Source organism: Ochotona curzoniae, unplaced genomic scaffold (genome assembly GCF_017591425.1).
Source record: "Ochotona curzoniae isolate NIBS_2020 unplaced genomic scaffold, NIBS_Ocur_1.0 contig_1014, whole genome shotgun sequence".
Classification (NCBI taxonomy): Eukaryota; Metazoa; Chordata; class Mammalia; order Lagomorpha; family Ochotonidae; genus Ochotona; species Ochotona curzoniae.
Window position 1 is genome coordinate 27,794,383 of NW_024464920.1, and position 288,358 is coordinate 28,082,740.

At 39.5% G+C, this 288,358-nt stretch overlaps 2 protein-coding genes, 1 long non-coding RNA gene, 1 other non-coding gene and 1 pseudogene across 8 annotated transcripts; 2 read left to right on the forward strand and 3 right to left on the reverse strand.

Moving 5' to 3' along the window:
• Positions 1 to 7,457: 7,457 nt before the first annotated feature.
• KCNMB4 (potassium calcium-activated channel subfamily M regulatory beta subunit 4) lies at positions 7,458 to 65,332 on the reverse strand. The gene is made up of 3 exons (XM_040981755.1): positions 64,688 to 65,332; positions 41,127 to 41,254; positions 7,458 to 8,141 (listed from the first exon to the last, which is right to left on the reverse strand). The coding sequence occupies exons 1-3, from the start codon at positions 65,021 to 65,023 to the stop codon at positions 7,973 to 7,975; spliced, it is 633 nt and encodes a 210-aa protein (XP_040837689.1). The 5' UTR covers positions 65,024 to 65,332; the 3' UTR covers positions 7,458 to 7,972.
• A 13,826-nt stretch (positions 65,333 to 79,158) lies between these two features.
• CNOT2 (CCR4-NOT transcription complex subunit 2) lies at positions 79,159 to 177,822 on the reverse strand. Of its 4 annotated transcripts, XM_040981784.1 has the most exons (17): positions 177,567 to 177,821; positions 148,307 to 148,449; positions 134,600 to 134,657; positions 124,338 to 124,460; positions 112,711 to 112,777; positions 103,980 to 104,127; positions 103,118 to 103,300; positions 100,874 to 100,953; positions 98,329 to 98,454; positions 96,363 to 96,487; positions 95,382 to 95,502; positions 95,135 to 95,291; positions 91,834 to 91,895; positions 91,695 to 91,744; positions 89,463 to 89,563; positions 87,681 to 87,825; positions 79,159 to 80,306 (listed from the first exon to the last, which is right to left on the reverse strand). In XM_040981784.1, the coding sequence occupies exons 3-17, from the start codon at positions 134,618 to 134,620 to the stop codon at positions 80,220 to 80,222; spliced, it is 1,596 nt and encodes a 531-aa protein (XP_040837718.1). In that variant the 5' UTR covers positions 134,621 to 134,657; positions 148,307 to 148,449; positions 177,567 to 177,821; the 3' UTR covers positions 79,159 to 80,219. The 4 variants fall into 4 exon arrangements, with proteins under 4 accessions (XP_040837718.1, XP_040837701.1, XP_040837709.1 ...); XM_040981767.1 differs by lacking the exon at positions 134,600 to 134,657 and having other exon boundaries at positions 148,307 to 148,379; positions 177,567 to 177,822; XM_040981775.1 differs by lacking the exon at positions 134,600 to 134,657 and having other exon boundaries at positions 177,567 to 177,818.
• Positions 177,683 to 227,105, forward strand: LOC121157487. Of its 2 annotated transcripts, none has more exons than XR_005884031.1 (3): positions 177,683 to 177,743; positions 199,006 to 199,107; positions 226,961 to 227,105. It is a non-coding gene; the product is annotated as an uncharacterized LOC121157487 (long non-coding RNA). The 2 variants fall into 2 exon arrangements; XR_005884030.1 differs by lacking the exon at positions 226,961 to 227,105 and adding an exon at positions 207,302 to 207,423.
• Positions 227,106 to 272,483: 45,378 nt separating this feature from the next.
• Positions 272,484 to 274,383, reverse strand: LOC121155020 (annotated as a pseudogene).
• LOC121164273 lies at positions 273,784 to 273,889 on the forward strand. The gene has a single exon (XR_005885063.1). It is a non-coding gene; the product is annotated as a U6 spliceosomal RNA (small nuclear RNA).
• Positions 274,384 to 288,358: the final 13,975 nt, after the last annotated feature.

Genomic DNA, 288,358 nt, shown 5'->3' on the forward strand with positions numbered 1-288,358 from the left:
GAGAAACATTGCCTCTTAAAAGATGTTATTAATCATGTAAGAATGCCCAGATCATTTTCAGTGTTATCCAGGGGGAGTGGACAAAAAGCATCCTCTTCTTTGAATTTCCTTCCTGAGAAAAGAAAGAATCTCAGTAATTGCTTTGCATCAAAGAGAAGACACATCTTTTAATAATGCTTGGACTTGCTAAAGAGGATGAGATGGCAACTTTCAAAACAGCAGTGTATTAATATGGAATGAAATAGAACATTCAGGAGAAGCTAGACTTTTTTAAACAGACAAGACAGCAAAGGTGATGGCTTTGAAGCTGGCATTTTTGAAATAAAAACTTGTCCATTATAGAACTTTGTAAAAGGCAGATCTCAGGACTGGCCTACTCTTAGACTGGTAGGAACCATGTAATAGATTATCTAAACTAAAAACACAGACTTTGTAGGGAAAACTCGTTTTAAGACATTTGCTCCTTTTTTACTGGATGAGTGCTTTATCATCAGCATTGTTTATGTCTGTGGACAAGGCACCATGCATGATGTATCCCCATAAACATCTCAATCTGCCTCCAGTGGCATCTTATCAATATTAGCTTCATTTGTTAGATAAGAGCGCCATGGACATGAGCTAACTTGCCTCAAATGTCACAGGTAGAAAGACGGTATTTGGCCTCAACTCTCCTGTTTTATAAGTATTTTCTTTAAATAATTCTTCTTAACATAAAAATAAGAAGCCATGTTCGTCTTAACAATATACTATAGGCCTGCTCTGGTTTTTTGAAGCTACATGTGTCCTTCTGAATATTTTATTTCTGCAAATTTTCAGATTTCCCACATCTACACAATACTTGTTTTACAACTGAAATGCATTCAGAGAATACATTGGAAAAAAAAAAAAGGTTACAGATTCGATTGTCCATATTCTGAATTCTGCTGGCTAGCTATGAGCCCCACCTCTTCTCTTATCCTAAAAGAGCCCTCTCCCACTGTCTTCCGGAAGTACCATTCTCCTTGACAAAAAAAAAAAAAGCAAGAATTTCACAATAGATTTTTTTCTCTTTTGCTGGCTTCTAAGAAAATTATAATAAAGTCAACTACCAACATAAAAATAGTTGGATTAAGCAGATTTAATTAAGATTTAAATTTAGGAAAATGAGACAATGGAAACAAATTGTCTCAATTTCAGGAAGCAATCATTCTTCTCTGGCCAGAATTTCTTCTCATACTCAACCTGGCATGTTTATACTAATATATATCCTGGACACAAGAGAAGCACAGTGAGGAACTGATGATTTTCCTCATTATTCATTTTTTTAAAAAACCAGTTTTACTTGTTTGAAAAGCAGAGACGTCTCGTCTGTACGCTCGTTTCCTTCCCAAATGCTCTCAATAGCCTGAGCTGGCCAAGGTCAGGAACAGGCCAAGGTCAGGAACTCAGAATTCAAGTCTTGGTGCTTCACGTGGGTGGCCGGGACCCAATTATGTGAGACATCACCTGTTGCCTTCCAAAGTGTCCATGAGCAGAAGCTAGAATTGGAAACTGATCTTGAAGTTGAACCCAGGCACTCCAATACACAATGCAACAGTCCCGAGTAGTAGCCCTGCTGCCCCACACTCCCTATTTCAGTGGTAGAACCGGTAGAAGGCTGTAGAAGCCTGATGCTCAGCAGGAGGCCCCAAGCAGCTGATCTCTCACCAAGAGACTGCACAAAGACAACACATACAACTTGCGTCACTTCCTTAAAACGTACACATTTGGCTCTTTACTCCTCTTCTTTCTCCCCTCTCATGCACGGCCACCATGAAGGGAGCACTGCAGGGAAGACGAGGAAAACAACATCTTCCTGGAAAGCAGTCCTGGACTATCTCTGCAGGGCTACATGAAAGGAAATCAATGATCTTACTTGAACTGTCTCCTTTTGGGATCTCTGTGGACTTAGCCTGTATCCTAACAGTTTTAAATTTGGTACTAGAATTCTCTGGGCTACTTTCTGCTTCCTCCAAATTCATAGGTTAAAGACAATTGTGATTAAATTTAAAGAGACAGTAAATGTTCAACTAGGTCATAGGGAGTAGACTTGATCCCATAGGCCTGCTGTCCTTTTGATGAGAGAAGGAGATGCCAACTGCAAAGAGAGAGGCATCGGGAGAACACAAGCCTGATATTGTCAAATTGCAACTTCTGAAATTGTAAGGAAATAAACTTCTGTTGCTTAAGCCACCCAGCCTGAGGTATTTTGTTACGTAGCTCCAGCCAACTAACCCCTAGGAATGGGAGAGTGCTGCCATACACAAATCTAAGATACATGATTTGGGTATCATGGCTGGGCAGCAGGTAGTGTGGAAATAGATACTGCAGGATGGAAAACAAGAGTCTGTTGTGTAATTTTGACTAACCATTAGGTAAAACTGTCAGGAACAACAACTTGGAAGGTATACCAGCTGTAGGGAAAGTGGTTAGAAGATAATAGAGTGTTGCCGTGGACTGGTCACTCCATTCCGTGTTTGATAAGGTAATGTTCCAGTCTGCTTTCTGTGCAGTAACTCAGAAGTTAAGAGATTAATCTAGTTTCCAGGTCTGGAGGTTGAAGAGCATGGGATCCCTGTCTGTTCAGTTCTGATGAGGGGCCTTAAGGCCAATGGCATCACTGAGGCAGCAGCATGTGGCAAAGTGGCAAGAGGCAGGTGCACAAGAGGGATTTATAGAAAGTGTGAGGTTCAATAATAACAATCTATTCTCCAGGGAACTAATCTAGACCCACAAGACCTGCACGAATCCCTTCTGAGGGCAGTGTCCTTGTGACCCAATAATCTGCCTCCCTAGTTCCATCACCTTACCACCACTCCACTGGAGGCCAAACCTTAGAACTTCTTGGGAACAAACCATGGCAGACACTGTAAAAAAGTGAAATGAGGCCAGAAAAAAAAAAAAAAAAGCTAGCTAGTAAGTAGGTAACAGCTTTTTGCAGAAGCTCTTGCCTAGATCTGAAGTCCTAGCTGATGTGATTATTACTCAATCCTTAAGATTCTCCATCAGGCATGGCACAGTAACCTAGTGGCTATAGCCCTTGCCTTGCATGCACCAGGAACCCATATGGGTGCTAGTTTGTGTCCCCATATTTCCACTTCCCATCCAGTTCCCTGCTTGTGGCCTAGGAAAGCAGTTGAGGATAGCCCAAAGCCTTGGGACCCTGCACCTCTGTGAGAAAACCAGAGGAGGCTCCTGGCTCCTGATCAGTCCAGTTCTGGCTATTGTGGCCTCTTGGGAAATGAACCAGAGGCCAGATCTTCCTCTCTGTCTCTCCTCCTCTCTGTCTATCTGATTTTCCAATAAAAATAAACTCTTAAAAAAAAAAAAAAAAGATTCTCCAACAAGCCTTACTGGACAATGGGAGTCAGCTCAGCAGAAGGGAGTTACACTTTGTATTTAAGCTGATTGTTCCAAAGGCTTAGGCGGGTCAAGTATAGCGAGTAATAGTTAAGGCATTGCAGTTCAACAACTATAATCTGAGTAGCACTTAGTCTGTGATTACTTATTTATAAACTGACTGAAAACAGACCAGAATCTACCATGTTTTTAGTGAAAATATGTCCTCAATGCTGTGACCACCCTTAAGATGCCCCAAGTCACCACTGCCACCACCCAAACCTCCGAGAAAGGTAGTATGACCTGGGTGTAGAAGTTGCGATTGATAACACACCACACAAACAGAGTAGGAAAAGTTTTATTACTCACATATAGAGACTCTCCAGCACAGCAGGATCCCAAGCGGGTCCAGGAATGGCTTAACTGGTTTAGCTTTTGTTGTTCTTGGGTGTGAGGCTGGGGGGAGGGTTCCTGCATGCAAGCCAGGATTTGAGTGATTTCCAATTCCCGCTAGAGCCAATGGAAAAGACGCTCAGGCCTTCCTCAGCTAGCTGGGTTACACCTCATGTGGAACACAGAAGGCAAAGGGAATAGTGAAGCTTGAACACCATCAGTAATTAAACACCACAGTGGGAGTGGAGTCTAATTACAGTCCAAGGCACTGGAACTCACACTGACAGTAGACTGTGGTTGTTTATCTCTAAGGCAATCTAGGTCTATAAATCTGCACCAGTGGCAGGGGGCTACAAAACCTGACACATTCCTCAAAAGGGTCCGATGGTCTGTGGTGGCAAAGGATCAAGACTCTCCAAAAGATCAAACCAGGGACCAGAGAAGGCAAAGAATAAGGGATTTTTCTCCCAGAAGGTAGACTGTGGCTCAACCAAGACCCTTACTTTTTGCAAAGTCTGCTCAGATTTTCCTCACGTGTGGGCCTTTGACTGCTGCCCATCAATCTTGTCTTTTAGTGTTCATCCTCTCCCTGCTGCTGTAGTAGCAGATCCTTCCCTTGCAGCTTGAGCAAGGCACATCTCCAGATCCCGGCTGGAGATCATAGCTCTCAATATTCCTTAAGCAGGAATATTGAGCTCTGGCTGTTCAGCAATACTCATGACTAGATTACTGACAGAAGTGATGGCCCAAACTTCCTTGAAAGGAAAAACTTCGCTTCCAACTTCCTCTCCTTCCACAGGCTGGGAAGTGGCTGTGTTTCTCTGAGCCAGCTTTGAGCACCTAGTGAACAACTCCCCTTGGAAATGGAAAAGAAGAAAGATGAATCATGAAACAGATCTGCCTGCTACACAAAAGGTTGCAAAGATTTTTGCAATGCTATGTGAAGAAGTGCTAGCTTCCAGTTTAGGAGAGACATCTTGTAATAGGGTTTCTGTTACACAACGTATTTCATTTTCTGATTTAGATTTTTAAAAGAAAATGAAGATATTAAGAACGTAAGTTTTTTCTTTCTTTCTTACATTTAAAAAAAAACTTTAATGGCCTTAAGATGTCCTCTCTTTGTTCCTTTTGATTCTATTTTTTAATAAGAAACATAAGTATAAATAAGAAACTTCAAATTTAAGCGCACCAGAAACAAGTTAAGACCCTAAAATTATGTGACTTCCAGAATTCATTGTGCTTCTCCCATTTTCCAGAAATCAAGTCTCACCAACACAATTGTGCATACTATATGCCTCGATGGGAATAATTACTTAATATAAATGTGCAAGTGTCCTACTGGTAAAAGAAAAACAACTTCCTTTTCTCCAATGCATAGGAAAAGTCCTCAAAAAGTTCATGGAAAAACAGAATTGAATGTTGATGTTGTGGCAAAACATTCTGAAATCCATGCATAAGAGGGCCACTCAAAAATTCATGGAAATTGCACACTATGAAGAAATATACATGGATTTCAAAATGTTTCACAATAAACAGTTTTCATTCCATGAACTTTTGGATGTACCACTATATGTATGTCCAAGTTCCATCTACCCTCTTCCTTCAATTAATCATACTTAATTGGATGAAGTAGATTTCTTCGCCCACAATGTGATGCAAAGATGATGATCTCTGCTGATTCTGCTTCTGTCAGCTTCAGGAGAGTTCACTGTGTTGCTAAGACAACAAGGATGGTGCAACAGAAACTGGGATTGAAGGCAAAGCACTGTAGCTGCCTCAAAGGATGTCATAAATAGTGTGTTCAAGACCTGTTTCACAGTGGATCCTCTAACACTTCAAGTAGAAAAAAAATCATACCCAACACTCCAACCCCTTCCACAGAAGAATGACCTCCCCAGCACATTCTAAAATTAAGAAAGCTGGAGCAGGCACAAGGCTCAGCAGCAAGACACTAACTGGGATGTCTGAATTTCATATTGAAGTATCTGGGTTCGAGTGCTGGGTCACCTTCCAAACTTCAGCTTCCTGTTAATGCTCACTCTGGGAAGCTGTAGTGAAGGCTGAATTAGTTGGGCATCCCTACCACCCACATGCGAGACCCAGATTGAATTCCTACCATCTGATCCTGGCCCAGCTGTGGTTCTTGCAGGGATTTACAGAGTGCACTACACTGGAGATTTCTGTCTGCCTACTTCTGTCTTTCAAATTAAATAAATAAATAAATAAATAAATACAGAAGGCATTAGTATAAGCACAAAAAGGCAGGAACTTCTCATGCCACTAATCCATGTTGTTTTTAGAATCCTACAGTGATAACTGAGGGGAACTTGCCCTTCAATCTCAATTTGTCATTTGCCTAATAGAAGCAAGTCTGAAAAATATCAGACGAAAGTAAAAGTTATGTGCTTGGTGTTCCCTGCATGGAAAAAGCACACTTATTGCACAAACGCTTGATTCTATGTGATGAATACAAAGTGTAGGAATGACAACCACAGGGTCCCAGGACTGGTGTTTAGGTTGCATTTATGAAAACACAAAGGTATGCTCTTGTTGACACACTTGCGACAAAGGCACAGAAGACTCGGCAGTAGCACTGAAGAGAGCCAGGTCACCCCTGTGGGTTTGTTGTAGCAAATGGAGCCACTGCAGTGTTCTTCCTGCCTTAATACCCTTAACATCAAGGCCAGGATACCAAGAAGAAGAATAACATGCTTGTACTGATTTGGAAATGTTTTTTCTGATCTAAAATTTTAAAAGGAGATGAAAACAGCATTGAAGTAGGAATGTCCTTCACATCATGTATGCTCGCTGCCTTAGAGATAAGCATCGAACAACAATCACGGGAGCAGGTGGAGAAAGGAGCCCAGGACTGAGTTAGGGCAAGCCTGTGTTTTTTAAAAAAATATATTTATTTGAAAGGCAGTTATGGAGACAGAGAGGGAGAAGGGGGAACCCATCTTCTATCACTTGTTCAGCCCTCAAATGACCATAATGGTCAATGGCTAGGATAAGTAAGGAGCCTAGAATTCCATCCAGGTCTCTCAAGGGGTTGGCAAAGGACCAAGCACCTCGGCCATCTTCTGCTGCTTTCCCAAACACATTAGAAGGGAGTGGATTGGAAGCAGAATAGTTGGGACATGAAGCACTGCTCCTATGGGATGCTGGCATTACAGGCTGCAACCTAACCCACTGTTCTATAATGCAGCCCCAAGGCATAGGTTCTTCAGAACCCACCTCCTCTCTTAACTTTTATCTGGTTTTATTTATTCAGGTTTATTTGAAATGCAGAAAGAGAGAGAGAACAAACACAATTTCCCACTCACTAGTTCATTCTCCAAATGTTCAACAGCCAGGGCTACCCCAGGCTGAAGCCAGGAGCCTTTGGACACAAGCCAGGTATCCCATGTGGCTGGTAGGGTCCCAAGTACTTGAGCCATCATCTGGGAAGCTGGGATCAAGAGAGGAGCTGGGATTCTAGGATACGCACTCATATGGGATGAGGGAGTCTCAAGGGTGTCTTCATTGTTGTGCCAGATGTGGATCCCTCTTCCTAGTTCTTAAGAAATGATTGAGGAGAAAGATCTGGATTGGCAATGGCAGGTGAGTAAAGATGTATTTTCCCAACCTTTGAGGGTCCCTTGCTTTTGAGATGCCAAAGTGCCTGGAGACTGAGTTACTAGTATGATATTCCTGTTTCAAGCAGGAAACAAAAGATACTCTTTTTAATGATGGAATCTGAGGGTTATACAGTAAGGTCAACAATACTGTGGGACTTCTCATTGTCAAGTAAAAGTTTAATCTAGCAGAATAAAATATAAACCAGAAGATTTTTTTTTAGCCTGATGATCTAAGCATAAAAAAGGAAATAGAAAAGAACACATATCACTCTATTTTAATACTTGAAATAGCATAAATCATAAGAGTTTCTATACTACACTATACAAAGAATATACTGTTACTTTCCAAAGAAATCAATTTCCTACAGGGTTTTCTGAACAGTCACTCCATACAGCTAAGAACTTGACCCTTCAGCCACAGCTGACACATAGACTATGAACTACTATGTTCCCAAGTCTTCCATTGTGCCCATTTCTGCTGCCACGGAGGGATGAGCTCCTGGAGACCTGTTGCGGTCCCTTTCATCTCCTGCACCAGAAAACATGGGCTCTGCAGGTGAATGCGAGCAGCTTCTGTGCTTGGCTCTCCATGGGTATGCTTTCCTTTAAGAGAACTTGCGTTTCTTCATGGCTTCCGCCTTGACCGCCAGGCTCTTGGCACAGATGGTCAAGACCACAATGAGAACACCCACCACAAATGTCACCAGGGGCCAGAGGAAGCAATGCAGGAGGACAATCTCATCGTGCGTGCGATGCAGGAGCACGTCGTCTGGTCTGTAAGACAGTGGACAAGTGGGAAGAAAGGGTGGTCAGAGGCTTGGGTACGGCATAGAAAACGCTACAACTGAGATCCAAATTTGCTTTCCAGTCCATAGGGAATAATCTTCATCGAAATCAAAGATTTCACTCTGACTATAAATACTGTACTTTGGAGTGCAGCTCTTGAATCAAGTAATTGGTGCAAATTTATACATTACGTGTAATATAATTTACATATTGCAAAAATGTCAAAATAGTAGCATCCTCTTAGGCTATTATTCTCCTTCATTTGAAGTAGCTCAACATCTCCACTTTTTCATCTTCTAAAATTTATTGCTCAAATGGTTTGAATCCGTCTATAAATTATTTTTTTTTTTTGGCTGGGGGGACATTCTCCAACAAATCCAAACCACTTAGATGGAGTCCAGATGAGTTTAATTCAAAGGAAAGTCAGTGTAAACCACTATTCAAATTAGTCAGAAACACAGATGGTGTAGCCTTCAGGCCAATTCAGCTTCCCTAAGTGAAATAGAGCTTTTTTTTTTTTTAATTAATACACAGACAAGAGATGAACTGAAAGCATGTTTTCATGCTTCTGGGTAGGATTCACTGCCATCTTAAACCACCGGTCATTTTGTTGATCATTCTTGCAAAGTTTTGGCAATATATGTCCATCTTTTTGATGTCAAATATTGATATAAAATTACGATCTGTTTTTCAATTCTTGCATTGGTCTCACTTTTAGGAAGCGAAGAGGGAGGTATGTGTGCCTCCTAGGCCAAGAGCTCTCCTCACTGATGATTAGAAAGTGATCCTGGGAATTTAGCTTTCCCATAAGAGGTTGACATTTTCCAAGATATCTCCACTCTGCTTCTACAGGAAGGTTTGGTCTGTTACGCTATGGTAGCTGTGCTCTTCCATAAAAAGAAGAAAATAACACAGAATAGTTTGTCCAGTAGCTCACAAGAACATCAAAGTCTTCAGAGTAAATGGACAATGCATTTAACAGAGAAATGTATTCCTATGGCGCATTCATGAGGCATCACTCTCATAACCCAGAATCTCTTCCCAGGAGCCTGATGAAAGATGCTGGATATTTTTCCTTCACCTACAATGGAGCTATCCAGTGGCATCAACAGGAAAAAATTTGCAGATTGGTTTTGAAATGACATAATTCTAGCATTTTGTCTCCTTTGGTACATTATATAACTTAAAGTCTGTATATGAAGTGAGAATTTTAATGATAATTTATTTTACAGTATTTCAATTAAGGTTCTATCAAGTGAATACACAGTCATGGTAATAATTGGTCAGAAATCAGCCCAACTTACACAGTCACTCCATCTTCTGAACTCCTGTAACAGCACATCATCTTTCAGACTTGGGTTATCATTAATTTATATGTTTGTGTGAATGTATATCTCCTTTTCTGCATGTAAGACTCATTGAGGCCATGACTTTGCCTTTTCTATTACTATACACATGAGGAGGACAGGATATAATGGGAAAGCCTCAACCTACATTTGCTTAGAAACTTCTTGACATTCCCCACACTCCGCCACCACCTCCAATAACAGGGCTTCGGCAAAACATTCTTCTAATATTTCAAATAACAAAACAACGCCATTCACTTTGAATTAGCCGTGTCAAATCTGTAATCACTTAGAGAAATGTATGCATTTCTTTGTAAGCAATTGACATCCATTTTCACTGCATACCACTCATAAGAAGTTTTTCCTCATAAGAAAGAAAAACTTATTTTTTTGCATAATGCTTAACAATTTACAGGACTACTTCTAAATTGTTACTGTGACCAAAGTCTGGGTCATTCCATGTGGCCTTGTAGGGCCTTCATTGAAGGCCTCTCCCCACCTAAGTGTCCTTCAATTTTATTAGGCAGGCAGCTTTTAGATCATTTAACCCCAAGTTATTTGCAAAGTTGTTTAGGCTCAGAGATTTAAGTTTCCATGATAATATAGGGAATTTTTAAAAAGAATTTATTGGCTTAAGAGATATAGAGCGAGCAAAAATCAATATGAGAAGTATAGGGTACTGATAGGTTTAAACTGACAGAATCATTAGCCAGGGTGAAGCATAGAGGGCAGATTCCAGGAGAAGATAGAAGACAGGCCGACAGCAGAGGGACACCTGGAGACCATTAGACCTGGGGAAGCTGCGGCGACAGCGCAACGGTGTTGCAGTGACCACACAGCCCAGCAGCACTTGGCCAGCAGCAATCCAAGCTCCGGCAGCAGTCCGAGCTCTGGTAGCAGCCAGGTGGGAAACAGAATTCAGCAGCAGCTTGGGAATAAACACAGGCAAAGAACTGCCTGTCCTGTTGATTTGTTTGCCCAGACCACAGAAAAAGAGCACCAGACTCCAAGGGATGGTGCAGGAACAGGGTGGCTCTTACAGCCCAGACCCCCATCAGTGCAGCATTGGGCACTGATTGCTCATGGTTTAGCACTTGCACAGCTTATTGCTGCCTCTCCAGCCCCACTGCCTTTGCCACACTACACAAAATGGCACCTGACGTAGTGCTGGTGGAGTTCTGAGTCTGCTGGCTGTTAGGCCTGGGGGCTACATGGACCCACTGTGAGTAGAACCTGCAGGATGTGAAGTTAGCACTGCTTTCCCTGTGGGATCAGTGCAGTGTTCTGAGCCAGAAACAAGCATGTCCCCGGCTATCTCTCCAGTCCCACAGCTTTTGCCCCACTACACAAAGTAGAAGTAGACAAGGGTGTCCACTCTCACCACTACTATTCAATACAGTATTAGGAGTTCTTTCCAGAGCAAGAAAACAAATTAAAGGAACTCAAATAAAAAATGAGGAACTGAAATTATCTCTATTTGTAGATGACATGATTTCTCTATGCAGGAAAACTAAAAGACTCAGTCAAGAGACTAAGAAAGAAAGAAATAGAAGGCATCAAATGATGGAGAACTTATCATATTCCTGGATCAGTAAGATCAATATCATCAAAATGTTCATATTACCAAAAGCAATATACAGATTCAACACGATCCCAATCAAAATCCCAACATTCTTCTCAGTAACAGAAAAGAAACAAAAGTTCATCTGGAAACACAAGAGAACACAAACAGCCAAAGCTATTCTGAAGAATAAAAAATCAAGCTGGAGTAATCACCAGACCTCAAGACATACTACAGAGCAGTGGTCATCAAAGCAAACTGGTACTGGCGCTGGCACAGAAACAGAGGAGAAGATCAGTGGAACAGAATAGAAACACCAGGATGAAGCCCACACAGGTATAGCCAACTAATCTTTAATAAGAAAACTTACCCAGGACAATAGCCTGGTCTCTTCAACAAATGCTACTGGGACAATCGGATTGCAACCTGCAGAGGTAAGACGCAAGACCCCCACCTGTCACTTTATACAGAAGACTGTTCTAAATGGATCAAGGAACTAAATCTGTACCCAGAAACCATCAAACTATTACAGTAAAACATAGGAAGCCCTCTCCAAGATACAGGAATGGGAAAGTTTCTTTAGATTCAAAAACACAAGTAGGCAAAGCCAAAATAAACAAATGGAACTACATCATACTAAAAAAACTTCTGTACAGCAAAGGAAATGATCCACAATGTGAAGAAGCAACCAACGAAACGGGAGAAAGCTTTTGCACACTACACCACTGATAGAGGACTAATGTCCAGGATTTACAATGAGCTCCAGAAGCCCAGCATCAGCAAAACAATCAATCCTGTGAAGAAATGGGTGAAGGGAATGAGCAGACATGTCTCAAAAGAACAAATTCAAATACTAACAGACATGAAATGATGCTCACGCTCCCTAGTCATTAGGGAGATACAAATGAAAATCACATTGGGATACCACCTAACTTCAGTGAGGCTGACCTACCTTCAGAGCTCTATTGACAATCTGCTGGCATGAATGTGGGGAGAAAGGTACCTTTCTTTCATGCTGGTGGGAGTGTAGGCTAGTACAACCACTATGGAAGTCAGTATGGAGAGTGCTTGGAGAACTGCAAATAAACCTGCCTATGACCCAACTACTCTGCTCTTAGAATACATCCAAAGGGAATGAAATCGGCATATGCGAAGGGGATCTTAATCCTATATTCAAAACAGCACAATCTACAATAACAAAGACATGGAAACAACCTAGATGCCTGTCCAAAAAGGAATGGATAAAGAAATTATGGTACATTTACTCCATGGAATACTACTCAGCCATTAAAAACAATTAAATTCTAGCACTGGTGACCAAATTGTCTCAACTAGAGACCATTACTCTCAGTGAAATGTCAATCCCAAAAGAACAAATACCATATGTTCTCTCTGATATAAGGCAACCTTCACGCAAATTATAACATCAATAGCTCTTTCAATACTGTTTTTGCTGTAACTCATGAGATCTGATATTTTTGTTTTTATTTTCATTTTTTCAAAATAGTTTCTTTTCTCTTATTAAATTCTTCACTGACTCATAGATCACAGAATAACATCATTTTCTCCAAGAAGGTTTTGTTTGTTTTGTTTTTGTTTTTCATTTCTTCATCAACACATTGGTTGTTCAGTAACATACTATTTAACTCCAAAATGTTGTAAATTTTTTTAACTGTATTCCTGTTGCTTTTCACTCACGGCTTTTTACTTAAAGAGAGCATACAGTTACTATATAATAGAAACTTTCCTCTCCAGATGTGAAGATACAATGCAGCACACATCTTTACTTCCAAATTAAAGATGAACCCCATATGAAACTATTGTATATACCTTGACAATAGGATGTTGGGCTGTCTTTCAATGTCTGTATCCGCAATGTCAGGATACACTTAAATAGAAGAATGATGGACTTATGAATTACTTACTGTATTACTATTGTTACAATTACTTATTGTATTGTATTGTTATTACTTATTTTAATAGCATGGGGTAAATCAGTTGCAGGTAGAAAATTTGGGGAGAGAGTAAGGAAAATCACAGGGCCTATGGAGTTGTATCACAAAATTAAAAATAAAATAGAAGCAGGAAAAGAACGAAAATGATTATGAATGAGAATGTCTTCCATGTGTTGTTTCACTCCCCAAGTCCCTGCAACAACAGCCAGGACTGGGCCAAGTCAAAGGCAGGAACCAGAAGCCAGGAACTATATACTGTACTCCCACATGTGTGGCAGGAACCCAACTACATGGGTTCATCCCCAGGTACATCAGCAGGAAGCTGGATGGGAAGCAGTGCAGCCAGGAGTTGAACTGGTACTCCAATACTTCAATATCGTCTGCAGGCAGCCCAGATGTTTGCCGAAATCACTGTTCACAAATACCTGCCCATATAGAGGGACTCTTAGGAATACAGATGATACGGGGACAGCGATATGGCTCAACAGGCTAATGATTTTGGAAGCCCTGGCTACTCCACTTTGATTTCAGCTCCCTGCTTGTGGACTGGGAAAGCGGCAGAGGATGGCTCACGTCCTTGGGCCCCTGAATCTATGTGGGAGACCTGGAAGCAGTCCCTGGCTTTGGGTCAGCTCAGCTCTAGCCCTTGCAGCCATTTGGAGAGTGAACAAGAGGATGGAAGATCTGTCTCTCTGTAAAATCTGCCTTTCAAATTAGAATAAATCTTCAAGAAAAAAAAAAAGTGGGTCCAGCACATGGCTCAGTGGCTAAATGCTCACCTTGCATGTACTAGGATCACACAGGGGTGCCTGTTCAAGTCCTGGATGTTTCATTTCCCATCCAGCTCCCTGCCTGTGGCCTGGGAAAGCAATGGAGGACAGCCCAAAGCCTTGGGACCCTGAACTCACATGGGAGACCTGGAAGAAGCGCCCAGCTTCTGGCTTCAGATTGGCTCATCTCCAGCCGCTGTGGCCACTGGGGAGTGGAACAGCAGATGGAAGAGTTTTCTCTCAGTCTCTCCTTCTCTCTGTACATCTGCCCTTTCAATACTAATAAATAAACCTTTAAAAAAAAGTAGACAATAAGCAAAAAAAGGAGAATAACTCAAATGACTTGAAAAATGTAGGTTAGGAATTTCTTTAGAAGAGTACAGGGACACTAACATAAAGCACTTTCAAACCCTGGGTAAAAAGAGCTATGGGTTCCCTGAGGAAAACGTTCCAAAGAATTAGAATAGTGGGCCTGGCGCAGTAGCCTAGTCGCTAAATTCCTCACCTTGCAAGTGCCGGGTTCCCATATGGGTGCTGGTTCTAATCTCAGTGGGCACCACTTCCTATCCAGGTCTCTGCATGTGGCCTGGGAAAGCAGTAGAGGATGGCCCAAGAACTTGGAACCTTGCACCTGCATGGGAGACCCAAAAGAAGTTACAGGTTTCTGGCTTCAGATCGGTTCAGCACTGGCCTCTGCAGAATGAGTCAACGGATGGAAGATCTTCCTCTCTGTCTCTACTCCTCTCTGTATATCTAACTTCACAATAAAAATAAGTAAGTGTTTAAAAAAATAAATAAAATTTACTATTTATTGTAAAGGCGTAGTTACAGAGAAAGGAAGAAAGGGAGAAGGAGAGAGGAGAAAAACAGGGAGAGGACATGAGGAAGCGAGAGAGGGAGGGTGTGTGGGAGAGCATGTTCTCACCTGCTGGTTCGTGCTCCAAAGGGCTGCAACTGAAAGAATTAATCCAGTTGGAAACCAGAAGCCAAGAGCTTCTTCCTGGCCTCCCCCGTGGCTGGCAGGGCCTCGAGCATTTAAACCATCTTTTGCTGGTTTGCCAGGCCCTTTCAGCAGGGTGCTGGCTCAGAAGTCGAGCAGTCAGAACTCAAACTGGAAACTGTATGGAATGCTGGTGTCACAAGTGGTGGCTTAACCCTACAGGCTACAACACCAGCTACTCCTCAGAAAACTTTTAACAGTCACTTTAAAACTGAAGAAAGTGAGGTAAGTAAGATTAATTTATTCATAGTACCACTAGGACTTGAAACCATACCTGCATGTTGTTGTTTTTTTAAACTGTACTAGTTACCCTTGGGCTGGCTTTTGTCTAATTAGATCCACCTATGGTGCAGCTAAAATGCAGTTCTTGGCTTGCAAGGTATAGAGACCTTGAAAGACTTCTGAGAAACTCTGCAGTGACTCTAAACGTCCCTGAGTTTAAGAAGCACTGTGTAAAACATTGATAGTTTATAAAAAAAAAAAAAAAAAAAAGTAGGCTGAAACAGAGAGCTACTTAACCAGTGATATTCAAAGCTGTCTGAATTAATACTCATGTGTCCAGGTTGCTTTCTTAGCCTCACAGACACAGGTAGAATGTACATTGCATGAAGGTCACCAGGGATGAGACAGAGGAAAATGGGGGTGATAGAAGAGTAACAATGGGGTACAGGGGAAGCTTAAGGGATAGAAATGGTGACTAGGCCTCTGGATTTGGTCAGAGAAGAGTTCCTTCATTCTATTTTGCAGGAAAGCGGGGCCCCCCCCCCCGCCCCGGGCTATCAGCAATACCCATCCACATAAAGAAAAAGACAAGGTATTGGTGTACATCATCCTAAAGATAGAAAACATATTTCGTTCACCTTGGCATCACCAGCAGGAATTCTCTTATTCCACAGTGCTTTTTCTGCTAATAGAGGACAAAATGATGACCCTTTTGTAGGCCCCGGTCTCCCAAGGGTTAACTCCAGAGCTTAGCTTGTTTCTCAAGGTGTAACAGGATGGGCAATCTTGGCCTGATGCATTTAGCCCCTGGCTCCACTGCAAGTTCCCTCTTCCCTGCTTTTTAGGTTGCCCTCCGGGGAGCTTAGGAGTTGCTTGAGCATTGGGAAAGTACTGGGAGGAGCTAAGCAGACTATAAAAATGGGGACCAACTTTGAATAAATTGGCATCCTCTTCACAAGAAAGACTCACTGTGTGTTTGTTTTGTAACCCTAGTCCCTCCGCCCAGCTTGGGGTACATGGCGACTGGGGCGTTGCCGATATCTTTTTTTTTTTTTTAATGGAATGGCAGATTTCTGAACCTTAAGCAATTCATACAAAAATCCGAACTGCTTTACAATCGACCAGGATTGCATAACTGTATCTACACCAACCAAGATGGCTCGATCTGCTTCGAAGGGCTTACTCCACGAGATCCTAACAAGAAATAGAACTCTGCCTGGATTTATGATCACAAGTACTTCTCACTCATCTCAGCAGGGGATTTTCATTTTCATATCAGCTGCTAGGAAGTTAAATTTTGGCCCATTACAGCAGACGATATAGCATTCTGGTGCCAACTACACCCCTAATGCCTTGTCCTTTTTTTCCTCACACTCTTCTTATAACTTATTTTATCCTGCTAAATCTTCTCAATCTTTTAGCCGATTCATTAAATCTTCCTTAAAATAAGCATAGGAATGAAGTCCCTACATTTACATATCAAGTATACAATCAACCCCAAAGCTTTTTGAGTCATGGGAGTTTTGCTCATATTTGTCTGACAAGTAATGAATGCACTACATCATTACAAGATTTTTCCACTTATGTATTTAGTAGAAATCTTACCTTAAAGTCTAAAAATGCCTCATCATTATCACAATCAAAATACTCCTGCAGGCGTAGTTGCGGTCCTGTTTGCCAGGCTTCTGGTAGAGTAGCAGAACCAATAATACCAAAAAGGTTAACAACTTCATTCTCCAAACCTTTTAAGTAGGTGTCCTAAACCTTGTTTATCACATATAAAATGACATTTTCTTAAAAAACAATTCTGAAGTAGAAAGACAAATTACTTGAGTACAATAATATCCTTGCCAGTAAAAAAAAAAAAAAAAAAAAAAAAGCAGACTCAGTATAATTAAGCAGCAAGAAAAATGAATAAAAATCCAAGGCTAAGTAAAGCTACGTAAAACTTATCTCTGAGCTTCTTTTTTCAAAAAGATTTATTCGTTTTTATTGGAAAGGCAGATCTACAGAGAGAAACAGAGACAGAAGGATCTTCTGTCCACTGGTTCACTCCCCAAGTGGCCACAACAGCCAGAGCTGAGCCAACCTGATGCCAGGAGTCAGAAGCTTTTTTCCAGGTCTCCCACATGGGTGCGGGCTCCCAAGGTTTTGGGCTGTCTTCAACTGCTTTCCCAGGCCACAAGTTGGGAACTGGATGGGACACAAGCAGCCAGGATACAAACCAGCGCCCAGAGGGGATCCCAGTGCATGCAAGATGAGCACAACAATGCACCAGAACAAACTTTTTGCTAAGGCTTCCTTGACAAAGATTTTGTGTGTACTGCTTCAAAATATAATCTGTATAAAACAGTTTTAAGAGGTTCTTTAATAGCTGTCTTACAAAGCTGTGTAATGATGAAATCATTTGGGAATTTTTAACAAAGCCCTCTCAAAAGTCTGAGACCTGTCGCATCAGACAAAGGTTTTGAACAGTTAATGATTATTCACATCTGGACACAATGGAATTAAAACAATACTTTTTAAATACAAGAGTATCAACCCAGTTTTTGACAATAACTGAAGAGTAAATCACTCAAGACAGAGGCACCCGAGGTGAAGGCACCCTGTGTTGGTGGCTGCAAGGAGATTCTTCTAACCAGAGGGGACAAAATGATGCTTTACAATGGAAACAAACAAACAAAAATCTGACAATATGTTCTTTCCCTGATAACTCTGCTGGGTTTCAAACAACCTTAGAAAGTTGTCTATACAACCCTCAAATGTATGGAGGGAGACAAAACACATCCCATGAAAATATTTGACTCAATCTACTGATTTTAAAGACTTTCAAAGATTTTTTTTTCCCACTCAAAGATGTTACAGATTGGCTGATAAAAAATGGTGAGCTGGATTTGGCACAGCTGAGCTGTCTTGACTGAACCAATGTGTCCGATTGCTATTGAGAGCAAGATAAAACCCTGCCCTGAGCAAGGGAACGCACACTCATGTCCCTGAGCCACCTAGAAGTTCTTTCAAGTTCTATTCAAGGTAACAGTGGGAATACAGAGATCTTTTGTGGCATCTTTTATGTTGAAGTGCTCTACTGTTGGAGACTCACTTGGAACCCAGAGTTGCTAAAACAGACACCTGAGTTGGAACCATTTGAGATTCAACACATGTCAAAGGAAGCCTTCCCAGCTTCCTGTATCTAACTTTTAAATCCATCAGTCTGGCTATAAGACTCCCCCAAATCCCTCATCAGGGCACTTTCACTGCTCTGACAAAGACAGAAATCCACACTGACCTGAAAATACAAGCATTATCACAAACTTGTCCCTCCCACAGGAGTCTTTGTTCCCCTTTCCTTGTTCCTATTAAGACAGATAAGTCTTGATTCTAATCTCTTTTTCCTCCTCATCTACAGAACTCCTGTGCATGCAGTCATTTTAACAATAACACTATATGCTTTTTATTACCTTTTTGTAACAATTTTTCTTTATTTTCATTTTATTTGAGTATCCACTAATTCCCTTCCCAATTGGCTGCAACCACAAGGGTTAAGCCAGGCCAAAGCCAAGTGCCCAAGGTTCAATCTGAATCTTCTATGTGACAAGCAGGGAACCAAGTACTGAAGCCATCACCTGCAGCCTCCCAGGATGCACATCAGCAGGAAGCCATTTCAGAAGTAGAGCAACCAGAACATGAACCAAGCACTCCACCAAGGGATGTGAGCATTCCAAGCGGGTAACTTAAATACTACATCTGTATATTTTCCCAATCTGATTCTTAAAAGCTTCAAGTTAGAGAACTGGTAAAGGAATAATCCTAGCTCAAGATGTCCCTGGAGATTTCAGGGAGAAAAAAAGAGAGAAAGAGGGAGAAAGAGGGAGAAAGAGGGAGAAAGAGGGAGAAAGAAAGAGGGAGAAAGAAAGAAAGAAAGAAAGAAAGAAAGAAAGAAAGAAAGAAAGAAAGAAAGAAAGAAAGAAAGAAAGAAAGAAAGAAAGAAGGAAAGAAGAAAGAAAGAAAGAAAGAAAGAAAGAAAGAAAGAAGGAAAGAAAGAAAGAAAGAAAGAAAGAAAGAAAGAAAGAAAGAAAGAAAGAAAGAAAGAAAGAAAGAGGGAAAGGACAAAAGGAAGGAAGGGAGAGAGAGAGGGAGGGAGGGAGGGAGGGAGGGAGGGAGGGAGGGAGGAAGGAAGGAAGGAAGGAAGGAAGGAAGGAAGGAAGGAAGGAAGGAAGAAAGAAAGAAAGAAAGAAAGAAAGAAAGAAAGAAAGAAAGAAAGAAAGAAAGAAAGAAAGAAAGAAAGAAAGAGGGAAAGGACAAAAGGAAGGAAGGGAGAGAGAGAGGGAGGGAGGGAGGGAGGGAGGGAGGGAGGAAGGAAGGAAGGAAGGAAGAAGCAGGTAATTGTCAATACTGCATACCAGATGGATGCTTATGACGTTCTCACTTTGAAACAGTAAAGCTAATCAATGAATCCATTGTACCTGAAGGCCAGTGGAGTATACAAAGGTTTTATCAATAATAAACCAATTTTTGTTATTCTACTGAAAACACCACAGATGAAGAATTTTTGAAATAGTTACCTTCTGAGATCAGATCGAAGAAATTGCACTAAATTTGCTTCCACCCCCATCCTCTTTCCCCTGTGTGTGTACTGCTGGGGTAGACAGGAGAGTGTTGGCCAGAGGTTCTCTCCAGCTGCAGATGAGGATTTTTTGCCGTTGGCTGATTTCAGAAGAGTTGCAAGATTTTGCAAACTAGACCACAGCTTCCTAAATTCCGGGGAGCTGTTCTTAAGAAGAGTGCTTTGCTTCTTTAAAGCTATGGTCTATGGCTTCTTTGACTTAGTTATTTATTTCCCAGCAACTGCTTCTGGTCAAAATGTTATGACTCAAGGTTTAAGCAGAAATAAATTGCAGAAAAAATGACATCAAAACTTTCCTATTTGTCACATTTTTCTAACAATTTTCAGCTTGCATTTCTACTTTGGTGCTCCAGTAAAGTGAAAATACAGCACTATTTTCCAATATTTCTGGAAAAGATGGAATACTTGAGTTGTATTGATAGGATAGTGCCATTCACAGAAGAAAACATGGTTTGCCATCTTCTTTTCGCCCCATCATAAAAAAGTTCCAGATAAGTTAGAACATAAAACAGGCCACAAACGTTCTAGGAAAAAATACTTAATATATCTAGAAACCTTGGAGCTTCCTCATTTATAAAGCGGGAAAGAAAACCCTTGTCAAGCAAGACTGAATGGGTGCAGGTTTGATGTGCAACAGTTTAAGCTGATGGCTGGGATACAGCATCTTATTTGGAGTGCCTGTTCAAGTTCCAGCTACTCCTCCACTTGTGATTCAGTTTCCTACTGATGCACCCCGAAAGGCAACAGAAGATCATTTCCATATGTTAGGGTCCCTGCCATCCTTGAGGGACCCTGGAGGAAGTTCTAAGCTCCTGGCTTTAGCCTGGTCTAGCCCTGGCTGCTGCTGACGACTTGGGGAGTGAACCAATAGGTAGGAGAGCTCTCTCTCTACCTAAATAAATCTTAAAAAAAGAATATAGGATTAATATATTTATATAAGGTCTCTTTTCATAGAACTCTACTCAACACAGATGGCCTCAATTCTAATTCATACCCAAATTCTCCAACCTTACAGACATGAACTTGTCAACCCCCAGTACATCACAAAACAGAACCAGAATGTTTTAAAACTTGTGACATTTTCAGGTCTCTGAGTTGAAGAAAAGCTCATAGACATTCATTGTAAAAGGCAATTTCATAAGAATTATCCTCAAAGACCTACCTATGTTTGTTTTTCTACTACTGCTGCTCAAATTTAGCAACAAACCAATACAAATTTATTTTCAGTTCTGGCAGTCGGAAGTCAGAAATCTGTTTCATACAGCCAAAATCAAGGTGCTAGGAAGTCTTTGTTCCTTCTAGAAGTTTCTGTAGGACATCCTGTTCCCCCGTCTTTGCTAGCTCCTCGAGACTGCCTGCATTCCTGAGCTCAGGCTCTGATCCGGTACCATTCTTATTCATTCTTGCTTCCATCACTATCTCCACTTTGTTTTACCTTGTTTCCCTCTTATAAGGATTCTAATCTGAGTATATTTAGAGCCCATCCAGATAACCCAGGATAATCTCCTCATCTCAAACCCACTGGTGTGATCACATCTTCAAAGTCCCCTTCTGCCTTCTAGCACAACAAAGTAAGATAACAAAAATCCATGGGAAATAGGAAAGCATACATTTCTGGGGTGCTATTATTCAGTCAACCGTCCAACTAAACACACTGTATTACTTGTGTAATACAGTTTCCCACTAACGTAAGTTTTCTATATCTTCACTTAGTCATTCAGGACTAAATCATTAATAGAAATATCAGAAAAATACCTTGGGGAATAAATTTCTTCTCTAGCATCCCTATCTGAGTGACAAAAATATTTACTTCTCTATCCTTTTCTTCAAACTTAATGTTTTTATTGCAAAGTTATTTACATACAAAACATACCCTGCCCTGAAGATGAATACACGCTGGGAAGCACCGCTCTTTCCCTTGCCCACACCATTTTCCTCCATGCTGTTGTTGACTAGTAAGAGTTCCACCCCATTCCCAGGATCCTCTGTTCGTAGGCACACCACTAACCGAACTTCCCCCATTTTAACACAAATTCCACTTCTTAAGTTTACAATAATTCTTTGTTACTTCTTTTTCAGCTGCTTTATCAAATATGTTTGCAGAATCTTGGTTGGATCAAGTCTTAACTTGGCTCAAGTACTATCTTATCAACATCCCATGTTTAACCTTCCTGAGCCTTTTTTTTTCTGTCAATTATTCTTCATTTTTTAAAGGTCTGAACTATAAAATTGATTTGAAATTTCCAAAAAGGATGATTCAGAAGTAACAGTTCTTGTATTGCTTTAATATTGCTGATTTATGAACCTTGCAATTTTACTTTCCATGAAGTTTCACCATCTCCCTATCCAGGCCAGTCCATTCTAATGATCCACTTTCATTCATACACAATTTTTCTCATTATTTAAAGAGTAATACTGGGTTATTAAATCATATGTTAGCCAGAAATAGGGAACATTTAATGTTGGCCATTATGTCCCCAAAGAAGATCTCTCAGAAGTCATTTTCCATCTTAGTAAGGCATAGTCCAAGATAGTCATGGTCAAAAAATAAAAATGTTGATTTATGATGCCAATGCTTAAAATATCCTTCTGTTTTGCAATTTCTTAAAGGAATTAATTCTTCAACATCAAATTGAGCCTGTTGTGATCTACCATGTCCAACTACAGGACTACAAAAGGGACTCGCAAAACAAATCAGGAGCTGGAAAGAACAGACAGCAACAGCACTAATCATGCCAGGACATCCCACTTCCCCCTCACCATGTAAGGCAAAACAACAGGACCCCTTCGCTTGTGAAGCTAAGCATCACAAGCAGATAAGACTCTTACAGACAGGCTACAAACATTGCAGGGATTAATCATTGAACCAAGCATGTGTCTGTCCCTCAAAATCCTGAAAATCAGGGTAGAGTCTTCTCTTTGAAACAAAACAGATAATGTTTAAGGACGTAAAACCAGCGTCTTTTAAGCCTACCCAATGCCTTAATTCTAGGACTCCAGTGTTCAAACTTGCTTCATTGTTTCAGGAGGAGAAAACTACAGGTCACACCAACAGAGCACCTGTGTACACAAAAAGATTCTTTTGAAGGAGCATTTTAACAGCCACATTCTGTGTCATTTCCCTAAGCTGAATCATGTTCTCAGCCCTCGCTCCAAGCACAGAGGACACAGAAAATGAGGAGGAAATGTAATCACAGATCACACTACTGCATTGTGGGCGTGAGAAACCGTTTCCAGGGAGAAGATGACAAACATACTGATGCACCCAAAATATGGATATGAGTTAGGATTCCATTGGGTATTTCTAAGGCTGCCAAGAACTTCAGAATTTGGTTCTCAAGGAAATGAGGTGGGTAAGGAATCCCCTCAAATGTCACTGTGTTTTCTTACTGTCTGAACAATAGCGGGTGTGCTGTGTAAAACTGACAAACGCCACTTAAAGGAGGTCAACAGACATTTCCTCCGTGACTTTTGACATAAAATCCAGATGGCAAGGGTCTCCTAAATAATATGTTCAAAAGGGGGCCAAGCAGCAGAGGCTCCTGTACTCACTCAGGGTCAAATGCAAATGTGCTGACAAAGAACAGGGTCTGTCCAACTCTGCAGGGTTTGGATTTCTCCCAGGGGTCCCTGCGCCTCAGAGCGAGCATGCAGACCCTGTTAAGCTATCTGGGAGAGCTCAGCACATGTTCATGGAGTGGGAAAAGCCTTCTAGAAAGGAGTCAAAACCTAATGCCACAGAGTTTCAGTGAAGGGTAGAAAAAAAGGGCTTCATGGGGATTTTCTGAGGAACCACATATATTTGTTTGAAATTGCAAATATCACGGATGTATCTGCATAAACAGTCATGTGTATTTGCTTGTGTTTCTACAGATTGTGCCAACTATTTTCAGAGAATTTCCAAGAGCAAGTGATCATGTTTACTATTCTGTTTTTCATTATTGCTTTTCTTCCTGCTTGGTTTCTGAATCCACCTACAGGCCAGCCAACCCCCTAGCATATAATAACAACTGTCGTTAGGAATTCTTATTCCTGTAGTACCTGCCTCCATCTCTACCTAGGTGCTATTCCCTACTTAAGGGGCTTTCCAAGACTGCTACTCCGACACATTTTATTTAGACCTGGTAGGCTGGGAAATGCTGTCTACCCAGCTAAGCCAACAGCAAATGTGCCCAGGCAGGGAAGTTAACATTCTGCTATTTCCACACCTAAGATCTGATAATAATTCTGCAGTTATTCATTCCACAACTTAGCACCAGAAAATAACCTTTAATGTTTGATTAGATTAAGACTATTCCCTATTATGAAACCTACAATGATGAAAGACCAACTACTTGCCACAATTTGTTTTCTAAATTTCCTGTATGAATATTGTATCCTTTTTCTGGCAGCTCTGGAGAAAAGATATTAAAATGTATGCTGGGAAAGGGATCTGTTGATTCCTGGGAAAGTTTTGAGGACAGGCTTTTTTCCTGTTACAATACTACCATTCTAGAAGATTCTCTGTTTTTGTTTTTATTTCATTGGAAAGACAGAGAAACAGACAGAACTTTTCATCTGCTGATTTACTCCTCAGATACCCGCATCAGCTGGAGCTGGGCCAGATTGAAGCCAGAATCCTAACACTCTATCCTGTCTCCCACAGGAAGAGACCAAAATGCTTGAATCAGCATAGTATGCCCTCTCAGAGTGCACATTAGCAAGGAAGCTAGATCAAAAGTGCAGAAACCAGAATTCCAACTGGCAACACTCATATGGCAGGTAGATAGCTAAGGTGGTAACTCAGCTGCAGTGTCAAACAGCTGCCCCAAAGATTCCCAACTGTTAAAACCCATTTCATTGAAATGTACTGTGCACCAAATACAAATTTTTGTGCCCTGGGAAAGCAGCAGAGGATGGCCCAAAGCCTTGGGACCCTATATCCATCCAGAAGAAGCTCCTGGCTCCGGGCTTAAGATTGGCTCAGCTCTAATAATTGTGGCCATTTGGGGAGTGAAACAGTGGATGGAAGATCATTCTTTCTGTCTCTTTGTAAATCTGCCTTTCCAATAAAAATGAATAAATCTTTTTTAAAAACAGTGCATGAGTAATAGATTTGTAGTAGGTACTTTTTGTTGTTGTTGTTCTCTATTAAGCAGTTGTATATCTTGTTTAAAAAACATTAAGCAGATTTGGAAATACTTTTTATAATGATAGTAGCTAAACTATTTTTTGAAGTTCTTTTTCTAAATGATAAATTATTCACAAATAAATTCAGAAAACACAAGTACTATAGTGAATATGGATAACAAATGGTTACTTATAATTGAATAATATACTTTGCTAATGTTTATGTATTTTCATCTACTTGAAAAGCAATGACAGAGTCAGAAAGAGAAAGAGCATTCTTCCATCTGTTGGCTAACTCATCAAATGCCTGCAAGAGGCCAGTCAGAAACAAGACATCCAGAATTCCAGGTCTACTATGTGGATGGCCAAGGGTCCAAGCACTTGAGCTGTCATGCATTGCCTCCCAGGATGCACTAGCAGGAAACTGCATGGGAAGCAAAAGAACAAAGAATGAGTCAGCATTCTGACATGGATGAAGGCATCCTGACCGGTTAACCTGCTGTGCCATGACACTCACCCCAGCAACGGAACTGTAAAACTTAAGTAATTAAAAAAATATCTCTCAGTCAATTTTCCAATCTCAGTCATGTCATAAACTTATTTTTTATTTTGGTAGCAAGTGATATCCAAAATTTTTTAAAAGTGCAAATTACCATCTGATTGGTGAAACACACATAGTAGAGTCTGAAAAAAATCATGAGAAATTCTACGCACTGGAATTTCTAAGGAAATATGCTTTAGTTTCTTTTTCTATGGGACTAACACTAATGCCACAGATGGGGGCCACTCTGTCAATCGGGGTCCTGTGGGGATAAAGGTATGGAGTGAAGTGGCATATCACTAAGACAGACATGCATAGAAAATAAATTTCCATTGTGATTAAATTTCTAAGATTTTCCGCTTATCACAGAACAGTTTAGTTTTAGCCAATTTATTAATTAAACGTCCAGGCTGTCACAATTAGTTCCAGTGTGGCTGTTTGGTATAGTGGTTAAAAGCCTATTTGGGATGCCCACATACTGTATATCAGAGTGCCTTGGGTTTAAGTCTTGGCTCAACTTCTATCTCAGCTTCCTATTAATGAATACTCAGAGGCAGCAGGTGACGGTTTCAGTATTTGGGTCCCTGTCACCCATGTGAGATCCAGACTGAGTTCTAGGCTTCAGGCTTTGGCCTGGCTCAGCCTTGGTTGTTGTGGTCATTTGTGGAATGATCCAATATATTTCCACCTTAGCGGAAATAATTGTTTTTAAATAATGCTCTCTTAATCTGAGACACAAAACCAGCTTAAAGATGCATTTTTTCATTATTTAAAAAGACTGCTTTGGTTTTCTTCTATTCAGTCACTTGACATTTGCAGAGCACCTAAAATTTGGCAGGCTCCAGGGTCATCCTTGTGTGTTAGCCCTCACTAGTTAGCTGTAATCCTGAGGGTCTGTCTCTTGTTGACCTACCTGTTGCTGGCATAATGCCTGCCATGTGCTCTAGATGCTCTGTTTGTTCTTTACTGATTGATGAAAGCCATCACAAAATGTAATGGACATCTGCACAATACAGAGGTATTAAAAGAGAAAGGATACAAAAATTTGCCCGGAAAAATATAAATTATCTTTTTGAGTAGACATTAAAGAACAGGGACTTAAGGTTTAATGAATAAATGGGCAAAGAATTTGTTAGATGGCACAGCGCAATACAAAGCGCAATACAAATTTTCTGGATCTGGATTACCAGGTGAGTTGACACCAAACACAGACAGACAAACAAACACACACTAACAGAGATTAGAATCTTAGCAGATGACAACAGGAAGGGCTGGGACAGGCCAGAAAATAGGAACCTAGAACTCCATCTAGGTCTTCCACTTGAGTGACACCTGCTGCCTCCTAGAATGTATTAGTAGGAAGCTGGAAGGGAAGTAGTGGAGCTAGGACTCAAATTAGCATTCTGAGGTGTAATGGGGACCTCCCCAATGAGGGCTTAAACCACTACACCACAATTCTCCTGAATTAAAAATTCATTCATTCATTCATTCATTCAAGGAGAAAGAGGGGTGGAGAGAGAGAAAGGGGAGGAAGAAAGAGAGAGAGAGAGAAATTTCATCTACTGCTTCACTTTCCAATGCCTATAATGTTTGCACTGGGACAGAGCCAAACTCAGGAACTGGAAATTTCCACATGGATGGTACCGACCCACCTACTTGAGCCATCACTTCTGTCTCCCAGGGTCTGAATTAGAACCTCTCAGGAAGCTGGATCAGAAACCAAAGACACCCCAACATTAGCCCAGGTTTTCTGATGTGAAATGCAGGTGCCTCAAGTGCTAGGCCAAGTGTCTACTCTCTAAAATTCTTGCATTTATATCTAAAACACAAATGTGTACGTTTAGGAATTGGGGGAATCATGTTGTAAGAGCAATGTGTATAAAGCAGATGTGGGAGAAATGGATTGCATTAGTTATAAACTCTGTATGAGACAAGAGTATGTTATTTTGCAAAACCCACATCAGGCCTCATGAACCGAGTTTTAGATTACAGACTGAATAACATTTCCAGGAATGCTGTGCACTGGGCAGGGGCTAGCTCAGGATATAATAAGTAAGGTGCCATTCCCAGCAGTGACAGCTCTATGGATTCACAACATCTATGGTCGGAAGGTCAAGAGCTCGTGTTCAGATCCTTATCCTGCTAATTACTAGCCACACTATCCTGAAGGATCTTCCGTAAGACTTGGAAAACACGGACCACCTTCCCACTGAGACTCCAGCATGAACAGAGATGAAGTTCTTCAAACTGTGGTAAAGTCTATCTAACAAAAGTTGCCAATTTTTAATGTACAATTTGGTGGTACTAATTAATTCAAAATATCATTGTCATCATCACTATTTCTAATAGGTTTTCATCACACCAGAAATGCTGCAACCAGTGAGCTATATACTCCCATGTTCCCTTTCCTCCAGTCCCTGATAACCTCTCTCAACTTTTTGCTTTATGGACATGCCCAATCCCTGTGTTTCCTAGGATGAAAGTCCTGACAACTCAAGATGTTAGAAAACAGAATGGGTTTCTTCGGGGGAAATGATGTGCACTGTCACTGAGCTCCAAGCAGAGGATGGAAAATCCTTCCCAAGAAATGCTGTGGTGGGGGATTTGCTCAGGGTTGGACTAAATGACTGAAACATGTCCCTGTTTCTGACAGCCCACAAATGCCCCAGCACACTTTCTGTGTATGATGAACTACTTCTGGCCCCATTTCATCTGAGATGAAACTGAGGCAAAAACTCCTCAAGAAGTAGCCCAAGGTCACTCACTGAGCCACGGAAGGAGCTATGCATAGAACTGAAGTCTCCTGACGCACAGCCCTGGCCCGCATTCCGCCATCCAATGATGCTGCTTTCAATGACCTACTTGTCCTCGGTTCTTGTATTTTTCCTCCTAAATTCCCTCAGGGTTTTGTTGTAAGCTGGCATGTAAACTATCTTAAATGAAAAGTGATCTGATCACATCAAATTCCTAACTTCATTGCCATGATGAATAAAGCTGTTAGAAGATGAATATGTAGGCAAAAAATGATTTTGATTAACCATCAGGAAAAAAATCCCTCAAATTTGCATTTTCAGTAACGTGTGGCTGTTTAGAGATGTCAGACTGAGAAAGAACACTGGAATGAATTCCACCATATTCTACAGCATCCAAGGAAGCCAAAGAAATCACTTTTTTTTTTTTTTGTCAAGTACAGATTTAGAAACCAAAGACAGCCTTCAATTCTGATGTAATCTCTCTTAATATGGAACCAGACACAAATGTACATGGAAAAGGCTCAATCTGGGTAAGACTCCAGATTCACTGTTTGTTTCTTAAGACCTAGGATTTATCACTGAACTCAATGTCTAAAGAGAAACCCAATATGTTCCTTTCAAAAATAACTAAGGAGGGGGCAAGCGTTTGGCCTAGCGGTTAAGATGCCCACATCCCACTCGGGAGTACCTGGACTAGATATGCAGTTTGGTTCCTGGCTCCAGCTTCTTAGTATTGCAGACCACAGGAGGCAGCTGGTGATGGCTCCAGGTAATTGGATTCTTGTCACTCATGCGGGAAACCTGACTTTGATCTGTGCCTGCTCCTGGATGATGAGGATATTTAGGAAATGAACCAGTGGACATGCATCACCTTGCTCCTCACCCTGAAAGTGCAAGATGGCTTCTATACTTGCGAAACATGTACGTTTCTACCAGGACAAAGTGGAGACAGTGGTACATGTGCCAGGACAAGTGAAAGTTGTCCAAGAACCCATCTCACCCCCACCCCTTATCTAGACTTGGAAGATCATCTCTAAATGGTTGATCTTTCCTCCCACATTGGTTTATAACCCATTTGTCTTCCATGCTGGCACCTGGCTGGTCTTTCTAAAACACGAATGTGAATGTCATTCTTCCACTGCCATAGAATAAAGTCCAAAGGCTTTAGCGTAGCATAAAAGCTCACAGGTGTATCTCACTCAGCCACTTCAGGTTCATTTATTACCTTTCCTTCAAGCATGTGAAATGCCTCATGTTTGTTCCAGTTTCCCATGATACTTCAAGTCTTAATTAATTAATTAATTAATATTTTGGAAAGGCAGATCTACACAGAGGAGAAAAAGATCTTCTGCCTGTTAGATCACTCCCCAAGTGGCCGTAACAGCCAAAGCAGAGTCAATCTGAAGCCAGAAGCCAGGAGCTTCTTATGGGTCTCCCATGTAGATGCAGGTTCCCAAGGATGTGGGCTGTCTTCTACTGCTTTCTGAAGCCACAAGCAAGGAGCTGGATGGGAAATGGAGCAGCCAGGATATGAACTGGCACCCATAAGAGATCCCAGCAGTTGCAAGGCAAGGATTTAGCCACTAGGCTACCGTGCCAGGCCCTGAAACTTCAAATCTTGATGTCTTTGGCTATATCACTATTTTTCTCTGAAATTCCTTTCCCCAGATCTTGCACTTGTCAGGGGGTACTGTGGTCAAGCCTTCCATGACTTGCATTCAGTTGCTGCACTTGCCAGTTGGTACTGTGACCTAGCTCAGGTAGCCCATACCCATTCTGGCTCTTGTACATGTCAGAGAGTACTAACAGCCTAGCCCTGCCTATCCTGCCCCCAGTCCCAGCTCTCATGCTCACTCACGGAAGCAGCGACCCAGTAGGGAAGCCCTGGAGGTTCTCATACTAGGCCAGCTCTCAGTTCTGGGTTTTGTGCATGCCAGTGGGTGCTGCAGCCCAGTCGGAGATGTCCCACTGCCAGTCTCACCATTGGGCTGCTGCCCAGCCTGCCCCTGGTCCAGCTCTTGTCAGTGGGTATAGCAGTCTAGCCCAGCCTGGCCCACTCCCAATACCAGCCCCCATGTGAACTGGAGTGTGTTGTGGACCAACCAAAGCCGGCCTGCATCCATTCTGGCTCTCACTAGGACCAGGGTGTGCTATTGACTGGCCCAGCTGACCTACGTCTACACGTGGCTCACACATAGACCACTAGCGCTGCAGCCAGCACGGTATGGAATGCTGCTTATCTCATGGGGAGAAAATGGACAGTTACAAAAGTGAGCTTTCCAAATACCTGAAGCTTTTTGTTTTTTAAAAGCCAAACAAAACCCAATAAAAATATTTAAAATATTACAGGTTAAAAAATCTTTCTAAAAATGCATTACACATCTTCTTACCTTTTAAGGAAAGGATGTTGAACCAAATTTAACCTTTTTGGATGACTCAGTGTCACCATTACGAAACTCAATTATTGTGGAGGGAGGAGGCCTGTCTGCTCCTGTGTTAAATGATTCCAGACTGTTAACCATTTAGTTTCTCCTCATTTCCCTTCTTTTCCATCACTAGGATTTTGTCTTGTATCTTAAGTTGCTGTCATTGTACAAGCCTCCAAAACCAGAGAATCATAAAACCACAGAATTTGAGAGCTGACAGGAATCTTGGAGACCATTATACAGCCTCTCAAGTTTTAAAGATAAGTATGCCCTAAGTAAGTGAGCCATTTCCTTCAATCGGTTGCTTTTAATCTTCTATTTTAATGGCTTTTAAACTGTGTTGTGCAGAGCACTCTACTCAATTTGAGCTCTGGCCATTGTGCTCATCTTTCTTTAAAATGCCAAGAGTAGATCTGATTTAAGAAAATACACTACAAAATAAATACACTGAAGGAATTGAAGAATTAAGATACATCTTTTCTGCATCACAAGCACAGTATACATAACAACTTTAGGTTTTTGTGTGTGAGTATGTATTCTGTTACTTTACTCACTAACCAAGTCCAAGTTAATCATTCAAAGTCTTAGTTTCCATACAGTGAATAATCAGAGTACTCATTTATTAATTTTTCTAACCTAGTTTTTAGAAATGTACAGGGTACTAGAAGAAAAATATATGTGTTTACTCATTAAGAACTCATTATTGTACAAATGTGATACACACACACACACACACACACACACACAAATGTTGAAGGCAGATAATGCTTCTCTAGGTTATAGGTATGGAAACGAAGACAAAGAAGTTGAACAATTTACCCAAGGTCACACAATTAATCAGTGGTAAAATACAGACACCTGTTGTCATGCAGTTGCTGCTCCTACGGAATTCATAGTCTGAAAGAGGAGAAAAGTACACATTCAACTAATCCTGTAACTATGTGACAAAGCAACCATCCAGTGCAGGGGCACAAAACAAACAAACAAAAACCAAGTTAACTACATTCGCAAAGGTAAAAGAAGATGACATGGAGACATTTGAGATGAATCCTAGTAATAGTACCTATATTAAAAAAAAAACAGCAAGCACTTTCCCAGGAGTTACTACCTGTTGGGCACATACCATCTCCTTGATCCTCTCACAATAACCTTTCTAGACTCCTTCTCCAAAATGGATGGAGGAAGTGCTAGATTACAGTAACCTGATTAAGATCACTCTGTCACAAAGTGCCTGGATTCAGGGTTCATTCCAGAATGAATGCAGTGCTCTCCTAATTCCTAGACGTGAACAAGGTGGAGTTGTCTCCAGGTGAGGGGGGGGGGAAGAATAAGAATAGACAGGTGCATGGACAAAAGAGAAAAAGTGGCCAGAGAAAAAGTCCCTGATCCCTACCTCACACCTGCACTGACTGCTCTCTCCATCTAAGGGAAGCTACACTCTACCAACCTGTCTCTCCAATGTCAACACTCAGTTCTCCTGCCACATTGATCTTTCAACTCCTAAAACTTTCTGTTGCCCTTTAACTCTGATAGTACACGAAGTGTTCCCAATTCACTTATTATCCAGCTGATTCTGGCACATCTTCTGAACTCCACCTAATTAACACTTTCTTTATTCAGACAATTCCTTGAAATCCCCTGCCCCGCTGTGTTATCTCCCAGCAGCACCCTTAGTTTTCCTTGATAGCATTTATCCTACTTCATAATCATGCTGGGGTTGTGACTACAGACCATATGCTCCCCGAAGGCGGAGATGATGTCTATTGTTTGGTTGTTGTAGGTTTTTCCCCTGCTGTTTCTTTTCTCTCTCTCTATGCCTGGCACACAATTCAATAGCAGAAGATGAAGCTGGAACTGGAAGAGCATGGCATTTCTTCTATTAACCCATGGTTGGGATAAGATCAAATAGATGCTTAAGTAATGCAAAATCTGGTGTGGTGTGACTGGTGGACAAGGGAAGAAACAGGTTGAACCATCAACTGAGGATAACTTTGACCTCTGAATGAGGGCCTGAACCAAGGCAGCAGCCAGAGGAGGGTGAATTCAGGAGACCATATCAGAGGTATGGCAGGATTTGCTTGTTTGATGGGAGACAGTGTGTGTGCGTGGTGTAAGTCTGCCCTGTAGACTCTTTAACCACCAAGATGGATAAAACAAAACACTGAAAAGTAAATCTGCAAGCGTTAGTCACCTGGGACACCTGCATCAAGGTGCTTCTACTGGAGCCTTGGCCTTGTTCCTGATTCCAGCCTCTTATGGATACACAAACTGTGACTTAGCAGGTGATGCTTCAAGTGGCTAGATCCCTGTCACACACGGGGGAAACCTGGATGGAGTTCCTGGCTTTTTGCTTCTGTATGTGGGTATTTGAGGAGTAAACCAGCAGATGGGAGCTCTCTGGCTAACTTTACCTTTGAAATGAATAAAAAACATAAATGTTTAAACAAAATTTTTTTAAAGGAAACCTGTATAGAAAATTACTATACTGTCCCTATAAAGAAAGTTTAAAAAATAAAGACCACCAACTCTCCCACACAGCCAGAAGCAAAAGAAACCCAGGACTGGGTGACCATCCTCCAAGCACGTTCCCAAGAAGCCAGGAAAGGCCAAGGTCAAGAAGCAGAAATGGATGAAAAGATTCAAATGACAAAGAAGTTTTCTGGGAATAAAGTGGGGTTTGCAAAAATACATTTATCAAAGAAGCATAAAAGAAAGTAAGGAAATAGTACAGGGAGCACAAATGTCATGTTACCTGCATAGAAAGTGCAAAGGCATACATCTACACACTTCGGAAGAGATTATGAGTCCCTGGGTTGAAGAAAGCAAAGAAACTACATATAACACACCCCTGCTATGATGTCATACCCCCTCTGCAGCTTCCTTCCAGTGCGGGGAGAGGACTGACCACGTGACCATGTGGCTACTGACCCCCTGGTGTCACTGCTCTGGCCACTGGAAAGTCTTCTCTCAATTGAAGCTTTCCTCAATAGGGCTTAGACAGTGGAAAGCTAGCATTCCACTCATCTTTGTCTCTGTTCTTTAAAGTAACATCTTTTTCTTGAAAATGAAAACTTCTTCGTAGCTATTCTCCCCAATTTCCTGAGTTTGCGTGAAATGTAAAGGTTACTTTAAATATAAAGTTCATATTATCCAGAGCATCTGGGAATCGATACAGTAAGTCTATTTTAATTTCATATTTAGCAGTAGTAAGAGTACTCAGAGTAGATGGCACCAGGGAGCTGCCATTTTTCACACCTCCAAACGGCACTGCTGTTTCCTCTTACATATGTCGTGATGACAGAGCCAAACTCTCAGCTCCTGCTCTCCCGGAGTTGCTGAAAAGTCCCACCTTGAGCACTGCTGGTCTGGAACACACCACCCCAACTTCTGTCTACACCTGACACTTTGGGAATGGAGTTTGCCATAGAGGAGACCATACGGGCCTTCCTTTACTGCAGTAAAGGCAACACCATGGGTATCCTTGACATTCCTAGCACAGGAATTCTACAGCTCTAGCAACTCTAGAGTCCTGGGGTGAGAGGGGCATCTTTGTTATTCACAGGGAACCCCCTTGGTAGCATGCCTGAGTCTGTGCTAAGGAGGTAGCTCTTGGTCACTGGGGAATACCCACCTTGTGTTCACAGGGTGAGAATGCCCAGCACTGCTCCCTGACCTCTCAGAAGGAGAGAGGCTGGTGACTCACCACTCACCAATGGCCCACGTTTTCTATACAATGATGCTCAGAGTGACTCTGCAACAGGAAACACACTGAGATACAGGCGGGGTGGGCCCTGGACAAGGTGCCTTGACTAATATACAAGTTCTGTTTGGCTTGTTCCTGAGTCGTTTCTGTTGTAATAAACTGGTGATGGCAGTTGCAGCATTTCCCCAAGTTCTGTAAGGCCCTCTAGCAAATAATCAAACATGAGCAGGAAAATAGTTGGCCATCCCTGACTTAACTTCTGATTGGTCAAAACAGAGGCTGGGGTCCACCTGGTGCAGCAGGTCAGTGACCACTTGAGAGTGACCATTCCCTGTCTGGAGTCTCTGCATTCAAGTTCAACGGCTCTGACTCAGATCTGGTTTCCTGCTAACTCATGCCCTGGGAGACAGGAGAGACCAGGATGAAGTTGCAGGCTTGTTACCTGATCCAGCCTTTCCTCCTGTGGGTATCTGGGAAATGAAGCAGCAGATAAAAGAATCTACATCTCTCCTTGACATAAAATGAAATGATAATAAATACAAGTTGTAACAAGGTATAAGCACAGAGCATGTAAATGATATTAGATGAGGGCAGTCTTGTGGAACTGAACCTCATGACTGAGGGATCCAATGCCAAGGCCAGGCAGATGGTGTCAGAGCTGAATAATGGGACACTAGCTGGTGTCTGGAAAGAAGTGAAGAAGAGCATGGTGTGTGACCCTTCTCCTCCATCCAAAACACACATACACTGTCTCAAAAGGGTTGTGAGAGTACAGAAAAACCATTTTCCTTCCAGTAACCAGCACAGGGTCACCCTTTCTTAGCCAATCTGAGTCATTCTAGAGCAGCACTACAGGACTGGGATGGAGGATGCTCAGAACAAATGCCTTCACCGGAAGCAACCATGCCTAGGGGAGGCAGCCCTGACAAAACCACGGAAGCACGAAGGCTCACCAGTCAGTTAGGACTGCAGGCAGGAGAAGCCGTCTTCTTCACCTCCACCTGCAGACTCAAGCTCACGCACAGTCGGTAGCCAGTGCCTGGGCCGACACAGGGGGCTTCTAGGAGCATGGGATTCAGACACTGTCAATGAGTGCTTGGGATCAAGCTCTCCCCGAGGCCGGTGCGTATTCCCTGTCACCAGGCTCCCATCCCAGAGAAAGGAATCTCCCTATTTCTTCACCATTTCATTTTATCCCATTTCATTTTCTTCAGGGCATGTTCCACTTTTACCATAGTTACTGCATTCGTTCAACATTATTCAATTTTACTTGAAATTTCAATTTTATTACCTATAATTAATTTGTATCTCTCCTGGCTATCTTAGTCAGCAGCAGGCTGTTCCTGATTCCCTCTCCATTCCTCACTTCCTCCCCAACTTCATTCCAGCTGTGGTAGACTCTTATTTGACTCTAGTGGTCCACTGTTGGTAACACCATGCCAGGAGCTCTAACTTGTGAACACTTTAAAATGCACCATACACTATTGATGACTGTATGTATGAGGTTATACAGCAGATCTCAAGAGCTTATGTAACTCACATGACTGACATTTCATACCCTGGTTAGTAACTCCTGCATTCACTTCCCCACGCCCTGGGCAGGCATTCCTGTACTCTTTGCAGTTGCGAATTTGGCTGTTTTCACCATCTCGTTCAGTGCTGTCCTTTTTGCCATGGCCTATTCCACTTTGCATAGAGTCCTCAGTTTCACTCACATCGGTGCATGCTGCTCAAACTGCCTTTCCTTCTCCCCACATCCTTCCTTCCCTCTCTTTAGAAACACACTGTGCTTTTATTATTTCTAAAATTTCTTTTTATCTTACATTCTTATCACATGTATGCTAACCATAGGCTGCGCTGGAAGAAGAAAATATTGGATGTCTCCTTTTTCTTTTTTTCTCCTTTAAAATCATTTAGTCCCTTGTCTGAGTGGATGGGCCTGCATGGAACTCCTGTTCCTACAAACAGTGATGTCCTCAGTTGAATAATAATGCATGAGAAAGGTTCCGAGGTTTTCTTTCCTTTTAACGGCAGAATAATATTCCACAGTGCGTATCTGTCATGTTTCATTTAGTCATTCATCCGACCACAGGTATTGAAGCGACTGTGAATAGTGCCGTGCTGAACAAGGGCTGTGGACAACTCTCCAGACTCCGACTTCCATAAACACATGGGGGTGGGGCTGCTCCCAGGATGCGTTCTTTCTCTCTTTCCACGGCAGCCTGGTGCCAGAGATTCCCAGATCCCTCGTCACTGCTGCTTACTGCTGCCTCCTGAACGAAAAGCTTGTGCTGTTCACCCTTCCAAAGTTCTGTGGCTACGAGTCCTTCAAAGCTCAAGAGACGCTATGTCCTTTTCTCAGGTTCAGCCAAACTTCACACTTCGCCTTCCTCATCACTTGCACTCTAGTTAAGTCATACTGATGCCAGTATGGACTGGCATGGATTTCTGATACTGGCATACACTGCTACTGCCAACACTTTCATAAAGGCCCCGAGTCCCTGGCTTGCCCAACAAGTGATTAACAGAAGGAGCTTTGGGAGTCAGACTCACTTTTTTTCACCTAACAGCTATGTGTGGCAGGCAAATTATTTATCTGTTACATGAGACTAGCGTTTGACATAGCGTTTGACTAGTGTTTGATCAAAAATAACATGCCATTCACGATGGTTGGCATATGGAAGTCACTCAAAATACTTTTTGTTTAACACTCAATCCTCATCTTCCTCCTTACACTTAACGCACCTAATTCATGTTCAGCAGTCATACCAGCTACTTTCTAAATCAAAAGACCTATTCATGCCTGGGTTTAAAAACCCTTTTGTCATGGGAGGGGGGAGTATGAGTGTTGAAATGCTGGCATCCCCTACTGAAATGCCATTTCAGGTCCCAAAACTGTTCTATTTCTGAGCCAGCTCCTGTTAATGTGCTTGGAAAAACAGCAGAAGATGACCCGAGTCCTTGCATCCCTGCCACTCATGTGGGAGTCAGGATGGAGCTCCTCCTGACTTCTGGCTTTGGCCCGGCCCAACCCTGGATGTTGCAGCTGTTTCAGGAGTGAACCAGCAGACGGAAGATATGTGTCTCTCCTTATCCCTCTCCCTTCCTCTCTGTTGCTGTTCATTTCAAATACCTAAAAGTAAATGTCTTTAAAACATAAAACAAACTTTTAAAAAGGTTTTAATAAATTTTCATTGCCTACATGACAAATACCATCTCCAGAGTATGGTACTAATGACCTTTTAGAAATCTAACACTTAGTAGCTGGTGTTGTAGAGTAGCAAGTTAAGCTACTACTGGCAATGCCAGAATCCTCTGTGTGGGCTAGTTCAAGGTCTGGCTGCTGCAGTTCTTATCCAGTTCCCTGCTAATGTGCCTGAAAAAGCAGCAGAAGATGGATTAAATACTTGGGCCCTTGTACCCAGTGGGTGACTCAGATGAACCTATTGGCTCCTTGTTTTGGCCTGGCCCAGTCCCAGACACTGTAACGATCTGGGGAGTAAACCTAACAGACAGAAGATTTTTCTCTCTTTCTCTATCTCTAGTCCTGCCTTTCAACTAAATAAATCAATCTTGGGGGTGGGTGAGGAAAAAGGAAATCTAACCCCAAGCTACCTTACCAGTTCATAAACTCACCATTCCTTAGCATACAGCCTCTCCCACTAAGGTACCTTGCAAGATCAAGCCTTGGTTTCTCTATTGCAGTCACTCCATTTTAAAGGTTCTTCCTTTTTTTTTTTTCTGGTTGAGAAAATCTGCTTATATTGCATGCAAGTCTGTCACCATTAATAAATTTAACTCCTTAGAATCAAATGACCTCCCTTTATAAATTTGGCACATTGCATTCATTCCATACTAACTGAAAACAGAGCACTGTACTGGGTGCAGGGGATACAAAGACTGACCCACACCCTTAGCAAGTTTGTACCATCTGGGCAGGAAAATGTATATGCGAGAAATTACCGGTAAAGGGAGACAGGTTGAAGAAAAGAATGGTGGCTCTAGATCCTAGGTTTATGTTAAAGCCCTTAGGAACAATTTTTTTAAGTGCTAATGTCTGAATTCAATCATAAAAGGTTCAAATTTATATGATGTGTGGCACAGTTTTTCAAATGCTCCTCTGGCAATTATGTGCAGTTGCCTGCCAGCCACAGCTGTATGAGGGAGACCCACCTTGCAGATGGCACTTGGGGTTGTTCCACAATTCTCTGCCCTTCTCCTCTTTTCCTTCCCAATTCTACACGATGTAAGAGACATTGTCCGTTCCCCAAATCATGGGTAGGTTATGACTGTTCTTTCTTATGACTTGGTTTAAGTGCTGGTAAAGGAATAAATCATGAACAAGGACAAACGAATGAAGATTGACTATGAGAAGCAGGGGCAAAGCTTCCTTCCTAACCTCAAGGAAAACATCCCAGGAAAGATAAGATCTTCCTGCCTGTGGACATTGCTGCATTGACTGTGACATCAACTACAGAAGCCACAATTATAACCATGAAGGGAGCCACATGTAGGCAGAATTGGGTTCTCAATAATAGTCCAACCTTAATAACAACCTTTTATTAAACAACAAACTTCTTAATTGTTTGCCTTAGTATGAGTTTACCTGAAAGAGAAAACACCCCAACTAATGTACAGCTGAACCAAACCTGAGCATCATGGCAAGCAGCCAAGGAAGATGAGATCTGAGGAGAGTCTTGAGCAAGACAATCAAGAAGCCAGAGATACAAATAACAAGACCTGGAAAGAAAGGCATGAGCTATTCTGGAACTGCACATAGTTTAGGATGGTGACTACCAACAGTAGGCGAGGGGAAATGAGGCTGGCCAGCTGGTGATCTGGTGTGAGAGCTTAAGGAGTTCAGAGGCTGTAGAAGAGAAAAGATGGCTATAAATCCTTCACAGTTCCTCCTATGGCAGGAATGAGTCGATTTCAAAATGTCACAATCTGGCTGGGCAGAATCAGGCTGGACTGCAACAACCAAGGGTTCCAGTGGAAGTAGGGAGTGAAAACAGAACCAACCCAGCAATTGCAACCACCAGCTGATTGGGGCGATGGACTATGCCGGGCTCTGTACTTGCTAGCACATACAAGAATCTGGTTTGAGAACACCTCAGACAAAGTTTCTTTGGAGATCTCCCCAATTAAAATGCTGGACTCAGAACCCTAACCAAGAAGAGAGAAGACAGAACAGGTCAACCAACCATCCATCTCAGGTATATGTTGGCAGTGAAATATGGGGCAAACGGAGACTCTATGATGGACTATGTCAATCAGTGGATTCTTCAGAGACTTCATAGTGCTTGGAGTGGCAAGATTGGCAGCGATTCATAATTGTTGAAATATCAAAACCACTTGAGCAAGAACCTCAGAGCATACCGTACATCCGGGATTTGGGGAGGGTGGAAAATTAATACCCCCTTTTAAACATGAAGGAAACAATATGGAAAAAATAATAGTCTTACCCACTTTCCTGTAGCCCTTGAACCTTTTTACCCTAATTAACTATGTAAAGATTGTAAAAATTAAAAAAAAAAAAAGTCACAATCTGGCTGGCTCTGTGGCTTGTTCTGAGCCATGGAATATGTCAGAAATGATATGATTAGTAACCCAGAGCCTAAGCCTGCTCCTCTCAAGTGTACTAGAGAAGAAAGGCTAGACTGAGGAGAACAGAGGTACCTTTGCCAATAGCCAGCACCAACGCTGGGCACATGAAGGGGAAGCCATCTGGACTAAGTAGCTCAGTCAACACAGCAAACCACAATACATAATTATATTGAGCCCTAAGATTCAGGATAGTTTGTAATAGAACAATAGGTATCTGAAGCATAAGTCATGCCAAGATGTTTAGTCTTTGTTCTGAAAACTATGAGGAGAAATGTGGCTGGACTAACATTGATAGAGAAATTGCCTTAAGAGCAGCTTGGAAAATGACTGAGTGGGGCTGAGTGGAGGTGGGAGGACTGGTTAGAAGACCCTTGAAAGAGAAATAAGCTTCTAGTATAGCAGCTAATGGACTGCTTAGAATACCACATCCTATATCAGCGAGCTTGGATTCAAGTTCTGGCTCTGATCCTGACTCCCACTTCTTGATGATATACATTCTGGAAAGAAGAAAAAACAGGTCAAGTACTTAGGTGCCTATCACCCATGGGGAAGATCAAGACTCAGTTTCTAGCTCCTGGCTTTGACCTGGCCCAGCTCTGGCCATTGAAAGCTTTTAGAAGTCAACAGCAGATGGAAGAGTTTCATCAAACTCAGAGCAATGAGTTAAGAAATAATGTGGATCTGAACTAAGAAGATACAGAAGAGTCATTATGGGATAAAATTAACATGATAATGAATGTATTCATTACGTTAAAGAGAGTAAAGGAAAGAAATGAGAATTACTCACAGGATTCTGGCTTTGGTAAATGCATGAATAATAGTGCCATTCACTAACAGAGTTTGTGGGAGGAAAACAAGGTTTGATGTAACTGGAACAACCAAGTACAGTTATGTGGAAAGGAGTTTTAACTACTTAGTAAATGTTTGGTGAACAAATTAGTAGATAAGTCAAGTCTGGTACTGAAATGGTCTAGTGCAAGGAACTGCATATGTATCATTTATATGACTACAATTTGGTCTCTATGTCAAATAAAATTTTAATAATATGAACTCATTTTATTGACATTTCAGAATAGAAAAGGTAGGATTTGATTAGGTCCAAAATACAGACAAATCCTTTCATTGTCAGCTTCTGTTCATTCATTTACAATTCTCAAGGAGTGTGACTAATACACAATGTTCCCCTTTAAGACACTGACATTCCTTCATGTATCTAGAGGGAGCTTTCCTAACCACACAATGGAAGAAGCTAAGACTGACATATTGTTGTAAAATAGAAACAATCTAAGATTTATCAATGTGGCAAACTTAGAAGCTACAAATAGTTTGAATGTACACATATAACTATTGACTTACCTTTGATGCTGATTAAAATAGCAAGTAAATGGCTGGGAACCAATCTCATCTTTCCAGTACTGTTGCCAATTCATGACACTCTCCAAATTCTTTTGATTTTCTCTTTTACAGGGAGGAATATAGGAGCACTAACAAAACGAAACAAAGAAGACAAGCATTATTCTACAAAGTATTTGAATATGGGATTAGCAGGAAGTACAGATGTAGAGGGATCACAGCACTGGTTGCCTATGATCCTGCTCAGTGGCATGAGTGTGCTACAGGCATCACCATGATTTTTCCCAATTCCACCCATCAGCTTCTAGCATCAGGAACCAAGAAGAAAAGAGGCCCCCGAATACTCCAACCACCATGTCTATTGCACAATCCAATGCAAAGCCCATATTTACTCAGTTCAATCAGTTTGTGGGAATTGCCTATAAGGACCAGTGTTCATGGGCACACTGCTCATGACCTCGGCAAGCCATCTTAGTCCGTTTTTCTAAAGAGCTGGAATCATGAAGCCAGTAAACCCAATTGAGATCTACCTAAATGCACCCAAATTGAAACAGTTCAACAATATTTCAAATTTCCAGTTTGGCATAATGACCAAAACTGTTTTGATAATAATATAGCAAAAACAAAATCTGCAGTCATTAGAAAATTAGGTACAGTTTCCCAAATGATGAGTTACAATCTAACAACAAATGAAAAAGCAAAAAACATTATCTCTCTTTTTGGGACTCGTCAGTCAGTGGAAGGCATCTCCTCCCCACCCCACCTTGAAAACCCCCATATATTAAACATTTTCTCCATTTCCACTTTCAACAAGTAAGTTCACACAGTTCTTTTTCAGACACTATCCACAACTCACTGAGGTTCAAGTGTTGTCTGTGTTGACCCTCTCTCTGTACTGAGAGGAAACAGAAAATTTCCTCTCAGTACAGAATGATCTTTGCTAACTGACGCCTTTTCCCAGCTGTGCTGCTGACAAAGTAATTCTCTTAAAGGGACTGTGATACTCTAAGCAGTGGAGATCCAGCAGAATCAGAAATCCGCATTGAATTCCAGATGTGAAAACAAGTCCTTGGCATTCTCATTCGTTTTGTCCAATGTAACCTTTTATGATGAGGAGGAGGAGGCACCAGCTTACACTTGTGAGGGTTCACAACATGCCAGCTACTATGAATGCTCAACATAACTTATGGACTTGTTACAACAATTTTGAAAGTGATCTCCATTTTACACATGAGGAATCAGCTTTTTGTCAACTGCAGAACCAGGTGTGGATTCTGGTGATTGCAGCACATTCTACTCTCAGATATTTTACCAAGGTGTCTAATATTAACGAGTAGGGCAGGGAAAATAGTCTAGGGCTAGGATTGGGGAGCAGTTTAAGTTATCGCCTGCCACATTGGTGTCCCATTTCAGACTGCTGTTGTAAAGTCCTGGCTCCTCCACTTTCAGTCCAGCTCCCTGCTCCTTGGGAAAGCAGAAGATGGCCCCAGTGCTTGGGTCCCTGCCACCCACAGGGGAGACCTGGATAGAGTTCCAGACTTGACTTGGTACAGCAAACAGCCCCAGCTGCTGCAGCCATTTGGAGAGTTCACCAGTGGATAGAGGATCTCTCTCTCTTTTGCTCACTGTCATTCTCATTCTATCTTTCAAATAAATGAAAATAAAGACTTTTAATTATTGTATCACATGTTTCCCAATTCAATCATTGTTATCATACTTTCCTGTCTGGCCTGTGTTACTCCCTTTTTAATGCCTTTCCCTCCTAATCCCTTTCTAAGAAGATTCAGACCAGGGGTTATGTGTGCAGAGAATTTTTCTCTTTCATGTCCACAGCTAACTGCCCCTGATCTTTGCAGCACTGGGAATTACACAGTATACCACTGTGGCTTGGGGATGCCTGCCCAGCTGACTGGAAGTTACAAAGAAAGACAGTTTTATTCACACTCTGAGGGTACTTCAAAAAGGTCCTGGGAAATGGAATTGAAATGCAGAACATCTGAATTTGACCCAGATGAGTCATCTTAGGAAATGCATATAATGAAAAAAACTAGGAACAAACTCGTTTTTTCTTTTTTGCTTTGAAATAAACTTATCTTTAAAATTTTCATATTTAAAAAATTATTTTTTACCTTCTTACTTGAAAGTCATTAAAGAGAAACAGCTCTTTCAACCACAAGTTCACTCCCTAAATACTCAATTAACTTTCAAATATAATTAAAACATTAAAACGTTTTGGAAGTTAACTCACCTTGAATTATTTACTATGTAATATTCTGGGAGGATAAAGGAGTTAAGGGAAATATCTACCAAACGACAAGACTAAAAAAGCTCCGAACAGGAAAGTCCTATGTATGTGATTAAGGGGGAAAAAAATCAGATGTATACTTTCACCGAATGTGTAAAGTTTTGATTTAGGTATGCTGAGATTTCAGATGAGATTTTAAAAACACTCACACATTTTCTGCCTTTAGGAAACTCTCAGGAAGTATGAACAGCTTTGGAAGGAAAGTTCCTTTATACACGGAGGAAAATAACTTGAGATCAAAATTTAACTTTTTTTATAGTGTGCTTTTTTTTTTTCAACAGAGTATCCTAGATGAAGTAATTTATGCTAACAATACTCAAGTAACATTTTAAAGCTAGCAACACTTTGAAAGAAAAAAAATGCTCATTTTCTCAAAAGTTAATTCATCTTTATAATTTCTTTTAGGATTAATTATTTACTTTAAAGGCAGAGTGATGGGTGAAGGGAGGCAGACAGAGAGGAAGACAGATTTCCCATCTACTGGTTTATTTCCCAGGTGTTCAACCAGTCAAGGCTGGGTGGGGCCAAATCCAGGAACCAGGAGCTTCACCCCAGTCTCCCCTGGGAGCGGAAGGGGCCTATGCACGTGGACCATCACTGGCTTTTCACAGGTGCATCAGCAGGGGGCTGGTCAGCAATGGAGCAGCTAGTAACCAAGTGGCATTCTGACGTGGGATGCAGCTGTCCCAATGGCGGCCAACTCATCATGTCACAACATCAAAAACTCCCTGGATTCCTTCTCTCAACTCTATGTAGTGGATCCAGGATTGTCAGAATTTTTTAAATAAAAATCAACATAATAAAGGGATACCTGCATGCGCACATATAGAGCAGCTCAATCCACAATAGAAAATACATGCAACCAAGCTAGACATTCACCAGGTAACCAAATAAAGATGATTTGGTACAGACAGAGAATGCGTATTACTTAGCCAAGGGAAAAAAAAAAATGAAAGAATACTGACATACACAAATGGATGAAATTAAGCCAGGCATAGACAAATCCCATAGGCTTTCTCTCACACATGGAAGTTCATACACATAGAGAAAATATAAAAATATATAGATTTCATATTATTTGGGATACAAATAGTTATAAATATTATCTTCACTAAATTATACTATCTACATGAAAATATATGCCTCTGCCTTCATTCTGTGATTATTCCCATAAATCCCACATTATGTGATGTTGCTGTTGATCTTTTAAAGAAAAATAGTGTATCTGTGTGTGTGTGTAAATACATAAACATATATGTTATCTACATGTAAAATAAAGATATAGTACATGTTGAAGATGAGTTGATCATGGGCTAGAAACTACTCTGGAACTCATATGTACAGTAAACACAACAAGAATGTCTGTTCTCCAGCTAACACTCTGGCTGCAGCAGAGAGGTCAGGCACAAAGAGGGTCCTTAGGGAACGGCAGTCATACACCTGCTCAACTGCTGCTCAGAGACATTTATGTTGTTGCCATTCCTTCTTCAGATTTATTTGTTTTTACTATGTTTATTGGAAAGCCAGATTCACAAAGAGCAGAAGAGGCAGAGAGAAAGATCTTTAATCCACTGGTTCATTGCTTAAATGGCCACAATGGCCAGAACTGAGTTAATCTGAGGTCAAGAGCCAGGAGCTTCTTCCCGGTCTCCCATGTGGGTGCAGGGTCCCAAGGCTTTAGCCCATCCTCTTCTGCTTTCCCAGGCCACAAACAGGGAGAAGGATGGGAAGTGAAACAGCTTGGACACAAACTGCCACCCATACGGGATCCTATAAGGGCGCTTGCAAGGTGAAGATCAGCCACTGAGTCACCAGGCTGGGCCCTACAATGTCACCATTTTTAGAAAAGATTTTTTTTTTATTCAAAAGGCAGAGTTAAAGGGAGATCTTCCAACTATTGGTTCACTCACCAAATGGCCCTGGGCAAGTTTGAAGTTAGGAGGCTGGAGCACTTTCTGGGTCTCCTACATGGACGCAGGAGCAAAAAGACCTGGGGCATCCTCCAATGCTTTCCCAGGCCATACACAGGGAGCTATATATGAGGTGGAGAGGCAAGGGCACGAACCTGCGCCCATACAGGATGCTGACATAGGATTAATCTTCTACACCATGGTGCCAGGCCCACCACCATCTTAAAATTTATCATTTAATTTGTAAATACTGTGTTTATTGTATGCAACATGATGCTCTGAAGTAAATATACAAATGTAAGTCAATGATAACATTTTTCCAATTAACACTTTTTGCTACTACAAACCATATTGTAATAAGTAACTTTGTTTGCACAACAAATGTTGGGCATGAAAATTCATAGCAATGTTCTAGAAAGAGGAACAGGAAATTTTGTCATACAAATTCCTTTCTAGGGTATGCAAGCTTAATTGTTTTCAAGGCTCCATAATGCCTCCACCATGTATCTCTCTCCTTTAGAGGCCACAAATAATGATAATCTATACCGTCACCATCACCACTACCATTGTCATCATTGCTATTGTTTATGGATTCCATATCATACCTTTCATTCATCTAAATGAACAAGTGTAATCATCACCCCCATGTAATGGATGATGAGTCTTGCAGGACACAGGGGCTTAACAAAATTTCCAAAGTCACAATAACTAATGGACAAGCTGGGATACAGACAGCATAGTGTTCCTAAACTGCCTTCCACATCTGCTCCACACTGCCTTCCACATCTAGGGCTTCCTGGTTCCCTCACTGGGTAGCACCCTGCTCCGCCCTGCTGTGTGCCTCACTCTTGCAGATCTAGTACAGTGCTTTCCTTGCAAGGCTACAGCCATAGTCCTCCCAGGAACTGACACACCCAGGTGGTCTACTATGGGACGGTCCCCAGTCTTCTCCAGTACGACCTCAGAGAAACACTCCTGCCTGTCTGACTTCAGGGATGGTTTCCGAGGTCATGGAAGTCAGTACACTTACCGGAATTTACTGCCTTTGATCATGGAGGACAATGACTGTTCCCTTGGACAGCTTTCTTTTCTCAGTTCTGACCTACTTTGCTTTGCATTTGCAAAGGCGATGTTTCTCTACTTCTCATCTCTTTATCTCCCCAGTAACCTTCCTCAGACGGTATTTACTGTCTCAATTTGGATGACATCACTTTCTTTAAAAAGTTAGAAAAAAAGAGGCATGTGATAAGATATATTCCTATAATGTCTATCTTTCAGGAAAAAAAAGGTTTGGCTTTTGCATTTATCAACAAAGTTGATGAAACCTCAGAGGCTACTGTAAATGTGGTAGGATAAAGGCTTTCAGTGAGTTAAAAACATTATTATCATTTGAGTTGGGATGTTTGGTTACAAACTTATAACATATTTTTTCATTATCTTTTCAGAATTTATAATAGCATTCTTTTTCAGCCTACCACCATGGATATATATTTCTAATAGAACCATCTGTAGTGAGCCTGGTGTGAAAGCCTAGTGTCTAAAGTCCTCACCTTGCATATGCTGGGATCCTATATGGGCATCAGTTTGTGTCCTGGTTGCTCCATTTCCCATCTAGCTCCCTGCCTGTGGTCTGGGAAAGCAGTGTGGGACAGCCCAAAGCCTTGGAACCCTGCACCTGCATGGGAGACACGGAAAAAGCTTCTAGTTCCTGGCTTCAGATTAGCTCAGCTCTGGCCATTGCAGCCACTTGGGGAGTTGAGTCAGTGGACCAAAGATCTTTCTTCTTTGTCTCTATTTCTCTCTATAAATCTGACTTTCCAATAAAAAATAAATACATCTTTTTAAAAACAATGAACCCTCTGGGGTGAGTTCTTAGTGGTAAGTGCCTTGAGGATTACATCTCAATCACATGTGTAGGACAGGCTAAATTCACTGTTTTCCTTACTGAGTCATCTGAGAAAGTACAGTGTAACATGCGTGGTCTAAACCCAATATTGGGCACTGTCATGTTAGGTAGTAGTAACATGGAGGCTTAGGTTGGGCATCTTTAAGAAGCATACAAGGAACCCCCTCTTTCCACAGCTTATTTCACTTATTTAGGGAAGATCAATATTAGCATGAGTTTAGCCAACTAAACAATTTGCAATAAATCTGGCTAGAAAGAAAAATTCTTCAAAAATTACTTTTCAGAACACAGGGTTCACCTATATTTTATATCCTAACCTCTCATTTTCCTAAATCCTGGTAGAAAGCTCTGGGTCAGCCACAATTTGTAATAAAATGCTATGCTTGACAACAGAAACACAGAATTCAAAAAAAATTGTGGAGTTTAAAAGCGTAAATGGACAAACTCTGCAAAGAGACATTTATAAGCTTTATAACGCTTCAGGTGCTATGTGTGTGCACAGCTGCCTCACAAATACAGATTAACTGAAGAACCACAAAATTATACATCTGCTAAAAAAATTGAATTCTGGGCCCGGCACAACGACTTGGTGGTTAAATCCTCACCCTGCACATGTTAGGATCTCATATGGGCATTGCTCATATTCTGGCTGCTCTGCTTCCCATCCAGCTCCCTGCCTGAGGCCTGGGAAAGCAGTAGAGAATGGCCCAAAGCTTTGGGACCCTGAACCGCATGGGACCCTGAAGAGACTCCTGACTCCTGGCTCAACTCTAGTCGTTGTGGCCACTCAGGGAGAAAGCTAGCAGATAGAAGATCTTTTCCTCTGCATCTCCTTCTCTCTGCAAATCTGCCTTTACAGTAATAATAATAATACTAACTGAATTCCACAGCAGGTGGTTCCAGAGTGCTAAACGAAAACAATCACACAGAAGAATCTGAAAGTCAAACAAATGGCTCTGGAAATGTGAACTGCAAGGTTTAGTCACAACAGGAAAAGTGACAATGATTTCTCTGGTGAGCAGGCTGAACACGAGTGTGCCCAGCCTAAAACTGTGTTTGTCCAAAACTGTGCTTGTCCAGACTATTAGATTGCTAGGCACAAAGTTCCATACTCCAGAAAGTCTGATCACACGGCCTAGGAATCTGCATTTGAATGGCTCTTCTGCCCTGGAATGACAGAATTTCAGAACTGCTAAGTGTATATAACACACCATTCTCGATAGCTGAGTACCAAGAGGATACAAAGATTAGACTATCACTCACTGCCTTCCTTCCTCTTCCTCTCCACTTCTTCAGGAGTATACAGTAAGTACAATAGCAGCTTCACATTCACAAAGTGCTTTGTGATTACAAAGTAGTGTAAGAGAGGCCAGCAGTACGGGGAAGTGTGCTAAGCCACTGTTTGGGATCATAGTATCCCATGTCAGAGCCTTGACTGCTACGCTTTCGATCCATTCCTTCTGCTATTGCACTTGGGAAGGCAGCAGATGATGGCCCAAGTACTCGGTCCCCTGCCACACATACGGGAAACCAGGATGGAATTCCTGGCAGCTGGCTCCAGCCTGGCTCATCCTGGCTCCTGTAGCATTTGGAGAATGAAAGAGTGGATGGAAGATCTCTCTCTCTCTCTCTCTCTCTCTCTCTCTCTCTCTCTCTCTCAGCATGTGTGTGTGTGTGTGTGTGTGTGTTGCTTTGCCGTTTAAATAAATAAATCTTTTCCCTTAAGAAAGAACAAGAATATTTTGACTTTTGAGATATGAGAGAAATCTTCACAGAAATCGTGACTTTGGATGTTCATAGCTTCGCACAAAATGGATTGGGAAGGTGACATTCCAGGAAGAAATGGAATGTACAAAGACTACATGCAAATGTTCCAGAAAGACTGAGTCATCTAATGTGCTTGCAAGACACAGGCAGGGTGATGGTATTGGAAAATACCCAAATGTTCCGACCAACTCCACATTGAACAATTGCTCTCTCCTTCAATGCCACTGCGTGAAGCTGCTCACCGCCTCTGGGAAAGGACTGCCACCCAGCCACCCGTGCACAGCTCATCTGGTTAGAATTCACTACCCTATGTTGATACTACAGCTGCACTGGTGGATTTAATAATATTCACTGAACTTCTAAATTCAGGCAGACTGCTGCCTTTGGTGATGTTACTAAAAAATGTGAAAGGTTCTGAATGACATTCCACCTTCAAGACAAAAATAGTTCATTTTGTTTTACAGTTAGAAAATAAAAATACGCTATGTTTGCCAAAAACTGAGGTTGAATCTAAATAGAAGCAGTCAAACCAAAACAAGAAATTGTAATTTGGAAGAAATCCAACAGTTATTATTTATAAAAAGCATGACAGAATCTGCATAATTTTATTAAGTGGCTTACAATTTATCATTTAAAACCTTTAAGGAGATGGCTTATACCTTTATGACTAAAGAGAGCACAGAAATAAAACAAAACTCAAATGTTCACACACCCATTCAAACTGTGTTACTGATAGCACTGTGCAGTAGGAGGCACAAATATCCTACATCTGTAATGCATGGACATATATTCCCTATCAGCCGTCATCCCTGCTCTAAGGCATCCAACAGCCCTGTCTGATGGATCCCTTAGATCCAAAATGGAGAGATGATGGTGATGAACAATTTGTTTCCTATTGGTGGCAAAATGCATTTTCTAAAGAGAGCTGCACCCATGTATATCCTACCTCACACATTTGTACAATATGGCTTTGGCATTCCTTTAGGAACATGGGTTGTGATGGGAAATCGGGAGTGTCCACCTTCTCACCCCTAGAATGTGGACAAGTCTATGATTACAGCAAAAATGATGTAGCATGATTTTGAAAACGAGATTAGAAAAGGCAATAAAGATACTGTGTGGGTCTGCTTCTTGGGAAAGCTTATTCTAGGAAGGCAGACACTCACCCAGTTAGAGATCATGCAGGAGAAGCTCATACAGTAGGGACATGGATTCCCAACCAACATCCAGCATCCATCACCCGACTGTGAGTACAACAGCCTTTACCTGACTCCACCATCTAGCTTGGGAATCTTCCAAGTGGGACCTCAGACATCACAGACTAGAGATGAACTATCTTCACTACAACCAACCCAAATTTCTGACCCACAGAACTTATGCACACGATAAGACAATCTAATTTTTGACTAACAGATCATTACATGCATAAGACTAAAGAACCATTCACATTTCTCTCTGATCTGCACACTTAAGAAGGCCTATGTTTGTGAAACGAACCCTTGTGAGGCACTGCTATGTAAGGTAGGGCTTCTCATCCAACCCCAGGTCTAAAGCTCTGTGAAGGAAGAGAGGGGAGGAGCTGGTTACCCTTGAACGAAGACCCCGTGGAAGCACCTAAAGCATAGTACCTACTCAACTCCTCTCTCAATCATTTCCAACAGGACAGGCAGACACCTGCTAGAGTTCACTGCACACGGGGGAACGGAGCAGACATCTTGAAGATTATCAGACACAGACTCTGCAAATTCTAATCCCTGGGGTGCTAAGTATGACTGTACTCAGAATGAGCTTACACAAAGTCAGAGGAAAGTGGAGTTTTGCCAAGTTAGTGCCACAATAGGCCCATAAGTTTACGAACTTTATTTTGTACAACTCTATAGATAACGAATGTATAGATGCCCTAACACACATGCAGATGTACAGAGCAGTAATTATCAGCAGCTTGACCTCCTGACATAGAGAAGGTAATTGCAGTGGATGACTTTGAAAGTACCCATGCCTTCCAAAACAGTAAGAACAAACAAAAAAAAATAAGCTGATGTTGCATTCTGGGAATGAGAGTCACAGAGCCCAGGAGTGAGGATCCCTAATTATCCTTACTTAACTTGCCCATTGGCACTTGAAGAAAGCAGAGTTCTGGGGAATGACTGTACTGCTAAATGAGTCAATGGTAACTCTACTCACTGCTACTATTTCAGATATAATCTCTTTATCAAAGCAAATAAACTCACCTCTGGTGCTCTTCCATGGCTCCTGATCTGGCAAACGTGATTTTCTCTACCACTGTGGACAAAAGCACCAGAGGCTGTTGTCTTTTTCCTGGCAGATACAGTGTGGGCCTTTGCTATCTTATCCTGGACTTATCTTATCCTGCACAGACCATGACCCCCATGCCATTTGTAAAACATTATATCGTCTGGGCACCAATGCTGTTGTGCTGATGGGACATGCAAAGCAGGGGGCACAAACAGCACTAGATCCCTTGGTAAAGCACAGATGTGACTGCACCTGGACCATTTGCAAATCTGACACTTGCATAATGCCTCTAGGGGTCTGCTGGTCTAAGGAAATTTCTGGATTTTCCTCCAGAGTGTGCATGTCAAGGATCAGTGCTCCGCGGCTTCCCGTATTTGGGAAAAATATGAACAGCTGAGATGGCTACTCTGATCACGTTAACAAGCAAACCATAACCCTGCCAGTTTTCAGCGGCAGCCAGATCAGGAAAATGTTCTCGGCTACAGAGTAGGAAGGTGTCTCGGTTCATCTCTCCCGCCGGTGTCTCCAACAGTCTATAAGCTGTCTGCCACAGGTGAGGGGCTATATGGTGCACATGAAGAATACTGATGGTACAAAGAAAACCTGTGCTTTTTTTTTTGGCAAATGACTCTTCTCCTCTTGAGAAGCCACAGGTTTGTTACCAGGTACCCACTGGGGCCTGAGATTCGAAACATGGAAATGCAAGTTGTCCTATTCTCCACCGTACACAATCCCATTTCACATACTACAGGTTGAGACCTACAAGGCTGAAGGAGGTCTTGGTGGCATGCAAGTTTCCTAAGCATATGACTCACATTCTCAACACACCTTTTTGCACTACCACCTTCCACAATTGTCCCAGCACACTGTTGCTGATCCAAGCCTGTTTTTTCATGCTGGAGCATACATACCCCAAAGAGTATTCTTCAGTGTGTGAGGGGGGTACTTGAAGTCTATGACAGTCATGATAGATGCAAAAATTTGAGTTCACTGATCATAACTTTGGACAGAATATCAGACTATTTATTTCTGTTGAAAGGAATGATGTTGGATGTACAAACCTGCATTGATTTATGGGCCTTTGCTAACTATGATAAATCATGTTTTGATTAAATTGTACAGTGTGAACTAAATCCTCAGAAACAGCACTCTGATCACAAGATCTAGAAGTTGTCTTTTCTATGAACCTTTTCTCTGGAAACTACTTAGGGATGTTCTCCACCAGAACAAACCAACGAAGAAAGGGGAAGTACGAGGTCAAGACTACACGGAATCCAATACAGGCAAGACCAGATCAGGTCTTTCTGACTCTCCTCTCTGTGAATCTTATCTGCCTTTCCAAAATTTAATTTTTTATGAAATTAATCTGAAAATTTATATGACAATTGTTTGTAAAAATATCCACTCTCTTAGAGTCACAAAATGAGGTGTGAAACTCAGGTGGTTTCCTTTGGAAAACACAAAAAATTTACAACCTCTGGTACTTCCACTGCTGAGCTTATTGTTATTGCCTTCAGATACTAAGTAGATATTCTTACCAGTAGCTAGCCTGCAATTTCCATCTACGTATCCATGTTTTCATAGTTTCTGTTTCAATCAAATCCTAAAATTTTAAGAATTTGGAAGTTTTCCTTATTTCTGTGTCCTCTGGCATAGCTTAAGGGATGATTAAAGTTATCCGTTTTCATAGCATTGCCTTAAAAACATTCAATACTTACAGAAATTTGAGAACTTTCTCAATTTTGTCTATAATATGTTTAAGAAATCTCTATTAGACTGATCTATTTCTTGCAAGTTTATATTGACTTAGGGCATCACCATTTTATCCTATGTTTTCAAATTCATTGGTACGGATTTTATCAAAGGATGTACTTGAAATTACTTTAACTTTTCCCCTATCTTTGTTGTTACTTAACTTTTTGTGGTTTGCTGTTTTTTTGAAGAGCATTACTTTGATAACTGCACTTGGTGACAATTTGAGTTTGCATTTATCTTTCCAAAAACCAGGACAACTCTGGACCCCTTGAAGATGCTCAGCTTATCTCCACCGGGAATTCTGAAGTCCAGCTAATTGTCATGCCAGAAATTTGTGCTGTTAATTTTCCAGCCAGCTGCTCTGCAAAATTAAAAAATTATCAGCTAAAAAACACCGAAGGGCAAGTGCTTGAAATTAACCTGAAAAGCACATTCTGTGTATCACATGGGTATGTGGAATAATGTTGCTTGAAAGTAAACTCATCAGAATGAGAAGATACATCTGCCAGCTCTGAAGACCAAGAAACTGAGAGAGCTGCAGGCATGGAGACCAGAAAGTGCATTGGTGCCTCAAAACTGCAAGTTAAATTTGTGACAATGTCTCTAAAATCTATTAACCTGTGAAATTCTCCCCAGGTTGACACCTCAGCAATTACAAATGCAAATGCCAAGACTGTTTTGTTCCACAAGTATTCATAAATATCAGTTTCACACACACACACACACACACACACACACACACACACACACACAGAGCACGGGTGCTTTGAAAAGTTCATGAAAATTAACTTAAAGTGTATGGATTGGACATTTAGCCCAGTAATTAAGATACCTATATCTAAGATCAGAGTTCCTGGGTTTGATGTCCAGGTCCAGCTCCCGACTCCACCTTCTTGCCAATGAGAACCCTGGGGGCCCGGCGCGGTGGCGCAGTGGTTAAGGTCCTCACCTTGCACGCCCAGGATCCCATATGGGTGCCGGTTCTATCCCGGCAGCCCTGCTTCCCTTCCAGCTCCCTGCCTGTGGCCCGGGAAAGCAGTCGAGGACAGCCCAAAGCTTTGGGACCCTGCACCTGTGTGGGAGACCCGGAAGAAGCTCCTGGCTTCGGATCGGCATAGCATCGGCCATTGCGCTCACTTGGGGAGTGAATCATCGGATGGAAGATCTTCCTCTCTGTCTCTCCTCTCTGTATATCCGCCTTTCCAATAAAAACATAATAAAAATAAATCTTAAAAAAAATAAATTTAAAATAAATAAATAAAATTTGTGTGGACAAAGTCAAATATATTCTCTTGTATTTTTCAACTGAAGGTATTGCACTGTTACTAAGAAATTATTTTTGTTTGGAATTTAAACAGAAAAGGTCAAAGCCACATATAATGGAAAGGAGAAAAATAGTAGTGTTCACACATATATTTATATAAATACTTAAACACAACCATATATTTTATTAAAATACAAAATCACACTCTTTTATAACCTACTTTTTGTCAATAGCATACTATATTCTCACATGGCAAAAGTTTCTACAGTAAATTTAAAGCATAATATTTTATCACATAAATAGGTATTTAATAAAAATTCATTAGAGTGTACATTTATAGCAGACTAATAATCATACTCTATTAGACACAGATTGAGCTATTCTGTAATTTAAATGATGCTTCAAGTAAAACATTTAGAGCTACATTTTCTTTTTTTAAAAAAAGATTTATTTATTTTCATTAAAAAGGCAAATCAAATATATAGGGAGTAGAGTCAAAAAGAGAAAGATTTTCCATCCATTGGTTCACTTCTTAAGTGACCACAGTAGCTGGAGCTGAGCTGATCCAAAGCCAGGAACCAGGAACTTCTTCCGGTTCTCCCACACAGGTGCAGGGTCCCAAGGCTTTGAGTCATCCTGCACTGCTTTCCCAGGCCACAAGCAGGGAGCTGAATGGGAAGTGGGACAGCCAGGATTAGAACCGGAGCCCATATGGGATCCTGGCACTTGCAAGGTGAAGATTTAGCCAACTGAGCCATCATGTGGCTACATTTTTCAAACACTTTCTATTTTTTCCCTTTATGATGATTTGCCAGAAAGAGTTCTGGGTGACAGAGGGGGCGCCCTGTCCTCGGGAGAATACATACATGGCCATGCTTACAATCCTGATGCTCCCGGACTCCAGAACTGGAGACAACTACATGACTGTTGGTTGCAGCGCCCAATTTGTGATGCTTTTCAGATATACTGTTTTCAAGGTTGCTGACAGGCATGTCTGGTTGCTCCTCAGAAGCATGCTACCACCACCAGTGCCCAAGACTGCTCGGGTCCTCAGGGATGTCCACATGGTGCTGATTAATGCTTCTCTGGCAGCAGCTTTACTAAGGAATACAGGATAAATAACCACATATACAAGCATGCAAGGCGTGCAATGTGGTGTTTCAATATATGTGCACATTGTGAAACGACAAGTCAGCTCACATTCCTCACCTCACAGTTATTCTTATTTGTTCAAACTGTTCATTCCATTTTATCTCTTGTTGTCTTCCTTTATTAAACCATGATTTCATGATTTCTCTGTAGCCTCTTGGTAGTTGAACAGTTTTTACTAAACACAGTCTTGAACTACAACACTACTATATCAGAAACTGCAGGTGGCTCTGAGAAAGGGCCTGAGAATTCTCATGATGCTTATTTGACACCTGATGCTGATGCTGCTAGTCCACTGAGCGCAGCTGAAGGATCTCATTGGTTTGGAGGAAGAATGACACTAGAAAGAAGATCAGTGAAGAAATACTGCAACAATCAAAGCAACGTCGGTGATCTTCACTGACAGTGTTTGTGAAAACCAAAAAATGCAGCAACACTAGAGAAGCACAGCCTTGTTGATAAAAACAAAAGACCAGCAGAGAAAAAGGGTTGAGAGAAATAATGATGAAGGTAGTCAAAAATCAGAATGGAACAACAGTCCTCACTAAATAGTAAACCTGTTTTATCCATTGTTTCTGTTTTAAAGTAAAAGTCTGATAAAGATGATTTTTAAATATATTTCATTTAAACAAATAAAAGATAAAACTTCTACATTCTATGATCTGATGTCCTCCAATGAGATATAACATTGATACGATTGTTATGATATAGTTAGAATTGGTGAACTAAGACATTGGATAAGGTTGCAAAATCCATTGGTCTGACTGCAGGAATTAGATGAACAACACAGAGGTAATTCTAAACATTTCTCTGCATGTACCTCAGTGTGCAAGGACCTTCACTAACCTATTCTGCTACTCAGGAAAGCAAATCATCAAGTGAACTTATTTCAGTTAGTTTACTTGCATTGGCAAAAGTAACCACACTGTTAAATAACTTAATTAGCATCATGGTTATCTGAAAAGATTAGGAGAGGGGCAGGTATTTGGCCGAGTGGCTGAGACGCCTCCTTAGGGGACCTGCATCTCATATCAAAGTGCATGACTTGAAGTCCTAAGTGGCTCTTGATCCCACCTTCTTGCCAAAGCAGATCCTGTGACACAACAGGTAATGGTTCAAGTGGTACACCTCTGACACTCAGCGGGAAGACCTGCATTGAGCTACCAGTTTCTAGCTGTTATGGGAATTTGGGGAGTGAATCAGAGGACTGAAGTTTTCTCTTTGACTCTCAAATAAACTATACATAAACAAAGGTTAAAAGAAGAGAAGATGGGAACCTGGCAAGGTGACCTAGTGGCTAGGCTGCTCAGTGTACATGTGCTGGGATCCCATGTGGGTGCCAGTTTGTGTCCCAGTTGCTCCACTTCCCATCCAGCTCCGTGTTTGTGGCCTGGGAAAGCAGTGGAGGAAGGCCCAAAGTCTTGGGACCCTGCACCCACGTGGGAGACCCGGAAGAAGCTCCGTGCTCCTGGCTTTGGATCAGCTCAGCTCCCGCTGTTGTGGCCGCTTGGGGAGTGAGTCAGTGGAGGGAGGATCTTTCTGTCTGTCTCTCCTCTGTAGATCTGACTTTCCAGTAAAAGTAAATGAATCTTACCAAAAGGAATTATAGATGACATTACAACAACTTAAAGCAACAGATTTGTAAATGTTGACTTACGTGCCCAAAAGAATACCTAAGTACAGCTCGAGCAGTAGTCAGAAACATATGCAATATTAACAACCATTCTGTTCAGTATCTTACTGTGAGTAATTATGGTAATTGTAATATAAATGTGCTACTGATCTAGGAACCCAACTGAATATGAAATTCTGCTGAAGTCTGAAAAAAATCTACACCCAAAAGATACAAAACTTGACATCTTCATTCATAAATGAGTGCTGAAATATGTAAAATAAACAAAATGTACCAAGAATCCATAAAAAGCTTTAAAACTCTGAGACGTTTGTGTTCAAATAAATGCACTTGCAGAGGCTGGTGCTGTGGTGAACAGGGTAAACCGTTCAGCAGAGATTCCACATATATAGGCACCAGTTTGGGTCTTAGCTACTCCAGTTCCCAGCTAGCTCCATGCTTACGATCTTGAAAAGCAAGCTCAACTTTTTGGGATCCAATACCCATGTTGTAGACCCAGAAAAGCTACCAGCTCCTGGCTTCAAAGTAGCTCAGTTCCAGCCATTACAGCCATTTGGAGAGTGAACCAGCAGATGGAAGTTCTCTTTCTGCTTTTCCTTCTCTTTGTGCATTTGCCTTTCACATAAAATAAACCTTCAAAAACCCCAATAAATGCACTTGTTATCAGATTATAACTAAAATATAGTGTAACATCACAAATGTCTTGATTTTTACTTTCTGACTACTTTTTTTGTTACAGATTTTTGAGGAAACATACAAATAAAATTGAGATCTTCATAAATGACATCCACAGACAGGCTAGATCGTGCGAGGTATCTAAGGCATCCTGCAGATCAGGTTGTTTTAAATACAGAGGAATTAGCATATTCTGATCAAGCCTTTAACCAGCCGGTCACATTAGTCACCTATTTAAAAATTTCCTTAACTTTTGTATTAGTTCCTATGGCTGCAGTAACAAATGGGGACAGGTGCCAGGCTTCGCCATCAGATGTCCCTGGGGAAGCGTGCCTCCTACCTCAGGGGGCATGGGTTTGAAGTTCAGCTCAACTCCTAACTCCAGCTTCTATTTTCTTGCTTTCTCCCAGCTGGGAAAAGAGCTGACCTGAATTCCTTGACTCCTGGCCTTCTTCTGTATTCAACGCTAGCAACAGCTGGCTGCAGCTTTCTCAGCTTGCAGCTGGCTGCAGCTTTCTCTCAACTCTTCTGCCTCTGTCCTCCCCAATCATTGACCACTGCACAGAGAGGCAAGTTGGGATCATCTTCACTGACTGACCACCTTGGTTCCACTTTCAACTTTACTTACCTTTTCCCCTTGAGTCATAACCTTCCAGTGTCCACCAGCTCATGTTGACTCTCCACGACTTCCACCAACCTACTCCCCAAGACTTCACCCTCGCTGTCCTGCATTGCTCTCAGACCTGTCTGTGTGCTAGCTCTGGCATGCCCCATAGTGACCACAGCTCACAGCTTTGCTTCTGGCTTGCGCTCTTCCTTGCTAGTGTCTTCATTCCTCTCCTCATTTTTCTTTCATGAAGATAAAATCTGACTCATTTCAAAGACCCACTGCAGGTATTTCTTTAGCAAGTTTTCCCCTCTGGATAGTCACATCACACTGTTGGTGCCTCCCTATGGTACTTTCTGTGTTGTCTCTTTGATGGTTACGTGCGATTTATCTCCTCCGCTAAGTCTTCATCCCCTTGAGGCCAGAAGCTTGTGGATTCATCCTCACCATGTACCTCTGTTAGGCAAATATAAAATGAACTCTTGAGCTGCACCCACACCCCTCTATTCCTCCTCTTCCCCTGGTGCTTCTTTTCTAGTCTCCATTCACCCAGGTGTATATATATCATCCTTGACTCCTCTTTCCCTCATCTTCACACCCAAGTCCCTTAGTGATGTTACCAATGCCAATCACCAACTTGCTAATCACTGCCAATCTTCTCCTTGCGTCTTTCACTCTGCGACACACACACACACAATTCCACCTTCAATTCAGTGGCCACAGGGGGAATGTACATCTCAACTTCTGCAAAACATATTAGGTTGCTTTGAAAAGCAGACAGATCCCCAACCAGCCAGATGGGAGACATCCTCCCATCTGCTAGTTTACTCCCACCCCCCGCAAATGCCTGCAACAGCCAGGGATTATCCAGGCCAAAGCAGGGAATTCAAGTGAGGTGTCCGATGTAGGTGGAAGGATCCCAGCTCTTGAACCATCACCACTGCCTCACAGGGTATGGATTAGCAGGGAGCTGGAGAGGTGGGGCCAAGACAGGAAGCAAAACATTCCAATCTGGGATGGGGACATTCCAGGCGGCATCCTAACTGCTAAGCCAAAGGCCTGCCCATTCACATATTTTAAAAATCTGATTATACCTTTGCCCTGCTCAGATGGTTTCTCGTGATGCTTACAACAAAACCTGAAGTTCTCCCCTGGTCCTTTAGGATGCCAGCCTCTACTCTCCACCTTTCTCCTGTGGCCCAGCAATACTGTCATCCTCAGCCAAGCCTAGCAGCCCTCTGTCTCTGCGCCTTTGCACTTGGTGCTTGCTCAGCCTGTGGAACACCCTTCCTCCAGGCGGCCACATGATTTAACCCTTTGCGTCCTTTCAGCCTCTGCTCATCCTCCCATCCTCTGTGCAAATGTCTCTTCAACAGAGTGGCTGCATCTAACCATTCTGTCCAACACCGATTTTTTTTCTTCTTGCATCACTGCCTATATTATGCCTGATTTTCCTTTATCGACTGATCACTCCATGATATTACTTTTAGAATTCATTTCTCATCTGTGACTCCACCTGAGGGATCCTACAGCCCAGGGGCTGTGAAATCTGACTCTAGAATTAAACTGCATAGGTTCAAATCCTGGTTCATCTATAACTTCCCCTAGTAAAGTGGAAGCTCCATGAGGGTAGGGACTTGTCTCAATTCTAGTTTCAGAATCCGTAAACACACATGGCACACACTAGGTACATTAACAAACATATGGGTCCTTCCAAACATTCATGGAAAAGAAAATGAAAGATCAGTTCACTTTGGTGCAAACAACAGAACCTGTGTGTAGTTATTTCCTAGCCATGTACTTGCCAAGAACTATATGAAGATGCCTTGTGTTTGTTAAATAAACTCCCTCTGCTTTGCAGGTCCTCCATTTTCCTGCTCAATTCTTTGATTCTAACAGATGCTAAGAAAGTGCTATTTTACAACATAACAAGAAAAGTAACCAGGGAAAGCAACTTTCTTTTCTGAAGAAGAACCTAAGAGGATAGACAGGTGGTTCTGATCCACTTGGGCCTTTCAGGCTGTAGCTCTGATAGGATGGCCCTATTCAGAACAAGAAGTATATGAAGCCAGATGTTTACTTCAAGGAAGGAATTTGGAAATGATCCCCAGCAGGCCACACAGTCCGCATGGCATATCAGGAGTGCGAGATGAAGGATACACAGGAGCTCACCACAAGCCCCACGCCCTGCAGTTCGGCACACACAGCCGCATTCAGGGGACACACCTAAGGCCCAAAGACTTCACTGGTTCACCCAAGATTTTTTCCTCTTCCGTGCATTCCTCTTAAAGTATCTGTTTCTAAGTTTCTATTATCATAAATTCACAAAAAAATACAACAAAAATTCATAAATAAAGGCATATTAGTATTCACCCACTCTCTTATCCTATATACTAGAGGGTCATTTAAAAAAAATCCATCTTGTGTTTGGCTATGCTATATAGAGAAGTCTGTAAGTTCATTTCACTTAAAGCAACTACATTTTTCCAGACTATCTTTAAACTGTTCATTTCCTTCAGAATTTCCTGTACTATCCTCTCATACAAACTCCCTATGAGGAAATTTCAAAAAGTTTGTGGAAAATAAATTTTAAAATTCATTTTGGAACAAGAAAATTGAAAATCCGTGCAGCTTTTTCATCATGCATTTTTAAATGTTATTTATTTATTCAAAAGATAAAGATAGAGTGGAAGAGAGAATTTCAACCACCAGTTCACTCTCCCAATGGCTGCCACAGCTGGGGCTGGGCATGAACAAACCTAGGCGCCTGGAACTTCATCCAGGTCTCCCACGGGGGTGCTGGTGCCCAAGCGCTAGGGTCCTCTCCGGTTGCTTTCCCAGGTACATTAGCAGAGAACTGGATTGGCAGTGGAGTAGCCAGGACTCCAACCCAAAGCCTTGGGATTCTACACCTGCATGGGAAGAAGCTCTTGGCTTCAGATTGGCTCCGTCCAGCCACTGCAGTTTCTTGGAGGGTGAACCAGCAGGCGGAAGAGCTTTTCTCTTTGAGTCTCTCCTTCTCACTATAAATCTGACTTTCCAAAAAAAAAATGCTAAATGCCCAGGTCCAATCCAAGACCAGATTAGAATCTCTGAGCATCAGGTTCAGGCATGAAAATTCTTTTTAGGAGTTTCTGAAGAGGAAGTGGTGGGGGAGGGTGTGTGTGGAGAGGTGTGGGGTTGTGGTACAGCAGGTTAAGCCGCTGCTTCATCTGTAACACCCCATACTGGAGTGTCTAGGATTAAGTCCTGCATCTCCTTCCAAACCAGTTTCCTTCAGACATGCAGCCTGGGAAAGCAGCAGTTCTACATAAAAGGACTGGACCAGTCCTGTTGTGGGCATTTGGGGAGTGAACCATCAGATACAAGATTGCTATCTGTCTTTCTGCCTTTCAAATAAGTTTACATGAGAAAAGTCTCTCAGGTGAGAAACTTATGCGCGGTGACAGCCGAGAAGCAGTGGTCTCACCATAAACCATTGAGTCGTCAAGAGCAGTGATGGAGGTAACAGCAAAAAAGGGAGCTGGGCCCAAATTTAGATTTTAGTATGGTTCATTCACAGAGAGATCCTCTCCCTGTGCGGAACCAGGCGAACTGAATATTATATCACACAAACAGACACAGCAATTAGACAATCAGGACAGGAGTCCAAATACAATCAAGTCACTTCAGTAGGAGAAACAGGTATTTGAGAAATTATTCATCAAAGATGAAATTCATTTACAGTATTTTATAATCTACAGCTTAGAAAGTTATGTAGCTGTAATATTCTTCCCCCATTCCATACTTTTTTCTTTTTTGAACTGTAATTAATGCAGTAAACCCAGGGGAGAGGAAAAAGTTCTATTTTGCTAAGCAGTGATTTCCTAAATGGTTTCTTGTTCTGGTAGGGCATGGAGAAGAGACGGTTGAAGGTGGTTGAGATTCAAGACAGTCTACAAAGGAATGTGTAGGTAATCTGGGCTCTCAGTCAGGATTTAAAGCAAAGCAAAAACGTAGGCAGCAACATGGACCAGGCCCGGGCTCCGGGCATGACTGCAGAGCCACTGCCTCCTCGACCACAATACTTGGGTTCCATCGAACTTCTCCATCTCCAGCACGTTTCAGACAATGTCCAAAGTGGGCACTTCATCGACCAAAGCGGGTCGATGATGAGGATACAGCAGAATTCAGCACCTGGAGCACATCGCTTTGGTAGAGGAGATGCTGACTGCCAGGATGCTGTCTACCAGTTTACAGTTGACAAATGCTTTCTTCACTTCACACAGTGTTAGGCTACTTTATAAAGTGTTGTTTTATTCAGGTGCTTCCTCAAAGTAACTGTTAGCAAGATCTGAACTGGCACTGGGAAGGAAAACATCATTTGTGGAGTGGTGGTGAGGGCAGGCGGGGTTGGTGGGGGGGGACACCTTAGCATTACACTGAGCACTGTCGTTGCTTACAAGGGAATTTAAAGATCCACGGCCTAGTGATTCTCATTCACTACTTCTGCCACTTCTGGCAAAATTGCCTGCAAATCCCGAAGTCACCTTCTAGTAGTCAATTTTAACATGATATTGGCCATTTCCTGGTGAATTCACATTCCACTTACTAGCGCCTGAGCCACTGTCTAGAAAATCACCAGCAATATTTCACCAACTACCCCAACTTCTAAATAATGAAGTGTCAATGTCCACCCCAAGACCATCCCTGGGCGCTTTTGATCTTATTTGTTTGACCCTGAAAACAAAAGGCTCCTGAAACCCTGAGCACTAGAACCTTCCAGACAGGACTGCATCTTCAGGAGCGTGAACCTGTTCCTCCGATGTCTGCACTCCCTACTCAGACTTCTGCTCCCTGTTCATCTGGGGATATTGTCATTCTTTCTTCCTTTTTTTTTTTTCAGTTCACTGAACATTCATTTGTTATTAAGAGCAGTTTTTCTAAGAGAAGTTCAGATTTTCTTTTTAGAGTATTTTTTTTTAAATTTCCGCTGTCCAGCATTTACTGTTTGCAAGACAAGACCACCAGTGTTGTTGCAGAGCTATGGTAAGTCTATGTTAAGCACGCTAAAGAGAGGAATTCACCACCGTTTTCCACTTGGATCAACACCAGTGTCTCCAGAGACAGGTGATAATGGTTTTCCTGGGCACACAGGCTGGGCTCCTGCTGGGGCTTTTGTCCTGGCTCCTCCGCAAGCACGGCGTGCACGAAGCAGAAAGCTGCGAGCAACTTTTTAAAAGACCACAACACCCTTACTTTGCTACTCAACAAAGACCTCACACAAGACCAAGGGCAAAAAAAAGTGCCTCGCAGAACCAGGTGCGCTGCGAAGCTCAATTAGTTCACGGGCTGAGGACATCGCTTTTTATAAGTGTGTGTGTGTGTGTGTGTGTGTGTGTGTGTGTGTGTGTGTGTGTGTGTGTGTGTGTGTGTGTGTGTGTGTGTGTGTGTGTGTGTGTGTGTGTGTGTGTGTGTGTGTGTGTGTGTGTGTGTGTGTGTGTGTGTGTGTGTGTGTGTGTTTGTTTCCCTCCTCCACTGGGAACATGTTTCTGAGTCTCCCTCTCTGCTCTCCATGTCGCACGTCCTAACCAGGTTTTTCTCAGTTCATTTTCTTTGCTCACTTGTGAGACAGAAACTTGTGAGGGAAGGACGTGGGGGTCCAGTTCACTGAAGGTGTCCTATTTTCAGTAAGTTCGGTTATTCCGCAGGACGCTCCCAGCTATCCCAGCCATGGTGGGGTCCCTTTGGACCCTAGGGAGCAACTGCATATCCTCCCCTACCTAGAGTAGACTCGCCTTGCATTCCAGAGCGTGTCGACCCCTCAAAACGCCCCTTCGTGCACTCCAGGTTAAAAATGTCCGCGGAGTTTTCAAAAAGCAGGTTATTCTCGAACAACGCCCGAGGGGGGTAACCGACTCCACCCAACCCGCCGCGATCACCCCAGGAGATGACAGCACCCGAATTCTTGTAGCTGGAACCGCGACTGGCCGGTGAGCCGGCGGAGGTGGGATCCCCGCTACCCATCGGCGTTAATGGGAGTGAAAAGTTAACTTTTCTCGGTTCCTCGCGTTTCCCTTAAGCCAGTCTCGTGGGCGCCGGACCTGAGTCGGGATGAGGCCTCAACACCCGAGCGCAAGGAACAGGTGCATTAAAAGACTCGCCGCCCAAGCCCAGGTGCAGGAAAGACCCACACAGGGGCTTGAGGTCAGTCCGCAGGGCAGCCCGGGCAGCCCCCGGGCCTGCGCTCACCCCCGCGGGACCCAGCCCGCGCCGACTCCGGCCGCCGCCGCCGCCAGCCTGTCTCCGGAGCGGAGCGGAACAGGAGGCAGGCGTCGCTGGTGCGGAGCGCGCTTACCTTGGGGTTGGTCAGGAGCTGGTGCTCGTCGCTGTGCAGCAGCGCCTTGGAGTTGGACTCGGAGTTGTTCACGTAGACCTGGACACAGGGGTACTGCGAGGTGCCCCTGCAGTCGGCGCCACAGGTGAAGGTGCACTCGAACACCTCGCCGATCTGCTGCACCGACAGCACCGTGCAGTTGGCCGCCGTGGCTTGCAGATCCTGCAGCGCGGGACTGAGCCAGCAGAAACCGAAGATGAAGAGCGACACGACGCCGGAGATGATGAGAAACAAACCGAGCCGGATGCTCTTGTCCTCGGCTTCCGTGTACTCGTAAGCCACCCGGAGCTTCGCCATCGCCCCCCACTCTGGGCGGCTGGCGCGCTCCCCCCCCGCCCCCTCCCGCCCCCGGCGCCCAGCCCGACTGCCTCGGGCGGGAGGAGCCGCCGCCGCCGCCGAGCGACAGCAGGGGAGTGGGCGGCGAGGGGGAGCGCGCGAGAACAAAGGGGCCGAGCCCGGCGACGCCCCCGGCGGCGGCGGCGGCGGCGGCGGCGGCGTCCCCCCCCGGAGCAGCCACCGCCTCACAGCCGCCTGCACCCTCGGGCGCGGGGAGCGCACCGACCGCTCCAGCCGCCGGCTCCCCGTGCCAGCCTCCACGCCCGCGCCCTCGCCGCCTCCGCCACCCCGCCTCCCCTCGCCCAGCGTCTCCCCGTCTCCATGGCCCGCTGGCCCGAGGACTTGGCCCGGCGGCCGCGGCCTTCCGGGACACGAGCGGCTGGGCAGGGGCGAGCCCCGGGGCTCCCCCCCGTGCGGGAGGCGGCTCCGCCCCGCCGCCGTCGCCCGCCGACCCGGGTGCGCTCGCCCCGCCCGGGCGCGTCCCCAGCGGGAGAGGGGCGGGCGCGCGGCAGGCGACGGCGGGGCTGCCTGCTGCTCCGAGTCTCTGAGAGATGCCCGGCTCTCTCTGGGAGATGCCCGAGCTGGGGGGCTTAGGATCCGAACGGCTTTCGCCGAGGGAAAGTTGTGGTGGTTTTTATTATTTTTTTTTTTCCCCTTTCCTTTTTAAGACCGGAGAACGGAAGGGCGGGGGGCGTGGAGCCAGCAGAGCGGCGGGAATCTTGAACTCCAGCCGCGGCTTGGTCAGTCAGCGGTCGCCCGGCAGCAGGTGCTCCCGGGGAAGCTGGCAACGCCGGAGGACAGCGGCGTGGCTGGGCCAGGCGCACCGGGGAGCGGCGGGCGCTTGGGCGAGCCTTGAAGAGGACCACAGGGGAGATGTGGGCAAGAGGCGTGACCGGGCTGCGCCCACGTCAAGGCATCCCCGCCCCGGGCCCTCCGTGAGCGGGGCGGGATGGGACCGGTGGCGTCAGGCAGGTGGAGTTTGCCGTGGAGGCTTCGCTCCTGAGGTCGGAATCCACAGCGGAGGCGGCAGGACCGGAGCAAGGTGCTCCCTGGGCGTTGGCTAAGGAGGGCAAACAGGAGGGACCCACTCTCCAAACCTCCCTGTCCTCTCACGGGACTCTCCGTGGCTCCCTGCATCCTCGCTCAGTCCGCGCACCTGCTGCTCAGTCGCTTTCTTTAAATCAAACACTGCCTTTTTCTTAAACCATTCTAATATACAATCAAACTTGACAATCTATTACTTCTTTTTTTTATATTCAGAAGAATGTTTTATTTTGACAACCATATACAATGTATTACTTCTTGAAGTTAAAATTAGGATACCCGCTTCTTTGCAAGCCATATACACAAACATACCTTTGTTCTTTTCGTCCCAGAGGAAGAAGCTCAATTGCATTTATTTCACCAGCAATGGTGAAACTCGGCCCGTGGAGCTCTGGACTGCTGCTTGGGCTTCGGGTGGGGTAACTTGGCTAGTTGGTGATTCGTTGCGCCCGCGGAGCTCGGAAGTACTCTGCCCCTTTTCGTGAGAGGATAACGCGGATTTCCGGGCAGCTGACAAGTCGACCTGAATAACGGGAGGACTCTCTTGAGGTGTGTGGGGGTGTTTAATAAATGAGCATGACGGGTTAGGAGAGCGTGGAGTTCAGGAAGAGGCTTTGCTGCCTTTCGGGCTTGGAGAACAGACGTCCTATTTTTGACCTAGGAATTACGGTTTTGTGTCCCCCCCCCCCTTTTCTGTTAGCATCAGTACACCTGCAGGTCATCCCAGGTCTGAAAGCAGAAGGGAGTTCTCTCACAGGAGCCACTTAGCCTGCAGTCACCGTCTTCAGGCAAACCAAGCAGCTTCGGCATTCAAGGTTGGTGTGTGCCAGGGACTGGGTTTGCCGAGGGGCAGAACTTCAGCCCAGAATTCACTCCTACTCTTGTTTTGGAATTAGGGATGGGCCCAGGAATACCAAAATGAATGGGATTTTCAGTGAGCCCAAAGGAAAAGCATCTGTCTCAGAAACACTCCTTAGACCGTTTTTTAAGACAAGGGAACATCAGAAAATTCAGCGACAACTTAATTCTTTTTTTCTTATTTATTTTTATTGGAAAGTCAGATTCTCAGAGAGAAGGAGAGACAGAAAAAGATCTTCTATCTACCGATTCACTCCCCAAGTACCTGCAATGGCTAGAGCTGAGTTGATCCAAAGTCAGGAGTCAGGAGCTTCTTCCGGATCTCCCACACAGGTGCAGGGTCCCAAGGCTTTGGGCCGTCCTCCACTGCTTCCCCAGGTCACAAGCAGGGAGCTGGATGGGAAGTGGGACAGCCAGGATTAGAACCTGCACCCATATGGGATCCCAGCACATGCAAGGTGAGGATTTCAGCCACTAGGCTAGCATGCTGGGCCCTAACCCAATTCTTTAGGGCCATTATCAGTTTTTTCTGCTTCTGCCATTACTTTCCTCATAGTCATCTCAGGAAATTGTGGGTATCCAGCCTTGTGTTCCTTAAACATTTCCTTTGATTTTAAAACTGGTTAGTTTGTCTTATTGAAAGTCAAACATGTCAAAAATTTTACAAATCGATTTCTATTTTAATAGAAGAGTACTAATTTTAAAAATTTCCTTGGAAAAATTTATAAAGAGAGACTCGAAAGATGTTCCATCCACTTGTTCATTCGGAACAGGAAGCAGGAGCTTCTTCTGGGTCTCCCACACAGGTGCAGGGTCCCAAGGTCTTGAGCCGTCCTTGACTGCTTTCCCAGGCCACAGCAGGGAGCTGGATGGGAAGTGGAGCTGCTGGGACTTGAACAGGGGCCCACGTGGAATGCCTAGACTTGCAGGGGAAGCATTAGCCAGGGGAGCTATTGTACCAGCCCCTAATTTCATTTTTTCAAAAAAACATTTTGATTGGACCCAGTGGAGTGGCCTAGTGGCTAAAGCCCTTGCCTTGAACATGCTGGGATTACATATGGGTGCCGATTCATGTCCCTGCAGCCCTGCTTCCCATCCAGCTCCCTGTTTGTGGCCTAGGAGAGCAGTGGAGGATGGCCAAAAGCCTTGGGAACCCTGCACCCACATGGGAAACCAGGAAGAAGCTCCTGGCTTCAGATCAGCTCAGCTCTAGCCATTGTGGTCACTTGGGGCATGAATCATCAGATAGAAGATCTTCCTCTCTCTCCTGCTCTCTGTAAATCTGACTTTGCAATAAAAATAAATCTTAAAGAATCACATTTTATATTAAAGGCAGAGTTACAGATAGAGAGCTTCCGTCTACTGGTTCACCCTCCAGAGAGCTACAATGGCTGCGGCTGTACCAGGCTGGAACCAGAAGTTTCATCCAGGTCTCTCATGTATGTGGCAGGGCACAAGGATTTCCTTCAGTCTTCCTCTGCTGTTTTACCCGGTGCATTACCAGGGAGTTGGAAGTAGGAGTCGCATATGAACTCTATGACGTAAAGTGCTGTGCCACAGTTCCAACCACGGTGGTTTCATTTAGTTGAGGATTGGGTATGTTCACCTGTCAGTTTCAGGGAGTGAGTCACCACTGATGCTTTGGTCAAATTAGGGGTAAAAACCCCAGGACCTCCTAAATGCTGAGCCAGGAGGCTGCTTAGCATCTTATGTCCCCCTGTGGAGGGCAAACGAAGGAAAAGAAGCTGGCTCTTTTTCTGAATACTGTTCTGCCTGCTACAGTAAGATTACAATACAGGGGCCAGAGCCATGGCTCAACAAGCTAAACCTCCACCCCGTGGCATCGGCATTCAGTATAGGCCCCATTTTGTATCCTAGCTACTTCACTTCTAATCCAGCTCTCTGCTTATGGCCTGGGAAAACAGCAGAGGATGTCCTAAGTCCTTGTACCCATGTGGAGGATCTGGCAGAAGATCCCAGCTGACAGCTTTGGGTCAGCTCAACTCTGGACTTCACAGCTACTTGGGGGAAGGAACCACGGGATGGAAGTCCTTCTCTATTTGTACATCTGCCTTTCAAATAAAAATAAATTTAAAAAATGTAACACATGTGGTTAAAAAAAAATCCAGATTTTTTTCATTTGAAAAATTATTTCATGATATAGCTCCATTCCTTTTCATTGTTTATTATTTTATCAATCAGATTTTGATTCTAGCTTTAATAATGAAATGCTTTGACATAAGGAACTAATTGATGTCACATAGCTTCCTCTTCCTCACATGAAAGGTTGATCTAAGGTATCCTTAGCATTCCAGTATCTAATTGCAATTTGATCTTGCCTTTCCATGTTCTTCAAAAATTTTAGAACTGCTATGCCCCATATCTAGTAAAATTTAAAAACATCTTTTCAGGGCCTAGTGTGATGGCCTAGTGGCTAAATCCTCCTCTTGTATCCACCAGGATCCCATATGGATACGTTTGTGTCCCAGCTGCTCCACTTGCCATCCAGTTCCCTGCTTGTGGCCTGGAAAGGCAGTGGAAGATGGCCCAAAGCCTTGTAACCCTACACCCGCGTGGGAGACCCAGGGGAGGCTCCTGGTTCCTGGCTTTGGATCTGCTCAGTTCCAGCCATTGCAGCCACTTGGGGAATAAGCCAGCAGATGGAAGATCTTTCTCTCCATTTCTTCTTCTCTCTGAATATCTGCCTTTCCAATCAATTTTTAAAAATATGATTAAAAATCTTTTGAAATAATTCTGGAATCATGGAGAATATCTCTCAGCATTATGGCTAGCAGGGAGAGTACTTGTCTTTGGACAAACAGATCTGTATTTGTTCAATTCCCAATATAATCTAGGTTATTCACAAAACCCTGATTTAAGCTTCCTGCGAAAAAGAGGGAAAAACTCCAGAGATTTTTGTCAATGCTGCACAGATATCAGCTGGAGTCAAGTTACATTTCTTAAGAAATTTCTGTATCTTATTAAAAATATAGAGGTATAAGTAATGCCAAAAAAAGCACTTAAAATTGATTTAAAATGTTCATAACCTTGGTCAAAATCTCTATTGTGAAACCTATAAAGAGGATAGTGGTTAAATGATGAAGCTGATGATTTACTCTTAAAAAAAGATTTATTTGTATTGGAAAGGCATATTTACAGAGAGGAAGAGAGAGAAAGATCATCCATCTGCTGGTTCACTCCCCAGTGGCTGGAACTGAGCCAATCTGAAACCAAGAGCCGGGAGCTTCTTCTGGGTCTCCCAAAAAGGTACAAGGTTCCAAGGCTTTCAGCTGTCCACTGCTTTCCCAGGCCACAAGCAGGGAGTTGGATGGGAAATGGAGCAGCTGAGATACAAACCAGCACCCATATGGGTTTTCCGGTGTGTGCAAGATGAGGATTCTGCCACTGAGCCAATGCACGGGGCCAATGATTTACTCTAAATTTTGTTTAACTCTGAAACACATTTATGTTGAAAATGCCTTTTTCAGTTGCATCCTAGGTTTTATATGTGACAAAGAGGTTAAATGACTAAATGACTAAGTCACTAAATGACTCCGTGGAGGACAGAAGTCCCATCCTCTTCATGCAGGGACTCACCTGTAGGTATGCCTAATACTAGTTTTTCCTACCTTTGAGGGGCCAGTTGCACTGTGGAAAACCACAAACTCCTAATATCAGACACTGATTTTTTCCTTTTAAAAATGGCACTTATAGAAATAAAAATCTGTCTTACTGTGATATTCACATCCTGCTGTGTATTCTGCCCTGTGTTGTTAGCTTGAAGAGATTTGCAGTGTTTTATAGCTTGTCCACTGCAGAGGTGGAACACAGGCATCTTCTGGCCTCCCAGCCCTTTCCTTCCCATGCTCATCTTACCTCTTCTGCAGTATTTTCTATTTCTTGACTTTAGGAAACTAAGGTCTTACTCTTTCCTCCCAAAGGCTGAGAAAGATATGTAATTCCAAGATGGGATAGATACCTATTTACTTTTCTGAAAATGTCTGTACTTGCCTTTTTCATGCTATCCCATTTACAAACACTTCTAGGAAAATGGGTTTTTATTGTTCATTAATGATGTCACTGTAAAAAATGTAAAGCAGTCCAGATAACGACTTCGGTTCCTTTTCATAACAGAGAATTATGATTCAAAGTGATGTTTGCCAACAAATAATAATTTTATAATATTTTTTTCTATATTTGTAAAGCAGAGTGACAGGGAGACTGCTGCTTCACTTAACAATACGCCAATTGCCAGGACAGGACTAGGTGGAAACCAGGAGCCTGGAACTTCATCTGTGGATTGCACTTGATGGCAAGGGCTCGAGTACTTGGGCCATCCGCTGCCTTCCCAGGCACATCGGCAGGGACTGGCGTCAGCGTTTCTACGTGTGCCAACATTGCAAGCAGCAGCTTAATTTGCTGCACCACATGCTTACTCCAATCAAATTTTAGACCTTATTAGAAAGTGAACTCAAAACCAACCAAACAAAAAAACATTAGGAACCAGCACTTGGCCTCCCACTTTCCACACCGGAAGTGCCTGGTTCTGGGTTTCAGTTTCTTCCTAAAGCACACCTTGGGATGGCAGCACATGGTTCAAGCACTTGGATCTCTGCCATTCCAGTGAGAGACCTGCACCGAGTTAACAGGCATTTGCGAAGGGAACCAATGGAAGGGAGTTCTGTCTCTAAAATTTTATACCACATTCTGTATTTTAAAAGAAATCTAGCGGGCCTGGCATGGTAACCTAGAGTATAAAGTCCTTTCCTTGCAAGGCAGCATCTCACATGGGCACTGGTTTATGTGCCTGCTGCGCCACTTCCCTTCCAGCTTCCTGTTTATGAACTGGCACAGCAGTGGAGGATGGCCCAAAGCTTCGGGACCCTGCTCCCACATGGGAGACCCAGAAGCTGCTCCTGGCTCCTGATCAGTTCGGCCTGACTGTTGTGGCCACTTAGGGAGTCAACCAGCGGACAGAAGATCCTTCTGTATGTAAAATCTGACTTTCCAATAAGGAAATAAATCTTGAAAAAAAAATGTAGAAGTAACATTTTAGAGCAGAGTAACATGACTCACCTCTAAAAACCAAGGTATAATTTTTTTTTTTGCAATAAAAGAACATTTAAATAATTTTAATCATTTGAAGACAATAGGTTACTTAAAACATTTGAAATAAAAAAATTTTTAGGAGAAATATTTAATAACTCAAGGACAGCCCATTTTGATGTAGTGTTATACATGTGGTAATTAAAAGTACATCTTAAAATAAATGTTCAGTATGAAGCAGATTTAAAGGTAGCTTTGAAGCATTCTGGCTGCCCCAAATCTTTATTTTTATACACAAGATGAAACTATTTATGTCATTCCCTCATGTAATGTTTTCTCGAGATGTATAATTTTATAGACTAAATGCTTAAAGTTTTCCTATTACATACGTACCAAGAGGCTGGACTCTTAAAAAGAATGATGAGGACCCAGCCATGTGCAGATATTAGACCACCCTTCCAGTTTGAGGCACTGCTTTAAAAACACACGAAGCATGTTAATGTATTATTACCAAAATTATCTTCAGCATGTACTGGACTGGCCTGAAAGAAAAAGTCATTTATTTGTTAGAAATTTAAGTTACATAGGATCAGGTATCTAGCCTAGCAGTTGAGAAGTCCAAGTCACATATGAGTGCGCGTGCCTAATTCCTGACTGAAGCTCCTCTTCCAGCTTCCTGCCAATGCAGACCCTGGGAGGGGGTAGAGATGGCTCATGGAACTGGATTCCTGCCACATACCTGGGAGACCCGCATTTAGTTCCCAGCTCCTACAGTGGCTCCCTAACCACCCCCCAGCTGTTGTGCTTGAGGAACAGAGGCTCGCTGTCATTTAAACAAAACAGTTGTTCTATGTTAACATGCAAGGTCAAAATGTCACTAAGGTCAAAAGTGAATCTAAAAGTACCAAAAAATTACCTTGCAGGAATTGTTTAGGCAAATAGACCAGCTCTGATTCATAATGAACTGCTTGTTTTCCTTAAGGGTTGAGAATAACAGCTGAAATTTCTCAGTGTATGTTAATTAGTGACCACATATGCTGTGTATGCAGTAATTTTTTTTTTAATTGGAAAGTCAGATTGGTAGCGGAGAGGCAGAAAGATCCTCCACTGCTGGTTCACTCCCCAAGTGGCCGCAGTGCCTGGAGCTGAACCAACCTGAAGCCAGGAACCAGGAGCCTCTTCCAGGTCTCCCACGCAGGTGCAGGGTCCCAAGGCTTTGGGCCGTTCTCAACTGCTTTCCCACGCCACAAGCAGGGAGCTGGAAGGCATGTGGGGCAGCCGGGATAGGGACTGGCGCACCCATAGGGGATTCCAGTGTATGTAAGGTGTGGAGTTTAGCCACTAGGCTATCATGCAGTGCCCAGTAATTTAATTTTCAACAGATAATTACAAAAAATTATGACCACAGTGAATCTCATGACATTTTGAAGACATTTAAATGATTGACAAAACTGTATGATAAGTATATGGAAATAGTTATTTTTGAGTAAAGCAACTCAGTAACAGCACTTTAAATTGTAAAGTTCCACTGATCCCATTGTTTGTATGCATACAATTCAAATAGAAATCTAACATTTAGCAAAAATCTTCGTAGAAAGTAGCTGAAGTAAATCATCTTTGCTGTTTTATACTTAAATGGATTCAATTTCCTCCTGTTCTAATAAGCACTATATGTAAATAATATACTAGAGTACTGAACAGTAAAAAGTAAATGAATGCCTAATATGCAGATTCGGTTAGTAAATTTTTATCAGAAAGCTTTTTTTTTTTAAAGATTTATTGTTATTGCAAAGTCATATATATACAGAGAGAAGGAGAAACTGAGAGAACTATCTTCCATCCGATGATTCACTCCCCAAGTGACCACAACGGCTGGTGCTACGCCGATCTGAAGCCAGGAGCCAGATCCTCTTCCGGGTCTTCCTCGTGGGTGCAGGGTCCCAAGGCTTTAGGCGGTCCTTGACTGCTTTCCCAGGCCACAGGCAGCGAGCTTGGATGCGAAGTGAGGCTGCCAGGATTAGAACAGGCACCCATATGGGATCTTGGCATGTTCAAGGCAAGGACTTTAGCCGCTAGGCCATGGCACCGGGCCCTCAATTGATTTTCGAAACACTGTATACTAATGCCATGTACAATTTCGGGCTTTACCTCAACACATGAAAACTGTCTTCTAAATCCAATGATTATACACATACACGAGGATTAGTGCCTCTTGTGATTTATGAATGCTGCACATTCTTGCTCTTTATGTCAAAGAAAGCCAAAAACAGGTAAATTTGAATATGCTTTTTTTCTTAAATTCCTTTCCCAAGACACAGAAATTTTAAACAAACTTTACCCATGATTCCCAGAACAAATCTTTTTTTTTTTAAAGATTTATTTTTATTATTTTTTCATTGGAAAGGCGGATATACAGAGAGGAGAGACAGAGAGGAAGATCTTCCGTCCGATCATTCACTCCCCAAGTGAGTGCAACGGGTCGATACTATGCCGATCCAAAGCCAGGAGCCTCTTCCGGGTCTCCCACACGGGTGCAGGGTCCCAAAGCTTTGGGCCGTCCTCGACTGCTTTCCCAGGCCACAGGCAGGGAGCTGGAAGGGAAGCGGGGCTGCCGGGATTAGAACCGGCGCCCATATGGGATCCCGGGCGTGCAAGGCGAGGACCTTTAACCACTTGCGCCACCGCGCCGGGCCCCAGAACAAATCTTAACACTAGCTTGCTGGAAGGAGACGACCATCGCCCAGTTTCTGCTAAACATTTTTACTGAGAAGCCCTGTTTCATAAAAGCAGCTAGTCCTGCAGGACAGCACCTTAATACAGAAACACACTGCCTCAACTTCCACCTGCTGGTTAAGACCCACACTCCTTCCCCATTTAAGTCCTACTGTATTTGAGGGCGGCCATCTTGTTTCCCCTTAGCTCCTCCTACCCACACCAAGCTTTAAATTGTATCAGCTCTAAGATTCATTTTATAATGGGTGGCTTGTTAAATTAACTCAACTTTTTCTTCTTCAGTGATGCATAACATTGTGTGTTTTACAATGGCTGGCAATTAGATGTATTGAAAAAAATATTAATTATGTCACTTCAACAGAGGGAACCTCCCACAAACCTAAACATTGAGCTCAACACTGTACCTTACACTTTCTCTCTCCTTGGATATGTTCTATGAGCTTCGTCTAATGCCCTACAAAAGACCTTGCTTCAAAATCTAGTCTGCTCATGATTAAGATGCACATTTCTTAGATCTACTTAGAAGCAAGACATAACTGCAGCTCATACAGTGGTGCTCAATTTCCTGATTTTGATAACCAGTGTACAAAACTAATCTTATCCTAGAACTCAGGGGTAAAGGAACAGCGTCCCAATCTGCATGGTAGAGGAAATGAGTATATTTCTAAATAAAATAAATTCAAAGTATAAACAATGGAGAATATGAATTAAAGGTATATGGTGGGAGTAGCATTGCATCACTGTTACAGCTGATGAAAAAGGTATATTTTCAAGAAACATTTAATGCTAGTGCCTTTTCTTATCCATATAAATTTAAATATCATTTAATGCTATAACTTGTTTTAAATCTTTGGCTATTTGCAATCTGCTTGCCACTATCATGATAAAAATAGAGGAGTTAAGATTAAGTACTTGCATTTAAAATTGTAATTAAAAATTTTGAGGTGCAAGTTTTACTTTTAAAAACTTGTTTCATAATATTCTAGTTGCTCTGAAAAATCTAAAAGGGGAAAAACAATGAATTTCTAAGGATATATATGCATTCTCTAGTTACAAACACTTTAATATCTGACTGTGGTGATCAATTTGTCTTAGGTTTTTCAAATATTTCTCATTATGTTTCTTTCCAGGGTTTTTGGAAGCTGTACGGAATCCCTGTTTGCATGATATACTGAACATAACTCAAACTGGAACTTTAAATATATTATCTGTGACTTCACACCCAGTTAAAAATTAATTTGTATCACTAATTACTTTGAAAACATCATCAAGGTTGCATATACTATACCACCACTACCACCCCAGCCCCTCACATCCTGGCTTCTGCCTTTCCCCCCAAAATTTTCTGCCTCAACAACTTTCAAATATAACACAGAAATCGTTCTCTTATTGGCCATAGTTATGTAAGCCACACAATGAATTATTTTGCCTTTGACAGATATTGAATCCATACACAAATAACGTATTTGCAAACCTTATTCTCTAATATTAAAACTTTCCTACTTCCTTTTTAGAGGATATATTTACTGTGAAATAAGGATAATAAAAATCTGCCACAAAGGATTTAGTTACCACCTTTCCTTTAATGGAAACATTTAGCAGACTGCTTGGTCTAGAAGGCATGCATGCCATCATCTCCCTCTCCTTTTACTTACCCCAGCCAAGTAAGCTCTTGAAACTATACCCTTCAAATTGGATCTGACATTTCAAATGCGTGGTGTGACTGTTTCAAAGACAATGGGGCCTCTTACTGTTCTGAAACTTTACTTTTCCTAATACAGATGAAAATTACATCAGTATTTTCGGCAACAGAATCAATCTATTTCATCTACATAAAAACCACTTTGGGGATCATTTCATAATCCTTTTATTCTCTTACCAACCAAACTGCAAAACTGAATAATTATACTGATTCAGTGTATACTATTTGGTTCAACTGAACAAAATGGGTTATAGATAGATCCCAATTTTCATGTTTATTTTAAACATTTCCAAGCCCCGTCATCTATTTGCAGCATGATCTGATTCACTGGTAAGGCCAGTGGCCTGGACGGAGCAGCATGTCATGCCATTAAGGTCAAGCTTTTACAAAGACATCCTAATGTCTGACTGATCTCACGTGCCAGAGTATGTTGATGGAACCTAGTTAGTAGATATTTCCAGGTTTTCCTCAACATTTCATCCAAATATTCTCTTAATTTTTAAAAATTTACATTTTCAGCAGCTCTGCAAAATTGCTGTTAAGCTAATCTAAGTCAACTAAAGTGAGCATACCTTTAGAGCCATGCTCAGAAGTCACACATTTTACTAGTATTTTCATTCTGTAGTTTGGGAATGAGAGATTCAGAGGAATCAACTGGAAAGGGCTCAATGGAAACACTTTTACCTTTAATATTTTTATTGAAAAGACATGTATATAAGAGAACAGAGAAAAAGATCTTCCATTCAATGGCCTGCTCTCCACAAGAGTTGGAACTCAGCCCATCCAAAGCCAGAAGCCTGGATCCAGCCCCCTTCGGGTTCTCCCATGTGGCTGTAGGGCCTCCAGGCTTTGGGTCACCCTCCACTGCTTTCTCAGGCCAAAAACAGGGAGGCAGATGAGAAGTGGACCAATCAGGATACTATCTGCCACCCATATGGGCTGTCGATACTTGTAAGCAGAGGATTAGCAAGTTGAGCCATTGCGCAAGTCCCAAACTTTTAATTTTTATACATTAACTGAAAATGCTTGAAAGAATTCTTGTGAAATGAAATTACAGCTACAGATAGTAAAGCCTGAATGCCTATTATTAGTCAAGTACTTACTGTGTCCCAATTCCAGAGACAAAAAGGAAAAGATTAGTTACGTGGTTGGCTTCTTTACATTTGTTTTTAATAAAAATTTTATCTAATGAAAATTGTGTGGTGAAAACCCCTGAAAATGCAGTTTTATCAAATAATCAAAATTTAATGAAGGACTTCCTGTTACAACTAAACACCTTTTGTTTTGAGAAAGCCAATTATAGTTTATCAAAGTTACTGTAACACCAACATACACACTCATTTCACTAGCGACAGGGGTGATTGGCAATGTGAAATAGGATTCACTTAGGTCAATTTCAGCTGATGTGTAGCCAAGTTATAATACCAAAAAACATAGCAGCATGTTAAAGAGTTGATGAATTTTTAAAAATTTTAAATAGAATTTTGAAACATGTATTTAAACCCAGGAGCAAAGTAAGTTTTGTATTAACAAATTGTAAAACAAGGTCCATATCCAAGAGTTTCCTCATTTTGATTACTGAGGGTAAAAAGGTCTCCAAAAAAACCATAACATAAGTACTTTACAGTTTGTACGAGGAGAGTTGAACGTTGAAGAGAGACAGTAAACCATTTAAAGTAAGTTATCTTGTTTTTCTGCCATTCACATGGTGGCAATCATGCTTCGGCTCAGTCTTCAAAACAATAAAGAGCTCCTTCCACTGCCCCTTCCTCCCCCCACCTAGTTCTCATGGTTATGTAGGAAGTTACATTTCACAAAGTTAATTATTATGAAAACATGCAATCTTAATTTTGTAAAAATGGATTTCTAGCATTTGGATCTGGTTTGTGTTAAACATGGTATAGTATTTTATGAAAAATATTTTCCACAATAGTTAAAACTATAATCATATAACTGCCATCCTTCGTCCTGAAGAGATGCTTTGGTTTAATTTCAGAAGATGAAAAAAAAAAAGTTGATATTTTTATATCAGTTTCTCATATCTCAAAATGCATAGAAAAGGTTAATTTTAATTAAGATTTCTGATACACAAACAGCAATGTCATACATGTAATTTTCAAACACGATTTGATAAATGTCAACAAAATTTTCATTTTTCATAAAAAATTGATTAAATCAAAAATGTAAACAATTTAAGAAACTGCTTTTTTTCTTTCTATAGCACTGCTTTGGTAACTTTAGCCATCAATGATTTAAAAATGTTTCTATTTAGATGAGAAAGGAATCCATCAACTTCTAATGAAATATCCAGGTCAGCAAAGCAAAGGTCAAGTCTACCCATCCATCTTTTGCCTTACCTTAATTTGCACATTACTTAATAAAAAATACATATCAAAATGCAAGAAATTTCTCACAGAAGAAAAGTGATGTGATTTTTGTCCCCAGAGTGTTTAGGACATTTAATTTCTAAAGCTGCCATATTCCATTTAAGAAACAGTTCACACTGGTTAAATATGAATGTCTACATTTTAACCCAAAGTAAAATGTTTCATCATTGTCCCTGTAAATTATTTGTTGAAAGCTGAAAAAAATAGTAGACATTGTAAATTTAGTCACACCATTCAGTTTGTTATTTGCAAAACTTTGTTTCCCCCCCTTTTTTTTCATGTTGAAGACATAATTTCACGATTTCAAATCAAAGTCAACACTGCAATGAGGAGAGCTTTTCTACTTTATTACAAAGAGAAGAAGCCTTTATGTGGTCAGAAAATACAAGATTGATCTTTTTTTCTCTTCCTATGAAATGCTGCTGTTCAAACAGCCAGAGTGAATTGTCTCAGTTCACTTCTTTAAGTCCCATCACATTCACTTGGGTATGGATGTCCTTGGCTGCTGAAAATCTGGCCCTTTAGTGCACAGGGCGACAAAGTCCCCTGACCAGCAGTTCCAGAATGTCCCATTTTCATATATTGCATCCATGCACACCTCCTAAAAATGAGGTACAGCAGGGCAAACATTTTCCAAAATAGATGTCATATATATAATATATACACATTCGTACATACATACCTTTATTCATGTGATGTCCAAAAATTTAAAAAAAATGTACACATTTATTACAAAATCGTAACAAAGACTGGACAGTGTTTTGCTCATTCTGGAAAGATGAAGCTCAGTAAGTAACACAACCCTGGAAGCCATCCAGAGATTGTGGCAATATCTTTCTTCTAAACAGTCTGATATTCTTGCATTAAGCTTGGCGAAAACTGCCTTTCAAAAACTGAAGGGGGAAGTAAAATGAAGGAAGCAGACCTTGCTCATCTTTCCAAATGAAATACGAGAAGGATCTTCACATAAAAATGACAAACATTTGTTATTTTATTACCAATAGTGCTACAATGAACAATGCAAATTTTGTGGTCTAATTTTGTTGAGTCTCTTTGAGGGTTTGCTCTTTTTTACATTTTAGAAACTAAATGGAAAACTTCTGTCAGTGTACTTGCTTGTCTTTACAGACTTAAGTCTGTCTGCTGTCAAAAAGAAAATAAATGAAAAAAATTCAGACCCTGCTCAAACTAGAGAAAAACAAATTATAAATTTAGTTGTTGGGCAGCACATAATTAGTAAGGCAGGACCTCAAATGGTGACCCTTTGTGTAAGCCAATTGCCAGATCCTCAAGGAATTAAAACCAGGGTGCCTGAGCCACATCAGTTCTGCAGTTATGTTGAGTATTGTGCTGAGACAGCCATACCCCAAGAAAAGGGAAGTCTTTTTTAGAAGGCTTGCTGAGCAGGGTTGTAGTTGAAGGTGGATGGCAGGTGAGGCCGCTCTTCTAATTTGTCATATTCCAGATGGAACTCCTACAAAAACAAATTCAAGAACTTAGATCATTCCCTCTATTTTTATTTCAATTTTTTTGTCAAAATACTTTAATGTATGAATAATTGACCTGCATATGTAAAAATGAATATACACACAGATATGCCAATTCTTTCTCCTATACATAGAGCACAACTTGGATAAATGATGTGCTATAATGTCCAAGTTGAAAAACACAAACTTTCCAACAACAGATTACTCATGGACACCTATTTTTGATACTAAAATTCTGTGCATTTTTATCTAGAAACAATTTTTTTTAAAGAGGAAATTACTATACCTCTAATACAAAGCAAGGAAAATGAAAAATATTTAAGATGAAATCCCCTTAAATAAAAATTTATTTTCTGTATAACAAAAATATTCAACCACACAGAAAACAATGAATTTAAACACATACATCTCCAAACTTCACACTTTACAAACCTTAAGCACGGAATTAAACAGGCCACAAGGATCAAACTTTGAGTTGCAGGACCATATATAACTATGATTTAGGACAGTACATTATCATATCAGCTTGTAAGTACCTTGCTCAGGATCACCTAGTAAGCAGCACAGCTAAGATTAGTTTGTATCTGCTGGCATAACATATTGCTTTTAAGACTTGCAGTTCAAGATTGAAAATAACCTGACTTTATTTCATCAAAATCCAGAAGAAACACTGAAAAAATTCAGTTGTCTGACAAGTTTGCCAAAAAAGGCATACACACACACACACACACACACACACACACACACACACACACACACACACATACATCATGGTGATTTCAACCTAAAGTGGCTCTCTTTATATTAATGATAAAGTAATAATGAAGGTATTGAGATTATTTGTGCATCAAAGTATGCCCACAAAATCATCACCATGACCATGATACCTCCACTAATGCACTCCAGAGCCACCATTTTCCCTCTTGCCATCTGCTTTACAATTAAAGTAATTTTACTGCTTGGTTACAGTTAATGATCCAGATTAGTGAAAAAAATATTCCCATCATATTCTTTTGAAATTGAAGTTGATATTTTAGTTTTCAAAATATGTAGTTACATGAAGAAAATTCTACTTGTAACTTTGAAAATTCGTAAGTTCCGCTATATTAATTCACATACAATTAAAAACTAGTTTACATTGCTGTACTATTGTGTTAGAATTTAAATCAGATTAAGCCATCCATGTACATAATTCTCCCCCTCATATTTCAGTTTAAACATAGGGAGTACAAATGTTGCACAAACGATAGATTTTTCAAAAACTTTAAATATTTTTGTGTAGTAAAAACCTCAATTACATAAGTAAAATTTTGTATTGCACTGTCATTTATTTTTGTCTTTCGTGTATTATATTCTTAAACTGCAAAATAGTTTACAACATAACTGGCATCTTTTCCTTCTCTTTGTTGATAACATCTTGCTTACATGTTTACCATATGTGTATACATAAACCAAACACGCATTCCACTGCATATTCTGTACAGGTAAGTCTGCCTGTTTTGCACACCACTATTAACTGGAATAGTTACAGTACATTTAACAGGTATGTGGTTAACAACGAATGATTTATTACTTTCTTCATTTTAGGATTAGAACACTTATTTTTATATTATTTTAAAATATGTATTAGTATAATCAAAATGTCCATACTATCAAAAACTATTTAGACTCAATGAAATCTCCAAGAAAAAAAAAAAAACCCAATGACAATTTTCTCAGATCTAGAAAAAAATGCTAAAAACACAAGAAACCTGGCTAGCTAAAAAAATCTTAAAAAGTGTGTGTGTGGGGGGGGGCAGCACCATAGCCTAGTGGCTAAAACCAGGATCCTAATTGGAAACTTGCTCCTGTCCCAGCTGCTGTACTTTCCAACCTGCTCCCTGTTTGTGGTCTGAGAAAGCAGTAGCTTTCCTGTTGTGGCCACTAGAGGAGTGAACCAGTGGATGGAAGACCTTTCTCTCTATAAATGATTTTCCAATTAAAAAAAAAAAAAGCTGAAGCTATCATAATACCAGACTTTATTCTAGACATAATAAAACCATTAAAACTGGCATATAGACTAATGTAACAGAATAGAAACTTTATTAGAAATCAATACAAAATTAATCCTCGTATCTATAGTGAATTACTTTAAAACTTTTTTAAAATTTAATTTTATTTATTTTTATTGGAAAGATTTACAGAGAGAAAAATCCTCCATTTGTTGGTTCACTCTCCAAATGGCCACTATGGCTGAAGCCAAGCCCACCAAAACCAGGAGCCAGGAGCGTCTTCTGGGTCTCCCACATGGATGCAGGGTCCCAAGACCTTAGCCCTTCCTGGATTGCTTTCTCAGGGAGCTGGAAGGGAAGTAGAGTAGCAAGGACACAAACTGGTGTCCACAAGGGATCCCGGTGCAGTCAAGGCGAGGAGGACTCTAGCCATCAGGCCACAGCACTTGGCCCTGAACTAATGTTTTGATGAACAGGCTGAAATCAATCCCTTTGATCTCTTCAACAAATGGTGCTGGGTATACTAGATCTATGTTTATAGACGTATGAACAAAAACCCCTACCTTATACCTTATATAAAAATCAACTCAAAATTGATCATGGATCTGAATCTGACATGACAGCAAATTACTAGAGGAAACACTGGGTAAACTGCACAATATGGGTAAAGGCAAAGGCAGAAACACATGCATTTAAAGCAAAAATAGACAAATGATGTAACATTCCATTTGGGATTACATCAAGGCAAGAAGCTTCTTAGCAATGCAAAGGAGACACTCAATGAAGTGAAGAAGCAATCAGCAGAATGGAAGAAAATATTTGCAAATTACACAACTGATAAAAGGTAATTACCGAGGATCTATAAAGAACCTAAATTCAACAAGAAAACAAGTAACCCAGTTAAAAAATAGGGATAGGACATGAATGGGTGATCTTAAAGGATGAAATAAAAATGGCCAACAAGTACATGAAAAAATACTCAGGATCATTAGTAAGATATAAATAAAAACTACAACGAGTTGTCATCTCATCCCAATTTGAATGGCCATCATCCAAATATCCAAAACTAATAAGTGCTGGCAAAAACAAGCGGGAAACTCATACCCTAATGCACCGTTGTTGGAAATGTAAATTACAAACTAGTACAATTACCATGTTAGACAGTATGGACAGTTCTTGCGGATCTGAAGATATATCTACCATATGACCCAGTCATCCTATGCCTAGGATTTGACCCAAACAAAATGAAACTGACATTTGAAAGAGTTATCTGTATCTCTCTGTTTACAGCATTGAATTCACAAGAGCTAAGATATGAAATTGATCCTGATGTCAATCAACTGATGACTGGAAAGAAAATGTGGTATATATACATTATGTAGTAAGACTCAGTTATAAAAAAGAATGAAATTCTGTCTTTTGCAACAAAACAGATGCAACTAAAAACCACTATGCTTAGCGAAATAAACCAGCTGCATGTAAACATATAAAAAAAAGGCAAATATATTTTTTTCTGTTATGTGGCAGTAAATATAGAATAAAATGGTTACCGTGGAAGACTGCCATTTTTAGCCTAAATTTATACCCCAGTGAAACTGTGATTCTTTTTGCCTGTTGGATATTAAGACTGTGAATACAGACAGGATTAAAATAATGCCTTTGCAAAAACTAATGAAGAGGAAAGGGATGAAAGAAGTATAGGGGGAAATAGGAGAGTGAGGAAAATCAGCTTGTCTTCTTGGAACTGTATCTTTGGAACGCAATAATAGCTGTTCTGATAAAAATAATTTTAAATAGTCTTTTATGTATTATAGGATCTATGCATGTGTTTGCCTTTAATGGAAAATGGCTTTTAGTAATAGTATTATCTAAAAAGATATAAAGAGTTATAGGTATTTTTCAAATATCTTTTAATGTCTTAAGTGTTTCTACGAAAATAAAGCTATGTATTTTCCCAGTAGATACATCTTAATTTGAGCAAAACTGAAATTAAGTCAGGTAAAATCATTATTAGAAATGTAATAATATCACTGATTTAAGAGAGAAAAATACATTGTAGGAAAGTTTTCAATTTTTGAAAAGCAAACTTTGTCTTAATTACAACAAATATTTTATTTTAAGTTTTAGGAAGCAAATGACAAACTATCTTACATATAATTATTAGAGATACTTTTAATAAAAGCATTAGTAGTAATTTTAAAATGTGTACTAATGTATATTAGGAAAATTAATTAAAATCACCTTCAAGTTAGACTGCAATGTAATAAACCCCAAATAATAGTAATTCTCTTAGTTTTACCACTTGAAATAGGGCTAAGAGAATTACTCTAATTTTTAAAAAACATTTATTTCCATTCATTTGAAAGGCAGAGTTACAAAGGGAGAAGGGGGCAGGTCATTTATCTGGGATTCACTCCCCAAATGGTTCTTACCCAGTGGGCTGGACCAGGCAAGAGCTAGGAGCTTCTTTTGGTCTCTCACATAGACACACATGCCCAAGATTTGGGCCATTTTCTGCTGTTTTCCTAGGCACATTAGCAGGAAGCTGGATTGAGGTGGAGCAGCTGGAAGTACCATCTAATGTAAGATGCTAGCAGTACAGATAGCAGCTTAACCCATAATGCCACAAGGCTTTCCCTAAAGGATTCTAAATGTTGAAGACTTTAGGGAGACTACTAGAAACAGGGCAGCTACTATCACCTAAAAATTGAGTGGAAGAAATTATTTTAAAAATGTCACACATTAAGAAATTTGAAATCAGCTAGATGTAATTTTAATAAAACTAAAGAGGACGATATGGGCTACTAAAAAGTTAAGATTACTTAAAAGCAAAAAATAAGCCAATACAGTATCAAAAGTTTTATTTACATAAATTCTGAATGTTAAGAAAACCTATAAATATTGAATTCTAAAATTCAGGACACAAAAGTTTTAGGAAACACATTTTCTATGTAAATGATCTAATAACAGAGTATGATAATTTCTCTTAAAATAATTAATGCTTTGAAGAAAAAAAAAAAAAAACCTCATACTAGATACTATGATGGGGCCCAGCGGTGTGGCCTCGCCTTGAACCCGCCTGGGATCCCATATGGGCGCTGGTTCTAAACCCGGTGGCTCCACTTCCCATCTAGCTCCCTGCTTGTAGCCTGGGAAAGCAGTCGAGGATGGCCCAAAGCTTAGGTAAATATAAGTAAAGACAAAAGCTCTTAAGTGACATGAGTATACTATTTGTATATACACATATACTAATATATATCCTAAGTATATTGCAGTTATTTGACTGCAGAATTGCTTTTGTGGAAATTTAAGGGATTTTATATTAATGTTTAACTTGTTTTTGATTATTTTCCTGGACAGGGAGAACTGAGTTCTGGAAAACTGTCACATAAGTTGATTTACTCACAACTAATGAACATTTAACTAAAATTAAATAGCTATCCCCTGCAAAAATCTATTCCTTTTTGTTTGCATAGTTTAGAATATAAAATAATGAGTAAAAAGTTTCAAATGGAATGAAAATATTCGTTGCTTACAAATATAATTTTTCCTCTCCAACGGTACATTTTTCTTTTTGCAGGATCATCTAACCCAGAGGCTTTTATACAGGGCCCTGGGTCAGGACTTACATCGTTTCTGGGGCCACTGGGGGACTTGTTAGGAAAACACAGTCTCAGACACCATCCACAGATATACTAAATCATAAACGAAGGAGGCACAGCCTTGCAATTTGTATTTAACAAACTCTCCAGGTGATTCTGATGCAAGCTAAAGCTTGAGAATCATCTATCCTAACAACAACCAAGTATGGTTTTCTGATGCTTGGAAGATCAGAATGATGATAAAACCACTATAGAACTATGACAAATACTATCATACATTAACTATTCAGTGTGTGCCTAGTACTGTATTCAGTTGGTGTGTGTATATATGTACAATCTCATTCTATATTCATGATAATCCATAGGAAAATATCTCCATTTTATCAAAAAAGAAAGCTGCTGTATAAAGAAAACTCGCACCAGGTTAAAGCACAAATAGCAGCAGTAGAGTTAAACTCAAAACTATCACACAAAAATTATAATTCTTGTAAGAACAGGTAAAATATGCTATGTCTCATATCAATGTAATTATTTCTATTTAACCATAAAGTTAAAACATGGATTCCTCCTTTACAACCAAGATACTCACATAGTATATGAACCTGCTTTAAAACATAATTACAAGAGAAACATCCAAATAATAATGATGATGATAATAATACAGTTGGTTTGGTGTTTTTTGTTGGGCTCATCTTTCCATATTATTTCTGTCAAAATCTACATGAAATGTTCTGAATGTTTTGAATTTGTTTCAAACAAACAAAACTAACTTTTAGTGTACAATTCTAGGGATGGTAAATGTGCTCAAGGAAATCTTGGAGTTGGGAACCAGGTGCTGTAGCTGTACTTTCTACTATGTACTCATTACACACAAGCGGCAAGACACCACTGCGAAACATGCACTGACTGGATGGAAACTCTGCACATGGCACAGTTAGGAAGGCATTTCTGTGAGGAAAAGCTTCAGACTCATCACATATACAAATTTTCTTTCTATCCTACTTCTCCTCAGTATTTAGTACATTAATCATATGAAGAATAGTGGCTGTTGCTTCAAAGTTTCTAGATTTAAAGAAAAATTACTTACAAAAAAAAAAATCACAGATCACTCTTGCTATGAATTAACGCATATAAAGCAACCTTCCTGAGGTTGACATTCATAGCAGGTAAAGCCAGAGCCTCCCACATGGGTGCTGGTTCGTGTGCCACTGTTGCACTTCCCGTCCAGCTCTCATGGAAAAGTAGGAGAAGATGGCCTGAGTTCTTGGATCCTTGGCACCCATGTGGGAGACCTGGATGAAGCTCCTGGTTCCCAGCTTTGGCCACTTTGGGTGTGAACCAGGAGATGAAAATCCTTTTGTCTCTGCAACACTGACTTTCAACAAATCAATCTTTAAAGAAATACACACAACACGGCTAGGATAATTTCACACCTATGTTAAATAACAATAATATAAAAATATATAATTACATGACTGGGATTGTGAGTACCTTTATTTTACAAACATTAGACAAAGCACTGCATATGTTACCAAGCTCTGAACAAAACCACACTGCTTCACAAGCTCAGTAATTTTCTTGTTTGTGAAGTTAACTGTTTTTGGATAATTCCTACAGTTAAAATCAAGCCAAAGAGGTGGAGACACAAGACTGGACAAATACCCAGATCATAAATCAAACAGATATATGGGTGCATATAAACAAGTCAAAGAGGACAATTCATTTTTCAAGTCCAGCCTTAAACATTAACACACACAAATAAATATACCTTAGCTACTTTCCTCCAGTTAAGACAGTCAAAGAAGTAATATGTTCCCCTCTCGTATGTATTGGTTTTCATCGTCGGCTCCATGCCGGGTGCCCTGGTAATCCATACTCGCTCTTCTTTGTGATATCTCCAATCACGGTTAAAACTTCAATTTTTAAAAGAAAATGATAATTAGTTTTTTTTCCTGTGACTCACATCTTTTATTTAGCTGAATAAAACTTTTATACAAGGAAAGGAGGTTTAAAGGGACCATTGCAGAGGCTCTTCAGGCTAGTCCTTAGTACTTGCATCCCATACGTGCTATAGCTGTCATCTTGCTTGCTCCACTTCAGATCCAGCTCTCTGCTAACGGCCTGGGAGAGCAGTGAGGATGCTTCACTTCCTCAGACCCCTACCCATGCAGGAGACTGAGAAAACGCTTCTGGCTTTGGATAAGGCTCAACTCTGGTCATTGGGGGAGTGAACCAGCAGATAGAAGATCTTTCCCTCTCTGTCTCTCCTCCTCTGTGTAAATCTGCTTTCCCAATAAAAAATACACAGATCTTGTTTTTTTTTTAAATGAGATTTTAAAAGTTCTGTAAACAAAGAAATAAAAACTCTGAACATAAAGTTACATTACGTTCCAAAAATTTCACTCTTTTCTTGTTCTTTAAGAGTAAGCGCAAACTGAGATATTTATTAAAACAAAAATATCAACTTTTTATATTACTTGGTAAGGAACTAAATACACAGTATATGTGAATGATCAACTTAAATTCACATAATTTTATAACTGTGGAAAATAACATATACTGTAAAACAATTATTTTTTACTGAAATGTCACTGATCTTCAATTATTAAAAGCTACAATGACACGTTAGAATTATCAAAAGAATTACTGAAGATCTACATCATCTGCAAATTGGGAAAGCAACTTCCAAAGGAAGGAAATGTCTCACAAAAACACATCACCAAGTAAATACATCCTAACTGCAAACTGAGGCAGTCTGCAAGGGAAAATATGCAGCACAACTGCCAATTATAGGTGGATCAGTGACTGAACATATTTACTTAATAACAAAGGGTCAGCTAATGATCTCTATCATCTCAGTTTAGAAATAAGAAAACTTTGAAATAAGAAACCTTTGGTCAACACAATGAATTTTATCAATTTACACACTTTTATTTAGCTGAAGAACTTTTTGATGGAAGTAAAATGAAATTTTTAAACTTTTGTGAGCTAAGTGATAAAAACCTCGGCTGACCAAACAAAGGCACTGTAGAAATAACATAAAAATTAATCTTAGACCACTAGATTAAAAAAAATAGGTATATGTCAGTTTCTTTAATTTCTATTTAGATTGGCCAATAAGCGTCTGATAATAAATGTGGATTTCACTTCATCAGTACTTAAAAGCACACAGAAAATATGTGTAATATCATGACTATATAATATTCAGTAAGTTATTTAATAGATGATGAAATTCAGTCTTGTTGTTAACAAATATGATTCCTTAGCAGTATGAAAACCAAAGTCTCAAGTTTTGTGTGTATTCAGAAAAATTCTATTCACCAAATCCATGAGTTCAGCTTATTTTGTCTTCTTTAAAACTATTTAACTTGAAATTCCCTTAAAGCTTAAATTGAACTGATGGTAGCACATGGTTTCTATTTAAATTCATTCTACTCAAAAAAACAACTTAAATTTCTTGATTGAATATTTTCACTGAAAATATTTACTCATAATTTGAAATTGTAGTAATGATCAATGATAATAAAAAAGTAAGATATTTAGAACATACAGCTCCACTGCAGCTAAAAGTTGTAATACATCCCCTCCATTCATGTAATAAAGATAGAAGAGAAGGTCTTCTCCATATCGGCCAAGTTTTATTGCAGCCAGCTGGAAAAGAAAAACATTTTGAAATGTAAAACAAATTGAGAAATCCTAATGTGTAACTGCTACCACTAAAGAAAGTGGAAAGACAAACTTCATTTTTTAGTAGATCACACAGACAGTAGCTTAATTCTGAATTAGTTTCTTTGCTTATTTAAAAGACTAAAGTTATTTAACAATTGCTTCTCAGACATCTATGAATATCCCAAATTAGGGGGTGGAGTGGGGAAGGAGGAGAGCTACATAAAAATTTCCAAAGACCAAATGTTGACTATCTCCCTCCCAAGACTTATTAATACTAAATAAATATAGTGAAAGTCCAGGAATATTGTGATCAGAGATCTTGGACTTATATTCAAGTTCCACATCAGTTACTTTCTTAGAACCAGTCCCAAATTACTTAGCATCTTTGAGATTTAATTGTAAAATGAAGACAATGACATCTAAGAAGGTTACTAAGAAAGTGAGAGTACATGAAAGCATTTTGTAGAGTGTAAGATACATAGAAGGCTCTTAAGAAATGTTAAATCTATTTCCAACAGCAATTTATATCATTTGGTTGAGTTTTTAATAAGTCACATATGGTAAGTATAAAACTCAGGGTCTTTTTATTTAAATAGAGGAAAGATAACTTTTCATTTTCATCCACAAGGTAGAGGGAAATAACTATAGACACCAAACTAAACTATAGGTAAGTTAATAATCTCAAATTTTCATATTTAAAAAAAACATGAAAAGTTCTTGAAAACAAAACCATTTTCTCTGTATCAGACCCTATGTCTACACCTGTACTCGATGGCACACATTCTCTTAGTGCAGTGTCTCTCTTCATTCATGTTATCCTCATTCAGGCAGCACTTCTTCATGCAACAAATTTTCCTAATTTAGCATATTTAAAAATTCACATAAGAAAAGGCTCTACAACATTTTTGTAAAGGGAGAAGAGATCTTCAGTGAAGATAGCAATAGATCATGCACTCCACAAAGAGAAAATATCAGCTATGTCCCTGTCTTCCATGTACTGTGCTGCCAATAACATCAGCATCCATCTGATCACACAACCGCACAGCACAGACTCACAACACTCTCACACACACCTGAATAATATAAATATGAGGGTACTTCAAAAAGTTCACAGAAAAGTAGAATTAGAAGGTAAGTTTATTCTAGTGCAGAACATTTTGAAACCCATGCATATGTTTTTCAGAGTATATGCTTTTGGTGCCAGTGTGGTGGTATTGCAAGGAAGCCACCATCTGCAATGCAGGCATGCCGTATGAGCACTGGTTCAAGTACCAAAGGTTCCACTTCCTATGCAGCTCCCTGTTGATGTGCCTGGCAAAGTAGAAGAATATGGCCCAAGTGCTTGGGCCTGGCCTGGCCATGGCTGTTGTGGTCCAACTGGAGAGTAAATCAGTGCTGGAATATCTCCCTATGTCTCTGTAACTCCCTCATTAATATAGCCAAAACAAACAAATGAACAAACAGTATATTTTCCATGAACTTTTTGAAAACCTCGCACATCTACTTTTCTCATTAAATCAGGTTCTTTTACTATGTTAAAATTATTTCCTAACATAAATCAACTCTCTTGGTTTTTCTAGGGAAAAAGTGCCAAGCAGTTCCTTCCTTAGATTAAAAAAAACAGAGTGAGACTAACTACTGCACAATTAGAATTTCAATTAAACAAAAAAGAGAAATACAGGGGAAATAGAGCCAGAGGTCAAATATACATATAGTGTTCCACTAAAATTACTGATTTTGTAACATGTATAAAGTCAAGTCACTCTTACTGGAAAGTATATTAAATTTAAAAATCAAAAGGAAATTTATCAAATTTTCCAAATTAGCTTATTGTAACCAACTATGGTTATGGTTGGAGCCTGCTTTGAATATACACAGTTACAGTTCTGACATTCTTTTGTTCTTAAAATATAACCCATAACATCATCAAAACATTTAACATTATAACATTTATAATGCAACTGTTACACGTAACTGAATAGACATACAAGAGCATACCCCTTAGATCAGTGCTAATTATTTCAAAAATATTATGCTGTCTGAGCTAAAAAAAACAGTGCCTGAAGAAGAGAGAAATTCATGCTGACTGAGTAGAATAATAAACTACACTCACCTTATCCCTAATGTGAATGTTCGTTAAGTACTCAGATGGAACATGGAAGTCTGGATAATAAAATGAAAAAAGCCTTATTAACTGATTCTCAGTTATCAATGTCTTTTTACAAGGTCTCAACACAAATAGATTCTCCTACCTATGTCTTGAGGTCGACAAGGTGAAGATGCCCAGGGTGACGCAAATTTGGGGTAGAGATTTCTGAATAAGGGGGGAAAAAAAAACCAATTTGAAGTCCAAAGTAGAAAAAAAGTATTTCTAATTTTATTTCAGGAAAACCAGGAGAAACAATGACTTCAAATGTAAAATGAGCCTCTGTAGTTCTAACTCCATTTCTTGGGCTTACTATGATTTAGCAACTTTACCTGCTATACACAGAAGGAAGCCAAGACAAATATGTATGTGGAAAGGGTATTAGGATTACTTTGCTCGGTATTTTTTAAACACAGCATTAGTAACACAGTGTATTAACATATAAAATATTCTACTTTTAACTGATTTCAACTCAAACTGTTCTTTCAACACCATCTTTCTTAAATTACTTTTCCATTACAGGGCCAGAAAAAAATTCACTATGAAAAAGTTTCCAATTTTTACTGAGTATCCACTATGACTGGCGCTATTTCAGAAGCTTGAGATGCATCATGAACAAAAGAGAGATTACTAACAACACGAAGCTTCCTTTTTAATTGAGAATGGTAGGCTGAAAGGAGGGAAACACTTAGCATAGTAGAGCAACAAATAACAGCCCATTTTAGGGTAGACTTTGACAGAGACAATTAGTTGGATAGCTAAAATAGAGTGACCAGGTAAGACACCATTGAAGATTTCAGGTTTGAAGGAAGTCAGAGAGAAAATCATACTTATTATCTAGCCAAAAACAACAAACAACCCCCCCAAAACAAAACAAAAACCCCTGTCCTTGTCACAGGCTTCACTACATCAACTGAGAAAGTGTCATGGGCAACTTACACAGAAGGAAGGACAGGGAAGCTACAACACAGTGAACCAAGGGAGAGACTGCCAAGGGAAGGATGAGGGAGAGACAATGACTATGCAAGACTCGATAGGCTGAAACTACACATCCTTTTAGGGTACTGAGCAAAGGAGTAACTCTCAAAAAGGACTGTCCCGATTGCCATATGAAGAGATGGGGAGGGAGGAGAAGAGACTCAGGGATACTTTGTAAGTGGCTAACAGAGTGTCCAGGATGGAGAGAACAAGGATTCAAAACAGGAAGGCGGAAGTCTAAAGTAGTAAGATGTGCTCTGATTTTGTATATATCCACAGATAGCAACTAAAAATACAAGACTTCTGAAAAAGATTATCATGCAAACAAATGTAGAATAGAGGACTAACACACACACACACACACAAAAAAAAAAAGAACCAGCAAAGGAAACAAAGAAGGACCTACCAGGGAAGCCAGTTAAGAATGGTGTCCTCAAATTAAAGGGAGAATGTGTGTCAAGAAAAAGTTACTAGATAGATTCCAGTGAATATAATACTAAAATGAGTTTAGCAGAGATTGGACTGTTATTCACATCCTTAGATTTTCATGAGTTGTTTTAAACAGAAAGCACAGAACAACTATAGTAATAGAATGGAAGGCAAGAATAAAGTATATGTAGATAGTAGCTGGTAGTAATATTCAGTGGCAGAACTGTACAGATGTTATCTTCTGATTATTTCACCTTTCTTGGTAAAATAGAAATAAAAAGCATGGTTACCAGATAAGACTAAAGAAGGGGAAAAGACACAAGTTCTTGTATTAAGTATGTGCAAAAGCATAAAACTATTACTAATGAGAGGACAGGGAGCAGACAAGGCATACTACATGTGATGATGTTTGGCAGAAGGAAAGGTCTACTTTGGAGGCTCTGGGCACAAAACAGACATTTGCACACGTCAGGAAAGGAACTGGGATGTAACTATAGCTGCAGTTTTGCCATTCAAGGACAACAAAGTGAGAGAGAGGGACAAAGTTGAAAGAGTAAATGTTAAGTAATTGTGATTGGTCACAAGATTTAATACAGGGAAATTGAAGGGAGTGAAAAGGTTAACAATCAGCAGACCACGGGCCAAATATAGCAGGTAAAGTTGCTACTTGCAATCTTGGCAACCCTCACGGGTGCCCCTTCATGGGTCGGATGCTCCACTTCCAACCCTGTTAATGGCCATGGAAGAGTGGCAGGTGAAGATGGCTCAAGTGCTTGAGCCCTGTCACTCAGGAGACATGGAAAAAGTTCCTGGCTCCTAGGTTCCATCTAGCCCAGCCACAGCAGTTGTGGCTATCTGAAGGCTTGAACCAGCAAACAGGAAATCTCTTCTGTAACTAGGACTTTAAAAACAAAAACAAATGAAAACAAACAAACAAACAAACAAAAGTACCTTCAAGGTCTCAGTGGAGTTAAATGATTATGGTTGCCACAGTATTATAGAGAAAGGGAAGGAGAAGTAGGTGGAGTCAGCATTGTGATGCAGTCAGTTAAACTGCCACTTGCCAATTCCACTTTTGACACAGCTCCCTGTCAATGCACCTACAGGACGTTGGAAAATGACCCAAGTATTTGGGCCTCTGCAATCTACTTGGAGACCTGAGTGGAAGTTCCAGGCTCCTGGCTTTGGCTTGGCGCAACTCCGGCAGTTGCAAGCATTTGAGTTAACCAGTGGATGGATGAGCTCACTCTTGCCCCCTCTTTGTTTATTTTTCTTTGTGTGTGCTCTGCCTTTCAAACAAATAGGTAAATCTTAAAAATATATATATATATCTATATCTAAATGGAAAATAGAAGTGATAGTCAAGAAGGGAACACAAACTTGCAATTACAGAATGTCTGCAGGGACTGGTAAAGGTCAATCAGATGACTAAAGGGGAATGAAATATAGTAAAAGATAAAATTCTAAGAGGCAAGAAATTTAAGAATTTGAGATTGAGGTCTTTGTTTTTATTATAATGTCTTCACACAGTTTATATTCCAGGAGAAGGAACACACAGCAAAGAAGGCTTACTAACTGACGTAGTTATACATGTGAACATTTTAGGGCATTTTTGGTTGGTGTAAGATTAAGATTTTGGAAGCATCACATGAAGGTACTTCAAAAATGTCATGGAAAAAAATACAACTACAAAGTAAGTTTATTTTGATGTAAAAAAACATTTTCACTATTTGCATAGTTTATTTATAATATATACTTTCCATGAACCTTTTTAAGGACCCTCATATATGTGTATACCAAAGCTGCCAAATCATAAAAACAATGATATTCCTGAGTTGACAGTGTTTCAGCGGTTAATAGAAGAGGGAAAGATCTGAACAGTAAACAGGTAACAGCAACAAGGAATGGCAATCAGAGACATAATTTGAAGACATGAGATTAAAACTGCAGGTGTGCAGAACAGCATCTTACACAAATGTGGAAGAAAACAAAAGACTTACTCAGGAGAGTTCAGATTGAGGCCTAATGTGGTTAAATCACTTCCTAATGCAAGGTGTACCATTCCTGGGTCTGTCTCTGCTGCCCTGATGAATGTTAACAGGCCAATCATTCCAAATTGGTCCGTCACCATCCCTGGAGGAATGTTAGTAACCCGACCTGCAAAGAAAAAATAATCGAGCTTATCTGTGAAGAAAAAAATAAGGAAAATGCATTCTATAATATTTTGACATATTTGTAGAGTCCCACCATCAGGTAACACCTGGATCCCTTTTTTCTGCTGATTATTATTTTGTGTTGTGGAACTTTTGTCTCCAGGGAATTTGGGTCCATCTGTACTCGTAGTTGTCTTGCCAGACGCATTCAAATTCTAGTATGGAAAAAAAGTGACATTAAAATCTATTAAATGCATAAATTTATATATTCATATTCTGCTATTCTTAATTATATTTATATTACCTGTTTTTCAAGATCTATATGGAAATTGTGTTTTAAATCTAGTTTTAAGCATCTAAAGGACAAGAAATCTGGGGGAAATGTTCTGATTTATCTCATATCTTTAGTCACATAAAAATATGTTTCTCTCTCTCTGTTCCTCTCAAGGCTTTATGCTTTGGAAAACACTTCAAGTTATAATCTTCAGGCTTTAATTTAAACACTAAATATAGTTCATTCCCTAAGATAGCACCAAAGCAACATTCAAATCAGGAACATAGGAACTTCCAAAATTTATACTTATTTAAGTTCTTACCCAACAATCTTCTTTATCAATTATCTTAACATATAAAAACTACCATCACATATACAAAAAACTATTTTCCATAAAATGTAGAAGAAATAAGCACACTTGTTAAGTCAGAAAGAGGAAGCTGAGCTGGTTCAATCAACACAGTATAAAGTGTGTATAAAGATTCTTCAAGGAGAGAACTTACTCAAGGAAAACACAGCTCCTTAGAAGGCTATATTATCAAACTTCATGGGATCCAGCTGACAGGGACTACAATACAAGTCTAAATTAACTCTGAGAAGTTCAACAGAAATTTGCAAACCTATATGAAATAGGAAAAAAATAGGCTATCTTCTAAGTTACAAAGCTTTTCCACATTCTTCAGAGCTTAATTACAGATATTCAAGATGAACAGTTTTGTAATGTATTTAGTAACTGTTAACATAAGAGAAATATGAAAAAAACAAATACATCACTCACATACATCGTTTTCAGGTACTTACAGATTTACTGTCATCGTTACTTGATGTTGGATCTTTATAGCTGGAACCAGGTAATGCTGGAAAATCTTCATTGTGTATTGAGAAGTCCTGGGATTGTTCATTTGCTGGTTTCGTTACCATGCCAACTAGGTAATAAAAATAACCCAGAGAGTTGCAATTGATACTTATGATATTGTAATATAGATTATAAAGTTAACTTTGTTCACAATATACCAAACTTTTTTTGAAAATTATACAAAAAAAAACTCTATGAAAGTGTGCTTTAAAAAATTCATTCAAGATAACAATGAAAAGCTAAACCTTGTATTGATTAATAATTCAACATACAAAATAACAAAAGGGCAGTGTCAATCCTACAATTCCACTGTTTTATAAAGGTGCTTAAAAACATTATTTGCTAATGGTAATAATTTAAAAGTTTTGGTAAAATAGCTTGCTTTAAATACTTGATTAAACATCATAAACACCAGTTAAGTATAAATGACAAAATAAAATTTAAAAGAACATGTCCATATTCTATAAGTGACTTACAGAGTGAGCAAATTGCAATCAATTACAAAACAATTCCATATTATTTCAGATTTTCTTGGACTCCATGTTATAGATGTAAAACATGCAAGAAGTGGGAAATAATCCTCCCACTATACTTGGCATTAGTCGGGCCCTTATTGGAGAACAATATCCAGATTGGGGCTCCACAATTCAAGAACGACATGGAGAAACTAGAGATGGTCCAAGGAGAGCAACGGGAATGATTAAAGGGATGAAAAAAATGGACCTATGAGGAAAGGTTAAGAACATTAGAGTCTGGACTGAAATCAAGTAGCTACTCAACTTCCAGGACAGAATATATTTTATTTCTCTGGAAGACTAACTCTAAAACTTCAGAATATGAGCAATCAAATTTTCCCTTCCTCACATATTGTTACTTATATCCATATTCTGAAAGACACAGGAAATCTTTTTTTGTTAAAAATGAAAAGAACACTGTGTTTCAGACTAACTGATTTAATTCAGTTTTGCTGCTGATTCCTATCAGATTTTCCAAAAAGCCACTAACTTACTTGACTGAAAAAAAAAAAGAAAGGTTGTAACTGTCACAACAGGAATTTTCAACTTTAACTTGTATTGCCATGTTTCCCTCCCTTTTTTTTAATTTAGCCTCAATGAATTACACCTTAGTTATGACAACGTGATTAGGGTGTGCAGTTCAGGATCCTATTAGCATTAGTCGGCCCAGGAAAGGAAAGTTCTCTGCAAATAATATGTATATAGATATAAATCAGCAGTGTGGATATTAAGAAATCATGGCTTAATTATTAATCACTATAAATATATTCCTTTGAAAAAACATGTGACTGGGGCAAGCCCATGAAGTCCAGTCTGGGATTCCAGCGGTCTGAGTCCCGGCTGCTCTGCTTCCAATCTAGCTTTCTGCTAAATGTACCTGAGAAGCCAAAGAAGACAGCCCAGGACACCGACCCCGCTTCACAGAGGAAAACTGGGTGCAGTTCCAGACTCCTAACTTCAGCCTCACCCAACTCTGGCCACTGCAACCATCTGAGGACTGCGCCAGTGAGTGGAACATCTCCCTGTATCTTTGACTCTGTAACACTGTCTTTTGAATAGATAAATTAATCTTCAGAAAATGCAAAACAAGTAACCATTTAAACAGAGAATGGCAGATAAAAATAAAATCACCTTAGGTGAACAAAGGCAGAGACAACAGTTGAAAATAACTTCTGAATATCTATCAGGATGTTCTATTGGGTTTCTACACAAAGTCTTCGCATTTAAGTTTGGTATCATGGAACTCTGTTAAGAAAAACCACTTTTCGTAATATCATTTCTAACAGTGACACTAACCTGATTAGAAAGCACAAACATTTATATATATATATGTGTAGTGCACACATATGTCTGCATGAGAAGTTTCTATCATCAATGACTAAAAAGGCTTAATTACCATAGGGAGCTCTTCCAGCCAAGGGGTTTATTAATGGAGTTGGGTTACCACTTCCTTCCCTTCTGTTTCGGTCTGCTAATGCTGGGAAATCTGAAAGGTCCAATCCTGTCACATTCTCACTTCCGTCTATATAAGAAAGAATAACATTTATCATAAAAACAAGCCACAATTTGCCATGACAGTGCCTTATTCCTAAATAGTGCACAGCACTGAACTAGCTACATGTTTAAGTGCTCATAAGGTACCTGCGAATTGCTTTCATGTCAAAAAATTTGATGAATAATTCAGCAAAGCAGTAAATAACCTGCATATTAAAAATCCCAAATCTTCAAGACTCAAAACAGAGAGTGAGGAATATGATGTTAAGTACTTCCTCTGCAGAAGTTGGTAACTTAAAATCATGTAAGCAAGCAGAGGGAGGTTACTGTGATATGACTGTATCATTTGCAATGAGCTACATTTCAAATGCTCAGAGGCTCAGATACTCACAGTTGTGACTATAATAGCAATTCCAATAAACAACCAGAAACATACCTGAGGGGCAGGCAGAAGTCAAATTCCCAAGGACTTCAACCTCTACCCTATCGGTTTCCTATAGAACAGTGTGTTGTAGGCTTATGGGTATAAGCCGGGGAGTAGTGCTGTATGCTGGGGCAAGGTGGGGCACATACATCTAGGGAGTAGGGGGGGTATGTGTTAACTATGATTTAAAAAAAAAAAATCCTAAGCTTATTTTACCCATGACACAGTAGGCGCTCAATAAATAAATACATGCTCAATAAATTTTATTTTTTTGTCCATTTTAAATTAAAAAAGAATCCTGCTTTCTTTAAGACTGAAATTTATCTACATTGCCTATTTTAATCATTCCATTTTTCCCTTTTGAGTGATCTTTAAAATATTACATTCTTCTTTTTTAAAGAACACTACATTGCCTTTAATCTTTTTAAATCTAATGTAATATAGCCTTTAACACTCCTTCATTTTACAATTAATTTCTACTTCTTAAAAATTTCATAATGAAGACCAGATCAAAGACCAACTATCACTTTAAGAGTACTTCTCATTGGAAAAACAGATTACACATTTCAAAGCACCTTACAGTTAACAAGGGTAAAAATGAATCATTCATACTCATTGTTTTAAAAAGTTAGTCAATGAATTCTGAATGAAAGTTACTACCATAGGAAAAAGGCAATGGAAATTAAAATTTGATGTATTATTACAAAGCATATTACTTGATTATAAATTAATTATAAATTATGCACATACATAAACTTTTAATATACATCTTTAGGTTTTGCAACATGGAATTATTCAGAGTATATTTTAATAAAAAAGAGTTAATAAATTTTCAAATTTACAGTCTTAGAGAAATATCTTTAACATAATCTCCATTAAAACAAAATTTCACAGATCATTCCAAAATTCAGTAGCAGTGTGTAAAGCCCCAATTCAAAATCTAAAAATAAAGTGTCTCATACATTGTTACTTTATGCTCCAAGTAGGAGAAAAAATACTAATTAAGTAAATTTAATATGTAGCCCAATTTTAGCAATATTAAAGACTGAAATAGTGCATTTTAGAAACAATGAAATTAAGTATATTATTTTAACATCTTAAAACACAAGACCACCACATACAAATGCTAAAATTTGGAGTAGTTTTTCAAAGTTTTAATCTTGTTTAATCAACTTATGCTGCCGAATGTATATTAACATTTAAAAATTGAAAGCCCATCGCCACAAATGACATTTCCTTATTAAATCTTCTCTTGCGCTTCTACATATGCTCCATTTCACTGACGGTTCTTTTCACCTTCCACTTCCTTTACATATATTTCTCTCCCAACAATCCTGTTCATCTTTGCTCCTACCATCATAACCACATCCTTTAGATCCTTTCTCAGGAAAGGGTCTGGAGACAAGGGTGAAGAGGGTGAGACCTGAAGCAAAATAGCAACACACTTCTGTTCTTTCCTGTCTCAAGAAGCTGATCAGAGAAATAAACCAACAGATTGCAGGAATTGGCTCTTTATTACTGTCAAGTATAAAGTTTTCCAAATAATCAATTTTGACTTTTACAGTAAAATGGATCAATAATTCGTAAGGGTTAAACACCGAAATTAGTATTATTTATACTAGTAAGCAAATGAGTGTTTCATGTCATATAAGAGTTCTTTCTCTTCAATCTGGGTTTCTGTAGTCAAGAGTGCACACCCCCAACCAAGTCACAAAGTGATAGGGTTAAGGATATTAAAAAGGTCTCAAGCAAAAACAATTCTGAGGCAAACAGCTCCCAAAATAATCCTGATACGTTAACATGAATTACGAAATTATCATGCCAGGTGAAAACTATATTTAAATACTCCTTAACTGTTTATTAAGTCCTACTTCTGTTGATTTCTCAGTAAATTCTACCACTCAATGCAATTAAAAAAAAAACAAAAACAAAATTGAAATATCTAAAGACTAGAATGTTGAATTGCTTATATCTCAGAAATCTCCCATACTTTCACAGGGTACTAGCTCCAGAATAAGCTTACCTGTTCCATTAAAAATGTTACTTGATAAGGAGTTATTCATTCCAAATGCCTGATTCCTGTTCATTCCAAATCCAGACATACTGGGTACATAGAAAATAATTTTAGATATACAGTAAGAATACTAACTTTAAGATGAAGAAAAACAAAAGTGTAAACTTTTGATCTCCTCATATAAAACAACAATGATTCAGAAGCAATTCTAATTTATTTTTCTGAATTTAATCTTAATTTAAAAAAAGAAAAAAAAAGAGAAAAAAACGTCTCCAAAGCCCCTCCATGAACAAGTGAGAACTAAAACATCTTAAATCAATCAAAGGACAAAAACGAAAGAATTTATGTATGAACCTCGAGAAAAAGAGTTTTAGAGTACCATTTGTGTACTTGGACAGCCAACTTGACTAGAAGCATCTAGCCTTAAAAATGTGCAGGTCAGTGTAGGGCTAATCTTCCTTAACACGTGATGTTCTATCCTTACTGGTGATTTTCTTACACAATGTCTCTGTGTCCCAGCTAGAACACAGATCCTGACAGAGTCCAGGGCAAATTCAACTTGCATCCTCTGCCCTTCCATGTTCAGGAAGACACACAGGGACAACCAATGCTTACTTGACTCAAATTAAGTAACGATTTGTTCTACTGCTTTCAGTGTTCCAAAACAAATATTCTTAGCAAACAGAGTTTGTCTTTTGTACATGCAAGGAAAAAAAACCTGCCTACAGAACCCTGATTCTGAAGCACATGCACAACTGGTGTTTTTGTAAAAAACAAATTCCCTCCCCTTTTTTCACAAGCCTAAAACATGGGGAGATACACAAAAAACAAGACTGAACTAAGAACAGGGCCAAATAAATAAAGATCTCAGTAAGAATTAGTAATACAGATTCTACGGAGCTACAAATCTTTAATTTCAAATAATTTCTGGTAAAAGACAGTTAAGTGTGTTTGTGTTGAACATAGTTACTCTTTTGGAAGATGGCAGTTTCTGCCTGTGACTGTAAACTATGGACTAATAATTTTTCATAAAATATGTAGCTGGTAAAACAGTAACACTCTAGAGAATAGGAAGATCAATAGAAATTGTGTTTAAAAAAAAAAAACTTGTCAGAATTGCTGATGATATACGTTCCTCAAACATAGACTAAATGCTCCAAGATGAAAACATTTTATCATAAATACAAGTTATCAATAGTAGAAATAAGCAGAGTTTTACAAATCCACATATTCTTAAAAACAATTAGAGTATGAATAAACAAGGAAAGGTAAAAGTTTAAATATACAATTCAGTGAACAATCAATACTAGAAGAATGTGAAAAGATATGATAAAGACCAAGATGGTTAGGAAAGTGTCAAGAAGATGAGACTTTTTACATTCTTGATAAAAAATATTTTAAAAACGAGCTATAAAATGATTGAAGAAATACTCATGAGTCTAAATAAAAGAACTGGAGTTTATGGGATGAGAGAGTAATCACAAAATCTACTACTAATCTGTCTTTACAAGTGCCTCATAGGAAGAAAAGTAAATGAAATGACTAAGATGATAACAACTGCACAAGACACCCCCATCCTCCAATAAAAAAAATCATTTTATACATAAAATTAGCCCACAAAATATAGGCAAATCAAGTTGGATTTTGGAGGGGTGGAGTCTTAAATTACCCAGCTTGAAAATCCTAAATGAAAATTATTACTCGCATAGTACATGGAACAATAGTATAAAACACAGTGAAAAATCCCCACAGTATATCGTATTGTTAGATTTCTCAGACATGACAATTTTCCAGAGTCTTAAAAAGTCTTTGGAAATAAGTCTCCAAAGCACACCATATCTTACTTCAGAAGTACAAATAAGGGAGCAACTAAAGCAAAGTGGTAATAACAATCAACCCTGTCTCTGGTCCTAGCATCAATTTGGAACTCTTACCACAGAAGTCGTGACCAGTCTAACTGAAAAAGGAAGGTTATAGCAACTAACATCTGGCTACTGACAACCCCATAACAGCCCTTTTCTAGCAGCATGTTTTAATATGCTTCCTAACATGGAACTAATTTTTGAAAGAACGTATTGTGAGCTTTGAGATGGTTAAATTATGATGTGTAACAGAATCTTTGAATATAAATGTATGATGAAGCACATTTATGAGGCAGAAGCCAAGACTGAAGAATAAAGCATTAAAATATGAAAAAGCAAATCTGAGGATACCCAAAATGACAAGTATACACAGTATCAATAAACATCTTACCTGTTCACAGTAAAAGGCTGTCGAGAAGGTTGCTGCTTTGGCATACATATTATGCTTGGCGAGCTTCTGTTGGGGCTACCTAACCCTGAACTGCTCATGCTATTTGTCCTGCTAGGAATTCCAATGCCCTGACCAACCTGGGAGTGGTTCATCATATTCCTAGGATTCATAGGCAAAATACCCCTGAAAAAGAAGTCCATTATACTAAATAAGCTCTCTATAATCACTCATCAAAATTCTCTATAAATAATCAATTGGTCTAACCCTAGATTCTAATTTTCATTAAATACTTTCTTTTGCTTAGTCATTCTATCTCTTAAAAAAATCAGTATAAATAAACCAAAAAAGGCAAACTATAGTGGAACTAATGTAAGGTGTTATAAATAAGGTGAGAGAACTAAGGGGTGATTATGACATAAAATATAAACGTATTTCACAAATGTACTTAGGATAATTTCATATATGCATTTAATCAATGCATATTATTCTCATATTAATATGCACAATGTCATCTGTTTTACTTTACTATACCAATGAGTGTGTAATGGCAAATCAAGAATCAGAATTATTGGGGGTGTGACTGTGAAGTGCACATCTTCCTTTAATAAGAGTTGGCTTTTGAAAAAGCTCTCCAGGAGATGAGTAACCCCAATATCCACATGGATTACAACCAATATGCTAAGTGTAAAATAAGAACATTTTGCACTATATCTATCCATTTTTTTATGAAATAAAACAAGAATAAGTATTTTCCCCTCAGTGAAAGGCACTGAACCAGAAAATCAAATACTTAAAAAAAAAAAAAGCTTGCTTACTCTACACAGATACATTTTGAGAAATATTCTGGTCCATCAATAAATACCTGCTTGGAGATGGAGGCGTGTGAAGTGACATTGTTGGTACCCCTGTTGTTGGCGTGACGTGGCTCGGTAACTGAGTGCCTTGGGATAAGCTGCGATTTAACTGAGGGGTATTGTTGCTCATCCCCCTCATTGGAAGGCCTAGTGCACCTAATAAAGAAATTCAGAAGAAGGAAATTCATTGCCATCAGGAATGAAATTGTTATCCATCTTCTGGAGTTGGCAATTTAAAACATTTTAAAATGGCCTAACAGTATGCAAATTTTATATGGATATATTCAGTTCACTCGAAATGGACTGTGTCCTTAATGAAAGTATGTTTTAATTTGAGATTTAATAGTATGAATGGATATTGTTTTCATTCCTATTTTATCAAATTTCTATTTTATAATAAATTATGTTGATTATAACAAATAACATGTTATGATATAAATGGATACTGTTTTCAAATTTCTTAAAGGTATAACCATATGCCTTTAAGAAACTTTTATAATCTTGTGTTTTTTATTCACAGTTGACGTACAAAGACATTTATCTGCACTTTGCATAATTAGCTTTAACTTTTATATGATTACTTTAAAATCTATTTATATATATCTCATTATAATTTGTTTTTTACAAACCAATATAAAGTTCCAGCAACTGTTTAAAAAAAAAGAAAGAAAGTTCTAAGACAGAAAAATTTAACACATTTAAGAGATTTCAAAGGATGATGACCCTGTATTGATCTGACACTTTTGGGGCCAGAGGTTTGCATGCTAATCTTTCAATAGTTGTCACTAGACAACCCAGGGTTTACCATTCAGCTACAGAACATAAAAATAGACTGATTTGGGCAAACTGACCTCAAACACATATTTCCTGTATTTTTATTTAAACAATGTGAAACATTTTCTCAGTGATGCAGAAAAAAGGACATCTTGTGTATTTCATTCTCCTTGGATTCTTCAGAGTAAGGACTTGGAGCCACAATTTATGCTGTTGTTTTATCTATGAATGTCTCCTTTCTTCTTGATTCAAACTTTACAGTATTTTTTTATATCTAGGAGCCTAAGGATTTGCTCAACAGTAAACCAAATTTTGAACTGGAACTTAAAGTGCTAAGACAGAGAAGTAGTCATCAAATAGATGGCTTAGTAGTAGAGATATATGGTGATTTCTTCTTCCTTTTCAGTCTAATTTGGGAGTCTCAGATTTCCAAAGATCTGAAGGTTTTAAAAAAAATAACTGGAGCACAAACTAAGCCTTGGATATTTTGTTTCAAATAGCTTTGCTTAAATTTATCTTTTGGTGTAACAATGTGTCACTTTCTAAACTAGGGAGGGGAGTGAATCATACAGCTTTTACTGAGAGGTATCCCCAATTCTACAACCTGAGGACTCTAGTCTCCTGTGACTTGTCAACTAAACACAGTAATTTAATTCAATGCAATATAGCCAATATATTTTATGTGTACTCTTTTTTCCTTATGTTCCATACAGACTCAAGCTTGAGTCTGCAATACTTGAAGACAGCTGAAGGAAACTGGTTATGTTATTTGTCTAAATCAGTTAGATTTTGCATGTCTTAGTCACTCTTAGTTTTATGATCAGGAGAATGCTATTAACTGCAGCCATGTTCTCTGAATCTGGGACAAACTAGTAAGAATAGATGTAAAATCAACCCATTTAATGGCTTCTTCAGAAGCAACAGTCTTCTCTGTTTTTCCCTAGCTACTCATCAAATGGTATGTTTACATGATGCATTTAATAAACATTTATTGAGTATCTACTATGTGACAAACACCGGGCTAGCAGCTGGGCATACAACAGTGGACAAGAGAGAAAAGGCCTCTACTCTGAGGAAGCTCATTTATCTCACTCCCCAAATGTGCTATCCTCAAGTGAGCAGTAAAAGCCAATTTCCCACATGAGTGTGTTCCCCAAAGGTACCAACCACCAAAAACACGCAATTTTACAGCCAGAAGGAATCTTAAAGATCACTTAGCTCAATGTTAACATTTTATAGATAAGAAATCTTAGCCTCAAATAAGTTAATAGGCTTTCGCAGGGTGACACAAGCAGTACGACTAAGCTATTTATTAATTCCTTTAGTGTTTACTGGCAGGACTGTGGGGCCTCACACAACACAGGCTACAACCATCACAAGTGCCTACAGAATCGTAACACTCATTTATTTTATCTCCTGCTTCCTATTTTTTTTTCTTTTGAATCTGTTTTCTTCTCTCCAAGACTTTCCCCCCTAAACTTCTTCTATCTCCTGTCCTTGTCTTTTCATCTTTATTCCCTCTTTCATTTTAATGAAAGATACCAATCTTGTAGCTTTCTGTTTCCTTTCCTTTCCACATCCTCTACACACTAATCACTACACTTTCCAAAAATGTGGTACCCTTTGCCCCACTAGTCAGCAAAAGCTTAATAGTCAGTTATATCTTACAAAACATTCACTGATACATGTCCATTCCTATATCTGTATTATTCTAAGCTGCATAAGAACATAATTTCAGAAATGTTTCAGATATTAGGGATTACCTGAATATTAGCAAAGAAAACCTTGGGGTAAAGAAAGAATGGGAAAGCCTATTGACTTCATTAGAAAACTGTACATATTTGAATTAATTATGGAGCTAAGAGTGGATGAAAGAAGATAGTACGGAATAAAGAAGGCACCACTGTTTACTTTTTGTCTTCAAAACTTATCTTCCTAAAAACAATAAATTCAAAGGTCTTAGTTTCATTTTGTTGAAGTAGATATAAAAAAACACAAGAGAAATGAAGAACATTTCAAATTGGACCATCAATCTTTGAACACTCAAAAGTTATTTTAAAGGCCCAGCAATGGTAGCCTAGCGACTAAAGTCCTGGCTTTGCATGCGCTGGGATCCCATATGAGCACTGGTTCTAATCCTGGCGGCCCTGCTTTCCATCCAGCTCCCTATTTGTGGCCTGGGAAAACAGTGGAGGATGGCCCAAAGCCTTGGGACCCTGCACCCACATGGGAGACCCAGAGGAGACTCTGGGCTCCTGGCTTCGCACTGGCTTAGTTTCGGCTGCCGCGGCTGCTTCAAAAAGTAAATCATTGGACGGAAGATCTTCCTCTCTGTCTATCTGACTTTGCAATAAGAATAAATCTTTAAAAAAAAAAGTTATTTTAAATTTAAAAACTATTTCTTAAAAAAGAGCACAATAATGATTTTTAGAAAACAAAATACACCGCATCATTAAGTTTGATTTACTTGAGTCAGACTGTTACAAATAGAATGTTACAAAATGAGAAAAATTTAATCTTGCTACAATTAGAAATAATCACAGAAAATGATCTCCAAATTAGCATGCCAACAGAGTATGCAAACTGAAAGATTTTTTTTCATAAAGGAACTCAGATATATATATTATATACATGCATAAATACATCAAATATATGAATATATATATTCATGAGCATGGGCATGAGTAGATGACTGGGAAGACATGGGAGGACAGTAGGATTAATATTTATTGAGTCCTGACAGCCAAGCACTATATCCTTCTGACAATAATCTTACAGCCAAGATATTCTTTTTATAGACAGAGAATAAAACAATGAGCCAAACACAATTAAAAGGGTTAATTCTGCATACATATTTTTCTTTGACAATTTATAATAAAACATACTGTACTATCAGGAAGACTATGTGAGCATATTTTTCACCTCTCAGCTGGCAGAGTATTTAAAAAATGAGCTAAATCATTTGATGATCATTTTTCACAAATTCTAAATAATATGATGTCAGAAATTATTCCATACATTATCTCCACTGCACATGCTCAGAGCCCATCCCTTAATAGTTTCAGTAAAACATGCCATACTTCATTTAATCCTTTGCTAGAGTTAAGCATTAGCAGTACAGGTCATCTGAAAAATGTTCAGCCACAGCAATCAAATCCCTAAGCGAAGTTTCATGAAATTTTTACAGAGGGAATCCCTAATCAAATAAAGAAGTCTTTTGCAATCCCAAAATACCCAACTTTCTCTACAGACCCAAAACTGGGACCCATGCCAACAAAGGTAACAGTACTAAAACAGTGCTTTATCTCTCAACCTCTTCTCACCACCAACCTGCCATGCATCTATATGGTTAATATTCCCTCTGTAATAATCTTCACTATGCAATTCCCTTTATGAAACCCAAAGAATTTTTAAAATAGCAAATGCTTCAGTGATCATTCAACTAAGTTGCAAATAAAAAACTCCTACCAGCCATAAGTGACTCGGCCAACAGCACACACGATGAAGCATAAAGATGAATGCCTTAATTCCTATTGACAATGTCCCTTCACAGTTAACTTAGCTTCAACCGTTTTAAAAAGAGTAGTTGCTAACGTATGCATTACAAAGGAAACTATAAAATCTGGTTCCCATCTCCAGAAACTGTGATTTAGTTTGAATATGGTCAATTCACTGGCACATGGACTTTTAAAATTCCCCAGATATTTTCAGAGGTGCAACCAGGTTTGAACATTGTTATATATCAGAAAATACCATTAGTTAAATCTTTAACATTCTGTTAGGATCCAAAGTATTCTTTCTACACTTAATTAATATTGGACTCTCTTCACAGCTAAATATTTGATTTATAACCTTGTGACTGTTTTCTCCATCGTCAAATCTCTGTACCTTAACTCTCACATCATTCAATTCATCAAGAATATTGATTTCCCTTGCTTTTAAACTGAATTAATAGGGGAAGAAATGTAATGAATAAGGTGTTTACAAAGTACACCTAGTGTATTTGAGTACATATAAGCTAATACCTAAAATTTCACCCAGATATAGCAATAGAGTGATTTATATACAGTAAACAATATAAACAATGAAGAGTATTTAATGAATTATCTGGTAGTCATAATGGTAAGGAAGTCCAGGCTCTTAAGCATTTGATGTCCTAATAGGCTGATATTTCATTAACCTCTCGATTCATTACACTGACTTTCTCAGTCTTCGTTAAGACACTGTTGATACTGACATTTTCATTACCTACAACCTTTACAACTGCTGTTGACCATACCCAACAAGTTCTCCCCTTGAACCTTCTAATAAATCCTCTTCAATACTCAAAGATTTTCATTCCAATTTTGCCTCTTTAGAGATAATCTTTTTGTCTCCTCCATAAAATACTACTTCAATCACTCATCCCATTAATCTAATTTTTATAGTACTCATTATCATGCAAAACTCATTTAGAGTATTGCCTGCCTGTTTTTTATCTTCCTCCATTAAAGCATAAGCAAAATTTCCAACATTTTTATTTAGATGTTAGAATAATTCCCACTCATGGTAGGGAATCAATCAACACAGAATGAATGAATAAATCCTAAAACAATGTCTTCTACAGACATTTCTATAAGACTGGGCTCATGTGAACCTAACACTGGTGGTCTCCACTATGTGCAAACGGCCTTCTGCGTCATGACACCCAGCAAACATCTTGTAGCATCTAGATTTCAAAGATTCTGGTGCTCTCTGTTCTCTTGCAAAACATGCAACCCTGTTTCATTACCTATTATTATAATTTTAGCCAAGTTCTTCTCTCTCTCATAGAGTTCTTGTGAAGAATAAGTGAGTTCATTCATACAAAGTACTTTTTACAATAGTGACTGGTAATAAACAGAGATTAGTACATTTTTGGGGGATGGTGAAACATGCTTATGGAAGGTGAATATATAATGAGATAGTCTAACAAAGGATGGTTTTATCAGAAAACAGATGTTATATGGGAGACAATTAAACACTGCAGAAGCCGTGCTCATGAAATTAGAAAACAGCAAAGATCTAAGATATCCCACAGAAACATGAAGACCATACTTCATCACCTCCTTGATAAACTGGACTATCTCCAAATCTTTAACATGCTATGGATTTTGCTCTTACTGTTAAAACTTCACCCTTCTCTTCAAGCCAAAATTCAAAACACGACCTAATTTGTGAGCCCTTTCTTGAAGACACACCAACAATAAGCAAGGACTTCTGCCTTTGAAATATCCATAAAACTTTTCAACTCATCAAACGGAATTCTCTCCCCAGCTCTAAAAACTCTCAAGTCCTGTTGGTAAGAAAAGGTCACTCCAACTATACCACTTAATTTCAATGCACTGAATATCCGAGAAATTAATTCCTGGTCTCACGTTGATTCCAATCTAGTGGACAGCTTCAACAAGCCCACAGATTGTCAAACCTGCAAATTATATCTAAAATCTTACACATAAAATAAAACATCTAGAGAGTCTAAAGCCTATGTTCACTGTTTTCTGTAGATACTACCTGGTGTGATATTCACATGAACTCTTGGATGAAAAGTTACTTACATCTTGTGATAAAATTATAGAACCTGATAGCATACAAGCTCTCAGTCCGGAGTTTTCTGGATTATCTCATGCTCTATACACTAACTTGCAGCCAAATCTGGCAAAATGTAGGAATAAGCAGTTCTATATTCTTTGCCATAGGAATTCCCTCTCTTGGTTAAGCTCACCAAGTCTTAGCTGGTATGAGGACACTATTCCTTCTCAGTTCTTCCATATCCAACTTTTTAACTATCACAGGAATCCACCGCAAACAACAGATCAAGCATCTAAATAGCAAAAATTCTTACTTTGAACTTCGCCAATCTGAACACAAAGCAAATGGTGTTACTCAATGCAAACTTGGGAGAAAAAGTAACTTTCCGTTTTATGAAATTCAACCAACAACTACAGTTAAGCTGTCATTCCTTACTTCTCCATCCATCAATCTCTCGAATTTTACATCTGACTGAAACCACAAAAACACTGGTCCTTATGCTGCACAAGGCAGCTTGAGCATTGCCATCTGCCTAGGTATTTGTTCTGACTACCCAGCAGGTAATGGAGCTATCTGGCTCTTGAGATGGTCCTAAGGAGAGGCTGGTAACTTAGGCAGCCATTTCCTATCCACTATATCTCCTAAAGGCATGCCCCAGAAGGAAATAACTGCACAATGACCTGAAACACTTCAGTTTTAAGTTGGTCATACATTCAATTTTTGTGTATGTCACTACCTAAAATGCCACTTTAAAGAGTGAGCGATACATTTAAAATTGTTTCTTCAACAATATGGACATTTAGACACTTCATATACTGAACTCCAACATGATATGCTTGCACATATGTCTCCTTTCTACATTCCACATCAAAATTAATCTGCTCACTTGTTAAATCTGTGAATTCTTAAAAAAATGATATATATAAATTAAGAAGTAAAACATAAAAACATTAAAAAACCTAGCATGCCAAAGTTATATTTCAAAAGTAATCAATTATGCATATGAGCCTAATTCTACATTCACAGATTAAAAAAATTAGACCTTTCAATGTTCAACCAGCTGACCACAAATTTTTCTCATTCTCCTTTCAAAAACAGCTTTAGTTTCTCAAATATAGTACTGTGGTGATATTACAGATATTGATAAGGTGAAAGAAAAAAGTATTTGCAGTTGCTATATACGTGTAAAGCTAGTTCTAAGATATCCCCAGGGTTATTGCAAAGGTAAAAGTCATACTAAAACACACACTAAACAAAATGAATTACTAGCTAAAAATATTCAACAGCTACAAATAAGCATTTGTGGATGGACAAGCAATACCTGTTTTTATATATGAAAGTCTTTCTAAATAAGTTTTTAGAGGAAAAAACTTTTTTAGTGAAAGGAATTAATAAAATTTGCTAATTTGCATTAACAAAACTTTATTCCATAGTAAAACAAGAAAGCAAGGGAAGATTTGAAAACAAAAAAAAAGGATGAAAATCATGTCTCTATACAAAGTAAGTTTCATTCTTAAAAGAACTACCAAATCAACTGATCAGTAAAGTGGCATGACAACTATCCTGACAAATACTAAAGCTTCCAAATCAAATGACTGATTCTGTTTGAAGCATGCTAAGATAGTTGGTTATCAGAAGTCTCACCCAGTTACCCAGTTATTCTATAATCTTTGATAAGAATTTATATTTTCACTCTTCCATTAATAAAAATATTAACTAGAATGAGAAATCAACAGCCCTTTTGACATTAACAGAGATGATAAAATTTATTAGTATGCAACAAACTGGAAAATTTGAAAAATATGGTATTTTATGATTTAGTTTTGTAAAAATTTTACATGATGATCAATTATCATTTATTGAGCGCTTACTATGCGCCAGGCACTGTGCTAAGCGCTTACTCCACGTGATGAAGAATTGAACTGTGAGACAAAAAAATCCAAACCCTAGACCCATGCTGAGCTAGAGGAAAAGAAGATACATTTGCTAAACAAAAAACATTTCACAAACTGCTGCTAAGTGATGGGATTTCAATAATAAACAAGTCAAAAAACAAATGAACAAAAAATCAAGTATATTCAAACAGCCAACAAATTTTTACCTTAATCTAACTGAAACACAACGAATGGCTATTTTTAATTTGTTTAGTAGACTCTTCTTAAAAATACTACAAAGTATGTCAAATAATTAAAATATCACAATAAATGAAAATCAATGATATACCTCAAACAATGATAACTTCAGAGTTGGTAAGGCCTGGGAGATTTTTTTTTTTCATAAATGAAAGAAGGAAAACTCAAAAAATTAAATACTGTTGTCTTTCAATTCTATAAAGGCAGCAGGGTTTTCTTTCTTTGGTGGTTATTTATCTTTCTCTTTAAATAAAGTATCCCAGAATAAATACAAAATTCTTACTTTGTTGCCCGTATAAGCTTGCCCCAAACTGAGACAGCTGACCTGATGTAGATGGTGATGCCAGCATCTAGAAACAAATTAATTACATTAGAAAGAACACGGACATTGCATTCACACTTTACAAAGTTTTACACTGTACCATCAATGTGTCTAACCCACAGTTCTCATTCATCATAAAACATACAACACTTCATAATATCACATTTATTGAGACTATCAAAATTGGATGAAAACAATGGTGCAACTGGAATTAATTTTAATACTGTAAGTTTTTCATTAAATTACATTAACTATAGTAGCACTATCACTTCACTAAAGGAACAACTAGGCAATACTTCTAGGTGTCCGTTATTTTATAAACCCTTAGGTAAAATTCCATGACTCCTAGTAACACATTAGACTAAATTCTTAATTCAGTTTATTATCCTAATAATGATGTTATACTTCACAAGAGCATTCCTTACTTTTCCGTATCAATAGCTGATACGTAGAAAATTGGTAGAAAAATCTAATAATCACACAGCTGTATAAGTAGAGAGATGATACAAGCACAAGTAAAAAATAATTAAAGCAATCTACATATCTAATTCATATCTGTTATATATATGGTTACTGATGATACACATGCCATAGCAATTAATGTACAACACCTGTGAACTGACTATATCAATGCCTTTTTTCCTTAGTAGTACATATTTGGAAATATGCTATGTTTATTCTTGTATTTCTCCAGACATGTGAGCAGCAGCACTACACACAAGGTAGAAATGTAAGCTGAATAAATGAAATGGGAAAAAATACTAATGTATCCTCTGCCTTATGTAATGAAGCCACTCAAACACCTTAATCAAACAAGATACGGCCATTTCACCAAGAGGCTTAAAAGCTACAGAGGCAAGACAGTGAGTCATACTAGTACATGAGTGGCACATGCTTCAAGGAAGTAGAAGCATCACCGGAGAATGCTGCCCAAGGGTAAGTTATCAGGGATATGTTTTAAAACACAACAAAAGTCAGTTACAGAATCAGTAAACAAAGCACGAAATAGTGGTGAAAGGCTCACACTACTAGGATACAGAACAATGACTAGAAAATGGTGGGTCCAGATTGCCATGAGTCCCCTCTTAAATGACATATAGATGGCTGCCAATTATAACAACAGTGAGGCAATATGCTATTAAGCAGGGCAGTAACATGATCAAGAGGTGTTTTGGGAAGAAATAAATGGAAAAGGGAAATGGTGACACTAAGCCAGGAGAGCAGAAGTGGAACTACATCCCAAACAGGGATTCTAATAGTAAAGTAACATTTATTTTTATGTCCTGCCGAAGCAGTTGGAATACAGAAGAGAGGCAAGTGAAGAATCACAGCCATAAAACTACTGGAGTGGGGTCCAAAACAGAAAAATGATGACACTGATTATGGTTAAGGAAACCAAGTCAAGAAACAGCTAAACAATGGGAGTTTAACAATTACTTTCCTCAAGTAGGGTTGGACAACAACACTCTGAAAGCCACATATTTATAGTAATTAATTTGGGTGTGCAATATAAACAATCTTCATACAGCAAAACCTATACATTTTAATGTGTGGTCAAGTTCTTAGATTGAAGTAATTTCTGCTGCTATATTAACTACAAATTATAAACAGTAAACAATTGCAAAGATGAGATCAAAAGATGCTTTAAATGATGACTGGAAAAGTTCATGTAAAACGCTATCATGATTTTCTGCTACAATCATAAGCTGCAAATAAGAGATTTCAAATATAAGATGCTGTTCAATATGGTCACATAAATGATTCATAAGGTGAATATATTTTCGTGGACAACATACAATTCGGCTTTCCCCAGAAACTGGTTTGCTAACTCCAGAAAATATAGTCGTTCTTACAAAGTTCACACATCCTTAAGTGAGTTGCAGTATGCTGAGATAACAAGCCCTCTCAGTAAGGGAGATGGGAGCACAGGAGAAGGGGCAACTCGGTGTACAGGCAGAGATGTTGTGGTCCAACTGCCCAATTAACTGAGATTGAGAAAAACAGAATGTGTATTACAGTGCACGTAATTTTAAACATAGTTGCTCTAAGTGCTACACTATGTACTACAGGGGGAAAACAAAGTTCTACATTACAGGCATGTAGAAGTGGTTCTGTGTTCAATGTAAGAGTTTATCATGTTTAACACAATCAAAAAAGTAAACATCAATTATATAAATGTTAACATTAGTGCTTCAAAGTGTGTCAAACTACAAAAATATAACTGCTTAAAATGTCTAAACCAAATTATGTGTATTTTTCAATTCTGAAAGAGATTAGCCTAGTATTTTCTTTTTAAGATTTTTTTTTTTATTGGAAAGGCGGATGTACAGAGAGGAGAGACAGAGAGGAAGAGCTTCCGTCCGATGATTCACTCCCCAAGTGAGTGCAACGGGTCGATACTATGCCGATCCGAAGCCAGGAGCCTCTGCCGGGTCTCCCACGCGGGTGCAGGTTCCCAAAGCTTTGGGCCGTCCTCGACTGCTTTCCCGGGCCACAAGCAGGGAGCTGGATGGGAAGCGGGGCTGCCGGGACTCGAACCGGCGCCCATATGGGATCCCGGGCGTGCAAGGCGAGGACCTTTAACCACTTGCGCCACCGTGCCGGGCCCTTAAGATTTTTTAAATTGGAAAGTCAGATAAACAGAAAGAAGAGACAGAGATCTTCTGTCCAATGGTTCACTCCCCAAGTAGCCACAACAGTCGGAGCTGAGCCGATCTGAAGCCAGGATCCAGGAACTTCTTCCAGGTATCCCACATGGGTGCAGGGTCCCAAGGCTTTGGGCCGTCCTAGACTGCTTTCCCAGGCCACAAGCAGGGAGCTGGATGGGAAGCGGGGCTGCTGGGATTAGAACCAGCGCCCGTATGGGATCCCGGTGTGTCCAAGGCGAGAACTTCAGCTGCTAGGCTACTGTGCTGGGCCCTCTAGAAATATATTTAACACACAGTTCTGGTATGTGAATGGGGCAGAATCACCATGTAGGTAGCAAAGAAAACTGTGCACAACAAATGGACTCTGGCAGAGTAATAGATGGCATTGACAGACAACAGATAACTTATATTTCTAAAATTCTAAATTTGTTTAATTGGGAACCAAAGAACTCAATATAGGTCTAGTCTATGGGCAGCAGTAATCCAGTTATCTGAAATGTCACTGTTTCTCAGGCTCTGCAATAGCAGGAAGCTAGACTTAGGACCTGGGAGCTGACATCAAACCCAGGAACCTGAACATGGATGAAAGCACCAGCAGCTGGGAAAGTGTCCACTATCCACATGTAAAGGTGAACTACTTACAAAACATGAAACTTTGATCAATATTAAGAATATATATCATATCATATCATATCATATCATATATCATAATTTACTGGAAAAGTAGAGTGCTGTGGTCAGAAGGTCACTGCCTCAAATTGGCACAACAGCAAGGGCTAGGCCCGAAAGAAGCCCAGCTCTTCAACTGAGTGATCCATGTTCAGTAGCAGGGCTCAAGCATTTGGACTCTGTGCCACTGCTTTCCCAGGCCCACTGGCAGGGAGTGGGATGGAGCAGCCAGCACTCCATGTGTCCCAGTACGGGATGTCAGGAGCATAGGCAGTTGAAGCTGCTATGCTATAGTGCTTGTGCCTAAAAGCCATAAGAGAGGAAATACAGAGTAACCTAATGACAGCTCAACATGGGAGAAGGAAAAACAACCGCTCTGCATACTCTTCTGCCTCTTACCTAGGAGACAGCCAAGCCTCAGTTTTCTTTCTGAAAGATGGAAATAACACTGCCTATGACTAAATGAAGTAATATACGGAGAATCAACACTCAGCAGCACCACCAATCTTACTGTCCTGTGAATGCAGGACTTTCATTAACAGCAGACTAAGATGCAAACAGCCCTGCCAAAATATATTACTGGCAAAATGAGGTACTGAAGTTAGATTACGTAACACACAATCAGTAGATTGCTGAAACCAAGTTTCTAGTCTAAAGCATCATAGTTATACACATCTTCCACGTCTCTCAAGAAACCAACACACTGCTATAAAACAAAAGAAACAAGAAGCAACTGGCTGAAATAATGGCGTGATTCTAATTATTTTCTAACCCATCACAGAGTTCTTTATCCTGTTTATATACAGAACATTAAGAAGATTAACAAATTATAATTGTATTTCAAAAATTATTTGCATCGTCACTAGCTACAATTTTGACAGACATGATCAGTAATAGTCTAAATATTTCATTTAAAAAAACGTGTATGTCAGGGTCCAGCGGAGTAGCCTAGTGGCTAAAGTCCTTGCCTTGCACGAACTGACTTCTGACTTATGGAGTGAATCAGCAGATGAAAAAATCTTTCTCTGTGTCTCTTCTTCTCTCTATAAATCTGACTTTCCAACAAAAATAAATAAATCTTTTTTTATAGTATATGTGAAAATTTCACAATAGGCAAATAAGGCTTCCGGCAGTTTTTTCACAAAAGCACCAAAGTATAATCTTTCATCTCCCTCCAATAGGCAGTAGGAGGTCTTCAAAACCTGCATGGAACATGAGTATTATTTTAAAAATACACCTGAGTTTCAAGCTTGTTGTGCTGCACAGGGCAGGCACTGAGGTACAGCATGCTTGTATCCCACATGCGACTTCTACTCAAAGGCCTGACTCCTAACATCCAGCCAGGAAAACAGCAGAAGATGCTCCAAATCCTTGGGTTCCCACAAGCCATGAAGGCGACCTGGGCAGAAGTTCTGCTTTGTGGTGTTTGCCCTGCGCTGCCCTGGTTCAGCTCTAGTTTTTGCAAGTATTTGGGGAATGAATCAGACGGAAATTTTTCTATCTCTTCCTCCCTGTCACCCTACCTTTCAAATAAAAAGTTTCCAAAAATAAACTTATTGTTTAATTTCATTGCCAGAAAATTTTTAAAGTACTCTCACACACATTTAATCATGACTTCTATTTTAAGAAACACTTACATTAGTTTGGTAGAGAAACTATTTTTGATGGAAGGGCACATGGTGTCGAATTACAGCGAAAAGTTATTAAGTAAAATTAACCTAACAAGAAGATAAATTCTAAAGGAAGTATTCTATGCTTTAAAATGATCTTTCAAAATTGTTACACTATATATTAAAGAAATGATGAAAATATAACTAAAAGCATTATGTTGTTATTGCAGGACAAAAAAGTAAGTGAGAGGTCAGCACTGTGACACATCAGGTGCCCGCAACACCACCACCCTATATGGGTGCTAGTTGAGTCAAAGCTGTTCCACTACTCATCCAGCTTCCTGTTAACGCCTGGGGGAAGCAGAAGATGGTCTAAGTCCAAGGAAATACAGATGGGAGTTGTGGGTTCCTGGCCAGCCTGGCCAGCTTCAGCCATTCCACCCATTTGGGGAGTGAGCCAGTAGATACAGGATATTCCTTTTCCAGTCTCTGCTTGTCTCTAATTCCATCTTATAAATTAAATAAATCTTAAGTAAACAACATACAATGACTTTTTACTATAAGCTATGTCAATACTGAAAGCAGCAGCTTAGCATGCAGTCCCACATCACCAGTCCCAGGAATGCTTAAATGATCTTAACATGCATGTTAAATTGCTTTTCGTAGCCTGTATGATTTATACTTATACTTCCACAGAAGTGCCTTCAATGTCTGTTCACTATTTTCCCACTTTCCAGGGACAGGTATTTGGGCGAGTTAAGCCAGCTGTACCCACATGAGAATGTCTGTGTTCAAGCAGGGCTTTACTCCAACCCCACTCCCTGCTACTGCACACTCCGGAAGGCAGGCCTCTGGTCTGCCGCACCTGGACAAGTTTCAAACACTCAGCTCCAGCTCCGCTTGCTGCGCTCTTGGTGGGCATCTGGATCAGAGGATGGGAGCTCTCTGCTCATCTCATGACTCTTAAATAAATTCTTCTTTCTAAACTCCAGATTTTGGATTCTCAGATTAGAAATTTTCAACATTAAAGACTACAGAATTATTCCAAAATTAGAAAGACTTTGAAACACAACCAGTATTACCTGATGCTTAACTTGTATGTTAGGAGTAAAACAGTATTTTCTTGCTATCTCAGTGGTGGCAGATTAAACAATTTGAAATTATTTTTGTAAATATAATTAAGTTTGATGTATTTTGTAGGGAAATAATTTCATCTCCCTTTTACAATTAGGTTAACTACGATTATAATGTAAAACTTAACGAAGGTGTGAAGACCAATAAGTTTAACAAGGTTTAGAAAGTTTGCTCCAAATTATTTGACATTTAATTTTAATATCCTAAGAGTATGCTCTGGTTTGTCTTCCACCTCACTCTATCAGTCTGTTGTTGCCATATAAAAATGGCATTTATACAAAAAGGCTTATTTTCTTCCGAAAATGTGTAAAAAGGGGGTCAGACTGCTTGCTACTGATCCAGTTCCCTGCTAATGTGCCTGGGAAAGCAGCAGACAGCAGCCCAAGTGCCTGCTCTCCTGCTGCAAGGCTGAAGGCACTGACTGCCTTCTGGAATCCAGGCTTTAGTCATATCCAGCGCTGGCTCTTGTGGCCATTGAGGGAAAGAAACAAGCAGACGAAGACTGACATACATCCCCACACTTCTGGCAATCTCCCTTAGCACTAAACAAACAAACAAATAAATAAATCTCAAAAACCAAACACCCAAGATAAATTTTTTAGTTCATTACATATTATTTGCAAGTAATAATTTCATCATATTTCCTACTTAACAAAACCCCAGTGATAGTGTATTATTTCTTTGACATTACTGTGTGAGTAGGTTTTATGAAAAGGGTAGTAAATTAAAAGACAAAATCCTGGGGCCAGTGCCATGGCTCAATAGGCTGAATCTTTACCTTGCACATGTCCAATACGTGTGCCAGTTCCTGTCAGAGCTGCTCAACTTTCAATCAAACTACCTCCTTATGGCCTGCGAAATCAACAAAATATTGTCCAAGTCCTTGGCTTCCAGCAATCCGTGAGGGAGGAAGAGGCTCCTGGCTCCTAGCTTTGGATTGCCTCAGCTTGGGCCACTGAGGCCATGTGGAGACTGGCCCAGTGGATGGAAGATCTTTTCCTTTCTGCATCTCACTCTCTCTGTAAAATCTGCCTTTCCAATTAAAAGAAATAAATCTTAACAAAAAAGGACAAAACCCCTGTGTCTGTTAAGCTTAAATTCTAATGGAGTATATTCATCAATATACAATTAATAAACATGTACTTCCAGGTAGTGATAGATGTTGTCATTTTACAGAGAAAGATAGGGAAAGATTCTTGGATAAGACGTTTCAGCAGAGACCTAGACACACTGAAAAGATTTGGAAAAAAAAATGGCTAAGAACTGACAGGAAAAAATTCTAAGAGCCAGAGCTTCAGCCAGCCTGACTCCAAGATCTGGTTAATTACCATTTGTGAGGGGACAACGGTAGTAACAGGAGGCATTCCTTTTTTATACCACATTTTAACAAAGTATTGACAGTTGTTGTCCTGAGGAAAATATTAAGTTCCTTTAACTGCTATAAGCTAATGAGAATAAGAGCAAAGACAGGTTCAAACTGCTCTCTGGTTTGTCAAAATAAGGAAGCAAGGTCCCACTTCATGAGTTTTGTGTTTTGTTTTTGAAGATTTATATACTTGTTTGATAGGAGGAGTTGCAGAGACAGGGAGAGACAAATGCAAAGACCTTCCACCTGCAGCTTCTTTCTTTTTCTTTCTTAAAAGTTAATTCTCTACTTGGGTGGCAGGGGTGTTGGATCAGAAGTGGAGCACTGGGGATACGAAGCAGTACCCACATGGGAAGCCTGTGTCCCAGGCAGCAGCCTAATTTGCTTTGCCACATCACAAGTACCAGTTTAAACAGTAAACGAGGGGCTGTGTGGTGCAGCAGTTTGGATGCTGCTTGGGACATCCACATCCTGTACCACAGTGCCTGGCTCTGCTTCTAATTCCACCCTTCTGCTAACACATACAGTGGGAGAGAGCGGGCAATGGCTCAAGCATACAACTCCCTGGCACTTGAATGGGAGACTTGATAGGAATTTCTGGCTCCAGAGTTTGACCTGGCTCAGCCCATGGCTATCGTGAGCTTTTGCAGAATGAATGAGCAGGTGGAAAATCTCTTTAAATGAACAAACTAATCTATCCATCAGTAAAAATTAATCAGAAAATTGTAATGAAAATGGCAACTATAAAACCCAACCTAATAAAAGGCATGATTAACATGATAAGAAGAGAAATAGCCTTCTGAAAGAAGTCAAGGTGGATACTAATAATCATCAAAAACATTATTGAATACCTGACATACAGAAAACCTGACTTAACATGTTAAAATGCCTATAATGCAGCAACTCACATCATGCTGTAGTTTTACACAGACTGTTTAATAAACTGAACCAGAGTTTGTAAAACTGGTCCAAAAATGCATCAGATAGTACGTATTAAGGAGGAATATTTCAATGAACCACAACTGAACAGTCCAAATCAGACATGTGTATAAACGGTTAGATTACAGCCCTTATTTTTTCTCTCTCAGTCTACAATGTATAGCTACTGTGTGGCTAAGTTTTCTAACAAATGATTGGATGCATAAATGGTCCTTGGGATCACCAGGCCATGTCACAGCGGAAAAAGTATCTGACACCTTATAATCTAGATCTTAAATCAATACACTTTTACTGGAAAGCCATGTGATGCACATAGCATGAAAGGCAGCAACTAGGAAAGAGCTTTCTAAAAAGAATATCAAAAATAATTATTAAAAAAATTTGTGGATCACATTTAATAAAAATAATAAGTATTTGTTACAAATGCCATAAGCTAACTAAAAGTGAAATGCTAAAAATTATTTTTAATAGTATGAGGATATTAACACAAAGGATACAAACAAGTAAAACTTACTGTTCTAATACAGAAATGGGCACAAAGAATACAAACGGGCCATAATTATATGGAAAAGATACGATACTCAGACCCGTCTGCCAAATTAGTGATACTTTGATATACTGTTTTGTACACATTAAAACACTTAAGTTCATCTATAGCAGACTTCCAGGAAGTCGCTGGTATTTCTAGGACCTGGAGAATGCTAATTAAAATATAAACTGCTATGAATTTTCAGGTGGAAAATGTTTAAGTTTGCCCTTAAAAATTTATATATTTTTATATGTTTTTATTTTTCATAAAATATGTAGAGACCAGCATTGAAATCTACTAGTAAATTATTGCTCTTGAGTTTACAGGGATATTTTCTAAAGTTGGCCACAGATACCCTGTGCTATATGCTTCTTAAGAACAAAGATAACAGCAACAGCAGAAATTTATGAGAAAGCTGCTATAAAATGATTTCAAAAGTTCATAGAAAAGTGAAATTTGAAGAAAATTTCCTTTGGTTCAGAATATTTTGAAATTCATAAGTCATTTTTTCTTAATACACTTTTCCCATGAACTTTTTGAAAATCACCCTATGATTCTCATTTTACAGATGAAGGTACTAAAATGCTTGTAATAGCTTTTGCTCAAAGGCCAAGGTGGTTGATAAAACACTTGTCTGTACTGATTCAGAATCTAAGTTCTTAATCTGTATACTGCTTAGATGACTTTCTGGAGCAACACATTCTGTCTTATTTCCCCAACAACCAACTCCACTGGAATGATAGTTGATGTAACTGAAAATATATGTTAACAATGAACTCAAACATGAAGCATTTCTGCTTTCTGGAGCAGTCATCTCTTTGTCATTCATTTTCTCCTAAAATATTTAATTTTTTTCATTTATTGGAAAGGCAGAGAAACAGAAAGAGAAAGCTACAGAGACTGTATAGGAAAACTGTACATCAACAGGTCTACTCCCTAAATGTCTAGGACATCTGAGTTGAGCCAAGTCAAAGCCAGGAGGCCAGACCTTGATCTATTCTCCAACACGTACGGCAAGGACCCAAGTATTTGAGCTATCACCTGCTACTTGTGTAGGGTGCTGAAAACTGGATACGATGCAGACAAGCTGTGAAAGAAGCATTCTAACACAGGTATGCAGAAATCCCAAGTGTTAACCACTGTACCACATGCCTGCCTCGTCTTTCATTTTCTATGCAAATTCTATTCCAGATTTTAGTTGAAAGTCTCTGAGCTTTCTAATCAAAATACAGAGGTTCTTTAATATATCTTTATATTTTGGTCCACCAATTGAGATGATATTTGGGACTCTGAAACCCTATTAAACAAAGTGCTTGGGTTTTGCTATCATTCCAGCTTCTCGCAGATTTGCACCCTGGAAGGTGGAGGTGACGGTTTCTGTGGTAGGACTCCTGTCACCCATGTGGGAGACCTGGATTGAATTCTTGGCTCTTGGTGCTGGGTGAGCCCAGCTTCAGCTACTGTGGGCATCTGAAGAGTGAACCAGTAAATAAGAGGTGCCATTCTGCCTCACAAGTCATATTTAAAAGAAAATATTTAAAAAGATAAGGCTGCTGTGGTGTAAAAATGACTGAAGCCCATGCTTTATTTTCTCATAATAGCCATTCTACATGAATTTCCTGCAGACCCCTTATAAAGCTTTGTCATTGATAAAGTAATGTCTGTCAAACTTGTAATTTTACTGTTTTTGAAACTATCAAAAGTACATCACAAATTCTTTATCTACAAACATCTCAAACATGGAAATGATTCAAACAAAATTTAAAATCAAATTAATTATGTTCATTGACATGTTTTTAAAAAGGACCAAAATTTTAGTAAAAATATCTAAAATAGGCTAATTTGTGAAATCTTAAAAAGATATCTGTGATTGACTAATGATCAATTCTGTAACAAAATGAGATTTGTTATATGCCTCAGACTTAAAATGTTCTAAAGACCAATAGATTACTTTACATGTACAGGGAAATTAAGAAGAGCAATTTTTAAAGTTTTAAAAGCGGTAAAAAGTTGGGTTGCTACAGAGTATATATGTAACAAGCAGGACAACACTATATAATAAATCAGTTTAACAGAATTTCAACTGAAATTAATTTCAAAATACTTTGCAAATTAGGTAATTATGATTAGGGTACATTATAAGCCTTTTAATTCAAAATGGAATTACTAACCTGCCAGTTCCAAAGCATTTAAATCACACCTCTGTGTCATCCATTATCTTTTCAACACAATTTTTCAAAAATGTTTCCACAATAGTATCTATGTACACTAGAGTTGACAAGAGATATTTTCTACCTGTGGTCTAACATAGCCAGAACACGACAGGATTAAGGATAGTTTTGTTGAAGCTTGTCTCTGTATTTCTAAGTCTGTGAAAATCTGCCTTCTTTTTGTGATTGGTGTTAATATAAACAAGTTACTTCCCATATTAAACAAAAGCCACTGATCATCTAGCAGTCATACTATGTTATTTTTGAGTATTTCCTACCACAGTATTCATCTTATTCCAACTTCACATTCCTGTTTCCCGTGAGAACACACTCTTATTTACTTTGTGTCTTCAGGGCCTACTGCTGTGCCTAAAACGTAGGTCATTCAACCACAGACAGTACTCTGTAGTTGGTGTGCTGCTTTTCAGGAACCCAAAAACAGACAAAGCTGCTGAGTAAACACAACGTAACTGATTAACTTACATCTTTTTCTGACCGGTGTGGAAACACAGAAGACTGGCTGTAGTACATATTTTCATCATGGTAGTCACTGTCGACCCCCTCTACAAACTTCTTTCTTGAAGCACCAAACATGCTGTTTGTCACCTAGACGAAAATATTACTTTTATTAAGAGTAATATTCTGGAAATTGTCCAGCTTTATCTTATCCTCATGTGGAAAATAAAATGGAAAACTTCTAAGATGCAGAAATAAATCAACTAAGGGCTAACAAGACATGTGATAATGTCACAAATCTGACTATAAAAGACATTTATTTCCAAGCCCTAAGAATATGAGAATATGAAATCTGTCTTACGCAACAGGATTCTATATACTTTTAAAGAATTTAAGTCATTTATTCTTGAAAAGTGGTAACCACAAAAAGATTTTTCCCACAGGCAGATGCCTTTGAATTTAAATATTCTGAATTTTCACTTGCATCTGCAATATCAGTGTCTACAATATCACTATGCCTATGTTCTAATGTGTCTGTTTTCCAGACTTTACTTACAATCTAAGTTTATTGAGATGCCAGCATTTTTTTTTTTAGTATCGGTATATGTGGCATATTGGAATTTTATCTGAAGCTTTAGGTACCTATTAACATACAGGATAATTTTTTATACATCACACTGGTATGAACTTCTCAATTATATAACAGCTAGCGTTTTCCACTTAATTTTCAATATCCAACACTAGCAAATTTGAGCTCACACCAAAATAACTACTAAAGTCTGCACTAATTCTTCTCAGTTTTTAAGGTGATCTCTATGAAATTTCCAAAACTATGAATTGACAAAGGTTATCTAAGTCAACGTGCCTTCCCCATAAGTATAATTTGAAGTTCAAAATAAACTGAAATAACAACACTACCAAAAGATCTGTAAAAAAAATCTGAATCTAAGTGCAAGTTTTCAAAAGCACACATTTGAAGAAAAAAAATAAATTTTGACATTCATTACAACTAAGTATTTTCTTAAATTGCAAATAATAACTGCACAATTTTCCCCATTTTTATTTCAAAAGAAAACACTGGTCACCATAAAAGTAGTAAAGTAATAAAGACTATCAAGGTCAAATTGTATGTATGTACTATATAAAACTGCTTTATATCTTAAATTCTCTGCTGAATTTGGAGGAACTCAAATAAAACTTGAGCCCACCGTGCTAGCCTAGCAGCTAAAGCCCTCATTTTACATATGCCGGGATCCCATATGGGCACTGGTTTGTGTCCTGGTGGTCTTGGCTTCCCTTCCAGTTCCCTGTTTGCGCCCTGGGCAATTAATATCTATATTTGACATATATCTGTATTTGAAAGATGGAAAGATATTTTAAAGCAGTCTATTAATTATTAGAATTTAGGCAGACAATCTTTACCATTGCTTTTCCCTGATTCAGTTTTATAGGTATAAGGAATCCCCTTCTACCTCCACTAAATCTTCTTTGGACAGTGAACTCTCTGGGGAGTCTCATGAAAGTCACTCTGTGATACTGAGTAAAATTTCAGACTAAGATCACATATTCCTATTCAACAACCTAATAAGCCATCCAAAATAGGAATTCAAAAAATAGGAATTTTCTTGGATGTGCTTATATTTTCAGAAAAGAACACAGGTTTTCGTTAGGGGGGAAAAAAAGCACTTCATAGTTTACAAACAAAACTTTACACAAAAGGGACTAAGAGCTTATTTGTCAAAAGTTAAGGGTGCATTTAATTCTCCTTTAGGACCACTAAGCTCTAAATCTAAGAAAGTATAGGCATGAAAATGGCACAGAAAGTATCTATAATTCAATAGTATTTCAGATGAACACCAGGGAATCTCTAACCAAATTGATTCACATAAGTGTCCTCAAATGAATGTGAAGTGAACTCTGCTTTTGATAATGTTTGCATAATACTTTTCATAAAAAGTGATTATCGACTCCCAAATTAAAAAGCTGAAATTAGAGACTAACAACTCAAATTCCTAGCAGTTTACTTTGAAAGCAAACGCAAGTCTACAGAATATTTCTGGCAAAGGAAAATACAAACTTGCTACTCTTTTATCAATATCAGATGCTTTTCAAGACTCACTGTGTGTTGATGGGGGAAGAGGGAGTAAACACACATAATTTCATTTCTGCTTCGTGTTTTTAACACAGAAGTTAGATGATTAGTATGCTCATTACTTTCATACTTAAGTAAAAATGGTTAGCTTTAATACATTGCTTCCTAAATTAAGTCGCAGTACAGGGATGGGTGTTGGAACAATACTGAAAGTTCTGCACCATGATAAAATGGGGGAATGAGGATGGGGAGGAGACAACACAGGTTTTTCATAAGGAGTATGGAGGTATTTCAGAATGCCAGAAGAGGGTGAAATGGAGAAGAAATCAAGCAGAGAAGTAAAGGAACCAACCAAGTGAGTATCTGCAAGAGCAATCATGTCCCTAGAACAGCAAATAATCAATGGTGTTAAATCAAACAACTAGAATTTAGAAGTGAATGGTAGGAATTTAGACAGATAATAGCAGAGGCCACAACACCAAGGGTTTTGGGTTTTATTCTGTTAGATGGGAAATCAAGAGAGAGCTTGAGCGTAGTTTAAGAATGACATACTTTGGGTTATGTTTTTAATTTTTTTTTAACAAATATTTTAAAATTTACTTAAAAGGCAGTCAGACAGATATCTTTTACTCTGCTTCAATCCCAAAAAACTCACAACAGTCAGAAACTAGTAACTCAATCAAGGTCTGCTACATTGGTACCAAAAACTGAACTACTTTACTTGAGCCATCACCTCTCCTGCTGTGGTGGTGAAATGGTAGGAAGCTGGAATCAGGACTCAAACCCACAAATCCCAACATCTTAACAGCTACACCCAAACTGCTAATTTGTAATTTTTAAAAATGATTCTAGTTAGTTTATGAGGACTGGTCTGGAGTATCAGAGGATAAAAAAGCAAGATAGGAAAATCAGGTAGGAGACTAGCAGGATGGACGGCATTGGTTGGGATTACGCCAGTAGCAACAGAGGTAGTAAGAAGCATTAAAAGATGTAGAGCTGAATGGGAGAAAAGCTAGAAAGATAATAAGGGATGCAAACTCTCATTTCCCTCTCAGAAGAGAATAGAGTCAGACATCTGAAATATATTTACAAGATAATCAAAATTATTAGTTATATACCATTACCTATGGAAAATTGCAATTACGTTTATTTTTGGTAGAAAATTTTGAAACCTATACAGATTCCATACTGTACTTTTTAAACAAACTTTTTAAAGACCTCCTGTATATTAAAATCAATTTTTAAATACATAATTTTTACATTAGCTATAAAATGTGTCAGAATGTTTGGTATGTATGATTTTCCTTTTTCTCAAAAAAAAAAAAACATGCAATGGTTTTCATCTACTTGTTAACTTGCCAGTTTCTCTCAAACATAGTACAAAAGAAGCACAAATAAGTGATTTTACAAAGAATGTAATAAATGCATGTACCAATTGTTTCTTAAACTTTCTTGAACATAAATGTATCTAAAGAACTTAAATGACATTTTTTTCTTTTGATTCTACAGAACTGAGCAGCATACTCTAAAAAAGCACACAGAGAAGTCAGTTCAATCTTCTCTATCAAACTGATGTCTCAAAAATAATTGGTCTCAGAAAGTAGTACAGAAAGTTTAGCTGGAATGCAGAATGTAAAAACCACGCTGGCTGGCCTTTTCCCAAGATACGCTCCTTTTGTTATTTAGTTTGGACAAGTTATGAATTCCTAAGGTGTGACATTCTTAATATTTAAATACAGAATTTCAAAGCCAAACATAGTCGATCAGAGTAATTACAGAAAAGAATTTTCAAAACACCCAAATTTGTGATAATCTAACCAACAATTTCAGAGGGGCCTGGCCAAGCTGTCCCTGGTGCAGGGAGGATGAATGGCAATCAGGGAAAAAAAGAAGCAAGAGATAAAAACTGGAGCTTCTGAAAGGGAAATAAAATTAGGACAGAAAAATAAGGAATGGGTGAAAAATAGATTCAGACCATGCACAAGCCAAGTAGGATATTTAATCTTACACAAATATCCACCAGCCAGGATTCTGGTGAGGAACTTATACTGAAATCTTTTTTTTTAATACGCTGGCAAATGCTAGGCCAGGCACAGAATCCTATTTCCAGGGAAGAGAGGCACTTCCTGTGGCATAAGTCCTTTATGACAGCAGACAAAACCATGTTAATCTCAAAGTCTATCTCCAGTCTGAAACTCAAAGTTCTATCAGCAGATTTTAATGTAGTGCTAGATCTGTGTCTACCTGAGCTAAATTAAGGAATATTCAAAATGAATCTGTTGAGTTACTTTCTCCTATTTTGTTCTCTGCATCCATAATTGAGCCTTCTTTCACATCTATCTGCTTTTTGCTATTGTACTGTCAATTTAATTTATTGTAAACTTCAAACAATTTTGAAGTCCTCTTACCTGGTCTCCTTTCACATTTTAACAAATATTGCTGAGCCTTTCTACATGATTCATGTCCAGGACTGCACTAATGAAAACACAACCAGAACAGTACCAGCTCCAATCCTGAAGCTTACGGTTAAGGTAGGAGACAAACTTGTAATAATTCCAACATGAAAATCTGCAGAGGTGCTTTGAGAATATAAGTAAGGGAACATCCAACTTTGTGAGGGAAAAATGGAAAGATTATATTGCAAAAGTAGAAAAAAAGTGTGGGGTGGTGATAAGGAAAGCAAACACTACCATAACAGCGCAAGTGAGAGAAAGTCCTGGAAACTATTTCGCTATGGCCAACACAGGGGGATCTGGAAGTATCTGGAAGGCAGGATCTTCAGTACCAGGTTAAGAAGGCAAGAATACAAGAACCTGGTCCGAGAACACCTCAAAGTTTCTTTGGAGATTTCCCCAACTGAAATGCTGGACTCAGAACCCTAACCAAGAAGAGAGAGAAGATAGAACAGGTCAATCAATCATCTCAGCTATATGTTGGCAGCGAAAACGGCACAAACGGAGACTCTATGATGAACTATATCAATTAATGGATTCTTCAAAGACCTCATAGTGTTTGGAGTGGCAAGATTAGCAGCGATTTATAACTGGTGAACTATCAAAACCACTTGAGCTAGAACCTCGGAGCACACCCTACATGTGGGACCTGGGGAGGGTGGAAGATTGGGTGGGCCTTCTCCCTTAATACTCCCCTTTAAACATGAAAGAAACAATATGGAAATAATAGTCTTACCCACTTTCTTGTAGCCCTTGAACCTTTTTACCCCAATTAACTATGTAAAGATTGTCCAAAATAAAATTTTTAAAAACTGATTTTAAAAAAAGGCAAGAATAGAGTCAGGAAGACCAGGTTATTAAAATCTAGGTGACATGGTCTGGTTTGGTAGCCTAGCTGCTAAAGTCCTCACCTTGTATGTGCCAGGATCCCATATGGACATGGATTCTAATCCTGACAGCGCCACTTTCCATCCAGCTCCTTGCCTGTGGCCTAGGAAGCAGTCAAGGATGGCCCAAAAATCTGGGAGCCCTGCGCCTGCGTGGGCTCTTAGCTTCTGGCTCTTGGCTTCAGACTGGCTTAGCTGCTCACGTTGCAGCTACTTCGGGAGTGAATCAACAGACTGAAGATCTTCCTGTCTCTCCTCCTCTCTGTATATCGGATTTTCCAATAAAAATGAATAATAAATCCTTAAATTAAAAAAAAAAATCTAGCTGATAAACTAAGTCAGACTTACTTCAACCAACAGTATTATGTCTCCATGCTGTTAATCACACACACTGCCTTGACTCTGCAACTCTGCTTTCATACCTCTAGCAAACATCTTCTACACATAGGAAACAACTCAAGATTCCTGAGGTCAGGATCTCAACAGGATTTCAGACCCCTGGTTCACCTCGGGTACTGGCCTGTTCCTGTCCGTAGCCATTCCTGGGAGAAAAACACCATCAGGAACCCCTGCAACCATTGAAGATTAAAACCCAAGCTGATCAAACTAAGCCTAAGTATCCACCAAAACTACAAACAGCAACAATGTCTTTCCATCTCTACTATCATTCCCTAGCACAAGCCACTCCAATAAATCTTCAAACATGTTTCTATTAATGCATTCTTTTTTTTTGTAGAAAATTTATTTTTTTTAATGTATTCTTATTATCTTGAACAATTCTCCTACATCAAAGTGAATTTGAAAGTAAATATTTCCTATCTTCCTGGGCCCACTCTCCAAAATCCCTCGACAGCACTCTCAAATCAGTAAGGCTTACAAGGCCCCATGTGGCCTCCCTGACCTCTTCGCACAGGTCCCTGACACCAGTAAACTCTTGCTACAGCTTCAGTTACTCAAACAAAAAGCTCTTTTTTTTTTACCCCAGGATCACTGAATATAGTGGTAACTACCTCCCATCAGTCTTTGAAACTTTCACACCAATATTCCCATTTTACATAACCACTGAGAATATTTAATCATAACCATAATAAATTACTTTCAGTTGCCACTTACTGTGTGCCAAACAACAAGCAACATTTTAATGCTTTATTTACTTTTGTGATTATCATAATAACGCTATCAGGTGAGAGCATTCACTATCCCTAACCACAGAACTTGGGTAACTTGCTCCAAACCATACAGCTGATAAACACAAAGACAGGTTCTGACCAAATCTGTTGGAATCTTCTTTTTTAAACACTAAAATATACTCACTCTCAAAATTACAACTTATTTTTGAATGTGTTTTCTTCCTAACCTCTGAAAGAAAGGAGGAAAAAGAAGAAAAGGTAGCCCTTAGACGTGGCAAACAATCCAACATTCGCATGTGTCAAGATCACTTCAACAGAAATGATCTAATTATAAGTGTGTGAGACAAAAGCTGGTATCTACAGTAATGGTATTTCAGAAGTTACATTAATTTTACAACAAAATATTTAAAAGAATCGTGTCAATTTAGAAATTTTAGAAATTATTATCCAAGTAAGGTTCCAGATGAAATGAAGTTAAAAAAAATTATATGAGATTTCCATATTCCAAGTGAACATTAGTAACACTTTAACTTCTCAAGACATTAGAATGATTACACTCAAACTATATTTCATTAAAAAGTCATTAGCACAGACAGTGTAGTACTATTATATAGGATACATCTAAAAAGTAGGCTATACCAAGAACAAATTCCTAACAATCTTTTCTTATGAAGTAGCTCTAAATGTAGCAAGTTTTGGTGCTAACACGTTGGAAAATGTCTTATAAAATTATGTAATATTAAAAACTTGTCTCTATTGGCCTTTCATTGCTTCTGAGGCAGATTTTCTAAGCACAGAATCTGCCCTCACTCTGTGTTAGTTAGAATGCAAACTGCACTAGATGATACAGTGTTCCAGAGGAAGAAACAAAACTGCTCCTTACTGGGCCACTATTTTGGTAATTTGTTCTGAATTCTGAATACAGAGTTTAACCTCTTCCCGTCTAAATTCTGTGTTCACTATAATAAACCCTTATACATACATATACAAGCTTTTATAAAAGAGTGAAAACTAATAAAAATCACAGCAAAGTACTGTAATACTTAGCTTTAACAAGAGACAGCCAATATTTGACCAATCACGGGGAGCCCTATCTCAGGGTAATCTGGTATTTCAGTAATTGCCCTTTGGAAAGAAAACACGATAGGTCAAATCTCATCAAGAGACTGCCCAAACTCTGTGCAACCAAAATCTTCCTATATGAAATATATTTGATGCAAATACTTGTAATCCAAGCAATTTTATTAAAATTTATTTACCAATTATTTTTGGTAATACTTGGAACTTCGCCTATATTAGAAATGATTCTAACTTAATTTAATTGTGGGAAAAGACCAAAAAAGGAGGAAAAAACACATAAAACTGGACAAAAAAATGTTCTTCCCTTACTTAAGAAACGTTATTACTTGAGGCCCGCACTGTGAAGCAATGGGTTAAGCTACAGTTTGCAACGCCAGAACCCCAGACAGATGCCAGCTGCAGTCCCAGTTCCTCCTGTTCCCAAGCAGCTCCCTGCTAAGTGCTGAAAAGGCAATGGAAGACGGCCCAAGGGCTTGGGTCCCTGAACCAAGTGGGAGACCCAAAAGAAGCTCCTGGATTTGGCCTGGTCCAGCTCTCACAGCTGTAGCCATTGAACCAGAGGATGGAAGATCTTGCTAACTCTCTCTGTAACTTTTTCAAATAAAGCTTTAAAATAACAAGAAAGAAAAACATATTACTCAGTCTTTTCTAGATCTATAATTCTGTGGGACTGATAGTTCCAATATGATAAATGTGTAATAGTTCATTAATCTTAGGATGAATCCACTTAGGATGAAAGGAAGGATTAAATTTATTTTAGACAACAGGTAAGTATCTTGGGAAAATCATTTCCAAGATTAACAGAAATATCTGATATATATCTATATATTTTTGAAGGTATATCCAAAATACGCAGGGTTCTCCTTATCTTAGAGAAAAGATGGGAAGAGGTTGTGTGAGTGTGTGAAAGAGAAAAACCACACTTTTCCTTATTCAGAAATCATTTACCAGTATCTGGTACTCACATGAACATTCCCTAAAACCATGTTCAGCAACCCTTAGTAAGTACCTCAGATTCCACAAATTCTGTTAGTAGCATTAAGAAAATATATTAAGATTTCCTATCTGTTCACTTTTTCTAGACATCACTACATGCTTCAACATGATGGCTTTCTAAAATCGTAAAATTTCCATATCAAAATGCTTTATCCATATTCTAATTTAAACTTCCAACACATAAAATTTAAAGGACAAGTGCATCACCCTGAAATCAAAACTCATTAATTCCAAGAGTGTTAATCAATAGAAACTAAGAATACAATCAAAAATCCAATAAGGAACCAAGTATGTTAGTTCCTTTTGGAGAAACTAGAATGAGAACTCATAAAATAGAGCCTAAAAGTGGCCTTAAATATTAAGACATGAAATTATAAAAGACAAGTAGAAGGACACAATATCTAGATTAAGGAGATAAAACAAGTCTTCTGACCAGAAGCAGAATATTCTAATGAAGGCAAATATTTTAAAGTAATCTTTGAAAAGAGGAGGGGGAGAATCAGCCCCGTATAAAGTCGAGGAAGGGATTAAGAACATACACCGACCAAAAATTGAATCTATAGTCTCCTTTGCCTTTTATTCTCAGTAAATTAAAAATTCTACAAGTTGAAACAGGAAAGAGACGACAAAACCGCTTAGAACTTGGTATTTTGAAGATATATTCTGAGACTTGAAGTCTCAAATACTTGGAAGCTCAGTCTCTTAAAGCTTCACTATTGTCTGAACAAAGTGTGAAGTTTGGTTTTCAGGGCAGGCGTTAGGCACAGGGAATACGGGCGTGTGCAGTGCTTATGACACTGCACTCCTGATGGGAGTGCCTAGGGTCACGTCCCAGTTGTGGTTCTGAGTCCAGCTTTCTTTTGATGCACACCTTGGAAGGCATAGGTGATAGCCTAAGTACTGGACCCCATCACCTTGACTGACACCTGGATTCTGGCGGCTTCACTCTGGCTCAGCCTCAGCTCTTTTGGGCATTTGGTGTTTGAACAATGAATAAAAGTTCCCTCCCTGCTCTTTACCTTTCAAATACAAATATAAATACATATAATATATATGTGTATAAAAACGTGTGTATATGTACATGTATATATGTATATACAAGACTCCACAGAAAAAAGATGCTTGAAGTTTCCATCCTTGAAAAGATTAAAACTCAGCTAGCTACCTAAAAACCTAAAGTGCAGTCTATTGATTTATGCCTTCCCCCAATGTTTGGCTGAACATGGGTTTTACTGAACATGGGTTTTCTGGTCCTGTTATACATGATGAAAAATAGGAAGTTTTAACTAATCTGCTTTGATCTTTACATAAGAAAACACGTATCACATTTATCACATTAGCTCTCTGTACCCCCAAAATATGTACAATTACACTAATAATAAGTTAGTTAAACATCAAAAAAGGTTTTTAAAATCTAACATTTTTCTTTGTATTATATTTAGTTGGCTGAAGGTTGTTCTTGTTTCCTATCCAATTAAAAATTATTTCTTGGAACACTGGATATTTCAATTTAGTAATTCATGAGAAAAACAAAGAAGCTCTGTAGTTTTAATCTAACAAAATGATTCACTGGTGTAATGGCCCAATATCCACCCTCAAAATACTGATGACAATATCATTTTACCCCCAGTTTTTCCCACCTTATACTTACCTGTGTAACTTCTTTCAACATTTGCTACTCTGGGAATTGGAAAGCTCAGAGCTGGAGGCTGAAGTGAAGAAGGAAAGGTTGGAGGGTGAGCCATGGCACCAGCCCCACACTAGGAGCTCCCCTGAGATACTACAGCAGGGTTGACACCATAGCTCTGAAGTTCAAACTCCAGCAAACGATAAGAAAGGAGTCCAACCAGAACATGATAAACGATGGAATTCTTCTGCTCTTTGAAAAATAAGGAAATCATGCTATAAAGATCTGAATGTCCAGTTTCAACATTATGACTCCCTGTTCAATTCTTTATTTTTTTCCCAACCCCAGAATCATCTTTCAGAATGACTCAAAGTATTAATTAAAAAAAAAAAAAAAAAAAAAGGCAGAGCTCTCCATAAACGTGCACACTTTTCCAGAAAATAAAAAGAGCTTACCTGGCCATCATGGAAATGTGTAAGACAATATGTTTAAACACTCTGCCTAACTGCTTTTGTTTTATTCTCTTGCTTTCTCAAGTAATCAAGATTAAATCTAAGGCTCTAATACTTACGAACAACACTAAGCAGCAAAACGAAGGCCAAACTACACAGATATATTTAAATCACTAAAAGTGGGCCAGTGAACTTTCAAAAACTAGAAATATCTTTTGGTATAGTATATTCCTTAAGTGTTTAAAACACAAAGACCCTTCCAGTAGAATAATTTGGAACATATGGTAGATAATAATGAGAAAAATTCTGAAAAATACGTATAAACAAAATATTCTGAATTTAAGATTCAATTAAAATGAGAGATTCATTTTTTGAAACTGTGAGGCCCTGTTTGATAACAGAAAGTGAAACTGACTCAGGGAAAAACAGTCAATTATCTTATGAAGATAAAACCAATCTAAAGTTATTTAAGTTGATTCACCACAATATCTACTTGATGACACAGATATTGAAAGTGACAAGTTATATTTTAAAACATACATGAACAGAAGAATCTTAAATTACACAAAACAAATGAAAGCATTCACTCGGCAAAGGACCAGAGGACCTTTAAAATACTTCCAAATATCTTATCTGGCCACATAAATTAATTCAATAAATATTTAGTGAGCCTCTAAAGATACTACACTTCATACTCTTATGAATTTCACGTTCAGAATAAAGGGATTTCAGCAATCAAAACAGATTTAAAGACACTGACAAGTCCTCCAAGACCTCAATTTGTATCTGTTACCTCCAATCTCCTTCTCACTGTGTTCAGAAAACTGGCCTCCTTGCATACCCCTGGCCCCAGGGCTCAGCACTGCACATCCTCCAGGAATGCTCCTTCCCTAAACCATCACAAAGCTTCCTACTTCACCTGCTTAGGACCTTGAGCCATCTCAATGAAGACTTCCCTGGCTACTCCAATTACAACTCTTTTTCCTCAACCCCTTACATTTACTTTCAAGTTTCCTTGGTTCTTTCCAATCCGAGATTTTATCCCACTCTTCACTGCTTTTCACAGGAATGCTGTGTCAAACTCACTGTACAATGTTCCAGTCTGGAGTCTGATGTTTTCTACTGACTGAATTAATCTTATTTATTTTTAAATGTGCCTTCCTTGTCACAGATGATTTATTAAAAGGTGATACACACTTCAATCTTGGTTAAAGTGATTCATTTGTCGGTTTTCTCCACTGAAAACTACTTTCTCCATTAAAATAATAAAAGTTTTAGGGAAATTAAGAAATTACAAATATCTGCTTGTCCTCAAATTTTTGCCCACAAATTACAATGTTTTTTGGCATGTATTATCTGTGTAGCTCCTGTTACTCAGGTGCTCTAATAGTGATTTTCTATTTCTTTTATCCCTTCTATATTTTTCACTGATATGTTTTAATATGGTAAATCAAATAATCTTTCAAGTATCTCACTGTTGAACATGAACATGCTGTCAAAGACTGCGATGTCTGAAGCGATACTGTGGAAGCTAGAGAATAATGAATGGTTCAAACTTGAGGTTCGTCACTGCTAGCAATCACATTGTTTTGGCTTCATCACACAGGGTGTCTGCAGTTGCAGATCAGAATGGACTTAAAATTTCCTAAGTGCTCTCTCCTTGTATTTCTGGCCCTAAATTAGAAAGACCATTATTTATCTTTTCCCTTAAAAGTCCAACCACCTTCTTTTCATTATTGTATTTACTATCCTCTTTAGTTTACCAATTAAAATTAAATAAGATAATAGATATTCACTACTCTAAAACAACCTGGGTTTTTGGTAAAAAAAAAAAAAAACAATAATAATAAAATAAATAAATATAAAAAATAAATATATATATCTATGAAATGGCAAGTTTTTTTATGCTGATTAGATCACAGCTATGATGGCTTTAGGTGTGAATTGTATTGTATTTCCTGATCTGTACTGGTTTGTTTCTGTCCAAACGTTAAGGGCTGAGATCAATTCTGCTAATTGTGGGTACTGCAAACTATTTCTTATGCAACAGAAAGTATCCAAGCTTTTGTTCAATATTGACAGAAAAATTTTATTCTCTTGATCTTTAGTGTTTTCACCCATTTTCTCAAATGGAATTTTTAAAAATTAAATCATAGGAACTCCACATCTACCAAGTAACACTCTCTTTTCCCACTTAAAACGACGTAAACATGAAAAACATAGTAAACAATGTTTTTCAAACAAAAGAAAACAACTCCTGAGAAAACAATCACTGGGAGCTCAGCAACTGTACTTGCTCATTGGCAGGGGGACCAGGAGCCCCACCATGTGAAGCCCAGTGACCTCTGTGAACTGGGGAGATGGAGCTGAGTCTGAGCAGTTCAGGGCAGCTGCAGCAAGCAGTCTAGCGCACCCAAAGGGAGGCATCTGTACTGAAAAGTTGTTCTGGAGATGGTCCTTTAGTCTTCAGCTTGGTCCTGGGCACATGCATAAACTACCAGAGGCTGGGAGAAGAATCCTCTGAAAACAAAGGAGTAATAATCCCTAGAACTCACACTGGGATGAGAAGCATTTACATTCCCATTAGTCAGGGAAAAGGAAAAATAAAACAAAATACAATAAAAACGAAACAATGGAATATCTTATAAGTCACTCAAAAATGCCTCAGTACTTAGGGAAAAATTAACCCAAGCTAAATATCATTCTGGTTATGTTTAATAAAAAAAAAGACTTTTGAAGAAAAAAGAGAAAGGAAGTTTCAAAAGAATATAATGCCTTTCGTTTAATAATAAGAAATCTGCCCTCCTTTTTGTTTCTATTTATTTGCAAGGAAGTAAGGAGGAAGAGAGCAGATACTTCCAGTCTGCTAGTTCACACCTCAAATATCTATCTTGAGCATCTGGGGCTGAGCTAAGGCCAAAGTGGAAGTCAGGTACTCAGCCTGTGAATGACATGAAGTCAACCAGGGTGACAGTCACCTGCAGTCAGGAGTAGAACCCGAGCTAGAACCCAGGTACTCTGATTTGGATCCAACCACTGAGCCAAATGCTCACCCTCATCTGACTTCTAAGTATCTTTCACCTTATATCTAAAGTATCTCAGGAATGTTAACAGACAGAGACAAACACATCAACAAGACAAAGTTTCCAAGGACTGGCATCCAAGCAAAAATCATCAGTCATATAAGAAAGCAGTACTTAAAATCCATGGGAAAATGGGATTATAAATATGAATGTATTTAAGCAAAAAGTCTTTTTTTGAACTGAAGTCAGATTCTTTTCATGGTATGCAATTTCCACATATGATAGAATTTATTTGCATCAAAAAATTTCAGGCATAAAACAGACTTATTTTTCCCCACAAACATTTTAAGTACTTCCTCTAAAAAACAGATTAAAAATTTAAAAACTCTAGTACAAAAAAAATGAACAGGGCATCAACTTCAAGTGATCATTTAAGATATGTGAAAAAATATGTAAAGAAATAATAGTTAAACATGCTATAAAACTATAAAGACAAGAGGTTCAAAAATTCGAGACATCAGTCATAAAAAAATTTGTTTAAAGATACATTGTAATCAAAATGTGCAAAACAAGTGAAATAAAACCCAAATATTGACCAGAGTAAAATACGTTGCAGCAGGCTAAAGGACAGATTTTTTTCACCAGAAATATCTCAGAAGATCAAAGAACACCATGCTTAAAATTCTAAAAGAAAAAAAAATTATCAATTTAAAGTACTACACAAAAAATACATATTTACAAATGAAAGTGAAATACCTTTTTAGCCACATATCTAATAGGATTAATCACAGTAAGATCATATTAGAAAAAAAAAAACCCTTCAGGTAGAAGTAAAATGATTAACAAAAAACGGAAGGAAAGAAAATGAAGGTGAAGGGTAGAAAGGAAGAGAAAAAAAGAAAAAATAGCAAGGAAAAAAAAAAAGAGAGAGAGAGAAGGCAGGGACAAGATCCAAAGAGAAAAGAAAGGATTGGTTGAAAAGAACCACCAAATCTATTAAATTATGGATGATAATTAAAGGCAGAAATAACAACACTCTTGCCACTATAAATTACATTGAACATTAGTACTTAACAAATTAAACAGAAAATGTTTCATTTAGGTAGCGAAATTTTAGTTGAGACCTATCAAGTGATCAAGATAACATGTTTTTTAGTAGTAGGGAAAATTATAAAAAAACAAAATGCTGTAAAAAAAAAAACACAGAGATCCATCCAACTGACAATCATTTACTAAGTACATACTACATGACAGGGTCACAGGGGTAAAGAAGAGTGAAAGGTAACTGAGATTACATTTTAATTTAAATGCATTGTTGAGTTTGGGAGGGAAGGAGGGAAATTTAGCATGAAGAACAAAGTAAAAGCAAGAATTCAGAAAAGAATGAGTTCCTACCCTAAAGGAGAAATTTGCCCATGGTAGAAAAGCTATTAAAAGAGACGCTTTCAAAAAATCAGATAACTGAAAAAGCTACAATACAATTGTAATAACCCCTTAGGGCAGTGGGCAAGAAATCATAATGCTCTCCATGTAGACACTAAACAAAAAGCGGTGAAGAACCTGAGAACGTATGAGCCACACACCAGCATGAATTTACATAATGTGCAGGGACAACTTCAAGCTAATATTTTAAATAGTTCCAAATTGATAGTGTCTCATGAACCTGACAATAACAAATAAAAACCTCCTTGGCTGACAAAAAAAAAAGTCCTGTACTTAGTCTGTAAATAATACAGATTTCTAAGAAAGAAAAATAATAACAATAATACAAACACAAAGCAACAAGGCACTACAAATGAGAACCAATACAAACAAACTACACTGTGATCTACAATGACTTCAGCTGTTGAATTTATCACATACAAAACACAAACCTGCACAAAATGGTTAAAGAAATAAAGAGGATATATTAGAATCCAGAACTAAACAAAGGAATAAATGATGCTAAAAATATGTGGCTACAAAAGATGTATGTAACATGAATATACCTGCTAACTGGTTAATGTGCATTTTGTTCAAGTCTACAAATCAAATTGGAATCATACTAATAACATTCTCTAACCACAATGAAACTGCATGATAAACCAGAGAAACCTAATAAGCTTGAAAATTAAGAACAAGATAAAAGAACAGTAAAACAAACTTGATAAAGTAAAGGGAAAGCATTAACCAAGTTAGAAAAATTAGGAAGTTTCAAGATAGGCATTTGTAGTTGATAGGCTTATTTACATGAAAGCCCTCAAAAAGTGACAAGAAAATTGGAAGAATAAAAATATTTAGCAATACTGACAGAAAAGTCAATTTTCTCAAATCACTTTTCAGCCAAGTGATTTCAGTAACACAACATTACTTTAAAAATACAACAGCAACCCAAAATTCTGAGGTAGAAATCATATTTAAGATTTATAACTGCATTATATGTGTGTGTATTTCAGATTTTAAGAGAAAAATAGCCAAGATTTAATGTACTAATTCAAGCACAAGAAGAGTATCAAATGTTTATTTTTTCTTTAACCAGAAAAAAAAAAAAAAGACCTAGCAGGGTAGCCTATTGGCTGAAGTCCTTGCCTTGCAGGCCAGTGAACCATTGGAAGATCTTTCCCTCTGTCCTCTTTGTAAATCTGACTTTCCAATAAAAACCAAATAAATCTTTAAAAAAAAAAATCAACACACTTCCACTCATAAACTTGTGGGGTTTTTTGTTGTTGTTGGGACAGTCTTTTCAAGAATACTCTAAATTTACCACAAAGCAAAAGGCCAAGAAATCAAGACACTGGTTAAAAAACAAGGTTAGCAGATATGACGCTTTACACAAAGCTATAGTAGTAACACAAACACACATGCATAAAGAAATGTATAAAAGTAACAGTATAAATAGACGAAACAAAATCAAACACATAAGCAAACTTGATACACAACATAGACAGTTAAGGAAGGGAAGAAAAAAAATCAATATAAAACGCTAATACAACTAATTGCCTACAGAGAAGAAACTGGACTTCTAACTGACAACACAAACACACAAATCACATCAGACTAAACAATTTTAAAGACTAAAAAAAAATTTTAGAAGACTACATAGGAAAACATCTTTAGTTTTAATAAGGAAAGATTTTCAAACACAAATCTATGTCACTGTTGACTGGACTCAAAATTTGAATACGAACCAAGACACATCTGAGTTTTTAGAATATCGTTTTGTTCAGCTGATTTGTCTGACTTCATAAAGTTTCTCTTCTGATGTTTCCATGCAGTACTTGTAAATAGGATGGTTTGTTTTCTGGCACTTCCCCTATTTTAGCTCTTCATTCACTTTTCCATGCCTCCTGCACATGTCCTGCTCCAGTTCCCACTGCTCCCAGTGCAGTTGACAGAGTTAGGTGAAGATTATCTGCAGTGACTTCCTGCTGACAACTTTCCATGCTTCTATTCTCACATCAAGCAAAAAATCACAATGCTCCTATTTTTTGTGTGTGTGCGCAAAAATGATTAATGTCTTGTTAGTCCTCACTGTCTTGTAATTTAGAGTTCATGGGAAAGCGTCATTAAGTTTTGCTACAAACGTTTTTGTGGAATTTGGTTTTGCTATCTGTTATTCTATTTTTTAGTACAAAAACTTAAGGAATAAACTAAACTGAGTTGCTGTCATCAGAATCTAATTAAGACCTAAGATTATACTTTAAAAGATAATTTTTCTTCTTTTTTTTACATTTTCTCTAGTACACACACACACTTTTAACTTTCAATGTAATCCTGAATATATTTCACACACATTGAAGCAAATACTCTAAATGTAAAATATTTCTGAAAGAGAATGCCTAATATTTCATGACAAATTCCTAGGATTTGAATACCCCCCAAAGGTACCACAGTAAGCACACAAGGGTGCCACTAGGGAATTTAAACCTTGGAAAACATAACATCACCTGTCAGATCCTATGTACACTATTAATATAATTGATTTGAACCTAACAGCTTACTTAGTAGAGTTTCTCTGGCCTAGCAACATTGTGAAAAAAGCTTATCAAGATCCTAAGGTGCCATTATTCAAATGTCCTGGTGAAAACTTGCTTTTTAAAGAACTGTCATTTCATTTGATGTTAGAAGATAAGAAGTATCAAGTAGTAATGAGCTAACCAATTAAGAACTTCAGAATTCATACAACTTGATTTTCATTTGGTCAGAGATAAAGAGCAGCAGTGAATGCCCAAGAATATACTAACTTTTAGTTTTAAAATATTTCAGATACAGAAATAAAATGATAACACGATCAGTTCAAGAACAGCAGCATTATACTAAAAAACATAATTGTCATATCAACCTCATCTTATGATTGAATGCAAGTAAAAGATATAAAAAGAGAAATATTTTCAGCTTTTTTCTGCCTCCTTACTCTACTGATGACTAGAGACAACAGATCAATCATTTGTTTTCAAGAGTTTCAAGAGCCAAGAAAACAGAACCAGTTAGTTGAATTCAGGAATCCAGTTCATTCATTCATCAATTCACTCTTGTTCAATTTCAAATAGCAACAATCACTAAAATCCCCACTATTCTCTGTGCATTAGACTTAATCCTAACAAATTTCCAATGGCTTAAGTATCCATTCAGGCCTTTTTTTTTTTTTAACAAAATTTCTGTTGGCTTTATGAAATTTTTGTGCTCACTGTGTATCCTGAACACATCCCACTGTCATCGATTTTAAGATGCTTTGGTGCTTGGCATCATCACACCTACACATCAGACGATGTTACAACTACAACTTTAAGACACCATATTAAATATGCACCCAAGCTCCAGAACGATACAGATCCTCAGTAATGTATAAATTTAATAGATGGAAGGTGGTAACTTATTACTTACTAATATTTAGATTTTACTATAATATAAAAACTAATTTGCATATAATACTATATAATACTTAAGATGGAAAGACATCTACATGTGTTAAATAATCAGGAGCCTTGTGTTTTAAATATTTAGTGTTATGCAGAAATACCTGGCAAATTTTCACACAGGAATTAAGGTGTTTTGGTAGTACTGGGGAAGTTATTTCAGGTTTTGTCTTCACTGGAAACTCATTATTTTTCCTATTCAAAATGGTGAGATGCACGACACCATTTTCCAAAAAGTTGACACACACTCCCAAGATGTTTTATGTAGTGAAATACACATACACATATGTAAAAAAAAAAAAAAAAAAAAAAAGAATGAAACACAAGATTCAACTATAGCAGGAGAAGTGATGGAATGTGGAATATCTCCATTAGGTATAATAAGACAACTGCTGGAAAATACGTATTTATTTTTTAAAAAGATAATGAATTATAAGCCCTACTTACACTAGGAAACATGAAAGGTACACATCAAAGCAGTAACATTAAGTTGTGAAGGTAAACCTTCACATTGTGTGCTGTATTCCCAAATGTTCTGTCAATGTTTCTGTAATAAGCACCTGTTACCTTGACAAGACAGTAAGGAACAATACAATTCCCCTTACAGTTCCCTGACATATTCCACACAATATGACATTTTCAATTTTGAGGCATTTTTTAGGAATATATAGACTCGAGTGCACTAGAGCCGGTTGGCAGACATTGAAACACATATGATGTGCTCAATGATCTCATATTGAAAAGTAACAGAGAAATATCAAAGCATCTTGTATACATCAATAGCACATTATTTAGCCCATTTTCCAATTACTTCCTTTACAAACTTCTCCCATTCATTCAATTTTGTTGAAAATATGCACTTAACACCTATCTATATACCAGGCACTTGACTAGCCATGCGGAAAGCCACACATATATGTAGCTCAAGAGGTTAATTACATACAGCAGTAATGTATAATGCAATTTTCTGCAATGATGGTAACAACTGTGTGTGCTCTGTTCAATGACTGCTGCTACTAGAATGAAGCTCCGGAGCATTTGAAATACTGCTAACATGACTGTCAAAATATAATTTTAATTGTATTTAATGTAAATGAAGTTAGCCACTGTGTAACTAGTGTCTACAGTAATAGATGGCAAAGGCTCACAGGATGACAAGGACAAATAAACAGTTAATTAAAACGAGCTATGACAATGCTAAGCCAGGAGACACAAAAGACAATGAAACAAAGCAAAAGATGCCCTGAAACCACCACAGAAGGGCTTCTGGAAAAACTGATACTGAATTCTTAAAATGTATCAAGAAGCTGAGGTGTTATATCAAGAGAACCAATGCAAGCAAAGGCTTTTTGAAGGTTTAAGTGTGTGATATGAAGAATAAGACTGTATTGCTGATGCTGAACGGGAAACTGCTACAAAGAGTAACTGGAGATAAAACATTAAAAACAGGTACTTCAGGGCCCGCGGAACAGTGTAGTGGCTGAAGTCCTCCACTTGTATCTGCCAGGATCCCATTGGGTGCTGGTTCATATCCCAAGCTGCTTTACTTCCCATCCAGCTCCCTGCTTGTGGCCTGGGAAAGCTGTAGAGGATGACCAATGCCTTTCGACCCTGTGCCCATGTGGGAGACTAGAAGGAGGTTAGTGGCTTTGGATTGGCTTAGCTCTAGCCACGGAGGCCACTTGGGGAGTAAACCAGTGAATGGATGGGATGAAAGATCTTGCTGTATCTCTCCCTCTCTCTTAATCTGCCTTTTCAACAAAATTTAAACAAAGCAAAACAAAAACAAGTACTGCAGCCACACAGAAATACTCCTTAGTAGGAGGTCTTAGTTTATTACTAAGAAAGGCAGTGCTTCAGATGACTTAAATCGTTAAGATAGTTTAGACTTGTGCCTGCACATAGTTATAGTTAGGATCAATTAATGTAAATTAGAGAATTAAGGGGGAAAAAAGTTGTTACATTTCCTCAGAAAAGGACAATGATTGTAAACCTCCACCTTTAAAAAAGTCACTTTTAGTAAATAGCTAAGAAAATCCACCTGCTGAAGAGCACTCCTGCTTCAGCAATCCGATCTGCAAAGGGAGAACTGTGAAAACGTCCTTCTTGCTAAGACTTTAGAACACCAGCCTATTCTCAGGATACTGACGCACAAAAGTAAAAGCTCACTAAGACAAATGAAACCAATCATACATACGTATATTAGAATTCTATCCATCGCCTCATGTGGACTAGATCAGGGAAAAGCCGAGCTGGGCTGATTATTCCTACTGGTGCAAACAGAATTAAAGTGGGCGAGGTTTAGTTGGGCAGCAGTAACTGGAATCTGGGAGTGGGAGAGGCCTGGGAGGGTAATAGTGGGCTCATCCCTCTTGGGTTACCACTTCCACGGGAGGACATAAAACTAAACAGTGGCTGGGGTGGAATGGGGTGTGGGACAGACTGGATTACTGCTACACTTACTGGCAAACCAGGGTAGGGGCGGTCCTGGTGGGGGTTATTGTGGGTCGCTCCAACTAGGCTGCAGCTCCCACTGGTTTAGGTGAGGGCCAAATATGTGCGGGACAGAACCAGGCTGGACCGCAACACCCATTGGTTCCAGTGGAAGTCGGGAGTGAAAACAGAACCAACCCAGCAATTACAACCACCAGCTGATTGGAGCGATGGACGGTGCCTGGCCCTGTACTTGTTAGCACATACAAGAAGTTTCTTTGGAGATCTTCCTAATCTAAATGCTGGACTCAGAACCCTAACGAAGAAAAGAGAGAAGACAGAACAGGTCAACCAACCATCTCAGCTATGATGGACTATGTGAATCAGTGGATTTTTCAAAGACCTCATAGTGCTTGGAGTGGTAAGATTGACAGCGATTCATAACTGTTGCAATATCAAAACCACTCGAGGAAGAACCTCAGAGCATGCCCTACACCCGGGACTTGGGGAGGGTGGGAAATTGGGTGGGCCTTCTCCCTTAATACCCCCCTTTTTTAACATGAAGGTAACAATATGGAAAACATACTAGTATTATCCACTTTCCTGTAGCCCTTGAACCTTCTTACTCTAACTAAGTATGTGAAGAATGTCAAAATTAATTTTATTAATAATAAAAAAAAAAGAATTCTATCCATAAACAAATACACGTTTATAAAAATTTTATCAAAAATGATAAATGAAGTTCCACCAAAGAGCAGGCATTTGGCTCGGCGGTTGCTGCTTAGGAAACCCGGACCTTACATCACAATGTCTGGTTTGGGTTCATGTCCCCCTGCTTCTGACTGAGCTTCCTGCTAAGGCATATGCTGAAACGGTAACACACGACTCATTTACTCAGCTTCCCACCATTCACAAGGGAGAATCAAATAGAGCTGTGGGCATTTAGGGAATAACTAAGAAGACATAAATCTGTGTGTGTGTGTGCGTGTCTGTGTCATTCAGATAAAATGAAAATTTTAAGGTATTTTTAAAATAATCTCCCCAAAGGGAGTAACTGAGAAGATATGTATGTGTGTGTCACATTCGAATAAAATGAAAATTTTAAATTATTTTTAAAAATCTCTCCAAAGTAGAAATTTTAAACATAGAAATTATTCACAGAATACAGAATCTCCTAGAGTTACTACAATACAAGTTCACTTTAATAATTTATTTAATAATCCTTTAGATTTCCTGTATGTGCTTAACAAACTAATCATGCAATAAGGAAACTTTATTTCTACATTTACATTTCAGAAATGCAAAAATAGATTCCAAAATGCAGATTTAAGTAATTATCTCTGAGGATATCTCAGTATGAAATAAGCACCACTACTGCTTTGTAACAACAAAAATGGAAAAATATTTTCAGCTAGAATCCTATCCAAGATGCATTTTCCAAGCGAGCTCCAAAAGTTGAATACATTGTAAACACTATGACCAGGAGCTCTGGAGTATTTTTAGAGTGAAATGAACAAGAATAAGCCATTGTCTTTATGTGTAAAATGTTAACTGCATTTCTTTCCTAAGTATAAATTTTCAAACTGTATATTCTATGATATAGTAGCCATACTGCCTAATCCTACAGAAGTTGTATACTCCCACTTTAGACTGAATTGTGAGCATTAAAAAAAAAAAAAAACCACATAAACTAAAGTTACAATGTTCTTAAAAAAGAATTTAACAGAACCTACCAAAAGATGTACAAGCCTAATAAGTGTGAACAACAAAAAACCCAAGTAGTTGGAAGTGGTTGTGAGGCAGGAGGAGCTATAGCAAGTACAAGTCATTAGCAAAGGCTCTGCTGGCCAAATCTACGAGAACAAATAAGAAGAAAAGGTTACAGGGAAAGCTGACAGCTGAACAGCCGCAACTAACATCTTGTAAAGGTTTGACAAAAAAATTCATACTTCGAGTTAGAACTCTACAAACTCTACAAAGACTAAATATCACACTACTTTTGTGAAGTAGAAACACTGCTCTTCAAATAAACCCAAATTTTATCAAAGCTATTTTATTATTATACAATATAAATGCAAAATCACAATTTTCTTCACTATTTCTTTTCCAATTTAAAGGAAAGAAGAATTGTAAGTGATCAGCTCAAAAGGTTAGTTAACCAAACAGATTAATCATATAGTAGCTGCCTTCACAACTTGGAATAAAACAGACGGAAGGGGAAGGTTGGATACTGGAAGCATAAAAATGTATTTCTACTTGAGCCTGGAATTCTAGTTTAAGGGATCACTACACAACTTAATAATGGGTAATTATCAAATTAATAAAGTTCCATCTAATTTTTAGTGAAGCTCAAACATGCTTTCAAAATATAATCATTGTGTTAAGAATGTCACATTTCAGCCATTTACAGAGGGGATGGATATTATTAACCAAAGTATTAATTTAGCCTTTAACAATAGCAAACAAATGACAAATTGGGTAGAATCTGGGTCTTTAAACATCCTAGGCTTTTCATTTCTATTTCTTCTATGCTGTATGAAATTTTGCCTACCTTATTACTAAGAATATAGTCCAAGTCTTTAGTTTTGCAGGTACAGTGTTAAAACAAATCATCACTATGTTCCATAAACTACAGGCTCTGGATCCAACCAAGCAGCCATAAATTGTATATCAGAAACTCTACGTTTTGAAATATAGAGCAGAAAATATTTCAACATTGAAAGAATATACATTTACTATGAACATGCTTTATTTGGAAAAATGCTGCCAACTAATCTATCAAATCCAACATGCACATTTAAACCTACAACTCAAAATTTTTCAATGTATCCTATTTGAGATGTATCAAATCTGCTGGTTCCACTTAAATACAACACATTAAAACAACTATATGACCAACAGAGAAAAAGGAAAGAAAGTTGATCTTACCTGATAGTTTCTTTTTTCAGATAATGTATGTCCATCAGTCCTCACCATAGAGTCGTGTCCTTTCCTCACAGTACTGGAGGCAATCAAATAGAACTGTCACTCAAGGGTCGTGTCACAGGAAGGACCGCCCACCAGTTCTCCCTCTAGAGTGGAATTATCCAAAAGCCGTCATAATTACTAACATGAAAATACATGAACAGCAGCAAACATATCTAATATTACACATAGAAAACAAAAGCAAAATTAACTATTTCACGATCTAACCCATGCTTCTCTTAACCTCTGAGGGCTAGACAAGCAGACACATGGTATTATTACAGATTATAAACTCTTCCCTCCCACTTCCATTTTCTCTAATCACAACTACCCACCCAATATTACAAACATGCAAAAACAACTTACAATAAATAAATTAAAATGGAGTCGATAAAATGTTCACCCCTTAACTGAGATTTTTGTTTTAAATATTCTCCAATTAGTCTCAGATAGATTTGGTAATGTAACCACAAATCCTCCCTCCAAAGGCTTCTATAAATAGATAGGAATTTATAAATAGATGTTATTTACATAGCTATTGATTCATCCTATTTGTGAGATTTATCCCTGGGACATAAAATGGGAATGAATCACACATTTAAGGTAATTAACAGAGGCAAACCTAATTCAATATTGTATTAAACTAATGAAGAACACCATCAACTTCCACTGACGCGTTTGTCTACAAGTTTAGGCACACTCAAATCCAACACTTTCTTCATTGGGCAAAAAAACCCATTTAAACTAGACAGGCAATAAACAAGTCCAAAATGACTTATTTGAGACCATCACCAGATACGCTACCTCAGATACATTTAAAGTAAAAAGTGAAAGATTCAAAAGTGGTGACTTCAAAGAATTTGTAAACATGTATTACCATGATAAATAGCTCTAAGTTTTAACAATACATTTCTCAGGAAGTAGTGTATACACACACACCCCGAACTTAAAATGCTACTAAGATAAAACATTATATTCAAATCTTAGCAGCAATTATTTAATAAAATATGCAATTACTTTAGGAGGGGATAAAGAACATGTAACTTATAATTCATAAGGAATGAACAGGTATTAAAAATAAAAAACATACATACAAGTATGGACTATCTAGAAAAACTAACCTATTAAGGGAAAAATATCTAAAGGAAAGCAAATGGCACTGAGAATGAAAGAAAATATAGTCAATTATTGAAAAGTAACCCACACGCACCTTAGCTAACAAAATATATTAAGATTCACAGTTGAAAAATCTTAAAAATATTCAAGAAGTCACAAAAGACAACTATGTATTTGCAAAAATACAATGAAATTTCCTATAAGGTAGGGAGGGACGTCTTCCAAGATAGAAAAGCAGACCACATTACCCTAATACCTGATACAGCCAGAAAACAAAACAAAACATATGAAATAATAGTTTCCAAACTTTATAGTCATCTTAGGATAAGAGCATTAAGAAAAAGGAGCAAGGAGATGAGCCCTCCTGGTATTCCCAGATAACTGTGAAGTTCTGGAACTGGCAGGAATGGGAAAACAGAGAATAACCACAGCCTTACTGATCTCACCGAGCTAAATCAATATTCCAAGAGTTCCAAGTCAAGGGAAATTATCAAAGCAGCCAGAATTTTCACAGCAAATACACAGAAGGAAATTGGACAGATAAACTTTAAGCTGAATAAAGGTCTGTGTATGCATGGGTGAGGGGAATGGAGGAATGGAAGACTCCAATTAGAGAAAAAAAAAATCTGAGGAGGATTAGTTACAACAATATTAACAGTTCCTGTTTCCAGCAATCAGAACAGAAGAAGGCTGCTGAGGATTCAAAAAGGTAATGAATGCTTTGGCTATGATAACAAATAGCTTGAGACAAAAAAGATGTTCTTAGGCACTAATAAAGTTTAAAATGAAACCCTGAAACAATGTGGCTGATTCTAAGTAACACAAAAGTATCAAAACAATATATAAAATATCAAATTCCAGCACAATACAAAGTGAAATCTCTATCATCCATTCAAAAGTTACCATCCATGCAAGGAAGAAGGAAATACTTGTGAAATTCATAGTAGGATAAAACATGAATGGAGGGGCCTGGTAAAGTAGCCTTGCTGCCAGTCCTTGCCTTCAATGCACCAGTATCCCATTTGGGCACTGGTTCTAATCCTGGCAGCCCCGACCCCCATGACTCCCATCCAACATCCTGCCTATGGTGTGGGAAAGCAGTAAAGGATGGTCCAAAATTGTGGGACCCTGCACCTACATGGGAAACTTTGGAAGAAGCTCCTGGCTTTGGATTGGCTCAGCTCCCGCCATTATGGCCGGTTTCAGAGTGAACCAGCAGATGGAAGATCTTTTCTGTCTCTCCTCCTCTCTGTATATCTGACTTTCCAATAAAAATAAGCAAATCTTTAATATATATGATATATATAATACATATATATTATATATTATATATTATTATTAATATATATTATGTATTATATATTAATTCTATAATATATATTCTATATCTATATAACTATAATACTATATTATATATATTATATATATATAATATATATTATATATTATTACTCCGAAGAGTAATAAGAAAAAAAGAAAATTATCCTAACGACTCAGAATAAAATCACTGAAAAACAGTGACAGAGAATAATCTCAATGTATCCTAAAAAGGAACACAGGCGGGGGTTATGTATAGAGGAACAAAGACAGGAATGACACCAATTCCCATCACGGAGAGTGAACCAACATTCTCTTTTTTTAATGTATTCTATCTATTTGAAAAGCATAGAGTTGGAGGGTGAAGTGGGAGGAGCATGGGGAAGAAGAGATGAACAGGTGTAGTGGTGTGTGTGTGTGTATATATATACATATAAAATTATATAATCTTCCACCCACTGGTTCACTCCCCAAATGGTTGCAACCTGGGTACGGCAAAACTAAAGCCAAGAGCCTAGAACATGCTGTTCATATGGAGACGGGCATCACAGATGGCTGTTTAACCTACTATCCAAAACATTGGCCCCTCAACATCTTTTATAAATATTTATGTGGGGCCACCCTGTGACACAATAGATTAAGCCACTACCAGTGGTGCTGACATCCCATACTTGTACTGGTTAAAGCCTCAGCTGCCTCAATCCAGCTCCCCGCTATTGTACCTGGGAAAGCAACAGAAGATGGCTCAAGTGTTTAGGCCCCTGTATCCATGGGAAAGACCACCGGGAAGAAGTTTCTGTCTTCAGCCTTGGGCTCAGCACCAAATGCCATAGCCATTTGGGAAAAGAACCAGCAGATGCAAGAACAACATCCCCCTGCCCCGCCAATTTTGCCTTTCCAATGAATAAAATAAAATCTCAAAAAACCCCACAGATTTATTTACATATTTGAGACAATGTAACAGAGGTCTTCCATCCACTGGTTCACTGCTCAAATGGCTATTAAAACCAAGACTGGGACAGGAAGAAGCTAGGAGCCAAGAAATCCATCTGTGTCACCTAAGGACTGGCAGGTCCCAGATCTTCTGCTGGGATGCTAGCGTCCCAGGTGGCAGCTCATTGTCTTGTGCCACAATGGTAGCCATGGATTAATATTTCTAAAGTATAAGGCTTAGGAAACAAGCTATTAACAATTCTAAATTCAATTAAAAAAAGCCTTCAAAAATGTAAAGTATCCCATTTAGAAGACACTATGGCTTGATTTTATAAAGTTAAACTCAGGTTTAACTCAAGTTCTTGCTGCTTCAATTACATTCAAACTCTCTTAACATGTCTGGGAGGGGCTGGCATGGTGGTGCAGGACACTAACCTCCCACCATCTGGTGTCAGCATCACATATGGGCATCAGTTCATGTCCCAGATGCTCCACTTCCAATCCAGCTCCCTGCTTATAGGTTGAGAAAGTGGCAGTTTTGGAGGAAACTCCTGGTTTCAGATCAGCTCAGCTTTGGCCATGCCAGTCATCTGGGGAGTGAAGCAACAGACAGAGGCTCTATCTCTGTCTCCCCTCTCTGTTAAGTTTGCTTTTCAAATAAAAGTATATAAATCTTTAAAACAAAAGTGTTGATAGAGATGAACTTTAAAAATGCATTCAGCTCTAAAACCTCCTTTTTGAATGCTCTGTGCTAAGGTAATCAAGTCAGGAAAACAGACAATTTTACTTAACTTTTTCAGTGGTTTCTTTGTTTTCCTACTTTACTGCTCCATAGTACTTATTTAAAACACCACTAAAATATTCTGCAGGTTGAAACTCTAAGTTAAAACATAAATTTTAGCCAGTTGAACCAGTTGAACAGGTTTATTTTTATTTTTGATATAGAACATTACATTGCATATCAGCTATTAAATTAAATTAAGACTAATTACACGATGTTACTGATTTCACTTTGAGCTTAATAAAAGCTGAACTAAATGCTCTTTGAAATCTTAGGACTTCTCAAATTTTAGGAGTATGTCAAGAAATCTTTTCTTGTTAACAGGTAGACATAGTCACAAAAAGTATTTCCTTGTCCTTATGATTTTCTAATTATACGGATGTTTTCAAAATGTTAAGTTCATGAATCATGATGGGCAGACAAAAACAAAATTAAGAATTTCAATTTTATAGTATATTTGAGCTAGGAAAACTGCTGTAATAGCTAAAATGTTTTTTGTTAGTATTTTAAAATAGGTTTCACCGTTCTATAATTAATATATAAAATAAAAGGTTGCCTAAATTTACAAAGGAAAACCAAACAGCCCTTGAAATCAACTCCATTATTCTTTATTTTTTAAAAGATCTCTTTATTTTTATTTGAAAGGCAGGATAACAGAGAAAGAAAGTGAGAGAGAGAGGAAGAGAGAGACAGGGAGGAGAGGGGAAGAGAGAGAGAACTTCCCATTCATTGGCTTACTTCTTCCCAAATGGCTGTAATAGCCAGAGCCAAGCCAGAATCCTCTTCTGGGTCTCCCATGTGGGTGTAAAGGCCCAGGAATCTGGGCCAGCCTCCATCGCCCTCCCAGGCCATTAGCAGTAAGCAGGATCAGGAAAGTGGATCCAGTGGCCTCAAACCAGCAATCATATGAGATGCTGGCATCTCATTATGTCATGGTATAGGCCCATAATTTAGTGTTTTATAACTGAATTTTGTCTCTCTCTCTAACAATTTCAAACTCCTGATGTATTACTTCTAAAATGTCTATGTAGTTCCTTCATACATATTCCAGATAGAATTCTAAAGGCACCTGATACATAAACCTACTGTAAGTGGAAAATTAGGAAATCTATCTACAAGTCCCAATATCTCAAGACAGAAGTCTTCCACTACCTGCTGAAAAGTACTAAGTAAAACGAAATACAATAAAGCAGGTGATGGTTCAATCTTTGGAAAGACCCAAAGTGAGTTTCACACCTCTAGTTTATGTCTGGTCCAAGGCCCACCATTGTGGGCATCTGAGGAATGCACAAGAATATGAAAGATCTCTATTTCTACCTCTGTCACTTTCAAATAAATAAAAATAAATATTAAAAATAAATGAAAATTAACTTTACAGTTAACAGCCTACAGGTCACTTGGTGATAGCTTTAGTAAAAAGGTATAAATAAAAACACTGAGTAGACTAAGTTGACCAACAAACACACAGACAGGAAATGGAGACACAACATAGACATCTTTTTCAAGGAGTTTTGTGATCAAAGCAAGAGAAATGGGGAACAGCTGAATGAAAACAGGCAGTTAAAGACATGAAAAATTACAACAGAGTAACAAGCCAGTGATACAAGACGGGGGAAAAAGTGTGATGATTTTTGAGTAGGCATGGATGGAATCTACAAGAAAAACTAGACTTAGCTAGGCACACGGTTGTAGCAATACAGATTCATGTAAATACACAGACCCAGTATCATCAGTCTTAGGAAGTTCTGAATTGGTTTGCTTGTCTTATTATGGTAAGAAATAACACCATCATCTGTCAGTACCAATACAGAGGACCTTAAAGTCGAAAGAGAAATAAAAAGGTGTGGAATACTCTTCCAGAAACACAGTAAGTCTGTCAGGTGACAATAAGGAGAGACACTTAAGGACCACTTAAGGTTGTTGCTTTTCAGTCATATGCAGCTGCAGGCATGCATGAACCATATAAGCAGAAGTGGATCCAATCAGATCTAGTGAGTACAACGAAGCATGAAGCAAGAATATGAAGGGTAAAGTAAGACAAAGTACTAATGATATCGATGGATAAGAAAAGAAGTGAGATCTCATACCATTTGCCTGCAAAGTACTAGCTACCCTGGATTTCTTCGCATTTCTGAAACACAAGTCAACTCACATTAAAGTCTAAAAATCTGCTACTTATTTTCACTGATCTTACCCCATATCACCAAATACCAACAACTGGACAGTAACATTTTGAATATGTATCTTCAGAAAGGCTTTTCCTGAATACCCAGGCCAGTAAAATCTAACGGCAGAACGTTAGGGAAGAGGGGTGGAAGGTAAAAAAAAAAAAAAATCAGCTCCTTTTTCCTCACTAGACATTTTTCTTTTATCGGAATGCCACATTGAGTACTGCTGTAAAACCTGCAGAGAGCTAGTCTGAGGACAACTGACACTCTGATCACAGAACGGAAAGCCAGAAAGAATTCAACTCTAGTATTAATCACTGAGCTGTTTCACTAACAACACAAATACTTCCGTTCCTTTAATATGTGAGAAAATAAATTTTCCAGTTTGTCTAATTTGTACAGTCCTTTATGCAAAATCCTTCCAAAAGTACTGGCCTTGCTTTTCATTAAAAATAAATTTATCTGTGTCTTTCTACATTCATATTTCATTGGCTTAGACCACACTTACAGTAAACATTATATCAATCGGGGCATAAAAAACAGATTCTTGGGCGCAGGTATTTGACATACATATCAAGTCTGACCCCACTTTCTCTTCAGATGCAGCTTCCTGCTAATACAAACACTGGAAGGCAACAAGCACAGTAGTTAAGCTAAAGGCCCTTGTCACTCACATTGAAGACCAGATGGAGTTTCAGACTCTGAGCTCTGAGCTCCCAGCCAGCCTCCTTATTATGAGCATTTTGGGGAGTCAATCAGTAGATGGAAGGCATCTTTCCCTGCAAACAAAAGCTCTCACTCTTTTTCTCTCAAAGAAATGAAAATAAATGAAAACTTCTTAAAAGTCAAAACTGATTATTGTTAGAATTTTACTAATCCAGTACAAAAAAAGCACAGAAGATAAAGTCTACCAGCTTAGAATTCTCCCAATACAAGAACTGAAAACAATTATTTAGAAGAACAGGTCAAGTTAAATGTCGCAGGCTTGTTAAGGACATTTGTTACAAAACGCATTTCTGTATATAAGAGCCTACTGGTAACAAATAATATTCTGTGGGATAGGGAGCCAGCCAAAAAAGTAATATCAAAACTTACATGTATGTTTCCAGGATAGAAATTTTAAAATAACAGTAAACCTAGAGTCCAAGAGGTAGAAGCATGAGTCTATCCCAGCCCACCAGCCCACCAGCTATAAAAATAAGCCTTTACCTCAATACACGCTGTTTCATTACTTCTAAACTGGGATTATTAGCAAAGCTCTGCAATTCAAACACCCAGGGCTATTATATGGACAGCATGTATCATCTGCCTTACTTACATGACAGCCAAGTTTTACCATATGTGTTATGTTATGGACAAATGCATCTTCTCACCATCTATAAGTGACTCTTGCTTTCTCCATTCTCTGTTAAGAAGTATGAAATAGACTCATATTTTCAAACAGAAATCCACCAAATTTTAAAACAAGCAGAGCTAAATGTTAAACAGCCCTAACAGGTGCCAGTGCTGTGATGTAGTAGTTTAAGCCTCCCTCTGCAGTGCCGGCCTCCCTTGTGGGTGCTGATTAAAGTCCCAGCTGCTCCACTTCGGATGGAGCTCCCTGAAAATGTGCCTGGGAAGGCAGAGAAGATGACCAAGTCCTTTGCTTATCTGTGACTCAAGTGCTTTTTCTCTGTCACCCACAGAGGAGACCCGCATGGAGTTCCTGGCTCCTGGCTCAGCCCTGCCCACAACAGTCATTTATGGAATGAACCACAGGATCAAAGATTTCCGTTACTCCCTCTCTGCCACTTAATCTTTCAAATGAACAAAATTAAAATATTAAAAAATAAAACAGGGTTCTCATTCTCCCCAGTTTCCTGTCAAGTGATACAGTGCCTCCCGAGGACAGGAGGGACAACTCTATTTCTTCTATCCTTCCCCCGCCACCCTTAAAAGGTTGGCAGAGGCTCTATCCTGGACTCGAGAAGCCTAGATTACTAGGACCCCATTTTCCTACTATTCATCTAACTCAGACTATGGAGGTCTCAGATAAGGATCGGTAAGTCAAAATGGACTAGAAACTAAAACCCTGCTTGGAGATTAAACAACATAGAAGCAGTACCACGAAGACAGAGCTCTGAAACTCTCCGCAAATGAACTGGTTTTACTCGGAAAGAGTGTAGGAAAGCTGCAGCTTAAGAGTACTCTCAAAAGCATAGTGATAACTAACTAAAAGAAAGTCGGCAGACCTGAAAGCAACAAGTTAAATCAAAGGCCAGCCAGTTTACTAAAGAGACACACAAAGAGACAGCTTGGGTTCAGAGCCAATGTTAAAAATTGGCCTAAACAGGGCCTGGTGCAGTAGCCTAGTGGCTAAAGTCCTTGCCTTGCATGTGGCGGGGTCCCATACGGGCGCCGGTTCTAATCCTGGCAGCCCCACTTCCCAACCAGCTCCCTGCTTGTGGCCTGGGAAAGCAGTCGAGGACGGCCCAAAGCCTTGGAACCCTGCACCCGCGTGGGAGACCTGGAGGAAGCTCCAGGCTCCTGGTTTAGGACTGGCTCAGCTCCAGCCGTTGTGGCTGCCTGGGGAGGGAATCAATGGACAAAAGATGTTCCTCTCTGTCTCTCCTCTTAAAAATAAGTCTTTAAAAACAGAAACCAAAAGATTGGTCTAAACACACAAAACTGTGGGAGAGGAACAATTTAATTTGGTCATACTGGAGCAAAGCATGTCCTAGAGAACTGTCAAAAAACACTAACACAATCACCAACAAGACTACAAACAGATGTGGTACCAATAGCAGCAAAATGCTTGAGACACGAGATACAAGTTAAAGAGCCAGTAAGAGACAGCCCTGCTATCATAACTGCTCAGGACTCCTGGGCTCATGACCTTGATGTCCTCTAAGGCAGGGCACTGGACAGCTCACCACACAGGAGGTATTAACACTTCCTTGCAACAACCCAGCCAAGCCATTAAAGCAGCAACAAGGATTCAAAGAAGCAGGATCTGTGTCCAGAGATGCTACAATGTATTCATACATAATACAATGTATCACACATAATGTGCAACCACACTTCGCACAACTAATGTCATGTCAAATAAAAGTAATCCATACACAGAAGAAAAAAACTCACGATACAAACATTCCCAATGACGGTCAAGTCACCAGACAACCCCAACTGTAAGCGACTGCCTAGGTTACCTTGCACCCACACAAGCTGGCAGCCATTCTGGGTGTGGCTAATGCAAAATTTGTGTAAATTATACCACTGTGCCAGAACAGCTGCCTATTTTTTTTTTCTTTTAAGATACATGAGGATGGCAGGGAACGCCAGGAAAGAATACGACATCCCAGTCCCCAGGAGGGGTTGGGGGACAAGGGGGCTATAGACTGCTTAGGGTAGGGGGTGTGGGAAGATAGCCCAAATACTCAGGCTCCCATAATAAGACAAGGGATTAAGATAAAGTCAGGAACTTCAAGGTCTCCCACAAAAGTACAAAGCTTTGGGCCATCCTCAGGTGCCTTCCATAAGCAGGGAGCCAAAATAGATGTGGAGCAGCCAGGACATGAATTAGGGTTCATAAGGGATGATAGCAGTTACAGGTAGATTAGCCAATTGAACCATATTGCACCCCCTCTCCACCAAATATTTAATAGTGGGCCTGGTGTGGTAGCCTAGTGCTAAATCCTCCCCTGGCACCCACCGGGATTCCATATGGGTGCCCATTCATGTTCTGGTTGCTACACTTCCCATTCAGCTCACTGCTTATGGCCTGGGAAAGCAGGCGAGGGTGGCTCAAAGCCTTGGGTCCCTGCAACCTGCGTGGGAGACTCTGAGGCGGCTCTGGACTCCTGGCTTCCAATCGCAGCTCTGGCCATTACAGCCACTTGGAGAGTAAACCAGCAGACAGAAGATCTTTCTGTCTCTGCTTCTCTCTGTATATCTGCCTTTCCAATAAAAATAAATATTTTTAAAAATTATTAGTAATATTTATTCACTAAGGAGTATATTTCACATATACTAGAGACAGCATGTGGTTATTTAATACATAGTAGACACTAAATTAAATGGTGAGGTGATAAGGACAGGAGCTAACCTAGGTTCTACAAATCCTCAATTTGTTGGCCGAATGCACAAGGACAAGAACTTGCATGATGGAAAAATAATGATTAAAAATGCAGGCAAAAGCTCATATTCGCTGCACCTGTCAATTTTGTTACCACTAGAAACCACAGATTTGTTTATCACTTAGTTTAAATTTCAAATTCTCATTTACACACGTCACTAATCTAAAAATTACAACCACTAGATTTTGTGTTGATAAGTATGTTGCTGAGTACATTTATTCAGTGAACATCTTTAAATTGTATTACAACACAAACACTGTTGGTTCTCATAAACTTAAGGAATATACTCCTTTGCATCAGGTTCCATGCTTTATCAGACAGCCAAAAAGGTGCAAGGAACAAACACAGATCAAGAATCTCAAGCATTAAGAGTCAGAAAAAAAAACTGTAATGTGATGGGAGTAAGCACACTGCTCAAGGTCACACACAACCATTCAGTGACAGATCCAGAGGTCACTTCACAATCCAGAACTAAATCAGCTTTAGTGTGCTATAGCTATAAGAACAGTAAGATAAAGGTAATTCTGAAGATACATGCCAAAAAGCTATTAGGAAAAGAAAGAAATCATGGAAGAAAAAGAGCTGGTCTGAAAAAAAAGATGGGTTAAATAAAGTGTTCAAGTATTTTGAACCTAAAACTACAGCATAAGATGCCAACTCAGATGTTTAAAAAGACATGTCAGAAAAGAAATGAGACTCTTGGTGCATGCTGCATATGTAAAATATTCAAGTGTCATTAAAATGTATCATGTCATTTGATCTATTTTCCAATTTTAAAACATCAAAAAAGTAGGTTAAGTTGATTGCAATAGCTTCAGATAAAGGAACAAGGAATTTTCTTCACTCTTATCCTAAAGAATTACAACCACAAATACACAATGGTAAACACTACATGGCAAGGGTTTCCAGCAGGAAGTAGAAGGAGCTATGACCAGATTGAGTTCATTTGAATCACCTATGAATGTATTTGTTACTATTCAAGCCTAGCTCATTGCTACCAAGAACTGCCACCCCAGAAATCTATACAAAAGAAGTGTTCAAATATGAAGACAAGATATGGGCTTAAAAACATAATTTTTCTTAAGCAGATCTGTTCTAACCCAAAGCAAGTGTGTGAACAAAAGGGTAATAATGTGAGTTGGAAGCTTAAAATTTCATAAATGTAAACAAAATACAAACATGTAGGTACACAACAGACTGGAGGCTGACAAAGTTTTCTACAAAAGATCTGCCAGACAGCGAACATTCAGGTTTTGTAGACTTAACAATCTCTGTCCTAGCTACTCAATTCTGGATTGTAGTGCAAAAGCAGTCATATGCACAACACATAAACCAACAAGTGGGTTGTCTTCACAATAAAACTGCACATGTAAAGGCAGAAGGGAGACTAGATTCTGCCTGCAGCCACAGTCCACCAATCCCTGTGATATACTTTCTTCTTCTCTTAAATTTTTAACTTTCAGAGCCACGACAGAATAAGTTATCTTAAATCACCCAGTTCACATCAATAACAAAATAAGCAAATAATGAAACGTATTTGCATTATAATCCCTAGAGCAATTACTTAAAAGAGACATAAGTAAGAAGTAAGTTCAAAAGGCCAACAAATGAGAAGTGGTTGACACTGGCTAATTTGCCATTTGGCACAGCAGTTTCCTATACTGGAATACCTGGTTCAAGTCCTGGCTCTGCTTTTACCACCTCCCAATAGCTCAAGTATTTCCCAGCTGCTCCACTTTCAATTAGCCCCCTGCTAATGTGTCTGGGAAAGCAGCAGATGGTGGTCCAAGTACTTGAGCCCCTGCACCCACAGGGCAGACCTGGCTGGATTTCCTGGCTGCTGCAGACATTTGGGGAGTGAATCAGTAGATGGCAGATTTCTCATTCTTCCCTCTGCCTCTGAAACTGTTTCTTTCAAATAAATAAATCTTTCTGAAACATCAGTATTAACTCACATACACAAATGAAAAGGCTTAAGAAGCTATTTGCCAATTATATTCAAAAAAATATCTGAAGATTAAGAAACGATGAGCATAAGGTTAACTCAAGGAAAACAAGACTTGATTTCATATTCAAAACTTAGTCAGTGGAAAAAAATTGCATTGCAGAAAATACGAAACAACACAACCCACCTCTGTTGGGGGAGAGCCCTTCCAGGGGGATATCCACTTCCCATACCAGAGATCTCAGGCTCAGATCCTGTGCTTTGGACCTAGCTTCCTGTTACTGTGCACGGCGACAGGTAGCAGATGATGACATAAAGAACTTGAATTTCTGGCACCTATGTTGGAGACCTGGATGGATTTCTTGGCATCTGGCTTCAGCCTGCCCGCCCCCCTCCTCTGGCTGCTTCAGGTATTTCTAGAGAAAGAAGATTATCTTTGAATCTGTCCAAAGGAAAGAAAACAAACTATTCTCTGAGGATTGAGAATGTAAATGCAAATGAAGAAACTACTTGAGATCATTTATTAATATACTGAATCTTAGAATCACAAAATCCTATATAGAAGCTGAGTCACAACATTCCTTCCCTCCCCATGCTAGTTAACTCTAATTGAAACTCTCAATCCCAGCAGATGAAGACAAAAAGATGGTTTGGGTAACAAAGTGGCACAGCAAATTAAGTCAGCACCTGTGATGTTGGCATCCCATGCCAGAGCACCAGTTGAAACCTGGATGTTCTGCTTCTGATCCACGATTCAAGAGCTTTTTTGCTGCCACATTATCCAGGAAAACCATAAAGACTTCACAACAAATGAAAACTAAATTGTCTTTTACAAAGACAAAAATCCTCCAACAAAATAATAGAGCAAATCCAGCAACTAATAAGAAAATATATTCCATGATAATTTAAGGAACAGAAGATCTGCTCAACATCCAAGTCAAATAACATACATGATATTAATAGAAGACACCATTTTAAAAGACACAGAAAAACCATTTGGAAAACTCCAACAGCTCTTTGTGATTAAAATTCAATAAACCAGGGTATTGTGCAGTAGTCTAGTGGCTAAATCCTCCCTTTGCATGCGCTGGGATCCCATATGTGCACCAGTTCTTGGTCCACCTGTTCCACTTCCCATCCAGCTCCCTGCTTATGGCCTGGGAAAGCACCAGAGGATGGGCCAAAGCCTTGGAACCTTACATCCGTGTGGGAGACCAAGAAGAAGATCCTGGTTTTGGATTAGTTATGCTCCGGCCATTCCGGTCACTTGGCAAGCGAACCATTGGATAGAAGATCTTTCTCTGTCTCTCCTAGATGTCTGTAAATCTCACTTTTCAATAAAAATAAATAAATCTTTCTTAGAAATTAAAGATATTGGAAATAGAAGGGACTTTCTTCAGATGAAAGGCATCCATGAAAACAAACATTTAATGATGCAAAGAGCAAATGCTATCTTTTTAAGATCATAAATAAAATGAGGTGGTCCATTCTTGCTGCTTCTATCCAACACTGTACAGATGATGTCATGTGAAAGAACACAGAATAGAAAGGAAGAAGTGAAAACTAAACTCCACTTGCAAATGACATGATCTTGCATACAGAAAATCCTAAGGAAACTGCTAAAAGTAATTAAATTTTATAATTTAATGGTTTATATTTTACCATGGTTAAGTGAATAAATTCAGGAAGGTTACGGAAAACAGTGTCAATGTAGGAAGTCCACATGTGTAAGGCCAGCACTATAGTCTAGCGAGGTAAACCACCACTGGCAATGCTGCCATTCCGCATTAGAGCGCCAGGCTGAGGTCCCAGCTGCTCTGCTTCCAATCCAGCTCCTGTTAATGACCCTGGTCTGTTGGCAGAATATGGCACAAGTAATTGGATGCCCGCCACCCAACTGGAAAAACAGGAGGATGGTGTCCCATGTTCCCTGTTTCCAGGTTGGCCCAGCACTTATAGTTATTTGGAGAATGAACTAGCATTCTTTCTCCTTTCCTTCCCTGACACAGTCTTTGAATAAATGCCTTTAAAAAAGCAATTAACATTTCCACACAACAACAAATTCAAAAATGAAACTAAGAAAATAATTCCTCTTATGAAGGATCTGAAAACTGACATTGTTAAAAGAAATTAAAACAAAAAGTTCATATACCCAAAGACTTAAAATGGCAAATACCAACAAACTGATTTCTCTGATTCAACACAATCTCTCAAAATTCCACATGGCTTCTTTGTAGAAATGACACACTAATCCTGAAGTTCAAACACAAATTCAATGGACACAGACTAATCAAAGGTAAATCTTAAGAAATAAGAGAAAAGAGAGGTTGCAGGACTCTAACTTCCCATTTTCAAAATCATAGACTGAAATTAAAATACAAAGGCAAAGATTACAGACATAGATTAATGAATACATATGATAGCTCAGAAATAAACCCTTATGTTTGCCAACAATTTGCTTTAAACAAGGGTGACAAGATGATTCAACAGCAGGACAATCTTAACAAACACTTAAACTTTGTACAATTTTCACTCTTTAGCCACTCCTTCATACCGACTAGGCACAAAATAAGTCTGGCAACACAGAAGAATCTAGAATAAATTTTAGCATACCCTTCACAAATGTAGCAAGTGTGAGAGAGACATGTCTGGTAGCAAATGTACATTCATTCAACAACAATGTTTGAAGCAAAGTTAGAAAAGCACTAAAACAACAAACTAAATGTTTGACAAAAATTAACAGAACTAATAGCAACACCTGCCTTCTTGCTAATGACTGCCCTGTTCTCTCAGCGTTAAGACTTAATTTGGCAGCATAAGCTTTATTTATTAAAATATAGTTCTACTGCAAAGGATTTAAGAATGGACTTTCAAATGTCATATATGCACATTTTAATCATTTTCCCCCCAGTGGGAAATAATTTTAATCAAAGAATTGTATATTTTCTTCCCACATATCTTGCTTTCTATTGGGAAATGACATTGTTAATCATTTTACTTCAGGTAAAATATTACAAAATATTTGTAGGAATATTAAAAATAACACAAAAGGCTAGATGAGATACACTGATTTTCTGGGAGTCTCTACTGCACTGCCCACAGCACACAAGAGTCAGAACAAACACCTAAGACTGCCCTGTCACAGGAGACCTTCCAACTCTTTCAAGTAACAGTTTGTATGGTCACCTGCACAGCAGGATCAGTCTTGGGGACTGCTCTGGCAAAAGGCACAGCACAATCATCCTCTGACATCCTTTGGGGAGCAGAAGCCCCTTTATTCTCCCGATGTACTCTCAGTGTGGTGGAACAAATCAAGGAAATTCTGCCTGATTAGTGATTTGTGGCTTGGCACTGATGGTTGCTGTGGCTTTTTTCATGGTGGTTGCACTTGTATCATCTGCCTGGGGTCACTGAATCAAATCAGAGGGGCACTCAAAACCCCAGGGCCTGACAAGGGAGCTGGTGGGCAAAGCCCAAGAGAGGCAGGTCCAAGTGGAGGCACCAAAGATGGGCCTGTCATGCCATGATGAGGTGGAGGGGTGCCTGGAGGTGTAGGGAAAGGTCTAGCCTTGGCGATGGGTCTCCAGGGCAGAGGGACAGGAGCAAGACCTTGGAGGTACACCTGGTGGTAAATGTCAGGTTCAAGGCCCTCGGGGTACTGGCATTCCAGGTGGCCTCGGGAATGGAGGAGTCCCTGGGGGTGGACCGGGAGGGAGGAACGAAGAGAGGTAGGTGGTCCAAGAGGAGGGGTGCAGGTTTATTTCTTCATCTCTTTTGGTTGAGTTCTCCATCGGTTCCATTTTCTACCTGCTTTCACTGTTCACGGGCAAACTCGGTGCACTGAGCCAACAGTCATTCATGGGAACTGCTGACTGATGGTCAATAGCTACATTTTAATAATATTAACTGCATTACATTTTGCTCACCAACTTAAGAGGCATTTCTATAGACAAAAAAAAAATTTTCTCTTTTAAACATAAAGAACAGCCATTCATAGCATCATAATTTAGAGCTATAACTTAAAGGGACTTGTTGTTTTCTAGAAGAAGCAAGATTTAAAACGCACTTAGTCAGTGATAACATGTTACAGCGCAGGGATTTTCAACTACATCTCAACAGCTGGCCATGAACTCAACTTAGTGAACAAGAATGGTAATATTATGAGGAAACCACGTGCTGTGAAGTCAAATTCAGGAGACACTAGCTTATATGACCCTTGAAGAAATTACAGTATTTGACTTTTAAAAAATTACAGTATTTCACTTTCAACTTAGTTTTCTGACTTTATGAAGGTTTGAGAGTGATACATACTCAACAGAAATCATATTTCCAGTTTTGAATTTAATCTTGAACTGGATGGACTAGAATGACGTTCTCTCACTGAGTGGCAGCAGCAAGCCCCAGCTCCCGGTCAGCCAGGAAAACACAAGGGCAGACAACAACTTGACACTATGATGTTCAGTAGATGTATTAACATGCATTTTCAGCTTAATGATGCTTTCAATTTATGATAGGTTTGCCAAATAGGTAACCCCACTGCAAATCAAGGAGTATCTGCATTGGCTGTCTACAATATTTATTCTGCTGTAAAATGGAAAGAATTCAATAAACCTGTGTAAAAATTAACAGCATGCATAAAATTACTTTTCTCAAAAGTCTAAGTTCTTTTGGTAGCTTAGCAAAGTGTTTCGTCATTGGCCTCTCAATGCCTCCTACCTTTTCTGTACTTATTTACCACTCTGTTCCTTTCCCACTATGCTCCAGTCACAGAGCCTACTCCTTTCCCGGAATGCTTTCAATCATAAGATAACCAGGAAGACGCTTCCCTTTGGCCATCTGCTGCTGCCTTTTCCAAGGATGCCTTTCTCCTGGATCTATGCAATCATTCATTCACGGGCCCGGCGCAATGGCGCAGTGGTTAGGGTCCTCGCCTTGCATGCCCGGGATCCCATATGGGCACCGGTTCTAAGCCCAAAGCTTTGGGACCCTGCACCCACACGGGAGACACGGAAGAGGCTCCTGGCTTCAGATCAGCATAGCATCGGCCATTGAGCTCACTTGGGGAGTGAATCATCAGACGGAAGATCTTCCTCTCTGTCTCTCCTCTCTGTATATCTGCCTTTCCAATAAAAAATAAATAAAATAAATCTTTAAAAAATATCATTCATTAACCACAGGTTCAATCATTCATTTCCAGGGAAGAACTTTTTAAACCACCTATTTAAACCCACACTCCCTGCATTCACAGACTCTTTCATTTTTATCCATATCCTTACCACTACTTGTCAAATCATGCTATATATTCTTATTCTTTACACTGCAATATCTTTAGAACAGGGTCTGATACACCAATTAGATAACTATGTGACATTCAAATAAGAAAAAACTATCTAATGTAACAGCTGATACTACCATGTTTGGTAGCCTTCAGCCAACCCTGCAAGTATTTTCACGTATTTCCAAATATCAAAGTGATTCTGAAGCCCTATGGACAGCATAACCTTAAGAAAGCAGCGAAAATGAATTTGACCTTAGCATTTAACATAGCATGTCATATTTTTAATGTTAATTCAGCAAATCAGACAAACATTCTCTGAAACATTTACATTGCCAGTTTTAACAGCTTAGCAGTCAATTTTGGACTCAGCTCATTTACATAACAACCTAATTTTATAATTATGATATGATTTTAAAATTTTATAATTTTATAATTATGAGTATCTACCTTTCCTCATGATTTGGGGATGATGTTTTAAAGGAGAGTCAAAATTAAATAACTTTAAAGTATCACATGCATAAAAATTAAGCTTGAATGTCGTTCAACACTTTACTTCACAAAAGTGAAATTCAAAGTATACATTTTCAATAACAAACTATTAAGTCAGTTACGACCTTGCTATTAAGAAATCTGTTTCAAGTAAGTGTTACATAGCACTAGAAAATGTTCATGCATAAGTTTTTTTTTTAATTCAGGTCACAATCAAATCAGTAGTATACACTATTCTACCAAAAAAAAGGAAACGCCATACATCTCTGATTTTTACCTTTTTTCTTTTTAAAACTTATTTATTTATTTTTATTGGAAAGGCAGATTTACAGAGAAGGAGACATAGAGGAAGATCTTCCCTCTGCTGGTTCACTCCCCAAGTGGCTGCAATGGTCAGAGTTGAGCTGATCTGACACCAGGAGCCAAGAGCTTCTTCCAGGTCTCCCGTGCGGGTGCAGAGTCCCAAAGCTCTGGGCCGTCCTCCACTGCTTTCCCAGGCCACAAGCAGGGAGCTGGATGGGAAGCAGGGCCACCGGGATTAGAACCGGCAACCATATGGGATCCCAGGCATGAAAGGCGAAGATTTTAACCACTATGCTATCGTGCCGGGCCCAATTTCCTTACTTTTCTTACTGCAGCTACTTAACATAATTCTGCTTCCCTAGTACGGCATTTATATGTAATGCTTCAAAATGCTCTAAATCTTAAAGCAGTATTGCAGACTTGCAAGAAATAAAATAGTGTTTTAATTAGCAATTACACATGAATTCTGGGGGAAAAAAGCATAATGCTCACAAAAACTACACTTTGCCAAAAATGATAAAAAGAATAAACACAAGCAGCTATTAAGAAGAGTAATACTCCAAGAGCACACTCCTGATCTTCACCCTCAATGGAGAATGAAGATGAGGTGGACATCCTGGCATGTACACTTAGAAGTTTCAATACTTCAGTACAGAAAAACAACCAAGTCTTGAATTAACTGCGGTGCTATGCTGAACCCAACAGAATGGTTTTATTTCTCCAACCATCTTTTAAGCCCCCTCACTAAAAAGTCCAATAAGCCTTGTATTTAATTAAATAAAAATGCATAAAAGGTAAGCATATGAATGTTGCAGCAGCATAAATAAGGTAAAATGAATAAACAAATCAGAGCTGGTCAAGAAGCTACTACCTTCATTACAACTAATAATTAGAAATCATTATCATACTACGCTCTGGTTCTATACAGTTACATATCTTTGCTTACTTATCTCAATTGTCACCAGCAACACTGTGAAATATAAATTACTAAAATCTCAAATACTGATTTTACCACACACAATTAATAAAATCATGTGGCCCAGACTCATCTTCTGAATCCAAGCACACAATTTTTCTGCTATCGTACAGAACTCGCCATCGATGATGCGTATAGAGGGTTGGCATATGGTCCATTCGGTTAAGCCACTGCCTGCAGTGTCGGCATTCCACAGCAGAGTACCTGTTCAAATTCTAACTGCTCTGTTCCTAACAGTTTCACATTCATGTGCATGGAAAAGGTGACAAAGATGATAGTTCACATGAGAGACTCAGATGAACTTCCAGGCTCAACAGGCCACTGTGGCACTTTGGTGGAGAGGGTGAACCAGTGGGTTGAAGATCTTTCCCATCTTATTGTTGTTATGCCTTTCAAATAAATCTTTAAAACAGGAAAAGATGAATATATATGTAAAGGCAAATGGCACAATGCTCTCAATTTTAAAGTAAATTAAGTGCTCCATTATTTTCACCCAAGTTCTAGAATTCAGGAAATATTTGCTCTGCCTAAAGGAAAAGGAGATGGAAACCAAATCTGTTAAGAATACATCATCATGGCCCAGCACCATAGCACAGTGGCTAAATCCTTGCTTCACACATGCTGGGATCCCATATGGACACCAGTTTGTGTCCTAGCTGCTCTGCTTCCCATCCAGCTCTCTGCTCGTGGCCTGGGAAAGCAGTTGAGAATGGCCCTAAGCCATGAGACCCTGCACCCACAAGGGAGACCCGGAAGAAGCTCCGTGCTCCTGGCTTTGTATTGGCTCTGCTCTGCTGCAGCCACTTGGGGAGTGAACCAGCAGAGGGAGATCTTTCTGTAAATCTGCCTTTCCAATAAAAATCTTACCAAAAAAAAAGGGGGGGGGGGACTGAATGGCAAGCTCCAGATTTCTGCAGAACTTCCCCCCTTGTCAGTTTCTGCTGAGATGACACTTCCATGGAGAGGTCATCTTCCATCACTGCACCTAAAACCTTTCCTTCCATGCAGAATCAACTACTACACCCCGTGCTCTCTTACTATCTTCACAGTAACTGTCACTATCCTAATTGCATTTGCTCATTGTTTGGTCTTCCAGAATAGAAACATTACTAAATGATTTGGTGGAAAAATCTAAAGTACTAAAATCCAACCAGAAGAACCCAAAAGTTAAATCTGAACAACTTCTATCGAAATGTAACTCAGCACGGAAATTCTATGAAAACTTTCAAAAACACAGAATTGCAAAGTTGGAAGTGACTTCTAAGTATCAGGTCCAGTGGTTTTCAAAACGCTCTGGAATATACACAAATGCTGAAACACTGGACTACAATTGTTCTACCTATACACATCTAACTTAGGACTCATTGATTCCAGCACACACAAAAGTACAGTGTACCAACGCTAGACACAGTTCTGAGTTTCCACATTACCTAATCTTCCTGAAGAGGATTAGAACCTAAAGTTCAGCCTGATCTTCCTATGAATACACCCAGATCAGAAAAGTTACAGCTCGATTTTCTTGTAAATTTCTGGTCAGACACACTCTTAAAGAACACTCCTGAACCAAGGAAAAACTGAAAGCATTATCTGCTCTGTACATGACATCCTATAAAATAAAAGTGTAGCTGCAATAATACCTACACTGTGGCTTTAAGTCTCATGCAGCACAATAACACATCAGAAAGCTCACGGAAGGCTAGCACTGTGGCACAACAGGCTAAGCGGTCACCTTCAACCCCAGCATCCCTTGCTGGCTTCAACACTTTGGATCCAGCTCCCTGACAAACGTCCTGGTAAAACACTAGAAGACGGCCCACGGGGTTGTGCCCAACCACCCACAGGAAACACAGGAGGAATTTCAGGTTCTTGGCTGCAGCTTGGCACAACTGTCACTTCACCTTTCAAACAGATAAATGTTTAATAAAAATAAATAATCAAGTTCAAGGGGAAATGGAATTCAGATAAACTTACTTTGCTGCACAAATATATATATTTTTTATTTATATTTATTGCAAAGTCAGATATACAGAGAGGGGGAGAGACAGAGATAGATCTTCCCTCTGCTGGTTCACCACCCAAGTGGCCGCAATGGCTGGAGTTGAACCAATCCGAAGCTAGGAGCCAGGAGCCTCTTCCAGGTCTCCCACATGGGTACAGAGTCCCAAGGTCTTGGGCTGTCCTAGACTGCTTTCCCAGGCCACAAGCAGGGAGCTGGATGGGAAGCGGGGTCGCCGGGATTAAAACTGGCGCCCATATGAGACCCTGGTGCGTTCAAGGTAAGGACTTTAGCTGCTAGGCCACGCCGCCGGGCCCGGTGCACAAATATTTTTACACTGTATAAACAAGCATTATTTATTTTCATTACAATACTACAATGTACGTTTCTGGAGTTTCTCACCAATGTTTATAATTCTTAAAAATCTGAGTAACTGCTGGATATTGTCATTATGCCAGCCATTAAGCAAAAATGCTCTACTACTACTACTACTACTACAAACTTTATCAATTTAATTAAATACACTAAATTATAAGAGGAGAACAAAAACCTTCCATGTGACATCTACTTAAACTGACAAATCAGAATTTCTTCTGTAGACCAGTCCCAAATTAAAAAATGAACTTGGAGTCAAACGTAAGAAGAAAAAATGGCCTTTATGTGGGCTGGCATTATGACACAGCATGTTAAGCTGCTGTCTGCCTCACCAGCATCTCATATGGATCTGGATTCAAGTTTCAGTTGTTCACTTCTGATCCAGCTCCCTGCTACTGCACCCAGGAAAGCACAGGACTATCCAATCACATGGACCCCAGGAGCAAGTCAGCCTGGCCTAGCCCCAGCATCTGTCTCCATTTGAGGAATGAACCCATGGGTCAAGACAGATCTTCCTCTCCCTAATAACTTCGCCTTTCAAATAAATACAATAAGCCTTTAAATAAGACATTTGTAATTTCCAATTTCTAATTTCATACTGACCAAAATAGCTGATGCTATACTTACGAACCTTGAGGTTTAAACTTTTTTTTTAAGTTAAAAATATAGAAGACAACAAATGTGATAGTATATATGAATGTGTTATGACAACTGCAGAGCTTTTTTCACCGAAATATCAAAGATCAACACCAAGAATCAGATCCTTTGAAAGGCATAGTAAATTTAGTGAATAGTATAACACTACTGATCTATTAAAGACTCTTGCAAGCAAAACATTAAATACAAAACTACTAGGCAGGATTAGCACTGTAACCTATAACATAAAAAGTAACACAAACGCACATTCCTGCCAGATATGACACAATAGCAAATATTCTGCTCCCATACACATTATATTACATAATTAGTCATTACAATTAGATAGAAACAGTTCTTGTTTCTATATAATAACAGAAACAGAATAAACAGAAAAATGTCAATGTTTGACGAAAAGTTACTGTTTTTGTCTCCTAAATTTTTACTGCATATAAATTTCCCTCATCTATTGATGATTCCTTAGTATACTAGAAATTTGCTAATTGTGCATCTAAACTTTTTTCACAGAAGGAAAGATAATCTCCCCTCAGTATTAACACAGCAAGAATTGGTGTCCTGAAAATTGGTTCAATTTTTTTTTTAAATATACATACTACATTCAGTCTGAATCTTCCTTAGTCCCTTCAAAAGCCTTTGGAAAATATATAAGCAAATAAGATGCAGGAACTATCTCTAAAATCATAAATCAAACATTAACATCTCTAGCAAATGCAACTCTGGGAATAATTTATTGTTTGACTTACACATCTCTAAAACAGACATAAAATTAGGCCAAAATCTCTTATCCAAAAACATTGTATGGCAGATGTTTCTCAAAATTAGGATCTTTCTGATTTTAAGAAGTTAAAATAGTATAAATATGACATAAGATCTTCCTCAGTGGTCTTTAATCAAACATTAATATTTCCATTCAGGATAAGAACAGCAGTTAACCAAAGAATACCTACTTCAGGTCCGGCGCAATGGCCTAGTGGCAAAATCCTTGCCTTTAAAGCGCCAGGACCCCATATGGGTGCCAGTTTATGTCCTGGATGCTCCACTTCCCTGCCAGCTCCTTGGGAAGGTAGTAGAGGATGGCCCAAAGCCTTGGGACCTAGCACCCATGTAAGGGACCTGGAAGAAACTCCTGGCTTCTGATCAGCTCAGTTCCAGCCATTGCGGCCACATGGGGAATGAACTAGCAGATGCAAGATCTTTCTCTCTGTAAATCTGCCTTTTCAGTAAAATAAATAAAAACAATTAAAGAGGAAAAAAAAAAAAAAGAACCCCCACTTTCTACTATTTTGGGCTAGATTTAAGCAATGAAAAAACAACAGAATCTAACCTCAGAAAGACCAAATCCACTAAAAGCTCACGGTTAAACAGTAGCAAACAACACAATACTTTGTAATATAGTTTTTAAGCTGCTATCTGCGACACTGGCATCCCATATGGGTGCAAGTTTGAGTCACAACTACTCCATAATCAATCCAGATACCTGCTATTGTGTCTGGAAAAGCAGCAAAAGATGACCTACGTACTGGAGCCCCTGCCACCCACAAGGAAGCCTGCCTCCTAGCTCCAGGATTCAGCTTGCCTCAGCCTGGGAAGTAACCAGCCAATGGAAGAACTCTGTCTCTTCCCCTCTCTCTAACTCTGCATTTCAAATAAATAATAAATTACATATATATTCAAATAATCATCCAAACTACAAGAAATACAGAAAAAAAAAAATGATTAAACACTGCTCTCTTAGTTTCCTACTAACTCCACACACAGTTCTGTGAGAAGCTAATTACCAGGACTGGGTCAATGGCACAGCCAGCTGGTAAAGCTGTACCTGTGACGCTGGCATCCCATGCGAACATGGGCTTGAGTCCTAGCTTCTGACCCAGCTCCCTGCTAATGTACCAGAAAAAGCAGCAAGCAGAGGATGGCCCAAGTGCTTCGGGACTCCTGCACCCAAGTGCAAGACCCAGAAGTTCCTGGCTCCTGGCTTCAGATGTGCCCAGCTACGGCTGTTGTAGACACTTGGGAAGTGAACCAGCAGATGAAGATCTTTCTGTCCCTTTCTCTGTGTACCCTGCCTTTCAAATAGACAAATAATAAAAGCTAATGATCTTCTTTCATATAATTAATTACAAAAGCATAAGATAGGATTCAGAGATATGAAAGTAACACAGAGCACCCATTTCCAATTTGTTGCTTCTGAAAGACTAGCAGGGAAACAACACCCTAAACATCAAATGTCAAATGACACATGGCAATGTGTATTTATTGAGAAACTACTAGGTACTACATGCACTGAAATGCAAATATAAACAAGACAGAGCCCTACCTCTAGTTGTATACAATACAGAGGCAGTTATTGTAAATTATAATACAGTGTGAAAAGAGGTACAAAGGATATTAAAGCAATACAATGAAAGGATTTTCAGAGTCAAGAAAGGTTTCAAGAACAGAGTTAACAGAGAAGAGTTCAGAATAGTTCTATCATGGAACAGAGAAAGAATAGCTAAAATACCCCCTTTTCACTTGTGCGAGAAGATAAAAAGGAAAACTTACAGGCAAGAGTGTCAACACACTGTGGGATGATGCTAGCATCCCACATGGGAGCAGCCACTTGAATCCTGACTGACCCACTTCCCGTCCACTTCTCCTCTAACATGCCAATCAGGGTGGCAAAAGAGGGCCCAAGTATTAGAACCTCTGTTGCTCACAGGAGCGATCCAGATAGCATTCTGGGCTTCTGGTTCAGCCTGGACCACCAGCCAGGAAACTGAAGTCTTCTGGGGAATGGACCCAAGTACGGAAGACCTCTTCCCCTCCATCACCCTGCCTTTCAAATAAACAAATAAGCCTTTAAAAGACAAAAGACAAGAAAAGAAGTCACCAGGGTATAGACGCAGGCTAAGCCTCCACCTGTGGTTCTGGCATTGTATGTGGACGATGGTTCGAATCCCAACTGCCCCACTTTCTAATCAGCTCGCTGGTTAAGGCCTAGGAGAGCAGCAGAGGATGGTCCAAGGCCTTGAGCTAGATCATGGAAAAAACTCATGGTCCCCAGCTTCAGAAAGGTCCAGCTATGGCCATTACAGCCATCAGAGGAATGAACTAGCAGATGGAAAATCTCTCCCTTTTGGCATCCATCTCTAACTCGTTCAAGTAAAATAAATCTTAAAAAAAAAAAAAGGAAAACTTTCATGTAAGTGACAGATCTGTTAGGAATATTTAACTATATCTAAATGGACTCATATCTTGAATTTAAACTAATACAAAATATTAATATGCCCAGAAATCAAAGTTTTTCCATTTTTTCCTAGATAAGTCACTTTCACATTTAAAAGTCAGTTTTTCCCTAATAAATAAAACAAGAAACCATTTTATCACTTCACAATACAACATACACTCAAGCAAGAAATGTGCTGCATTTTAGTTAATGAGTTATCAGAAAAGTCAGGAAGAGTGCTATTCCAAGTCATCCCTAATGGTATAAATGCATGTCAGAATAATTTGTCACAGATCTGAGTCTTAATGTAGAAATCAAAGGATGCCAAACAGAAAAGCTAAAGACACAAAATATGCACTATCTAAGCTGAATGAAACGTCAACGAAAAGGATTAGGGAAGAAACCACGACAGGTTTAAAACCTCAAAATTCAACATATTTTTCTACCTCTTTTCAAAGACCAACTTTTTATAAGACATCAAGAGACTCCAATCTTGGTGCAGCTCTTTTCCAAGTATCTAGCAGAGGTCCCAATGAAATACAGCTCCTTTAAAGACCACAGGCATTGACCAGCGTTGAGAAGAGCAGTTACTTTCCTCATCAGCCAGAATGACTCGTATCACAGCACTAGATCCCTTCCTTAATCAATACTGTATGCAGTTCCACTCCAACACTACAGTACAACTCACATTAACTGCCCTGTAACTGCCCTACCTGGCACCTCAGCTTCCTTCCTTCTTCTTCGTGTTACAAAATCCACCAGAGAGCCACATAACAAAAAAAAAAAAAAAAAAAAAATCTCCTAGTATCTTTTCCAAAGGCTGTACCACTATCAAGTGTCTTGAATGTCTAAGAAAGTACAGACAATCCTTAGATTTGACTTTCAAGTTTGTAATCACAACAGAATGAATTTTCTGAGTTAACATTTTTAAGATAATTAAAAGTACTACTGTCATTTAACACTACTGCTTTTTAAAAGTTGCAAAAAAAAGTTGCAAACTAAGTTTCTTTTTTTTAACCAGTCTAATTAGCATCTACTCAGTATTTCCCATGGGATTGTGGGGGGATACTTCAAAGAGTTTATGAGAAAACAAATTATGAGATATGTTCACATGGGTTCCAAATAATTGAAGTTCATAATACGTATTTTCCATTATTGAAGACACCATACATGTGAGGTGTGTATTTTTCTGTTACCAGAAAATCTTCTGAGGCAAATCTGCAATTCAGCAAAGTAAAACTGTAACTTTTCACACGTTATGAAAATTTTTACTAGTCTTTCAAAACGTTGTTTTCAGAACTCAGATGCAATTCTAAAGAACTCTACTCCTAAATTAGAAACATTTACTTTTCAAAAAAGTTTCCCCAGGAAAATCTATGTAAATTAAATATACAAAGTTACAAAATGGTAACAAAGATAATTACTTCTTTTAGAGAGATAATATTATTCTAAGTTTTATCTTTGCAATCAGGTGTTACAATAGATACAAATCACCCACACAGTGCATTTTGCCTTCATTTTTCCACCATTTATGGTTAACTTTTAATGTATTATAGAAATTGCAAACCTTAGAAGACCACATTTGTTGCTTAAACAAACAATTCGCATTCTCTAGGATAAGCATGTTATATATATATATCTCTACACTGTATACTTTGAACAAAGGTATTCTGCTCACAAATGCTCATGTAAACTTTCTGAAATTGATGTAGCAATAAACTGGGATGTATAATAATGAGAAGAGTTTCTAATTTCTTATCAAACAGTAATAACAATAATACAATCCAAGCCCTCAAGTGGGGAGAAAGAAAAACAACAACAACAACAGGGGAAAAGGAGTTTTCCAAAGTTTAATGCTTATTCGCAAAGGCAAGAAATGGATGAAGAGGAAGGCATCTCCTCTCAATTCCCAAAAAGGGTACTTTGTGTTCTCTTCCTTTAGATTTAATACAACAGAACTACAAACACACACAGCTTACTAATACCATTGGGTCCATTAAGAAACATTTCAATGAAGAGATCTGAACAGACACTGAAGCATTTCAACTCACTGTGACTCTTGTTGAATCCTTTAAATCTGTGACAAATCAAACTGAGAGAGATCTACCCACAGATATTTGGGGAAGAACTGCTTTCAAAGACACCACGCCTTCTCACAGGCAAGAGAAACCTGCTGTGTAAATACATCCCTTGGAATGTCTGTTCCCTTCCTCCATCCTGTGCTGTTATCTCCACTATGCCGTTTCAAGAGGTAAATTCACAATTCCACTTAGGGATTCCCGGGCTCTCAAAAGTCACAGTTATCTAGCATGACAGGGAACGTGTCCAACTTTGAATATGAAATTCAAGTATGGCTTCCCTCCCGAAAACAGTGTGTTAACTAAGTGTGGGACTTTCACCATTTTGCACAGAATGCAAAGGTTCTGAATTACTATGAAATGTTAGGCTGATCAAGAAGGGATGGTTCTCTGATCAAGACTTTTATGAAAACGCAACAGAATACACTGCGCCCGGTCTTCCGGGGGCTGAAAAGTGCAGACGTCTCCTAGGACTGGAAGGAAGTTGATGTTTAGGTTCCTCCTGGGAGGGTGGTACCCGTATGTGAGGCTTTCCTAGTGATAACACCGTACCCACTCGGCTTGGGACGGATGCATATTCTAAAGCCCCTTGGAAAGATGCTTTTCCACAAGGACCACCGTTACTAAGGGGGGGGGGGCGGGCCACAGGACCCCAATTCAAACAACTCCAGGAGCCTCTTCTAACCCGACGCTTGCTTCCGCCAAACTTCGAAGTTTACACCCCAAGACAGAGAGCGAGAAGGTGCAGAGGGCCCCCGGCGGAAGCGGAGACCTGGGGCTTGGGCGAGCCTCTCGGATGCCGCCGCGCAGGACGGAAGCTGCAGCCTGCGGGTGCAATGGCAAGAGGCGGCAGCATCTCGCCGGCCTTGCTCCCGCCAGCAACGCACGGCCGCGGGTCTGCCAGGGCCGTTAGCCGGAGCGCCCCATCACACACCACACACACAGAGACACACACACACACAGACACGAGGGCGGCTGTGGACCGGCAGCGGCAAGCGCCAGCTGCTAGCAGGGCCCGAGAGCCGGCTGGACCGGGCAGGGGCTCCGGCGGCCGCCGCGCCCGGGGGAGCCCCGCGGACCGGGCCGGGGATCGGCAGCTGCGGCGGCGGCCGAGCCCAGCGACGCCCGGCGCGCCGTCCACCCCCCCACACACACACACACACACACACACACACACACACACACACACACACCTCCTTCCCTCCTCCGCCGCCGCCACCCCCTCCCCGCCCGCTCCGCTCTCCCCCGCTCGCTCACTCGCTCGCTCGCTCTCTCTCTCTCGCTCTCTCGCTCTCTCTCTCTCTCTCTCTCTCTCTCGATTGGAGCCCAGACAAAAGCAACGGGAAGCGGCGGGCCGGGACGCTACCCGCGGACCCCGGGAGCGGCCGACCCGGCCCCGAGGCATTACCCCGTCTGGCGGGGACCCCGAATCTGCCGCCCCCGCCACGCGCCCCGCTGCCAGACTTGCGAAAATTGGCCAAAAACTCACCGCATGAATTTTCTTGTCCCGCGGATCCAAGATGGCGACGTATCCACCGCGGAGGCTGCTGGGAGCAAGACCTTTACCCTCTGACCCCCGCCGTGACCCCCGCCGCTCCGGCTTCCCTGCTGGCGGCGGCGGCGGCGGAAGGTGGGAGCGGCGATTCCGACAGGACGAGCTTTGGGGGTGGGTAGGCCGCTTCCCGCGCGCTGCGGGGAGGGCGGGCAGAGGCGCTCGGTTCTTTCCCCCGCACACGGCCGCGCTGTCGGCGCCGCTCTCCCGAGTCTCCTCCTCAACTGCGGGTCGGTCCGGGCGCTGCCGGCCGTGCTCCCGGCCGCCTCGGCTGCTCCCGGGACTCGGGGCTCGGGCCCGAGGGGTGCCGCGGGGTCCAGGGGCGGGGAATGGTGAGGTGGCGTGAGCCCGCCCACCGCCGGGACGCGGAGCGTGTTTGTGTTTGTGTTCGTGTCGGGCTCTCCCTCCCGCCGCTCCGTGCGTCCGCCGGAGCGAGGCTGGCCGCTGGCCGCAGGCTGCTGGCCGCTGGCCGCTGGCCGGGGCCCGGGCACGCCTTCCCAGGGACCCGACACCTCCCGAGAAGTGAGTTCTCCTCTGCCGGATCCGCGGGTGTTTTGCGCCCACCTCTCCTCTTTTTCTTTTATTACTGGTGAATCCCCCCGCCCGAGGGAGCCCTGGTGGGGTGCGTGTGTGCTGGCCGGGTGGACGTCCAGCGCTCCGGGAAGCCCTCGCCAGCTCCTGGACCCTTAATGATCCCAGTGGCTTTATTAGGAACTTCTGGAGTGTGAGTGATCACTCCCGGTGAAGTTAAGCATGTGTTCTTGGCAATGCAGGAGCCTTTCTTCCTTTACACATCCGGTCACTTCACCTGCCCAACGTTTGCAACAAGCTCTTAGCTTCCACGTGTGCGCTCTTGCAAGCGTGCAGCTTCACCTTGAAAATATGCTTGATGGGAGTGACATCACACGAATGAATGTGCGGTTAACCTGAAGAACATGTGTGCTGCCTTTGAGCCTTTCTTGTATAAAACCACCTTTTTCTTCCTATCCAACATAACTTAGGCCCAACTGAAAGCTATCACTGAAAGCATGGCAGGAGAGAGAAATAGACTGTAAAATTAAAGGTAATTTTATCGTGCTTTTGAGTGTCGGGTATTTTGATATATTAATGGATGCTGTGTAAATTCGTTGCTGAGATGTAATAATTGTAGTCTGTGTGTGTGTGTGTGTGTGTGTGTGTGTGTGTGTGTGTGTGTGTGTATCCATCCTAACAGGACAAGGCTTTTATTTTTAAAAACAGCAACTTGAGATTATTTGAAACCTTCAGGTAGAATGATTTAAAAATGGGATATTCATACACAATATTAATTTCTGTTCTAATCTGTTCTAATCTGTTAGCTTGATATTTAGAGGACTTTGTTAAGACCGAAAGAGGGACCTCATTCTTATCAATCTTATATCAAAAAGCACAAGTTGTAACTCGTGTAAATAAATCAATAATTTTGCAAAAATCACTTCCAAAAGGGACAGGTCTGACCCTTGCATATTTTATTAGAAGAAATGGTACAACAGACATTTTCGCTAGTGTGTGGGGCACAAGTATTGGAAAACGTATGCTGATGCTCTCTGTTTTGAGAACATTTGTTTATATTGAATTCACTTGAAGAACGTGTTTTTAATGGTTCTATTACTTGTGCCAAATCCGTTGTAAAATTTCTTCAATACTTACCTCAAGGGATGTTCACAGGTATTAAATTAGCTAGCATTTATGTTTTTCTAGTAAGCATTTAAGAAATGATATTTTTTAAAAAGTTGTTCCATTATATCACAAAGTCCTTTATTTCAAGTGCTGATTTAATTTGCCCAGTTGGTAGCTTGCTTTTTTAAACTATTAAAAAATACACCGGGAGTGGATTTTCTTGAAAAACTCTGTGTGTGTGTGTGTGTGTGTGTTTTAAAGGTTTATTAATTTGAAAGGCAGAGTGGCAACTATCTTCCCCCTGCTGGTTAACTCCCCCAAATGGCTGCAACAGCCAGGTCTGAGCCAGGTGAAGCCAAAGGGGGGTGGGGGGAATCAGGACACTTCGTTGCTTTTTCTTTTTGGTGGCGGGTGCCCAGCATTTAGAGCTTCTTGCTGCATTCAGTAGAATTAGCTTGGGAAACGGATCGAGAGCGGAGGCCACGAGTCAGATGGGATCCGTATGGATCCGGCATAGGCTGCAGCTACAAAACCCACTTGTAACCCAATTTATGGTTTGTGTGTGTTATGTGTTGGGATATACTTAGAAACAGTTGCTGTCTTGGATTAAAGAAACGCTACCCTAAAAAATGAATTGGTGGAGCCCAGCATGATGGCTCAATGGCTAAATCTCACTACAGCACAGTTCCATAAGGATGCAGTTGTATATCAGATGCTCCGACTTCCGGTCGTCCTGTTGTGGCTAGGAGGACAGAGGATGCCCAAAGCTTGAGACTGCACCTTGTGGAGACCTGACAGGGAAGCTCTGGCTCCAGCTTTGGTCAGCTAGTCAGCCATTGTGATCATTTGGAGTGAAAAGTGCATGGAAATCTTTTGTTGGTCTCTCCTTTCATAAATCTGATTGCTTTCCATTAAAAAAAAAAGGTGCTCATGAAGGATAAGAAGGAGGCAAGCTCTCAATACAGTCTGCTGAGAGCGAACACTGAATTTTGTCCTGCTGTAACTTCTTCCCCTGGCCTCCCTGGAGTTCATGATTTGCACCACCATGATCCCACTTGCTCAGATGTAAAACGCACCATTTTCTCTGCTTATTCACACTCTACAGCCACACATCAGCCAGAACCATTTGGTAGATTATCAGCCCATACCTTCACTAATGCTGCCATCCTGTGTGAGCTACCGTCTTGCTGGACCACAACAATACCAAAAGTTTGCTTCTGCTTTTTCCAAATACCAGCCAAAATCTTTGGTTGTGTCACTTTCTTTTTAAAAACCTTTTAATGCACCATATCCAGGGGGACAGAATAAAAGCATTCCTTTACTGTGGGTTTAGGCAGCATACCTGGTCTGCTACTCAGCTAGTGTTGTTCCCACCTTCTCGCTCACTTTCTGTTGTCAGGTGTAATCATTCCAGCTTGAGAGAATGTTCCTCCCCAAAACCCACATTCTTCCATTTTTGTCATGGTCTTAGACATGGACACATGGCTGCCCAAAAGACTCCCAGCCTTCCTTTAGTTACGTGACCATATTGGCAAGTAGAATAAGAAGATGAGTCATGAGATACCCTTCCAGAGGAGGTCTTAAAGAGAGATACACACTTTAGTCATCTGTTTCTCTCCCTATGCTCTGCAGCTGGAATACCATCTGTAAGTTCTCTGAACCTAAAGTAGGCACCCCTGGAAGCTGGTGGGAGCCTCAGTTCTTGAGGACTTTATGGAGCAGATCTCTGAACCAGGCTTGAATTCCTCACGTTGATTCCTAGTCAGTGTTGGGAAGCGGGGGATGAGCGGGTGTCAGGCAGTAAAAAAGCAAACTCCCTTCTTATGACAGCCTATTTAGGATGTCTTGTGCTTAGCTGAACTTAACCGCTGCCCTTCCCGCCTCCCCCAGGGTCCCCTGCCTACAGTGTGACTTTCCTGTGTCTTTTATATGCCTGATTCATTCTCATCCCACGGGTCTTAAACACCATCTCTGGTGGGCTGGCTTTGGCTACCCTCTACAGTAGCTGCTTTTTCCGTTTTATTTTCTACCATATTCCTGTCTTCCTTTTTAAAAGATTTTATTTGAAAGGCAAAATGACAGAGAGATAGAGACTGTCTTCAGTCCACTGGTTCACTCTCCAAATGCCTACAACAGCCAGGGCTGACCCAAGCTGAAGCTTGAAAAACCAGGAACTCTGTCTTGGTCTCCCACATATGTGGCAGCAACCCAAGTTCTTGGACAATCTGCTGTGTTCCCAGGTGCATTAACCAAGAAAGAGTAGCCAGGACTATGTCCTAAGCCATGCCTTAATTTGTGCCACAATGCTGCCTCACCCTCTGTTTCCTTAGTGGCATTCATTATTCATCATTATCTTCCTTCTTATCTGGCTCCCTCACCCTACCAAAATGTACACTTCAGGAGAACAGGAACCACATTTGTTTTATTCACTGCTTTGTCACATGTAAACAGGAGGAATTAGATGAGTGTGAATGAGTGAATGAATAAACCATTGAATAAATGAAATCCTCACTCAAGATTACGTAGGTCTTCCACGATTTGTAAAATCCAAGAAAAATCAGTGTTAAAACTAATGAAATATACCTAACTTCCAGTCCTCAATAATGAAGATACATAACATTTCCTGAGAAATCTGTGAAGTTATCACAGACAAGAAAAAAGCTCAATCAGTGAAGGCAATTGGCAAATAAATAATAAAAGCAGACAGTGCAAGTATTTTCAGGGTAGAAACCAAAAAAGTGGTGTGATTTATTTTGTATCTTCCTTGGCACCTGTTTCTTCATCTAACCTATTTGTTAGAATTTTGAACTGTAGTAACAAAAGTTAGTAGTAAGCCCAATTTATGAGTGACAAAATGTGTTACATGTTAATTTAGTATTTCAGGTTTCTAACTAGTGACTGTTTCTTGATAATATTGTCAAGGGCTCAGAGCAATGGAGCTGCTTGTAGCGCCAAAGGTATAAATTGGCAACACCTTTCTGGAAAGAGGTTAAACAATATGTATCAGAAGCCTTAGCTTGTACATTTGACCCAGCAGTTCTAGCAATGTATCATTAGGAAATAAAGAGGTAGCAGTTTGAAAGAATATTCTTTACTGTATTATTAGTATTCACCTGTTAAAAATGATGTGGAGGAAAATTTATTGAAATATGTTGTTAAAGCCAAAGAAACAAGTTTAAAGGGGATTCCAATTTTGTGAAAATGTATAAATCCCATGAATAAGGTTTATCAGCTTACATACAAAGTGTTAAGCCAACAGTAGTAACTTTAATTTTTGGTGTTTTTGTTCTTTGTAGGTTGTTATGTAGTAGTAATTAAAAGGCTATATTTATTTTTAGAGGAAATTCTGGAAACACCGCAACATAATTACTTAACCAGGCTCACAATTTTTTTAATCCTTTTTTTGTTTGCTGTACCTAAAACTATATCACTAGTTGCTGTCTATTTTCCCTCTGAATAGTTAGCCTGGGGTCCACCTTTAGCCGTTTTGTCAGTGATGCCCACATAACCTTTAATGTAAACTTTGGAAAGAGCATTGAGAGGGGCTGATATTTTTGTATTAAATTTTATCTTTCTCTAATCATCCAAACTACCACTTGGTTGTGCTTTCTACAGTGCACATTTTAGGTGATTTAGCCCTCACTTAGTCTTTATAACAAGACCTTATCACCTGCAGGATAAAGGGACAAATTCTTTTCTGTGAGGTGTAAGGCAGGTGTTTCATGAGCTAGCATCTTGGTAAATTTGAAGCCTCAGACACTCCTTGTAGCGCAGTACTCTATGCTGTTGTATACTTAGTGTCCTTGCCGTTTGTTGCTGGGATTACCACCTCTTGCTTCAGAAATGTCTTAATGTTTCTCTGTGATCTTCTATGGTGGTTTCAAAAAAAATAGATCCACAAAATACTAAATCCTCGATTCTTGAAGAACTGGAGCTTCAGCTTCAAGGGGGCAGCCTAAACTAGTCCTGTGTGAGTTGTAGTTACTTTTCACAGGAATAGAGTGAGATGGAAGAGAGTATGGTACTCTGAGACTGGGTCACAGAAAGCATTTGGGTTTCAGGCAAAACCTCTCCTAGACCACTCGCCCTCAGGAAAGCCGCTTGCTGTCCACTTAAAATATTCAGGCACCCTATGCAGAAGCACATATGGCAGGGAAATGAAATCTGTAATAGCCAAAGAGGAACTGAGGCCCTTGAAGCCCCTTGAGGTGACGCCTGTCTTGGCCAGGAGCTTAACCACTGCCTCACAAGAGACCCTGAGGCAGCTGAGTCCCTCCTGGATCGGGGGGAGTCAGTGTTTGTTCCCTAACTGCTCGTATTTAGGCTTATATGTTGTGCAGCACAGAGAGCTCATTTCAGGACTCATGTTATGTAAAATCTTAATCTTTTTGTTCCCCTTAATCTTGGTAGAATTAGATTCTGTTCTATGAGAAGATGATCGTAATAATATGTCTATGTCTTATTTATATTCACCATTTTCTAACACAGTTTGGCAAATGATAAGTCCTCAGAAATATTTTTCAAACTAAATGGAAAAGTTATTTGACCATTAGTAAGCTACTTGAGCATGGAAGCCATATATATATGGCTAATATATAGTATATATATATATATATACTAATATATATATTAGTTTTAAAAAGTGAAAAAGAATGCCCTAGTGCTCTGCCATAGTGGCCAGAGGAAAAACAAGAAGAACCCCGAAGCCATATATTTTTAATCTTATTCTTTGTAGTATGTATTAGAAAGCAGATAAACATGCTCCAACAGTATCTGCAATGATAGGTTAGACCAGTGTGTTTTATATATCGCCCAGTGTCATGTGCCCGTCGTTACTCTAACGTGTAATAGCATGACTTGATTAGAGAAGAATACAGTTGGGAAATATTAGCAGTAACAGCAATGAAAACAAGCATTGCTTAAAGACCCAGTATATGCCAAGTAGTATCTTAAGCATTTTACCTATGCATTAGCTCATGAAATCCTTGTACTGTTTGCGATAGGAAGGACTTACAAGTTCTCTGCTAGTTCAGAAGAGGGAAGTTGAAAGAGCACTGCTATATCAGGAATAGGTAGCTTCACCAAGTGGCTAATTTTAGTTTCGTGTTGAATAACACAAAGTTCTAATAGATGTAAACAAAAGAAAGGGACATTTTCAGTAAGAGAACTAACAAAGTCAGGTAGAATTAGTTTGCTAGGGCTGTCATTTGACGTACCACAAACTGGGTGTTTTAAAACAGTGGAAACTTATTCCTGGCAACCCTGGAGGCTGGAGTCCAAGATGCAGGTGTGTATAGAGTTGGTTTCCCCTGAGTCTCTTTCCTCTTGGCTCCTGGATGACTCTGCTTTGGGTCTTCACCTACTCGCTCTTCATGCCTGTGTGAGTCCAGTCACTGAAGGTGAGGGCTCACTTATGTGACCACATTTTACTTTGGTTACTTCTTAAAAATCACAACTCCAAGTGTGGTCATTTTTGGAGGTACTGTACATTTGGACTTCGTGAACTTGGGGGTGTTCTAAACCTGTCACACAGGAGCAAAAGTATGGATCAGTGGCTAAAACTGGTATAAGATAAGTACAGGAGGCTAAGTGGGATTTATACAGACAAGGGAGAAAAAACTTAGGAAGGTTTTAAATGCCAGGCAGAAGAGTTGATATGGTTAATCTTAAATAAATCCCTACAAACAAGTTTATTCTTAACGTTTAGTAGTATGTTTCAGAAGAACCAGAAAGATGAGAAGTAGCTACTGAAGATAGAAGTGCTCCGAGGCTAAGGAAAGGACCAACCCAAGATGGTACAAGGTGTAACTTGTTAGGAGAGAGAGATTTAGCGTTGTCTCCCGAGACAAATCTGAATACAGACAGAGATAGCCTGTGACTAAAATGTGCCTGGACTTTTCCAAGAACTATTAACATTGATAAAAGACAGGGCATCAGACAAGAGCATTAACAGTTTTGTTTACCCAAAATGGTAGTAGTCATAGCAAGCTGAATCCCTGCACACAAAAGAGAGTTAGGTGCTGAATGGTTTGTAGTATGCATTGTCTCCTATCCACTTTTAGCACCTAGCATCTCTGCTCTTGCCAAAATACGTATGTGTCTACAGATAATCTTAGAACTATTGTTATGTACTTTCTTAATGAAGTCAACTAATTTCTCACATAATAAATTATTTTTCCCATATGATTAAGAATGTCAAGAAAATATTTCTTATTCTATTCAACAGAATGTTTATGCTTAAACTATTCCCAAAGGGGCCAGCATTGTAGAATCACAGGTTAAGCCACCACCTGTGATGCTAATGTCTGCATTCAAGACCCAGCTGCTCCACTTTCTATCCAGCTCCCTGCTGGTGTGCCTGGATATCAGTGCAAGATGGCCCGAGTGCTTGAATTCCTGCACCAAAGTGGGAAACATAGGTGAAGTTCTTGGCACCTGACTTTGGCCTATCCCAGTTCTGGGTATCGTAGCCATTTGGAGAATGAACCACTAGGTGAAATCTCTCTCTATCTGTCCCTGTCTCTCTAATTCTGCCTTTTTTTTTTCTTTCTTTTTTAAGATTTGCTTATTTTTATTTGAAAGGCAGATATACAAAGAGGAGGAGAGACAAAGATCTTCCATCTGATGATTCATTCCCCAAGTGACAGCAATGGCCGGTGCTGCACTGATCTGAAGCCAGGAGCCAGCAACCTCCTCCAGGTCTCCCAGGCGGGTGCAGGGTCCCAGGGCTTTGGGCAGTCTTTGACCGCTTTCCCAGGCCACAAGCAGGGAGCTGGATGGGAAGTGGAGCAGCCAGGATTAGAACCAGCACCCATATGAGATCCCAGCACATGCAAGGCGAGGACTTTAGCCACTAGGCCATCGTGCCGGACCCTAATTCTGCCTTTCAAATAAACAAAACAAATCTTAAAAAACAAAGCTTCCTGGATCAAAACAACAGTTTCTCCATCATACATGTGAATTACAAGGCATATTTCACTTAGTGAAATTGCCTCCTCCACAAATTATCAGATAAATTTATTACAGCATATCATTGAGGCTCACATATAATCAGTGTATATACATATATATATATACACACACATAAATTAATTTACAATCTTTTTAAATGGAAGACAGGTTAAATACTGAAATGATAGCAGAAATAGTATGCATAGTAGCATGTCAATGAAAAAATTATTTGTGTCTCTTAAATAAGTACCGCCTTGGGGATCATCATTCAAATGCTGCCCATTGGACTGTTTCTTAAATGAGGAACTAAAAGTGAAAATAAGTATAAATGAAATTAACAGATTATTAAGAAGTATTTAGACCACCCAAAAACCTTGGACCTGGCAGAGATATCTAAAAGCTCTCTGCTTCAAGCTGGTCCCATTCCATAGTTCTTGCTTTCAGGAAATACATGCTTAACCTATAACCTATTTGCTATTTGGTTTTATACTTTATTCATTCCATAAAACTGTTCACATTGCAGATTTTTAATTGGTGAATTACAAAGGGGCTTGGGCAGCTTTACAGAAATGGGATTGAAAAAAATGTGTTTATTAGGGTTGCACAGCAAGCTAATTATCCACCCTATGATGCCAGCATCCCACATGGGCACTGGTACGTGTCATGGCTGCTCTACCACTGATCTATCTCTCTCTGCTTATGGTCTGGGAAAGTTGCAGAAGATTGCCCAGGTCCTTGGGATCCTGCACCCACAGGAGACCTGGAAGAAGCTCCCGGCTTCTGTTTTCAGATCAGTCAGCTCTGGGTTCTATGGCCATTTGTGGGGTGAATCAGTCGATAGAAGGCCTCTCTCTGTCTCTTGTCTGCAAAATCTGCCTTTCAAATAATTTTTGTTTTTAAAAAGATATGCTTAGTGCAAAACTTTGAATTTTGAAGATTTATTTCTATCAGAAAATCAGATTAAATAAGGAGAGAGAGATCTTCCATCTACTGGTTCACTCTCCAAGTAGCTGAAATACCCAAAGTTTAGCACAGAAAATTGCAACACCTCAGAAAATTCAACAGCTGTTGAAATCCAAAGTAAGGTAACTTGGTTACTAACTGAAAAGTATTTTGTTTCAATAAAGGAAATGTGCATTATCTGGTTAATTCTAAATGGATTAGTGCTCAAACAGCACATTAGAAATTTGCTGATAGTATACATGATACAACAAAATATGTAGGATCACAGGTCTGTGCAGTAAGAGATACAAATATATCACTGCCAGGATACCTTAAGTTGCCATGGTTTAAGAAAAGTCAGCAGCTAGTCAAGTACACTAGTATTGAATTTTGAAGTCATTCAAAATATAAAAGACATAAATCCTTTAACTTGCAATCTCAATTTATGTGACAGAAGAAATACCTCTGGGTCATAGTTTCTGGTTCTATGGGTATTTTTAGAAACTGTGGAATCATGAAGGTTTAAGATCTAAAAGGTTACAGAAACCTAGGACATAGCGTACTGATACTGACTCATTTGCTACTGTAAAATTATAGTCTGTGGCAGTAAGTGAGCAGCATCTCTAATACAGCCATCATTTTGGTAAGGAGGAAGTACGCCATTATAAACAGTCTTTTTTTAGATCACTTTGTGGGTCTAAATGTTCCATGCAGATTGAGATGGTTGTTTACTTACACAAAGGTGTTTTATATTGCTTAAGGGTCATTACTAAAACTTAAGCCTTCTATGAAACCACATATGGTAGCTACAATAATACAGTATGAAATATGGTCAGCATCTGTTCGGCTTGTCACCTTTTTGGAATACCACAATGACTGTGAAAATACAATAAAAGAATTTGGACAGTTATTTACAGTTTGTCGTGTGAGGACCCTATAATTGAAATTTCCCACAACTTTGAATTATTTTCTATGTCTTTTTTGACCTGTAACCCAGGTAAGAGCTTCAGAGTGTTTTTCTATAACTGAAGAACAGTGTAATTAAATACTGCTTTGTCCTAATATGATGATCTGTTCTGATTTTGTATGTGTTGTTCATTATTCAAACACAATTGCACTTGTTATGTGCAAGCATTGGGTTTTGTCTCTGAGGTATAGGGAACATCAAACTTTTCCATACAGCACAGTTCACCATTCCTGACATGGATGTGTGAGTTCTTTCTCCGTCACACACTAAGCAAACAGTTCTGCAGTGGACACCAAGCAGATGCTGTCTACCTGGGGATGACATCATCAGGTCTCAGAGATTGAGGGCCCAGGTTCACAACACTGCTCCTTTCTGCCAGTCACAATCAGAAGGTTGTCACCTACACTTAGGACCAGTGGACTATCACCCCTGCAAAAGGCTCAATTCACTAGAGTGAGTAGCAGAACACTTCATTAGCTTCACCCATTTATAAAGGATAGTGCAAAAGACAGAGCTGGAACAGTGAGATGGAAGAGATGCTTAGGAGGAGGTATTGAATAAGAGTCAGAGTCCAGGGGCAGCACTCTGCAGGAACCTGCCTATGTTCATCTCTGTGGAAGCTCTGAAATCTTAGACCTTTCAGATTTTATGGAGACTTCAGAGCATTAAGTATGATGAAGTACGTTGTTGGCCGCTGTTGATCAACTCAACCCTCAGCCCCTCTCTCATTCCTGCACGTTAGGGCTGAGAGACTGAAAGTTCAACTCACATGGTTTGTCTCTCTGGCAACCAGCCCTCCTAAGACTGAGGCTACCCATTCAGGAACACACCAAGAATCCCTTCAGGACAAAAGGTTCTCACGTCACACAGGTAATTCCAAGGATTTAGGAACTCTGCCTGAAACCAGGCATAAAGATTATAGGGTATGTATGCGTTTCATGAACACTTTATATGTATGAATGTCTAATTTTTTGCACCGAAATAAACTCATCTTCACTTTCTACAAGCTTTTTGAAGTACTCTACATGTATCTTACAGAGTATCACATTGTCATTTAGTTCTCAAAATGACAGTGATAATATAATGTTCATAGTTTTCTTTCATGCTGTAAGTATGTAATAGATCTCTAGTTTAAAGTCGTGGGCCCTTCAGGGATCCTAGTCCTTTTATGAAGCGTCTTCAGAATGCTCACAAAAAATATATTTTGAAAGAAAACTGCATGGATTTCAAAATTTCTGCTCCAATGTAACTGTTTCTCTTAATTTTCTGTGAACTTTTTATTGCTCTCATGTTGAATTTCTATTACTCATCCCCTTGGGATTAGTTACAGCATATTCAAACCACTTAATATTCTGAGCAGAACATTAAAGATGCTATGATTTTCCAGTGCTTCCATGGGTCGCTATCATTTATAAAATAGGTAATGTAAAAAGGAGAAGCCAAATAAAGCGAAGGAACCAGAGGGAAGAAGATAAATCTTTGGAAACTTGAATGGCTGCAGTAAGCCAGTCAGCACAAGAGAAACTCTATCAGTAATTAGAGAGAAAATAAGAGGTCAGTATTAGCTTGAGAATAATTATAGTCACTGCTTAATTTGACATCTACGAAATTGCAATTATTGTAATTACATGATTTCACTCAATCTGTATAACATTCTGATGGGGTGCTGTTTGCATTTTACAGATGAGGTACTGAATTGTCCCTTTTTATTTAAACATTTTATTGAAATACAGTGTGCATACCAAGAAATTCACATTAGTGTACAGTACTGGGGCCATTCAAGAGGTTGTCTAATTGGAACTTGTGGCACAACAAGTTAAACCTCCTTTTGTGATGCCTACATCCCATGTCAGAGTGGCATTTCAAGTCTTGGCTTCTCTGCTCACACCCTGCTTGCTGACAGTGCACCTGGGATGCTTGCCATCCACACGGGAGACCTGGATCTAATTCCAGCTCCTGGCCTCATTCTAGCCCAGCCCCAGCTGTCACAGGCATCTGGGGTTAGTGAACTAGCAAAATTCCCTCTGTGCTCTTTGTCTCTCGTGTCACTCTTCCCTTTAAATGAATCAGTTAATGAGTAAGTAAGTAAATATCCATTTTTAAAAAGAGCGCTTGCCTTAGATTATACATTATGTAACACAGGACTAGAATTCAAGTCTTCTCATTCCATAGCCTCCCTCTTCTCTCTTCTTTTTAAGTCAGTGTGATTTTTAAAAATATTTGTGGGGGCAGGGATTTGACAGCGCTGTTAAGATACCGGTAGGGATGCCAGCACCCCGTATCAGGGTGTCTGTGTTCAGAACTGGGCTCTGCATTCCACCTTCCTGCTGCAGTGGCCCACATCCTGCAAAGCAGCAGTGGAGGGTCCAGGTGCCTGGGTCCCCACTACCCAGGGCAGAGACGTGCATGGCTTTGCAGTCTCCTGAGTGACAAATCAGTGCATAGGAGCGCTTGTTCCTAGCTCAGTCTCTCATATACAAAGACACACACTCCCTCATCATCATCTCTCTTTCTCCTTTTCAAATGAAGTAAAAATTTTAGTTTATCCAGAGTAAGTCCAACAGATTTTAAAGAGATGAATCAATAAATATGGAGAACCTAAATAAATTATTAAAATTCTGATTTAACTATCAAGTCCCTGTTATCTAGCAGTGTTACAAATTATACACTATTTCTCAAGCTTGGTCATGCAGAAACACCTTTAGAGAGTTACTATAAATACCAAATATGATAAAGTTTATTATAAAATTACCCTAATATGTGTAAGTACTTATACTTTTATCTCTTTTTTGAATGCTGAACTGAAAAATTAGAAATGAAAACCAAAGTGTTTACAATGTAAAACATGTTCATTAGAACTAATACATAATACAAAATATTAAAGTGCATAGAAATAGTAAAAATTAATTTTAATGTAACAAAATACTGTTTTACTGAGACTGAATCATTAGAAATTAATGCAACACAGGTGTTTAATTTAGGTTTCCTATATAATTGTGATAATTTAAGTTTCCCACCAGTTTCCTTGTATCTATTATAAATTTTTAAAATTTTTGAGAGAATATGTTTTTGAATCCCCAGGGATTTGAGAAGCAAAGGTAAAGAATTTTACACTCTTGAATGGCTAAGACCTGGAATTTTATACTTGCAAGTCAAGTACCCTTGAGCAAGATGCTTAACCTCTCTAAGCCTCAGTGTTGTACCTGAAAATTGTGCATGGGAATACTACTTTATCCTTCAGAGTTATACACATTTTATCAGGATGTATGTGCAATGCTTAGCTTAAATCAAACAATAAATAGCAGTTGCTATCATGATGATGATCATATTTTTATATTGGACAGCACAAAAAAAATTCCAAAAATTTTAAGATGAAGAGCATAGCTACTGAGACATCTGAAAGAGAACAATGCAAGAAAATAACAACTTATTTAATAATCATTTAATACATGTAATTACATGATTCTGTAAATAATAACCATGTAAATGGCCAATGGAAAAAAAAAGGCCAGAAACAGAAATATATTAGCTGACTGAATTAGACATTTTTGTTGTAATATAAAACTTAAAATAGATAATATAGAAAAATAAATATTCTTAAGTGATTATATTTTATAGCATCAGCTAGAGGTAATGTTTTACTTTTCCACGATATGAATAATATTTTAAATAGTTTTTAAAATAAATGTTAACTTTTCCAGCTTGTGTTATGGTACTCCATCCTCTGATTCCAGTTTCCTGCTAACAAGTACTCTAGAAGGCAGCTAGTGATGGCTCAAGTTGTTGGGCCACAGACACCCACCTTAGAGATGCAGATGGAGAGCTCAGCCTGGACCAAGCCTGGCTACCAGAGGGGTCTGGGAAGTAAACCAGTGGATGGGATATCTGTCTGTCTCTCTCCCTCTCTCTCTTTACCTTTCAAATTAACTAGTTAGTTAATTTTGAAGGAAACTGTAGAAAATAAAATTAAAAATCCGTACAGGGTTTTAACTCATGTCTAAAATGGTTTCAGTGGAGATCAGGAAACCACAAAGAACTGACCAAGTAAAAAACATTTCTGTAAACTCCTTTTTATTTGACACAGAGGGAGGGAAAGACAAATTTTCCATCCACTGGTTTACTCCCCAAATGGTTGCAATGACCAAAGCTGGATCAGTCTGAAGTCAGGAGTCTAGGGCTTCTTCTGGGGTCCCACATGGGTGCAGGGTCCCAAGGTCTTGAGTCATCCTTTGCTGCTATCCCAGAGCACCAGCAGGAAGCTGGAAGGGAAGTGGAGCAACTGGGACTTGAACCAGGGTGCCACGAGTGGAAGATTAGCTGTTACACCACTGTGCTGGCCCTCCAGCTCTTCCCTAAAATCCTGCTGCTTTTACATTAGCTACCCATCACAGAGATAGTCAGTTGTATCATTCATTTATGATTCCTTTTACCTACTGGTAGAAATGTCGATCAGTTTGGATATTGTCACTCTGTCTGGATTTTAAAGCCAAAAAGTAGAATTACAACAAGAATTTTGAACTACACTTGCTTTTAGCATTGGCCTTCTTTATGTTTTAAAATTGAACAGAATTTTGCAGAGCTCTAGATTAGTGTCTTTATTGCTAATGAAATGAATACTCAGAAAAGAGCAAAAAATAAATCTAAAGCTTATATTTAGTGTAATTACAGATTTGGTGTTCCAGGAAAATATTGAATTTCACTGATATGTGGTGCAATAATACCCAGCATATATCTCCTCCAATTTTTTAACCACCTCACTCCTTGGTGATGTGATTCATGAATGGCTGTTTTTGATTTTTTCTTTCTGTGTTTTATTGGTGGTAGAATAATACAAGTGATTGCTTCCCAGCCTCAGAGCTGAAAAAAAGCAATTAGGTCATTCTTTTCCATGAAGAACAACATGAGTCCATGCAAATTTTCAGTGCATCGATGCTAACAAATATTTACCATGTACTAGGCAGTTATGTAAACACAGTAAAGACCACAGAGGAGATCCCCATTTTCCTGAATTAGACAGACAATAAACACAAATTCAACATCAGACGATGTAGTCATAAAGAGCTAAGACGGGGAATGAGACAGGACAGGGAATGAGTACCATAGAATAGAGTGCACTTTCAGGTTAAGTGAGGAATGAAGTCAACACTGAGGAAGTAACATTTGAGGAAAGATCTCAGGGAATGATGTTACATCAAGTGTATATGTCAAATATATATATGAATTAAGGCGTTAGACCATATACTTAATGCCTCTTAGAGATGACATTTGTAGAGTTACAACCAAGAAATACAGTATGTGTTCATAAAAGGTACCATATTACAATGTAAAGTTATATTGTTACAGAAACTGAGTGATTGTTACTTCTGGTCTCGTTCATTTTATCGTAATATAATAGATGTGTATTCAAAAGTCACTAAGCTGGGCCCGGCGCGGTGGCGCAAGTGGTTAAAGTCCTCGCCTTGCACGCCTGGGATCCCATATGGGCGCCGGTTCTAATCCCGGCAGCCCCGCTTCCCTTCCAGCTCCCTGCCTGTGGCCTGGGAAAGCAGTCGAGGACGGCCCAAAGCTTTGGGACCCTGCACCCGCGTGGGAGACCCGGAAGAGGCTCCTGGCTTCGGATCGGCATAGTATCGGCCCGTTGCGCTCACTTGGGGAGTGAATCATCGGACGGAAGATCTTCCTCTCTGTCTCTCCTCTCTGTATATCTGCCTTTCCAATAATAAAAATAAATCTTTAAAAAAAAAAAAAAAAAAACAAAAGTCACTAAGCTAAACTATGGAAGGTGATTTGTGTTGGGGGTAGGGGAAGGGGTATACCAGAGAAAGATTATAGTGACTAGTAAAAGGGTAGGCTTTATTAGTAATTAGACAAGCAAGAGAGGCTTCTGTGAAGTTAAACCTGTGCAAACGAGTGAACTGATGAGGGAGTCTGCCTAGTGTCTGGGGGAGTGGCGCTCATTGGCATAAATGGATACGTACATACACATATACATATCTGCACTGTTGCATACATGGAAATTAGGATTATTTTCAACTCTCATTTTTTAAATTTATAATAGAATAGATAGAGCATAATTATATATAATACTTGGTGTGACTGTTTAGAAGACAGCCACTGCAAATCTATATATGTATGATTTTAATTTTTAATCATCTGACATGCGTAACTCACTTAAAAGGTATAGGAAATGATTTATAGATACATTATATATGGAGGCGTGTGTATATAACAGCAAATGCTATTTCATTTTATTAAGTAATGGTATTCTTAAAGTTCTAATAGAAATCCAATGTAATCATTTAAAATTAGTTGAAAACATGAGGATTCATAATATTAATTGAACACAGGGTTAAGAAGCTTAATGGTTTATTGGTATGAGTAATTAGAAAATTGGTTTTATGATTCCATCTAGTAAAATTAGAATAACTGATTTTATTTGTTTTATTTTATATCTTTCAGGGATTGTTAAATTTAAAGTAAACCCATATTAACCTATGCAATATTTGCTATCCCTCAGAGTTAAGATAAAACATTCTAAGCTTTGTTTCTTTTTTTTTATTTTTTTAAAGATTTATTTCTTTTTATTACAAAGTCAGATATACAGAGAGGAGGAGAGACAGAGAGGAAGATCTTCCGTCCAATGATTCACTCCCCAAGTGAGCGCAATGGCCGATGCTATGCTGATCTGAAGCCTCGACTGCTTTTCCAGGCCACAAGCAGGGAGCTGCATGGAAAGCAGGGCTGCCGGGATTAGAACCGGCACCCACATGGGATCCTGGTGTTTAAGGCGAGGACTTTAGCCGCTAGACCATGCCGCCAGGGCCTAAGCTTTGTTTCTAAAGCAAGCCTTTTAAAAATAATTAACTACACAATTACAGTTAGTAACTTGGATAAAATAATGTTATTTCTTTCCCATCATCAAATTAGTTATTGTTTTAATTTTTGAATCAGTGTTGAATAATAATAAATAACTTTTATAAATTTAGATACAGTATGTTCTACTTCAAAAATCACAAATGTTTCATAAACTCCATGTATTCTTTTGCTAACATGGAAGTAAAGTGTTTGATTTGCTGAAAGAATAAACTTTTAAAACTAATTTGGGGGGGTCAACATTGTGGCACAGCAAGCTAAGGCACTACGTGCTGTCAGTGGCATCACGTGTCAGCTTGAGTCCCAGACATTCCACTTGCAATCTGGCTTACTGCTTATGGGCTTATGAAGTAGTGAAAGATGGCCCAAGTCCTTGGACCCTGTCCGTGTGGGAGACCTGGATGGAGTATCTGGCTCCTAGTTTTAGCCTAACACAGTAGCAGCTGTTGCCATTTGGGAAGGGAACCAACAGATAGAAGGCCCTCTCTCTTCCTCTGTCTCCTCCTATCCCCTCTCTCTCTGCCTTTCGAATACATGTGTGAGTAATAAAGCTGATTTTTTTTCCCCATCAAATTCAGCTGTCAATTTACATGTCTCCCTCATGTGATTTTATGTTTTATTCTACTTTTTGACACTTAGTATTTACTATCTTGTATATGGTTTCACTTCTAAAACTAGACCATCCATCTTCCAGGAGCAAACATCCAACCCTTAGGAGTTAGCATGAAGTTGTTACTGTCATTGTCGTTGTTGTTTTAACCATGTAATTGTTCCACTATATGTGTCACACTCAGAAGTGTATATTAAATAGATGGATAGATAAATGGAGGTATCCATACCATAGTATTCAAAAATTGTACTGTGCTCAAAATGAAGTCTTTTTAAGTTTAAAAATATTTCCCTGAGCTAAGGATGATGAAACATTTCTTTTTTTTTTTTTTTGCCTCAAAAATTGTGTATCTGAAGTGACAGTCACCAATGCTAGATATAAAAAACTTATCATGAAAAGAGTAAGATACAAAGTTTAAATTCAAAATGTTTTTGTTTAATTTTGACACCAAAATATTGTGCTTTCATATTCACACAATCTGATGATTCAAAAAAGAGACAAATTAAAGGATTTTCAGTTATTTTTTCCCCTCTAAATTTATACAAAATGTTAATTATAACAATGGAAACATGTAGTCATTAAACATGACTGTTGTGTTCTAAAACCAATCATGAGATGCCCATTTGTTGACTGACTAAACTTTTGAGTAACTTAAGTACCATGTTTCCTCATTCTGCCCAGGTATACAGCTACTCAATCTAAACTAGACCATGTATAAGACGCCACTATCTTGGGATGGTCATTTGGTAGAGTGGTTAGGATGCCACGTGGAGTGCCAGTATCCCACATCAAAGTCCTAACTCCACCTGCCTGGTAATGATCACCCTGGGAGACAGTAATGAGGGCTCAGCTAATTGGATCCCTGGCACTCAAGGTGGGAGACCCAGATTTGAGTTCTGGTCTCTTGGCTTCAGCCTGGCATAGTCCTAACTGCTGAGACATTTGAGGAATAAATCACATGGAAGTTCTCACCATCACTGTCTCTGACTTTCAAATAAATAGTGGTTATATATATATTATGTTATATGTACATACATATATATACACACTTGTGTATGTTTATAACACACACATATATATATTACATTATCTCTTAGGAAATGCTCAAAGGTTGATCTTTGACACCTACCTTCTATGCAGTTTAGGTCCCCATCCATGATGAGTAACTTATTTCCTGCAGGAATGCTCCAATTTCAGAGCAAATTGAAAGCGAAGAGGACAGACTGTCATCTTGGGATATGCTGCACAAGTTATAAAGACCTAAAACTTTTTGTAGAAATATAAGAATCAACCTGATGCAGAATATCCCAAGGTAAGGATTTGGGATCCTATCTGTTTTTTCTGGTAAGGGACAGCATTAACCCTGGAGCTCTGGACAAAGCTGAAGCCTCATGTAAACTCCAGTGTGCCACTGTAGCAGGTGATTTTCACTTCCCCCCACCCTCAAACTTTTGGTGCTACATTTCTCCTCCCTTTGCCTTTGAGCTAACTGTGCACCTTCTTCATGGAAGTTTACTGTTCTGCCTGTGATCTTCTTAAAGTCAAATGACCTCTACGTCTAACAAGGTATCAAGTACTTAGTGTGATAATACAACCTAGCGTAGAACTTTGAGATACTGCACAGGTTTCATGCCCTTGAAATGGGTTCTCAGTATAATATAATAATGACAATTCTACATATCTATTACTGCAATGAATAAAACTGCCAATTTAGTTTTCTGTAAGAGCTCTTAAAAGTATGTATGTCAATTAAGGTTATAATTGGAAAATTATTACTAGCATATTTTCTTTAATTGAAATGATAATGAATAACTTAAAAATTTGGAGATCGGTATTTGTCAAATTTTTTTCTTTTGCTACTTGTAGGTACCAAATATACTGTCTAAATATAAATAAATTCAAACTTCCTAAATGGTAAAAAAAAAAAAAACCGTTCTCAGTTCTGATAAAAGGATGATATTTTAATAAGTAGCCTTGGGCTTTTATTTCTTGTAAATGGATAACATCAACTTTTATTTGTCATAGTTTGAATTCTTTTGGCCTCATTAATTTAAAAATATGGTTAGTTAAGAAGCCCTAGTGTTATGCTAAATAATTGCTTCATTGGCCTGATCATTAATAATCACTAAACAAATACTTAGGAAAAAACCCACGTTGTACATTTGTAAGGCTGACCTATGACAGGATCCAAAACCTGAAACGCATAGTAGTTAACCTATAATATGTTTCATCAAGCTTGCTTAGTTTACACATTCTGATAATGTAGCAAGTGTAATTGAACTAAAGAGCTTTTCCAACCCAGTCTATTCTGGTAGATTTAATAACCCTCCTTTCCTTAAAAACGTCAGAACAATTAGGAAAGCCAATGAAATGTATTGTCCCTTCTGGTTTGGAATTTTTAGATTGCTTACCTAATTGGCTGGAAAATAAAACTGGTAAATATGCTTGTTCCTAACTATACTGCTTCTTTTTAATTTTAAAAAGTTATTTATTTGAAAAAGTGAGAGAAGTTGTTTCTGCTGGCTCACTGACCCAATGCCCACCATGGTGGGAAGGTGGGAAAGGAGGGTGAAATTGGGAGTGTGAACTAGTCCAGATCTCCCTTCTGGGCAGTAGGAGCTTGGTTACCTGAGTGGTCAGCACCAACTCCCAGTGCAGAGGAGCAGGAAGCTGGAGCTGGAGCGCCAGGCAGGGGTAGAATTCAGGTTCTCTAATGCGGGACACAAGCACACTAACGTGTGACTAGCACTAGGTCAAATGCTCACCCTATTGCGGTGGTTCATGTAAAACAATGTACAAATATAGAACTGAAGTTTGAATCCTCCCAGATTGTCTTGGATTTACAAGTTACTGGTGGTTTTGAGAAACTGGTTCCCTAAGTAAAAATCTCTTTGTAACTGGTGCAGATACCCCAACAAAACAAAGCCTAACCCCTGCATCATGGAGATTAAACTCTACAGAGAATGAGTCAGGAAGTGGAAAAAAAATGTTGAGGTAAGATTTTGGTAGGTTAGATGTATGTATATTTTAGGAATGGAAATAAAGCAAGACAGAAATTTAGGAAGTCTGGTGGAAAGGAAGATCTGGAGGTAGTAATGCTAACTGGAATGAAGAGAAAAATCTTCTCTAAAAGAATGAGTAACTAGAAACCTGGAGAAATAAAGATATGAGCTATTGGAAATTTTGGAAACATTATTTCAGATGTTGGGGTGAGAGGCAAAAATTCAAGTTCCAGCATGAAGATCAGTAAGACCAACAAGCACTGAGTAATTGGGAGCCAACTAGGAAACTGAGTGAAGTGATAAGGTGAAAATAGGGGGATGCCTCTGATGAAAACAGAATCTCAGTCATACAGGTGATTGTAAGCGAGTCTGGTAACTTTTATTTTTACCCAGAGATCATATGCCTTTCAAGGACTTGGAGACCAGAGGTGACATGATCTGTCCTGTGTAGAAGATCTGACTGAAGTGGGACAAGAAGCAGAAGCAGGAGATCAGGTAGGATGCTGTAGTGGTGGTAACTTGGACCAGAGCTGAAGCAGAGTGGGTGGTGAATTCAGTTAGCTTCTGATATAGAAGAAAGAGCCCTCAAATCCATTTAATTTCTCATTTATTGAAACATTATTTTACAGACATTTGTCACAGTTTCATGGTAAAATGCTTGAAAATTGTACTCAAGTGAAAAATCAGTCAACATTTGATGGATGGTGTTCCATTCATTCTACATATGTATATGTGGTAAATCATACCACGTATCACGTAGATACCATTTGCTACCCACTTTCTTTGCTTACAGTTTATAAACATTTCTCACTTGCTTTTTGAAGATTTTTATCTGTTTATTTCAAAGGGAGTTAGAGACAGGGAGACAGATTGAGACAGACTTTCCATCTGCAGGTTCATTTCCCAAATGGCTATAATGAATAGGAATGGGCCTAACCAAAGCCAGAAGGTCTTGGATCATTTTCCCTGGTTTCCCAGGCACATTAGCAGCGACCAGGATCAGAAGCAGAGCAGCCAGGACTCAAACCTGTGCCCACATGGGATACCTGCATTGCAGGTGGCTTAACCCACTACACTGCTACTCTCCTCATTTCTTAAAATATTGCCCTATAGGGGCCAGCATTGTGGAGTAGCAAGATAAGCCAATTGCAGTGCAGGCATCCTATATGAGCACCAGTTTGAGACCTAGCTGCTCTGTTTCTGATCTGGTTTGCTTCTAGTGGCCTGGAAAAGCAGCAGAAGGTAGTCCAGATGCTTGGGCCCCTGTACCCACAGGGAGGCCCTGGAAGAAGCTTCTGGCTAGATTCTAGCTTTGGCTTGGCACAGCTCCAGTCTTTGTTGGCCATTTGGGAATTAAGCCAGTAGATGGAAGATCTCTCTTTCTGTCTCTCTCATTCTCTCTCTTCTTCAATCTAAACTTTTTTCTCTGTAACTCTTTTAAGTCTTTAAAAAAATATATTGTCCTACAACATAGCATTAGTGCTTTCATACTGTAGTTTTTATAAAACAATTTAGTACTTGTGTAAATAGGATGCTTTTTTAGCCACTAATCTATTGATAACTATAAGTCCATGTTTGATGCATTATAGATACCACTAAAATGAACATATTTGCTGTTGCATCTTTACAAATATAATCACTTAGGAATCTCTGCCTGCTCACTGTAGGAATGAGTGCTAAACTGGAGCTAGAAAGGTGGAACCAAAAGACAGGGCCATGCAGTAAACTAACAACTTAGATTTTTCTTTTCAGCTATAACTGTAGCAAAGATTATATCAGATTGATAGATTTTTTAAAGTACTGAAATATTTGAATATGAACTATTATTAATTCCTACTGAAGGCTGAATAAATATTCATACATCTCAGAATTTATTCTCTATTTTTGACAGATTTAGTTATTATTTGGAACAGATGACCAATTGAAAGAACTGTCACTATTTTAGCATTCTACCTGAAATGTGACCATGTTGAATTTCTGGCACCTAAGCTTTCACATCCATCTGTTTACAGGGCTTTCTGCCCAATTATGAGGTCTATGTCAGTTTTAGAAAGTCATGTATAAATGCAGATGGGCAACTTATATTCCTCATGGAATAAATGGTCTATTAGTTAATCTCTTTGAATTGTGTTATTGGGAAAACCTTTAGCCACTTACTAATGTGAGATAACTCAATTCTAGCTATCTAGTTAGCTAGTTCAAGCAAAATTTCTACTTTATTAAGTGATAAATAGATTATTGGGCTTTTTCAACATGAGGAATTTGAAATTAGGAAAGTGCCATAACATATCCTTGAGAAATGTTTTGGAAACACTACTGGAAATCTCACAGATTTTTGGAAAAAAAAAAAAAAAAACAACTACTGGAACGAAGGACTCTTACATAGTCTCCTGTGTGTGGATGTGCTTGCACACTTTATATATGTATTCTCAAAATGATTTGTCAAATTGACATTGTTACTCTACAAGGCAGAAAACCCTGGAGATGTGACTTACCCAGTGTCATACATGGTAAAGGCAGTTCTGACAACAAAGCTCATACTGTTTTGACTGTACCACACTGCTTAAGTGGTTGGGATTAAAACCTTAGGATGTTTGATAGACACTTGATATTAATTGGAATAGTTTGTGGAAGTTAAAATTGCTTAAAAAATAATCTTATATTCTAATAATTTCTTTTAAACTCAATTAAACATTAAGCTAAATCTTAGAATAAAATCAGATTTAACTTAAAGAGTATAGCTAGACAAAAATATTTTAAGAGAAAAAGATTTAGCAAGCTGTTTGCCAGTGATTTTCCAAACTTATAAAAGAGCTGTTTTTTTTGTTTTTTTTTTTTCAAACGAAACTGCATGAAGTAACGAGAGTGGCTGAAGTGGAGGTGTAGGTCAGAGCTGGGAGGCTGGCTTCTTTTGCTCTTCATCCAGTTCCTCCTCTAGTTCTCCACATACTTCTGAAGTGACGCTTATAAATCGCAGGACTCAGAATGTCATTGAATAACCCGTGCTGTGGTTAGAACACTTGATTGATTGGCTAACATTTTGAATATTTCACTGATTTACCGTCCACTGATCATAATAAATATTATGCTTTGAAGTGGGAGAAGTTCCAACAGCACTGACTCACTTTTTATTTTTATTGAATTATTGCTCCTTATCTCTTCCAGTCAGAATCAGTTCATGCTATTAAGTATACATCTTTAACTTTAAATCTTTAAATCTTTAAATCTTTAACTTCAACTAAAGGTCAGGCACTACACTGGTTCCTACCATAAGGAAATCTGGTCCTATTTAGGAGAGGTAGGTAATAAGTGGGAAAAAAAAGCAATTTCAGCTATAAAAAAATACCTATTTTTTTAAAAAAAAGAATGGTTAATAGTGCATTGGAGCACTTCCTGATTTTAGAATTCTTGGTAAATTCTTTGTATTGTCTACCCATAACCTCAGAATGTGATTGTGTTGAAAGTGGTGTCTTTGAAGATGCTATTCATTTAAGCCAGGTCATTGTAGATTCTGATTAGTGTCCTGATGAAAAGAAAAACAGATGCGTGTGCACACACACACACACACGAGCAAGCCATGTGAAAGAATGGCAAGGACTGAAATGAAGCATCTGCAAGCTAAAGGACACCAAGAATTGCAAGAACTACTTGAAGCTAGAAGAGGCAAGAAAGGAAATTTCCCCAGAGGATTTAGAGAGATCATGACCCTGCCAAATCTTTAATTTTTGGACTTCTAGACTCTAGAATTGTAAGAGAATACATTTCAACTGTTAAAGCTACTTCACATGGGTTAATTTGTTTCAGCAACACTAAGAAACAAGTATTCTACTTTAGGAAGATTTTTTTTTGATAATTTTTATTTTTCATGACACATTTCCAAAGGTTCGGTGCTTTTCCCTTCCACCCTCCCCAAATCTCCCCCCAACACAAACTATTTTCCCCTATATTATTACGATAGTAGAGTCCTTCAACAATAGTCACAGGTCCATCATTCTGCTATTTAAGCGTATCATAACATTGTAGGTATAGACAATGGTAGAAAATCCAGCATCCTATTGTCAAGATATAATTAAGAGTTTCATTGGGAGTTCATCATTTGGGGGGGCAGTAGAAATGTATACTGCACTGTGTCTTCATTTCTTGATATGCTAGTCTCCCTTATACAGTTCTTCTAGATGAATATATTTATGTTTATCTATTTTGAGTAGAGATGTAAGTAACAAGGATGATGAGCCAAGGTAAAACCTCGTTGGAAATCAGCTTTACTAACGCAATTTCATCTCAGCAGTAAATAGTCCGCAGATAATTTAAATGACTAGTTTTGACATGCAGTCATTTTTTCCCCTTTTCACTCTAAATTTCACAAACTCTATAGGAAGCAGATATTAGTATTTCCACTTTCAGGTCAAGGAGCTTTTACAAAGCCACATATCTACTAAGTAGATAGCTAGCTTCAAGAGCTTTACTTTTTTCTTTGGGAGGTGGAACCATAGAGACAGAGAGGTCTGTCACCTGCTGCTTCCTTCTGTAGGTGCCCACGGAAACCAAGAGTGGGCAGACCTAAGCCAGGCACTGTGAGTGATAGAGATCCAAGTACTTGAGCCATCACCTGCTACCTCTATGGAAGTTGAAATTGGGAGATGGAGCCAGGACTCAAACTCAGGCACTCTGATTTGGGATGTGGGTATCCCCAATGGCAGCTTAACCGTTGGATCATACACTGAGGCCAAAAGCCTGTATGTTTAACCATAAGACTATACTATCCCCAAGCTTCAGCTAGCATCCTGCCATTGTACTCCCAGGCTTGCAGTGTACCTCTTTGTGATGGCCCATTTGTTTCCATCTGACATATGGAAGCTAGCTTCTGTTCCCTACTTTTCATCATGCCCTTGATGGCAATAATAGTGATGTTGATCATCAGGATTGCTAAATAATTGTGCTTGAAATGGGCCTACTTTCTTACTCCACACAGCAGCTTCATGAAATAAGTATTATCCTCATATTCCAGATGAAATCTGTATGCTTTAGCAAGGTTAAGTAATACCTGTAGGATCATAATACTGAGAAATGGAAGAGCCTTGATTTGTAAGATCTGTATGACTCCAGGGCTTTAATGTTGTATAATTAACTTTTAGATATTAAGGTATACAAAACCAATGCAGTTGAGGCATAGCTTCTATTTGGTGAAGTGCCCAACTCGGGTTCAGTGAATTCTGATATGCTGTGTCATCACTGCCACCCAGGACATTCCAGACTAGAAAGGCTCCCTAATGCTCCTTCCCAGCAGATACTCTTGCAAAGGGAAGCACTACTCTATATCAACCTTTCTTATTTTTTTTTAAAGATTTATTTTTATTGGAAAGGCAGATATACAGAGAGGAGAGACAGAGAGGAAGATCTTCCTCCGATGATTCACTCCCCAAGTGAGCGCAACAGGCCGATGCTATGCCGATCCGAAGCCAGGAGCCTCTTCCGGGTCTCCCACGCGCATGCAGAGTCCCAAAGCTTTGGGCCATCCTCGACTGCTTTCCCGAGCCACAGGCAGGGAGCTGGAAGGGAAGCGGGGCTGCCAGGATAGAACCGGCGCCCATATGGGATCCCGGGCGTGCAGGGCGAGGACCTTAACCACTGTGCCACCACGCTGGGCCCAACCTTTCTTATTTTTGAACTTCTTGTGAGAGAGATAATCCAGTATATGCTCCTTGGTTTCTTTCTTCTTTGTTTTTCTCCCCTCAGAGTTCTTACTTTTAATGAATGTTGTCTTAAAAATTTTTTTATTGCTACAGCAGAGTAGCATAGACTGAGTGATTTGTAAAGAATAAAGCTTTGTTCGTCTTAGAGTTATGGAGATTGAGAAGTCCAACATGAGGACTTTTCATGGGAACTCTTAGCAGTGATGAGAGGGTGTCAAATGATGAGAAGGGTGTCAAAAGAGGCAGAGCCAAGCTGGCTTTTGCAAGACACTCACTCTCCATGTAACACACTAAACCATGAATTCATGAATATATCAATGCACTCAGGAAGGCATCACCTGCATGATTTAATCCTAATAAACTTAATCTTAATAAAATTCTTCAGTATTTCACCTAGTCCCTGGCCCCAAATCTTAGTAGCTCACGGTGAGGACCAAGTGTCAACAGGAGGTTGGGTGGGGACATTCATGGCAACCATTTTACACTGAGATAAGCCCAGAAGAATGACTATTGTGGGAATTCTAAGAAGAGTTCTAAGGACTTTTTGGAGAAAGATTAGAAGAATTTTGTTTTTCTTTAAATCTGAGATTATACATTTTACTATTTGCCTTAGTCCATTTGTGCTGCTATAATAAGAGACTTGATATTGGGTAGATTATAAGCAATAGAAATGTATTTTTCATAGTTTTGGAGCCTGAGAAGTTCAAGCTCAGTGGATCAGCTTGTTTGCTGTTTGATGAGGGCTGTTCTCTGCTTCCAAGATGGTGCCTCATCACCGAGCATCTCCCCTACTTGGAAGGGCAGTTGCACATCATCTGTTGGCTTTGTGAAAGCAGTGCTCAGTGAGTACACAGAAGGCAAGCAGAGGGGCTGGCCTTTTCTTTAGTGTAGTGGTTAAAGCCTCAGCCTGCCACAGCAGCAACCCACATGAGCAACAGTTCATGTCCCAGCTGTTCCACTTCAAATCCAGCTCCTGGCTAATGGCCTGAGAAAGCATCAAAAGATGGCCTAAGTGCTAAAATTCCTGTACCCATGTAAGAGACCTGGATGAAGCTCCTGGCTCCTAGTTTTGGCCTGGTCCAGCCCTGGTGGTTGCAACAGTTTGGGGAATGAACCACTGGATGGAAGCTTCATTTTCACTGTCTCCCCTCCCCACTTTAGCGCTTTCAAATAAATAAATAAATCCTGAAAATTTAAGGAGAAATAATGATTTGTTTTTAAGATGAAACTGCATACATACTTCTGATCAAAGAAAGAGTACAGTAGTTTATGATATTGGGGTAGATGAGTAATTATGCACTTATTCCTTGTGCTGCTATAACAAAAATACCCCAAAGCAGGTCCTTTGTAAAGAGACAGGTATTCCTTACAGCTCTGGAGGCTGGGAAGGACAAGGTGTCAGCAGGTCCCATGTTCGGTATAGGCTACTCTTCATAAACAGTGCTGTCTAAATGCTGTTACCTGGAGAAGAAACGCTGTGAGTGTCCTGCCATGGCAAAAGGGATGGATCTGCGCCCCATAAAGGGAGTGTGAAAGGGCAAAGGCGTGTTACTTGTCGAAAAATTTTATTTTTATCAGAAGGGCAGACTTACAACAACAAGAAGAGACGTAGAGAGAATGAGATCTTCCATCATTGGTTTTCTTCCCATATGGATGTAACAGCCTGAGCTTAGCCAGTCCAAAGTTGGGGCCTTCTTCTGGATCTCCCTTGAGGGTGCAGGGCGCTATGCCAGCCTCCACTGCTTTCCCAGACCATAGCAGAGATCTGGATCATAAGTAGAGCAGCCAGAACATGAACCAGTGCCCATTTGGGATGCTGGTGCTTATATGCTAAGGATTAACATGTTGAGCCACCATCCTGGCTCCATGGGAGAGTTACTTTCACCCTCCAACTCTTCTGTAAGGTGGTAATACTGTTTGTGACCTGGAACCCTGGTGACTTAATCTCTCCCCAGTGGTTGCCCCTCCTAGGACAGTTGCCTTAGGGATTGAATTCGAAGATGAGTTTTGCAGGAAATGTAAATGTTCAAACCATGGCACCAGTATACTATATACCTTTAAAATTTCTTCCTAAAGTATACATGCTAAACATAAAACTGAAATGTAAATAATACCAGAAGTTTTAGATTTTCATATCACGTAGGAAAATGAGCACTGGAGTCTCCAGAAGTTCTGGGTTCTGTTCCCTGCTCTTTTTTTCTTAAGATTTATTTTATTTTTATTGCAAAGCTATATATAAAGAGAGGAGGAGAGACAGAGAGGAAGATCCTCCATCTGATGATTCGCTCCCCAAGTGACCGCAATGGCTGGTGCAGAGTCGATCCAAAGCCAGAACCAGGAGTTTTTTCCTCCAGGTCTCCCACGCCAGGTGCAGAGTCCCAAGGCTTTGGGCCATCCTTGACTGCTTTCCCAGGCCACAAGAAGAGAGCTGGATGGGAAGTGGAGCAGCCAGGATTAGAACAGGTGCCCATATGGGATTCCAGTGCTTTCAAGGTGAGGACTTTAGCCGCTAGGCCACCGTGCTGGGCCCCTGTACCCTGCTCTTTGGCCTACTGAGTTGTGTGGTCTCATTTATATCTTTTTGAGCCAATGTTAACGTGAGCATCAACACATCTGCTAGGGCTGCTGTGAAGATCAAATAGGTAATAAGCTGATGTATATGAGTGTGCTTTATAAAGTCTCAGATATGAAATTATGTATACCACATGTATAATACAGCCAATAGTGGATATTAACATTGAACACTTTGCCCATTTGATGCAACACGGAGTCTTCGCGACCTTGATTTTGAAGAAGTTGTAATTTGATGAACTAGACTGTTAATTACATCAAGTTAGTTGGTTCTCTTAATGAATGGAGTTTGAGAACATCTAACACTAATTTGCTTTCCTGCTTTTTAAATTTTGTTTATACATTTCAGCTCTCCTCTGTTCTAAACTTTATTGGCAAGCGAGCTAGTTTTTTGTTTGTTTGTTTGTTCTTATCTTCTTCCTTAGAATTTCTACATGTCATGCATGAATTTGCCTGGGGATTCTGCTGTAATAATGTTCATCTAATTGCCAAGTTAGTGTGAAAAATTAATTAAAAAGAAAAATGTGAGATGTCCTTCCCACTGATTACTGTCAATGAAAATTCCATAACCGATGATAAACTATTGCAGAGGGCGAGAAAAGGGGTGGGTGGGTACTAATAATAAGCTCAGTTTTACTTTGGAGTGCCATCTACTGGTAAATCAAATAATATTTAACAAGCAAAAGTAAGGATTTGTTTGAGAAATCAGAAAAATCGACTTTTTGGAGGGTGACATCAAGATTGAGTAGAAGTTTCAGTTTAAACAACTGTCCACATTCAGAAATAACTTTGCAAGCAGTAAGGAATCCAGGTGAGGATTCCAGCACCTGCGTGGGACACAGGACTTAGGAAGGATGCGCTGAAGAGGAAGGGAAGGATGGTTCTACAATACTGTACACTGTGGTCTGAATGTGTTCTCTATAAAAAATCTGTGTGGAAACAAAGTGACGGACTTACACTTCTTCTTCCCAATCATGAAATTGACCTTTTTTTTTTTTTTTAAAAAAAAAAAAAAAAAAGATGTAGGGCCCGGCGCAGTGGCGCAAGTGGTTAAAGGTCCTTGCCTTGCACGCCCGGGATCCCATATGGGCGCCGGTTCTAATCCCGGCAGCCCCGCTTCCCTTCCAGCTCCCTGCCTGTGGCCTGGGAAAGTAGTCCAGGACGGCCCAAAGCTTTGGGAACCTGCACCCGCGTGGGAGACCCGGAAGAGGCTCCTGGCTTTGGATCGACCCGTTGCGCTCACTTGGGGAGTGAATCATCGGACGGAAGACCTTCCTCTCTCTCTCTCCTCTCTGTATATCCGCCTTTCCAATAAAAAAATAATAAAAATAAATCTTAAAAAAAAAAAGATGTATTCTTATTTGAAAGTCAGATTTACAGAGAGGAGAGACAGAGACAGAGATCTTTCATCCTGCTGGTTCACTCCGCAAATGGTCACAGTGGCTGGATTTGGACCCATCTGAAGCTGGGAGCCAGGAGCTTTTTCTGGATTTCCCACATGGATGCAGGGTCCCAAGGACATGATCCAACCCCCTCTGCCTTCCCAGGCCATAAGCAGAAACCTGGATTAGAAGCAGAGGAGCTGGGACGTGAACTGATGACCTTTACAACATTATTATGAGTGAGGTGCCACACTTAAAAATGAATTTCATTGTGACAAAGAATTTATTGGTGTACTACTATGATAGTGTGTATCTTTCTGTATTGTCTGGCCTGGATCAGACCTTCAGCAACAGGGAAGCTGAGTTTCAAGGGGAACTAAAGGTAAGCTGCAAACTTTTACAGACTATTTGAGTGATAACTTATAACTGTAATAAGAAAGCAAAGAAATATCTTTTATGATCTAAGTGGTCTGAAACTTCACTCCCATTGGCAGTCTTTCGCCTTGCATTCAGTACCTCTACCTATCATGCATATCTTTAGTTCTACACATAAACATCTACAAATAACCTCTTGTAAATATTATCTGTGAGCATTGATTAATAGGGTAGAGATCATGGCTTTTTGAAAAATAATTCATCACAAATAAAGCACACATATATATATTCCTAATATTGTATCTTTCATTATTATGAATTATGCCTTTTTCTCCTCAGGTAACATTCCTTTTCTTGAGGGCACTTCTGGATAATGTTAGTATAATAACTTCTACTATCTGTATTTCCTGTTTGCATGGCTTCTCTTTTCGTTTCAATTTCATTGTCTTTGTATTTGGAATGCATTTGATGTGATCTTGGTGCTTGCCTTTTCATTCAACCTTACAGTCTCTGGCTTCTGATTGAACACTTATGAAGTATTGGGTTCATCAGCATTCAACACAGTGATTGATGTGGCTTATTTAGATCTGTTTGACCTTTTGCTATTTATTTTCTGTTGCCACTAATTATTCTTGTTCTTTTGCTCTTCTTTTCATTCTTTTGTGTTAATCAAATATTTTAATACCCCATTTAAATTTTTCTGTTAATTTTAGAGATGCATTTTTTTAATCTGTAAGGCTTACTTGTTCCAATCATAGAGTTATACTGAAATATTCCAAATAAAATCCAGAAAGCTTGTAAGATGTAATTCCATTTACCTCTTTTCTCAGTTTTTCCATTTACCAATTACCGCATATCCTACAAGTAGTTTTGTTATGTATCTACTACTGTCGTGTCATACTGTTGCTTCAAATAGTCAGATGTCTTTAATTAAAATGTATTTCTTATCATTTCTACTTACTTATGTGCTATTTCCTTGGCTTGACTATAACTCCACTATCAAGAATCTTAGGGGTGTAGTGCAATAGCCTAGTGACTAAACCCTCACCTTGCATCCACCAGGATCCCCTGTGGGTGCTGGTTCATGTCTCGGCTGCTTCACTTCCATCCAGCTCCCTGCTTGTCGTCTAGGAAAGTAGAGTAGGGCTGAAAGCCTTGGGACTTTGCACCTGTGTGGGAGACCTGAAAAAAGCTCCTGGTTCCTAGCTTTGAATCATCTTAGCTCTGGCTATTGCAGCCACTTGGGGACTAAACCAGTGGAGTGAAGATCTTACTGTCTATATCTGTACATCTGCCTTTCCAATAAAAATAAAATAAATCTTTTTTTTTTTTATCACAAAGTCAGATATACAGAGAGGAGGAGAAATAGAGAGGAAGATTTTCCATCGGATGCAGGCCACAAGTAGGGAGCTGGATGGGAAGTGGAGCTGCCGGGACTAGAACCAGTGCCCATATGGGATCCTGGTGCATTCAAAGCGAGGATTTTAGCCACTAGGCCACGCTGCCGGGCCCAAAAATAAATATTTTTTTTAAAAGAATCTTTTCTTTAAAAAAAAAAGATTTATTTATTTATTACAAAGTCAGATATACAGAGAGGAGGAGAGACAGAGAGAAAGATCTTCCATGCAATGATTCACTCCCCAAGTGAGTGCAATGGCTGATGCTATGCCGATCCGAAGCCAGGATCCAGGAACTTCTTCTGGGTCTCCCACATGGATGCAGGGTCCCAAGGCTTTGGGCCATCCTTGACTGCTTTCCCAGGCCACAAGCAGGGAGCTGGATGGGAAGTGGAGCTGCCGGGATTAGAACTGGCGCCCATATGGGATCCCAGGGCGTTCAAGGCGAGGACTGTAGCCACTAGGCCACGCCGCTGGGCCCTTAAAAAAGAATCTTAAAACACATATATTTCTTACACAGTAATTGCATTTACAGGAATTTTGTGGCAACAGGAATGGGAATATAAATGACTTTTGATGATTTTGATAAAGGTAGTTAAGGATGTGATGCATAAACCTTACCCAGGGGATTATGTGGATACTACTAATTCAGACCTTCAGCATAGCGCTTCTTCCTTGGGTGCCACAGTACTGGTAACAATTTAGGATGAACTTTAAACCAGGCTGGGGAGAAGGCAGAGACCAGTAGGTAGTTTATGAGAGATGAACCTTTCAGAGGCAACGAAATCACTAGCTCTGGTTCAGTGCCCCATTGAGACCTTCAAAGGAAGGAAGTTTTACAAACACTCCTGAAAGTCTGAAAACATAGATAGGATAAATTCAAATTTAATGCCTGCACTGGACATATGAAAAAACTGAAGTCTTACCAACTTGATTCACTTAGGTAAGATTATAACTTGTTAACAGCAATGTGAGGATTAGACCCACACCTTTTGTACCTTTTAGTTGCCAATCTGATAGATTTCCCACAATATCAAGTAGCCCTAAGTCCAGGCATCAGACACATACCTTTAATACCCCTAGCAACACAGAACAAAGCAAGGCAAACATCACCCTCCCCCCTGAAAAGCAAGATCCTGCAACTGTGGTGGAAACATTAGGTAGAATGGAATTTCAAGCCATATTGTCTTTGCTGAAAAGTGGTTAAATAAGATTTTCCTTCTAAACTTATTGCACAAAATTCTTTGGATTCCAAGATGTCTTCTTATCTAAAATGTATGTAACACTAGACATCTTCAATTGATGTGGACTATACTTTTTGACTGCAGGCAAAAACTATGAATGAGTCTGTTGTGTCAAGCTGCCTGTCTGAGTCCCATAGGTAAAGAATAAGGTCTCTATATGTTTGCTTTATTTGGTATTTATTCCTTATCCAGACCCAAAGAAAGCAAAAAATACAATAAGGAAGTCTACTTGGTAATCTAAATTTGGAGACATTGTCGGTGTGATTGAGAAAAGAAAAGTAAAATAAGTACAAATTTAGACATATATGCCAAGAAGACGGCATATAGGTTCATAACAATCCTTTATTTGAAAAGGAACAGTTTGGAATGGAAATGGGTTCTAGAAATTCTAGAGATATAAAAAGATCAGAGAGGAAAAAAAGGAAGAAGAAAGAAATAAAAGGAGAATTATAAGTTTGTAAAACTAATTTGATAATTTTGAATGGAGAAAGTGTATTCCAAACAAAAAGCTACAGCTATATACCTGTGTACATTTATATACCACTTTTCATCTCAGAATCCACAAACAAGAGTTCAGTTATGATACTGGAGACGTTGGGGCCAGCTGTGGCACAGCAGCTTAGGTGACCTGTGATACCAGGACATTATATATGTGCTGCTTTGAGTCCTTGCTGCTCCACTTCCAATCCAGCTTCCTGAAAATGTGCCCAAGAAAGCGTGAGAAGATGACCCAAGTCCTCGGGCTCCTGCACCTATGTAGGAGACCTAGATGAAGGTCCAGACTCCTGGCTTTGGCCTGACTCATCCCTGGCTGTTGTGGCCAGTTGGGGAATGGATCAAATTGGTAGAAATTCTTTCTCTCGCCTTCTCTCTCTTATCACTGTGATTTCAAATAAGTAGCTCTTTTTTAAAAAAAATGTGTTTGAGATACAATCATAGGTTCTGAGTGTTGGAAATAGTATCAACATAGTAAGTGAAGGAATGGTTTGCATATGGAAAAGGCTGTGAGTACAACATGAAGGTACAGGTAGTATTCTCAGAACCCCACTTAAAGAAAAAAGGTTGCGAAATTAAGAGCAAGAAAAAGGAATTGCTGTTCTGTCCACTGTTGTCTATTGTACTTTTCTCTTTTGTTTCGTCAAGGAAAAACTAAAACGGATTCTTTTAAAAGATACTTGCTGATTTTTAGGTCTGAAAAAGAGCAGCTAGGCTGCAGCTGCATTCCAGAACTACTGGTCAAGCACAGACTTTCTCCACAACCCTGGGAGATCCCTTGAAGTCTCAAGAGCGTAGAGCCAGTACTATTCCAATTGTTTTCATGCTCCCATAATTTTTTAATCTATTGGGTTAACATTCTCTCCAAATGTCCTAATCAGACAGAGCATGTAACGCTCAGCTCCCTACAACGCAAGCAGCAGCATGATGAAATTAATAACAGGATTGTGCTGAACTGAGATTCTTCCAGAAGTCATATTCCATTGGATAAGATCTATACCCTTCCTGCACAACTGGCTGAAGTAACTGAGGTCTGCTTTTCAGCGGCTACCTCTAATTCATGGAACAAGGACTCCATTACAGATTGTAAAAACTACTTACAGACTTACTTAGAAATATTATAGAAATAAAATACACAAACTTCAGGCCAATACATTGGCTCAACTGTCTAATCCTCTGTCTCCAAGCACCGGCATTCCAAATGGGAGCCAGTTCATGTACCGGCTGCTCCAATTCCCTTCCAGCTCCCTGCTTATGGCCTGGGAGAGCAGGAGAGGATGACCCATAAGACCCTAAACCTTCCAGGTAGACCTGGAGGAAGTACCTGACTTCAGATCTCCTTAGCTCGGGTTCTCTCTTTTTGTAAATCTGCCTTTCCAATAAAAATAATTAAATCTTTAAATAGATAAATGCACAAACTCATACTAACGCATAAGTAAGTAGTGGTTTTAATAGTTTACAGAATTATGATAGAAACCAAAGTGATATGTTAGGTAAGAAGGCATGCTATATGGATCTGGTGTGATAGCCTAGTGGCTAAAGTTCTCACCTTTCATGCGTCAGGATCCCATATTGGCACCTGTTCTAATCCTGACTGCTCCACTTCCCACCCAGCTCTCTGCTTGTGGCCTGGGAAAGCAGTCAAGGATGGCCCAAAGCCTTGGGACTCTGTACCCGGCATGGGAGACCTGGAGGAAAAAACTTCTGGCTCTGGCTTTGGATCAACTCTGCACCAGCCATTGCGCTCACTTGGGGAGTGAATCATAGGACAAAAGATCTTCCTCTCTGTGTCTCCTCCTCTCTGTATATCTAACTTTGCAATAAAAATAAAATAAATCTTAAAAAAAAACTTATTAAGAAGGAACACTATAGAGAGGGGGAGGACACTTTAGCATGGTTTTTAGTAAGCATCAATCTAACTAGCTTTAAAGGAATATTTGACCTTACAATCAAGGAGTGAATATTTATTAGGATTTTAGGGAGCTTAAAAACAACAACTTTAAATGATCTTCCAAGGCTGGATTAGTGTGACCTGGATACATATTTTCCACTTACCTCTTCTCCAAGTCTGGCTGTTTAAAAATCAGGCATAACATAGCCATCTGGAATGCTCTGCTCTTCCCTAACTAGCACATATGCTGCTTATAATCGTTTTCCTGGACCAGCAGGCTGTTTTGACAAAGGGCACTGTGTCAGCATTAATTTACCTCACTATATCCTTTTAGGTACCAAGGCAGGGAATCCTTAACTACATCCTCTTTCCCTTGCCTACTCAGTTCTGTACATCTGAAAGATTCAACTGAAAAGGAAACTCAGTGAAACACCACAACAGTTCAGACTTGTAAGACAACAATGTATGTGGACCATTGTCTGAGAAGGCAAAGTGATGAGTACAAAGCATTTATGAAAAACACAAGTACAAGTCATCATTGCAGGAGCCCATTTTATAGTCACAGACCTTCAGGGACAGGCATCTGGCCTCGTGGTTAAGATGCCAGTTAAGACAGCGTGTCCTGTATGGAAGTACCTGGATCCATGCCTGCTTCTGCTCCCGCCTCCAGCTCCTGTGAATGTAGATCCTGGCAGGCAGAAGGGGACGGTCCAAGGGGTTTGAGTTCCTCCCAGCTATGTGGGAGATCTGGATTGAGATTCCAGCTGCCAGCTGAGGTCTGGTCCAGCCCGGCTTGTTGTGAGTATTTAGGGAATGAACTAGAAAATGGAAGCTGTCTTTTTCTCTGCTTTCCAAATTAAAAAAAAAAAAAAATTACAAAGACCCTTAAGTAAGTACCTATGGTTGTGGGAAAAATCAGTTTCTGATTCAACAAGTATTTGTGGGATTTATTTATTGAGACTTGCTACATGTGCCTGGCACCATTCATTTTAATTCCAATTAAATAACAATTATATTGATGTCAGATCATTTAGTTTGTTATAGCCTAACCAGGAAATCAATAAACTGAAAGTTGTTGCCCTTGATTATAAAGCTGGGACATACAAGATCAAGGCACTTGTGGATTTGGTGTCTGATGAGGCCTCATTTTCCACTTCGAAGATGTCACCTTCTTCTTAAGTCTTCACACAGCAGAAGAGCAAGCAAGTTCCTCCAGGTCTCTTGTACAAGGGCAGTAAGTTCTATTCAGGAGGGTTTTGCTCTTGTGACCTAATCACTAACCAGCGACCTCACCTCTTAACCCTGTGGCACTGGAGATTAGATTTCAACTTAGGAACTTTGGGAGAACACAAACATTCAGACCACAGCATATACTTACACTGGAGACCCAAAGATGAATAAAACATACCATTTTCAAGAAGTTTACTGGGAAGATTCCTTAAATAATTACATTCAGTGATGATGCATGGTAAGTGTAAGGGAGAGGCAAGCACAGAGGCCCAGAGGAGCCCCTAGGAGGGGGGTCAGAAAAGGTTTTCTGCAGGAAGTGACTTTGAAAACAAGTCTTATAAAAGGATAAAAGGAAGAAGTAGCAACTTCGCTGGGGCCAGCAGCTGAAAAGCAGCACTTTGGTGCTGATGAAAATAAGGTATATATGGAGGTAGAAAATGGCAGCCAAAGAGTCAAAAACAGCCACATCATGGAAGGCCGGGAATGACACGTGAAGGAGTTTCTGAGCAGGCACTTGATGAAATGTGCTATTGCTTGCAGAAAAAAAAAATTATGAAAAAGATGAGTTTAGAAAACATTGGAGCAAGAAGACTAATGTATTAAAGTTTCTTGGAAAGTTAGATATGCTAATGTACATTGTGAATCTGTGAAAACGCCACATGACCGTGAGATACTTAACAAAAGACTGTTATTGAGAACTGGAGTTCTGTAAGTAATGCACAAATATCTGGGGAAACTACTAGAAGTTTTAAAGAGATAACACATTTTCACTTTACAATAGTCTGGTAGCCTTTGGAATTCTCTGAGAGTGGTGTAGAAAGAATTGTAAAGTGATTGATAACAAAGAGAACCGCTAGGAGATTGTTACAGGAAAGGAAAAGTGAGCATCTGAACTCAAGATGTAGAAATAGAGCAAGGATGAGAAAAATGTTTAGGAGGTTAGATTGACAACTTGGTGATTGATAGATGTAAGGGATGGAAAAAATATAAAATAGATATGCATTCAGATGAATGAGGTGCCAGTAATTAACTACAAGAGGAGGAGTACTTTTAGGAGTAGTTTTAAGGAACTATCAAGAGTTCAGATTTAGACAAGTTAAAATTGAGGATATATATGGGTTATCTAGTGGAGATTCTAGGGAATAATATGTCATGACTGTTTAGCCTCTTCTGTTAAATGCCCAGATTTTGATAGTCAACAGCATACAAGTGCAGTGACAATTAAAACAATACTAAAATCATTCAGGAAGAGTAAGTAGAATGAAAATAAATACAGATCAAGAATTAGAGTGGGGAAAATGTCAACAAAGTGTTTACATACATGACAACCTCAAAACCTTGATTCAACTCAAGCCATAAATACAGGTTGCTATTTAGAAAATACCAACAACACACTCTTAGGTTTATTTCAATGATGATTTTAGTCCTATACTAAGTTCATGTCTCTATTGCTCGATATCAGTTTTTGTAATAGGCATTCTCTACTTGCACTTGCAATGACATTGACAGAATTTTAATTTTTATTTAATGTCAAAGCACTTTGCTTCTTTTAGTTTCTTTGAAAATACGTACAGAAGCAAATGGAAAAGTGAAGTGAGGCAGACGTCTTTGAACCTGTGATTTTACAGATCGCTAGTGGTCGCTTCGAAAGTTCTACACAGGAAGAGCTTAGAGAGGCAGTCTTGTTGAAGAGAGGTTCTAAGGCACAGCTCAAATGGAAAATGTCTTTACTGAGATTGTATGTTATTTTGGGGAAATTAGAGGTTGATGAAAATTATGCTCAGAGTGAAGAAAGCTAAATTTTCCATGTAGTGTCCCTTTGACCTCACAACTGCTCTTTTACAGAATTGTTTTTAGTTGCTATTCAAATTAACCTTCTAAGTAGCCAACAAATATTTCGATGTAAGAAATATTTCCTAAAAGTAAATTGTGCTAAGTTACACCTTTATCATGCATCTTTCTATTGTTGATTAAATTACCTGTCATGCTGTTCTTCATAGCATTGGTTGCTTTTTGTTAAGCAGTATGGCAGAACTTTAAAGTAATCATCCAAGACAGAAACTTAGCTTGACTTAGAATTTATCACTGTTTGTATCTACCACGACTCAGGTCACTTGGTATCTATCACAATATAAAAAATGTTGGCTCTGTTTTTATATAGTAAATGTTTAAAATTTTACATAACTATTTAATCCTTTCAGGAAGGAGTCAGACTATAGATAGAAATGAGCAAATAAATATATGCAACATTGTTTCTAATCTGAATAACAAAATAGATTGTGCATCTCATTCACTCATTTTGTAAATGACATACCTGAGTGATAGTTGTGTTGCAAGGTTAATGCTTTATGAATGACAAGAAACAATAAGAAACACAGAATAAACTTTTTTGAAAACCCATATTACAGAGTATGTGTGTATCAATAAGCAGTAATTTAATAGGTTACACCTTAATGATTTGAGGAATGCGAGCAATTAGCTGCTTTGGCACAAAATTTTCTTCCCAGGAGTAATTTAAGCATTAACAAACAAAGCTTGTCATGTGATCGTAGCTTGGGGAAAAGAAGAGGCAGTGCGTCTGGTGCATATGTCCACTGAAAATGCGACTCTGCAGAAGAAACCTCACAATGGATACAATTAAAGCTTAATGAACTCAATTTGATTTTCAGTGCCTAGTTTTCATGATCAAAACGATGTTCTTTTCATTGTTCTGAGAGCAGCTAATGTATCACCTGATTCCTTAACACAGGAAATTGTGTTAAAGTAAGGGAAAACAATCCCAAAAATTTATTTTTCCAAAGAATAATTTCTTTGAAAGAATACATAAGAAAAAAAAATTCATATCAATATGGTCTGCAAATTTATAGCAGAAATGGCAAATTGTGTCTCATACTACCTTGACTGGTGTTTTTGAAGATTGTATTATTTATGTAGAAGAAAGACATATAAAAAAATGAAATATCAGTGCTGGAGAAAAATAGTCCATCTCCTACTCTCTGTCATGAACCATCTGGCTTAGGCACTGAAACAGATTTTTTGCTAATGGGATAAGGGAAAGTAGCTGATTCTAGGACATTTTTCTGGGATTTCTCAGAATGTAACTGTCTTCTCATGGATGCAGAATGTATTACTTCAGGAAAAACTATCTCTTCTACAGACAGATGTCAAATCCTTTGGTCATAACTATCTGGTTCCCAGTTTAAAGGGAACCTCAAAAGCTGTTAACCTGGAGTTTCAGGGCCAGTCTGAGTAGTCGGTTGAAGAGAGCTTCCTGATCCTGGTGTTAGAGAGGCCATCACCTCCCCATGCCCTTCTCTCCATCCACAACATTCTCAGAACATAAGCAATCCAAAAAGGACTGAGACAACTTGGCATCAAAAAATAGCAAAATAATGCTGGTCAAAGAAATTCAACCAGATAGGAGAATCAAGATGGCAGAATAGGATAAGGACACGTTTAAAAAGATGAAGAAATATTAGTCAGTGTGAAGCAGAGAGGGTACATTCCAGGAAATAGGAGAGGACAGAACAACAGCAGAGGGGTACCTGGAGACTGACAGACACGGAAAGCAGCAGACTCAATGATCTGATGTTGCCGTGACTGATGTCCCAGCGACATTCAGTGAGCAGTGATCTATACTGCACTGGCAGCTGAACTCCACCAGCAACAAGGTGTGAAAGGGCTTTCACAGGGAGCGCAGGAGGTGAACCCAAAGAACTGTCCATCCTACTGGTCTGTTTGATGTGACCAGGAACAGACAGCAACAGGTCCCAGACAGATAATGGAGGAACAGGGTAGATTTCACAGCCCAGTCTGCCCCTAGAACCATATCAGGTGCCATTTTGTATAGGGAGACAAAGGCTATGAGACAGTACTGCACATAAACTAAGCTGGAAGTGAACTCATTTCTGGCTTAGTGATCTGCAGCAACGTGGCATCCTACAGGTTCCACCAAAAATAGGTCCAGGTAGTTCTCAGACCTGATGGCCAGAAGATCCAGAACACTTGTAGTGGCACATCAGGTACCATGTTGTACAGTGTGGAAAAACTTTTTAAGACAGCAGGAACAACAGCAAGCTGCACATGTGCTGAGCTGGGAGTGAATTCACTGAGCTCAGTGCATTGCACTGGTCCCACAGGTAAAATAATACTGACTTTGACATCATAAGGTTCAAAATAGGTCCATGTTGCCCTCAAACCTAACAGCCAACAGGTTCCGGCAAGATCAGCACCACCAACAATCTAGTTATATAGGACACGTAGTGTCTCCCTAATCCTGGGAACTGCTCCAACAGGAAGTGGGAGAAAGGTTGTAACAAGCAATGGTGCAGCCTCAGCATGGTATCACAGGAGGTGGGGAATGGTGAGCCAGAGGCTGGGGCTATGAAGACCATGGTGATAGCCTAACGTAAGAACCCAGACCCGGAACTCACTGGAGGAATGGCACAAATGACTGCAAACAAAGAGCCATGTACTAACCACGATAAATAAAATCCAATTGTGGACCTGTGGATGACAGAACTTAGAAACCTTCCCCAAGGAGAAGAATCTGCTACCCAGAAGTACAATGACCAAGAGCAAAAGAAGAGACAAAGGCACAGTGAATGTTACTGAAGACTTCCCTGCAAAGGAGCAAAACCCTTTGCCAATCTCAGAGTTCACTGAGGAAGACATCGAGAAAATGGGGGATATAGAATTCAAAACACTTGTTATAAAGCTTCTTATCAATAATGAGAAGCATGTAACACAGGAGTTCAAAAAATGTAAGGAACATGTCACACAATAAATGACTCAAATGAAAGCTGATATATCAGAAATGAATACAGTAGAGCAAATTAAAAGTACAATGGAGAGTCTCCAAACTAGAATGAATGAAACAGAACAAAGAATCTTAGAATTGGAAGATATTTTCTGTCACCAGGAGGAAACAATCAAAAAGCTGGATGCAGAGTTGGATCAAGCTAAAAAAAAAAAGTCTTCAAGAATTGAAAGACACTATTAAAAGGCCAAATAAATACAAGAGTTATGGGAGTCCCAGAAAGTGCAGAAAGAGAAGCTGGGATTAAAAGTGTATTCAAAGAAATAAATAATAAGGAAAAATTTCCCTAATATGAAGAAAGAATTGGGAAACAGCTTCCAGGAGGGGCACAGAACTCCCAACAGGCTTGAACAAAAGTGATCTTCACCAAGACACATGATAATCAAGTTCTCTTCAATCAAACGTAAGAAAAAGATCCTTCAATGTGTACGTGAGAAAAAATCAAATCACATATAAAGAATTGCCTGTAACAGTTGGGATCCAGCTACTCCAATACTGATCCAATTCCCTGCTAATGTGCCTGGGAAAGCAGCGGAAGATGGACCAAGTGCCTGGGCCCTACATCTGTGTGTGAGCACATAGATTTCCTGGCTTCTGACTTTGGTCTAGTCCAGCCCCAGCTATTTCTGCTACTTAGAAAACAAACCAGTAGATGAATGCTCTGTCTCTTTGTTTCCCTCCCCTCTTTCTCTAATTCTGCTTTGCAAATACACAAAAATTAAATCTTTAGAACAAAACAAAAATAGCATTTCAGAGAGTCCCCAAAAGAATATATCCATAGAAAAGCTAGTGACATCATTCTCAGACTGCTGGAAGCTAAAGATGAAGAGAACATCTGGGGGAGAAGCCTGAGAAAAATGCCACAGGCAAGGTTTCTCTAGAGATCCCCTTAACTGAACCACTGGACTCTGAACCCCAACCATGGGGAGAATTGCAAAATCTGTGGACTGGTGGTGGAGTGCATGTGTCAGAACTGGGCCTCCTCAGTGGCTTAGACAGAGCAGCAGACAGCATACTCAGATGGGCTTGGACGATATGGCAGTACATTGGGCCTGCAGAGGACACCTGGTACTATCGCAGAGAAAGGAAAACAGAACAAATTGGACAACAACTCCAGCCAAGGGTTGACAGCAAGTACCTGGGCAAATGGAGACACTAATGTGGACTGTGTCAGCCAATGGGCCTTGAAGGATTTCCTCATCCTTGGATTGGTGAGACTAACAGCATTTCAGAGCTACCAAAACCACTTAGGCAGAACCCTCAGAGCATGCTCCCCACCGAAGATCCTGGGATGATACCGGTAGGCTCTTCCTCATCCCTGTGTACTAATGCAGTTAGGATGCTGGGTGTGGCTTCTCCCCTTCTCTACTCCCTTCCCCCAGATACAAAAAGAAGAAAAAGAAAATTGGAAACAGTGGTCTCCCCCACCTTCCCCTAATCCTCGAGCCTTCCCACCCTAATTAGTGGCCTACATGGGCATGCATCCTCAACTATGTAAACATCAGTAAAATAAAATTTAGGAAAAAAAATAGAAAAATGCAACACCGCATTCATAGGGAAAATGCAATGATGGTGGACTCCTCCTGAGTAACAGTGAGACTAGAAAATAAAGAAACAATATTTTAAACATGTTGAAAGAGCAGAAACCCCAGAATCCTAAATTTAGAGAAACAATTCCTTTCTTAGTGAAGGCAAAATAAGCATGTTTTCAAATAAAGGAAAACCAAAATAATTTGTTGCCAGCTGGCCCGCATTACAGAAAAGGGGGTTAGGCAGGGGAGCAAAAGGAAGGTCTCTTGGCAGATAGGAAATGGTAACAGATACAAGTTTAGATCTTCAGGAAAGAGTGAAGAAAAATTCAAATAGTAAATACACTGGTAGAAAGGAGCAGATAAATATTTCTTAGCAACTGACACAAAAGTCACCAAATTCTTAATGTAGTGTTACTTTGCAACAGTGTATTCAAGGACAGGTGTAAGACCACTAGATCAGACGTTTCAGTGGAGACATTGTGATTACCAAAGGATATGATAACCCAGATAAAAGTGTTCAGGGGAAATAAGAGTTTGTTAGCTAACTCAAGTTAACGGAGTCAAAGGTCAGGTTTTCAGAGGGTTGAAGAGATGTTTAAAGATGATAACCAAAGGAGCTTTGTTCTGTGATTACTAACATTCACCACCCAAAGGGACTGGTGTGCATCTGGCTCCAAATCCAGTGAAATAGGTTTCAAACTATGATAGTTTGATAGTTAATGGGCTTAAGAGGATATATTTCTTTAAACTAACTTATTGAGGTTAATTTACATAAAGTTAACTGCTTTTAGGTATACAGTCATGAATTTCTGCAATGATGTATATATACCACATCCACACCCCCAAAAGTTCCCTGTACTCCCATCTCCCAGCTACTAACCAACACTGATTTGATTATTGTCCCTGTAGTTGTGCCTTTTATGGAGAGGTGTATAAACGGAATCATATAGTATGTAGTTTTCTGGATCTGCCTTCTTTCAATTACATACGGCTTTTGAGATTTACCCTTATTGCATGTTATCAGTGCTTTACTGATGAGTCATAGTTTGCTTTTTCACCAGATGATCAGTGTTTAGGTTGTATATGATTTGCATATTCTCTGCAAAATTCCTGGAATTTAATTTTTATTGTTGCAGCAGGTAATATGCCACTTAGCATAGCCATGTTGCCTGTCAAGGTCCCTAGGTTTGAATCCTGGCTCTGCTTCTGATCCAGCTCGCTGCTTATGTGCATTCTGGGCACTGAGAGGTGATGACTTCAAAAGCCAAGTCCTCCCCACGCAAGTGGGAAACACACAGAGTCCTGGTTCCTGGTTTTGGCCTTTCTGAATCCTGGCTGTGGAGACATTTGGATAGTAAACCAGCAGATGAAAGCACACTCTCTCTTTTTCGGCCTCTGACATTTAAAAAAAAGGAAAAAAAAAATTACTTGTATTGCTTTTGTAACCTTATTGAGAAGTGGGACCTTTAAGAAGTGGTTAGGTCACAAAGACACAGCCTTCAGGCATGGACAAGGCTCTTATGCTGGAATGGTTTGTGATCATGCAGTGGGTTCTTAATGAAAAAATGAGGGCAGCCTCAGTTTTCTTCATCTCACATACCCTTGCTTGCCATTGCCTTGTTATGATGTGACAAGAAGGCCTTCCAGAGTCTGCCCTTTGATCTATTACTTGCCAGCATTTAGCACCGTGAGCTGAATAAACTTCTATAGCTTATGATTTACTCGATCTGTGGCATCTTGTTTTAGCAGCAGCAGATGAACTAAGACAAATTGCTCTCAACTTTTGATAATCATGAATGAAGAAATTTTAAGCATTTATGTAAGATGTTGGTATAAGCCCTCTTTTAGACTAGGAGTGGGATTGCTATGGCAATATGTTAAGGACACATTTAAGTTTATTGAATTGTGTTTGGCTCTCCAGGGGAAATCTTTGCAGTATGTTGACAAACAACTTTAGCTGCAGAATGAAGAGAGCAATCTCTTCCCCCACATGCACTGAAATAAAGCATACATGAGCATTTACGATTGACTGGCTAGCCTTTGTATTAGTTACTTTTACTGCTAAATAAAAACAGACCCCAACAAGCTTAAAACAAAAACAAGCATGCATTTTCTCACAATTCTGCAATTTGAGCAGACTCAGAGGTGGCTTGCCTGTTGTGTTGACTAGAGGGTCTTTGCTGAAGGGTTCAAAATGTCTTCATGACCCTCGCTGGGGCATCAACTGGACAACTGGAACACATAGGATGACTTGGTCCTGCAGAATAATTGGACTGATTTGCATGATGACTTGAGATCCCCAAAGGGCAAAAGCAGGGCTGCAACTGCTCTTACACAGCATCGCACTTGCCGCATTTAATAAGGATTATTCCAGTTTCAAGAGGAAGAAGATATATTCTACTTTTTCAATGGGGTGGGGCAAGGGATGGCAAAGCTCCATTATGGAAGAGCAATGAGATGAGGGGAGAATGTTGCAGCTAGCTTTAGAGACAATCTGCTGAAGGTAGCATTGAATTCTGTTATGATTTGAACAGGATTGGCTCCCCAAACGTATACAAACATTTACATCACAAAGTCTAATGCTAATGGTTAATGGATTCATGTTTATGGTGGATGGGCTAATGGTTGAGATTTGATATAATTAGGGCACATGGGAAGCATTTCTAGTAGGAGATCTTTAGGTCCCTAGAAGAACTTCATGGGAAGGCAGTTTTCAATAGAGGGTTGGTTATTTAAGCAGAGTTTGACCTAACTTCCTTCTCCGCTTTCTAGTGAGCCATGTCAGCATTTCCCCAGTAGCTTCACAAGATATTTAAATCAATGGCATCACCCGCACTAGGATTATTAACCTCCTAAAATGTCTACTGGAATACATTTTTTTCTTTTTAAAAATGATTTAATAGTTTGAAAGACAAAGTGACAGAGGGGAGTATGGAGGTAGAGAGAGAGAAAAATCTTCCATCTGATGCTTCAGTCCTCACATGCCACAATGCAAAATCTGGGCTATAGTAAAGCCAGGAAACAGGACTCCTCCAAAGTGACAGGACCCAAGCACTTGAGCCACTGGGGCATAAGCAGAGAGTTGGTTTGGAAGTAGAGGAGCCAGGACCTAGACTGATGGGAAATCCCAAGCAGCACTTAACCCACTATACCATAATTCCTACCACAACCATTTTCCTTTCTAAAAAGCACATTTGGGGGCAATTTAAATTGTTTTAAAAAGTCGACTAATCTGAGCCAAATTCAGTTCAATAGTGCTACTTAAAGAGATGGTGTGAGCTCAAAAGAAAGGAAGTTCAGGTGGCCTGCAGGATGTCCAGAGCTTGGAAAGAGTTATTAACTGCCGGACTAGAAACCACACTCATCCACATCAAAGAGGGGAGGTTGACATATCCCTGTCTGAATTACGAGGAGCCAATAAACATGTCCCACAGGGAAACCAAAAAAGACAAATTATGTCTCATCCAGCCCATTGGAACAAAAACCAAGCTTACAACAATAATAGTCACGGAGGAAGAACTTTCTGGTTCCTTTTATCTTTCCACTATCCACTGCATCCCAGCTTCCACTGGTGGAAACAGAAGATCAGAAACTAGTTTACAAACTAGGAGAAGAGCAAGAGGAAGGAACAAGAGCTGCCTTCAGCCCTGGCTTGCCTGCGTCCAGCCAGAGGCAGGCCTCGCTGGGGCAGACAGGACATTTTTAACGTTAAAACAGTTTTAAAGTTTTAAATATTACCTATAATTATTCACTTGGATTTGTTTTTATTATTTTTTTAATTGGAAAGGCGGATATACAGAGAGGAGAGACAGAGAGGAAGATCTTCCGTCCGATGATTCACTCCCCAAGTGAGCGCAATGGCCGATACTATGCCGATCCGAAGCCAGGAGCCTCTTCCGGGTCTCCCATGCGGGTGCAGGGTCCCAAAGCCTTGGGCCGTCACTTGTGACTGTTTTTGTAACCTAATGGGATCCTACACCTTTATTCAAAGATGGTTAGAAAAAATACAGGGTACGCCAGGGAGAAAAAAAAGACCATCCACAAGGAAGCCCTTAGAAAAGTATGGGCAACACAGATCAGTTGTTTGAAATAGTAGTTATATAGTTAGGTTTGTGGTAGGTGAGTTTTCATGGAAGCTACAGATCATTTAGAGAGTAAATGTGTCAGCGTTACGGGATATTTGGTGTCATAGGACAAATTGTAGAATGTGTTATCACTTATTTGCTATATGATTTTGGCCAGGTCAGTTAATTTATCTGGATCTTCTCATTTTCAAGTATAAGAAAGTAAACAATATCTTGCTGGATAGTTATGAGAATTAGAATAAAATATGTGTTTAAGTAATTAACACAATGTTTGGCACATAATAACTATTCAACAAACAATGGTTATCCCCATCATCTACCTCAGTGGTTTTGCTGAATTAAAATTTCGTTTTTCAAGAAATCATCCTAGTTTTCATTTCTTTCATACAGTGTTGAATCATCTATGGGCTTCAAGAAACAATAACATTTTAAGTAACATTATCTTTAATATTCTTAATATAATGATTAAAACATAACCTTCAAATAAATGGTTATTATAGTTATGTGAAAGCAACTTCGTCTCTCTCTCTCTCTCTCTCCTCACCATGGATGAGCGGTGTCGTTTCTGACACTGTGTACTCTTTTTTTTTATCTCACATGTAAAATGGAACTTTCATCTCTTACCTGCCTCACAGGATTGTCAAATGGAGTAAAAGCATTGTGGCGAAAGCACTCAAAATCACTATACAAATAACAGTTAATATTGCTCATCACACAGCTCTTTTTAATAGTATTTATAAACAAATGTCTTTCAAAGTGATTTTGAATGGCACAAAAAGGTTTTCTATAAGAAAACAGAATAATGCCCTATTTCACAAAGCTGCTTCCTAAGCGCGTATATTTTCTAGCTCTTACACATATATAGATGTGGAATGGATGCTACCAGATCTCACTAGCCTACCCAACTTTTTCTTCTTGAAGAAAGAACTCTGATTTCTCCTCCCTACCTTTAAGATTTTTAGTTAGAGTTTCCAGTAGGACAGTGAACCTCTAACTTCTCATAATATGTGTGTATTTTACTTGGAAAGATAAGACAAGCTCCGAGTTTTGAGAGAAGAGATTATCTCCTACAGAGTGTCAAGCAGCACACATGGATTGATTAGATTTGTGTCCATGTTAGTTAAGAGCTTGTAGCTAAAAGTGTGAGATGGAAACAAGGGTACATTTCATGCAGGAGCAAAACTTGACCACAACCAACTAAGAATATATAGCTCAACAAGCTTTGCTTCTGTTTTTGTCCGGCAGAAGGTGGCTGTTTCCCTGAGATACCTCCCATCACATGGTGAATTCTCAGTGTATTTTTCACTACCTGCAACATCCTGACACATGGCTCTGACCTCATTTCATTTTAGAGCTCACCTTTCATTTTGGCACTGGGTTAGGCAAGCATGCGATTTCTCTCTCAGCTAATATGTTCCTTAAAGGCAGGATGTCAAAGTCGTGTATACACACGCATATACAGAAAAAGTTCACTTTGATGAAAAGCTCTTTCTTGAGGATACAACTATGGTTATGGAAAACATAGTTGTTTGCTTAAGACCAGTTTTTTTTTTTCTTTACCTATGTAACATTTGTTATTTCTATTGACTCTAGAAATGAAAACTGATTAAGTTGCTCATTTGTTTTTTTCGCAGTGCAGATTTATTGGTGTCAATGCAACAATTTAAAACATAAATGATGAAAAAACAGTCACAATGTGCTCTCCCCATGCACTGAAGACCACTCCTATGGGAGGCAGAAGGAAAAAAGTCATGAAGGCTATTTGCAAGTTCCAAGTTCTCCTTGCATGCTACATTCTAAAATTAATATAAAATCCCTCGGATTATCTATATCTGTTCTCACTTGTCAAATGTTTCCTTCGAGTATTCATAGTTGAGAATTAAAAGCACGTTATTAAAGCCACCAGGATAACCAGGTAAGACCTTTGAAAGGTAAGGAGTCTCCTAGGATCTTAGCCACCTGTTTGATTAATTACTTTGGTTTACCTGAACTCATGACCACCTAAGACCCTTCGAAATTGACTAAAGGCTGATATCTTACAAGAAGATAATACTTCCAGTCCAGCTCTTGAACCCATGTGGGAGACTTGGAAGAAGCTCCTGACTTCCAGTCGGCTCAGCTCCACCCATTGTGGCCATTTGGAGAGCGAACAAGCAGATGGAAGACTTCTTTTTCTCTCCTCCTCTGCAATCTGCCTTTCTAAATAAATAAATAAATAAATAAATAAATAAATAAACAGGATCAGAATCTGGATTGGCCCTACGTCGCTTTTGGGAAAATAACAGTAACCATGGATGAGTTGTTTTGACACCTTCTTGGATGCCATTTAGCAAATGATATTTTGGAAAAATGACAGGGATGTACTACTCTGTCCCTAGCTAGAAATCCATCTTAAGCATTTTCCAATGTCTATTGATTAAAAGGATATGAAAAAACAGTTAAAAGGAAATAATAAGTGTATTAATCACACAGTCTCCTAAGTAGTAATAATCACTCTTGGGATTACATAAAGTATTTTTGTTATAATGTAGGAATTATGTCTATGAGCTGCAAAAATGTCAAGTTAGAAAGACCATTTGAGAATAAGTCAGTCAGATGAGGAACTAAAGCCCAGGTTGTTTGGATGACGCTCCCAAGGATGTAGGGCTGCTTTATACGAAAGGATTTTATTATGCATGATTGCAGTCTTCCAGCTCTTAGCCTTGTTTTCTTCTCATTCCTCTGAAATTTGTATCAATAATTATCTTATATTAAAAATTAAAGGAACTTATTAAAATTAGATTATGCTAAAAACATAATTTTTCTTAGTTGTACATTAAAATCACCTGGAGAGCTGCCAAAACTACCAATACTAGTCCACATTTCAGATCAATTACATCATAATATCCAGGGGTGCAGCCACGCATCATCAGCTTCCAGGGCTCCCCAGGTGTTGCCAGTCAACAACTGCGCTTGAGAACCGCGGTGCTAAAATAAGCACAATGAAACCCAAGTGTCTTCTCATTAACCATTTCTAACTCCTTATTCCAGTTCCTCCAGCAGTTGTTCTCAACATTTGGACCCGTGACAACCACTAGCATTGACACTGCCAGTGAATTTGTTAGAAATAAATATGCATAGGGTCCACCCTAACGTATTGAATCAACATCTCTGGTAACGGGGTCAACTGTGATTCTTACTCATGTTAAAATTTCCTTGAGTTTTTTTTTTTTCCCTGTCTTAAACTTGATCTTAGCAAAAAGGTCAAGAAGCGATTTTTTCTCCTATCTTAAAAGTCGAGAATCCCTACCATGTAAGCTATCATTTTGAACTATTTTTTATATTTATTTCAAAGGCTGCTGTTATTCAGCAGATGGTCACAGTAGCGAAGACTAAGTGAGGTGACTAGTTCAGTCTGAGTCTCCCGTGTGAGTGGCAGGGACCAACCACTCGAGCTATCAACTACTGTCTTCCCAGGGCATGCATTAATAGGATTGCTGAAATCCAGAGAGGAGCCTGGACTTGGAGCCAAGCACTCAGAGCCGGAATAGTGATGTCCTAACATCATCTTTTTTTTTTTAATAAAGATTTATTTTTATTTTTTTTTATTGGAAAGGCAGATATACAGAGAGGAGAGACAGAGAGGAAGATCTTCCATCTGATGATTCACTCCCCAAGTGAACGCAACGGGCCGATGCTATGCCAATCCAAAGCCAGGAGCCTCTTCCGGGTCTCCCGCACGGGTGCAGGGTCCCAAAGCTTTGGGCCATCCTCGACTGCTTTCCCGGGCCACAGGCAGGGAGCTGGAAGGGAAGTGGGGCTGCCAGGATAGAACCAGCGCCCATATGGGATCCCGGGAGTGCAAGGCGAGGACCTTAACCACTGCGCCACCGCGCCGGGCCCTAACATCATCTTAAGTATAGTGCCAAATGTTTGTTCTTGCAGTCTTGGTCTTTTTTCTTTTTTCTTTTCTTTTTTTAATATTCACTTATTCAGAAGGCATAGTGACAGGGAGGGAGAGGCAAAGAGAGATCCTCCATCTACTGGCTCACCCCCAAAGGCCAGCAGCAACAGGGTCAGACAGAAGGGTCCAACTAAAGCCAGGAGCCAAGGAACCAAGAACCAATACGGGCTGCAGGGGCCCAGGCACTTGGGCCACTCAACTCTGAATTAGTCTCTCCTTCTCATTTGGAAACCTGTCATCTGAGCCCTCCGTCCTCCTGCTGTGATCTGGGCTAGTCATCGGAAGTCGGCTATAGAGCCAACGTTCTGGAATGTGGCGTTCTTCTGCACCCCTCTCCCTCACACTGTCCTAGTCACCGCCATCTGTTACCCCGACAACTGAAACAGTCTCAGTTCTTCCAGCCACACTCACTTCCCGTGTTTACAATATACGACAATCTAGCTTAGATTGTGTCTCATGTATGTGGAGCTAAGTGTAAATAAAGAAAAGAACTGTAAGCCACTTGGGAAATGTTTTCTTTTTTGAGTGTGTGTCGTCAGTGGCACACATATGTTGGATGTGCAAATTTTATATATCCTATGACTTTTCTAGTACACCAGCGCTATGAACAATGATTTTAAAAATTAAACATTAATGCATATGGTAAAAATTAATAAATCCGGATGGGAAATGGAGCAGCTGGGATATGAACTGGTGCCCATATGGAATCCTGGCACACATCAATGCTAGGATTTAGCCTCTAGGCTCTAGCACCAGACCCCATCAATTTCTATAGGAGATAAAATATGTACACGTGTCACACTGAAAAGGCAAACAAGGTTTAATCATATAAAAATTCAGCGGCCCCGCTTCCCATCCAGCTCCCTGCTTGTGCCTGGGAAAGCAGTCGAGGACGGCCCAAAGCCTTGGGACCCTGCACCCGCGTGGGAGACCTGGACGAGGCCTCATGGCTCCTGGCTTTGGATCGGCTCAGCTCCAACCATTGCAGGCACTTGGGGAGTGAATCAGCACACTTGGAGAGTGAGAGAGCCTCCGCTCTGTCTCTCCTTGTCTCGATGTATCTGAGTTTCCAGTAGAATAATTAAATAAATAGATCTTTTAAAAAAAATCACATATGGAAACTAGTATTGCAGATTGTTTAGAAATTCAGGGAGAAAAGGAGGCAGAAGGTGCCACTTCGGTTAATTCATCATCTATAGACTATAAAGAAGGTAGGGTTTGAGTTCAAATTTAAAATATGGTTGATATTCTCACTCATAGGGACTAGGTGGAGAACTTCGGCTTGAGGTAGAAGTGACGACAAAAGCATGGGGAGGAAAGCTGTGTTAGTGCTCTCCAGAGGAAAAAGCTGAATAGAAATAAACTGTACATCTTGCTTCCTGTCTGTCTACTGGTATATGCATGTTTTTATAGTGGGAATTTGTATTGGAAATCACATGTGATTCTGAAGCTGTTACCCAACACACGCTCAGAGCTGGAGAACCAAAGAAGCTGGCAGCGTGGCCAAGACTAAGTCTCAGGGAGTAGAGGGTGTGACTCAAAGGCCCAAGAAACTGCGGGAGTGGGAGGATGACTACTGGCCTGGGGAGCCCAAGGTCCTAGGGTCCAAGGCCTTGAGTATCAATTAGGTAAGCAGAACTTGTATCCTGATGTTCCAATTTTTCTAATATTTCCCCAGGCTTGAGGCATGGAAAATCTATTTGAAAAAACCCTGTAAGGGTCAATAGCCCCATGGAGACCCTTTGTCTTGAAATGTGGAGCTGCATTGCATCTGGGCGTGGGAGAACACACCACATCTTACCATCCTCCAGGGCTACATTTATATTAGTGGCCTTTGTGCACAGAGTCCTGGGAAAGCTCTCCACAATGAATGTCCTTACTTACCTTCAGGATGATTCAGTGTGATCTAACACAGATTCCACCATCTGCCTATGTTTTCTTCCATTTGCAACATTTGTTCTTCCTGCTGATCTGACTGCTTCTTTTCTCTGCTTTCTGATTCAGATAGAGCAAGCTGTCCCAGAAATACACTGGTTAGCCAAAATCAGGTCTCTGGGACTACAGAAATATATAGATTATTCTCCCACTATATTCAGCCAGCTGGTAGTCTGGGAAAAAAATACTTGTTATTTTAAGTATGGCCTGGAAAGCACAGACAGGTTTTTACAGGTTTTTAACCTGTTGGCAACATATGTAAATCTGAAACTATACTTGGGAGAAATAAGTCACAATCTTTTTTTTTATGCTACAGTCCTAGGATCATCACTGCCTTATTACAATGAAGTTCCAAAATTCCTTCTGAAGAACACATCTCTGCACATCGTACTGGACTCATCTGCTTTCTCTCATATTCATTTTCTGTCATCCCAGTGAAAATGTTTTGTCATTGTTGATAAATACAGTTTGTTCTCATTTTTTCTTTCATAATAGAGAGCACCATTTCACTTCTTTTTCATAGGCTCCATCAAATATATATTATAGATTCCATTATTGTCGTTATGAAGTTAGCTCTCAGTTTGTCCTGTCTGGTGCGTAACGTGTCCTTTCTTTCTAGCTGACTTTAAGATTTTCTTTTTGTCTTTGTTGTTCTGCATTTTTGTTCCACTTGCCATTTATACTGTTGTGATGTATCTCATTTCCTAAATGTGACAATTGATATATTTCATCAACTTTAGAAAATTCTCAGTCATTGCTGTTTCAGATATTTCCTATTCTTACTTAAATGACCTCTTCCCACTCATTCTCTCTAAATTTCACCGTACTATTTTATACTTACATGTATTTAAGCTGCACCTGAATATTCTTAAGTTTTATAATCCATTTATTAGTTACAACCAATTATATATAATCTGCTTTTCAACCCCTTGGTTTTTTCTTAAATTTCATTTATAATCTTTTCATTTTCAGAAGCTCGATATGGTCAGTTGTAAATTATTTTCCCAATTTTTTCCAACTGGTTTCCATTATCTTTATTTCATTAATCATGTTTTTCAACCCCTGCCATATTTCTCCAAATTCATTAAATATAATAATAATGTTTAAATACAGTTATTCAAGTACCTTCAGTCTGGCAGGGGCATCTATGTTGTTTACTCATTCCTGATAGATTATTTCCTTTTGTGCTTATGATTTTGAAAGCGTTAATACTTGGAACACCATCTGTTGGAATTCCTTGGGCCTCTCTGGGAGCATTTGCCTCCCCAGATTTCCGGGTGGTGATTTCTGCCCAGCCATTAATTCTTTCACAGAGCCAAGAAAAGATGTTGTGCTGTTCTTGTTGTGAGGATGTTGGGACAACATCGAAGCCCTGCCAAGGTTGCAGCTGAACACCACACATTTACTACTGACTTTTCACACTTGCGTTTCTGTCTGGGTTCTTTGTTTTTAAATGAAAGATGCTAGCTCGGATGACTTAAGAAAAAGTGAACTTCTCAGATAATGTTGAGATTAAGGCATCTTTTGGCATCAGTAAGGACTATAGAAAAGTTTTATCAGCAAAAGTTTAGCTAGGACATCTCCACCAAGATGAATACATTCCAACTCTTTGTGATTCCTTTATTAGTCTACTGCAGATTCATCTTTCAGGGATTCTGGGTAACAAGGGTCAAGAGTTGCAGGAGACTTTCTAAATTTTGTCAAATCCTTACATAACATTGTAGAGTGAGGGGCAGGTGTTTGGCGCAGAGGTCAAACTATTGCTTGGTGGAGCCTGCATTGTGGTGCAGCATGTTAAGCTGCTGCCTGTGACATTGCCATCCCATTGGTTCAATTTCTCACTGGTCTGCTTCTGATCCAGCTTCCTGCTAATGGTCAGGACAGAAAGCAGATAATGGCCCCATTGTTTGTCTGCCTGTCACCCACATAGGAGACCTGGATGGAGTTCCAGATCTCCAGCTGCATCTGTTGCACCATTTGGAAAGTGAACCAGCTGAAGAAAGATCTCTCTGTGTCTCTGCCTGTCCTTCTCTTTCTGTAACTCTGCCTTTCAAATGAATAAGGAAAATTTTTTTTCATTCTTTTTTAAGAGTGTGACTTGGGATGCCCACCTCTCCTTTCTTGAGTACTTGGGTTGGAATCTTTTTCTACTTCTGAGTCCAGCTTCCTGCTAATGTGTACACTGGCAAGCAGTAGAGGTGATGGAGCAAAGAACTGGATCCTTGCCACCCATGTTGGACACGCAGACTGACTTTCTGAGTGCTGGCTTCAGCCTGGTCTGATTCCAATAGCTGAGGACACTTATGGAATAAATGAGCAGATGGAAGATCTCTACTTCTTCCTGTTCCAGCTTTCCAAATCAGTAAAAATTTTAGGGGATGGTATGGTAGCCTAGCAGGCTAATCCTCTGCCTTTAGCAACTGGGTTCACGTCCCCACTGCTGCACTTCCTGATGCAGTAACATGCGTATGGACCAGAAAGCAGTAGAGGACATCCCAAGCACTTGGGCCCCAACGTTCATGTTGGAGACCCGGAAGCTCTTGGCTCCCAGCTCCAGATGAGCTCGGCTCTGGCTGTTGTGACCCTTTGGGAGTGAACCAGTAGATGGAAGATTTCTGTTTCTTCCTCTTTCTCTGTAACTCTTTCTAGTAAAAATACATAATTTTTTCTAAAAATTACAAAATGAGCAGCAGGATACTACCCGGATAAAATTAACTGCAGAAATACGAGATAAAGTATCTCCTGCCCCTAAACGCCAAGACACCAGTACTCATAAGCCTGTGGTTGTCATCTTTGCAGAACCCTGTAAAAGGCAGAATGATTAATGCCTTTTAAGAAAAGATTTATTTATTTATTTAATTTTTTATTGGAAGGTTAGATATATAGAGGGGAGGAGAGAGAGGGAGAAAGATCTTCCAACGGATGATTCACTCCCTAGGTGGCTGTTATGGCCAAAGCTGAGCTGACCTGAAGTCAGGAGCCAGGAGCTTCTTCTGAGTCTCCTGTGTGTATACAGGGCCGCAAGGTTTTGTGCTGACCTTGACTACTTTCCCAGGCCACTAGCAGGGAGTTGGATGGGAAGCGGGGCTGCTGGGCTTAAAACCGGCACCCATATGGGACCCTGTGCATGCAAGGCGAGGGCTTTAGCTGCTAAGCTACTGTGCCAAGTCCATGAGTGATTTTTTTAAAATGATTTATTTGTATTTATTGAAAGTCAGATATACAGAGAGAAGGAGAAATAGGAAGTTCTTCCATCTGCAGGTTCACTCCCTAAGTGGCCACAACAGCTGGACTTGAACCAATCTGAAACCAGGAGCCAGGAGTGATGGATGTAGGCAACCCAAATTCAGTGTTTTTCTCTTACAGTGCAGTTTTCCTATAGACTTGGGGTGCCTTGATTTGGTGCTGGTCAATTCTGTTCTTGTGATCAGTAAGCCCATTCAGGTGCCAAGACCAAGCTAAAAAAGAAAGCTCTAAAATTCATTTGGCTAAGAAACTCACAAATTTATGAATAAAACATTTGCTGAGCAGGAATCTGTATAACTAGTTAAAGGCAATGCTTAACCAATGTTTTATAATGAATAAATATTTAAAGCCTCTAAAAAGAGTAAATATTTCTGGTACTTTTGATTGCAGATGTTAACGTGTTTTTCTTTATGACCCTATTCAGGTTTTTTTTTAAAAATGTAAAATGGTGAGTAATCATTTAACTCAAGCAATATTTTCTATCACGTATTACTTGTCAGTACTTTGACCTAGTAAGACAAGGCTATTTGGAACTGTGATAATTGGTTATTCTTGTTTGCTTTAATGATATAAATCAGTTGACTGCTCTTCCTAGTTCCAGAGTTGTACTTGAAATCCCCCCAAATTGGAATTTAGAACTATAGTTTCCCTCCATGATGAGAGAGAGACAATCCAACATAAGCACAGGAAGCTGATTTTGTACTCCTGCTCAAGGAGTTTGGGTTTGAGTGACACGCTGGAGGTAAGACTGTCCCCAAAGGGACAGAAAGTGCAGACGTTGCTGAGATAAATTCAGGAGGCAGGAAACCCAGCTACTTGGCTATGCTCTATTTCTGGAGATTGCAAAGTAATTCTTTCAGATGTATACTGTCAGATTTTCATTAGAGTCCTCTATTAGCTTTCCATTTCTTAGAAGAGGGAAGCATTTGTAAGATACTTAGTGATATCAACTGAAATTATTTTTCTTTGAAAAAAATCATGCTTAGGGGAAATACAATAATGAAATTGAAGAAACAGCGAGTTGTAGCTGTAGAAGAGTATGAGCAGATAAACATAGAAATGTGACTCTTCAAGCAAGAAAAGCTTTGCTTCACAGACGCTGACTCCAACACAACCAACAAGTTATTCTACCCCTTTGCTAGATAGTCTCAATTTTCCTCTTATATTTTCCTAGTAAAGTGCAGAACAACTAGCTGTCCGATTCTGCCTGTTTTGCTCTCTGCTTAAATAAGTCGTTTAAAGTCTGATTGTGCCTCAGTTTAACTATGCACAATTATCTGACACACACCATGCTCTCTGCTCCTGCTGAGCTTTCCCTGCTATTAGACTGTAAATATTTGAATATCTATGGGTGGTGTCTTTATGAGCCTGCCAAACTACTAATGGTTGTATATACTCATGTATTCATAAAATATTTATTGACTATATAAATGACCAGTCTTCATCTAACAAAGTGTTCAATACCATAAACTGTTAGTTAAGTTGAAGTGAAATCCGTAGAGAGATCACTTAACACTTATTAGGCTGGCTAAAATAATAATTTTTAAAAAGGCAGTAACAAGCATGGGTGAGAGTGAAGTGGGTGAGGAGAAATTGGAATCTTCCTTCCCTTGCAGTGGTAGAGTAATTTTTGCAAAACAGGTTGGCAGTTCTTCAAACTGCTAAACACAGAATTACCACATCCAGATATTCCACTCTTAGGGATACACCCAAGAGAACTGAAAACATCTGCACACACTGAAGCTTACCCGTGATTGCTCACAGCAGCATTTTCACTATAGTCCCCAAGTGGAAGCAACCCAAATATTCATCTTCTGATGAATAAACAAAATGACATGTTTCCATAATGGAATATGATCCACCATAAAGGGAATGAAATGCTGATTTATGTTACAACAAGAATGTACCTTGAAAAAATATGCTAAATTAAAGAAGTCAGACAAGAAAAGAACACATATTATGTGATTCCTCAGGAATTGGATGGGGGCTCAAGATCTCTCCCTTCTCAAATGAAAAAAAAAAAGATGAGGGGTTCGAAAATGTCAGTGAAGATTTGGAGACAGCTGTAAGGATTGTAAATAGATATCTGTTATGGACAATGAAAAGGATTGCCAAGACATGTCCAAGATCCAGAGTCAACTGATAAAATTATTCACTGATGTGCCTAAATGCTGCGTGTTTTGTAGTTCTATGGGCGTATTTTAAAATTTTCCAAAAGTTATTTACCTTCAAAGATAAAATGATAAGGGTGTTGGATTATTGCTATTAGTAACAATTTCTTATCTACAATTTTTTTTTTTTTGCTATTTTCAGGATTCAATTTAAATATACGATTCCCTGAACCCCTATAAAAACCCACCACTTGAGACAGCCAGATTTCATGTCAGAATGCCTGGAAGTCCTGCCTCCACTTGTAATCCAGCTTCTGAATAATGTACCTGGGCGGCACAGAGGTGTCTCAAGTTCTTGGATTTTTGTCTCCTATGGGGGAACTTGAGTGGAGCTCCCAACTCCTGGCTTTGGCCTGATGTAATCTGAGCAATCATGAGCATTTAGGGACTGAACTAATAATATATGGAATAATTTCCTCTCTTTCTCTCTCTCTCCCTCTCTCTTCCTTTCTCCCTATCTCTCTCCTTCCCTCCCTCTCTCTCTGTCTTTCAAATAAGCAAATAACTATTTCTAAAAGTAGCACTTCCGATATTAGGCAATACTTAGTATTGTTCAGTGAAACTGCTCAAACAACTGTGTATCTCAGATGTCAGGCCACACAAGCTGTGATGAGATTGGCGTAATCTATCACCATCCTGCGGACTGTAAATGTTCAAATAGTCTCCTAAAATTCCTGAGCTTTCTGAAGACTTGTGATCTAATCATCATTTCTGAGCTCTGGGCTCCTGCTTCTATATATGGAACCCACGGTCCATCCTATTCCTCTGGTTTATGTTAATATTAACCCAGATTTCAGCCTTTCCCCCTTGTGGCCACTAGAACCATTCACACAATCCCATATACTCATATATAGAGATGAAGGCTGGTATTATGTAAGGATTCATATCACAGTAATAAAAAATAACTCATTTAGATACCTCAATTTGATGTCAGCTTCCTGCACTTTCCTCATTATTCTCCTCAATTTGTGTCCTTTAAGGAGAAAAACTCCAATTATTTCTACTTTAAAGTAATAGGGTAATTTATCTGTCTGTTTCCTATACTGTCACATTTAGCTTGAGGAATATCTTAGTCTGTCCAAACTCATTGCTCAACAGAATAGTTTCCCACTCCCAACTTACCCTACTTATTTTGCATTTCTCACATAAACCTGTACCCAATTTTGATTTTTTTTGTTCTTTTTCAAGACGTACCATTAGTAACATCATTTTTCTTGAAAAGAATTTGACAAAATCAAACAACATAATATTCTCTCTGACCTAGACAATGCCCTACACGTCTACATTTCACCAGATAGTTTCCAGTAAGGGGAAAATCATATACTCTTTTAGTCTTACATTTTAAAAATGCTTTTGCATAAGAGTCATCTTCTATACTACACCCAGAGTTTCAGAGAAGACCATGTGTGTTCCGTGAAGGTGTCAAAGCCACATCATCTTTTCGGTGTTTTAATTTAAGCTACAGTGTGATTAATGACTATGTCTATTGACTATCGTGATACACGGTCACTACATATTTTTAAAAATCCTTGTGTCACAAGCACATGTTGTGGCACATCAGACTAAGCCTCTACTTGCATTTCACATCAGAGTTCCTGGTTTAAGTACCTGCTACTCTGTTCTTGCAATTCAGCTTCCTGCTAATGTTACTGGGACGAAGCCATTCGTGTCTCAAGTAGTTAGTCCCCTATCACTTATGTTGAAGACCAGGAGAGAGATCCTGGTCTCTTCAACAAATGCTGTTGGGACAGCTGGATAGCAGCTGGCTCATAGGTTTGATCTGGCCTATCCCTGGTTATTGTGAGCATTTGGGGGAGTGAACCAGCAATGGAAGATCTCTCTCCCTATCCCTCTTTCTCTATATCCTTTCAAATAAATAAATCTTTTTTAAAAAAAACATCCTTTTGTCAGAGTTACAAATCTTCACCAAGAAAAAAAAAATCAGAGCTTTCTTTGGTAGCAGCTATGCCTTACTGTTCTTAGGTTATTAGAGCTTTCCTCTGACATAACCAGTAAGGTTCTGCACCTTTTCCCAGGAAAAAGTTTGTTGAGCCTTGATTGGTCAATCAGGAAGACATGGCTTCTATCAACTTGCCAATGGCTGTTTAGATATGCTAGTCATGTCAGCTATGAGATAACTGAACCTTATTGGTCACAGATTGCCTCCACAGAAGATTGACATAAAGAAGAAAAACATTGAGAACAATTCAGAAATGTAAAAAACAAACCAAAAAACCCTTATAAGTCATGACTGTGTTGCAACAACCCAGTGATTGCTCAGGAAGGAAGCAGGCAGCAGTACATGCCATGTTTTGGCTTCAGCTGAGAGATGGCATCTGACATATCAATGAGAATAAACATAAGGCTGAGCAGGAACTTGGGCTCTGAGCAAGTCACTGTTCTCACATCTAAGGAGAACTCCTGGGACAAATCCAGTGGCCTCTGCAGATTCCCAGTGTTTCAGATGTTACGTTGATACAAATTGAGCTTAATGAACAATATTTCAGCTGTGATTACACAGGTGACTAGAAATCATTATGGTATTAATTTTAAAAGACTCTAAGATATCTAAGGCACGAACAGTCTAGAAACCATCATTCCTAAGGGCAGTTGCTCAGTACTATTTGTATGGAAAAAAGGAAAGAAAGTGACATAGGTTTGGATGAGGAAGGTCCTAGAGGATTTACAGAAAGGAGCTTACTACGTATTCATGCCCTAAGCACTAGCTGATGTTGCCATGCGCAACAAATGAGTACCATCTGAAATCTCATGGAGTTTTATTCTAATGAGGGAGGCATATACAAATATTAAAGTCAACACAGGTTGGTAATATTGTTGTAAAGAAAATGGGACAGCTAAATGGATCTGGTTAACTTTATAGTGGTCAGAACAGCTTTCTCTGAGAAGGTCTGGCAGAAAGTATTTCTGGTACACAAAGCAAATATTTGGGAAATGATCCAGTTGTGAAATATGACTTTATTTTTTTTAAATATTTATTTATTTTTGAAAGGCAAATCTCTACAGAAAGAAAGAGAGATTTTCCATCTACTGCTTCACACTCCTAAGGATCACAACAATCAAAGCTGAGCTGATCTGAAGCCAGGAGCCAGGGGTTTCTTCCACATCTCCCATGTGGGTACAGGATCTCAAGGACTTGAGTCATCTTCTTGTCTCCCAGACCATAAGCAGGGAGCTGCATCAGAAGAAGAGCAGCTGGGACATGAACTGGTGCCCATATGGGATGCTCGTGCTAGCGGGCAGAGAATTAGCTGGTTATGCCATCATGCTGGCCCTTAAATGTGACTATTTTTCAGTCGGAGACTGTTTCAGAATTGACTGCTTTTATTTAGTGTTTAGGCATTCGGTGATCCAGTTTCCTTCTACGATCCCACTTTAAATATTCTGCGTGATCTCGTCCATAGAAGCCTCTTGAGGGCATTTTTCTGGCTCTACTTAAGTGTTTCAGAAGGCAATTCTGAAGGCTGCACTTCCTCCCATCTTAGCACAAGTGTTGCTTTGCATCTGTGACTGTGTTATTTCTCCCATAAAAAAGTGAAAAATTCTTTCTCCATACCTTTGATTCACTTCACCAACAGGATGCAATAACAATGTAGGGCTTCAAAGAAGAGGCATCCGGAATCTGAAAGTTTTGCCTTGGACCCCTTCAGTACCGCCATCACCACTAAAGGAAACCCCAGCCAGTCTCCTTGACAATAAGAGACCAGGGTGGTGACAGTGACATCACCTAATTCACCAGCTGCCAGACTCTTAAGTCAGACCATCAATGGCCATGCATGCTTAGTGACCACCACATAATTGCATCTGCATGAGTGATCCCAGTTGATAGCAGCTATTGAATCACTCAATGGAATCCAGCTCGAATTTTCTGACCCACAAAATTATAAGCAAATAAAATGGTCATTTTTAAGGCATTACGTTTGTTCTGCAGGCACAGATCACTAAGAAACTACCAAAGCCAGAGAATTCTTTCTTCTGGGCATTGTGTCTTCTGGCTCTGAACTTGTGACTGCAGACTAAATGCTTCTTTTGAGAGTCTCTTATTATAACAGACTTTCATACACTTAACGCTAACTTTATTTTTTTAAAAGATTTATTTATTTATTGGAAAGTCAGATATACAGAGAGGAGGAGAGACAGAGAGGAAGATCTTTCATCCAATGATTCACTCCCCAAGTGAGCGCGATGGCCGATGCTATGTTGGTCCGAAGCCAGGATCCAGGAACTTCTTCTGGGTCTCCTACACGGGTGCAAGTTCCCAAGGCTTTGGGCCGTCCTCGACTGCTTTCCCAGGCCACAAGCAGGGAGCTGGATGGGAAGTGGAGCTGCCGGGATAGAACTGGCGCCCATATGGGATCCCAGGGCATTCAAGGCGAGGACTTTAGCCGCTACGCCATGCAACCGGGCCCAACACTAACTTACTTTAAATGTACACATCATTGAAACACAAGTGTGGTTCTGCTCTGGATGAAGTGAGTTTTTTTCACCTGTTCTTTTCAGTAAAGAAGCATTGGGTTACCAATAAGCCAAATAGATAAATTTGAACAGTCTTAACTCACTCTTTCCAAGCCCTTTTTCTTTCAGCACATGTTCTAAATTTCCAACTTTGGAACTTTCTGTAATAGGCACTCTTCACCGGTTTTGAGCATCCACTGTCCCATGCCCCAGCATTTTTACCACGATCTACGTACTGATTACTGGTATTTCCGATACCTGCCATTAGTGGACACAACAGCAGGTTCACTCTGAGATGTTATAAAGATACAATTTAAAAGAAGGGAACTCATATTAAAGATATGTGTAGTTTTTGTGGAACATGAAGCTCTAATATTCATTACTGCTTCTTTCTCGCTAAGATCTGGCAAGGCGTGAGAGCATTGCTTACCACGTATTTATGATTTTCCAGTACTCTAGTTACATTGTTTTCCTTTGGTACTGAATACATCCAGGCTAAATAATGCTTCCTTAGTTCTTGAAGATACTTGTTATAACTCACTGCAGGGACATTTTAAATTCTGACATGAATGTTTGCTGAAAAGTCTCCATCTTACTCAGAATCCCACACCTCTATGATTATATCACAATTAATTTAATCATTGTAATTTAATCATTGACATCCCTTTCTATTATAGCAATAACATAAACTGTGATGAAAACTATCCATTTGTTAACTCACTTGGGTTTGTTAATTTACCCAAGAACTGACACTTCTGAGCATATGGATTATCCACTATTCTATTATTGCCTGTGAAATACCTTGACCATTTGATTTTTATCTTCATTGTCTTTGCATGGTGGGATTTCCTTCGTAGATTTTGCTTTTTCAAAGCTAATGTTCCCTGACACTCAACTTCCTGCTTCCTGTTTGAAGAGCAGAGCTCAGTTTAAAGTAGAAATAAATGGCACTTCCTGAGCTCAATTATTGAGACTATCCTCCTGTCATTCTCTGGATTATCTACCCACCTCTGCACATTTCCCCATATTGTTTACAGTAATTAACACTCACATGTTCTTCTCAGCAATTGCAAATGTCCTTTAGTTAGAGTGTTAAGAGCGAATGGCTTCCAAGCATGTTTAGACATGGGACAGATAAATCCTACGAGGCACTTTTTCCTGAAGGCTAATAAACTTGCAAATAGCAGATCTTTATGAATTTATACATATTCAAAATTCTATTTCAAGAATCTGTGATTACACATTCACTTTTTAAAAAAGGATTTGTTTATTTTTATTGGAAAGGCAGAGTTATGGAGAGAAGTAGAGGCAGAGAGAGATCTTCCATCTGCTGGTTCATTCCCCAGATGGCCGACATGGCCGGAACTGGGCTGATGCGAGGCCATGAGGCAAGAACCAGGAGTCAGGAATCAGGAACTTGTTTCTGCATCTCCCATGTGGGTACAGGGCCTAAGGACCTGGGACAGGCTTACTGCTTTCCTATACCACAAGCAGAAAGCTAATCAATAGCTAACTATTTTATTCTAATTTTGAGTATATCTTTCTTTCTAGTAAAATAAACTCCCTTCCCTATTGTTCATTTTAAAACCTAATAATAGGGCCCGGTGGGGTGGCGCAGTGGCGCAGTGGTTAAGGTCCTCGCCTTGCACACCCGGAATCCCTTTTGGGCGCCGTTTCTATCCCCTGAACCCACACGGGAGACCCAGAAGAGGCTCCTGGCTTCGGATCGGCATAGTATCGGCCGTTGCGCTCACTTGGGGAGTGAATCATCGGACGGAAGATCTTCCTCTCTGTCTCTCCTCTCTGTATATCTGCCTTTCCAATAAAAAAATAATAAAAATAAATCTTAAAAAAAAACCTAATAATTAAAAAAATTTTCTTCCCTGTAATTTTTGTTTGACATTTTAATTCGTTTTTAATATATTCAATATGGCTCATAAATACAATTCTAAAATGATATTCCCTTCCATCCTTCCTCCCGATCACTCTCCCACTCCCGCTCTTTCTCCTTTCCCCCGTTTTTGTTTTGTTTTGTTTTTTAGTTTTTAAGATACCATATTTTAAATTTGTACAGCAAAAAAAGGTTTAATGGTTCATCAAATAAAAAGTTTAACAAGAGAAGAGTAAAAAAGATTGGTTTAACACAAATATCAAGAGCAACTATTTATAATTGAATGGAAAAATGACCATTTCAACCATATATAGTAACTGTTAAAGTAATTTCACTATGTAATTTTTAGAATATTTCCATGTAAATTTTGGGAAAATTAAGATCCAATTTTTTTTTTTAATCTCAGGGGGATTTGGGGCAGAATTACTGTATTTTATTTATTGAATTTTCCCATCCAATAACATAATGTATCTTCATTTAGCTGGGTGTCCTGTATGTTTGTATAAGTTCTAATTTATTATATGTTTCACACACTTCGCCTTGGTTTTCTCTTGAATACTTTACGATTTTTATTGCTACTCTTATTTGGGATATTTAATTTTTACATTGTAAGAGCATGTGTAATGAATTCTACCCATTTTATACAGTCCTGGCATCTTTTCCTCCTTCCTGAAACTTGGCTCAGTTGTCTTTGCCACGGTCTCTGTTTGACCTCCCTCCAGCCGGTCAGTGTGGCCAACCCAGATGTCTGCTTTGTTCAGCTTTGTCCTGGTGGTCGTTTTCCTGCAGCACTGCCAGATACAACCTCCTGGACTGACTCACTGACCCTCACCCTTGCACGGACTGCATACATTCAGCAGTGATCCCTTCTCAGTCACACTAGGATCCCGTGGAACTCAATTTCTTGCTTTAAGTCCACCAGTTAAAATTGTGGGGAATTGCATGGTTAATCCCCTGAACCCCGGTAAAGGTTTCAGTCCCACAGACCCTTCTGTCTCTTGTTGTCCACATTCTGACTCTGTGTATCTGTTCTGAACAACTCCCTTCTTCCACAGACCTTCGTTAAGTGTGCAGCCTGCTCTCTCCTCCTCCGGGATATGTAGATAATAAAATTATTTCTATTATTTAACATGTTTTGTTTTGCTGTTCCCGCTGTACCTCATCTGACATACACTCATGCCCATAACTTATTTCCTGGTCAGGCTTTTCTAGAGAGCGGATGTCCTAGGAGAAATAAGACAAACGCGGCACAGATGAAAGCCCGAAGGACATCTGTCAGTAGATGCATACCTGGTTAAGGGCCACAAACTTTATGCTGTTAATCAGGAGAAAAAAAAAAAATCCTGAAAGACACCAAACATCCACAACCTGTAGAAAAGGGCTAGAAATATAGTTATTTTCCAGAGAGAAAAAGAGAGAGATCTTAAGAGCAGGGTAGAAAGAACTTACAAACCAATGTGTTATTATTCATTTGTAACAAAGCTATGCATCTATGTTATTTGATTATATATCTAACCACCTTAGTAATCAATTATTCACAGATTTTTACTTCTAAATATTCTCACCCATTCAGATTGCTTTTCTGAATAAAAGTCACAATTTGGCTGCTCTTTCTCATAATCCTGATTTTGGGGGATTAAATCCAATGTTTTATCATGGCTTTTGAACTTTTACTTACACTGTGGGATATCAAAATTTTATTATGCTCATGACAGAATAGCCTCTTCTAATATATTTTTTCCATCCTTAACATTCTGGTTCAACCATAGCTAGAATTTTAAAGAGACATTCTTTGGAAAATACTAATGGTTATAAATGAAAATATCATTTGATTATCCCTAGTTGAAAAAATATAGAATCCAAAGTCAGAATGCTGACTACAAATGGAAAATTTCATACCTGATCTCCTGTGATCCATCAAAACAGATACCCTAGCAGTGTTGCATAAAATTGCTTTGGGAATGTTTGTGTTAAGTGTTTATGAAGCATAAATAAACTTCCTGTTTGGGCCTGAGTCCCCTCCCCAAGGAATTGAAGTATGTGTGTGCAAATGTTTGAAATCTAAAATGTTTCCTATTTCAGGTGTTTTGGATAAAAGCAGCTCAGTTCTTTATAAAGTATTTTTTTTAAAGATTTACTTATTTTCATTACAAAGTCAGATATACAGAGAGGAGGAGAGACAGAGAGGAAGATCTTCCGTCCGATGATTCACTCCCCAAGTGAGCACAACAGCCGGTGCTGTGCCTATCCGAACCCGGGAACCAGGAACCTCTTCTGGGTCTCCCACGCAGGTGCAGGGTCCCAAAGCATTGGGCCATCCTTGACTGCTTTCCCAGGCCACAAGCAGGGAGCTGGATGGGAAGTGAGGCTGCCGGGATTAGAACCGGTGCCCATATGGGATCCCGGGCGTTCAAAGCGAGGACTTTAGCCATTAGGCCATGACGCCAGGCCCCAAAAAGCAGCTCAGTTCTAGACTGATGTAAATGCAGGGTTTTTTTTTTTTTTAACCATGAAAATGTTTACTTATTTTTAAAAAATAAACATTTTTAAATAAAGAATACCTCTAGGAGATATTCTGAGTTAGACAATCTGGTGACTTTCTGCACAAAACAATAACTTTGAGGTTATTCTTGTATCAATCTCTTAATAGGAACTAAACAAGTTAGAGAAAAGATCATAGTACCTGATTTCAGTATAAAGATAAGAGAAATTATATTGAAGAGGGCAGGAAAGGAAATTGTCCATTTCACCCTTCACCCAATTCCAATTAGCACAGTGTGGTGCCAGGAACCTTCAGCTTGCAGAGGGATTTCACCTGAAGTCTTCTTGAATCTCAGTGCCAGGCCTACTGAAATAAAACTCAGAGTTGGACAGGAATTCCTGAGCCTCAGCTACAAGCCTGTACCTGCACAATGAATATTTGTTTCCCCTGAAGCCGGCGGCTTCTACCACCCTCCTTTCACATTTGGCAGACAACAGAGCAAGATTCTGTAGGCACTAAGGAGTAAAGTAGGAGAGAGGGCTCAGGATCTTGTCTCAGGCTCAGAGCTAGGCTGCTCTACGAGACCAAACACCTGATAAAGTCCTAAGCCTTCTACCCCCAGGCCAGTCTTCACATGCAGTTCCTAGACTTTCCGCAGTAACTGGGCTTGTTTCAGTGTTTATCACTGCCAGCCTCAAAGGAGCCTGTAAGATCAGGTACGACCTGGCTAATAGCCAGTCCGCAAGGCCAATAGTTTACCTTTATCACCCCTCCGTCAACCTTGGGCAGACAAAAGGAAGTGAAAGACTGCATTTGGGGACTCAGTGCTGCACTGGTAAAGGCCAAGGCTGTATAAATTCTACTAATCCCTTCTTTATAATGATGCATGTGGTTGGAGCCTCTGTCCTGGCCCGTGTATCAGGTAGAGACCTGTACCTGGTGAAATGGGCTTGCTAGAGTATAAATACTTGCTAGTCTTACATGGGTCTGGTGTGCATTTTCAAGATCGTATGGGGCTCACAGTGACTGCGAGACCCAGATAGGACCCACCTGTAGCTATCCAGGCAAGCTGATAAGCTATCTTAATCACCCTTACTCCAAACTCGGGCATCTAGTAATGAGCCACAGGATAGTATTGAGACTCAGTGCCAGGAAAGTAAAACTAAATGTTGAACAGTTCCTGATGCTCCTTTCTCTAAGCCAAGTCCTGTAGAGACAACCTCAGGACATACTCCAATACCAAGTGGCTTTTCTTTTTTTTTTTTTTTTTTAGATTTATTTGTTCGTATTGGAAATGCGGATTTACAGAGAGAAGAAACAAAGATAAAGATCTTCTATCTCCTGTTCACTCCCCAAAATGGGAGCAATGGCCAGAGCCGAGCCTATCTGAAGTCAGGAGTCAGGACCTACGAGCTTCTTCCAGGTCTCCCATATGGGTATAGCGTCCCAAGGCTTTGGGGCATTCTCTGCTGTTCTCCCCAGCCACAAGCAGAGAGCTGGATAAGAAATGGAGCAGCCAAGATACAAACTGGCCCCCATATGGTATCCCAGCACTTGCAGATGGAAGATTAGCCAATTGAGACATTGCACAGGGTCCCTGAGTGGAGTTTATATCCTAGCCAATATCGCTAGTGGCTGGATGGCTCACTAAAGTGAGTCCAGCTTCGTGGTAAATACATCACAGCAGAGTAGGTTCCAGCACTTCCCTCTGACTGTGCTGGTCTTACTGGGCGTGGGCTCTGGGGATAACTAATGTAGGAGAACAATTGATTGGATAGCTGTAAGAAGTCAATTTATTGGATCTGTAGGAGAAAACAAAGAGAGAGACCTCCAGGCAAGGGTGTGGGAACAATTGCTGGGCTCTTCATTCAGGCTTATGGAAACTCCAATAATCTATACGTAAATTCCTCAAACCCTCCTCCCTTATTCTGTGTGACCCTCAGTCTATAAAAGCCTGATGCTACTAATAAACTTTGGCTATTGACCATCAGTCATTAATACATGTGTATTATCAGCTCTGTGCACCAAGTCCATTGTTGCCAGACAGCAAACAACTAGCATCATGAAGAAGGCTTGTAAGAATGAGCTTTTTAAATTATTATTATTTTTTAAAGATATTTTCCCAGGTCATGCTGAACAATTTGTGGAAACTCTGAGTTTTAAGCATATTTTAGGACTGAAGCAATGAAAACCCACCAGTGGTGGAATTGGCTCAAGTCTCAATTTAGAGGACCATCTAGTGCTGAAATAGCACGAATTACAATTTTAGGGAAAATAAACAGATTGCTTAGAATTTCTGGAAAGACAACCATAAACAAAGACAGATTTCTCTATAATTAATCTCTAAATGAGACAGCATAAAAACATCAAACAGGTAGTCCTGTTCTCACCTAACAAATTGACCAAGATGGCAGAAGCCAAGAACATGGGAATTGAAATTTCCAGAAACTAAGATGAAAATTTCAAAATAGATGTTTACAGGGAATTCAATGAACTTCAAGAGAACAGAGAGAAACAATTTAAATGAACTAACAGAAATACCTGACAGAGATGGAAGTTTTTTTTTTTTTTTGACAAAACAAATTGTTTAACTAAAAAGCATACTACGTCAAGCGTAAAGTGTGATAGAAGGCTTCAGTATCAAAATAGATGTTACAGGAAAAGAATCAGTAAGCACAAAAATGGGTTATTTAAAAATACACAATTGAAGGAGAAAGGAAGAATCAATATGAAGAAAACTTGTGGAATTTGGGGAAAACATGAAAAGAGTAAATATCTGAATAATTTGAATAATGGGGGGACTTGAGTTTGCCAAAGGAATAGAAAGTATATTGAAAGAGACAATAATAGAGCTTATGAAATCTTGGAATAGATCCATCTATCCAGGTACAGGAAAGTCAAAGAATATCAGTTAAATTAATCTCAAGCCAATATAGCCAAAGATAAAATACAAACAAGCTCCCTTAGGGCAGGTGTTTGGCTCAGTGCCCAGTGATCAAGCTACCACAAGGGATTCCCATGTGGAAGTCTCCCAATTGCAGATTCTTGCTGAAGCACCCAGGAAAGTGGTAGGTGATACTCAAGTATTTGGGTCTTCTCCACTCACATGAAATATCATAGATTTTGTTCCCTTGTTCCTGGATTTGGTTTGGCCAGCCTAGGATGTTGCAGGCATGTGGAAACGTGAACCAGCTGTTGGGATCTTGCATGGCTTTTTATCTCTTCTCTTCTCTTCTCTCCTTTTCTTTTCTTCTCTTTTTTTTCCCTCCCCTTCTTCCTCCTTCCCTTCTCCCTCCTCCCCCTCTCCCTACCCCTCCTCCTTCTCCTCCTCTTTTCCTTCTTCTTTTTCTTTTTCATCATCTTCTTCTTTTCTCCCTCTCTCTGATTCTCAAAGCAACAGAAGAAAAAAATATTTTTATAAAATGACCCCGGATCACATGACTGCAGACTTCCCAACAGAAACCTTACAGGCCAGGAGTGAGTGGGACGAACATTAACAGCACTGAAGTGCAGCACTGCCAGAATACTGCGCCAAGAATACTGCGCCAAGCAAAACTATCCTTCAGATGTGAGAAAGACATTCACAGATACACAAAGCTGAGAGGATTTATCGCCACCAGACCTGTCTTTCAAGAAATGCTTCAAAGGAGCTCTTCAAACAGAAAGTGATGCTAATGAGTAAGAAGAGGTTTTACAAGGTAGAAAATTCACTGCGAGGAGTAAATATACAGACAATTTCAGTGCGCTGTGATGTTGTTAGCATGATGCACAAACCATTTATACCTTTAGCATGACAACTGATTTTAAAAAACCTTAAATAACAACTACATTAAATGTTGAGACAGGCAATATGAACAAGTGATAAGGGACATACAAAATTCAAAATGTGGGAATTGACAGTGTGCCATGGTGCTTAAAACAGTGCCTGAGATGCCAGCATCTTACGTGCATGGGCCCTTGCCACTCGGGAGGACGATCTGGGTGGATTTCCTGTCTCCTGCCTTTGTCCTGGCCCAGTCTCAGCTGATGTGGCCATTTGGGAAGATCTTTTTCTCTCTCTTTGTCTTTCTCTCTGTGAATTACTCTTCCTTTCAAATAAATAAAATCAGTCTTTAGTAAGTTCAAAAATGGGATCAATGCAGTGAAAGTTTCAAGCTTTTTTATTAGTATTTCTCATTGTTTTCTCGTTCCTTTATGTACCTTTATAATAAATGAGAGAGCAGTGGAGGATGGCCCAAGGTCTTGGACCCTTGTGCCTATGTAGGGGATCTGGAAGAAGCTCCTGGCTCCTAACTTTAGATGAGCCCATTTCTGACCATTGTGACCATTTGGAGAGTGAACCAGCACACAAAAGATCCCTCCGTCTCTCTCTCTCTGTCTCTCTCTCTCTCTCTCTCTCTCTCTCTCTCTGTAATTCTGACTTTCAAGTAAAATAAATAAATCTTTTGGGCCCAGCGCGGTGGCGCAGTGGTTAAGATCCTCACCTTGCACACCCCGGGATCCCATATGGGCGCCGGTTCTAATCCCGGCGGCCCCAGTTCCCATCCAGCTCCCTGCCTGTGGCCTGGGAAAGCAGTCGAGGACGGCCCAAAGCTTTGGGACCCTGCACCTGCATGGGATATCCAGAAGGAGTTCCTGGATCCTGGCTTCGGATTGGCATAGCATGGGCCATTGCGCTCACTTGGGGAGTGAATCATTGGATGGAGGATCTTCCTCTCTGTCTCTCCTCTCTGTATATCTGCCTTTCCAATAAAAACAAAATAAATGTTTAAAAATAAATAAATAAATAAATAAAATAAGTCTTTTAAAAATACACAAAACCAGGGATGGAAAGTACAGCATTACATCTGATATCCCTGAAATACGAAGAATGGTTAGAGCACACTAGGAACAATTGTATGGCAAAAAAGTTGACCTTAGAAGACATGAACAAGTTCCTCAACAAACACCTGACCAGACTGAATAATGAAGAGACAGAATAATTAAAAAGTACAATTATGAGTAATTAAATTGAATCAGTGGGCCCAATGTGGTAGCCTACTGGCTAAAGACCTTGTCTTGCATATGGGCACCAATTTGTGTCCTGGCTGCTTCACGTCTATTTCAGCTCCCTGCTTGTGGCCTGTGAAAAACAGTTGAGGATGTCCCAAAGCTCCAGCTCAGCTCTAGCTGTTGAGGCTTCTTGGGTAGTGAACCAGCAGATGCAAAATCTTTTTGTCTCTTCTCTCTGTAAATCTGACTTTCCAATAAAATAAATAAATTAATTAATTAATAAAATCTTCAAAAACAAAATAAAAAGCCCACGTTGAATGCATAATTAAAATCTTCCATCAAAGGATAGCCCTGGACTAAATGACTTTACTGTGTGATTTTACCAAACATAAGGAGAGTTAAAACCAATTCCTCTTAAATTATTCCAGTAAATAGGAAAACAATGTTTTCCAAACTTGTTTGTACAAATCTAGCATTTCCTTGATCCCAAAACCAGAAAAGAACTAGCAACAAGCAGGAAAGCTTCAGGCCTATTTCTCCGATGAACACAGCTGCAAAAAACCTCGACAAAATCCTAGCAACCGAATGCAAAAGCACATTAAGACGTTATTCACCATGATCAAAGAGAAATATGAAAGCACAGTTCAGTATATGCAAATCAATAAACATGATACATTACATCAACAGAAGGAAGTACAAAAATCCTATGATAATCTCAGTAGATGCAGAAAAGCCATTTGATAAAATTCAACATCACTTTATAATAAAACTTTCAATAAATTAGACTTCAAGGATGTACTTCTAGGCCATCAGTAACAAGCTGAAAGCATTCTGTGGAATGAGGAAAGGTTAAAAGTTTTTCTGTTTAATATCTGGCATGAGGCAAGAATGCCCATTTTCACCACTTGGATTTAACATAGTACCTTCACAGGACAGCAGATGGCTCAATCACTTGTGTCCCTGCTATCCATGTGTGAGCCCAGATGGAGTTCCCTGGCTCCTAGCTTCAGCCAGCCCTAGCTCTGGTTGTTGTGAGAACCTGGGGAGTGAGGCAGTAAACAGGAGATCTCTCTTCTTCTCTCTCTGTCTTTTCAATATGTAAATATAAATAAATAGTTATAACAATAGCATTTAAGCAAGAGGAAAACAATAAAATGTATCAGAGTCGGAAAGGAGGAAATCAGTGTCGTTGTTTGCATATGATGTGATCATGTAAATAGGAAACCCCAAAGATTCCTGAAGAATCTGTTGTTACTAATCAACAAACCCAGAAAAGTTACAGGTTAAAAACTCAATGCCAGCCGCTTTATTCTGTATCAATAGTAAGTTACCTGAAAAGGAAATCAAGAAGACAATCTCATTTCTAATCACAAAAAAGCAACAAACAATACAATGCAATATCTTAGAATAAATTTAGTTGATGAAGTGAAATATACCTAGAATGAAAACTAAAATATAAAAGAAACTGAAGATGATGTAAAGAAACGCGGTCTATGTTAATGAATTCTAAAGATCGATGTTGTGAAAATGTGCCTTGAAGTGATCTACTTCAATCTAGATTAAAATACTAATAGCATTTTTCAGAGAATTGGAAGAAATACTACTAAAGTTTGTATGAAAACAAAGGTCCTGAATAGTCCGAATGATTTGAGAAAAAGGACAAAACAGGAGGTACAACACTGCTTCATTTTAAAATACATCACAAGACCACAGTAACTAAAACAGCATAGCATTTGTATAAAAAACACGTAAGTGAATTGAACATAACAGAACAATCTAGAAGTAAACTCATGTATCCATAGCCAACTTATCTTTGACAAACTAGCTAAGAGCATGCCTTGGAAAAAGGACAGTCTTTTCACTAAAAGATACTTGGAACACTGGGTAGGCACATGCAGAGGAGTGATGCTAGACCCAATCTGTCACTGTGTATAAAAATCAACTCAAAGTCATTTAAAGAGCTAAATGTGATACTTAAAACTTCAAACTACTAGAACTAAGTAAATGACAGTGGTACGGACATGTCCCACCCAAAAGCATAAGAAGCAAACAATAGTCAAATGGAATACCATAAAAAGAAATAAATTCTTCATAGCAAAGGAATCAATAAAACAGTCAACAGGATAAAGTAACAACCTACAAAATGGGGGAAAATGTGCATCTGACAAAGAAGGTAATAACTAGGATTTACAAGGAATTCAGAAGCTCACTGGCAAAAACACATATGATCTAGTTTTGAAAAGTGAAGTATTGGGGACTGGCATTGTGGTGCAGCACATTAAGACAGCATCTCATGACCACTGAGTTGGTCTGCTTTCCTTCCAGCTCCCTGCTGATGCATCAGGAAAGCAGTGAAAGCCTTTGCTGCCCATGTTGGAGACTTGCAGGGAATTCTAGGTTCCTGGCTTGGGTCTGGTCCAGCCATGGCTGTTGTGGCCGTTTGGGGGAATAAACCAGTGAGAGAAGATCTCTCTCTCTCTTCCTTTTTGTGTAACCCTGCTTTTAAAATAGGTAAGTAATCATTTTTAAAGGGATAGTATATTTAAACAGACATTTCACAAAGGAGTCCATATCCATGGCCAACAGGTACATGGGAAATTAAAAAAGCGATATCACTAATCATCAGGGAAATAAACTGGAATCACAATGAGCTATGATCTCACTTCAGTTAGATTGGCTATTGTCAACAAGACAAGAGGTGACAAATGCTGGTAAGAATGCAGAGTAAAGGCAACTCTGGCACACTGTAAATTAGTACACCAATGTGGAAGACGCTATGGTGTTTGCTGAGAAAACAAAATTTAGAACCACCATATATAACCCAGCAATCCTACTACTGGATATATGGCCAAGGTACATGAAATCAGTTTGTGGAAGAGACTTCTGTACGTACATGTTCATTGCAACACTGTTCACAATAGCCAAGAAATGGACAAACGTAAGTATCCACCCACTGACAAACAGATAAAGAGAATTTGGTACATGTATACAACAGAACATGACTCAACCAAAAAAGGATGGACACTTGCCATTTATAACAATGTGGATGGAACAGGAGGTCATTATGTTAAGTGAAATAAGCCAAGGATGTTGCATGAGCTCATTTGTATGCAAAGTTTAATAAAAGGCAATCTCATAGAATCTAAAATCATATTGGTGATTAACAGATATTGGGGAGAGAAAACTTGATTAATGAACATTAATTTAATCCATAGGAACAAGAGAGTCTGAAGTTCTATAGAACAGTAGGGTGACTAGACATAATGTTAAAGTATTATCTGTTTCTCTACTTTTAAAAAACTCCAGAAGACAGAATTTTAAGCATGTTCATCATAAATAAATTTTTGAGGAGAAAGATAACATTTGTGTTGATTGGACATTATTCAATTATACCGAAACATCTCATGGTACCCAAAAAACACATACAATACAAAAAATAAAAATAAACAATACAGTTCCTGTCATCTGTATATTAACATGTCTTTCAACAATGATTGAATTTACTGTTCATCATAAATTCTCTTGACATCAAAAAGAAGTAGATGGGCCCACTGCAGTAGCCTAATGTCCAAATCCTCACCTTGCAACCACTGGATTCCTATGTGATTGCTGCTCCATATCCTGGCTGCTTCACTTCCATCTAACCCCCTGCTTGTGGCCTGGGAAAGCAGTCCAGAATGGTCCAAAACCTTGGGATCCTGTACCTGTGTGGGAGACTGGGAAGAGGCTCCTGGCTTTGGATTGGTTCTGCTACTGCTATCTCAGCCACTTCAGGGAAGTGAATCAGCTGGTGGAAGATCCTTCTCTCTGTATATCCTCTCTGTAAATCTGCCTTTCCAATAGAAAAAATATAAGTTTTTTTTAAGTAGAATAATTTATGGAATTCCTAGCCAGTGACATATTAAGAATTTAATATTAATTTAATTAATACATAATTTAATTAATCTGTATGGCAATAATACATATTTCTTTGCCCAATTAAAATAAAAATTGTCCCTTACAGTCTGATTTTCAGACCTTGTCCTGGTTGAAACCCAATTCTCAATACCCCAGTCTTTTAACATACATATTCTCATACGGTCGTCTGAGCTTCTGGATTTAAGAATTTGAGTAGCAGGCAACTTTACCAATTATTAAACTTGTGAGAATCTGAGAATCATCAGATCTTTCTAACATTTTGTTTTTCCTTGTAAAATGCTAACAGAGTACCTGCCAGATAGAGTTTTAAAGATTAAATTGTTTGGCAATTATTACTTCTAATTATTTCTACTTCTATGACTCCTTCTTACTTGCCTAAGCATGGTATAATGCCCTATATTTGTACTAAATGTTTTGAGTTGATTTAATAAGACATAAAATCTCAGGGAAAATGCTGAACTCTGAAGTTGAGTCTATTAGACTCCCCACTTCCGTAAATATTCTAATCAAAATCTCATTGATTCTAATCATTTCATTAAGTTTTTTTTAAACCTTTAACTGTAGCCAAGATATAACTGCTGACATCAGCAGAAATCCACACATGAGGAAGTCAAGATATAGCTGAGGAATGCAAGACACATAGTGAGTTAAGCAATGTGGCAGGAATTGGAGATTTATGGTATTAAGTGCTAGAAGAAATATGAACATCAGAATGAATGATTCCATGGGTTCTTTTGCTGTGAACTTTGGCCGTTACCAAATTACTGAAAGTCTCTTGGTCATATTGTGTAGTTTTAGATCTCTGTACCTTGGCAATGCTATAATTTCTTGCAATTCCCTTTCATTTGCTGTTTTTGTCCACCTACTAGACGCTTGCCAGTGAGACAATACAGTGTATGTGTACATTCTTCATGCACTGTTTCAGGTCATATTATTACGATTTAGTTATTTTTATATGAAAGGCAAATTTTACAGATAGAAGGTGAGAGAGAGAGGTCTTCCATCCAGCCATCCATCCATCCATCCATCCATTGTTTCACTCCCCATTGACCACAAAGGCCAGAGCTGTACCAATTTAAAGCCAGTAATCAGGAGCTTCTATGTCTTCCACATAGGTGCAGGGGCCCAAGGACTTGGGCCATCCTCTGCTGCCTTCTCAGACCATAGACAGGGATCTGGATCAGAAGTGGAGCATGTGGGTTTAGAACTGGTGTCCTTATGGAATGCTGGCACCACAAACAGAGGATTAGCTTATTGAGCCACTGTACTGACCTCTCAGATCATACTATTAAAAGTTTTTTCAATCAAGCTCAATATTAATTATTTTCTAAATGATATTTTGGAAAGCTTTTCTAGTCTTCTATGCTCCCATGGAACTGTGTTGTGTTCCTTTTTTAGACTTATTATTTTTATTGAAAAGGCAGATATACAATATACAAGGAGGAGAGACAGAAAGATTTTCTGTCCACTAATTCACTCTCCAGATAGCCACAATGGCCAGAGCTGAGCTAATCTGAAGCCAGGAGCCTCTTCGGAGTCACCCACACAGGTTCAGAATCACAAGGCTTTCAGCCATCCTCTACGGCTTTCCCGTGCCACAAGCAGGGATCTGGGTGGGAAGTGGAGCAGCCAGAACATGAACTGGTACCCATATGGGATCCCAGCAGGTACAAGGTGAGGATTTAGCCTCTAGGCTATCATGCTGAGCCCTCTGTTGTAATTCTTATGCATAATATTATTATTTTTTCCCTCATCTGCCTATGTTCACTGTGAGCCTCATTATGTATTTGGAAACTAGAAACAAGTAGCAAGTATGTGCTAAGTAGCCAAAATATTGCACTATTCATCCAAACTTGAAGTTTCTGAGCTTTTCAGCTATGCATTCGTTCTAGTCATTGCATCTATTCATTCTGTTCAAACCATTTATTCCATTCCACCACGTATCTATATATCCAGCCAATGCTTGATGATCAGGAAGCAACAGTATGACCCAAGTACAGAAGTACATGACTGTCCTGAGGGTATCTTAAAGCCACTGTTCTGTGGCGTTTGACCATTGTCCAACTGCAGACCCTCAGCATAGGCCTTGACCTTGGTCTTGGAGTTTTTGCCTACTCATGAACTGTTGCCCACAGAGTCCAACCTCAGTCTCCGGCACCAACAGTATGTGAACTCAAAATTCCAGACACAGTCTGCACTGTTCTTCCATATCAGGTCAAACTGTTACTTTTTAGACACTGCCTGTGATATAATGTGTTATCTTTAGATGTAAGAAATGATGGTTTTATAATCTCCAGTTACTACATAGTTTTACTCTTATAAATGATTAAGCGAAACATGTTAGTATATTTTTATGCTTACAGTTTAAGGAGCTAGCCCCAGCATGCCAGCAGCCATCAATATTTTCTGGAAGGGGCTACATATTTTCCTCTAAAATGATTCTAATAATCAAAAATCCTAATAAAGGTATATTATTATTCCCTCTTTTGAAGAAGGACATAGCTCATCATCAATATCAAGTAAATATTAAAGTTCAGCTCCATCTCCAAAACCCACATGTCAGAGTTACTGCATGAATTTTAATAATCTTGGTTTATTTTCTTAATTGCTCTTTCTTCCTATGTAAGAAATCACGCAAGTACTATATTATGACACATGTCAAGGAGCTGTTGTGGAGAGAAGTAAATAGTTTATTGAAATGAAGATAGAAATCTTGAAACAAGATGTTAGATGTGTTTTGGGGTGCCTCCATTCCATGTCAGAGTGCTTGCTTTGTGGCCTTGACTCTCCTTTTGATTCCGGATTCCTGCTAATGTGAGCCCCAGGGAGCAGCAGGGGGTGGCTCAAGTATGAGGTGCCTGAAACTTTGGGAGATGACATGGAATTTCCAGCTGCCAGCTTCAGCCTAGCCCAGCCTTGGCTGTTGAAAGCAGTTTGGAGAGTGAAGCAGCAGATGGGAGATGTGTCTCTCTGTCTTATTCTATGCCTTCCAAATAAAAGGGAACAAAATAAATACATTTTTTGTGCTAGTTCTTTTCTCTTTCCAGAAACCATTTTTAAGATGAACTTTGAAGGAGGAAAAAACCCCAAGAGCCTGTTTGCAATTGCTTTAGGATTATACCACAATGAAAAGAATCTACACAATTTTTCTCTTAGGTGTTAGTATTGCTAAAAGGTTTCTTAACAAAAACTTTGGAAAGCATACCTGTTCTTGGTAAATTGAAAAATATTACTTTTATTTTTCCTATTTCAAAGGATTGAATGAGGTAAAAGAAGAGCTTCATAGAGATTTTCATTTTCTTTGTCATTTTAAGCTATGCAACAAGAAAAAAGATGCCTTTCCTGACTAATGGCCTTTGTAGAAGAGAACTAATCTTCAGTTACACTAATGCCAGCAGGTAGAGGATTTAGCTGGAAAGTAACAGATCAAAAATACAAAGTTTTATGAGTCTTGCACCGCACTGAAGAACAAACATAGTTGGAAAGAAGGCAGTCTCCTTTCACTGGTCTTATCCTTTAGCTTGTGTCCACAGAGCTCTAAAACTCACCTGTTTCCTTTACGAAGAGTTTATGAATGAATCAGCATTGCAGTGTTGTGAGTAAAGCTGCCACCCACAACACTGCTCTTCCTTATGGATGCTAATTCAAGTTCTGGCTGCTGACTTTTGATCCCAGCTCCCTGCTAGTCACCTGGGAAAAGCAGTGGAGGGTGGCTGAAGTGCTTGGGGCTCTGTCACATGCATGGAAGACCCAGGTGAATCAGGCTCCTGGCCTCAGCTTGGTTCAGCTCTCACTGTTGCAGCCACTTGGGGAGTGAACCAGAGGATGGAAGATGTGTCTCTCTGGCTTTCTTTCTTTCTCTCTAATTCTGACTTTCAAATAAATAAGTAAATAAATAAAGCTTTACAAGAAGAAAGGATTTTTTGACTCTAAGTTGTAAATACATTACCTCTTTCTAGGGTTTTTTTATGAAAGATAAAAATCAGAAGAATATGCAAATGTGTTTTAGGAATTTCTAAATCTGAGGAGTAAGAAAAAAGTGTTTAATGGATACATATATTTCTCTAACTAAACAATATAGTCTAATATAGGAAAGCACTGGCAAATGTAACAAGAATAGGAATTTTTTTTTAATTTCCTAAAAAATTTTTATTGGAAAGGCAGATGTACAGAGAGGAGAAACAGAGAGAAAAAGATCTTTCCATTGGTCCACTCCCTAAATGACCACAATGGCCAGAGCTGAACCAATCCAAATCTAGGAGCCAGGAATCTTTTCTGGATATCCCAAACGCGGGTGCAGGGTCCCAAGGCTTTAGGCCATCCTCCACTGCTTTCCCAGGCCACAAGCAGGGAGCTGGATGGGAAGTGGAGCAGCTGGGACATGAACTGGCATACATGTGAATTCCAGTGCTTGGATGTGGAGGATTAGCCAATTGAGCTATCACGAGGGGCCCATAGGAAATTCTTTGTTTACCTTTCATTTTTTCCCTCTTTCTGAGCAATAGTATTATAGTATTCCAACTTCCTTTTGAGTACATATATATATATATTTTTTTTTTTTTGAGGAACTACTTCTCCATGAAGTGCAAACTTGAGGAGACAGTAATTCAAGGTATCTTTCCTTCCTAGCCAAGAAGCAGACAACAGAAAGTAGATCCATCTGACATTTTCCTTCCTGGTTTTCGGAATCTTTAATGGGATGATGCAGATAAAACAGCAAAAGCCTCCTCTTTCTCCATTACTATTCTATGCCAAAACAAATGAATGATTCCTGCTCCTGAAACTGTTAGAGCTGCTGGGGTTTTGCCCTTTCTGATAGCAGCTCTTCAGGCTTGGCTTTACTTCTGTGATCACCCGACAGTTCCCAGTGCAAATCTTCTTTACTCAGTTTACCAGAATGGTTTCTGTTGCTTATAATCCTATTCATATCAGATTCAAAGTGTCATGAAGCAGAATGGCTCTTAATGAAATATTCCGCATTTCTATTTTTGGCAGGTGGCTTCACTATATAATTTCTAATGTCTTTTCTTCCTCCCAAAAGAATATATGAAGTCAGCTCCCTTTACGAGTCTTTGATAATTTTGAACACATACCTATACCTGGGTGAATGAATTATGGACTAATGTACTTTGCTATTAACGGTGGCTTATCATTTGATCTCTTTATGTGGCTTCAGCCTCTAGGCCCTGGGGTCTTCTTAAGGTCATTTAAGCAGAAGCCACATCTGTGGGATCTGAATTGTCTGGTTAAGCAGCCTGTCCTCATTGGATATTTGCCAACCATATGCTAGATCCGGGCCTGTTGGCATGGCCTCGTTTGCAAAGGCTAAATGGCAAGAGGAATTAGAGCTGAGAAAGGAAAACATGGGTAAAGAGCCAAGGAAATTGGCCCAGCTGGGCATCACTATTAACAATCAAACCGTCTGCAGTGTAAGACACAATAGGAGCAATAGGAATTAAGGTGGGGCAGCGTGTGGATGCAAGCTTGTGGATATTTTTGTGCATATGTTTGTGGCTATGTTAGAAATCCAATGTATAAACAATTTGTAAAATTTTTCTTCCTTTAACTGTCTTCTCCCTTGTCTGATTTAAATCTTCCCGAGTCCAGTGCGAATGTTTGATGTACTGAGATCATAGAATTTCACAGTGTAGGAGGGAATAGTTCTGATACTGTGGACTCAGCGGAACACTAGGTAATGACACTATTAACAGGGGAAAACAACCATGCACATACTAACGGCTGTTGAGCAATCAGAGCTGTTTCAAATAGATCCATGCAAGGGCCACACTTGCCCCTCCAGCTACAGTACATTTTATAGTGACCAATTTTCTGATCAGAAAGTTGGATCTTCATCTGGAAAACAAAAACTTGGAAACTCGAGGACATATGCAATTATCCCTGGGAACATGCAGGGACCGGTTCTAGGACCCCTAGTGGATGGCAAAATCGAAAGATGCTCAGGTTTCATATAGAAATTGCTATCACATTTGCATATAACCCACAATGTCACCCATATACATTAAATCATCCCTTGATTACTCAATCTCTAACGTGATAGAAATGTGATGTATGTAGTTGTTGTCCTGTACTGTTGGCAAATAAAGGCAAGAGTAAATTTCTACGTGAGTTCTGTAGAGATAATTTTTAGGAAACAGTTTCCACCTGTGGTTGATTGACCCCATGGATGTGGAACTCACAGATGGAGAGGCACCACTGCATATACAGGAGCGGAAATACATTCCCTATACTCTCACCATCACGAGATAGCAGCAGTTCCTTTCACTGACAGAGGGTGATTTTGAATGAAATAACCCAGACTGGTATTTACTGAAAACTCAGGAAATTGCTCATTGTGAATGTGCAATTGATCAACAGTCTGCTAGATAGAAACAAGAATTCCCTTGATAGCTCCTAATTTGGGTTTCTAAATAAGCCTTTGCTTCCTTTCCAGGAGATTTTCTTTTTGAAGCTTACATTTAGTGTTTTACATTTGCCCCTCCAACACTATTCCCTTCAACTTATTTACGGCACTGGTTTCTGCTCACCTTCAAGTCCAAGTTCAAAGTCCCTTGAACCACACAAACCCACAGCAAAATCAACATAGATACAATCAATAGCGATTAAATACTTGCCATGTGGCAGATAGTGCATCAAAAGCTTTTTATTGTAATCACACTTAATAATCACAAATCCTTATGAGACAAACGCTATTAATGCGCTTACTTTTCTGATGAGGCAACCAGATCTCGGAGAAATTAAATGACTTGCTGAAGATAGTCCTAAGCTAGTCATTGGCAAAATTGACATTTCAACTCATTAGGCTGATTCTAAAGCCAGGCACCACTGCAACAAATAAAGGGAAAAAGAAGAGAGTGACCAGGCTTGGAGAGAATTGTGAAGGAAGCAAAAAGTTGGTTTTAAGTTCTCAATTCCCAGTCGATAGAAGCTCATTTTAAAAGCTGTTTTCATTGAGAAGGAGGAAATCAATTAAGGCTTGTTCATAACAGGATAAATGGGAATGTTCTGAACATTATGATATTCTTTAGGAACATGGCTGTCTAGGATCTAACCACCAGCAAGATAATTAATATGATCTAACTTAATTCCTGTAATTTAGATTTGAGGTCTGAAGAGATGAGGTTAAAATATCTTAGCGGTAATGTAGTGTGACCTAGAATTTGAATCTCTTGATTCTTTCAACTGGGAGCGTTCTGATTGTACTGAGGCCTCTGTCTTGTACTGTAGTGAATCTGATGACATAAAACAAGTTTTTAAATTAATCATTTATTTAAAAGGCAACGATACAGAGAAGACACACACACACACACAGAGTCAGAGAATGCCTACCTGCTGATTCATTCTAAAAATGCCCACAGGGCTGGGCAGACCAAACAAGGGGACAAGAATGCCAACCTAGAGCTCCTACATGAATGGCAGAGACCCAGCTTCTTTGTCATCACCCCCTGGGATCTACATTAGCAGGAAGCTGAGGCTAGCCCCGAGCTAGTAAAATCCTAGATACCCTGCACAGATTAAGGGTGTCTTGGGTGAAATGCCAGCCTCAGAAAAGTGACTTTGAGGGGCTGGCTTAGTGAAGCAGCAGATGAAGTCACTGCCTGGGATGCCTGCTTCCCACATGGGCGCTTGTTCAAGTCCCAGTTAATCCATTTCTGATCGAGTTCCTTGCTAGTGGTCTGTCCTCCCACCCCTCGTTCCTCTCTGGGACTCAGCCATTCAGAATAAATCTTTAAAAAGAGTTTGAATGGATTTTGGAGGACACTGCCTTCTATCAAGAGAATCACTTGATATTCAATCTCTGCCTAAGTCTTAAAAAAATCCCCATGTACAATTCAGTCTAACTTATTACTTGTATGTTATTTTGAAGACAGAAGTTATGATTGAAATGATTTCATGCTGTAGTATGTGTTGTTTGTCTTTATATATCTTTTTATAATTTTAAATAAGAAAAATACATTGAACATGAAGACTTAACAAATAAGAGTATAAAAACAGTTCTTCCGTGTAGGTCAACTAGTTTAGAAAAGAAAATGAATTATTATATTTAGCTTTGTATCTGCTATGACTTCCTTTTAAGTATTCCTATCTTGAAAATTTTTTTCTAGAATATTTCCACCAAGAATTCAGTGCACTTCTCTTCAATCCATAACCCAAGCTACTTTATGCTACTTTGCTTTCAGTCTATTCTCTCCCCTCTTATTTTTGATTGTAAGCCTTTCAGTTTGGCTACCTAAAGTAATTAGGATGTAGACATAAGAACATCTCTTATCAAGATAAAAATGATGGGAACAGAATGTCTATTTAGTTTTACTCTGATAAAGTGAGCTGGAATTCCCAGAAGATTGAATATGACTAGATAGTGAGAGCAGATGTTATCAGATCTGCACTTATGAAGTAATACTGCGGATGTCATTTGATTAAGTATATGTTTTTGCAAAACTAAGCTCTGTCAGCACCACACCCAAGGTATTTACTGAAGTGTGCATTTCAAATGACCACATAGGGATTTTCTAAATTGATGTGTTTTTTTTTAAGTTTGTTGAAGGCTTCTGAGAAAAACTCTCTTCTATAATGTTCAGTGATTGTAGTCCTATGTGTAGCTTAGATTCATAATATCTAATATTTGCTAAATGTTTGCTCTGTGCCACTTATTGGGCTACATTTAGGATATACAATAGTAAATACGGTACACACCACCTCTAGCTCTAGCTCCCAGCTCCATGGGCAAGACAGGGCAAGGTCGATGTATAATATACGTAATTACAAATTGTGGAAGTTCTATAAAAGAAACCAGCAGGAAATTCCAGTAGGCATATCTGGCGTATAGGGAAGGCAAGGGAGGTCTCTCTGGAGAGATGACTTATAAATGGAATGATGACGAAGCAGGGAGAAGGCTGAGTGGTTCTCTTGAGTGCAATCATTTTTGATCTCTGGGCCTGGGCTAAATCCTTCCTTATTTAAGAACTTGATAATATGATGCTGACATTACAGATGAAAAAACCAAGGGGTCACTTACCAAGGGCACGAAGTTAGAAAGAGATGCGGGAAAGGACATGATCCTGAGTCTGACTGCAGAGTTCCTAAATGTTAAAGCAATAATACCATTGCTAGGAGAAAAGTATCATGAAAAAACATAAATTTATGTAACAGGTTGATTCTCTCATCACATCTTATTTTCCCTGAGACTTATTAATTTACTTAACAGAGTAACAAAGAGAGGTAAACGGAGGAAAAGACCTTCCTTGTGTTGTTTCATATCTCAAAGGGCTACAATAGCCAGGGTTGGATCAGGCTGAAGCCAGGAACTAGGAACGCCATCCAGTCTCCCACATGGGTTGGAGGGGCCCAAGGATTTGGGCCATCTCCTGCTGCTTTCCCCATTAGCAGGATGCTAGATCAGAAGTGGAGCAGCTAGGACCTGAATGAGCACTCTAATAGGATTGCCAATGCCACATGCCACTTAACTTGTTGCACCACTGTACATCAGTGTTTTTAAATTTTTCAACAGTCCTTAATTTGGGAACTTAGAAGGGATTTCAGATTGAACTTAAATTTCATTTAATAACCCACTATCTTTTTCTTTCATTGATGGAAATGCCTATAAAGTAGGTAACCATCAAAATTCTAAAAAAAAAAAAAGTGTCAAATTTTAACAAGTTGTACCTTGAAAACACAAAGAAATACAGAGAGAAGAGAATTTTTGATATGAAGATAAGAGATAACCTTAGAAAAGGTGGATTTTGAGTAATGGGAAAAGTGTTTGAGTTGTATGTTCCCATAAACATAACATTCCCCCTTACTACCTTTAACTAGTGAGAACTATTGGGTTATCCCAATCACAAATAAAAAAAGGCACTTTTTGACATTTTTCAGGAAATTTTAACAAAGAAGGCCCACAAATAATGAGCACATGTCCAGCATTTTCTTCATTCAATGCATCTGTGCAAAAAAATGCATCTGAACAGAAACCCTGGATCATCAGGAAAAGGATTTGATGTGATCTCTGTAGCTGGTTTGAATTTAAAGTTCTTTTAATGACCATTAATAAAGAAGGTAGAAAGAATAAGAACTCTTGACCAATTAGAATATTTGCCTTACTCCTTGGACTGGTTTAGACTCATTTAAACTATGGTCTGTTAGAAGCTTAGGTGTGAAAGAACATGTCAGACAAATTTTCCAAAACTTGGAGATAAGGTATACGTGTGTACACACACACACACACACACACACACAGAGGCATCATCCTTCCTAGTATAAAGACTCTAGGGAATGTCTAAGGAGTTTGTAAGATGTCCTCAAAAATTTCATGGAGAATACACATTATGAACAAAGTATATGTGGCTTCCACAAGTTTTTGAAAAAGAATACACTTACTGTTAGTTCCTTTTTAAAGGAATTTTTCAAAGTGCCATTGTACTTAGTCCTTCTCAGGGATTCAGTGATTAAAGACCTAGATTAACAGGTCACTTATTAACTCAGCAAATTTATCAGGTGGAAGTTGCCAGTGATTCCTGTTGTGGCAAGTAACTCCGGGGATTCATGTCCTATTGATCATTGCAAATGTACACTCATCTATAGCCCGGTAATCTTATCCTAGCATATCTCTGTTAATTTTTCTACGAAGATTCCCACTTCATAACTGCTCCCAAATGTATCATAGCATCTTATAGTTTTCTTGTTACTAAATATAATTTTTATACAGGTGTTAATCGCATACTTACTTAAAAATCATGATTTTCCTTCCTATTGCATTTAACAAGGATAAACAGTCTATTCATGTTACCCAGTTCCACTTTTTATCAATGGTTAGTGAAACATTGTGTTTTGTAGCTTCTTTGTGATTTGCTGTGAAAATTTTTTTGTTATTTGATTTGTAATTTGGTATACACATTTATTCATGTTAGGGTTTCACGGAGGATATTTTACTCTTCCAGGTTGGTGATTTTACACATAAAACCTTGAAAAGTCTTCATTAGTTGAAATACCCAAATTTAGTGAACCTAATTAACACTGACAGTCAGTATCCTAATATCCAGAGTGGGTATACCTCACTACGCAGAGATAAGTGCTCCCGCTGAGTAGAGCTGGTATTGTCACCCAACCTTCTATATCTGATTTCTTCCTTTGGCTCATTCTCCTTTTGTCCTCCTGTATACCATCCGCAGGGTATTTTGAGAACTTTGAGTGGGCCAGTGCTTTCTGTTTGTCTGCCTTTGTTATTCGTCATTCAGTAGGGTTAATGGATACCCAATTGCTAACAACATCTTGTCTGCCTGGGTTCTGTTCCACTGATTCAAAAGAATATAGATTCCCTTTTGACAAGCAGTGCTCATTATGGGATTACTTCGCTTGCACTGGAGGTCAACAACAGGTTGTTAAGATTGCTTTGCATTATGAGGAGAAAACTCTTAAAGTGAACTGATAGCAAAGCATTGGCTTTCTGATCACATCTCACATGTCCACATTCCATTAATTCTGCATAAGGTGATGCTCATTGACTGTATTTGTTATGCTAATATACTGTGAAAATAACACTCTTAAGATTCCCAGCTCAAAGTATCCTGCTTAACAGTTGAAAGCGAAAACTTGAGTTTTACCAGGGTGCTATATCAAAGATTCAGTAGCTTTCAATTAGGTAAAAAACAAAATGGTTGAAACTGAAATACTCTAACTTTGCCGGACCTGTGTGTATGTGCGCGTCTAGGAGGAAAAGAGAACCTGGGGGTTCCTTTGTGCTTTTCGTGTTGGTTCTTGGATGGTTAAGTCTCCCTTAATGTTTTAACCAATTACCCTAAACTAGTCATTATACAATGTACACATGAATGAAAGCATTACATTGTACCTAAAAATATGCACAATTATGAATCAATTAAAAAAAAAAACCAGAGTAAAATGCAGGAAGGGCAAACCCTTAACACAAATAGAGGGGCTTGAATAAGGGATTGGAGGAACATTTGTAGAGCCCATGTGCTCCTGTGCCAAAGTCATTAACCCCTGAACCTATTTCATCATCTACAAAATGCAGATAATAATAAAAACATCTGTTTTATGCAATTGCTTATAAAATAAGGTGGTTTTTAGTTTACTTTACTTGTTTTGTTTCCCAATCTGCAATCCACTTTCTTAACCAGAACAAAGCTAAACACGGATAGGGAAAGCCAGGTTAGGGCACAGTTAACAGTTCCCGAACACCCTAGAGTCACCATTGCTTACATTAACATGTTAAAAGTTTTCTCTTCAAAGTTTCAAGACTCCTCATTGCTTCTGGCATGTTGGCTAAGATCAAATGTAAAGTTTCAAGACTTCTCATTGTGCCCTGACAGTTTGAGCCTTTTCTAAAACAACGATCTGGCTTTTGCCAGAGCTAAGAGTGATGTTCCACAGCTGACCTCTCCCTTCAGCATTTTTGAATCTTAATTTGGGCCTTGGTCTAATGATACCCAGTGACTGTTGGGCTCTAATTGATGAGGTATGTCTTAAAACATAACACTGTATTAGTAATTTGCAATTTATAAACTAGTCCCAACAACAGATTTATCCCCTCCAACCTCATATCCAGCTAAGGCTGAGCTGGAGCTGAACCAGAAGTCAGGAACTCATTCCATTTGGGTGACAGATCCAACAATACCCATCACCCGCTATCACCCAGGGTACACACTAGCAGGAGCTGGAAGTGGGAATGGAGCCATAACCGAACCCTGGCACTGTGACACGGGATGTGAGGGTCCCAGCTGGCATCTTAACTGCTAGGCCAAAAGCCTGCTCCAAAGATAGTATTTCATGATGTTGTGAGATGCAAGTTTGTGAAATGTAAAGTGCCTTGTCAACTATGACTATTTTACAAATATAAAATTTCCTTATTTTTTTTTAATTTCCTTGTATAGTTCTATCTATTAGCTTAAGATCTGCTAGTTGTTTTACCTCAGAAGTAAAATGAAAAACCTGAAAGATCTGTGGAGTCATGCTCACAAACCTAAAAGGCAGAATAGCTACAGCAAGATTGGAGTTCATCTATCAGGAGTAAACAAGACAAAAGTTAACCTCCCTAGACAGCTTGATCACTTCTATAATGGTGACTCACCACCAAGGCAGGTCACCAAGTATCCCTAAGGGTAATGGCCAGATCACATGTGATTGTCCCCTGCAGAAACAATTAAATGGAACTGGAACTTAGGAAATGCAGGTGTGGTCTTTTGCCGGAAGCAAGGCATGTGATCCAGAGTCCACCACTCATCCTGTCTGAGCCCCAGTTTGTATCTGTGCAATTATGGAGTTTCCCTGCTTCCTATCTTGTGCTGTTACTAATTCCTCTTCCAGCCACTCCTCTCAGTGGTAGGTAGGTGGTGGCTTTGTCCATGTTCTTAGATTTTTTTTTATCATCACATTTTTATGTATTCTCAAATTTATCTAGAACAAAATTTGAAACTGTTCTTTATTTTGTGTCTATTGATCATTGCATTTTCAGTTAATCAGAAGGCTGGATTGGCTTTTATAATTTGGTGTTTATAAGGAAACTTCCAAAAGAAATTTAAAGAGAATGGTAAGCAGATTTGTCAGTTTAGAGAATAAGGTGGATGTTTTTAATAACAAACATTATTTTCTTAACATAGTCCAATCTGATAATACAAAAAAAATGATTGTGTTTTAAGATTGTGTATCTCTAGACTACAGACAAGATGGCTGATTTAATTAAATCAGATCAAATAATATTCCACAGAGTAGATACACCACAGTTTCTTTAACCACTCCTCTTTGGACAGGCATCTGGATGATTCACTCCCCAAGTAAGCACAACAGCTGATGCTATGCCGGTCCGAAGCCAGGAGCCTCTTCCGGGTCCCAAAGCTTTGGGCCGTCCTCCACTGCTTTCCAGAGCCACAGGCAGGGAGCTGGATGGGAAGCGGGCCTGCCGGGATTAGAACCAGCACCCATATGGGATCCCGGACGTGCAAGGCGAGGACCTTAACCACTGCACCACCGTGCCAGGCACCAAAAGGTTGTTTTTTACTCTTCCTGGGTTTCTAAAGCTCTTTGTAAATCCTGGATATTAGTACCCTACCACTTGTGTAATGTGCGAATAGTCCATATTAGAACAGCTAAAGGACTTGGAGCTATTTTCCTCTAGCTCTCTGTCTCTCGTGTCCACTCTGCTTGGGCTATTGATGACCTCATGTGACCAGCCTTGTTTTCATCTCTGTTGTGAGGAGACAGGAGGAGAATATTAAGAAACTGCGACCCAATCCTTCAGAGTGTCCCACAGTTGGCTTACAACATCGGCCTGACTTTCGTCAGGGATATGGAGGTGGAAAGTCAAGAACTGTAAAGCCCCTCCTCCAATCATCCCATTATTAGTTGATTAGAAAGGCCACAGGGCCTTGCTACAAAACAACAGGAAAGTGATCTACAGAATCAGGTCTCCCAATAATGTGACAATGTGAGTCAGAAAGCTTGTCTCCCTTTCTGTAGTCACAGAAATCTCACCTAATACTGCTACATTTCCCTACACTTGGCTTTCTGGAGTTAGGGAAATGTATCGTTACCAGCTCTAAGGCCTCCTTAACTTAGAGCTCACTGCTCAGCCCCATCGAGCTACACTGCTCTGGCTGTTTAGTTCCAATTCTCCAGAGAGAATCCCATGCACCTTGCTTGATGTGGTTGTACCAGGGGAGTAGGCTTTACTTGCATAAACAGAGCTGCTGGGCAGGTGACCTGTATGTACATTTGCACAGGGCTCTTCTCTTAGGGTTCTTCACACTTGAGTTAAGATATTCTAATGTCACTGTCATGAAATCCTTAATTTTTGAATAAGAGCTTTCACTTTGTATAGAAGTTTGCAAAACATGTAGATGCTGGATCGAGGTGTGGACACAGACTTGGTGGTGTGGGTAGATTCTCTTAAGGAGACAATGGCAGCTAGAGACTATATGATGTACTTACAGTCTTGGTTTTTTGCAGCAAGAGCCCTAGCTGGCAGCTGGGGGTCTAAAGAGACTGGCTCAACTTCCCAGGGAGCAGGATTGTAAGATCTTACAAGGAGGTTGTGGCACAAGGGCTTGCCACAGCAAGAGTTTTAATCAAGTGTAAAGATGCCCAGGGACAAAGAAGGATTTAATAAAGAACCTGCTGTAGGATGCACTGCAAGCAGCCTCAGGAGATGGCTGAATGAGATCTTGAAACTCCCTTCAGTTCATGGTCAACCCAACAATACAGTCATTATCAGACCAAAGCAGCCTGATGCTCTGTATTTGGCTGTATATGTCTATTTGCATCTGCATGTGGAAGACCTTAGGCTCGACAACTGATAAATGTTGCTAAATTGTATAGGTGAGTGAAAATGGTGATCTCTGGAATTAACTTGTTGCTGAATTATACCCCCTTTCAAGATAGTCATGAACTTGGCAGTATGCCTCTTTCATTCTAAAAGCTTCACTAAAGTGTCCTTTATGATGTGTTTGCTGCCATAAGCTTGCTATGGCTACAACTGCTAACCTGAGTTTTGGTTGGTTATGTGGCTGCCCAGCTTTTCTTTATCCCTTGCAGCAAGATGTGGCCTGAAAAAGATCAAGATTTGCCGATAAAATGTGAGTAAAAATAGTGTGGGCCACAGTGACATCATCTCCAGAAGTGTAAAACTGCTTGCTGGATGTGCTACTTTCCCTCTTTGCACTGGTGGCTGGATAATGGTTACAACTGCAGTAGCATCCTTCAAAGAATGACAAAAACAGCGGAAATGGAGTGGGAGTGGGCTAAGTCACTGCTTGGTATGTCCACATCCCATATCCGTGTATGGGTTCAAGTATTGGCTCCTCTGATGGTGATCCAGCTCCTGCTAATATGCCTGGGAAGCAATGGGTGAGGACCCTACATCCACACGGGAGGCCCAGAGAGGATTCCTGACTCCCAGTTTCATTCTGGTCCAGTCTTGTCTGTGGCAGACATCTGGGAAGTAAACAAGAGATAGAGGATCTCTCCTTTCTGTGTGTCATTATGCCTTTAAACTAAATAAACAAAGGTTTAAAAAAAATGACAGAGGTGTTCATCTCAATTTCAGGACAATGCCACCCAATAACTCAACAGTGTGGGACCATTCAAATGAGAGAAGTGAGCCACCATTTGACCTATTGCGTTTTGACCTATTGAGGTTTCTATTCCAGCAGTGTGTTGTCTATTGAATATCTATTTTGTACCAGGGATGAAATTACAAACAACTTAGTGCATATCATCTTGTTCCATTCTGTTGGCTACATTATCAGGATAATATCTGTATCCCCCTCTCAATCTGTTTATAGATCGAGAAATTGAGATTCAGAGAAGTAAGCAAGTTAAGATTTCACCGATATTAAATGGCCTATGTTTTGAAATTCAGGGCTCTTTGCTACATAATCCCCACTGTAGCTCCCATACTTTGTTGCTGTGCCTTTTAGGGAATTTGTTGCACCTGCTGGTGTGGCTCTGAAACTCATGCTTGTTAAAACATTCCCATCCCCATAGTCCAATGTCTTAGTAGAAAAGTGTAGAGAGTTTACACACATTATTATTAAATGTAGCAAAGTAGATTAGGTCATTTCCAAATTATCTTGTTTACTCTTTGCATTCTGCCTACATTTGCTTCTTGTAACACTTTTAATGAGGTTATTACTCTATGTACCCAAGAACTCATTTTCTTTAATAAGCTCTCTACTCTGATACATAGCTGAGGGGAAGCTTTGAAGTTGTTAGAAAAATTTACTTTTCAGATCCATAGGAATCTTAGCTCATACATCTTTCTGAACTACAAGAAAATATCATTAAAATATAGAAATATAATCTCTGCTTACATGTTCAAGGAGAAGACCGGCATGCTTTATTCATCTGAGAAATCAGCAGCAGGGAAAACCGAGGTGAAACTGAACTCTGGCAAAATCTTACCTTACTTTACAACTTAGAACCAGGAAGTTGTGAGATTAAAGACACAACAGTATTTCTAGGAAATAGTTGCTTATTGATCAGATGGTTGGTTGGAGCAGATGTTGTGGCACAGCCCATTGTCGTGCCAGTTCAAATCCCGATTCCTCTGTTTTTGATCCAGCTTCTCGCTAATGGGAAGCACAAACCATCGTTTCAGCTTCTTTGGGTAAATATCAAGGAGCACAATTGCTGGGAGTTATATTATTCAGTTTTCCAAGAAACCATAAAACTTCTTTCCAAGCTATCAGCACCATTCTGTGTTCCTGTCAGCCACAAGTGAGAATTCCCGTTGATCTCCACCAGAATGATCATCGGGGTTCTAGATTGTGGTTATTCTTGTATGGGTGAAGTGGTAGCACAGCATCAGTTTTAGCTTACATTTCCTTGGTGACATGCTGTACAGCACCTTCCCATATGCTTGCTTGCCGTTGGTATATCTCTCTCTCTTTTTTCTAAAGATTTATTTATTTTCATTACAAAGTCAGATATACAGAGAGGAGGAGAGACAGAGAGCAAGAGCTTCCATCCGATGATTCACTTCCCAAGTGAGCGCAATGGCCGGTACTGCACCCATCCGAACCCGGGAACCAGGAGCCTCTTCCGGATCTCCCACACGGGTGCAGGAACCTAAGGCTTTGGGCCATCCTTGACTGCTTTCCCAGGCCACAAGCAGGGGGCTGGATGGGAAGTGGGGCTGCCGGGATTAGAACTGGTGCCCATATGGGATCCTGGGGCGTGCAAGGTGAGGACCTTAACCACTGCGCCATCGCGCTGGGCCCACTATTGTAGATTTTTGAAAAAAAAAAAAAAGCTTCACTTTTTCCTTGTTTAAACTATGTTAACTATGGATTTGTCATATGTTGTGTTTATGGTACTGACTGAGGTACATTTCTTTAACACCTAGATTTCTATAAGCCTATGAGTTTTATTTGATATAAATATTATTGCCTGCAGAAGGAACGTCACAGAATTACTTGTGAGCCTATGTGTCATTCTAATAAAGAACAGACTATGTCACAGGCATAGCAAGACAGAGGAAAGGAGATTGGGGCTCTCAATGGCAAATTATAGGAAAATAACCAGGAAATATATGGGGGTAAAGTGATGGGAGATGAGGGTTAGTTTTTTGTTGTTGTTGTTGTTTTTTAACACAAGCTCTGGCAGTTTTTATTAAAGAAAAAATTTCAGGATTTACTTTTCACCAGTCTGTTCTGACATGCTTCTACTAATATCAGAGTCACCTGGGTCAATGATAGAGAGTTCACACTCTGTAGTACTTCCTGCACGCTGTGCCCAACTCTATGTTATTGCCACTGCAGTAATGGACACCAGTTTTGGCCAACATGGCGTAATACTCTAGTTCAGATTTCCTCAAGGCCGGGCAGTTATTGGCTAGGATGATCAACTTCGCCTTGCCCTGTCGGATCATCTTCAGGGACTGCTTGTAGGCCAGCACATATTTTCCACTCTTCATCATCAGCTGGAGCCACGAGTTGATGCACTCCAGCGACTTTTTCTTCTTCTTGGCGACCACCAGCTTCCTGCCTGAGGTGGGGGGCGGACCTCCAACCTAGTGTACCTGTCAAGATGGCGGGGAGGAGCGAGAAAGGAAGGAACTCCCGCGAGGGTTAGTTTTAGTATGGTTTATTTGTGTAGACTCATCTTGCTAAGGATGTAGGTCCTCATCCTTGATAAGAATGTACAGAAAGTTCATCTTTCTCGTAGGAAATATATGCCCTGATTTAAGATGGAGAGTGGCAAGGGGGCAAGTTCTTCCTGCATCTCCTGTGCCTCAGTAGTTTTCAGCTCAAAGTAATCAATATGCCAGGATGGCATGGCTCAGGGTGGGATGTTCTGAGTCCCCTCCCAGTCGCTCTCTCTCTCTCTCTCTCATTTTCATAAAAGAAGCAGTAGAAATTATATTACTGTTCCCTAATAATTTCTGTTAGGTGATTATTTACTCACAAAATAAAAAGTTGCAGTGGGAATTGGGAAACCATGACTTTCTAACAGAGGCAAATAATATCCATCAAACCCTTTAACATCTGTATTCACTTCATAGATTAGTCTATGATTAGCTACTCGCCATCCATGTACACACACACATATTACCAAAGGAAACTAGAATATTCCACAGAAAGTGTAAGAGTGAGGTCAAATCCATGCCCATTTCTTAGGTCTTTTTCATGTACGTATTTCCTACAGGGACACAAAAAGCCTCGATGCAAACATCTGTATATGTATTACACCCTCCTCTTCCCACTGGATTTCCTTTGGGTTTAGTGCTCCAAGCCAGGCTCTGCGGTCTGTAACTGTTGCTTTGCAAGCCAACGGACGTTAGATATGCAAGCTTCAACCCGGATTCCAGGACAATGCCTGACTGCATTTTCTGAACAAGAGCAGTTTCATCTTTCGATATCCACTTTGAAAATATTTTCCTCATGCTCACTCTGGCAGCATATATGCTAAAATTAGAACAATACAGAGAAGATTAGCATGACCCTGTGCAAGGGTGACATGCAACTTCATAAAATGTTCCCGTGTCTCTTACAAAATATTTTCCTCATTCTTTGTTATTGCTTACAAATGTTGGTGTAAGTCTTCTAATGTTGTTTGTGAAAAAAACAAACAGAAATGTTGTGCGGCCAGCCTATCAGTAACTAGACAGGGTCTGCCTGCCCCTGCCCAGGATAATCCCTTCTGAAAGCCTGGAGGAGTTTGTGGAATTGTTATGACATCCAAAGTGTTCTCAGGGCTTTGAGCCATGGAAAGTGTTCTTCCAGTATTGTAATTTATCTACATTTTTTTTTATGCTGTGTACTCTGACACACTCAAGGAGACAAAGTCAGTGTGGCTTATTTATGTATGTATGCATATGCATATTTATAACATTTTTGGGGGATATGGTGGACTCTTTATTTTTATTCTGTGTCGTTTCTGGTGACAGTCACATAAGAGATGAGGGTTCCTCAACGTATATAGTACAGTGGTCCTTTGCCACTCTCGTACTTCCCAGCGTTTGGGCTCCCATTCCTGGGCATGTCGGTCAGGCTGACTGTCGCGGTAGGTTTGCCAGTGCTGGCTGTCTGGATTTGGCTGCAGATTTACTTTGTGTTGCTGCAGTTACCAGGATACATAGGACATGGAAGGAGGCCCACAGAGCTGTCAGAGAAACAGCAGACAGATCTGAGGCCTTGTCCTCTGCAGATAAACTTAGGTAGAGTCATCACTGATCATTAACAAGTGCTTGAGAAAGTACTTCATCCCAGTGTTCACATCTAAAAACCTCAGAACCGGGACAACAGAAGTTGGCCGGCAGCAGGGGGTGGGGGAGGGGTGCGTGATGGCTCAACTGGCTAATCCTCCGCCTGCAAGTGCCAGCAATCCCACATGGGCACTGGTTTGTGTCCCAGCTGCTTCACTTCCTATCTATCACTCTGCTTATGGCCTGAGAAAGCAATGGAGGATGGCTAAAAGCCTTGAGACCCTACATGGGAGACCAAGAGGGGGCTCCTGGTTCCTGGTTTTGGATTGATTCAGCTCTGGCCATTGTGGCCTTTCGGGTAGTGAACCAACCGTGTCTCTCCTTCTCTCTGAAAATCTGCCTTTACAATAAAAATAAATAAACCTTTAAAAAAAAAGTTGGCTGCAGGGGAGGGAGGAAGGATCTTTGGGAAGCCATGGACTCTTCCTGGGTTTCTAATGAGTCACTCTGAATGACATACTGGACAGCAGCACAGGAGCAGAAGGGAGACGGACACACAGAGGCAGCCCCTTCAGGCAGTTTTTCTTGTGGTTTTGCCAAGCAGCAGCCCTGTGTCAGAACTGAGCCCTCCAGGAAAGGGTAAGAGAAAAACGCTCCGCATTTGTTTCCCTCCCTCCCTGTAATCATATCTGAGTTTGCCCAATCCGTACACATCCAGAAGCAGTTTCATGATGAGAACTTTTATAAAACAGAGCGTTAAGAAAAAAAGCAATGTTACCCTTTTAGGTTAAAAACATTTATATCACTCTAATGACGAGCCCATGATTGATTGAGTTGTATTATTAGACACTGTAAGAATCTTGCTCACAGGTAAGGAGTTCTCTGACTGCTTGCTGGCTACCAGGATTCTACTAGCAAGGCACAGAGATTAATTGCACTTGTCTGACTGTGGTATTATTTGGAAAAGCTAATCGCTACATTTTCCAAAAAATAAAAAGGAGAGAACATACAGACTATTTCAATAAGTCTATCCACTTTGATTTCTACATGGTTGTTATGAAAATATAAATTAACTTAAACATTTATTCCAAATAGCTTGCAAACTCTGAAACAATTAGGTTAAAATAAAACTAGGCTCAGAAAAATCTTTCCACTCTCTAGAATGTCCCACAATTCAAAATGGGGAGAGCATTCAAGGTACTAAAGACATATGACATAGAGCATCAGTGCCATAGAATTTTGAGTCATTTCCAATGAAAGACTTTCTCTAATGTCTGGGTAAAGATGTCTTGCCAAACAGGTGAGCAGAAGAAAGCAGGAAGTGCAAGATCTGCCCACGTGTCTAAGCATGCCAAGTCCTGCTCAGCTGTTTAATGAACAGTCCCTACTTGAAGCTTCCAAGACCAGAGTGCAGATTCCACACAGAAACCCCCTTGAAGATATGATGCACAGTCAACTGGAATAAGTCAGAAGTCATAGCAGCCATTCAGCCATCCGCTTTCCAATGCTTCTGATGCCCTTGCCTAAAAGATCAAGAGAGGACATTTAAGATCAGGATAGGACATGGCTTTTCCAAAACTTACTTCATCTCTATCTAGCTATCTATCCACACCATCATCATTGTCCACCTCAAAGCTACAGAGAGAACATTAGAAATGGAGAGAGAGAAAGAGACAGAGAGAGAGAGAGAGAGAGAGAGAGAGAGAGAGAGGAGAAATCTTTAATCTCCGATTCACTCCCCCAAAGGCCCACAACAGCTAGGACTGGGCCCAGCTGAAGTCAGGAGATGAGTACTCCAGCTGGGTTCCCCATGGATAACAAAGACCAAACTATCTGAACCATAATCTGCTGCCTCTCATGGTGCATAGTGCCAGGAAACTAGAATCAGTTATGGAGCCAAGACTCAAATCCAGACACTCTGATGAAAGATATGGGGGCACTAAATGACATCTTAATTGCTGTGTCAAATTCCTGCTCCCGATTATTTGTAAATGGCCGGGAGCATGAGCTGGTAATTATTTTATTGACCAGTGAAGATACTAATTTTTTTATTAGATCTTTTTTATACTTAGAAAATATTTCCCTGAATTATTAATATTCAGAAAGGTGAGTCCTAGAGTGTGAAAAAGTAATGAAGAATGATGATACTGTCAAAATGAACAAATGTAAAAGTTTATTCTCTCAAGTTTTGTTTTTTTAAAATATGTATTTTCCTTTCTAGGCCCATTCTTTTCCTTTCCCTCCAAAGAGCAACCTCTTCTGATATATTTATCCCAATTATATTGCCATTCTTATACTTGGTTTATGTACTTTGACATAACTTAAAAATGCTATCCATAAATATCCGGACCAATTATAAAATTACATAATATAATCTCATTCTATAATATAATCATGTTTTGGAACCTGCAAACCCTAGGTTCATTCACTTCATGTGCAGTAAGCCAATCTCTGATGTATGTGTAATGAAGAAAATAGATATTTATCTGAGTGGAAGAAGCTGGGCAGGGATTACTTTTTTTCAAGGCTCTTTGTGGTGTTAGTGGTAAAGGTTCTTATTGACTGAAGTTGAGATTGAGATGTGTGTTTGGTTCTTGTGTAGTCTCTGGACGGTCTGCAGTGTTAATGGCCCTTCTTTGTTTCATTAGGGCTTTTGAGGATGATGGGAAAGTGAGGGTCAGTCAGTTAGGTGGTAGATTCTTCATGCTGAGGAATGGTCTTCCTGAGAAAGCCCTCAAGACAAGGCTGAACATCATGATGTTATCTATAGGGCAGATAAATGACCTCATGAATCTTGTACTCATGGAGCCGGTAGGTCTGGCTCTACCACTCCCTCTATTTGGCAAGTTAATTTTAATAGGAGGTTGGTTTGTTATTATAAATTCAGGACAAGAAAACTAAGCCAAGGGAGGGATGCTGAGAGACCAGGACCTGATAATGTCTAGTATTTGCAAATAAGACTCTACAGGGACTCAGTTTCAATTACCTTTGTTTACTTAAGTGTGTTATTTTAGTAGTTTTCCTTTTTTTGGGGGGGTGTTTATTGATCATAAATTGAATAATCTTCTGAATTTTTATTTACAACTTTTTAGAAAGTGCTTTTGATTGGCAAAACCAAGTATGTCCATCCTCACTCACTATTCCCATGAGGACCAAAAGAAAGGCTCTTACCCATTTTTCCTCCTGCTCTCTCTGCCTCCCTGTTGATCTGTGTGGCCCTGTGTGGTGTGCTGGGCAGCCTGCTTCTAGCAAACACTAAAGAGGAGCCTTCTTCCTTTGAAACAATTATTGCCACATCTGCGTGTCTTGCTATACCTGATTAAAGCAAAATCCAGGTACATTTAACACAGGAGGGTGCATACACCTGTGTGCCCAGAGCTTTTAGGATGTGTGCTGTCCTTCTGCAAGCAGAGTCCATCCTAAGAAGGAGGAAATTGGAGAGAGAGAGATTAGGCTGTTAGAGCAGAGACGAAAGCAGCTTGCACAGTCTAATTTTGTAGATAATTAACTTATTGTGGCTCTTTATTTTTTTGGTCAAGTTATCTTCCCAGGCAACCGATGATGAATAAAACTCTTGCAGCTGTGTGGGCTAGACAATTAACACAGCTGAAAAGCGTGTGGCTTTGATTTTTAATTTAGCAATTTCTGCTTGAATGTCCCATGCTCACGCTGCTTGCCAGAACCCCAGAGGTAGCATTGTGTTTTGCTAATTGTTACCATTTACTATTGGCCAGAGCAGTGCAGTACAGTGTGGTCAGACTGCATGCCTTGTCCCACAGACTGTGTGGCCTTGGACAAGGTACTTCCCCACTTCACGCTATAGCTTCCTGACCTATAAAATAAGAGCTAAAAGTATCTAGTTCATAAAGTGTGGGGAGCAGCTCAGATGATCCATAGGTGTTATTAGCATAATTTCCAGCCTTTACTGTGAACCTAATAGGTCAATTGTGATCATTATCAGAATCATCATCAATGTTTGTGCCAGGGCCTGTGCTAAGGCATCATGTGTTTCCTCTTCTCTCCTAGCACCCTGAGATGATGGAACTGCCTCCTTGGAATGGTGGGACTGTGTTTGAGGCCTCTGATCCCAAGGCCCTGCCCTTGATCATTGGCATCCTGGCATCCTTATATTGTATCAAGTATCCAAGGATTACAGACCAAAAAAATCCAGACTAGCTTCTGGCATTTTTCATGTTTTCATGCATGTAGCTGGGATGTAGACCAAATTGCAGTCTAAAAGACATTCCACAAACATCCCAGAAAATATTTAAAGGAATCCATGGTTTTCCCTGACCCCACATCAAGGCAAACATTCCTGGACCATTTCGTATGTGCTTGAGAAAAGACATTCTTTGGCACTGTATTATTTAGCATGAGGATATTTTCTGGAACATTGAACAATTGTTGGTCGCTAACTATGCTGGATTTTGCTAAAGCTGAAGTCAGCATGAAGCAATAAAATTACCCTATGTAGCCAAGAACAATGACATTAAGTTACAGGGGCATCAGTTTCAAAGGAATTTACTAAGCTAACACTTAGCTTGAACCTTAATCTCTTTTGAAAAGAATTTTAAAGGTCAAGGTCAAAGGAGAGTGGAAACAGAGTGAAAAAGAAGCTTTGGACCAGTGAAATTCACAGAGCGTGCATTGCTATCAAGCAAAACTACTGCTAACACAATACTAGCTACCCACTCTAAGTGCCATCATTTCATGATAAGCAACCTTGGGTACATATAAATTAGTTTTGGCAAGATTTTTAGAGTTAAAATTTGATCTCTGAGCATTTACATTCATGTGGGTAGTAATGTATAAATCGTACTCCAGTAGGGAACAGGAAGATCCAAAAAAGATTGACCAGCAAAGAATAAGACAAAAAAGGTTTGGACAGAGGCAGCAGCAGGGATTTCCCTTTGGTTCTTCCAGTTCAGAATGCACCCATCTCTTAATAATGAAGGGTTTGAGTGACTATCAAAGGCCTTCCATGTGTCCATCATGTTGTGAGTCAGTGCTTATATTGACAATTGAGAAACAACACACAATATAGCTTTGCCATTTTGTTATTAATATGAAGAAAGAGATAGAAGAGAGAGAGGTCTCAAAAGAGACCCTGCCCCATCAGGATGTCTTTGGTGTTGCTGATTTATCTAAATATATCAAGCTATTGTCTCTTGGTAAAGACAGTTCACCCAGAATAGCACTAACTTTGAAGCCTGAAAGGTATGGGTTCAAGTTCAAATTCTCTACAAGGTATGGGATTCTGCCACCTCTAAAGCTGTCTGACTCAAGCAAAGCTGCTTTTTGCTTGCCTGTGACATGCATGCATAATGCACAGGACATAAAGATGGTGCTTACCATAGAGGGTTGCAATATTTCCATGAAACAATTTGTGTCAAACAGACCTAGTACACTGTGAACACTGAACAAATGTTATTACTCACTGTTGGTTGAGGCAATCTTGAGCTCCCTACCACACAGCTTTCCTCCTGGGGAGTCGGAGAACAACCCAGTACCATTAGATTTGTCTCCTACTGAGCCATTTGGCATTGATTTTTTTCAGCTGCACATCCCGGGGACTCTCTCAGGCCATAAAATCAAGGAAGTAATAATTCTCTTTCGACCACTCTATTGCTAAAACGAAGAGACTTGAAATTTTACACCCTCTAGGATAACACAGAGAAAGCCTTGTACTAGAGTCCTTGTGGCCACTCCAGTACTGTTAGCTGATGGGACGGAGCATCTAAAGGAGCATTTAGTATGCCGGAGAGCTTTATGCTGTCCATTAACGTCGCTGTCTCCTTGAGTTCTTGTCATAACCTGCAGCATTTTATGAAAGAATTAACCTCAAGTAGCTCCAGCAGCAATCAAATCATATGCTGTGCAAGCCTTGCTCAACTCCTGTGTGGAGTTCAAAGCTAAACAAGGATGGGAAAAGAAACACGAGGAAAGGCAGAGCAAAACACGCAAACAGAAGTGCAAGAAGTGCATATTCACCCCCCTTTTTTTTTGTTTTTTGGTGTTTTTTTTTTTTGCTTGTACTATATACCTATTTCCTAAATCTCTTTTATAGACTACAAGAAACAAATAATGCCAAATCTTAATCTTTTTTTTTTAAATTAGAGAGCATGTGCTACTTCTGCCTGATTGTAAATTAATAGGTATTCATTAAACAAAATGTGAGAAGCACAATAAAGAAAAAATTCTAAATTCCTCATAACACCATTAATTAGATGTAATTGTTTGTAACACTTTGGTACTCTGTTTCTAATGTTTTCTGTGAATATTTCTGGTTATCAAATTAAACATATGTTTTAATGTCTTCCATTTTTGCATCATCTTTATTAAGTCTGTTTTTCTATATAACTAAAAAATTTTTAAGATAAAATTTAAACAGTTCATCATACATACAAAAGAACAAACTTTGAATGAACAGAGATTTAAATGCTAAGAAATACACTTACACAATGTCAGAGGAAGCCAAGAATAACTTTTTTCTTTGTGGGATAAACGCTATTTAAACAAGATTTTGAACTCATATTCATTTAAACATTGCTAAGTTTTACTACATTAAAAAAGCTTTTGCATGGATGTAACCATTCACCCTCAACCAAAGTCAAAAGACAAATAACAAATTGAGAATAAATATTTGCAGCACACAAAGTTCCAATTTCCCAAATATACAAAGGACTTTAAAGATAGAAGAAAAGATCCAGAAATAATATTTTTTAAATGAGCATAAATAAACAAGTTAAATATATTTCCCTTGAGCCTAACAGAGATGCTCAATTTTCTTGGCAGTAACAGAAAATGCAGACTGAAAGGAAACCATCTGATTTGATCTGATCCGTTAGGTTGACCAAAATACAACAGCTTGACAAGTTCTGAGAAGATACAAGAATTTTATATATTTTGGGAAGAGTACAAAATGGCATAATTCTTACAGCAGGAGATATGACCATGTCTAACAATATTACATATGCCTTTGTCCTTTAACTCAGCAATCCTACATTTTGAAATTGAACCCAAAGGAACACCTCCAAAATTAGGAAAATATAGGTGCCCCAAGATATTTTTTTTGCAAAATTAGCAAAATGTTTTAAAATTTGGAAACCACTGAAATACACAAACACAAGAAACAGTTTATATAAATTATGATGCAAATATTTAAGGTAGTATCGTGCAACTATATAGTTTTAAAAGTAGTGTCTGTTCAAATTAATTTGAATTTCTAAGTACAGAAGACTAAAGTATGCTACCTTTTTGGTAAGAAAAAAAAAAGAAATGAAAATATATATACTTCATTCATTATTCATTTTTTTTTTGCAAAAGTAACAGGAAGAATGAACCAGAAACCAAATAAAATCTGTTGCCTATTATGGGTGGAAGAAATGCAACGGAAGAAAGCGAACAGAAAGCAGCACCTATTTATGTACATAGTTTCCTACAGTTTTGACTTTGGAAATATACTTGGGGCTGGCTCCATGATAGAGAAGGCTAAGCCTCTGCCTGTGGTGTTGGCATCCCATATGGACATGGTTCGAGCTCCCTGTTTATGGCCTGGAAACCAGAGAGTGTAGCTAAAGTCCTTGGAGCCTGCACCACACGGGAGACCCAGAAGAAGCTCCTGGCTTCAGCTTTGCTCAGCTCCAGCGTTGACATCTATTTGAAGAGTGAAGCAGTAAATGGAAGATCTTCTCCTTGTTTATCTCTTTCTCTCCTGTTTTTGTAAAAGCTGCCTTTCAAATAAAAATAAACCTTAAAAAAAAAGGGAGATAAACCCTGAAACATCTTCTGACAACAATTAAAGAAATCATAAAGTTGGTAGAGGTAAATTTAAAAAAAAAGGCTCTGTAAATGGTTAGGTTGCCACCAGGGTGCCTGTACTCCTGTGGATGAATTTAATAATATGTCTTTTTTGAAGTCCGTTGGTCTCTTATACCTTCACCAAGGACTGCAGAGGGCCATGCACAATACAGACTGAAACCTATGCCCAGTACCCAAGTTATGCCCTGGGTCACCTCAGACTTAAAGGCTGGACTACTGTCCCTTTGCAAGGAATGGGAACTTCAAGGCAGGGAATCATATGCTGTGTTTCTTTTGTCACTTTTTAGACTCACAGGTGCATGTCTCGGTCATCACCAACATCACGTTACATCTTTTACCCCAGATAAGCTCCATAGCGGCTGATGGGTAGGGGTGCTTCAGAACCTCACACGCTGCCTGGCTGTCTCACACACGCATTGATTTGATGGTAAAGTATTGTCCCTTCCTCGATAATGCATCTGAGCCTTCTTTGACCACGGACCTGCCATCCATGAATAAGTCAGGGCAAGGGGCCCAAAGCATTTTCAGTGTATCGTCACAGTGTCAAGAGGTCCTTCAATCTCTTTGGAGCAAGGTGGCAAGGTTTAATGCGGAACACGTTTTCAAGCTAATTATCACCCTCCCTAAGTGAAGGTTGGTATTTAGGAATGTGGCTGACAACCAGAGATGCTTTCCTGTTCCAGGTATGAGGAGACAAAATTATATGGGGCCTTCCCAAGGTCAACCTCTGAGCCTCCGGAATCCAAAAACCTGCATATGGTTTATGGTCTTGGTGTTATGCCCTTGAAACAGTCTAGTTTGTAGAGGGGAGCATCCGTTCATGTTCAAGTTGGAACCATAGCAGATACTGGCCAGGCAGCTCAGGCAGCTCACCGGGTTGCTACAAACTGAAGGCTGTCCAAATTTTTCCAAAAGACCAATATTAGCTGCAGGCCAGCTAAGCCACCTGCATGACAGTCAAAGGTTGAAAACCGGCACCTGATGACTGTAGTCTTGGGGAGTCAAGTGAAGCTGAAATACATAATGGAACAGGAACCAGGGACTCCTTGAGCTTGATGTGAAGTGCTGGGGCACACAGGTGCCACCTTCTGCAACTTGGCTGTCAGCCAGGGAGCTACTTGGAAAGGGGGAGTATGGCAGGTCAGAACTGAAGGGTTCCCTGACCTAACTCCCACCTCTTGCCACAGTCCCATCACCACTAAAAGCAGACATAAAAACACAGGGGGCAACAGAAGACCTCGTGAGTCACTCCAAGGGGAAGCCCCAGGAGGGATGCCTGAGGGAAGCTCTGTAGGACCTCTCCTCCACCGAGGAGCATCAAAACCAAAATACAGGGGAAACAGAAAAGCACAAGGTGAAATCAATGGGAAAGAGCAAGGCTGGTTGCAGGCTGAAGTCCTGGAGAGAAACACTCCCAGCAAGCCCCGCTCCCAGAGTTTGTCTGGGTTTTTCTAGGAGGCCGGTATTGGCCGGAAAGCTCAACTGGCTCCCAGAACCAGCAGACTCAAAGAGTGACTGAGCTATGCGACAGGCTGCCCCTGCCCCTGCCATTTAATCCTAGTGACCTTGGGGGAGCCATTGACATTCCAAACAGCTGTCCTTGCTGTCCCCACCTGCAATAAGCAATCCCTCTGGAGTTTCAGCTGTAACTATGCTGTGGGGTGCAAGAGGCATAACAGTCACTTCCACAATCCCCATCCACTTGGGAAGAAGGAATACAGACCTTAAGATGTCTTCTTTGCTCTTGACATTTTGGGTGTCGCAGATGTTGACAGCTAGGCTTTGGGGCAGGGGGATTCTTTCCTTCAGCTCAGTATGGAAATAAGTTGATATAAAAGCCCGTTCTGACAGGAGGGGACAAGGCGAAGCACTGGAGCACTACCTGGGTTTTGGGGAAGTGTCTGGGATTTGTCAGACTTTTCTTCTAAATTGGGTGTGAAGCAGCAGCAGTTCTGGCTGTGGTGCAGCTGGTGGGCAAAGCAGCTGGGGTTAGTTACCCAGTGGGCAGCACTTAACCAGCATCGCCCAACCCTCTTTCACATTAAGGATGGCATCTAAATTCAGTGAGTATTCCTAGAATGAGGAGAACCCATGTTAAAGGACATTTCTGAGATAGTCAACACAATTATAATATGGACTATAGATTATTTTTGAAAAGTATTGTATCTATATTAAATTGCCTGAATTTGCTCATGTTCCTCCCCAACACTGAAAAATCACTCTTCCTGTTTTTCTACCTAAAGACAAAACTGTATTTTTGTTATGTACATTATGATTGGACATTCCTGTATGCTTGCTAGCTCTATTTGTTCTTCTGGGAACTTTCTGCTTACATTTTTCTGAAGGTCTCATTATCTTAACAGTTTCTTCCTTTACATGCAGATTGTGTTAATACTTTACTATGTTATAAGAAAAAGGATAGTGGCTTACTTGGCTCTTAAACTATACAACCATAACATGAAACCTCACGCTCACCAGGGAAGATTCTAGTGGGTTACGGAAACCTTGGCAAGCAGGGCCAACTAAGTGAAAGATTCAATTCTTGGGTAAAAGGAGCATATAAAAAAACTGAGGATTAGAAAATCCTTAGGAAGTGCTGCACAAAGCCAACATAATTCTATGGCAAGAGGCAGCAGCAGCCTCTGGCTTACAGTGCTGCAAATCCGCCTTCCGCCAAAGCAAGCATGGCATATCTCATGATGAAATCTCTCTCCTGGTAGCTGCGTGTTGCACACAGGACATTCAGCAGCCTTTGAAAAATGCAAAGAAAATGTTATCAGTTAGGAAAGGAAGAATCCACCAATGTTTTCATTAGGGCCACCCTCTGAGAAAGGAGACAGTTTTCATGGGTAGGAATCCACCGCTGGTTCCCAGCACTGTCTAGGCAGGTGTGATCTTTGTACAGATAACAGTGAAACGATTCAGGCTGGCCTTCCGGTGAAGCTGGGGGCAAGGTTCTTCAAGGTCTGTGTCTCGAAGAACCTGCTGAGAATCTGGGAGGATCCTTGGTCACATGAGGTTCTGAGATCTTGTGATGTTTCTTTGTTTTGCCTAAAATATTGGCTTAGGGCCTGGGCACTGACTCTGTATACATGGGGAATGGTGTGTCTTTGTGTGTGTGTGTGTGTGAGAGAGAGAGAGAGAGAGGCAGACAGACAGACAAAGAGAGGTAACCATTGGTTTACTTCTCAAATGCCTACACTAGCCAAGCTGGGCCAGGCTGGATCCCAGAGTCTGGAACTCCATCTGAGTCTCTCATGGGGGTGGCAGGAACTCAAGGATCTGAGACATCATTTGGTGCCTCCACCGATATCTTAACCAGAAATTGGCTCAAAAGTAGAGGTAAGGACCAGCACAATGGCTCAGTAGCTAAATCCTTGCCTTGCATGCATCAGGATCCCATGTGGCCACCGGTTCTTATCCCGCTTTCTCCACTTCTCATCCAGCTCCCGTTTTGGTCTGGGAAAGCAGTCGAGGATGGCTCAAAGCCTTGGGACCCTAAACCTGCCTTGGGACCCAGAGGAAGCTCCTGGCTCTCAAGGCTTCAGATTGGCTCAGCTCTGGACATTTGACCACTTGGAGAGTGAATCAGCAGATGGAAGATCTTTCTCTCTATATTTCCTTCTCTCTATAAATCTGCATTTCCAATAAAAATAAATCTTTAAAAAAAGAAAGGATATTTTGTGCTTAACTTTTACCAATATGTATGGGGTAGAGGGTGACAATATAATAACTGCATACGTGTGAAATGATCCAACTAGAATAATTAATGTTCTCCTTGTCATGACTTTTTCATCACCCTATTTTGCCATAGCTCACAAGAACTTGGCATCCTATAGACACCTTTCCAATATAAAGATAATTGGGAAAGAACTCATAGGCAATTCAAGTCAAACAAGGAAAACTCTCACTGAACTTTTGCCATATTTAGTTAATATTGTGGCATGGGAACATGTTATCTCATGTCATCTCTTTTCTGTTGTACCACAGAGACAGGAACCAGTGACACAGCTGACACTGCAGGTGATGAACTTCCTCCCCAAGCATAGTTAGTTGGAGGCTGGGTAGGGTTTTCAGTATGCCTGACTGCACAGCCCAAGGGCTCAGCCGTCTGTGCTGGTCTAGCCCCTCTGCAAAGGCAAGATAATAACAGTGACAATGATAATAATAACAACTGCCAGGATGTTTCATTACAGCAGCTGTTGCTTCTAGCTTGAAACAGAAACAACAAACAGCCAAGAACAATGGGTGACACTTTTGATGGTGAGAACACAGGAAACTTCCGTTTTGCCTAACTGTTCTAGATTTCCCTTCCTCCTGTTGAGTAAAGGCTCAGTTCTAAGAGTTAAAAGGGGGAAAGGAAACAACAGGACACCATGGAACTATCAAAGATGTCCTCATTAGAAAGTTCCCCTTTTCCACATTTGATTTGGAAACTTGAAGTCTGACAATCAAGATCATTTCATGCCAAGGTTTTTCTGGCAGCAGTAACAATCGATGCAACCCCTACTACTAAGCTGTGTGCTTAAGTTGCATGCTGTACTAACGCATCTCAACCTTCCAGCAGTCCTGTGGCTTATGGAGAGCATTGCTCCATTTTACAAGTGAGCAAGCATCAGAACACAGCCCACATACAAAGTGTGGCTCTCAAACACTACCAGCATTTGTTTGTCACAGACTAGGAAATTTTTCTCCACCAAAGCAGAGTTCTGTGTGATTGAAACTATGTTTTGTAGCCAGTTTTTCTCTAAGGAAGGAATTACAGAAGGCAGAGGAAGAAGCCTGGGATGAAACACACCCGATTTTGAATCCTGGCTCTCTCCCTTGTTAGCCGTGGGAATTTAGTGAAGTTGGGCCTCATTCATCTCTTTGACAATGGGAGTAATCATGGTCTTCCCCCAGGCTTATTATGAGAATTAGAAAGCAAAGTATAATCACTTCAGCACAGGTGATAGCTGTTAAATTTATTGTTACACAACAGATAGAACAATCCTTTGAGCTGTACCCATATTCAGATCCATTTCCACATCTTCTAAATCTTGTTACCTGGCAACTTCTCACCCTATTTAAAAAAAAGAAGTTCAAGTGCTTCAAAAGGATACCCTGGGTGACACAGGCAGATGGTGGCTTATCTTTTGGCTTGAGGTTGGAGTAAGATGCCAAGCACTCCATGTAACTGTGGCTGGACTGCGGAGCAACCCCGGTTGGCAACAAAAAGCTTACCTCTGTCTTTCTGTATGGCTAAATGTGAGGCTGCAAACCTCCTTTCCTTTAGGATCACACAAAAGAACAGAACTCTAAGAGACTGAACAATCACCTGAGCCATCCAGGCAGGGCTCGTGTTGGGTAAATCTCAGTTCAGGTTTACCATGTCAGTGAAGTAAACCAAAATACCTCATTGGGTTTCCTGGGGGTAAAAGAAGTAAGAGAAGATTATGAAATTCCTTTGCCTATTTTTCTTTCATTTCAGGGTTTGTGCAGGCGGACTGTAATCAATGTGCAGCATTTGACCATGGACTGGCTTCAACCCCAACTAAAATTACTATACAGAGGCCTCCACTCTGGCATATTAAATAACTGGTTTGCCAGCATTCCATATGGGTGCCAGTTCAAGTGCCAACTACTCCACTTCCAGTGAAGCTCCCTGTTAATGTGCCTGGGAAAGCAGTGGAGGATTGTCCAAAGCCTGGGAAACCTGCACCCATGTGGGAGAACTGGATGAAGCTCCTGGCTCCTGACTTCCTGCAGGTCCAGCTACAGCCATTCTGGATATTTGGGGAGTGAACTAGTGGATGGAAGATCTCTCTTTATCTCTCTCTGTAACTATCTTTTAAATAAATAAATATGTCTTAAAAATAATAGAATACAAGAACAAGACTTGGAGGACAAGACATGAGAATTTAAAAAGGAAAAGTTAAAACTGTCATACAGAGAAAGGAAGAGTTAGTATGCAGTTTCTGGTGTTCAAAATAGGTTTTCTGTTTTTAAAT

Coding starts and splice junctions, on each gene's coding strand:
- KCNMB4 (XM_040981755.1), bottom strand. CDS start 65,023: ATGGCGAAGCTCCGGGTGGCTTACGAGTACACGGAAGCCGAGGACAAG. Junction 41,255..64,687: donor AGCTCCTGACCAACCCCAAG/GTAAGCGCGCTC, acceptor TCGTTTTGTTAG/TGCTCCTATATTCCTCCCTG. Junction 8,142..41,126: donor TATTTTAATCAGCATCAAAG/GTAAGTCAATAG, acceptor ACTGTCTTACAG/ACCAGACGACGTGCTCCTGC.
- CNOT2 (XM_040981767.1), bottom strand. Junction 103,301..103,979: donor ACGCCTCCATCTCCAAGCAG/GTATTTATTGAT, acceptor CTTCTTTTTCAG/GGGTATTTTGCCTATGAATC. Junction 95,292..95,381: donor GATCCAGGTGTTACCTGATG/GTGGGACTCTAC, acceptor TTTTCTTTGCAG/GTCGGGTTACTAACATTCCT.